Source organism: Rhineura floridana, chromosome 16, assembly GCF_030035675.1.
Source record: "Rhineura floridana isolate rRhiFlo1 chromosome 16, rRhiFlo1.hap2, whole genome shotgun sequence".
Classification (NCBI taxonomy): Eukaryota; Metazoa; Chordata; class Lepidosauria; order Squamata; family Rhineuridae; genus Rhineura; species Rhineura floridana.
Genome location: NC_084495.1, coordinates 21,102,381 through 21,390,738, shown reverse-complemented (window position 1 = coordinate 21,390,738; position 288,358 = coordinate 21,102,381). Strand labels below are relative to the sequence as shown.

Sequence of the window (288,358 nt, the reverse complement as noted above, 5' to 3'; positions counted from 1 at the left end):
CATAGCCCAGAAGAGGAGGAAGGCACCTGTGCATGTGGAAGAAACTACAATTTTGATGGAGACAGAAGCCCTGTCCCCAATGTCCCCTTTGACTGCAACCTCAGACCTTCAGGCATTGCCATTCCTGCTTGCCATCATTACAAGACTAACTATTTAATTTCAAGAATTGATGCCTGAGCTTGTTTTTTCCCTCTTCCCTCTCCATCCCTTTTTCCTTTTGTGCATATGTTTTAGAATGTCAGCCTATAAACAGGGACCGTCTTGTTTTAATTGATTGTATGTAAGCCACTGTGGGAGCCTTTTCAGGTGAGGAGAAGGATGTAAGTACTCTAAATATAATAAATAAATGATGATAAATAAGAAATCTTTGCATGTTCAGCTGAACACAACAAGAATCCTCCACACAATCTGAAATCCATTGCAACTGGGATTCCTGGTTGCATGATGGAACATTCTTAGCACATTCAGCTGAACGCGTGAAGTCTCCCCCTTCAGACTTAATTCACAAATTAAAGTGAATTTGAAAGTGAAAGTGGAGCCAGCAGGGTTGAGGAAATTCGGAGCGGGGCTATAGTGTATGTGGCCCCATTTCTCCCTCCTGAGCAGGGCTAGAAGTGGCTAAAGGCTGAAAGCATCTTGGGGTGATGGCTGTCACTTCCGACCACAATTCAGAGCATTGGCACTTGACAAGCAAAGACTTTTATAGCATGGAACAGGATACCCAAAATTATGGGCACTGAAATCTTCACCAGAGGCTTTCCTCCATCTCCAGGTGCCAGCACCTTCTAAAGTTAGGCAAGTGGTGAAAAGGCTTGTTCAGCTACGGTCTCCATGCCTGGAATGGTTTCCCTTCAGAGGTTTGCCTGGAGCTTACTCTTATGTCCTTTCAGAGCCAGACCTCTTGCTTTAAAAAGAAAGGGAACACTAATGCTGCAATTTTAAGAGGCGGGAACAGCCGAGAGACCCAAGGTGCTTCTTCCACATCATCCAATGACCTGCTTGGGCTTTCCCCAGCAGGACAGAAGGGAGGATGGAGAAGCACTTTTACATGCCTCTGTCCTTTCCTAGATATTATTTTTAAAAGAGAGAGAGAGAGAAATGATTTCCTTCCCATCGTTCCCAATGGAAGTAAAAGAAACTGGATAGAAACATAGGAAGGTGCCTTATACTGAGTCAGGCCACTGGTCGATCGAGCTCAGCATTATCTACACTGACTAGCAGTGGCTCTCCAGAGTTTCAGGCAGGAGTCTTTTCCAGCCCTACCTACGGATGCCAGGGATTGCATTTTGAACCTTCTGCAAGCAAAGCAGATGCTCTGTCACTGAGCTACAGCCCTTCCCCTGAGCTGGATAGAGAACTTAGAAGGGGGTTGATCCTTCGGCTTGATGCTTTCAACTGGTCCGCCCCTGCCCTTTGTTGGTCGGACAAGGGCCTCAGATGTTTCCATGGTGGTAGGGAGGGAGAAATCAGACAATGGATCCCCCTCTCCAAGGTCGGAAGACTGCAGGGTTAGTTTAGGAACACAGAAAGCACTTCATACAGAGTCAAGCCATCAGTCCATCCACCTCACTCTTGTCGACACGGAGGGCTCCTCCAGATGACCAGTTTATTCAGCATTCATCCTGATCTGCTTGCACAATGCTGTGTACATACCAGACCTTTAAAGCACATTCAGAGTACATTCCCTGACACACACACCCCAAGAATCCTGGGAACTGTAGTTTGTTAAGGATGCTAGGAATTGTTGGTCTGTGAGGCATCAACTACAATTCCCAGAATTTTTTGGGGGGGTGCTTTGAATGGTGTGTATGTAGCCCTACTCTGGTCTTTATTCAACATTCATTCCATTTTACATATGGAGCAGTTATGTGGCAACCAGCATTCATCCCAATTTGCTTGCAAGGTGTTGACACGTCTTCCCGTTAATCACTGGTTCATCCCCACACTTTGCAATGCATTTGCCTGTCGCTTTCCAAGCCGCAAAAAGTCAATTGTTTGCTTTTTAAATGGATTGGTTACACTAGGGCAGCACAGTGCTTTCATTCACTTTCAGTGCCCTCAAACCTAAAGTTCTGGTATGCACTTGGATCCCTCCTATAACAGGCTGGAGGCACCCTGGCTACTAGGAGTGCTTCTCCAGGGCTTGAAATGGGGAATCTTTCCTAGCCCTTCCTGGAGATGCCAGGGATTGAACCTGGGACCTTCTGCTCAAGGCAGATGATCTGGCAGTGAGCTAAGTCCCTTCCCCAACCATTGCTTCATCCAGCTTAGTACTGTCCAAACTGATTGTCAGTGGCTCTCCAGGGTTTCATGCAGGGAGTCTTTCTCAGCTCTACCTGGAGACACTGGGGATTGAACTCAGGACCTTATCTATACAAAGCAGATCCTCTCCTCTCATTGAGCTCCATTCCTTCCCCATTTCAGCCTCTTCCTCTCATGCTCATCTATGCTTGATTTTCTCTGCGGGTTGAATCTTATTGTTCCAGTATCAGTTCTTTTATTGCTGTAAGCTACCCTATGAATACATATTTTTACTGAAAGATACTGAAGACGGGATGAAGAACATAAGCCTGCCTGCCATATAGAGGGCAACATTAATAGGTTCTGTTGCAGTAAGGGATGAGGGAGAAATTTTACTCAGTTTGCGTTTCAAGCCAAATTTGTCCAATTGGCACTTTCCGAAACAATATGAGAACTGAAACACAGCCATCCCTCGAAATTCACACTTATCCAAATTTTGCAACCAAACAACAATGCATATATTAGGGGAAGCGTACATACTAATGAATATTTTCACTAAAATACATATTCACATACAAAAATGCATTATAATAGGAAAAACTGCTTGAAGAAATGTGCACATTAGTCCAAACTGCATAAAATGTGTTTATTAGGAGAAATTTGCACAAAAATGCTGAAGAATTTTCATCTACGTCACCATCAAGCAGTTTGGTAGCAACAGGAGAAGCAATCTCTCTGACAGTGTGAAAGGACAGTCAAACCGTAATAGAGAGAAGAAAGCAGTATTAAATCCTGGCCAGATTGTTCTATAATCTTAAAAAGGATGCATAATTTTAGAAGGGGGCCTGGCTGTCACTATCATGAAGGGACCCTTCACTTCTGAATTTGCCACTACACTGCTGCAGTTCAGCTTGTATGTTCAGTTATAGCTAGAAGCAAGGGTGTAGTTGTCTGAGGTCTCAGGGGGTCTTAGACTCTTTACTTTTTTGGGAGCAGGGTCCTAACAGAGTTCCTATGTCTCCAGCATCCTATGAGCCAATCAGCATGAAAGGGGAGTGTGTTGACCATGAAGAAAAGTCTTCTAACATGCTTCCTTGTCCTTTCCTATTGATTGGGGCCAATCAGAGTGAAAGGAGGTGAGTCAGGCACTGAGAAGACTCTTCTGAGTAGCTAACACATTGCCCTTTCATGCTGATTAACTCCCAGGGATGTCTGTTGTTGTGGGAGAAAGCATTAACCCGGATCTCATTCTCAACCCAGCAGGGGGGAAAAAGGATGGGAGGGAACGTGGCTGTGACTGTCAAGAAAGGACCCTGCATTTCTGAATTTGCCACTACACTACTGACTGGAAGGCTTTAACACTTAGCAAATGGCTTTAAGAACCAGAGTATCCATGATGATGTATGCAAGATAGGCCAAGTTGCCCTACCCCAGGTCCCTTCAGATCAGAACAATTCTGCCAAGCCTCACTAAGTGGAAACGAGTGGAGAAGCCCGAGGAAAACACTGGCTGGCTGATAGCCAGGATGTAGCTCAATGTGCAGGAACTAGAGACAGAGGGTCAAAGGCTCTGCAGAGTTTCACAGCCTCCTGCCAAAAAGCCCAAGTGGAACCATCTGCCAAATTAATATTCCTAGCTATTTATTTCAAAAAGAATTGGAGATATGGGGGGGGGAAGCTGGCAAGGGGAGATGAATGGGAAGGCCTGCAGTTTTCAAAGTCATAGAATCATAGAATAGTAGAGTTGGAAGGGGCCTATAAGGCCATCAGGTCCAACCCCCTGCTCAATGCAGGAATCCAAATCAAAGCATTCCCTACAGATGGCTGTCCTTTCAAAAGCTTTATTAGCTTGTTCTTTATTTCAGATTTGTGATCAACAGGGATGGGGGGGAATTTGATTTAGTTTGCCTTTCAAAGACAAACCTACCCAAGTTTGCACTATCAGAAACAATGTGTGAACCAAAGCATAGCTCTCCCTTGAAATGCACCCTTCTCCAAATTTTGCAATGCAGTTCTCCAGCCAATAAATGTATACATATACTAGGGTATAGTGTGTATATAAATCCATACATATCCTAGAGTGAAGTGTGTCTATAATCCGTATACTATTGAAAATAACACCCAAAATAAATGATGTTAGGAGAAATTGCTTTGCAAAAATGCATCATGTTGGGCAAAATTGCACACAAAACGTGTATCTTAGGAGAAAGTCACACGAAAATGCTGATACGTTTTCATGAGAACTTTTTTTAAAAAAAAATGCAAACTAATGTTGGGAACTGAAGATTGGAAAAAGATTGGAGAAACTGAGCGAAAGCTAATTTGACATATTTGCCCATCCCTAGTGATCAGTTCCTGATACACACACACCTGTCGTATCCACACCATACATTTAAAGCATTCTTATACCACTTTAACAGTCATGGGAGATGTAATTTGTTAAATTTGCTAGAAACGGTAGGTCTGTGAGGTCTGCACCTTTATCAAACTAAAGTTCCCAGGATTCTTTGAGAGAAGCCATGACTGCTAAAGTGGCATAAGAGTACTTTAAATGTATGGTGTGGATGTGACTCCAGTCCATTAGGCTAAGAACAGGGCGGAGAACACCACTGAGACTAGTGCAGTGTCATGCACCTATGATTTTGCATAACGAATCCGAAGATTTTGTGAATATACTCTTGTCATATTACTACTTTGAATTAATGGAAGGATGAATGAGCATTTGAAATGAAAAGTGACTGTGGCAGGGAATATTACCATTGCTGATGGCTAGAGATGGAGGGCTCTGCCAATTTTGGTTCTCTCCGCTGAGTATTTTTCCAGTCTTAAATTCAGTTCTCCACATTTCTGAAGCAATTTGCAATTTGTAAAAAAACCTAATGAACATTCCTCAGCATTTTAGGGCAAATTTCTCCTATGAAACACATTTTTGTCAGCAGTTTTGACTAATGTGCACAGTTTTGCAAGCAATTTCTTGTCACATAATGCACTTTTGCATGCTATTTTCACTCATATATTCATTTTTATGCACACTTCCCTTAACATATGCACTTTTGTAAACATTGGTTGGAGAGCCACATCTCAAAATCTGGATATACAGGAATTTCAGTTATATTATTTTGGAAAGTGCAAATTTGATAGAGTTGCCTTTAAATATGAACTGAATTGAATTTCTCCCCCATCCCTTCTAAACAGGACTTTAAATATCAGAGTAGGGAAAACAACATTCCATGGATGGAATTTTGGCCTAGAGGCCCCCTGATGAAGCTGAAGATGATGGCAGGCAGTGCAATCCAGAGAATGTATGTGACAGACGCATCAAGTTTACTTGCCCCATAGTCCTTACAGTCCAAAAGGAAGATCTGCAATCTATACATCAGTCTAAAAGACCAAGCAAAGAGTATGAGAACTTTAGACTCACAGACATTTCAGGGGGCAAAGATCTCTGCAACACCCCAAGGAGCAGTCTGAAGCTTCACCATCACCCCTGCTCCATCACTCTGTGCTTCTAGACTGGCCGCTGGTTACAGCACCTATCTCCCTGCAGAGCATGTATGAACACGTTGCCCAATTGAGAGCTCTTGAACAGGTGAAGTTAATTATTTTTGAATGCTTCATAAGAAACTTCAAAAGCTTATTAAGAAACTAGGTTTAGAGACATAGAGAACAAAAGGTTGAAATTGACTGGACCACTTAGCAACAAGGAGCTGGTTTAGACTGGGGGGTGGCAGCGACAACAGCAAAAATAGAAGGGGCATTCCCCTCCAACACTTTACAATGAATGACTGGCATTCACTCCCCTGGTGAAAAGTAGAGAAGAGCATCAATTTCAAAGGGTCTACTCTGAGAAGAACTTAATTGGGTACAACCCATAGTGGCTAATTATAAATTAAGCGCCCCTTGTAAAAAAAAATTAATGAAGCACACTCTAGTATAGCCTTCCTCAACCTGGTGGAGAGCCAGTGTGGCATAGTGGTTAAGGTGTTGGACTATGACCTGAGAGACCAGGGTTCGAATCCCCACACAGCCATGAAGCTCACTGGGTGACCTTGGGCCAGTCACTGCCTCTCAGCCTCAGAGGGAGGCAATGGTAAATCTCCTCTGAATACCACTTACTATGAAAACCCTATTCATAGGGTCACCATAAGTCAAAATTGACTTGAAGGCAGTCCATTCATTCATTCCTCAACTTGGTGCCCTCCAGATGTTTTCAGTTATGACTTCCATCATCCCTGACCATTGCTAGCTGGGGCTGATGGGAGTTGTAGTCCAAAAAATTTGGAGGGCACCAGGTTGAGGAAGGCTGCTCATACAAAACCTAAACTTCATCGAATCATAACACAAATGAACTTCAGACACATCCAGCATGCTTGTTTTGCATTACAGAGCTAAACATTTTCATTACAAAATCACCAGTGTTATAATTATAACTCCCTTCATGCACACAAGTCCCTAAAAGAAATTAGAATTGATAACAAATATAATCTATTGACCCCCGTGGCATAGGAAAAAAAGAGACAGAATTAAAAACATGAAAGAATTAAAAATTGCTTTACTCGTCTAATGCACATAAAACAACAACTCATTGGAAGACTTAAAAAAAAGTCCACTATACTTTCCAGGAATGCAGTTCATCTACTAAAGCAACATCCCTCAAGGACAGGGATGGAGGAGAAAATTGATTTACTTTGCATTTAAAGGTAAACCTTCCTAATTCACACTTCGTGATAGAATACGCAAACCAAAACACAGTCATCCTTCAAAATTCACACTTCTCTGAATTTTGTAATGCAGTTCTCCGGCCTAGAAATGTGTACAAAAATGCATATACTAAGGTAAAGTATGCATATAATCAGAACTTGGAAAAGTTACTTTTTTGAACTACAACTCCCATCAGCCCAATCCAGTGGCCATGCTCTGCATATATTCATGAAAAAAACATACAAAAATGCATTTTCTCAGGGAAATTTGCTTTTGAAAAAATGTATGTACAGGGAAAATTTGCACTAAAATGCTGGTGAATTTTCATGAGGACGTTTTTTAAAAAAAATGCGGACTGCAGCAGAAATGTGAAGACTGGAAAAGTGAGTAGCTGAGAGCAACCAAAACTGATGTATCCATCCTTCCTTACTCAAGAATAGCTGTTCACAGCCAAGGATTCATATCACAGGTAGCCAATGTGGTGCTCAGAGAGTTCCCACCCTCCACTGAAATTAGCCTTGAAAGAAGCATTCCAATGGAGCAAATAGAAAAGGCTGTAGTGTGTGCTTGCTTGTGGGGAATGTGTGTAAAAAAAAAAAGGTGCCAGAACTCCGTACCAACGAGTATTGCTACAAAATCCTGTGTGTGCGCAAGCATATGTGTTTTTTGTTGTTGTTGTGTGCCTTCAAGTCAATTATGAGTTATGGCGACCGTATGAATCAGCAATCTCCAATAGCATCTGTTTATAAACCATCCTGTTCAGGTCTGTAGCTTCCTTTATGGAATCAATCCATCTCTTGTTTGGCCTTCCTCTTTTCCTACTCTCTTCTGTTCTTCCCAGCATTATTGTCTTTTCTAGTGAATCATGCCTTCTCATTATGTGTCCAAAGTATGATAGCCTCAGTTTCATCATTTTAGCTTCTAATGATAGTTCTGGTTTAATTTGTTCTAACGCCCAGTTATTTGTCCTTTTCATGGCCCATGGTATCCACAAAGCTCTCCTCCAACACCACATTTCAAATGAGTTGATTTTTCCCTTATCCGCTTTTTTCACTGTCCAACTTTCATATCCATACATAGAGATCAAGAATACCATGGTCTGAATGATCCTGACTTTAGTGTTCAGTGATACATCTTTGCATTTGAGGACCTTTTCTAGTTCACTCATAGCTGTCCTCCCCAGTTCTAGCCTTCTTCTAATTTATTGTCCCCATTTTGGTTAATAACTGTGCCAAGGTATTGATAATCCTTGACTAGTTCAATGTCCTCATTGTCAACTTTAAAGTTACATAAATCTTCTGTTGTCATTACTTTAGTCTTCTTGATGTTCAGCTGTAGTCCTGCTTTTGTGCTTTCCTCTTTAACTTTCAACAGCATTCATTTCAAATCATTACTGGTTTCTGCTAGTAGTGTGGTATTGTTTGCATATCTTAAATTATTGATATTTCTTCCTCCAATTTTCACACCTCCTTCATCTTGGTCCAATCCTGCTTTCCGTATATGTTCTGCATATAGATTAAACATGCAGAACTTATACACCCCTCTCTATCCTCCACCCAGGCAAGCGAGAGGCACAATCTGCATTCAAGGCTAAAACACTCAAGGAGGGTGTGAAGAAGGGCCCATGAATGGCCTGGGGAAGGGAGGCTTGGAGGGCTACATTTGGCCCCTGGGCCTGAGGTTGCTCACCTACACTCTACAGCACTGTTCTCCAGCCAGCTTAGCCAATGATCAAGGATAATGGGAGTTGTAGTCCCACAACATCTGGGGACCCAAGGTTGAGGAACAGTGCTGTACAGTCTCCACTTACTGGCAGCATGATGTCTCTGGGGTTTCAGACAGGAGTATTTCCATCCCGACTTGGAGACTCCAGGGATTCAACCTGCAACCTTCTGCATGCAAAGCATGTGTGCGACCACTAAGCTAGTGTCCTTCCCCTTTCCTCAAAGTTCTGCCAGAACAAAACATCTCAGGCCTGCTCTCTACAGCTGCAGCAGAATGAAGTGGTAGAATAGAGGACACAACTTCAACATGATTAATGTCAGGGATAATGGGAGTCATAGTCCAGCAACATCTGGAAGGCACCACATTGGCTACTTCTGTTCTAAGTCCAGTGGACTACAGCTCCCATCAGCCTCAGCCAGGGATGGTGGGGGTTGTAGCTGGCTATTCCTGCTCTAAGCCCAGTGGATGCTGTGGCTCCCATCAGCCCCAGTCAGAGGGCCAATGGTTAGGAAGCTATAGTTCATAACACCTGGAGAGCACCATGTTGGCTACACTTGCTTTATCCCCAGTGGCTCCTCACAGTCAGCAACTCAGAACGAATGATGTCTATTGATCAAATTCCCACAATATCATTTCACTGGTATTAGTATGGAAACTGTACCACAAAGTGACTGATTCTGCAAAGGAGACACAGGATACAAATTGCAAGTTCTGTCCTGTTCCTGAAGCACTTCCTTGCTGAAAGTTGCATTAATGCAAGGCAGAGTCCTTTTTTTGGTTGGCTGATCCCTGGCTCAGCTCCCTCCAGGGGGCAGTTTGTCACCTCCGCCACTCTCTTACAGTCACATATTCGACCCCGGAAGGGAAATAAATTTGCTTTCCTTCACCATGCTTCACAGCAAAAGGCCCAACATCATGACAGCCAACAACATATCAAGGGAGAGCCACCTGAGAGGCTTTCAAACAAGCTGAATTAGAGCCGATCCAAGCAAGCACCAGCCCATCTCTGTGAATTGTGACATGGAAGCCTCAATGTCCGAACAGTCAGAGCAGGCTAAAGACATTTTGGTGCCTGTAATGAAAAATCTGAAATGGTGCTCATTCCCTACAGGAAGCATCTCCATCCATGCAATACATTAAATGTATTCCTGTTGCACCCATAATGTATAGTATCAGCCATCATATTGCTTAGAAAAAGAGGAAGGCCAAACAAGAGATGGGTTGATTCCATAAAGGAAGCCACAGACCTGAACTTACAAGATCTGAACAGGGTGGTTCATGACAGATGCTCTTGGAGGTCACTGATTCATAGGGTCGCCATAAGCCGTAGTCGACTTGGAGGCACATAACAACAACAATTGCTTTTGGACACTCAGCATGGTGAATTCATGTGCCAGCATGCACACTTATGGGGAAACAATCAAACTTATGGGAAACATGGGAGTTTTCATCCCCGGAGTCAAAATGATGCGAGAGGCAATGCTACAGATCTACGTCATACATATAAAGCACATCCAACACACCTTTAAATCACATGACCGGGGTGTAGTCATCCAGGGTCTCAGGGGTTTTTAGATCCCTTACTTTTTTTGGGGAGCCAGGTCCCAGCAGGGTCACTATGTCACTAGCATCCTGTGAGCCAATCAGCATGAAAGGGGAGTATGTTAGCCACTGAGAAGAGTCTTCTAACTTGCTTCCTTGTTGTTTCCTGCTGGTTGGAGCCATTTAGAGTGAAAGGAGTTCCTATTAGTTCCTACTTCAAATAGCCAAGTTGTGGAGAGTAAGAAGTCTCTAACTGCAGAAGAAGAGGCAGTGAAGCATGATTATAGCATCCCATCTCCACCATCAAGTAGTTTGGTAGCAGCAGGAGATAAACATGTAAATACTGAACTCAATAATTCAAGCAATGTCTCTGACAGTGAGAAACGACATACAAATGGTAACAGTGATACAGAAAGCAGTATTCCAACCTCGCCAGATTATTCTCTAATCTTAGAAGGGTGTGTGTGGTTGTGACTATTATGAAGGGACCCTGCACTTCTGAATTTGCCACTACACTACTGCACATGATTTCCCCCAAAGAATCTTGGGAACTGTGGTTTCCCCTTTACAGAGCTATAGATTCCTAGAAACCTTAACAGACCACAGTTCCCACTATTCTTTGGCAGAAGCCATGTGATTTAAAGGTGTGTTGGATATGCTTTAAATGTATTGTGTGCCCAGCTATTTCCAGACTTTCTAACCCACAGTTAGACTAGCTTGTGCTAGTCGGGCAAAATAAAAGTTTAATAAATAATAAATAATAATAAATAACCTCTGAGCCAAGAACCCAATTATGCCCACCAGGCCTCCCCATCTGGTCCATGAGGCCATTTAGACAAGACAAGCTCACCTGCCCTATGCATATATCAGGTGTGGGGCAGGTCAAGATGCAGCTAGGCTTATAGTGGATTTACAGTCAATCAGTTGATTGGTGGCACCTATAAAGCCTTGTGCACCAGCATCAATGACCAGCTGATTGCTGGTGCCTGCAAGCCCCTGCACTTTGATTTCAAACCATGCAGGCAAAAACAGATCACTGGACATCATTATGAAATCAGGTGATTGACTGGCAGATTGATTGGCAAAAGGTCATAGCTTAGTGGTAGAGCAGCTGCTTTGCATGCAGAGGCTTCCTGGTTCAATCTGCCGGATCTCCAGGTAGGGCTGGGAGCATACCCTGCCTGAAACTCTGGAAAGCCAGTGCCAGGCACTGTAGACATTACTGAGCTTGATGGACCAACAGTCGGATTTGGTATAAGGCAGCTTCCTGTGTTCCTGCCTGTCAAATTTGGATAACAGAGGGTAGGGCAGATAAGGATGTGGCCCTCTGGCCAGATCCAATTCCCCTCCCACACATCAATTACATATAGTTTCAAACACATGGAGGGGTGGAGGAATTGTGCAGCTGGAAAGCTTGTACGATGCAGCTTTCCCAATCATCCAGAGCAAGTCTATATAAGTGTAAAACTTGCACATGCACACTGTAGGCGCTCACTGAAAAAAAGCCTCACACCTCATTTCAAAAAGGATGCTGTAGAGTTGGAAAAGGTTCAGAAAAGGGCAACCAAGATGATCAAGGTGGTGAGCAACTCCCCTATGGGGAAAGATTGCAACATTTGGGGCTTTTGAGTTTAGAGACAAGGCAAGTAAGGGTATAAAAAGGAGGCAAGGCAGGGAGGATGTGGAAAGAGAAAAGGTTTTCTTTCTCTCCCATAACACTAGAACTCGTGGACATCAAATGAAGCTAAATGTGGGAAGATTCAGAACAGACAAAAGGAAGTACTTCTTCATGCTGTGTATACGTGAACTATGGTATTTACCCCCACAGGAGGCAGTGATGGCCATTAACTTGGATGGATTTAAAAGAGGATTAGACAAATTCATAGAGGATAAGGCTATTAATGGCTACTAGCCATGATGGTTATGCTCTGCCTCCACAGTCGGAGGCAATATGCTTCTGAATACCACTTGCTGGGAACCACAGTGGGGAAGAGTACTTTTACACTCAGGTCCTTCTTCCAGGCTTCCCATAGGCATCTGGTTGGCCACTGTGAAAAGAGGATGCTGGACTAGGCATCCCATTTGCCTGATCCAGCAAGCTCTTCTCTTTTTTTATTATTGCATTTATACTTCACCTTTCCTCCAAGGAGCTCCAGGTATTGTACACACATGGTTTTCCTTCCCAATTTTATCCTCACAACAACTCTGTGAGGTAGGTTAGGCTAATAGACAGTGACTGGCCCAAGGTCACTCAGTGAACTTCGTGGCCGAGCGGGAATTTGAACCCTAGTCTCCCAGTTCCCAGTCAAGCACTCTAACCTCTACACCACACTGGCTCTCCAGTGTTCATATGTTCTCTCCTCTGACCTTAGGATCAACAGGTAGGGTTGGATCCAGACTAATAGCACCTATCCAAACCATGTCTGTTCACAAGTAAGTCCTACTGAATTCAGTGGGACTTACTCCCTAGGTCAGTGGTGTTAGGATTACAAGCCAAGGCTGTGTCTACACCATATCATTTAAAGCACATTATTTTTCACAAGCAATCCTGGAAATTGTTGTTTACTACTCAAAAAGCTACAATTCCCAGAAATCTTTGCTGAAGAGTTTTCATGAGTATGTAAAGAACTGAATTTCAGATTGAAAAATGAGAGACAGAGAGAACTACAACTGACAGAACTTTCCATTCCTAGTTGTAAGGGTCCTCTCATGTGGCATCTTGACTAAACCCACAAACGTACAATAATAAATACATTGTATTTTACACTGTTCTGCTCTTTGCCTTGTTATTCTGGAAAGCTGCAACATTTCCATTTCCTAAACTACGCCTTAATCCCCATGATATGCCATACTGTCTGCTTCCAGTGCCAAAACAGAAGGCTTCATAAACCACAGCATCATCATAACATGACAGTTCCTGTTCAGGCTAAGTGAGATACAGATGAAACACAAGGAGGATTCTTTTTTGGGAAGACGTCACGTGGAGGGTGGGGTAGTGTCAGGAAAGGTTGCAAGAAGCATTTCCCTTTAAGCCATTTCACACTCATAGATAAATAGGACACAGAACATGCAGAGCCCCTGAGTGATAAGATCAACCAATGAGAAAATTTCCCTGCTTTATGTAGGATTCCTCAAATAATGTCCAGAGCCACACTCTATTTTAATTAGGGTTTGCAAATATCTGGTGGCAGGCCTGAAAACCACAGCATGCAAGAGAGTAGTCAGAGGCACATGTTACCAAATTCTTCCAAGCTACACGGGTAGTGAATTGTACTGTGAAAGACCAACATTTTACAAATGTGCAGGACAGTACAATATCTCAGAGAGGAGGTCAGATCTCCCACTCCCCTGGTGCATTCACTATAGCTGCCCAATTTCCCTGCTTTTTAAAAATCTGATAGAAATATATGTTGGCTATAGATATGTTCTTAAACCGCAGGTTTTTTGCCTATTAGTGAATTAATCTTTTTCCCACACACACCCTGACACACCCATACTAACACAAAAATTCTAATAAAAACCATGTGACATTACACAGTTAGGATAGAGGGTTTCTGGGATGAAGGTATCCAGCTTCTTAGAATCATAAGAAGAAATACTGAAAGCTGCCTTATACTGAGTCAGACCATCAGTCCATCTAGCTCTGTATTGTCTACAATGACTGACAGCAGCTCTCTAAGATTTCAGGCAGCAGTCTCTCTCAGCCCTACCTGGAGATGCTCAATATTGAACCTGGGATTTTCTGCATGCATGGCAGATGTCCTACCACTGAGCTACATCACTTCACCATAGAATTTTGGAGTTCAAGGGTATCTTGAAGGTCATCTAGTACAATCTCCTGCTCTACACAAGAATCATGCCTCTTTTGCCTTCACTCCTACAATTTCCCATCCATCTTTAGTCACATTAGCCAAGGCCAGCTCCAGATCTGCAGGGGCCCTTGGCAATGTAATTCAAAAAAGTGTTTTTAAAAAAGGTTGAATGAGGAGGTAGGGTGTTTGCTCTACAGATACAATAAAAGGCTTCCAGTTGGTTTCAAAAATATCTTGCTGCTGCCTTTCTCTCCTGTCCTTATAAAATGTCCATTTTTGCCATTAAAGCAAACGCCCAACATTTATCAATCTATTCATTTGTTGTTGATGCTGTTTATAATTTCCACTCACTTGCATATAGTAACCTTGATGCTGTCAATATATATGAAAAGAGTTCCTAAGTTCACTCTTTACTGAAACATCTTCAAACAACAACAATATTCTGGATCTATTACAATCTTGTGTTCTATTATTCTTGATGTTAAAGTTCTTTTCCATTTTATTGTTTGATTGATTGCAATTTGGCATTCACACCACCTATGACAATAATTCCCATTCTTTCTTTTTGGCATTTCCAATAATTACTTTAATAATCCTTATTTATTCTGTTTATTGTTGTTGATATTATATACCAGAAGGTCATTATTTTATAACAGTGCTCTGTCATGTTCATACTTAGAGAAAACTTACACGCACATAGGGATGGTGAAAAATTCAATTCAGTTCGCATTTCAAGCCATATCTATCAAATTTGCACTTTCCGAAACAATATGAGGACCAAAACACAGGCATCCTTTCAAATTCACACAAATTTTGCAATGCAGTTCACCAACCCAACAATGTTTACAAAATGCTTACGTTAGGGGAAAGTGTGCATGAAAATGAATATATGAGCAAAAATAACATACAAAAATACATTATATGACAAGAAATTGCTTGCAAAAATGTGTACATCAGTCAAATCTGCCTATAAAAATGGGTTTATTAAGAGAAATTCACACTAAAATGCTGGAGAATTTTCATGAGGATTTTTATTTATTTATTTATTCTATTTCTATGCCGCCTTTTGGCCAAAGGCCCTCAAGGCGGCTCACAAAAAAATAAAATAAACACAATACAAAATACACATCAGAAAAGAATACAGTGCACAAAAATTCAAACAAGAACATATTAACATTGTTTTTAAAAAAACAAGGTTCTTTACAGGCCTGGAAATAATCTGTCCTTAAAATGTAGCACTGCCACTCCAAGAATTTTAGTCCTCAAACATTGAGCAGCTGTTGTAAAGGATTTGCTCACCAACACCATCGGATTCTTGCCTGAAATCATCGTCCATAGACTTGAAGTAGAACTTGTAGGATTTTTTTAAAAAAAAATAATCACAAACTGCTGCAGAAATGAATTTATGATTGGGAAAATGAGAAACTGAGAGGACCAAAACTGACAGATCTTTCTATCTCTAACACGTGTTATATTGATCAGGATGACACCGAGGATGGAATAGCGCTTCTTTATTTAATAATTATTGAACAGTAAAACATCTGAGCTTGTTCTGTGCTAGGCTTCACCCAGCACACACAACCTAACTAACCTCAGTAATTAGATCAATCTAGCTCCCCCTAGAGTGTATAAAATTCACTAATTTATTTATTTATTATTTGGTTTATATCCCGCCCTTCCTCCCAGCAGGCAAAAAACCTTGCGGTTTAATAACGTACCTATAGACAACAGATATTTCTATCAAACTTTAAAAAGCAGGGAAATTGGGCAGCTATAGAGAATGCACCAGGGGAGCAGGAGACCTGACCTCCTCTCTGAGATATTGTACTGCCCTACAAATTTGTCAAAATGCAAACACAATTTTGGTTGGTCTTTCACAATCCAATCCACTTCCTGTGTAGCTTGGAAGAATTTGGTAACATGTGCCTCTGAGCATATGGTGAGTGGTGGCAACACCTGCCATCTCCAAAAAATGGAGAATTATATTTTTGTATGTTTGTTGATGTTCTTCTTTGCTTCTTTCCTGTGTTACTAATGTTTCTACAGAGAATCTAATCTAGAAAATTTTATTTCCCTCATTATTCATCCTAAAAATCTGTGTCAAATTTATTTTTATTCATTTCAAACCTTTTTATTGGTCAATGTCATATGATGGTGAAGACAGCCTTTTGTGTTACAAACTGGAGGTTATGTTCTATTTCTATTTTGGGTGTATTAACAGTTGAATCTGAAACTGCAGTTTGATGTAAAATCAGACTGATCACAATATGTTGCTACTTCAGCAATGACTCTAGCTGTTGGAAAAAAGAGGATGCATGTTTTCAGCCTGCTATGTTTCAACCACTTCATTTAAGGCAAGGTGGGCATAGTCAATTAAAAACAGAGCACAGCTAGAATTTTGCTAGAATACCGTATATTCCGGCGTATAAGACGACTGGGCGTATAAGACGACCCCCAACTTTTGAGAAGATTTTCCTGGGTTAAAAAGTCGTCTTATATGCCGGAATATACGGTACGTGCCTGGCAGGTGCCTGTATAGGGAGACAATGGATTGAATGTTCCTTCGTTCTAGGAAGAGGAGTGAAATGAGTAAAATAATGCCCTTTATTTGCAATCCATTGAGATGCCAGTTTGCATTTTAGTGAATGCATTTTAAATTGCATTTTGAAGACTGGGGTGGCTCAACACTAAAAACACACACACACCAAAGAAACCCACACTTTTTTGAAGACAGCCACTGCTCTATTTCTTTTTAAATAAAATAAAAAGAGAAAAAACTCAACAATGAATTTGCCTGGTTGGGAGAACAGCATTTGTTAAAAGCGTGTGCCTGTGTTATAAAAAGAGCAACTAACAGTACCACCCTAACCATATTTACTCAGAAGCAAGCCCTGTTGAATTGGGCTTACTCTCAGGTAAGGAGTTAGAATCCCAGTTTAAAAATAGCCAGAGAATAGAGAATGGTCATTCAGATGGCTGCCTAAGGTGATAAAACAATGGACGACCAAGTTGTGAGAAGAGAGTTGTGAGGAAAGAACAGCTCAGTGGGCCAGAGACAAAGTACGGGAGGTACTCAGAGGCAGAGAACCAGGAATTGATGAAAGTGGAATTCAAGCTGGAGGATTCAGCCAAGTCAAAATGAGTCCCAGCCGCTATAGGAGGTAACGGGGGATATAGATAGGAGGCAGCTCCGAGTGTCTAAGAAGTGATAAATTGTGGGGTGTAGGCATACAGTTGGCTGTAAGAGTGACATAGCAGAATTTAGTGGAATTAAAGAGTAGCGATTTATTGGTCGGCGAGATGAATTGACCACTAACGTGACATCTGTGAGGCGAAAGTTGATGCAGGCAGCTCTCAAAAGGGGAGGGTGAAGGCAGCGTGCAGGGGCTCGGAGTGGGGAGGGGAAGACAGAAGAACTAGGCATGTAGAAAGGAGGCGGCCCTGAAGGACTGAAGGAGAACTTCCTAAAGAGTCACCAAGGCGCGGTGGATGCGCCTTGGGCTGGTCGTCTTGAAGAGAGACAACTTTAGAATCTTTTGGGAAACCACGGCAGGTGCACGGCGCGGGAGGCAATGAGCGCATGACAGGAGTTGGGGGAGGGGAGAAACGTCACTGGACGCAGAGACTCACCTCTATCTTCCAGCTCTTCACTGAACTGCACCTCCTCCCCCAAGCGCAATGGCTCCCCTTGCTGAGGGCCCCGGGAAGGGTAGGCTGGCGGAGGAGAAGTGGACCCGGAAGGCTGCACGATGGTAGGTTCGGGGGTGCTGCTCAGCTCATCTCCGGACGTCTCCATAGTTCAGCAAGGTGGCAGAAAGCGAAGCAGCAAAGGGGGAGGAGGAGGACGAGACAGCAACAGAGAACGCTGTATATTCCGGCGTATAAGATGACTGGGCGTATAAGACGACCCCCAACTTTTGAGAAGATTTTCCTGGGTTAAAAAGTCATCTTATACGCCAGAATATATGGTATATTTCACCTCCCACTGTTTTATCTTGTGCAAACTGAGACACTCCTGATGTCCACTGGAGACTATGCTGCAGAATAGTCAGTGCCATTATTCCACAATTATTTCTGGAGGTTTTTTTAGTGTAAAATGGATTGATCACTTGCATGCTTATTGAGTTCAGTGGGATTTACCCCCCGGCAATCATGCTTAGGATAGGTGAAACTGACCACAGGGGATGGGGAAGGGAGGAGGAGGAGGACAGGAACGGCAGAGGGGAAGAGGGGGATGGGACCAGGCAGGAGTGGGAGGGGAGGAGAAGGGCAGGTTCAATCATTTGCATGTTTATTGAGTTCAGTGAGATTTACTCCCGTGCAATCATGCTTAGGATAGGTAAAACTGACCAGGGAAGGGAGGGAGGGCTAGAGTGGGAAGGGGAGGAGGAAGAAGGAAGAGAGGAAGGAAAGGAGGCGAAAGGCAGATCTGTTCATTTGCATGCTTATTGAGTTCAATGGGATTTATTTCTATCCAATCATGCTTGAAAATGGAAATGGACTGTCTTCAAATCAATCCCAAGTTATGGCAACCCTATGAATAGGGTTTTCATGGTAAACGGTATTCAGAGGTGGTTTTACCATTGCCTTCCTCTGAGGCTGAGAGGCAGTGACTGGCCTAAAGTGACCCAGTGAGCTTCATGGCTGTGTGGGGATTCAAATTCCGATCTCCCAGATCGTAGTCCAACACTGACCCGGGAGAGGGGCAGGGAGGGTAGGAGGAGAGAAAGGGGATGAGATGGGGGGCACTGGGCAGAGGGGAAGTCCCTTTCCTTTCCAAAAGGAAAACATTGTGAACAGTATCATTGCTTTTCAGTGTTTCCCCCACCTTTTTATTCTACAGCAGGCACATGTAGCCACCCACGCAAATTTAAACCAAAGCTGTCCCTGGCCACATCCACACCAGGCCTTTATTTCACTATGGACAGTCATGGCTTCTCCCAAAGAATCCTGGGAAGTGTAGTCAGTGAAGGGTGCTGAGTTGCTAGGATACGCCCTGTTCCTCTCACAGACCTTCAATCAGATTGGCTGACAAACCAGTCTGGCCATTGGAGCTCTGTCAGGGGAATAGGAGTCTCCTCTCATCACCCTTCACAAACTACACTTCCCAGGATTCTTTGGGGGAAGCCATGACTGTCTCAAGTGAAATAAAGGTCTGGTGTGGGTGTGGCCCCCTGATTAGCCAAGCCAAGCAGCTGTGAGTCTGGCTTTTAGAACACTGACAGTTGGTTCTCACTGAGCATGCCCAACACTATCATTCAGGTCAATGCAAAATTTCTTAAATTAATTAAAAATCAGCCAGACATTTTTCTTAACTTTTAAACTGCAGAAGATGAAGGTCAGAGTATGGGGCAAGGTCAGTAATAGGATTACAGGTACTCTGTGAACATGGCTCATTTTTAATTAATTTCAACAGATTATGAGAACTCTGACAGAAAAAAGTCCAAAAGGGCTTTGGGGTTTTTTTCTCTGTTTTTAGACTTTGAACTCTCTGTTCTCTCTGATTGTTTTGTGTATCACCATGAAAATTTAGAGGATTGTTAAGCCAGCATTTCTGGGTTCAAGACTATACATTTTGTAAGGTTTTGTTTTGAAATGCGCTTATGGGAAGCATCAGAATGGCATGGGGGGTATTTTCAATTTAACATTGTGGAATGTGAAAAATCTCCTGGCTGTATAATACCCTCTAGAGAAAGTTAACTCTTTCTTTGCTGTGCATCTAACTTAAAGACACATTTCACTACAACACGCACAGACAGAAACACTTTCTACAGATTCTCCCACACCACCATGGATGACCCTGTATCAAATTTCAAATTGCAACTTGATGTTACTCTCTCAGAGACAGAGAACTTGCATCCTGCCAGATGTTCCTGGACACCACTCCCCACCATCCCTGACCCAGAGCTTGGAAAAGTAACTTTTTTGAACTACAACTCCCATCAGCCCCAGCCAGCATGGCCACTGGATTGGGCTGATGGGAGTTGTAGATCAAAAAAGTTACTTTTCCAAGCTCTGCCCTGACCACTGGCCCATGCTATCTGGGGCTGATGGGATTTGGAGTCCAACAACATCTGGAAGGCCACAGGTTCCCCATCCCTTCTCTAAAGCACCATGTACATTGATGGTGCTATATCAGTAATAAGTGTTTTTTAAAAAACAATGGTGCTCTTTTGTCTTAAACAGCTGAGTAACAGTCAGAAGTTCAACAGCTGAAGCCTTTTCCATCACTGAATGTTCTAGCTGGTAAAAGCTGCACTCGTTAAATATCTGGACACAAAGAAGCCATTAAAAGCAGAGTTGCCCAGACAAAAGATGCCCTCCCGAATCCAGAGTTCTGAGCTGCCCTATCACACTGTCACTGAGGAAATGAAAGGGGATGCATTTAATCCAGCTGGAGATTCAGAAAGAAATGACAGTGGGCATCCCTTTCAGCCTTCAAGCAATACACTGAAGATAGAAAGCAAAGAAAGGATTCTGTCTCGCACGTTTCCAAGCTGCCAGAAATCCAAAAGCTTGCACAGAAATATCCAAGAGAGAAAAGATATATGTTTGCAAGAACTCATGACTTGCTCCTCCCTTAAGCTGTCTTTGATTACTAAGGACATGTGCCTGAATGGTGTGCAACTCTCCCCTCCCTCCTTACACAGTGACCTTTAAAACTACCGGCTAAGCTATTTGCACTGCTTAGCCTAGATGCTTCACAAGGCGGCAGAGAAAGATGGAGCATTAAAGTTAATGGCTAAATCACCGCATGTCACTCTGGAGAGCAACCCACACACACACACAGACCTCCTCCCCAGTCACAGATGGAAAGCAGCAGTAGCCACACACACAAAAATCCCAGCAAAAGCTTACATCTGAGACAGGATTCAACACCGAAAACCCAGTTTTCTCTGCCATTTCTGGAACACTAGCAGGAATAAGAAAAAAGTGATTGCTTAAGCATGTACAAAGAATAAACACCTTTTTCTAACAAGGCTTCTGTGCCTATTATCATCATGATATTTACAATTTTATTTACTAATTTTAAGTTCTTTCCTTCCGTCATCACTTCTTTAATTATTTGTTATTTTTATCAGTCACCCTATGATGAGCCTTGGGATCTACTGGTAGATTTCTGGGTGATTTGCAGTAGATCTGCAAGGATTTCTGACTGCCAATTGTTTAACCACAGCAGCAAAGTTAGAAAACTAACCAGGACCAGCAATAGGGGAGAAATCAGTTCATGTTTAAAGTCAAACTTACTTAATTCGCACCTTCCAGAACAAAATGAGAACTGAAACACAGCCATCCTAGGAGGAAGGATTGATTGTTAACCCATTATGAGAAATGCAGCTCTTTGAGGGGAATTGGGGTCTCCTAACAAGGCTCAGACCCTCCATGGCGCAGAGTGTAAGCGGCGGTAACGCAGCCAAAGCTCTGCTCACGGCCGGAGTTCGATTCCAACGTAAGGAGGAAGTCGAATCTCTGGTAAAAGGGGTCGAGGTCCACTCAGCCTTCCTTCCATCAGTAGTCGGTAAAATGAGTACCCGGCATATACTGGGGGGTAAAGAAAGGCTGGTGAAGGAACTGGCAAACCCACCCCATATATACGGTCTGCCTAGCAAACGCCGCGAGACGTCACCCTAAGAGTTGGAAACGACTCGCACTATAAGTGCGGCGACACCTTTACCTTTTTAACAAGGCTCAGCGCTCTTAGCAAGCTACAATTCCCAGGATTCTTTGGGGGAAGCCATGTCTGAGTGTTAATGTGGTATCATAGTGCTTTAAATATAAGGTACAGTTGTGGCCAAGGAGCTCATTTAGACAGGGTGGGGAAATAGCAGCAGAAGTTGACTGGACCATTCCACCCAACATTTCAAAATGAATAGCTGGCATTCACTCCCATGGGGAAAAATAGAACTGAACATATATTGTAAAGTTGTCTTATGCGAAATCAATGACCTAACTAGCCCAGGGTTGCCAGAGACAACGGGGAGAAAATGCAAACACAGGAACCGCCCCCCCCAAAAAAAGGGCAAAGAGGGGGCAGAGATGAAATGATAAGATGCCCAACACAATTTGGTGAAGAACTTCTTCAGGGGCACCAAGAGAACAATCACCCTATAAGTAAACCTTAATACAGGTTCTATATCATAAGCACAGTCACTGATTATTAGTTAAGCAACCCATGTTAAAAAAATACTCATGGAACATAGCCAAGTATAGCCTTCCCCAACCTGGTGCCCTCCAGATGTTTTCAACCACAGCTTCCATCATCCCTGATTATTGGCTAGGCTGATTGGGGCTGATGGGAGTTGTAGTCCAACAACATTTAGAGTGCACCATGTTGGGTACCGTGCTCTACATTGTAATTGGCTCCTCTATTCTCCAGTTTGCTTCAGAACATGCAATCCAAAGAGGTGAAGCAATGGCCTACCGCCAAGAGTATGTTCTGAGCCTCCTCAAAAGCCTTATTCCAATCCAAAGTTTCAGTCCTACAGTATCTGCCCTTCCTTTTACTTTTCAGATTTATTTTTTTATTTTAGAAAAGGCTCCCCTCACACACAGTTTCTTCACTGCAGAAATCACTGCAGCCTCCAACTATCTATTATTCATGTCAGCAAACAAATTCTCTTCCCTCCCAGATCTTCAAATAACAAGACTCAGCCTCCATTGTGCAGCTTAAGATAAATGGAGAACTTCTTCACTCACCCCTAATAAGACTCTAATAAAACAGCTCTATAAAAAAAGGGCACACATTTTAGTATCTCCAGAGAATGACCCTTATTCCGGGCATCAGCAATAATTCTCCCACAACCTGAAACATCAGCGGCCTCCTTATAGAAAGCTGTGAACTGAAAGAGAGATGCATCCTGAGGTAATTTGCTGGACCTCTCTGGCCTACAGTTGAAGTGCATGGGGCATCCCCCCCCAAAAAAAAAATCAAAAGAGGGATAAGGGAATATAGGCAAAGGAGACATGAGCAGGTGGGATTATTTTTCCTCATTTCTACAGAATGTTCTGGCATTTTTACAATTCTCTTTGAGGCCAGACAAAATGACAGACAGCAGTTTGCCTGAGGCCGCTGAGCAGCACCTCAGCCTTCGACAAATGACTTTCTCATTAGTTCCTGTAGCTATTTATTTATTTAAAATATTTTTGCCATGCCTTTCAACCCACGGGGAACTTACAACTCATCGTTTAAAAGAACAAGCCATATTGTACAACCACCAGAAACTATTCACTACAAAAGAGGGGGAGGCAAAAAACAGGCTATGCACATGCCATACATTTACCACACATTTAAAGAACATTTCTTCTCCCAAAGTATCCTGGAAACTGTAGTCTCTTAAAGGTGCTGGGAATTGTACCTCTGTGAGGGGTAAACTATAGTTTCCACGGTTCTTTGTGTTTTATGTATGTGGTGTGTACACAGCCACAACTCAGGCAAAATCTCTTTTTTAAAAAATAGTAATAGGGGGATTATTAGCAAAGTCACTTAACACAAATGGAGAGAAAAGTGCTTATAACACTTTACTGAACAAAAACAGAGTATAGTTTGAGAGGGGAAAGCAGAGTTTTAAGGTAGTATTTAATGCAAGTCCTACTCAGAGTAGACCCACTGAAGTTAATAGACATGGCTAACTTAGGTTCATTAATTTCAATAGGCCTACCCTGAATAGGAGTCAGGTGAATACAATGCTTTGTCTTTTAGTTTAGTTTTAGTTCTTGTACATAACAGGAAGACATACAACCAAACATACAGAGGAAAAGCTCCCTCAGAACTACACGACCAATCAGAGCTTGTGCTACCTCAGTGAAGATCATTCCCCTCTGCCTGGTCGCTAAGCAACACCTCCACCCATTGTGCTCTTGGTTAGTTGACTTTAACACTAACAGAATTAACCCTTAAGTTACAAACTGAATGATCTTGCCATTGCACTTCCAACGCCCCTTCTCAATGGCAGGTGGATCATTCTGTGAGGTTCATTCCCTTCAGCAGGTTGCAATGGTGATTCCTGGGCAGCACTTCCATCAACCATTTCCTTCAATTGGTAGTACAGGAGCTCTATAACCCCTTGCTCCAGTAAATCCCTTATAAGGTGGTACTTTACATGTTTTTACTGCACAGGATTGCCCTATGAGGTAGTATGCCCTTTGTTCTGCTTACCCTTCTGAGCTCCGGTTATGGTTCCTGAGCAGACTCAGCAGACTCACTTGTGTCAGGTGCGATCATTGAGATTTCTGTTTTTGCCTTGGTTGGTTGGCATGGATCCTTGTCTTGGTTCACGTCTGCAGATAGATCTTCTTTGACATTTGCTGGTTCCATGTTGCTTGGTCTCAAGCTCTCATCAAAGTAAATACTGTGACTTTCTAGCACCTTGCACGTCTTGGGCTGGAAGACTCTGTACCCTTTGCAGTTCTTGCTGCACCCCGCCATTATGCCTTCCATCACTCAGTCTCCCAGTTTTGAGTACTTTTCACTTCAGACATACACATAGGATCTACATCCAAAGACTTTGATGTCTCTTATGCTTGGTTTTGCCCCATGCCACATTTCATGTAAGATCATCTCAATTTCTTTCAACTGCAGTAGGTTGATAAATGGCCATCAGGTTGCTTCTCCCCAAAATTTGTAGGGAAGGTTGGTGTCTAGCATCATGCTTCTTGTCATCTTTTTTTCTTTCTTTCAGATGACCCTACATGTGTTCAGTAATAAATAAGGCTAGACCGCCCTCCTCACCAATCTGTGCAATGGCCACATCACCATCATCCACATGTCTGCTCAGCATATGAATACAAATACAATGCACAAATGTTAGAGATCGAGGAGAAACTTGATTCATTTCTCATTTAAAGCTGAATTCATCCAAGTTGCACTTTCCTAAACAATATGGGAATCAAAATGCAGCCATCCTTCAAAATTTTCACTGATCCAAATTTTGCAATGCGGTTCTCCAACCAAGCAGTGTTTACAAAAAATGCATGTGTTAGGGGAAAGTGTGCACAAAACAAATATATTAGTGAAAATAACATACAAAAATGCATTATATGCTTGCAAAAATGTGTACATTAGTCAAAGCTGCATAAAAACTGTATTTATTAGGGAAACTCCATGCGAAAATGCTGAAGAAGTTCCATGAGGACTTTTTTTAAAAAGAAAATCACAGATTGCTGCAGCAATGTGGAGAACTGAATTTAAGATTAAAAAATTAGAAACTGAGAGAACCAAAATGACAGATAATGCCATCCCTAATTCAGGTGATCTCAGTATGCATGTAAACCACCTTCCCATGCGAGCCAAACACTCTGACAGGCAAGAACATGCAAGGAGGGTGCAAAGCCAGCCAGTGAAGGATGTAGCCTGGGGAGAGGGGAGTTGCTGGAGAGAGTCCTGAGGGCCAGATCGAGAGGCCTGGAGGGCCACATTTGGTTCCTAGGCCCTGAGAGTCCCTGTCCCTGTGTCAATATAATCACACACACACACACAAATACAGGAAGGAATTACTGTTTTTTAATGCCTTCCCACAGTAACTGTTATGAGCCCATGGAGATTTCTTGGCAGGACTGGTCTGAGAAGGAGGAGGTGGTTTGGAATCCAGGGGAGTGGCCCAGTGGTCTGGAAGCTGTGGATGTGGATGTCAGGGAGAGGCTCTGTGATATGCCCTCTGAGAGCCCCTCCCCCAAGATGTCAGCTGACATGGATGCGGGGGTTGAGCCATCGGTCCCTCCAATTGCACCACCTTCAGTGGCCAATTTGCCACCAAGTCAGTTTCCCCCGGCTGGTCCACCCTCAGCCCAGGAAGGGCTGTTGGAGGCAGGGCTGGGGAAGGACCTGGCAGAGTCATTCCTACCTCCTTTGCCATGAACATGCTATCAGCTGCACAGTGCAAACTAACTGAGCCCATCAAGCAGCCTCCACATAAGGGTGCCAGCTTGCTGGCCCAGTCCCGAGCTGAGAGAAAAATCCTGCACAAGAAGTTGTGCCCACCCTGTACTTTATTAAAGGGATTCAGGAGACATTTGTGCTGCGACAATGTTGTGCTTTGCCGAGTTATGCCTTGTATTGATCTTAACACTGTGTGATCTGTAACATGATCTATCTCCAAATTCTGTGCTAACCTGTGGGTTAAAGCCATTGGCAATAACTGAGTAAGAGGGTCCTGAGTCTGAATTTGTCAATAATAATAATAATAAACTTTAATTTATAGGCCGCCTATCTAGCCAATGGCCACTCTAGGCGGCTTACAATAAAACATAATAAAATACAATAAACAATATAGCCAGTACAGTATAATACAAAAATTACAGTATTTAGTAGATTGTTTTTACAGTTCTAGGACTAGTTCACCTTGGAAGTCTCAAAGGTCATAAAGGCCTGATGGAAAAGCCAAGTTTTCAGGCCCCGGCGAAATATATCTAGGGAAGGGGCATGTCGAAGATCCATTGGGAGGGAGTTCCAAAGCGTGGGGGCTGCCACAGAAAAAGCCCTCTCTCGAGTCCTCACCAACCTAGCCACTTTAGTCGGCGGAACAAACAGAAGGCCCTGAGTGGCAGATCTTGTAGGGCGGCACACTTTATGACGGTGGAGGCGCTCCTTCAGGTATACTGGGCCGAAACCGTATAGGGATTTAAAGGTTAATACCAACACCTTGAATTGAGCCTGGAAAATAACTGGAAGCCAGTGGAGATTGTATAACACTGGGGTAATATAATCATAACGGCGGCTATTCGTAAGTAAACGAGCCGCCGTGTTTTGTACCAGTTGTAATTTCTGGACTGTTTTCAAGGGTAACCCCACGTAGAGCGCATTGCAGTAGTCTAAACGAGAGGTGACCAGAGCATGTACTACGAGTGGGAGCTGGTGGACAGGAAGATAGGGTTGCAGCCTTCGGATGAGACGCAATTGACCCCAAGCTGCCCGGCACACCGATGAAACCTGGGCCTCCATGGACAGCCCGGAATCAAGGATCACCCCGAAGCTGCGGACCTGGTCCTTCAGGGGCAGTTTTACCCCATTAAACACCAGGTCATTATTTCCCAACCCTCCTTTGTCTCCCACGAGCACTACTTCCGTTTTATCAGGATTCAGCTTTAGCCTGTTTCTTCCCATCCATCCACTCACAGATTCCAGGCACTTGGACATGGTCTCCACAGCCAACTCTGGTGAGGACTTGAATGAGAGGTAGAGCTGAGTGTCATCCGCATATTGGTGGCACTGCAGCCCAAACCTCCTGATGATAGCTCCCAGCGGTTTTACATAAAAGTTAAATAGCATGGGAGAGAGGATAGAGCCCTGTGGCACACCACATTTGAGGGGCCAAGGGTCTGAAACCTCATCTCCCAATGCCACCTGCTGGTGTCTATCGGAGAGAAAGGAACGGAACCAGTTTAATACTGTACCTCCTATTCCCAATCCCTCCAGACGATCCAGCAAGATACCGTGGTTGACGGTATCAAAAGCCGCTGAGAAATCAAGGAGGACCAGAAAGGTGAATTCTCCCCTATCTAGTGCCCTCCTCATATCATCCACCAGAGCGACCAAGGCTGTTTTAGTTCCATGTCCAGTCCTGAAACCCGATTGGTATGGATGTAAATAATCCGTTTCATCCAAGAGGGCTGACAGCTGATTGGCCAAGGATTGGTCAAGGGGAGCCAGGACAGTAACCTACTTTATTTCAGGCATAAACAGTGACTGCTAAAGTTAAGCTGAAAGGTCAGCTTTGGTCTGTACCAATTTTGACTCATGTTCTTTGTTTTTGCCAATGTTTAGTCTAATTTATGTGTCCTGCTAGTAGAATTGGAATCTTCTCCATTCTGGCAGGAAAGGATATTATACCTTTTTTTTAGATCCAAATGTGCCTCTAAAACATCTCTCTCTCTCTCTCTCTCTCCCCCTCTCTCCCTCTCTCTCCCCCCATCTCTCTTCTCTGTTGGGTTTCCATGTTCTGATCACAAGTAATAAGCCCTCAAAGGTTGTCTAGGACTGGGGGATGCTCACCTGCTGCCTTCAGAGAGGCCAAACATGTGTTCTCTGTCTGTAACACACTTGAGGGAAAGAGAAGCACTGTTTGCAAAATAAGACATGGACCTCAATTTAGTGCAAAAAGAATTAGATGCAGAATCAGGGGAACAGAAGGAGAACAAAGTACTGCCAGCACATGATACAGAAAAGGAGAAAGATTACCTGCCTCTAGCAGGTTGTCAAAGGTGTATCATTTTAAGGGGATATTTCCAATGCTTGCCTAATGGTGGACGGACTGTGGCTCAGGGATAGAACACATACTTTGCATGCAGAAGGTTCCAGGTTCAGTCCCTGGCATCTCCAAGTAGGGTTGGGAATGTCCCCAGCCTGGAGAGCCACTGGCAGTCAGTGTAGACAATACTGAACTAGATAGACCAGTGATCTGAGTCTGTATAAAGCAGCTGTCTGTGTTTGTGTGTTCCTGTTCCTCACACTGGCTCAGAGGACATTTTCTGAGGAGGCATCTTAAGGACACTGGAGCCTCTGAGATAAAGATCTGGTTCACACATGGACCTGCGTGTAACATCTCATGGGCATACGAAGGACATCTTGGGAATAGGGGTGTGTCGAGAATTTGAAGAAGGGGTGGTCGACAAAGTGAGCATCCCTGCTCAGATTCTTCCAAGTGGAATCAAAGCAAGTGCAGTACAATGGTGGCTGGTGCCCACTGGGACTGCTGGAGCAGAAGGCAGAGTGGTCAAACAATAGGTGGAGCCAGAGCCAATGACAAGCAGAGCTAACATGTTCTAGTTTTGTCCCCAGCTTCCTCCCTGCAGTGTTCTACGGGGCAACAATTAGACAGTTACGGGTGCTGAGAATTGTAGCTCTGCGATGGGTAAACTACAGCAACCCGCGATTCTTTGGGGAAAGCCATTTGCTTTACAATGTACATTGTGGATGTCCTGATACTAACCAGTATGTTTGCCAGGTCTCTGGATTTGAACTGACATTTCAAGGCCCCAGGGTCTCTGGGGAAGGAGTAAAATCTCAAGATAAGTGGCCAGAATCTGCTCGGCTAGAGAGGTTTTGCCATTTGCTCTTCTCTCTCATGTCCATCATCAGGCTATATCCCAAGGCTCCAGCCACAGCCATGTTTTCATCCTGACTGGCCCAAAGCCACGCTCATGGATGTGTATTAAAGGACTGATGTACATGTGTGTGTGATGACCACCAGCCTTGGATGGTTTTAAGAGATTAGACAAATTCATGGAGGATTGACTATCAGTGACTATCAGCCATATTAGCTATGCTTCTGGATTCCAGTTGCTGGTCACAGGCTTCCCACTGGCACTTTTTTGGCAATTGTGGGTTGAATGGCCCTTTGGCCTGATCTAACAGGGCTCTTCCTACATATGTGTATGTGAGAGAGAGCAAGAGTGTGTCTGTGAGTGAGAGACAGAGAGAGAATTATGGCTCTAGCCCCACTCACTCCACCCACTTCTGGAATGTGGCCCTCAACAGATTACTCCTGAGGGAATGTGGCCCTTTCAAAGAGAAGGATCGCCACTCCAGCCTAATTCCCCACTAATGTACTAGACTCCATCCCATCACTCCCCAGTGCCTGATCTGCCAGACTTCACTCTTAATATCCGTGGGTCTGCCCCAACATCAATCTTCTTCAGAATGGGAAGGGGGTGGGTGCCTCAAACCAGCACACTAGCAAAACTACTGGCTGACCAAAGTTCTGTTCTCACCATAGCAACTTTGTTTATTCATTTGCTAAAATGTTGCTGGGTCCCAAGACCACTGAAGCTACAATGTAATTTTGCAAAAGTTTTCAAATTTGGGTTTTTTTCAGGTTGATCTCAAAGTTCAGCAGCCTAATTTCAGAATCAGAATTATGTTTTGGAATTCTCCTCTTTGGATCGACTAATGGAGATAGTATAAAATTTATTCAATTCTGCTGCAAGTTGGCTGTCAGATTCTGATTGCTGACTCATGTCTGCTGCCAGATACTGTCCAATATTGATTGCTTCTGGTCTGAAACTGCCAAATATTGACTGCTGCTGTCAAATGTCAACTTTTCACCGCTACGTGTCAGAGACTCTCAAATACCGACTGGTACTTCATGTCAGTTACCAAATATTGTGAAATGCTGATAACTACCTCACACCAGCTGCCAGAGACGTTCTCCAGCTGCTGACTCTTATGGCAAAAATGGTGGATGTCAAATAGGGATGCAAAAAGGCAACATTTTCCATTCAGCCCTGTCTTCGTTGCATGCAGCACTGTTTCCATTCCACTGCAGACTATCTTCCCCCAAAAACTTTATTTTGTCTCACTGTCTGTTGAGGCAAAATTATGTAACTTATGAAATGTACATTGTCATTACATTATTCTACCCCATTCAATGCAAAGTAAATACAATTCAAATAGGATGGGGGGAATGTAACCAGTTACATATCGGTTGTAAAATGAAAGCAAAATAGCAGGGAAAACCAATTGTATTCATTGGGTTCATTTCCATTCCGGAAACATACAAGCAAATATTGGGACAACAAGCAAATATTGGCAATTTCCACTCCTGTGTCCATTTTTCTCAGAAGTCTCCCAGCATCCCTTATGCCAAATGTCATTGCTGAAAAGAAATACTCAAATATGTGTCAGTATTAGGGATGGGATTCTTTGGCCAGTGCCAGTTCAGAAGCATTCCATCAACCTAACAGGCCAGTATCAATCTGAGTTCGTTCTTTGCCCGCTAGTCGCTGCTTTTACCAATCCATTTTTCCCCTCACAAAATAACTGAAAGGAAATACCTACAAAATTATAGTTCTTAATATCAATATTTTAGAGGTGGATATTTTTTCAAAAAAATCCATTTTCAGAAATAACTGTGGAAAATCACTGCAAAAAAATCTGATCCATAACAATAGAAAATTAATAGAAAATTTGGCACCAAATCCGAATTAGGCAAAATTCTAGCACATCCCTAGTTAGTATTTATAAATTCAACAACTATCTGCCACCAACAAAATTCACAAGAGGAAATTTGGGGCTGGTGCCATTGATTCAGCTCTAGATGTGTCCAGAGGAGGAAGACAAATAAATTAATGGATTTGGAGGCCAAGTTCTCTGAAGAACAGTTGAAAAAGCTAGGCAAGTTTAGCCTGATGAAGAGAAGATTAAGAGAACACAAGAAGGAGCCCTGCTGCATCAAGCCAATAGCCTATCTAGGCCAGCATCCTGTTCTCAAAGTGGCCAGCCAGATGCATATGGGAAGCCTCCAAGCAGGACCTAACCACAAGAGCACTCCACTCCTGCAGTTTCCAGCAACTGGTATTCAGAACCATAATGCCTCTGACTGTGGAGGTAGAGCTAGGATAAATCTCTGAGCCCTACTTTTTAAAAACATAAGAAGAGCCTTCTGGATTAGGCCAATGACCCATCTAGTCCAGCATCCTGTTCTTGCAGTGGCCAACCAGATGCCCATTATGGGAAGCTCACAAGCAAGACCTAAGCACAAGACCACTCTTCCCTCCTGCATTTTCCCTGTTGGACTCCCATCGACAGCCTTTTTTTCCATGTGGTGGTTTGATGACTGCTATGCTCAAATATTTGGCTGTCACATAGGGTAAGGGATCTTTTTCAGCCTGAGGGCCATATTTCTTCATGGTTTACCTTCAAGGGAATGCAAGCTAGTGGTGGATAGGGCCAACGACAAGAGTGGTTTGAGCAATTGATGCAGTTCTCACATTTGCACAGCGAGATACATCCCAGCATGCAAGGGTCAGAGGCTCCTACACACACACACACATCTTTATCCATCCAAGCAAGCCAAAGAGATTTTCACTTTTTAAGGGCTCTTCCAGCAAGACAAAAGCACTCAAGGAGGGCCTGGAGCAGGACTGGGAAGGGGAGGGATCTGGGAAGAAGGGGCATGACTTGGGGAGGAGTGATAGCTTTGGAGACAGTCCCAAGGGCCAGATAGAGAAACCTGGAGAGACACATTTGGCCCCTGGGCCTGAGTTTCCCCACCCCCTGGCATAGATGATAGAGTGACTTTGTTCTCTGTCACTCCACAGGGCAGGGTTAGGGTTAAATGATGAGAAAAGGGATTTTGACAAAACGTTAGGAAGGATTTCCTGATGGTACAGGCTATTCAACAGGGAAACAAACTGCTATGGAAGGTGGTGGGCTGCCCATTTCAATAGAGGTTGGATGGCCACCTATCAGGGATACTGCACCAATGGATTGTCAGCATCAGCAGAGGGTTAGACTAGATGACTTTTGAGGTCACTTCCAACTCTATGTGTCTCTGGTTCTAGGTTGCACAGTGTTCCCCAAGCAGGTTTTTTAAAGGCACAGCTGTTTGTTGTTGCCATTTCCTTAAAAATGTGACAGGCTCGACTTTTCCCATTTTTATAATCTTTTCCTTGATGCAAAGCATCGTCTGAGCAAGTTCACCATCAAGGGGATGCACTTCTGTCTGGAGAGGAATACAAATGGGCCTTATTTTCCCAGAGTCAGAGTCAAAGAATGCTAAGGCAGGCAGCATTATTAATAAGAAGAAATGCAATAGAAATCTCTCTCATCATCCCAAACCTCCTAATGTGCTCTTTTTGTCCTACTCAATAAATCCTTGCAGTGTTTACTTGCCGGGTGGGTCAAGATCATTTTCCTATCTGCGCAGTCAGGGAGAAGACTGGACACTGGAGACCAGTTTCTATTGTATATTGGCAGTCCAACTACATTAATCTCATATTGACAGATGAGTCTAAGGGGACCGTTCTCTACCTTGCCCCCCACACACACACACATACATATATATAGTTTAAATGCAGGTCCCTCCAGCTCCAGATCCACTCTCTGCAGCAATGTCCTCAGTCATAATTTACATCATATCCCACTCCTAAATCCCATTCCAGATTTTGTGTGTGTGTGTGTGTGTGTATCCTTGTAAGAGAGACTTATGTGGAAAGGAAAATGCAAGTTTCTCCTCATCTTCAAAGCCAGAGGTCAACTTGGTTGGAAATTCAGAATGCCAAGTTAGTACCTTGCTCAGAGCCTCAAGGCTGCCCTGCATTTGCATCTAAAGTTACATACATTTTTAATCCAAAACTCTCCCATCCGCTGGCGTGATGCCTTCCTTAATAAATAGAAGCTACTCATTTGAATTTGCTAAATATGCATATATATACACACACACTGAAGTTTATCGGGCCTGCCCCGGTCAGGCAATTACTGACAACAGGTGGCCGGCGGCTGCCTTTTATTTCTCTGGGGGGACAGCCTGGCCCCCTCTGTTGAATAAAGCACATTAAAATTGAGAAGCCTGGAGGATTCCATGGGGAAAAAACAGTTTGCCAAAGGCAAACCATGCAGGCACTCTTGCTCAAGGCAGCATGGGCAAAAAGAAAGGAAGGAAAGGACCATTTTGCAGCTTCGCTCTATCTCTTGAAATCCATTAGGACCTTTTAACTAACAGCAATTACTTTAATGAGATGAAAACAACGGAAGCAGGAGAAAAACACAGAATCAACTGCATGGGATCCAGATAGCAGGCAGACTGGCTGCCTGGGTAGTGATGACCACTCCATTCCCAGACTTTGTCTCCAGGCTTAATGCACGGTGGAAAACCCTTTGACATTTGGCATGTTATTGGGGTTGGGCATTTTTAAAAACAGAATCCAAGGCAGGAAATTATCCCCAAAGGGCTTCTAATCCAACCCTAAGGAATCACCATTTAAAGTCATGTAGTGGTAAATTCTGAAGTTTAGGGGGTCATCATAACAGCCCCCATGCCCACAAATGCCCCAAAGAGAGTCCAAAAATGCATGCAGATGGGTTGATCCATGATAGACAGACAGACCAAAGAGCAGCAGCAATACTCCTTCTGCATGACACTATTGGCAAATGGAGGTATAGTAGTTAGTGTGTCAGGCTTGGAGGGACCCTGGTTTCACAATGCTGATCATCCATGAAGTTCACTGAGTGACCTGGGACCAATCACTGTCTAAATCAGGTATGGGAAACCTCAGGCCCAGAAGCCAAATGCAGCCCTCCAACTCTCTCTACTTGGACTGTGGGACTCTCCCCAGCCCACACCCCCTCCCCAGCCATACCTCCTCTCCCCAGATCATACCAGTGGTGGTTGGGCACCTAAATATGAGGTGGAACCAATGGTACACAGAGCAAGCTAATTCTAGTTTTGTCCCCATCTGCCTCCCTGCTGACTTCTACAAGCGGAACAATAAGCCTAAGGAAGAGGAATCTGATAAGCAGTGTTGCAACCAGTAGGTGGGGGATCAAGGAAGAAGGCAGAAGGGGTGTAATCATCCAGGGTCTCAGGGGGTCTTAAACCCCTTACTTTTTTGGGAGCAGGGTCCCAGTAGGGTCCCTATGTCTTCAGTATTCTTTCCTGCTAATTGGAGCCAATCAGACTGAAAGGACTCTTCTCAGTAGTTAACACACTCCCCTTTAGTCTTAGTGTGGCAACCAAAAAGGGAAACTCAGCAAAGGAAGTTCCTCACCTTATAGCATCTTGCTACATTTGCCCACGTACGTGCACAGAAGATAGTAGATCTAGCTGAAAGGCAGCACATGGAGATCTGCATTGATAGTTGCAATGCATCCCTAAGGGAAAATTCTCTAAACAAAGTAAAAGACTGAAAGTTCATTTTATTGTATACTCTTAGAAGACGGAGTGGCTGTGAGGGTACGTGGTGTGGCATCATGAAGTGACCCTGCACTTCTGAATTTGCCACTACACTACTGAAAGGCAGGCAAGCAAGAGATGACCAATGACAGACTGAGGTTCGTTGTCCAATGGACCAGCCTCCGCTGAGTTATGCCCTTCACTGGTCCTGCTTGTTGACCTCAAGTGGGGTTTTTTTCCTGGCTGGAATGTGTCTTTGAACTCAGATATTACTTGCATGGATGGTGGATAGAGAGGTGGTGTGTAGACACTAGCTGGCTGTACAAAGATAAAATCCACATTTGTTGCTCTGCTTCCACAACGTTGCCCAGAAGGAAATGCAGCTGTTGGCCTGAAAAAGCTTCCCTCAGTCCCTGATCTAAAGCCTCGCCTACCTAAAAAAATAAAATCATGTACCAAACCAGATCTGTCTTCCAGTCCCCCAGGCTTGCTGCTGTGGAAGAAAAAAAAAGTGCTCTGCTCTCCCACATTCTCCCTCTGTTACACCCATCGACCATTTTCACATCAGCCCACACAGTTTGAAACACACCATGCATCAACTCACACAATCCCCGCGCTTCTACACAGGTCTCGGTATCTGTTGTGAAAGTGCCTTTGGCCTGAATCTTCAACACAGAACCAGAAGCATCTACAGCCTTGTCCGTGTCATAGCGCTGGAGGATTCTTTTTAAGAGGTGACGTATAGCTTCATCTTTTCCTTTTGCAGAAAGTGGATGGGTTGCAAGCTGGGATAAGCTTTTGCAAGCAGGATTTTCCTGTGTAGCACAAGAGTGTCTGATAATGGGATTCAGTGCCGTTAGACAGCTCTCATGCTCTAAAGGTAATGATTCTTGGGGACTCCTGCACAGGTGCTAGAGAAATTCTGTTCTCTAATGTTCTGGGAAAATTCACAATTTTTTTTCTGTGTCAGAAGCTGTAACTGAAGGCCGCATTAAGTGGACAGAGAAATTATTGCCATTCTAATGTAGTCTTGAGATGCTGTTCATCAGTCCTGGATGCTTGGCTGGAAATTTTTTTAAGAAAAGAAATCTTAAGCCAAAACTAAGGCATGATATAACAGGCAAGTGGGAAAGGAGAGAGAGAACAAAATATTATCCCCGTGCCCCACACCATTGCTGATATTGCTTGTGCTCTTGTACAGAAGTGAAATTAATCCTGTGAATGTGATTCCTGCAAGAGTAACTGCCAAGCTGGTTCTTATCCCACCTTATGTCTAATCCTTTATGGGATCTTGCTAAGCCATTTGCTTCAATAATATCTTGTGGCAGCAGGTTCCACAGCTTAATTACAGGGTGCAAAGGAACACTTTGCCCCCCCTTTCGGGTTAAAAATAATACTTGATCTCTCATTCCAGGGATAGCGGGGAGAGGGGGAGTCGCAGACAGGCAAGCATCAAGTTACCTACCTCTGTCATTTTACTTTCCGAACTGGTGCAAGTACATAGACAATGATATGAGTATGGGGTTGGAATGGATGCTCCATGTGAGTCCCCTTCCAGCCTCTGATTTGGAATCCTGTGCCTTGGGGCTGGCTCTGCTGGCTAGATGAGTTTCTTTTGTTAAGCTAATAGAGTGGCCAGGGTGCTAATGGATCTTTCGGGTGCCCAGCAACTGGTGAATGAGCCAGGAAGATTCTTTTGTCATTTAAACTCTGCAGGAGAGCCTCCCAGCAGAGGTTTGTGCTTTGTTTTTAGGGTGATCTGAGGATGCCTGGGAACTGAAGGCAGGCAGAGAGGCTGGCTCTCTGCATCATCATGGCTATAGGATGCCTCCTGTAACACTGATGGGAAAACTGGATAATGGACTGCTGATGCCTTGAACCCCTCCATCCTAAGCTCAGGTTGGAATGTGTGTAAATAAATAAACCATATTTCATAAAGACACCGCAGTCTCCGCTGGCCTTCTTCCCAAAGGAAACCAAACCCTGGATGAGCACAGGGACCACTGAAATCTCACCGCTCGGAGATTGGGGAGGCACACAACACAGGGTGCAGGAGACCAGAATTCTAATCATAGGATTGGAAGATATCTTGGAGGTCAGGTGGTCCGACCCCCTTCTCAGTGCTGGTTCTGCAATGTAGGATGCAACTATAGCATCTCTCTGAGATGGCCATCCATCTTCAGCTTAAACACCTCCAGCAAATACTTCCATGAGGCTGGGGACTCCCCATCATTGCCCTCTGCAGCATTTCTGTTTTTGCTGCGGCTAGTCTCCTCTAGAGGAGAGGCAAGGGAGTCAGCTGTAAATCATCTAGCATAGTGAGAAGACCTCTTCCCTTCTGAACTGTATTTAAGCAGAGGCTCCTTGGAGTAAAATAAGACCTGCACCAGCAACTGAAATTTTATTGGCTGTTCACATGCTTTGGGGCTTTGTACTTACATATTTAAGCCTATGTTATTTCTTTGGTAATACTGATTTTATTCTATGTTTGCTAAATTGTTGATTTTTGTCTTCTTTGACTTTATCGATATGTTTCGTAAACTGCTTTCTCCACTCAGCCTCCACCCCACCCCCCAGTGGTTTACATTTGATAATTAGTGGGTGTTTGTTGTAAGATGCCTTGGGCACAGTTCACCATGGAAAGGCAGCATGTAAATAAACTAAACCAATCAAAGCAGAGGCAACAATCTCCTTCCCAGGTTTAGTGGAAACCTGCTTCCCTCCAATTTATACCCATCAATTGTAGACCTGGAGTGATGGAGAACACATCTGCACCATCTCCATGCTGGATCTTAGATTTCTTCTATTGTGAAAGATACACAGTATGCACCATCATACAGCCTTTCCTAACCGTTGTTTTTTCCAGATGTTGCTGGACTACAACTCCCATAATTCCTAAACATTGGCCATGCTGGCTGGGGCTGGTGGGAGTTGAAGTCCAACAACCCAAAGGTTGGGAAAGGCTGCCATAGTACAATACATACTTTGCATACATCAGGTTCTAGTACAGGATCTCAAGTATCAGGTGGGGAAAAGGCCTCTGCTTGAGACCTTCTGTGATCTTTAACTACAAGGATCTCAAGTGTAGATCTGAGAAAGCTTGAGGCATTAGGGAGCTGGTGGCAGTTAAAGTACGGGGTCTAGATGAAATAATAGCCTGGCTAGCTCCTTATTCTGTTACTCTTCTCCTTTGGTTATAAGTCTAGGACAGCCTTTCCCAACTAGTGGGCCACCAGATGTTGTTGGACCACAGTTCCCATCTTTCCTGACCATTGGCAATGCTGGCTGAGGCTGATGGGAGTTGTGGTCCAACAACTTCTGGTGGCCCACTAGTTGGGAAAGGCTGGTCTGGGAAAACATTGCAGTGATACAGCAGGTGGCAACACTAGGAACATGGAATTGGTGACCATGTCAAACTGCCTTAGATTAGGTCAGATCATTTGTCCATCTCACCCAGTATTTTCTACCCAGACTGGTGGCAGCTCTCAGGTAGATGTGTTTCTCACCTGCAACCTGATCTTTTAAACTAGAAATATCAAGGGAATGGATCACCTCTTCTATGAAGGAAACATATATGAACATTTGGGGCTTTTCACTTTAGAAAAAAGGTGAGTAAGAGGTGGCATAGTGGAAGTGAATCAAAGTATACATGGTATGGAGAAAGTGGGTGGTGATACCATGCCCCAGGAGGGACTTAATACTGGGAACGATCTATCGTCCCCCTGATCAAAATGCTCAGGGAGACCTTGAGATGAGATATGAAATTGAGGAAGCATCCAAACTAGGAAATGTGGTAGTAATGGGTGACTTCAACTACCCGGACATAGACTGGCCGCATATGTGTTCCAGTCATGACAAAGAAGCAAAGTTTCTAGATATTCTAAATGACTATTCCCTAGACCAGTTGGTCATGGAACCGACCAGAGGGACGGCAACCCTGGACTTAATCCTCAGTGGGGACCGGGACCTGGTGCGAGATGTAAGTGTTGTTGAACCGATTGGGAGCAGTGACCACAGTGCTATTAAATTAAACATACATGTAAATGGCCAATTGCCAAGAAAATCCAACACGGTCACATTTGACTTCAAAAGAGGAAACTTCACAAAAATGAGGGGATTGGTAAAAAGAAAGCTGAAAAACAAAGTCCAGAGGGTCACATCACTCGAAAATGCTTGGAAGTTGTTTAAAAACACTATATTAGAAGCTCAACTGGAGTGCATACCGCAGATCAGAAAAGGTACCGCCAGGGCCAAGAAGATGCCAGCATGGTTAACGAGCAAAGTCAAGGAAGCTCTTAGAGGCAAAAAGTCTTCCTTCAAAAAATGGAAGTCTTGTCCAAATGAAGAAAATAAGAAAGAACACAAACTCTGGCAAAAGAAATGCAAGAAGACAATAAGGGATGCTAAAAAAGAATTTGAGGAGCACATTGCTAAGAACATAAAAACCAACAACAAAAAATTCTATAAATACATTCAAAGCAGGAGACCATCTAGGGAGACAATTGGACCCTTGGATGATAAGGGAGTCAAAGGTGTACTAAAGAACGATAAGGAGATTGCAGAGAAGCTAAATGAATTCTTTGCATCTGTCTTCACAGTGGAAGATATAGGGCAGATCCCTGAACCTGAACTAACATTTGCAGGAAGGGATTCTGAGGAACTGAGACAAATAGTGGTAACGAGAGAGGAAGTTCTAAGCTTAATGGACAATATAAAAACTGACAAATCACTGGGCCCGGATGGCATCCACCCTAGAGTTCTCAAAGAACTCAAAGGTGAAATTGCTGATCTGCTAACTAAAATATGTAACTTGTCCCTTGGGTCCTTCTCCGTGCCTGAGGACTGGAAAGTGGCAAATGTAACGCCAATCTTCAAAAAGGGATCCAGAGGGGATCCCGGAAATTACAGGCCAGTTAGCTTAACTTCTGTCCCTGGAAAACTGGTAGAAAGTATTATTAAAGCTAGATTAACTAAGCACATAGAAGAACAAGCCTTGCTGAAGCAGAGCCACCATGGCTTCTGCAAGGGAAAGTCCTGTCTCAGTAACCTATTAGAATTCTTTGAGAGTGTCAACAAGCATATAGATAGAGGTGATCCAGTGGACATAGTGTACTTAGACTTTCAAAAAGCGTTTGACAAGGTACCTCACCAAAGGCTTCTGAGGAAGCTTAGCAGTCATGGAATAAGAGGAGAGGTCCTCTTGTGGATAAGAAATTGGTTAAGAAGCAGAAAGCAGAGAGTAGGAATAAACGGACAGTTCTCCCAATGGAGGGCTGTAGAAAGTGGAGTCCCTCAAGGATCGGTATTGGGACCTGTACTTTTCAACTTGTTCATTAATGACCTAGAATTAGGAGTGAGCAGTGAAGTGGCCAAGTTTGCTGATGACACTAAATTGTTCAGGGTTGTTAAAACAAAAAGGGATTGCGAAGAGCTCCAAAAAGACCTCTCCAAACTGAGTAAATGGGCAGAAAAATGGCAAATGCAATTCAATATAAACAAGTGTAAAATTATGCATATTGGAGCAAAAAATCTTAATTTCACATATACGCTCATGGGGTCTGAACTGGCGGTGACCGACCAGGAGAGAGACCTCAGGGTTGTAGTGGACAGCACGATGAAAATGTTGACCCAGTGTGCGGCAGCTGTGAAAAAGGCAAATTCCATGCTAGCGATAATTAGGAAAGGTATTGAAAATAAAACAGCCGATATCATAATGCCGTTGTATAAATCTATGGTGCGGCCGCATTTGGAATACTGTGTACAGTTCTGGTCACCTCATCTCAAAAAGGATATTATCGAGTTGGAAAAGGTTCAGAAGAGGGCAACCAGAATGATCAAGGGGATGGAGCGACTCCCTTACGAGGAAAGGTTGCAGCATTTGGGGCTTTTTAGTTTAGAGAAAAGGCGGGTCAGAGGAGACATGATAGAAGTGTATAAAATTATGCATGGCCTTGAGAAAGTGGATAGAGAAAAGTTCTTCTCCCTCTCTCATAATACTAGAACTCGTGGACATTCAAAGAAGCTGAATGTTGGAAGATTCAGGACAGACAAAAGGAAGTACTTCTTTACTCAGCGCATAGTTAAACTATGGAATTTGCTCCCACAAGATGCAGTAATGGCCACCAGCTTGGACGGCTTTAAAAGAAGATTAGACAAATTCATGGAGGACAGGGCTATCAATGGCTACTAGCCATGATGGCTGTGCTCTGCCACCCTAGTCAGAGGCAGCATGCTTCTGAAAACCAGTTGCCGGAAGCCTCAGGAGGGGAGAGTGTTCTTGCACTCGGGTCCTGCTTGCGGGCTTCCCCCAGGCACCTGGTTGGCCACTGTGAGAACAGGATGCTGGACTAGACGGGCCACTGGCCTGATCCAGCAGGCTCTTCTTATGTTCTTATTAACATAGGTTTTCTCCCTTTCTCATAACATTGGAATTTGGGGACATCTGATGAAGCTGAATGTTGGGAGATTCAGGACAGCCAAAAGAAAGTATGCCTTCACACAGCGCACAGTGAAACTGTGGAATTCACTCCCACAAAAAGGCAGTGATGGCCACCAACGTGGGTGGCTTTAAAAGAGGGTTCTTCATCAGATGTCAACCCAGAGGGGCCCCCAATGGAATTCATGGATCTCTACTTGCTCCTCAAGGTCCTTGACCTGTGGGGTGCCTGGTTCATCCTCCAATGACTCCATGTCTGGTACCAGGTCAGAACTATGCAGGACAGTAGGGTGGCCAGACAAGGACAGGGCTCTGGCACCTTATAGTGGCTGTGTTGGAGAGGAAATTTCATCAGGTGTGACTTGTTATGCAAGCTGTGCCCGCTGAAATTCCCTCTTCTGCACAATCAGCTGCAAGACTCCTGTCCTCTTATGACTCTGGTTACCCTAGTTGAAGGAATGCTTGGCACCTTTGGCTCAAAAAACAGGTTGAAGAAAATCATGTCGGCCAGATTTCAAGAGAGTCTACAGGAATGACTAAGTTGACAACAACTTGACTTGAATGTGGGCCTTGACAAACAGCTTTTGTGAACTTTACAGCCGAGAAAATATATGCCTTCATAAAAAGCCCTAACAGCAGGTAGGCGCAAGGCCATGGGAAACAGTCAGACCAGTAATGGTCTTTTGAAAGCATTTCCTTTCAAGCATAAAACCAAGTTTTGATGAAGATGGTAAGGCCTGCAACAGAGCAGCCTGGTAGGATATTAACATAAACACTTAACATAGCAGTGGCAGCTTTTGAAACCAGCATGCATTTGGGCAATTAACAGCCCAGACAGTGGTCAGGATGGCTGCCATGCAAAGTGCTGGTCACATAAGGAAGGGTGGTGGTTGCTTTTAATAAATATCAAATTAATTTTGGTGCCACTGGAAGCCAAGAGCAGCTCCATGTGCAGAAGCAAAAGGTACTGACAAAGCACCTTAACATTTCAACTCCCAGGGAGACAGATGAACTTGACAGTACTAGAAGGAAACCCCAAGGCTACCCTCAAACACATCAGAACACCATCTCCTTTAGTTAAAAAATGGAAATGCTTTTTTTTCTTTGCCAGTTATAAATGCATTGTAAGCTTCCAGGCTAGGGCAATTCTTCAGGATCTGATTTGGTTTGTTTTGGAAGTACCACAGCAGGGATCATTCAGTTAGTAACCTAAGGGTTAATTCAGTTTACAGTTAGTCAGCCAATCAAGGAGGAAGGGGGTGAAGGTATTGCCTAGCAAGGCATGATCCTTGTTGAGAAAACTCGTGCTCTGATCAGCTGTGCAGTTCTGAGGAAGTTTTCATTTGTATGTTAGTTGAATGTCTTCCCATTATGGACTAGGCCTGACCTAAGAAAGACAAACCCTCTCTGTTCCTTTGTCCTCATGTTAGACACTGTTTTTGTTCAGTTTCCCTCAATAAAGTTTTATCAGGATTTCTTTTCTCTGTAGACTCCATCTGCTTTATTCAAGTCACTCTGCTAGTTTGAATCAACTAGCTTCTTGAATGACAAATATGAATATAAAATGGTTACCATTCACAAGAACACCTGGCTGCTGACCGTCTATAACAGCCATGGTCTGCAGGGCTAATTAGGCCTGCCAGATCTCCAGCAAGGCCCACAATTTGGCCCGCAACTTGGCCTGCAAGATCATTTTGGCCAAGCCATGCCCATCTGCCCTACACCTCATACTATGTCTGGTTCGTCAGCTATGGCCATTCCTGGACAGGGATAACCTGACTGCTATAGAGAATGCATTGAGAACCAAGGCTAGATAACTGTAATGCACTCTATGTGGGGCTCCCCTTAGGCCTGTTTCAGAAGCTCCAGCTAGTGCAGAACATGACAGCCGGACTGCTGCCAACATGTGACACCATTGTTAAAACATCTGCACTGGCTGCCCATCTACTACTGAGCTAAATTCAAGGCCCTTATATTAATTTACAAAGCCCTGAACAACTTAGGCCCAGGGTACCTTAGGGGCTGCCTGAACCCTTATATCCCAGCTCGATCACTGAGATCATCTGCTGGAGCATCGTTGGCCATCCCCTGAGTTGAAGAGGCTCATTTGACAGCAACAAGAAATCAAACCTTTAGTGTCATCAGCCCAGTTCTGTGGAATGTTCTGCCAATGGAGACTCAGCAGGTACCTTCTATTCTGACTTTCAAATGTCTGCTGAAAACTTTTCTATGTCACCGGGCTGATGCAGGCTATTAAGAAGATGTCTTTCTGCAGTATTTAGTTAATGATTTCTGATTTTAAAATTTTATATGGTTTTGTCGTGTGTTAATCTATATTGTACACCTTTTTTTAAAAAAATATGAATAGCTGTATAGAAATATTTTTATAAATAATAAAATAAATGAATACCAGGTGTGGGGTAGGTAAAGATGCAGCTAGGCCACAAGGGGGGTTGCAGGCAATGCCAATCAGCTGTGCCGTACACAGCCCTGTGCAAGCTCCGACAATCAGCTGCAGTTCCTCACCCCAATCTGTAAACATCAGTATTAGACCATAAGGCCTCTCAAAAATTCTTCTGGATGAGTCCCTCTAAAAGGGACACAGACATGGTAGTCGAGAGCCAATGAGGTCAATTTTTTTAGTGTTGGACTAGGACTGCAGAGACCTGGGCTCAGATCTCTGCTCAGCCATGAAACTCATTGGGTGATCTTGGGGTTATGCGTATGTCTCACCCTCATCTCTCATCCCATAGGATTATTGTGAAGACAAAATGGGGGAGCCATGTATACTGCCCTGAGATCCTGGAGGAAGGGTAGGATATAAATGCAATCAATAATAATTATATATACTTGGACATCTCTGATTCATTACTATGAGATGTGCCCAGGAAAACCTCCCAACAGATTATGCCCCATGTTTATTAATTGGAAATGAGGCTTTCAAGGTGTCAATGGGCTTGGAAACAAATCAGGGAGTCAATGCTGTTCAAATAATACTGGAGAGATATTCAGTTCTGGAGAAGCAAAGCCCATAGGAGGGTCAAGAAGGCAGGTTAAGTCACTGGTCTGGGACAGAGAAACAGGGCCAGCAGGAAACATACAGCAGGATTGCCAAAAACTGCAGGCAACTGAAGGCAGGTCTTTCAGGACACTGGACAGAGACAAGGAACTATGCAGGTGCCTTGTTCAAGCAGAGGTTCTTTCTTAACTGATTGCAATGCGCTTTACTTGGGGCTGCCTTTGAAAACAGTTCAGAAGCTTTAATTAGAGCAGAATGCAACTGCCCAATTGCTGACAGGTTTAAGGCGAACAGAGCATATAAAACATATCCTGTTCCAATTGCACTGGCTGTCTGTAAGCTTCCAACCCCAATTCAAAGTGCTGGTTTTGACCTATAAAGCTCTTTATAGCTCAGGACCCCAATATCTTTCGGAACACCTCTCCCAATATGAATCTACCAGGACCTTTAGATCTTCCTCTGAAGCTCTTCTCCAGGTCCCCCCTCTGATGGAGGCTTGGAGGGTGGTGACAAGGGAGAGGACCTTTTCATTGTGGCTCCCATCTGTGGAATATGCTCCCCAGTGAGGTCCGCCTGGCGCCGTCATTGACATCTTTTTGGCATTAGGTAAAGCTATACATTTTCTCCCAGGCATTTGATAGATTCAGATGATGTTTTGTTTAATATGCTGCCAAATCTTCCTGTGGCTATGTGGGAATGTTATTGCTATTATTTTGATGTTGTTTATTGTTATGTTTTTATAGTGTGTTTGTTTTTGTTTTAACATTATATAAGTCATTTGAGGACCTTCGGGTATCAAGTGACTAATAAATCTAATACATAAATAAATTGTTATTGTTATTTTATATCCCTGTGTTGACTGCCCTTGAGTGCAGAGTCTCAAAGGGGCATTCTTTCAGTACTTCGTTGTCTCTCCATGATTTTTCACCAGGTTCACTGCCTGCAATGGTGAGTCAGTTCAGTGGCTTACTTGGGGGAGAAGATGCTGCCCCTTCTACAGCTTGAGCTGCTATCTCTGGGAGGTCCAGAGTTGGGGATTTCAGGCCCTGATTGTTGGGCTTGGGGGCTCAAGCCCAGCACCCCCTCAATCTGCACCACCTTGTCTCCTGTGTCCATGTAACTGCTGGGTATCTAAATAACATGCCCCAGTCAACACCTGGGCGGCAGCAATCTGCAGTAGTGGAACACTCTTCAAAGGCAGCCCTATGTAGAGTACATTGTAGTAGTCTAACCTGGATGCAACTGGTGAAGGGCCATAGCTCAGTGGCAGAGGATCTGCTTTGCATGCAGAAGGTCCTAGGTTCAATCCCTGGCATCTCCTGGTAGGACTAGGAGAGTTACCTGAGTGAAACCCTGGAGAGCTGTTATCAGTCAGTGCAGAAAATACTGAGCTAGATGGATCAATGGTCTGATTCGGTATAAGGTAGCTTTCTATGTTACTATATTCGAACTAAAGCATGCATGAAGTATTATCAACCTATTGTAAACAGTGCTGAGATAGAAATGGTGGCTTACTTAAAGACACCTGGTAAGTTCATGGCAGATGAAAGGGCTGCTTTTGGGGGGTCAGGGGTGGTTGTTCTGACTTCTAGTTTAGCCATGACACTATAGTAGCACCAAAATGTATGGGAGCAGCCCAGACAAGGCTGATGCACTTTTCATTTTCAATTTATGGCAGCCCAAAGCATACTCACACTTCTTCATATCTGTTCTTAATTGGTCCTCTCTCCTTCAACAAAATGCTGAAGAAATTCTTACTCCCTTGTCCACAGCCCAGATACACAATCCCCAGGGAAGCATTTACTGTATTGTTAACATACATAGTGATACTTTTCTTGTCCCCAAAAGCTGACATCATCATGAGTTGGCATAGGAATGCAAGAAGACATGTGCTCATACAAATGGCTCACGAGTGCAACAATCTCCCAGCAACACACCCAGTGTGGGAAGGCTCTTTGTGAGGGGGAAAAAACAGCATTAATGGGGCCATTAGTTAGAAATATCAGCTTATGACAGATGAATGTGTAAAAATTTAAATGCCCTCCTGGAAAACTAATATTCCAGTTCACTGCCATCCCCAACTAAGAAGATGCTATTTGCTTGCACATGGTCTATTATGCTCCGCTATGTGAAAGGTCAGGTTTAAAAGTGATTTTTTTAAAAACAACAACTTTTTTTTAGTTTAAAAGTCACCTGTATGAATGACGTACTGTAAGGCTGAGTAGTACTTGTTTAAAAGAAGCCAAGATTACCCACAAAGCATTTTCTTGTTGTTTTGTGAAGGGGTAGTACAAAACAAATGTTAGGCTCCGGCATTTGACTTTTGCATAAGGCTACCTGTATGTTAAAAGTTTTTTTTGAGGGTGTTGTTATTTTCACCATTATATTTTACTCGCTTTTAACATAGCAAGTACAACAAAAAAGTATAACAACCAGAGCATAACTCTGGTCCTTAAAAGTTTCCATATGCCTATATGTTATCGGGCCAGGTTCAAGGTCCTTGTATTAATTTATAAGGCCCTTAACAACATGGGTCCAGGATATCTTAAGGACTGTCTGATCCTTTATATCCCAGCCCTATCAGTGAGACCTTTGGGGGAGTCTCTGTTGGTGGCCTCCCATGGCTCAGACGCATAGCACGTAAAACCTAGAAGCCGTGCATTTCAGTGCCGTGGGCCCAATCCCATGGCGCTCCCTCTCGACTAGGGAGAGATTAGGCAGGCACCCTCCTTGTTGAACTTCATGCTCATGACTGAGACTTTCTTGTTCCAGCAGGCGTTTAAGGCAGTGTTTGGTTTTATGATAGTTTTATTGTTTCATTTCATGTATCAATTGTTTTTATGTACACTGCTCAGAAATGTGAATGATGAATTGGTATATAAATGTCTTAATTCATTAAATAAGTCACATAAGTAACCCCCCCCTTTCCCCTGGAAACAGGTATCAAAGGCATATATGGAAATATACAGGTAAATGTCATTCAGGAAGAAAAGAAGACATTTATCCCTATACTTTTCCCTGTGACAGGAAGGCACCTGTCATGCCCACACTTTGTCTGCATGCACCATGATATATTCCATGTATAGGTTCCAATCCATGTACATCCATTGGTTTCATTTTGCCTTTGGCTAACTTTATGTTTAACACTGATTTCTCTGCTACAGCTAGGCTCCACAACATGTGGAGCCATGATCTGAATGATAACTTATCCATCAATTTCTAGCTTTTTGTTATTTCCATGGCTAGTACCATGAAAGATATCAACATATTCATTTCTCCCCTCCCAAATATTGAGAAGTGCCAGTTGTGGGGTGAGCACAACAGCTTGGTGACATGATTCAGTTGGTGTAGTGGTTAAGGTGTTGGACTATGACCTGGGAGAGCAGGGTTCAAATCTCCACATAGCCATGAAGCTCACTGGGTGACCTTGGGCCAGTCACTGCCTCTCAGCCTCATGAAAACCCTATTCATAGGGTCACATTAAGTCGGAATCGACTTGAAGGCAGTACATCTCTGAAAACCACAGATCAAAAGGAGACAATCCTGGGACAGTTCCAGCACATGTTTTACTGTCATTGCTACTGCCACCCACCCACCCAGAGAGCCTTGGGCAGTGCTGAGCAGTGGGCGAGCCTTAGCCTACCTCACAAAACTATAGCTCTCTAGGGAAAGAAAACCAACTTAAATAAATATTTATATGCTCCCTTTTTTGCCACACAACTATCCCGTTTGAGACAGAGTCTGCAGGGGCACTGGAGAAAGTGAGACAAATGTTCAGGCAAAGTGACAAGACCACGGACAGCTCCCCGTGGCAATGGAACAGGCTCAACCTGGATGGTGGCACAGAAGAGCAGCAGGTTATGCTGGGCAAACAAAACTCTGGAGTAAAGTAAGGACTTAAATTAGGGATGCAAGGAGGGAATGATTTCCATCCCATGCTGTGCTTGTCACAATTAGCGCTGTTTCCATGCTGCTACAGTTTGACGTCTGCTAAAACTCACATTATTGGTCTCGCTAGCCACTATGGCCAAAGCTTAACATAATTAATTGCATAATTAATTTCAACGGAGAGCAAACATCAAAAACAATGTGGAAAATAACGTGATTATTTCTATAACATCTGCCAACTAAGCAAACAGTGATAGCGAATATTGCTTGCACTCACTGGCGTGATTTCCATTCCTGACCTCGGATGAACATGCATACTGTAGCAACTTCTGCTCCCATTTCTGGTTTTGGTGGGATTTTCCAGCCTTCCTAGTTTAAATAGTCTGTAGGCAAGTCAGGATATCTGGCTCCCCCCTCCAAAAAAAACCAAACACCTTTCTGGCTTAAGAGGGCCATGCTTGATTCTTCAGTCATTGGCTTTAGTGGACCTGCCTGGAGTCAGGGGTGGATCTGCTCAACTCAGAAGCAGAGTCTTAAGAGTCAAAGCCAAAGCAACCATTTCAGACCATGGAAGTGGCAGCAGCACCTGATGGATCAGAGCAAAGGCCCATCTAGTCCAGCATCCTGTTCTCAGTGGCCAACCACATGCCTCTTATAGGAAGCCCACAAGCAGGCCCTAAGAGCAACAGCACTCTTCCCACTTGTGATTCCCAGTAACTGGCATTCAGAGGCATACTACCTGATACCGGAGATAAAACATAACCATCTATTGATAGTCTTGTCCTCCATAAATTTGTCTAATCCTCTTTTAAAGCCATCCAAGTTGGTGGCCATCACTGCCTCTGGGGAAGAGCCGTATTTCAGTGGTACAGCATCTGCTTTGCACGCAGAAGGTCCCAGGTTTAATCTCTGGCATCTCCAGCTAGGACTGTTGGAGACTCCTGCCTGAGCCCTTGGAGAGCCTCTGACATTCAGTGTAGACAGTACTGAGCTAGATGGACCAATGGTTTGATTCAGAATAAGGCAGCTTCCTATGTTCCTTTCTTGTGGGAGCAGATTCCATAGTTTAACTATGTGCTGTGTAAAGAAGCACCTCCTTTTGTTTATCCTGAATCTCATGATTCCTGGTCTTATGGAAGTGTCTGGTGACAGGTGCCTTCCAGGATTCATTCTTGGTGATGTCTGCACTCAGTCTTCCCCTTGTCCTACTTCTGGGTCAGACCACCGGGACATTAAAACAACAGGTGAAGGGGGGACCACAGTAAGCATAAGATTTTCTAGAGGCAGTGGTGACAGATGAAGACACTGATGCAAAAACATTGTCATCCCAGTCCTTCAATATAACTGCTATATGATGCAACTGCATTGCTTCTCGGCCTTTGGGCTAAGATCAAAGTATATGATGCAACTGCTGCTCCTTAAGAGTTCTGCAGTGGTCATAGGAAAACACCCCCCTCCCCGAGGGATGAGAAGCACACGGGTGGGAAAAGAGATTTTATGTTGTGCAACTGCAGTTTCTTCCTCTGCAAGAAGTCCAAAGCAGAGGAGAAAATGTCTCAGCAGAGAGGTAGCCTTGCACTTCTTGCAAATCATCAAAAAGGTGTCCATGCATTTTGCAACTGCAAGCATGCCATTTGGGGGGGATGCAATTGCATTTTGAAGTCTGAGGCTTTGAATAGGCATAAGGTAAGGCCTGCAGTTCAGCTGCACATTTACTTTGTCTGCTTTCTTATGTTGAGATCACACAGTTCTTTTTGCCTCTTGCACAGTCTGAAAAGATAAACATTGTTGGAGAAGGTAAGTATTATTTTCTTTCTTTACAAAATTTGTAGCAAAAAAAAGTCTATGAGGAAAATGAAGGTGAACCTTAAGTGAGGTTACTAAGAATTAAATATATGCCTCTTTTTCCATGGGAAATAGCTGTCTCTGTCTGTCTGAGACCATAGTCTTCCTGCTTTGAGCTTCACAGAAACATCTAGTTGTTCACTGATGGAAGCAAGACACTAGACTAGTTGGCCTAATCCAATAGTGCTCTTCTTATGTTCTTAATATATCCTATTATAAATATAATGAGCAATTAAAAAGAAAAATCAGTATTTATAAGCACACTCTGCATAGAAATAACATAGCTGTGGAATACATTTCCTTTTAAAAACATAGAGGGTATTTTTTTAAAAAAAAAATCAACCTACCATTGACTTTTTACCCTCAGGGTACATACATTATAGATGGATAAATCTTGACCTGAATAAATCTGAACAGCACTTTAAAAACACCAGTCGGGTTAGAATCTATTACGCAAGCCTTCCGACAGTAAGACACAATGCATAGTTAATGTATGGAATTCACTGCCACCAGATGCGATGAAGAACACTTGCTTAGATGGCTTCTAAAAGGGGATAGACAAATTCACAGTGGATAGGTCTGTTGCCAGCAGGTATCTAACTCTGATAGTTTAGCAAAACTTCTATATTCAGAGGCAGTATACCTCAGAGTGCAGGATGTTCAGGGCATACAACAGGGAGGGCTTTTTCTGCCCTGCTTTTAGGCTTCTCAGAAACTAGTTCTGATGGCTATATGCAACCCACAGGTTCAGAAACAGTGTCTCTGAGTAACAGTTGCTGGGATTAAACAATGGCAGAGAGCTATGCTCTTCCTGCCCTGCTTGGGGGCTTCCTGGAAGCATCTGGCTGGCCACTGTGGGAAACAGGGAGCTAAACCAGATAGATCTTTGACCTGATCCAGCAAGGTTCTTTTTACGTTCTTATGAAAGTGGTGAGACCAAGACATCTTTGCCCTTGACAGGCATGCACATTTCTTTAACCAGAGACTGCAAAGAGGCAAAACAGGCATTGTAGGTTTTCCAAAGACTACAGAGACCTCAAAACAATGTTTATCTAAGGCAGTAGTGGGATGAGTGTACACACCAAGGACAATGATACCTTCTATGCCATATTTAAAACTTGTAGTCAGGAGGAAGGGACCTACCATTTCCCCCCCCCCCCCAGCTAGGGAATCGCCATTATTCCATGCAAACAAAAATCATACAACCTTAAGAGGAGGGCAATAGCATACCACAAAATAAAGGCATACTTTTTTCATAGCTTCAGAACTACTGCTCCATTTTTATTTTTTTAAAGCACAGACATTTAAACAATGAGCAAGGCTAAAGGGTTAAAGAGCCTCATTCATCTTCCCTTTTACAACTCTGCTGACTCAGAACCTCGTCAAACCAGTTTAATTCTTCTTTCTTTTGCAAGAACAAAAAAACCCCACACACATATAGAATGGAAAGAAGCTGATCTGAATGGCGGGGGGGGGAGAGAGAGCACATCTATGTATAGCAACCTAAAAAGGCAATTATATAAATTGTCCTTCCCATATAGTGCTAATTTCTGAATTAACAGCATTGCCACATGAACTGCACATGCATGCACAGAGAGAGAGAGAGAGAGAATGAGGCTGTGTACACACCATACCATTCAAAGCACACACACCCAAAGAATCCTGGGAAGTGTAGTTTATCCCTCACAGAGATACAATTCATAGCACCCTTAACACACTACAGCTCCCAGGATTCTTTTTGGAGCAATGTGCTTTGAATGTGCCTTCAAGAATACGAGAAAAGCCTGCTGGATCAGGCTCATGGCTGATCTAGTCGAGCATCCTGCTCTCACAGCAGCCAACCAGATGGCAGAAGAGCATGCTCCCCTCCTGAAGTTTCCAGGAAGTGGTATTCAGAAGCATACTGCCTCCAACGATGGAGGAGGAGCATAGCCATCATAGCTGGTAGCCATTGATAGCTTTATCCTCTATGAATTTGTCTAATCCTCTTTTAAAGACATCCATGATGTGATGTATGCACACAGCCAGAGAGAGAGAGAGAGAAAGAGTGCTTTTGGCAGTCACCATGCTGTTCCTGCTGCAATTGCCAGTTCATCTTCCTATCCTGGCGTTGACTTGTCCTTTGGCAAAATATTATCAGGCAAGTTGCACATAGAGGCATCAGGACTCTAGCATCCCAAAGCCCCAAGACCCATGGGACAGAGTAAACAATGGCTGTGTACACACCATACATTGAAAGTGCATGTAAAGCACATGACTTCCCCCAAAGAATCCTGGGCACTGTAGTTTGCTAAGGATGCTGGGAACTGTTGGGCTATGAGGAGTAAAGTACAGTTCCTATGATTCTTTGGAGCAAGCCATGTGCTTTAAATTTATTTATTATTTATTTATTATTTCAATTTATATACCGCCCTTAGCAAAATAGCTCTCAGGGCGGTGAACAAACAAGATAAAATACAATATATCATAGTAAAAATACAAAAACATATACAAACAAACAACAAAAAGCACAGCAAAAACAAAATAAATACTACAAAAATTAAAAATACAGATTAAAAGATTAAAAAGATTAAGAAGATTAAAATGCCTGGGAGCATAAAAAGGTCTTTACCTGGCGCCGAAAAGATGGAAGTGTAGGCGCCAGGTGTACCTCTTCAGGGAGGCTGTTCCACAACTCAGGGGCCACCACAGAAAAGGCCCTTGATCTCGTAACCACCCTCCGGGCTTCCCGATGGGTTGGTACCTGGAGGAGGGCCTTAGATTCTGAACGAAGTGAGCGGGTAGGTTCATAGCGAGAGAGGCGTTCCACAAGGTATTGAGGTCCCACACTGTGTAAGGCTTTATAGGTCAAAACCAGCACCTTGAATCTCGCCTGGAAGCAAATAGGAAGCCAGTGCAGACGCGCCAGGACATATGCGAAGACCGACTGGTCCTCGTCAATAATCTGGCAGCTGCGTTCTGCACCAGCTGAAGCTTCCGAACTGTCTTCAAGGGCAGCCCTACGTAGAGCGCATTACAGTAATCCAATCTTGAAGTTAGCAGAGCGTGGACAACGGAGGCGAGGTCGTCCCTGTCCAGATAGGGGCATAGTTGGGCTACCAGACGAAGATGGTAAAACGCATTCCGTGCCACCGAGGCCACTTGGGCCTCGAGAGACAAGGAAGAGTCAAGAAGAACCCCCAAACTACATACCTGTTCTTTCAGGGGGAGTGTAACCCCATCCAGAACAGGGTAAGCATCCACCATCTGAGCAGGGAAGGCGTTCACCAACAATGTCTCGGTCTTGTCTGGATTGAGTCTCAGTTTATTAGCTCTCATCCAGTCCATTATCGCGGTCAGGCAACGGTTCAGCACATCAACAGACTCACCTGAGGAAGATGAAAAGGAGAAATAGAGCTGCGTGTCATCAGCGTACTGATGGCAACGCACTCCAAAACTCCTGATGACCACACCCAGCGGCTGCATGTAGATGTTGAAAAGCATGGGGGACAAGACCGATCCCTGGGGGACTCCACAATGGAGAGTCCATGGTGTCGAGTGATGTTCCCCAAGCACTACCTTCTGGTGATGATCCGCGAAGTAGGAGCGGAACCACTGCCAAGCAGTGCCCCCAACACCCAACTCCGTGAGTCTCCCCAGGAGGATACCATGGTCGATGGTATCAAACGCCGCTGAGAGATCAAGGAGAATCAACAGAGTCACATTCCTCCTGTCCCTCTCCCGACAAAGGTCATCATACAGGGCGACCAAGGCTGTTTCGGTGCCAAAACCGGGCCTGAAACCGGATTGAAACGGATCTAGATAATCGGTTTCATCCAAGAGCGCCTGGAGTTGGCTGGCAACCACCCGCTCCAAAACCTTGCCCAAAAAAGGGACATTCGCCACCGGTCTATAGTTATTCAAATTATCTGGGTCCAAGGAGGGTTTCTTTAAAAGAGGTCTCACTACTGCCTCCTTGAGGCTACCAGGGACTACTCCCTCCCTCAAGGAGGCGTTAACCACTTCCTTGGCCCAACCGGTGGGCCCAGCCCTGCTAGCTTTCATTAGCCAAGATGGGCAAGGATCCAGAACAGACGTGGTTGCCCGAACCATTCCAAGCACCTTGTCCACTTCCTCGAGCTGCACCAACTGAAACTCATCCAATAAAGAAGGACAAGGCCGTGCTCCGGACACTTCAATGGATTCATCTGTCACAACATCAGAGTCAAGGTCCCTGCGGATACATGCGATCTTATCTTGAAAGTGTCCAGCAATTTCGTTGCAGCGGGTCTCAGATGTTTCCATAGTATCGTGGGGGCCAGAGTGTAAGAGCCCTCGCACGACTTTAAAAAGCTCCGCTGGGCGGCATAATGATGATCTAATAGAGGCAGCAAAATAGAGCTTCTTTGCTGTCCTTACCGCTTTTGTATACAACTTATTGGTGGCACTTACCAAAGCATAGTTGTATCCGCTGGGAGTTTTCCTCCATCTGCACTCCAGCCTCCTCCTCTTTTGTTTCATCGCTCTTAGCTCCGGAGTATACCACGGAGCTGTATGAGCTCTACACCGGAGGGGGCGCGCGGGAGCGATCGTGTCAATAGCCCGGGTCAGTTCCGTATTCCACAGTGCGACCAAGGCCTTAACAGGAGCACCAGTCCTATCTGCCGGAAAATCTCCCAGAGCCCTCTGAAAACCTACGGGATCCATCCGGCTCCGGGAGCGGATCAACTTAATAGATCCTCCACCTTTGCAGAGGGAAAGAGCCGCTGTGAGTCTAAATCTCAACAAGCGGTGATCTGTCCATGACAATGGGGTAGATGAAAAACACCCCACCACCAGATCACCATCTCCATGTCCAGTGGCGAAGATCAGATCAAGAGTATGTCCCGACACATGCGTTGGGCCAGTAGAAAATTGAGACAGCCCCATTGTTGTCATGGAGGCAATGAAGTCCTGAGCTGCGCCAGATAAGACAGCCTCGACATGGACGTTGAAATCCCCCAGTACCAAAAGTCTAGGGGATCTCAAGAGCACCTCCGAGACTATCTCTGTCAGCTCAGCTAAGGAAGCTGTTGGGCAGCAAGGTGGACGGTACACCAACAGTATTCCTAGTCTGTCTCCCTGGCCCAATACAAGGTGGAGACATTCCAGACCAGTCGCCGTCTGTACAGGGTGCTTGGTATGTATGTGTGCACACAGCCAGGGTCATGGGATGGGGCTACAGATGCTTGAGGCATATGAACTGACCTGATCCCCATCTCCCAGACTAAATGTGCAGATTGGAATGCAGTTATCTATCAGATTTTGCACTTCTTCAAAAATTGCACCATGAGATTCTCGGCTCAAATGCGCCGACACAGGTATAACAACATGCATTTTAGGATAAAACCCATTTAGAAAGTTATGCTTTAAGAAATGAATATTCTGCAACAAAAATAACATTTAAATAAGAATGTTCGTGCAGATTTTTAAAAAATACAGATTGATGTAGAAATAAGAGAGAACTGTTATGTGAAATTAACACAGACTGGAAATAGATGACATGACATGATGTCATGGACTGGGGCTGTGTGATGTCATGGCATTGCCAACATTTAAAAGACAAAAACTTAGCTAGAGTCCAGGGATGAAGCTATGTGATAAGATGGGGAAACTAGAACAGTGAAAGCACAATAGAATTGTACTATTCAAGAGGGGAACACATATTTTTTTCTACAACGGGGAGCAGAAGTCTCCAAGATTTAAGGGTCTTCTCTATGGTGACCCCACATTTATGGAATTTCGTTTCCTAGGAGGTCGGCTAAGCTCCATCCCTTAATATCATCAAATAGTCCCTGAAGACCCACCTCTGTTCTGGAATTTTTAGAGGATGATGTAAACTGGGCTGCTGAAATGGTGTTTATGGTGTGGCTAGTTTATGGTTTATCCTGGAGTTTGTTGTTCTTGTGCTTTCTTTTAAAAGAGTATTATGGACTGTGGGTGCTTTATATGTTTCTAAATCCTATTTTGTACTATTTTGTTGGTGGGTTTGCTCATTGGTATCTATCTGCCGCTTTGTGAATTTTTTTTTTTTACAAATCAGGTTATACAGTTACTTACGCATGCATTTAGGCATTTAATTAATTCAGTTTAAATGTGATGCCCTGAGAATGGATCTCCTGGAGTGGGAAGGGCGGGGAAAATCTCTAAATGAGGTCCAAAAATTCATCACCTGCAAATGTGGTAGTGAATTTGGAGTGGGCATGGGCCATTATTCCCTATAAACTGGAGAAACGAATACTGATTACCTATCTTGCAAGTGACAGCCAGTGTGGTATAGTGGTTAGAGTGTTGGACTATGACCTGGGAGACCAGGGTTCGAATCCCCACACAGCCATGAAACTCACTGGGTGATCTTGAGCCAGTCACTGCCTCTCAGCCTCAGAGGAAGGAAATGGTAAACCCCCTCTGAATACCGCTTACCATGAAAACCCTATTCATAGGGTCGCCATAAGTTGGGATCGACTTGAAGGCAGTCCATTTCCATTTGATCTTACAAGTATTATTGCCAAATGGCCTATGCCGCTCCTATGCCTTTTGCAGTGGTTTCAAATGAAGAAATCAATTGATGAAGCTTTTTTTATGGAATGGATACATTGTTGACTACCCTACAAAAATTGAGGGGGGGAATGACTTAGGAACATAGGAAACTGCCTTATACCAAGTCAGGCCATTGGCCCATCTAGTTCAGTATCATCTACCCCAGCCTTTCCCAACCAGTGTGCCTCCAGATGTTGTTGGACCACAACTCCCATCTTCCTGACCATTGGCAATGCTGGCTGAGGCTGATGGGAGTTGTGGTCCAACAACATCTGGAGGCACACTGGTTGCGAAAGGCTGATCTACCCTAACTGGCAGTGGCTCTTCAGGGTTTCTTATAGAGATGCTGCGGACTGAGCCTGGGACCTTCTGAATGCAAATACTCTACCATTGGACTATTTTAGGCTATTTTAGAGTAATCCTATCAAATCCAGCAGGGCTTTCTTCTGAGTAGACTTGTACAGGAGTCAGAATTCTGTTCTGAAATAGCTATGGTAAAAAATGAAGAAGAATCTTTATTCCAGTTTAGTTAATCCAGACCACTTTTGTCAGTGACCCTGCTCTCTGACCACCACTGGCAAGCAACCTCTGAGATAATAAGGCCCATAAGAGGAAAAAAAGGATACCTAAATCTGTGTTAAAGGGACAGCTCTACCAAGAACCAGTGATGATACTGGCAACCCTAGCTACTTGTAGGGATGTAAGAAAGCATCCAGTTCTGTATTCGCCGCATTGTTTCTGTTCCACTGCAGCTTGCCTTCTGCCAAAAACTATGTTATTAGTCTCACTGTTCTCTGTGACAAAATGACATGCTTTACATAAGTTACATTGTCATGACATTGTTGGAATTGCTTTTTAATATGTTTTTAAAGCTTTTTTTAAAAGTTTTTAAAGCTTTTTTTAAAAAAAGATGTTTTTAAAGATGTTTTGTTTTAATATATTTTTAAGGATGTTTTGTTGTAATATATTTTAAAGTCTGTTTTTATGATGTGTTAGAGTGTTTTTAGTGCTTTTATTTGCCACCCTGGGCTCCTACTGGGAGGAAGGGAGGGATATAAATCGAATAAATAAATAAATAAATAAATACATTATTCCTCTCTAATTAATTTCAGTGTAAAGGAAATGCAAATGGAGGGGAAACCTAATCAATTGTATATCATTTGCAGACTGAAAGCAACAACAGCAAATATTGATCATATTCACTGGGTTGATTTCCATTCCAGACATGGGATGAATCAGCAGACATTGGCAATTTCTGTTCCCATATCTGTTTTCAGCTAGATTCTCCAATGCCCCTGCCTAAAAGGTTGTTGTAAGTCTGGGGTGGGGAGCCTGCAGTCCTCAGCCTAATTCCATGTGGCTCTAATTCTGTGCAGCCTCCAGAGATGGGATGACACAAAGAGCGTGCGCGAGAGAGAGATCTATACATTCATACTTGGCTCCAGCTCCATCCCACCATCAACTGCAACCCCAAGTGACCTTTCCAGTGGGTCTATGGCCATTCATAGGAAAAAGGTTTACCCCTCCCTTTTGTAAGCCCAAGCCCATTTATATATGAAGGACTTTGAGAGCTCAGAAACATGCTGCATATGTACCAAGTATTACTGCAGTTCCTTCCACCTCTGGTTTTAAAAAGCACAGACAAAAAATCATAGGGAAGCCCTCAAATCATTCAGCTGAAGGTTTTACAGCTGTGCGGAACAGCACCTTTTGCCTCTCCATCCTGCAGAAGATCAATGAACATGCATGACTGTAACCTTCTAATCTGCTAACAGGCCTATTAGCCAGCAAAAAAGTCCTTTAAGGGAAAGATGTTGAAGCTTCATCAGTCACTGTGAAGATACCAAAAGCAAAAAATAATAAATCCTGCACTGTATGAAATAATCCCCCACACTGGCAGGCAGATGAGCAAATAGTCCTTTTTCCACCTCTAATTTCGCCAATCCTCAGTAATGCCGAGATGGATATGTCCTGATTTATTAGACTGTAGCTAGCAATTATTTCCAGAATCCCTTCATCTCGGTTGTAAAAATTCACTCCGGGCTGATAATTAAAGAGCAATTCCTTCACCTTGGCATCAGTTTTATAAAAGAAGAAGAAGCCATTCTCCCACTATTGAACTACACAAATATGAAATGAGAGTTTGATTCTCTAAGTGAAGATAATTATTCAGATCTAGATTTAAAAAAAAAAAAACCTGCAGTACAAATTTCCACCATAACTTTCTGAACCGAAATAGAAACAAAGATATCTGACACTGTTTTGGCCACATGCATCCACCTCGCTGAAGATAACTGTTTATTCAGTTTTCATCTAGATGTCCAAATATCTATGCTATTGTTGCTAACTCCATGATGTGCTATTGTTCAGTAATGGATTAGATTCACACCTGAAATCCATAAATGGCCACAAAAACATGTTGTTGCTCTGGAAACAGTTATCAAAACAGATCCTAGCAACTTGGGTGCTGAAATGAATTTAACATTCAGAAAGCAGATTCCAAAACTGGATAGCAGGACAGCAAACTCAAAGATCGGCGATCTGAGCCCTATTTGGACATGCAGTTAACATAACATAAGCCAGGAAGGCGAGGCTGAGCTTGCTTGCTTGACCCCTGTTCTCGTGTCCTGTCTCTGCTGCTCTCCAACACTACTCAACACAAGGATTCAGGACCAACAAAAGAAAGTGCTTCTTCACACAGCGCAAACTATGGAATTTGCTCCCACTAGAGGCAGTGACAGCCACCAACACACGGAGGAAAAGGCGATCAATGGCTACTAGCCATGATGGCTAGGCTCTCCCACCATAGTCAGAGGCAGTGTGCTTCTGAATAACAGTTGCTAGTAACCACCGGAGGGGAGAGTGCCCTTGCGCTCAGGTCCTGCTTGAGGGCTTCCTATGGACATGTAGTTGGCCACTGTGTGAACAAGATGCTGGCCTGATCAAGCAGGCTCTTCTTATGTTCTTATGTACCCATGCATTTTGGAAGGATTTCTGCTGCTGAGCAATATTATTAGCAGTAGGGATGGGGTTCGCAGCATAGTGCCGATGCGCATGCATTTCAGTAGTCCGTTGTTTCTTTACTGGTCTGTTCTTCTTTTGTTTCTGCTTTCTCTGGTGCTTGCCGATTCGATCTGCTGCGTACATTTTGGGGTGATTCGATCCGCAGGTGGGTTTTTTTTCTGAGTTGCAAAAATTACGTCATTGTTTTCGTAGATACTTATGTAAATGACAGCATTCCGCGTAGTTTTTTAGCGGCGGAGAAAAATATTGTGACACAGGCAGGCAGATGGTGGTGGCACCCCACTGCACTGCATAGACACTGTCTGTCACTGTCAGTCACACAGTGACACATACACATTTAGCACAGAGAGAGAGAGCAAGAAAGAGAAAGCCCTTGGTTAGCTCAGGACAGCAGCAATGAAAGAGGGCAGGGGTGAGGCGAGGCAGGTAGTGTGGGTCAGTTCCATCATCGTAATTTTTCCCACACAAGAGATTCAGAATGCTCTGAGATATCTTGTTTGAAACACATAACATTGCAGGATGATTTAACAATTAACATTGAAGACACATATAGCCTTTTTTGTTGTTGCATTATATTGCGATAATAATCAACTTTTTTTCAAAATATATAATGGACAAATGGAAATCCTGTGGTTGATACAACATCTTAATTATGAAAAAATGTGTAAAACAGGGGGAGGATTTTAAAAAAAATCTTGCCTATTGCAATCGCGGCCGCAAAATCCATGCCGATTACAGCCGCGGCCCGCTGCAAGAGATCAGTGCCACTCCGAAGGGATAGTGAACTAGCGAATTCAGTTGGGATCCAGCACCAGGTTTGATTTTGTCAGATATCCTCCCCATCCCAAATTAGCAGTAATATCAGTATTAGAGAGCCATTGGGGTGTAGTGGTTAGAATGTTAGACTAGGACCTGGGAGACATGGATTCAGATCCCCACTCAGCCATGAAGCTCACTGGGTGTCCTTGAGCCAGTCACTTTCTCTCAACCTAGCCTACCTCACAGGGTTGCTGTGGGGATAAACTGGGGTGCAGGAGAACCATGTACACCACCTGAGTTTCTTGGAGGAAAGGTGGGATATGAATGAAATAAATAGATAATATCATAATGATCATTTATGAATTGCTTCCCATAAGGCATCCTGAAGCGATTTATAATGTTCTGGCACATATAAAAGCAGTTTAAACAACTGCATATATAAAAACAATTATAAACATAAAAACAGTTTAAAACAGCAACAGCACATGCATAAAATCGGTTCAAATCCAGGACAGATGCCAAAAGGGATAAAGTTTTTAGAAGGTATGTTGAGAGAGGAAGATCTTTAGCAGACGCCCACAAGCCAGTAGAGAGAAGGTGCCTGTCCGATATGCATTGGGAGGGCATTCCAAAGGGTTGGATTCTGACACTGTGTGGAACAGACCTCTGATAGGATGGTATCTGCAGGATTCCCTCTCCTATAGAATGGAGTGACAGTTGGTATGTAGGGAAAGAGACAATATTTTTGGTATCTTAGTCCCAAGCTGCATAGGGCTTTGTACACCAACACCTTGAACCTAACCTGGTAGCTAATTGGCAGCCAATGCAATTCTTTCAGCAGTGGCATAACATATTCTGCCCCAGTGAGCAGTCAAGCCACTACATTTTGCACTAGCTGCAGCTTCCGGGTCAGCCTCAAAGGCAGCCCCGGAAAGTGTTGAGGAGAGCATGGTATGGCATGCATAGGCAGGCACAGTGCAAATGTGTGTGATCCCCCTCTCCCTAGGCCACATCCCTCACTGGTCCTGCTTTGTACCCTCCTTGAGTGTTTTTGCCTGGCTAGAATCATAGAATAGTAGAGTTGGAAGGGGGCTATAAGGGCATCAAGTCCAACCCCCTGCTCAATGCAGAAATCCAAATCAAAGCATTCCTGACAGATGGCTGTCCAGCTGCCTCTTGAATGCCTCCAGTGTCGGACAGCCCACTACCTCTCTCGGGAATTGGTTCCATTGTTGTACGGCTCTAACAGGTAGGAAGTTTTCCTGATGTTCAGTCAAAATCTGGCTTCCTGCAACTTGAGCCGATTATTCCATGTCCTGCACTCTGGGACGAATGAGAAGAGATCTCGACCCTCCTCTGTGTGAACATGTCCTTGAATGCTGATCATGCTTCTTAATTGTCTGGATGGAGAAGGGTGTGTGGATGTATGTAAAATCTAGCCTACTGTACAAAACTAAAATTCACATTTGTTGCTTAGCCCACTTTTGCCTCTGGCTACACCCACCACTGACATGTGACCCTTGGAAGGTTGCCGAGAAGGCAGTGTGGCCCTTGACCTAAAATAGGTGCCCTCCGGTGTTAATGTATGAATGAGGTATTCATGTATGAACTGGCCCTTATTCTCAAATCCCTGATGAATCCTCTTTTCCATAAGTCAATACGAATGGGTACATCTTGTCATTAAATAACATCCATTTATAAAGCATCCAATTACCAGTGCATCATTTACAAAATTATTTTGCATATACATCTTTGTAACTATGATGTGCTGCTCCAATTCATGCAGTCGGGACAATGAAGTGTGGCGTTCCAACCAAGAGGTTTTGATGGATTTTATCAGCACAGGGTGTATCCATGATAAACTGACACTCCCTGTGCTCAGCAGGAGCATTCCAGGAAATGGACAAGGAGTTGACAGTGGAAAATACCTACAGATGGCTATTGGAAAATTACAGATAAGAGAAAACCCCAGGAATATCCCAGGCGCAGATGCCTATATATGTTTGAAAATCCAAAGAAGAAAGGCAGATAGTTTGATCCCAAGGACTTCAATACTGCTTACTTCCAGCTACCATATGCTTAAGACTGCAGCATTAAGATTGCTGGTTTAGCATAGTGGCTCAGAGACGGCAGTGAATCAGACAGGCCCCAATTCAAATCTTCTCTCTGCCATGAACTCACTAGGTCATCAGTTCCCAAACTCCTCCCTCCCCAAGTGGACCACTTGAAAATCACTGTGGGTCTTACTGGACCATTATTTTTCATCCTGTTAAGAACATAAGAAGAGCCTGCTGGATCAGGCCAGTGGCCCATTTAGTCCAGCATCCTGTTCTCACAGTGGCCAACCAGATGCCTGGGGGAAGCCCACAAGCAGGACCCGAGTGCAAGAACACTCTCCCCTCCTGAGGCTTCCGGCAACTGGTTTTCAGAAGCATGCTGCCTCCGACTAGGGTGGCAGAGCACAGCCATCATGGCTAGTAGCCATTGATGGCCCTGTCCTCCATGAATTTGTCTAATCTTCTTTTAAACCCATCCAAGCTGGTGGCCATTACTGCGTCTTGTGGGAGCAAATTCCATAGTTTAACTATGCACTGAGTAAAGAAGTACTTCCTTTTGTCTGTCCTGAATCTTCCAACATTCAGCTTTGTTGTAGCAATTGCAATACACTGGACTAGATGCTGTATGATCTTTAATTGCATTTTTACAGTCATGCCACAGACCACCTGAATGACGCTCATGGACCACTGGTAGTCCACAGACCACAGTTTGGGCACCCTTGCACTAGGTGGTCTTAGGCAAGCCACTCTCACTCTGCCTCAGTCTCCCCATCTCCAACATGGGAAATTATAATACTGACTTAATTTACAGGTTTGTTGTAGGGATTACAACTAGATCATGCGCCCTGCATGCTTGAAAGTACTATACAAGTTATCATTAAGATTGAGATTGATTCAGCACAACCTGATGATTCAGGTGTGCTGGACTTCACAACATCTCTATAAGAAGGCATTATCTAATTCAGATAGATGCTGGAGGTATAATACTGGCAGTACTGTAGTGGCAAATTTAGACATGCATGGTCCCTTCATGAGTCACCAGGATTGGCCTCACAGGCCAAACTTGATGGATGGTACCACCCACCTTTTAATCACAAGACATGATAGTGGTGTCAAATGATTGATAGGTGGGCTCACCAACCCACCTATCAAAACCCCTTGCAGAGGGTCCCCAAGCCACAACAGCCTACTGGCAATCAGGTGCCTGTGAACCGCTACATGTGGGGCTTTTCTAGTCCTGTCCTTCGGACTTCCAAAGCACCAAGCATGGTGCTAAAGCATAGGGCTATGCACCAAGCATAGGGCCCTAAGGGGGTAGTGTGATGTTCCTGCTTATAGCGTAAATATGGTAAGTGCTGTTTATATAGAAGACATATGGTAAGTGGAGTGAAAGAGGACGGGGGAGTACATGAGCAGTAGAATGCTGGATGATTGGCTGAGCGTTTGAATGGCTGGGAGTATAAATGGAAGAATGACAGGTGAATCTGGGTGGATGTTGGGAGTGTGGAGAAAGAGGTGTTTGAGGGTGGATGTTGGGAGTGTGGAGAAAGAGGTGTTTGAGGGTGGAGGTCAGGAGTGTGGAGAAAGAGGGAGTTGGAGTTCTGATTAATAATAAGTCAAGTACAAAACAGGAATAGATGAAACCATACGCTTGTGAAACATTCTAAAACTAATCTTGTTATTTCTGATATTTAATAAATACTTATTTGGTTTACCAAAGGCCTGATCCTTGGCTGGGGGATATACATACCAGAAGGGAGGGCAAGGTAATTACCAAGGCTGAACAGAAACAGTATCTAATGGTGGCAGCGGTGAAGGGAGGAATAATAACAATTCAAGTATCCAGAGCAACCCAGAGTTGTATGCGTTATCTATAAAGATACAAGGGGGTTGGGAACAGCATAAGCACGCAGTCACAAAAGTAACCAGCTAGAGAGAGACTCAGGCAAAGTCTCTGGGAGTATTGGTTATAGGACGTGACTGGTGGTGCTGCCTAGCAGGGGGATCTAGTGAGATCTGTGCTAGAGCGGAGTGAGAAACCATATAAAGGACAGTCCGGACTGGTGGTATGCCTGGTGGTGCCTAGTGAAAGGCAGTAGCCACAAGCAGGTGGGAACCTGACAGGGAGAACCAGGGAAGGAGGTCACAGGTAGGGACAAAGAAACTGGTATTTTACAGGTATTGCTGCACACAAGAGAGATCCCTCTCCCAGCTGATTTGCAAAAAGTCAGGTTCTTCCCTCTGCCTTTTGCGTATCAGCTGACAGAAGGATTCCTTTCTTGCACACGATGTCTGCAAAATACAAGGGGCATTGCTCGACAAGCAGTTCTTTCTCCTTGCACAGACTCACTGCAGCCATCACAGAGGGTGCATGGGGAGAGAGGGAAAGAGAAAAGTGCTAAGAAGAGTGAGTGGAAAGTGAGGTGAGGTGGCATTTCCTCACAAAGAAGGGGGCAAACGAGGGAAACCTGAAGAAAGGAAGAAGGAAGGCTGCCAGGGAATTGATTGTAAAGCAGTTCTTTTCCCCTCAATTGTACTTTTTACAGTTTGTCTGTGAGAAACGGGGGGGGGAGCCTCACAGGCGGTGAGGGAAGACAGAAAGAGCAAAGGGTGAAGTGGGCAAAGAGCAAGGCTGCTTGTATTTTACAAGGGGAAGAAAACTGCTTTTGGTAGATCAGCTGTGAGGAGTTTCTCATGTGCAGTGATTTCTGTAAAATACCCCCACTATTCTTAGCCCTTTGCCTCCCTCCCATCCACTTTCTCACAGACAATCTGCAAAAGGCACCACTGAGAGAGAGAGAAAATGTTTTACAAGCAACACGCCATGTATTTTACCAGCAGCCTTCCTTCTTTCAGCTTGGCTTCCTTTGTGCCCCTACTCTGAGAGAAAACACTGCTTTGCCTGACTGTTAGCCCAATGCTCCCTTCACCCACTCTCCACATTGGCTGCTGTCAGTCTGCGTTGGACTGTTTGAAAGCCCTTCATTTTAGTAAGATTCCGAGGCAAACCCCCTCTCAGATTGGGCTTGGCTGTCCCTCCTCTTCTCTCTCTTAACTCCTGTTGACTCTTCTCGTGTTTCTCTCCTCCCCACAACAAGGAGATTCATACTGACTGCTAATTGACTGTAGCGACTGCTAACCTTGCTGGATTCTCCTTGTCTCTCCTAAGGCAAGAGGAAAGGGCATAGCTTTTAAAAGCAAGCACACGGCAGCTTGGTTGGCTGTGGAGACAGACAGAGAGATGCCTGGAGGGGGCCAGAAGGGGGCCGCCTGCAAAAAAATGTAATGGATCTTCATCCCAGAGCATCCCCCCTCCAATACACACCTGAATACTGGAAATGCCTCATTGAGGAATATAATGTGGGCGTGTCCAATGATATTTTCTTTTTGGTCTGAAGTTGTGGTCTGTATTAACTTTGTACTGGCAAAATACTTGGTATTTGCTGACATTCATGTATTTTTAAATTATATTCCCCTGGTGTGGGGATTAACAGCAGGACAATAAAAATGGACAAGCCCTTATGGTCACTAAGAGACATTCTATGAGCCAGGGAGGATAGATACCCACTGTCTATTACACAATGGTCCAAAGTCCTTAATGTCCTTGCTACATCCGAATGTACTTTTTATGAACTCCAATTTCACTTGGATACCTCTTTGGACATTTTGATGACATATATCAGTCTGTATGTGTAAATTAAGATGGATGTATTGATGTTTATTGTGTTGTTAACATGCTCACGGTTGTTGCTGCTTTTTCTTGTGTTGTTTATTTTCCTCCCTTTCCCCCCTTTTTTCCCCTCAATAAACTTGCATTTTTTTTTAGAAAAAAGCAGTAGGAGTATTGCTGAGCCCCACCCTCTGATCTTAAAATGGCCAGCTCTGTGTCTCAAGTGTCTCACCCCTAATGAAAATGAAAATAAGAAAACTTGGGGAGTTATTTAATATTTGTAGTCATTCCAGTGACATTCCCAAGTGTGCTACAAGTGAAGCCAGTGGGGGAATGAGGGTCAGACCATGTGTGTTGCAGCAGATCTGTCTGCTGCCAGTCAGCATAGATCAAGGATAAGGACCCCAAGCCCAGGGGCCACATATGGCCCTCCACATCTCTCTATCTGACCCTTGAGACTCCCCTAGGCCACCGCCCTCACAGGCCCTACTTCATACACTCCTCAAATGTTTTTGCCTGGCTGCAATGTCTCCTTGAACTCTGATGATGCCTGTCGCTTGGCAGGTGAAGAGGCAGAAGTATAGAAACCTCCGACTTTGCCTGGAATGTAGCCTGTCATGTAAAGTTAGGAGCTGCATCCATTGCTCCACCTACTTTTGTTTCTGATCCCACCCACTATCGGCATGCGGCCCCTGCAAAGTTACCCAGGAGGGAGTGTGGCCCTTGGGCAGAAGACAAGGTTCCCCATCCTTGTAGCCAACCATGCTGGAGTCTAGATTGTGACCAAATGGTCTGACCTGGTATAAGCCGTCTCCCTATGACTGCTTTTAAGTTTTAAAAAGAATGGAAGATCCAATCACAGAATTGCCACATCCCATGTAATTTTGTCATACGCTGCTCCAGTGACAGCCCAGCTATCAGGCGGAACAACAGTGAAGTGTGATGGTTCCATGGTATGTGGCAAGTACTTCTCGTGTGCTTCCTGCTTGCCTTGCAGCAAATGAGCTAATTGAGAGCCAAAGTCTCTTTAACAGAAGACTTGGGGCACAGGCACAGGACACAAATTTGCATAAAATATATGTGTGCTAATTTATACATATAGATGCCTCTGAGCAAATCAAGTGGGGGCGGAGCCTTCAGTGCACCTAGCAAACCTTTAAGCAAAATTAAGTTTTAAAACAGGAGGCAAAGGGAGCAGGAGATTTGGGGACCAGAACAAAAGGTCCCTTCCCCAGGCAACCCACACACACACAGCACCCGAGCCGGAGATGCCAGTGAGTTGAAATCTAAAACACTGCAAATTTGTGAGCTGCTCTGATTTGGGGGCCCTCCAAGCTGGTGCTTTTTTTTTTGCAGGTACAATCTGCAACATGTCATTGATGCAATAAAAGTGCATTAGTGATAGATTTATACTGGATTGTCCATAAATCATTTTGCTTTATTAGTAGTTTGGCAATGCTTCCAATGTTATTATTGCATTATTGCCGTCTGGAGGGAAACTGTTGGACTACAGCACAACAAAGGCCACATCTGCACTATACATTTAAAGCAGTATCATACCACTTTAAACAGTCATGACTTCCCCAACGAAGCCTGAGAGCTGTAGTTTGTGAAGAGTGCTAAGAGTTGTTGGGAGACCCCAATTCCCCCCAGAGGGCTACAAATCCCAGAGTTCCCTGGGAACAGCAATTGATTGTTAAACCACATGGGGAATTGCAGTTCTCTGAAGGAAAGAGGGTTCTCCTAACAACACTCAGCACCCTTCACACGCTACAGGTCTCAGGATTCTTTGTGGGGAAGCCATGACTATCGCAGTGCTTTAAATGTATGGTGTGGATGTAACCAAAAGCAGGACAAAAAATAATTCAGAACATCTATGGTTTGAGAAGTGACAGGATTTCCAGAGGAAGTGATAGGACATGCATGGATTGGAAGGGAAGCAAATATGTCCATCCCAAAACTTTTGCAAGCACAAACAATTTTGAAAGCTCCTGCTGGGAGGAAGGGCGGGATATAAATCAAATAATAAATAAATAAAATAAAGCAAGATCACATGTAACTGCCCCGATACCATAATCAGCAGTGTAGTGGCAAATTCAAAAGTATAGGATCTCTTCATGATAGTCACAACCACACCCCTCCCATCCCATTGTTTTGTTTTGCTGCTGGGTTGAGAATGAAATCCTCGTTAATGCTTTCTTCCACAACAACAGACATCCCTAGGAGCCAATCACCATGAAATAAGAGAGTGTTAGCTACTGAGAAGAGTCTTCTAGTGGCTGACTCACCTCCTTTCACTCTGATCGGTTCCAATCAGCAGGAAAGGACAAGGAAGCATGTTAGAAGAGTCTTCTCAGTGGCTAATGCTGATTAGCCTGTAGGATCCTGGAGACATAGGGACCCTGCTGGGACTCTGGTCCCAAAAAAGCAAGGGGTCTAAAACCTCCCCCCAAGTCCCTGGACAACTACACCACTGACCATAATGAGAACAAACCATCATGGATGCACAATAAAACGGATATCTAGAGGGGCCCTTAATAAAGTTAGTGAAATGAAGATGAACATGATCTGAACAACAGCAGGAGAATTGGGCTGGGTGGGCATTCCCCCTCTCTGACCCCACCTGAGAGCAAAGCTATTGATTAGGAAACCACAGCAAAGGTAAAAATGCCAAAGGGCCACAGGAGCCAGAGCCAGGCAGCTGCCATTGGACGCAGAAGGGAGGGCAAGATTATCCTGACAAATCAGGCACCTCCTGCCGGAAAAAAAAAAGAGTTGGCCAAAGGTTTCCAGGGTATGAATGACAAAGCTGGCCACTGTGGAGGCCAGTGGACAAGGCCTCATAAATAGACAAGCTATAGACAAGCCCACGAGGCCCCACATCCACCGTTCCAATAGAAAATAGGATTGTAAAAGCTGTGCCGGCAGCTGGGAAAATCCGAGATCAGCTAAAGCACCAGGTCCCTGGAGAATATGCTACTTTAAGCCATGAGGAAGTAGCTATCATCCTATCATCTCCCGTGGGCTTGGGTGTTAAAGGAAAGGACTAAGTGTATAATTTTCTGCCGCATTTTTTGGTGGGTGTGGATCTACTTTGGTTTGTACAAAGGACTGGATTTCCTCCCCTGCCCTCTAAACACACACACGCATAGATAGTTTCCCCTTGTAGAGGTGAATTACAAGGCAACCTTTCTGCACAGTCTAATGCTTTCCACTGATTACCCTTGCTTCAACAGCGACAGTGAGCAGCTCTGCACTAGATCCAAACACAATGCAAATTCAGGTTCCAGGATGGGGTGGTGGAATTAGGAGCAAGCTATCCCAATCAGAGAAACTACTTAAGGCACCTGCCTGCTATTCTGAAAACATTTGTTTTGGACTTGTCTCAATGTATCTGCATGTACCCTGTGTCTGGGAAATCACTTGGGTTTTGAACCAGAAAAAAAAAAAAGCTTTTGAAGGATAGATATTCTGATAATCAAGGATACAGTAGCAAAAGTAGATGTGAAGAGGGGAGGGGGCACCAAGAAAGCCTTTTGATGTCTCATTTCAAAGAACAAAGAAGCAGGAAGAGGAATTTTTGCAAGATGAATTCTTTGGAGGAAAGTATCTTACTACTCACACTCAGAAATTATTGCTCAGCCATTTGAGAAAGAAAGAGAGACTTCCACCAACGAATTACTATTACTATTACTATTTATTACCCACCCTTCACCCAGAGGTCCCAGGGCAGGTTACAACAATTTTAAAACAACCTAAATAACTTCACAGAAAATAGGGTGGGTCCTAAAAATATATCATTTTGGGGAAACAACAATACCTAGAGCAAAAAGCTACATGAGAAGCAACATGTGTGAGCCAGCAGAACCTCAAGCACTACATGGAGAGAGAGAGAATGTCATAGAATTGTGAGATCATCTAGATCAACCCATTGCTGGTGCAGGAAATTGACTGCTACAGCATCACTCAAAAGATAAAAAGGTTACCTGCTGTGAAAGTAATAGGTCTTTCCTGTTGTCTGTCTTCAGTATATGCTACTCCAAGTTATATGGCTTCTGTACGTGGAAGATCCATTTTTATTATCAGTTAATAGCTGTCAATATATTTTTCCTGTATGACTGTTTCTCTGTGAACTTCTATGCATGTTACTTCTTAACAAATAGGTGTGCAGGAGAGGACCAGCTGTCAGGTTAGATTTGGAACCTGGACCACCAATTTGGCCATGAGTACAAGAAAATAATCCAGGTCACAAAAACCCTTATCACACGTCCAGGGAATGTACAGAAATTAGGATTTCTGTCTTGACCTCGACATGTTTGGCTGAAGTTATGAATAGACCCTATGTGCGTCGAAGTATGGAGGCTGTATTTGTACAATTGGGAGACCTGCAAAAGGCTCCATTCCGACATACAGAGTCGGGCTCCATTCATACCTTTGGCTGAGGAAACAGAGGTCAAGACAAGGAGACCAGGCACAAGCCTACCTCTTGCTCCCGCATATCCAGTGTACAGTAGGGCCCCGCTTTACAGCGCTTTGCTTTACAGCATTCCGCTAATACAGCGGCTGTGAATTGTAGAAAGGCCCCGCTTTACAGCGCTTGTTCCGCTTTTACGGTGGTTTTTTGCCGCCAGGCACCATTTTGGTCAATGTAAGTCAATGGGATCCGCTTTACAGCAGGAGTCCACAACGTAACCCGCTGTATGAGCGGGGCCCTACTGTAAACATCAATGTCATGCAGGAAACGTTCTTTTAGTTGCTAGCCACATGCAAAGCTCGGGGTGGAGCCAACATTCAGTAGTAGAACACTTGCTTTCCTGCAGAAAGTTCAGTCCCCGCCATCTCCAAGAAGGACTGGGAAAGATCCCTGCTGCCAATCGGTGTAGGAAAAAAACTAAGCCAGGTGGGCCAACGGTCTGACTTGGTGTAAGGCAGCTTCCAGTGTTTAATGGGAAAGCCATAGCTCAGTGCTACAGCTAGGGCTGGGGGAGCAACTCCATGTAAAGTTTACCTTTAAAGACAAGCTTACCTAATTTGCACTTTCCAAAACTCTATGTGAACCAAAACACAGCCATCCTTTGACATTCGCTCTTCTCTGAATCATGCAATGCAGTTCTCCAGCCAAGTAATGCTTACAAAAACACATAGACTAGGTGAAACTGTCCGTTTAAATGCATCTATCAGTGAAAAGAACATATACAAATGCTTTACATTAGGGGAAATTGCTTTGCAGAAATGTGTGTATTAGTAAAAACTGCATACTAACCTGTGTATATTAGAAGAAATTCACGCAAAAATGCTGATGATTGTTCATAAGAACATTTTTTTTTTAAAAAATGCAAAGTGATGTGGAAATGTGGAGAACGGAACTTAGTTTTGGAAATATGAGAAACCAACATTGGCAAATTCACCCATCCTTAGGTACAACTAGAGGTGCGAAGGACCGGGGGGGCAGAAAAAAATTGGGGAAATTGTTTTTTCATTGTTTTCCAACTTATTCCAGGTGTGTGTTTTTTCTGAAAAAAATGGGGGAAAGACAGGGGAAAAGAGGTTTTTTCCCCTGAATTTTTCAGGGCCTTCACATCTCTAGATACAACACATGCTTGTCATGCAGGAGGTCCCAGGTGCAGTCTCTGGCATTTCAAGGTTGGACTGTGAAATATTCCCTGTCTCAAGACATGGAGAGTCAATTAGACAATACTGAGCTAGATGAACCAATGTTCTGATTTGGTATAAGGCGGCTTCTTTTTTAGGTTACGTACTTCTCCCCGATCAGATGCTGAAAACCAGGGACCTGGATATGAGCGCACGGCTGGTGATGCTGATATGTACTGTAATCTTTGCTACACAGTCACTTGGGCTTCAGAAAGCCCTGCAGCATACGAGGGAAAAGTAATGCAGTTGTCATAGAGCTAGAAGCAGCAGGAAGGTGGTGAGACAGCATGTCTTTTTGTCAAGGCTCAGAGCAAAATTTGTAGCCACTGTGAGTGACAAAGTGCAGCTACAGAAGTCTCTGACCTAGATTCCATGGGGTTTCTTGTTCAAGATTACTTGGTTAGCGATGACCATGTCTCCAGTTGTCCATTGCTTGCTTTGCATGGAGTCCCTCCTATATTGTCCTGTAAATGCTGGGCTGTGAGTGCATGGCACAATTCCATGGGAGGACAGGAAAAAAAATATCCTAAGGATGTGGCTAATGGAAAGCAAAATTCCATCTCCTGAAAATCCTAGCTGTTAGGAGACTCCTATTCCTCCAGCAGAATTCCAGTCCTGGTTTTGTCGTTATATATTGTATTTAAATACAATGGGGCCCGCTTTTGAGCGGCCCACTTTTCAGCGTTCCGCTAATATGGCGGCTTTCAATTAGAGTAAGGCCCCACTCATACGGCGCTTGTTCCACTTTTATGGCATTTTTCAGGCATCGGGCGCCATTCTATTGAATGAGCTCCTCTTTTCAGCGGGTTTCGCTTTTAGGTGGGGGTCTGGAACGTAACCCACTGTATGAGTGGGGCCCTACTGTAAATGGTTGAAAATTGAACAAAATTCCTTTCACATAGAAAACTAGCTGTTGGGAAGAAGAAATCTAGCCTAGCCTTCTCCTATGCACAAGGATACTTATTTACTGCATGGAAAAGCATTCTGTGCCATCACGTGAGAAATGACTCTGAAATGGCATAGTCCAGCTGTTGGATCAACGTGACCCAGGCCTATACCACACCTAAGCCAAATGTGGTATAGTGGACTAGCACCTGGGAGACCAGGGTTCAAATCCCCACTTAGCCATGAAACTTGCTAGGTGACCTAAGGACAGTCACTGACTCTCAGCCGGATCAACCACACAGGGTTGTTGTGAGGAAAAAATAGAGAGGGAGAAGAACCATGCATGTCACCTTGAGCTCCTTGGATGAAATAAATGGGATATAAACATAAAAATAAATAATTTGGTGCCTCCGTTGCTCTGTTGTTTTTTACCCTTTCTAGAAGGAACATGTGATAAAACAAGAGCAAAACAGCTGGATTTCTGGTTTCATAAAATATATTGCAAAGATCCACTTTCTGTTTCCTAGGGGGGCCGCTTTGGAGGTCTATGGATCCAAGCCAAAATTAGACAATGAGCACTGGGTGCCAATGGAAATGTAGCAGAGTCCAACAGATATGTTCTGGCAGGGCCGGTGCCAGGCATGACTGGGCCCTTGGGCACCAGCCTGCCCCAGGTCTGCAGCACCATAGCTCAACACCTCCCCATACAGGCAGCTCAGGGCTAATAAGCCCGCCCATGCACCCCACCTACCTCTTGTGTTGTGTGAATCACTTGCGTGCATGCCTGCCCTAAACCAAGATGGCAGCAGGGCATCAGCCCCTTAGGGAAGCCTCTGCCATCATCTTGGGTGATGGCAGGCATGTGCACACAGAGCACACAACATTCACACTGATGGGAGAGTTAGGTGGGGTGTGCAGGCAGGCTTATTGAAGCCCACGCTGTCTGTATTGGGGGGGTTCCTGGGAGCGCCTTCTCTGCGATCTACAGCAAGGACGGGTGGAAGGACCTGACACTGCTGCAGATCACAGTATGCACCCTAATGTGGAACCCTTCAGCGGCCCCCAGCCACGACCCAACCTGGCCACCCTCTGGTGCCAGCCCTGTGTTCTAGGCCGGTCACCACAGTATGAACCATCTGTCATCACCATAAAATAATCACAGCATCTAAGAAGACCCCAAGAGATTTTGACAGAAAACTCCCCCCCACCGCCAAACAACTGCACAAAAGAGCTAAGCAACAGCAGCAGCGAGAATCTGCTTTCAAAGGAGAGGGTGTGAATCTTCCAAAGTAGTTAAGGCACGTAGAGAGCAGAGCAAAATTGGAGATCACCGACGTGAAGCCAGGGGCTTTTTCAGTCCAGTGAGTTGGAACATAGTAAGCATGAATATATTTTTTAAAAACCAGGATTGCATGAAAGCAATCTTCATTTGCTACTAGGACTCTAATTGCAATCAATTCAGAAACCATTTGCGCCATGGAACGTAGGTGAAAAAAAGGACCCAGACATGCTGCATCAAGGCTTCCGAGGACAAGGAGCAGGAGCAGACAGCATGGTGGGTGGTGCAGCTCACCTGGACTCAGTAGGTTTTATGGCTGCTGCTTACTAGGAGGTAGAGGGGGAGAGGCGAGGTGGCCATGAGGTCAGAGTAGTGCAAAAGGGACACAATCAGTAGTGTAGTGGCAATTTCAGAAGTGCAGGGTCCCTTTCCTGATCATCACAGCCCCTTACCCCCTTTTTTTGCTACTGGGTTGAGAATGAAATCCTTGTCAATGCCTTCTCTCATGACATCAGGTATCTCTAGGAGCCAATAAGGGGGAGAGTGTTAGATGCTGAAGAGAGTCTTCTCAGTGGATGGCTCGCCTCCTTTCACTCTGATTGGCTCCAATCAGTAAATAAGGACAAGGAAGCAAGTTAGAAAACTCTTCTCAGTGGCAAACATGCTCTCCTTCCATGCTGATTATCTCGCAGGTCACTGGAGACACAGGGACGCTGCAGGGACCCTGCTTCCAATAACGTAAGGGGCCTGAGACCCCAGAGACCCTGGATGATTACATCATCTGGGCACAGTAAGAGGTAGGGACACTACTGACCAGAGATCAGGTGAGCTGTGCTGGCCCACCACGCCATCCGCTACTGCACATATGCTTTTTTTAAAAAAGACATTTTCCCATGAGGTCCAGCCTCAGAGAACTATGGTGTGTTTAAACTCTGGTTAGGAGGAGAGAGAACAAGACAGGGTCAACCCATGGTTACATTCCTAACTTGCTCTGAAACTAGGAGTTAAAACAAAGCAGATTTTACCCTAGTTATCCAGATTTATCTCAAATTTGTTTTATCTCAAAATTCAGTAACACCAAAACACCTCTGAGAACATATGCTAATTTTATCTACATATGCAGCACAACAGGGTAGAAAAGGGGTTGGTGCTATTTCTGAAAACTCCATCAAGTAAAAACTCTTTGCAAGGTTTTTTAAAAAAAAGCACGTAAGAGAAACAGCTGGAATTTCCCTTCCTGATGTGCTAGATTTCTACTTACATATGGTCTCTTATGTGATTGAAGCATCCCAACATGTGATTCCTCCCGTTGTCAAAAATACTGCTGTCCATTTTACCACCCCGTCCCACCTAATTCTGTTGCATTTGTTGCATTTGTTGCATAGGCCTCTTTGTTCAGCCCTTTGGACTTCCCCTTGGCCATACCCAGGGCTGGCACCAGGCATTACTGCACCCTTGGGCACCAGCTCCTGCCTGTTTACCTACCTCTCTCCAGTCTCCTACTACTGTGGAAGCTGCATGCGCAGGGCTGCCATCAACCAAGATGGTGGCAGAGACTTCTCTAAGCGACTAACGGCCCTGCCACCATCTTGGTTGATGGCACGCAAGTGCAGTACGCACAGGCCTGCCATCAACCAAGATGGCAGTAGGGGCATTAGCCCCTTAAAGAAGCCTTCAACGCCATCCTGATTGATGGCAGCCCTGCACGCACAGCGCATGCAGCAGCAGAAGACAGGAGAGCGAGGTAGGTGGAGCAAGCGAATGTGTGGATAGCCAGAAGCTCCCTCCCTGCGAGCCGTGGCAGGGGAGTGCTTCTCTCCCATCCGTATGAGGGGCCCTTCAGGGACCCCTCTGGGCCACAAGGGCCCTTGGCCAGGGCCTGACCTAGCCACCCTTTGGCACCGGCCCTGGCCACATCCCTTCCCCAGACCACACCCCTCACTGGCTCTGTTCAGTATCCTCCTTGAGTGTCTTTGCCTTGACATGACAGGGATGCATGAGATTACGCACAGGGTGCAGAAAGCAGTCAGAGAACCATTCTCTCCCTCTCTGATAATACTAGAAATCAGGAACATCCAACAAAGCTTGAAGGGTGGAAGATTCAAGACAAAAGGCAGCACTTCTGCACACAGTGCATAGATAAATGATGGAATTTGCTCCCACAAACAGTAATGATGGCCACCAACTTGGACAGCTTTAAAAGAGGATTATTTTATTTATTTATTTTATTTTATTCAATTTTTATACCGCCCATAGCAAAGCTCTCAGGGCGGTGTACAACAAATTAGACAAATTCCTAGAGGATAAGGCTATTGATAGATACTAGCCAAGCTGCTATGCTCTGCCTCCACAATCAGAGGCAATTTGCCTCTTAATGCCAGTTGCTAGGAAGTGCAGGCGAGGAGATTGCTCTTGCACTCAGGTTGTGCTTGCCGGCTTCCCATGGGCATCTGGCTGGCCACTCTGAGGAGAGGGTGCTGGAGTCCAGAGCTTGGAAAAGTTACTTTTTTGAACTACAACTCCCATCAGCCCAATCCAGTGGCCATGCTGGCTGGGGCTGATGGGAGTTGTAGTTTCAAAAAGTAACTTTCCCAAGCTCTGCCTGGACTAGATAAGTCTTTGGGATGATCCAGCAGGGCCCTCCTTATGTTCTTGAGCGGTGACAATGCCTTTTGCGTGCTGGGATGGATTTGACAATCTTGAGCAAACTCTTACCTGAAGCGACCTCACAGGATTGTTGTGATTTTTTAAAAAGGGGGGACACCCTATGTATGCTCCCCTGAGTTCCTTAGAGAAAGGGTGGGATACAAGTGTGTGTGTGTTTATTATTGTTTTTAAATCCTTCAGGCCCTTCACATTTCCTCCCTTCTGGATAGTACCTTCATGCTTAACTACTTCAGCCCCATCCTGCCTGAGAGAGCCACTGTGCGCCAAACAAATGTTAAGCCCTGCAATTTTAATCCATTCTTGCTGAGGCGTCAGATCAATGCTCCATGAATGCTGCAGAGCACAGAAGCCGGAGGCAGGGAGGAGGAGGTCAAGGAGAACATGTGAACCTTCAGCCCACAATGCGGGAACCACTAAATCAAAGACTAATATTCCTGAGTGATAGAGAAGTGAGGAATTTGTTCCACAAGATCCATTCACTATTCATTGCTGACAGGTGTAAGGACCAAAATGTACAGCAGAAAAATGACGCCTGCAATGACCCAGAATATTTTGCTAGCAGTCTTGACTCTTTCAGAATTGCCTTGCTCCCCTGCATTCTTACCTAACTGCCTAGAGCACTGAGGTATAGGGCCCATCCATACCTAATCATAAAATCTGCGTTTTCCATATTCGGTTGATGTAAAATACATGTGTTTGTGGTCAGATTATTGTGAAAACCCGATTATCAAGCATCCATACGTGTGGGCTTTTTTTTTTTTTGGTCTAAATTGCTTTAGCATTGGCCACTCCCTTCTTTTCAGTGATTGGTCCATAACAGTTGTTTGTTTGTTGCATGCTTTTTCAGAAAAACACAGAAACATATATACTTTTTTAAAATCCCCATGCATGCGCTGGTTTGTGGGTGTGCTATTGGGCGGAAAGGAGCCGAGGGGCTTGGCATACGACAGAGGAATGCTCATGGACCACCTGTTGCAGGAAAGTCTGCAGCATTGCATCCGAGCACACAGACGTTAATGCAATTGATTATCGGTTTAGGAAAGCATATTGGTTTTTTTGGTGGTATTTCTAATGCAGATTTGTGAACACGAAAATCCGTAGTAGCTTGCAATGGCGTACGGACGACGGTGAATTAATGAAGACACAAAACGATAACACTGCAGATTATACAGTCGTATGGACAGGCCCATAAACTGAAGATTGACTGAGTGCCTTCAGAGCAAGGCTTTGGGGCAGACTTTCAGGGGCCCACTGAGCAGGAGGGTTGCCCAGTGCAGCAAAACTGGCTAACCACATTTACACATTGCTATTTAATGCAGCGGGCAGATTGGTAACAGGGACCAGACGGTTCGAACACATAAAACCGATTCTGGCCCGCTTGCATTGGCTGCCTGTATGTTTCCGAGCTCGATTCAAGGTGCTGGTTTTAACCTATAAAGCCTTACACAGCTTAGGACCACAATACCTGATGGACCGCCTTTCCCGACATGAACCCACCTGTACACTACGCTCAACATCTAAGGCCCTCCTCCAGGTGCCTACTCCGAGGGAAGCTGGGAGGATGGCAACAAGGGAGAGGGCTTTCTCAGTGGTGGCCCCCAAATTATGGAATGATCCCCCTGACAAGGTGTGCCTGGCACCAACACTGTTATCTTTTCAGTGCCTGGTCAACTCTTGCCTCTTCTCCCAGCCATTTTAGCATGTGTTTTTAAATTGTTTTTAATTTTTTAAAAACATTATGTTTTTAAATTGTTTTTGTGTTTTAAAATTTGTATATTCGTTTTTATTGCTTTTAATTGCTGTAAATGGCCTAGAGAGCTTCGGCTATGGGCGGTATATAAAAGAAAGAAAGAAAGAAAGAAAGAAAGAAAGAAAGAAAGAAAGAAAGAAAGAAAGAAAGAAAGAAAGAAAGAAAGAAAGAAAGAAAGAAAGAAAGAAAGAAAGAAAGAAAGAAAGAAAGAAAGAAAGGGGCTGGGGAGTCATGTAAGACCTTAAGTAATCCACATTACCATCTAAAGATGGCAGGGCCATTGAGTCCAGAGACTTGTGGGGAAGGACCTTAAGAAACTACCTTAAACTGAGTCAGGCAGTTGGTCTAGTAACCCAATATTGTCCACACTCATTGTCAGTGGCCCTCCAGGGTTTCAGGCAGGGAGTCCTTCCCAGCTCTACCCAGAGATTCTGGGGATTGAACCTGGGACCTTCTGCATGCAAAGCAGGCTCTCCACCACTGTGCTATGGCCCTTCCCGAGCCCCAACAGCGGCTGAGGGCAACAGACTAGCTTAGGGTAACACATGGCACACACTGCTCTGTCCTCCAACAGAGGAAAACGCTGCTCCTCTGCATTTGCCACTAAGGATGGAGCAGAAATTTGAATCAGTTGACATTTAAAGGCAAACCTGCTTAATTTTATTTTATTTATTTATTTATTTATTAGATTTATTAGTCGCCCATCTGGACACTGGACACGAACTGAAACACAGCCACCTCTGAAAATTTGCACTTCTCCAAATTTTGCAATGCAGTTCTCCAGCCAAGTAATGGGCTCCAAAAAAAATGCATATACTAGGGTAAAATATGCATATACATGTGCACATTAATGAACAAATATGCTTTGTAGAAATGTGAGCATTAGGCAAAACTGCTTTGCAAATGTGTGTACGTTAGGAGAAACCTGCACTAAAACGCTGATGAATTTTCATGAGGACTTTTAAAAAATCACAAGCTGCTATGGAAGTGTAGAGAACTGAATTTAAGATTAGAAAAATAAGAAACTGAAATAAACAGATTTGGTCACTCTACCTAATGACAGGGCCAGAGCTAATAAGGTATATGCACATCACTTTTTTGGCTATTTAAAGGGACAGAATCTATCTCCCATGCCTTCCATGGCACCCTACTGGAAACAGTTGACCAGAAAAAGACACCTATCATTTGCAAATTAATCACTGTTGCCCTTGGGTAAGGAACACACGCAACTACAGCATGGTGCTGGCAACTGGCTGGATCACCTGTAAAATACATTTCAAAGTTATTCAACAAGCCTAACATCAAAGTCATCAAACAGAAAGCCCCTCTCTTTCTCTGACTATTATCTGCCCATGCCACACAGAAAGGTTCAGAGATGGCAAAGAAAACAAATTGTTCTCCCTGAACGTGTTCAATTTTCAAAGGGGAAAAAAGAAGAACCCCAATATTGTTGCTGTTGTTGTCTCCCCAGAAAGTTCACCTCCTGTTTGGACAATAACAGCATCCTCCAACAAGAAACGGAGAGACTGGGAAACCAGATGGGATATCCCCGTGTTCTATTTACAAGCCTCAGCAACACCAACAACAAAAAGACTCAAAGGGAGAGATCAAAATTGAGCATTTGCTTTTGATCTCTCTCCCTGTCCCTCCATCCCCTGTCTACTCTCTCAAATTAATTTAATGTGTTAATTAATAAAGTTCCTTTGCACTTCTGAAGTGCCTTTAATCCAAACGTCTCAAGGCACTCCTGAAAATGTTTTCTTCTCATACCACACACACACACACACAGAGAGAGAGAGAGAGAGAGAGAGAAAGCCAGGCTAGGTTTTTCAGAACTGCTCCCAAAATGTGTCAAGTGAGGCTGCAAAGAGGCTGCCATCAACAATATCTAGGATGCTACCCGTGACCACAAAAGGAGCAAAGGTGCGGCAAAGTGGGTCCCTACCCAAAGGGCTACCAGGAGATGGCTCCTCCACCCTTCCCTCCCAAGAATAAAGCCAAGGCAAGAATAATGATCATAAATAATAACAAATTTAATTTTTGTGTCGCCTATCTGGCCGAAACCACTCTAGGCGACGTACAACATTAAAATTCAACAATACAATATAGATACATAATAAAATACAGCGCAGTCAACAATAACCATTTTAAAAAGCGGCAGTACAGGGCCATCAATAGACAATTTTAAAACAATATAAAGAAATTAGCCCACCCCGGGGACCCCAAAGGCCTGTCCAAAGAGCCATGTTTTTAAGGCTCGGCGGAATACATTCAGGGAAGGGGCATGGCGAAGATCATACGGGAGGGAGTTCCAGAGAGTGGGGGCCGCCACTGAGAAGGCCCTCTCTCTAGTCCCCACCAACCTAGTTGTTTTCGTTGGTGGGACGGAGAGAAGGCCCTGTGTGGCTTAGTTGGTGGTACTGGAGGTGCTCCTTCAGGTAAACTGGGCCGAGACCGTATAGGGATTTAAAGGTTAAGACCAACACCTTGAATTGGGCCCGGAAAACAGCTGGAAGCCAATGTAGATGAAATAACACCGGCGTGATGTGATCACGGCGGCGGCTGTTTGTAAGCAGGCGTGCCACCGCATTCTGCACCAGTTGTCGTTTCCGGACCGTTTTCAAGGGTAACCCCATGTAGAGCGCATTGCAGTAGTCTAATCGAGAGGTGACCAGGGCATGTACCACCTGTGGGAGCTGATTAATAGGAAGGGAGGGTTGCAACCTCCGTATGAGGTGTAATTGATACCAAGCTGCCCGGCTCACTGCCGAAATCTGAGCCTCCATGGACAGCTTGGAATCAAGAACAACCCCGAGGCTGCGGACCTGATCCTTCAGGGGTAATTTTACCCCATTAAGATTCAGGTCAGCAACACCCAACCTTCCCCTGTCACCCACAAGTAGCACCTCGGTCTTATCAGGATTGAGCTTCAGCCTGTTTCTTCCCATCCACCCACTCACGGATTCCAGGCACTTGGACAAGGTCTCTACAGCCAACTCCGGTGAAGATTTAAAGGAGAGATAGAGCTGCGTGTCATCAGCATATTGGTGACACCGCAGCCCAAAACCCCTGATGATAGCTCCCAGCGGTTTTACATAGATGTTAAATAGCATGGGAGAGAGGATAGAACCCTGTGGTACTCCACAAGTGAGGGGCCAAGGGTCTGAAACCTCATCTCCCAATGCTACCTGTTGATGCCTGTCAGAGAGAAAGGAACGGAACCACTGTAAAACAGTGCCTCCTATTCCTAATCCCTCCAGGCGATCTAACAGGATACCGTGGTCGACGGTATCAAAAGCCGCTGAGAGATCCAGGAGGACAAGAAAGGTGAATTCTCCCCTGTCTAGTGCCCTCCTCATATCATCTACCAGAGCGATCAAGGCTGTTTCAGTACCATGTCCAGTCCTGAAACCCGATTGGTATGGATCTAAATAATCCGTTTCATCCAAGTGTGCTGACAACTGGTTAGCCACCACTCGCTCAATGATCTTGCCCAAAAATGGCAAATTCGAAATGGGGCGAAAGTTGTTCAAAACTTGGGGATCCAAGGAGGACTTTTTTAGAATGGGTTTTATAATTGCCTCCTTGAGGGCCGGTGGCATTACACCCTCCTTCAAGGATGCATTTACCACCACCCTGATCCCTTCGCCCAATTTCTCCTTGCAGTTCATAAGAAACCATGATGGGCAAGGATCAATCAGACAGGTGGTAGGCTTCACCGTTGAAAGTACCTTGTCCACATCCTCAGAAGGAAGAGGCCGGAACTGATCCCACTGAACCGGATTGCAACTGGTCAACTCTGGATCCTCTACTGCATCCACAGCGTACGGAATTGAGTTCTTCAGGTGTTCGACTTTATCGGCAAAGTGCCTTGCCAATTTGTCACAGGAAGCCTTTGAATGCTCCAAGGGTTCCTGAGCGACTGGACCGACCAGGCTTCGGACCACTTGGAACAGCTTCCTGGGACAGCACTCTGCGGATGCAATAGAGGCAGCAAAGAAATCTTTCTTTGTTCCCTTTATTGCCACCTGGTAGGCAGCTATTGCTGCTCTAACCTGTGTGTCAGCTCTACACTGCATCAGCAGTGTCAGGGGGGGCTGGAAATTCCTGGGTCTTTGGCAGGGAAGGAAAGTCCTTAGCCAGCAGTCGGGTTGTAAATCTGCCAGGCCTATCCGAAGTGTACTTGCCGAGTCAGAAGTCCAGAAGCGAGGTCAGTGGAGGTCCGGGATCAATTGCCAAGGAGGTCAGTCAAAGAGATGCTGCAGGGAAACTAGGTCTACACAAAGCCACGCCTGACGTTGCAGTCAGCAACAAGCTGCAGCCAAGGTGTGCCTTATAAAGAGCAGGATGGACAGCAGGTGTGAGCCCTCAGCGTTTGGGCCTTAAGGAGACAGGCCTGCCTCTCTTCTGCCTGACCTTCTGCTGTCTACGTTCTGCAGGTGAGGGGGAGTATTCTGTTCACTGTCTGTGTCTGGCTGCAGGGCCTCTGCTGTCCCTGGGGTGCTCTGCAGCTGAGGGGCAGAAGGAGCTGGATTCTCAGGAGGCTCCTCCGTGTCTCCTGCTGCTCCTGGGTCTGCTGCTGTTACTCCCGAGTCGTCCTCATCTGAGGAGTCCTCTGACGGGGCCATGACACTGTGTTCAAGCATCTTCAGAGCAGGATTTCCGCCACCGGCGTTCTAGTCGTCTCACCTCCTGTCTCAGACTTCGCAACCGAGGTGTATACCATGGTGCTGTCTGAGTTCTGTTCAGGGGGAGAGGACGTTTCGGAGCCACCCGGTCTAATGCCCTGGTGATTCCCTCGTTCCACTCCGTCACCAGGGTTTCGACCGGACGACCTTCAGCAGGTTCCAAATCCCCCAGCGCAGTCAGGAATCCATCCGGATCCATCAGGCGCCTGGGGCGGACCATTCTAATAGGTCCTTTACCCCTGCGGAGGGTGTGTGGCATTGAGAAGTCAAAATTCACCAGATAGTGATCTGACCATGACACGGGGGTAAAAGAAATGGCCCCCAACTTCAGAACACTCCCCACCACTCCCAGGACAAATACAAGGTCGAGAGCATGACCGGCTACATGGGTGGGCTCAGTGTTACTAAGGTGCAGTTCCCAGGAAGCCATGGTTTCCAGGAAATCCTGAGGGGCTCCAATGAGAGTCGTCTCAGCGTGTACGTTAAAATCCCCCAGTACTAACAGTTCTGGGGTCAACGTTCACACATCCAAGACCACCTCCAGCACCTTGGTCAGGGAGTCTGTCGTGCAGCGGGGCGGGCAGTACACAAGCAGGATCCCCAGACTGCCCTTCGGGCCCAACCTCCAGTACATGCAATCAACAAACTTGGTCCTTGGGAGCGGAGGCCTGGTGAACATCAAGGACTCCCGATAGATGACTGCCACTCCCTCTCCCAGGCCTTCCCACCCTCGGTTACTGCGCATAGCGGAAACCTGGCGGACACATGGCCTCAAGAGTGGGAGCTGAGGCCTCGTCCAGCCAGGTCTCCGTAATACATACCAGGTCTGCGCACTCATCCACTCATGGATGACAGATTTTTTTTTGTCACAGACCTGGCATTACAAGAAGGAGGCCAGGCCAGCTCCAGCTACCGAGCAGAGAAACTACCTAAAACTGCCTAACTGTATCACCAGCGGTGTAGCATGCCACTGAATTCCTGATGCTGGTATTCATGGAGGATAAGGCTATCAGTGACTAATAGAACAGGACCACGTTCACACCGTGCATTTATCCCACTATGATTCCACTTCAAATGTCATGGCTTCCCCCCCCCCGAATATCGGGAAGTGTAGTTTGTGAAGAGTGCTGAGAGTTCTTAGGAGACCCCTCTTCCCCTCAAAGAGTTGCAATTTCAAGAGTTGTCTGGGAAGAGGAACTGACTGTTAACCCATTCTGGGAATTGTAGCTCCAGTATTGTAGTGGCAATTTCAGAAGGGCAAGGGCCCTTCATGATAGTCACAGCCATGCCCCTCCCCCCTTTTGAGGCAACTTCTCAATGGCTCCAATCAGCAAGAAAGGATAAGGAAGCATGTTAGAAGACTCTTCTCAGTGGCTAAAATGCTCCCCTTTCATACTGATTGAATCATAGAATGCTGGAGACATAGGGACCCTGCTCCCAAAAAAGGAAAGGGTCTAAGAACACACATCCCTGAGACCCCAGATGACTACACCCCTGTGAAGCTCCATAAGTGGAATAAGAGTCTACTGACAACTCTCAGTACCCTTCACAAATTACCCTTGCCAAGATTCTTTGGGGGAAGCCATGACTATTTAAAGTGGAACAATACTGGAATAAATGTATGGTGCGAATGTGGCCTAAGTTGTATCTAATGTAGCACTAAGTAAAAGTCACTTAGTGTCATACTTGTCCCACTGGCAAAATGTTTTTTTGCCAGTGGACTGTTGTTGTACAAAGAAATTAAGAATGCATAAGCAGTTTGCCAGTAGCTTTGTTGCACAATGGATTGCATAATCCGTTGGTAAATGAGTTTCCACTAGTGCAACTGTTGCATTGGATTCCGTGGTTGTGCAACACTAAAACTCACCCATCCTCTAGTGTAAGAGCTCTTGCACTAGCTGACAAAGAAATTGGATACAGCCCAATGATTTTAGGTTGTGATCATCTGTTGTAGCACTAAAACACCTCAGAAGAGCTAAATGCATACATCAGTGCCATGTAATTCTAGAAAAGTTAAGATCATCCTCCTTTGTACAAAATCGAGAGGTATTGTGGTTTTAAACTGGCATGCATTCTCAGGATGAACAGGGCAAACAAAAGCCAAAGCACAGATATGTCACATCCACCAAGGCATCCCCAAAAGCTCTGCCAACATTGACGGTTTTCTATTTAACATGTTCACATGTTAAAGGACATTTTGCAATTGCAAGGATCTTCATTTACAAAGGATTTTGTGTCTCACGCTCTGTCGAGATGGAAAGTGTAACAAAGCTTGAGACAAGCTTCTGGACTCTAATGCAATGTGATGAGTTTTATGCTTTGGAAGAAAGTCTCTTTCTTCCACCCTGAACATCTGCTGTAAGCAAGGAACGGAGGAAGTTGACAAAGGCTGCTAGCAGGCGGAAGAAAGCAAGTGGCTTTTTTTACCCCAGAACACCTAGAAACTAAAGCATCACTCCAAAGCCTACAAACGCTCCACTGTCCATGGAACATCCCAAAATGTAGCTCACACCACATGGAGCAGTGGCACATAGATCTGTGGGTTCCAGCCCAACACGGTTTTAAACCAGCCTTCAGGGCTCAGGATTAAGTCTGGAAAGAGTGGAGGAATTAAATTCATTTTTTTAAAAAACATATTGACTTGGTTCCTAATATAAATAAACATCAGCTGTAATTCTACACGTGCTACGTGGGAGTAAGCCACACTAAAACAAATGGTACTTACTCGTAGGGATGGAAAAACCTGTCTATTTGGGTTCTCTCACTTTCTCATTTTTCCAATCTGAAATTCAGCGTCTCACATTTCTGCAGCAAGTTGCAATTTAAAAAAACTTATGAAAACTCTCCAGCATTTTAGTGCAAATTTCTCATTTTTGTAGGCAGTTTTGACTGATCTACACATTTTTGCAAGCCATTTCTCATCATATGAGTTATTTACACTCATATATTCAATTTTATGCACACTTTCACCTAATATATGCATTTTTGTAAACACTGGTTGGCGAACTGCATCGCAAAATTTGAATATGGGCTAATTTTGAAGGATGGTTGTGTTTTGGTCCTCACATTGTTTCAGAAAGTGCAAAAATGATAGATTTGGCTTGAAATGTGAACTGAATCAAAATTCTTGCCCATCCTTACTTCTGAGAATTCACAGATAGGCTTGTACTAGTACAGAAGGTCATGGATAGAAAATTCCTGGTCTCCTCTTCCCCCTGAAGCCACTTCTACCCTCCAAAAAGTGTCTCTGATGACTGATGGTCCTCCTGAGCAATGTGTGGTGTGGTGTCTGCAGGAGGGGAAGAGAAGTCGAGAACCGTTCCTTAAACATCCATGCTCAATTTTGGATGATTTTTCCTTCCCCCGGCATACCCCTGCACTCTATCCCACATTGTTCAGGGAGGCCACTAACATTTTCAGAGATGCTTTTCCAGGTGCAGAAGGAAGATACAGGAACTTTTCCTTCTTTGAACTTCCTTAACAAGTTGTGTCTCTTAATACTTGAACTCTGGGTTTAAATAGACGGGATTGAAGCAGATTCAGGAAATAGAGCATAAGTAGACCCTTGTCAGATCAGGCCAGAGGCCTATCTAATCCAGTATCCTGATTCTCCAGCATCCCTGACCATCGGCCATGCTGACTGGGTTTGATGAGAGTTGGAGTCGAGCAGCAGCTGGAGGTGCCAAAGGTTCCCTCATCCCTGGTCTAAAGTGAAGGTCTGTATAGTTCAGCATCCTGTTTCCCACAGAGGCCTCCCAGAAGCCCACAAATAGGACATGAGGGCAGTGGTTGTCTCCAGTGTTGTTCCCCAAGCAGTTGGTCTTCAGTGGCATATTGTCCCTGATATGAGAGGTCATATTTGGCCGCAACAACTAGCAGCCTTCAATGACCTTCTCCTTCCTGAAAAGGCCTCATCTCCTTTTAAAGCCCTATGAGTTGGTGGTTATCGCCACATTTTGGGATTCTGAATCCCATAGTTTAACTATGTGTCATGCATGTATGGACCTCACTGCTAAAAGATGTGGAGATAGCCACTGGCTTAGATGGTTTTAAAGGGGGATTGGACAAATTTGTGGAAAGAAGGCTCCATCTATATCAGGGACGGAGAAAGAGGCCTTTCAAGTGAGGCCCTCCAAGCCTCTTTATCTGGCCTTCAGGGCTCTTCCCATCCACACTTCTTCTTCACAGGCCATGCCCCTCACCGCCCCTCCTTTGAGTGTTCTGGCCTGGCTGGAATACACCCTTGACCTCCAATCATGCTTCTTGTTTGCCTGGATGGAGAATATAGAGGGATGCGTGAATAAATTAACGTTATTTACTCCACCCGCTTTTGCTTCTGGCCCCAACTACCACTGGCATATGGCTCCTGGAAGGTTGTCTAGAAGGGAATGCAGCCCTCAAGCTGAACAATTGTGGAAGGAATCTCCAGTCAATTGTTTGTGCTCCAAAGGACAGCGTTTATTAGAAATACAAAGACCAATGATCATTGGGAAAGGGCCCATCAAGACCTTCTCTGCTCAAAATATGCCAAGCAGAGCTTTATAAATGGGTTACACGTCATGCATTTGTCATAGTCAAAAAGCATACCTTATAACCATGCATAGCAATATCTTACACATTCTGGGTGGTCACTTTTACACGTTTTTGCCCTGCCCATCCATGTGCCAGAAAGGAAAGCACCGGTCTCAAAGCTGCTGTCCACGGATGGGTATTGTACTTGTTTACTTAAACTGACTTTCCTGATGTGAAATCTTTCTGTAACCACAACTTCCCTAACCTGCTTCTTAGAGCGTTTCCAGATTACTTTCGCTTTTTGGCAGTGCTAAGCTGCATCTTAATATTTCAGGCTTCCGATTTCTAGTAGAGGCCTTCCTGGTTTGATGAGTTTATAAGTCATTTCTCACAAGTCTTCCCACCCCAGATCTATATCAATGGTTGCTGGCTGATCACTAAATGGAACCTCCAGGTTCGGAAGCAGTATGCTTCTGAATACTTGTTGCTGGGGGCTGAGGCAAGGATGGGGAAGGTTGTTGCCTTCATGCCCTGCTTGCGGGCCTCCTGAACATCTGTGGTTGGCCAGTATGAGAAACAAGATGCTTGACTATACCGGCTTTGGCTGCTATTCAACTAAATTTCACTCATTGAAATTGACAGACCTAACTTTGTCATCTTCTTCGTAGCATTTATTGCCTGCCCATCACCCAGAGGTCCCAGTTACAGGTTGCAGCAGCATCAAAATACAGTGTTAAAAACAATTAAGAACAACCAAAATCACAGTGAGTCCCTAAAAGATATGCCTTGGGTGTCAAAGGCCAGGGTAATGTTCATTAATTGATAGGTTTGCACTATTGCATTGGTAATCTTGATTCATTTCAATGGGTCTGCTCTGAGTAAAACTTAGTTGCCTACCGCCCTTTCATTCTAGACCAGGGATGGAGGAACCTGTGGCTCTCCAGATGTTGTTAGACTCCAATTCCCATCAGCCCCAGCCAGCATGGCCAATGGTCAGGGATGATGAGCATTATAGTCTGAAGGGCCAAAGGTTCCCCCTCCCTAGTTTAGACTGCACAGAGTTGGTTCTCATCTTCCTTCTAATCCTGTTCTTATTTGTGATGTATTTACCTTATCTGCTGCTTACAAAGGACCAGTAGTGGCTAGCAAGGCTGAGTGGGATGGGGTGACATTGCTCACAGGGGGAGAGGTGGCAGGGAGGTCAGCATAATGTGGATGCAACAGCAGGCACATCAGAGCACACAGTGCCAACCTCCCTGCCACCTCACTCCAGCCCCTCAGTTACCAGCAGTGACCTCCAGGTTGGGAAGCCAGTGAGCACCACCACCCATAAAACACAGAACCATAAGATCAAAGAATCATAGAGTTGGAAGGGGCCCATAAGGCCATGGAGTCTAACCCCCTGCTCATTGCAGGAATCCAACTTAAAGCATCCCCGACAGGTGGCTGTCCAGCTGCCTCTTGAAGGCCTCCAGTTCTGGAGACCCCATCACCTCCCTAGATGCTCCATTGTCGTACCACTCTAACAGTGAGGAAGTTTTTCCTGATGTTCAGCCAAAATTTGGCTTCCTGTAACCTGAGCCCATGATTTTGTGTCCTGCACTCTGGGACGATGAAGAAGAGATGCTGGCCCTCCTCTGTGTGACAATCTTTCAAGTACTTAAGGAGTGCTGTCATATCTCCCCTCGGTCTTCTCTTCCCGAGGCTAAACATGCTTAGTTCTTTCAGTCTCTTCTCATAGCTCTGGGTATGCTTAACCTTGAGATGAGAAGACTGAGAGAAAATAAGACAGCACTAAAAACAATTGCACCACTTGACAACCAATGTGTAAACAAGAGAAGATGCTAAGAAATGGCACCAAGTTAGGAATGGAAAGTTCTCAGTTTTGGTTCTCTCTTTTTCTCATTTTTTCCATCTTAAATTCAGTTCTCCAAATTTCTGCAGCAATTTGCCCATTTAAAACAAATCCTCATAAAAATTCTCCAGCATTTTAGAGCTAATTCCTCCTAATAAACACATTTTTGTTGGCAGTTTTTGACTAATGTACGCATTTTTGCAAGCCATTCCTCAGCATATAATCATATGTTATTTTCACTCATATATTCATTTGTATGTCCACTTTCCCCTAATGTATGCATTTTTGCAAACATTGTTTAGTTGGCAAACCACATCACAAATTTTGAATATGTGCAAACTTTGAAGGACAGCTGTGTTTCAGCTCTCATATTGTTTCAGAAAGTGTGAATTTGATGGATTCACCTTTAAATGCAAACAATCTAATTTCTCCCCACCACCACCACCACCATCCCTACATGAATTTATGCATGCACCATGTGTTTTCAAAGGAAGAGTGCAGGACAAAAGCAGACTCTTGTAAAACGAGATGCACAAACAAACGGGAGTCACATCATCTGGAATATTTAAAAGTGGACCAGAGAAAAAAGGACTGAAAAATCATGCAATCTTAGATAACAGGACTTAGGCGATTTCTCCCCCTCTGCCTTTTTATAAGTTCATGAATAAAGTTACCAGAAGGACTTCGTCTCTGCCCTGTTGAAAATGAAAAGAAATGCCTGTGCCTTCTCTCACCAAATGCTATTATCCTTTGGATTGCTGTATGCTGCTTTTTATGAATAATAAAAGCCTTCCTGAGCTAAATTGTTACCTCTAAAAAAAGAAAGAAAAGGGAGAGATCTAAAAGTCTAATCTCATTCTCCTCTGACATGGAGGTGCTGGTACAGAAGGAGGATTCTGTTAGTGATATGTGGTTGCATTGTATTACCTTTGTACTTTAAGGAGAGAGGCTGCTTCTGAGTTATATGGGGATTCTTCCAAATGAGCTCTGTATGTGGATTTCTAGCGGTGGAGTAGCCCATTATGGTAGGAAACATCTTTGTACAAATCTGAATGCATTGAAATGGTAGGCCTTGGAATTGACAAGCATCTGGAATGTTATTCAGGTTCTGGGGGAGGGTGAAATTGGCTCTGCTCACTTTGATCCTGGTGCTTTAGAGTCACAGAAACAATGCCAAGAGTCATCTAGTCTAGCTGCTGCCCTAGGGAGAAAATCCTATGACTACAAACCACAGCTGGAATTAGAAAGAGCCCCTAATCTAGAGTAGGAATGGGCAAATCTATTTATTTATTTATTATTTATTTATTTATTTATTTCTGGTAACCTTCCCACATTTTTACAATAATTCATTTTTTTCATTAATCTGCATTTTTTTTTAAAAATGCTCCAAATACATATTTAAATTGCATTTATGCATTTTTTTTAAAAAAATCTTTATTATTGTGTATAAATACCATAAAATGTCTTCCTAGAAATCCAAAAAAGTTAGATACAACCACAAATACAAAAAGCTACATTTAAATATTCTTCTAAATGCTATATAGAAATATATCAATCAATAGTCACCTAATCAAAAAAAACCCACCATTTCCTACTCTTATTTAATATAGGAATATATAGGAATTCCACTGAGGAATTTTAATATGAATTTAAAAATGCTTTTTAATGCATATTGAAATGTGTGTTTCGACACATTTAAATACATGTGAAATCCAATGGATATCTAAGTTCTGATTCAGACATTAGTCTGAATTCAAATTAGGTCATTTAGGATATGAATCTGCAATGATTGCGTCCTTCAAGCATCCTAAATGCGAAGATGTTGCATATGACTAATTACACATAGGTCATCACTGCATGCAGTAATGGAAGATAATGCAAGGCTGGGAAGGTAAATTCTTTTCTACACAGTGCAGTGACAATAGAGGTGTGAGTGCATCAGATTCACTTGTTTCTGCAGCCTGCAGAATCTAGAGCAAAGGTAAGGAATCTTTCTCAGCCCGAGAGCCGTATTCCCTCCTGGAGAACCTTTGCGGGGCCACATGCTAGTAGTGGACAGGGCCAGAGGCAAGAGTGAGTGGGACGTTGGAGGCTACCTTTGTATGGTAGGCTTACATTCCAGCTACACAAAAATAGGGATGGTGTAGAATATTTGCAAAATTGGATTTGGTATCAAATTCTGGGATAATATGCAAGTTTATCTCATCATCGAACAGGCTCCCACTCTTTGTGTGCATTCGCGGCTGTTAGCGACACCGTAATTTTTTTGAAAAATCCACCACGAGAATTATGTAATTATTTGCATAATTATTTTTGTCATGTGCTGCTGCTGAATACATTATATAAATATACAGCAGCATAAGGAATAATGGAGAAAATTACATACTTTTTGGAAAAAGTAACGGGGGAGAAAGGGAGAACTGGGAATCGCAACAGCTAGTGGAACACAATTTATAATGAATAGGAACTGGCAGCCCATTTGATGAATTGAAAAATGGAATGGAATTGATAGTGAACCCCATCCCTACACAAAAGTCAGATATTTCTACACCCAGCTCACATCTCTCCCCTCAAACAAGCAAGAGGCATTATCCCCGTTCATAAGGACACATTTTAGCCAGGCAAAAACTCTTGAGGAGGGCGCAGAACAGGGCTTGTGAAGGATGAGGCCTGCGAAGAGATGATGTAGCCTAGTGAGTGGACACAAGGCCAGATACAGAGGTCTGGAGGGACACATTCAGTTCCTGGGCTTAAAGTTCATCACTCTGATCTAGGGCAACCAATGGACCAAGGACATCGAGCTAAACTAGATGTGACTTTAATTACATGGTTAGAAATGTAAATGTACTGCCTTCAAGTCGATTCCAACTTATGGTGACCCTACGAATAGGGTTTTCATGAGGCTGAGAGGCAGTGACTGGCCCAAGGTCACCCAGTGAGCTTCATGGCTATGCGGGGATTCAAACCCTGGTCTCCCAGGTCATAGTCCAACACCTTAACCACTACACCACACTGGATTAGAGAAAGGATTAATACTAAAGTGTGAGAGATTTTTATTGGGGCTGTAGTATACAGGTGGAGGTTGTTAATTTTTTTCCCTTGCCTTCCACGATCCTGGCAAAAATGCCCCCCCCCCAAGCAGCCATTAGCATTAGGGGAGAAAAAACCTATTGGAACCAACAGCAGCATTTTTTTTCTAATGTTAGTTCAAGGTGGAGGAAGGCAACTTTCATCAGCATTGGCAGAGGGGAGGAAAAAGTGAAACCTTCCCTCTCCGTATGCTGCACTCCTGATGGAAATCAACCCCCATTAGTATTATTGTTGTAGTTAAAAAAAACAAGTATGGTTGCCAACCAGACACTTAAAGTAATGTCTAGTTTGGCCCATAACAGTACCTTTTATCTCTATCTACTAGTGCTGAAGCCATCAAGATGCAAGCTATGGAGTTATACAAAACTCTTCATCATCCTGGATTTGGTTTTGGGGAGGCTGGGAGGAGGAAATCCACACCTGACATGGAGCCTTCATTCAGATCTAAATTTTGCATTCTGATATAACACTTCCCATAGATCTTTATCAACTAGAACCTCTACTTAGGTCAGAACCGGCTCTTACTTTTTGTATGAACCTTCATGCCAGGAATGGCATCACCAGTTGAATGTTTGCCTAACACATACCTAATAAACCCTGCCAGGGGTGAAAGAGGAGGTAAGTCTGGGTCTTTACACCAGTTGTCACATGAAATTCTTCAACATGACATTAGATACAGAAATTCAGTTGGAGGCTACTATGTAGCCCTTCAGAACTGTTCAAAGCACTTTGCAAATATCATCTTCTCACAATCCTTGTAGCAACCCCATAAGGTAGACCAGTATTAACATTATTATCCCACACACACAGACACGCACACCCATATTGCAGCTGAGGCTGACTGTAGCTGGTCTAAGCCCATTTGCAGCAAACTAAATGTAATGTGGGTAACCCATAATTAGAACCTCTGGCAGGTTTTCAAAGTGCTGATAATAGACCCAAGAGTGAAGTAGATATGGGTCAGAAGTACAGCACTGGGAGAGAGATTTTTTTAAACCCTTTGGACTAGGGACCAGGTGGGCAGAAGACAGAGATCTACCAGGAAATCCCAGACTAAGGGATTTGAAGTAGATCATCAAGGATTTCTGACTCACACTTTTAAAAAATTCAGTGACTCCCTAATGACCCATATTCAGCCTGAGGGCCGCATTCTCTTCTGGACAACCTTCCGAGGGCCACATGCCAGTGGTAGGCAGGGCCAGAGGCAAAAGCGAACAGAGCAATGGATGCAAATTTGACCTTTGTACAGCAGGCTGCTTTCTACACAGACTCCTGTCTATCCTCCAGCCAGACAAGCAAAAGACATCAGAGAGCAAGGACACGTTCCACCCAGGCAAGGACACTCCAGGTGCGAAGGTGAGCTAATGTGGGATGGGAAGAGCAGGTATAGCATTCTTAGAGCCAGACAGGGAGCCCTGGATGCTATGTTAGACCCTCAGGCCTGAGATTCCCCACCCTGACCTAAACTACACTTCTGAAATGGGCAGCAGGGAACTCAGGAGTGGGTTTTTCTACAGAAGGATTGTGAGTTCTGTTTGGTTCTGGTACTCAGAATAAATTCCTCAGTTCGGAATTCTTTCTGTCTAACTGTGTGTCTTTTGCACCAGGCTCTGGTTAGTGGATCTCAAAGTTGCAATTTAAAAAAAAGACAAAAAAGAACCCACCTGTTTTGACTCATGCTGCTTTCCAAAGTAAAATCCTCCTCCCCAGGAGATGCTTTGTGCCCCACAAAGCAAGTGGGTACCTCTATGATTGACGCAGGGAACATTTGGCCCTCCAGATGTTGCTGGACTACAACTCCCATCAGCCCTAGCCAGCACGGTCAATAGCCAGGGATGATGGGAGTTGTAGGTCATCAACATCTGGAGGGCCAAAGGTTCCCCACACCAAAACAGGATTTGAACCAGGCACTTATCACCACTCAGCTGCTTCACTCCTATACTCTACCAGCGGTTCTGCCATACTAGCCTATAAAAAAAAAAATCACCATATGGTAAAGATTTTCTTCACTTCCCGCTGGTCAAAACACTGACACTTTAGGTGTGAAAAGCAATATGTAGCTCTCTTGGAAGTTTCTGCTAAAATTAAATGAAAGAGGTAATAACAAGCCTGTTTTTTCCATAGTTGGCCTAATGGTAACAAATATGGAGGCATGTTAAAGCCAGCCTGAATTGCACCTCTCTGAGACACAATAAATTTTGCAATAAAATCTGCTTAGAGGGCTTTGACGAAATCAACGCTCAAGGTGCGCTCAGAAGAACCTGGCTCAGGCAGGGGGGGAGCTGTGAGGAGAAGCAAAAAGCAGCATTTAAAAAACACTATCCAACCTGTCAAGTGTTTTCCTTTCAGATGCAGTACCTCAAGGATATAAAACAGTCTTTACCAAAGCACAAAATCACTTGTTCAGATCACAAGCATGAAAGAAAGGTAGCCGGGAGTAACGTGGCTATTCAGGTGTCAGGGTCTGAACTTCCCATCCAAAGAGATTCTAATTCGCATGCGCACAGCCCTTTAATAGCCTTAAAAATGAAGGACAATCTTATTTACTTGCTAAACTTCAGCATCAGATTTTTCTCAGTACTAGGGTGACCACTTATGCATCACCAAAAACCACATACACACACACACACACACACACACGAGGCCAATGGAAGACACTGATCTGCATACATTTGCATGTGCAAATGCATAGATGCAAGTGTAGAAAATATTATTTTGCATTTATTTGTCCCTTTATACAAAAAGATGTCTCAAAGCAACTTACAACATAAAATACAAAAACAGCTTTAAAAATCAGATAAGAAGAAACCAAAGTACATCAAACAAAATTTGCTGAAGTGCCCATCCGACAATTCTATAAAAAGGACAAATCCTATCCTACCCCATGTAAGATGAGCTCCACAACAGAGATCAAAAGTTAACAAACAGAAACTGGGCAAACCTGACAGGAAAGCTGCTTGCAAAGCAACACCACACAGGATTAGTGCCTCCGTTCAACAGTTGTTGAACGGAGGCATCAGTCCTGCAGGGTGATAGTTTGGAAGCAGCTTTCCTGCCAGAAAGCCCCTTGTGAAACAGCACCCTGCAGAATTGAGCCCTCCCCTTGGTCAGGATGGGGAGGAGGAGATGCAGTGGCTCCATCGCCCTCCTGACTCCTGGTCATATGTTTAATTACTTTTTTTTACTCTCATTAAACATTAGCTCTGCCCCCAAACTTATTCAGGATTTACTATGAGGTGGGGCAGGTGGCCCCTGGGTTCACCAAGGGTGGGTTGGCCTAATGCCACTCCCCCAGATTGGAGCCATGGGGCAGATTGGGGGCTGTGCACTGTCATTGTTAGGGGGCATCAGCCGACTCTGTGTGGCCTATTGGTGTTAAGATGCTTCCTTACTGATTTGGCTTGCTCAGTGGTCTCTTTAGCTTGTTTCTTCTCCTAGGATGCCTCCAGACTGTCACGATTTTGCCAGAGGGATTCAGGCACATACTGGAACTTTAGATTTGTGCAATTATAGTGGATTAAAGCACATTGTCTCCCTATAAACCCACTTTAAAAAAAAGAAAGGGACTTCTTGCAGTTTGGAAAACGACAGAGAAATGCATGGAAAAGTGTGGGCTGAATGCATGATTAACAGGAAGACGTATGCATACTGCAAGCAAAACAGAATGAATGCTCATTGTCATAACTGTTCTGCTCAGTCACATCCATACTACACCTTTAAAGCACTTGGTTTCCCTCAAATAATCCTGGGTACTATACTTTACCCCTCACAGAGCTACAATTTCCAACACCCTTAACAAACTACAGTTCTCAGGATTCTTTGGGGGAAGCCACATGCATTAAATGTGCTTTAGTGTATGGTGTGGATGTGACACAAATCAGAATGAATGCTCAATAAAGACCAGGCATAGTCTGACCAAAATGGGAGCTTTGTGCAAGCAAAGCAGGATGAATGCTTAATGAGCAGGTCATTTGCAAGAGTCCCTAGTTTCTGTAGCTAGGTGGTGATGCATGATAGTACTTATTCCTAAATTTGCATCTATGCGTGCAAATTAGCATGAGCAAATTTTATGCAAATGCGTGCCCTCTTTGTTGGTGATGCATTTCTTCTTCATCATCTTCTTAATACGGTATAAGTGGCCAGCCTAACGTCTCCATCTCTTTTATTATCACCATTGGAATTCGGACTCCCGCTTCGCCATAATTTGTTTTACACCATTTTTAATATTGTATTTTAAAATTGCTGTGACCCATTCTGGGGGCAGCTAATAAATCAAAATGATCATCATCATCATCGGGCAGGATACAGCAATGTAAAAATACAATAAATTGTAGCAAGGTTTACTCAGAGTACACCCATTGAAATTAATGGACCCAAGTTAGTCATATTCATTAACTTCGATGGGTCTACAAGTAGGACTAAGCATTGGCTACAAACCAATATTAAAAATCAATTAGAAGCATTTCTAGTGGCCCAGTTGTAGATGTTTAGGAATTTAAGATAAACAAGAGTGACACCCCTTTCTAAAGAAAAAAAAGCACAACAGCTGACGGACTGAGAAACAGAGAGTATAATTGCTTTGCAACATGCCAATCAAGGCTGTGCCATCATTACCATTCCCTTTGGGGCTCTTTTTCTACCCTGTGGAGGGTTTCAGATTGCAGAGAAGGGATAGAAGGCCTTGCTCTGTGGTCCCACGCTGCCTAGGCATGGCATCCTATGAAGCAGATTTTTTTGTCATCTGTTTTAATAAGCATCCAGTATTCTTTCTGAACTGGATGCACGACACGTCTTGATTATAAAACCTCAATCCATTGCTTTCATTGAGTCGCTTAGCGGGATGCCCATTATATTTTAACAGAGGGGGGAGGTAGTGCTGACTTTGTGAAAAAACTCATAAATGTAGATGGGCCCAGAATCTTTAAATAATGCCTTTGGTGGCTTCTGCTGTCAGGTTGATCTATGGTTCAAAGGCTGCTCTGCAAACAGCATGATGGCTTCATCCCTGAAAACAGCTCTAGTTCCTGCTCCCCGCCCATATTACAAAGGCAGAGCAACACACACTGGAATAGGGCTTAAAAATAAACAGTGTGCAGCCGAAACTCAACAACCAACAACTCCTCATAACTATCTCCAACTGCGAAGTTGGCATTGCCATCCCCACAGTCTTGGGATGCAAGTTTCCCTCTATAACAGATATAAGATTTATGCCTTTGCTTCTCAGTACAAGATTCCATCCTGTGGTTAATTGCGAGCTAACAGCAGTCACAATGACTTATTTAAGAGGAGATCAAAGTATACTTCAGTGCTTTTTATTTTTGAGATTTCAAAAGAGGGATAAGTTATCTAAGCACCCTTCAATGATGCTACAGTTTGAGATGCACTACTCCCTCCGTGGCGCAGAGTGGTAAGCAGCGGTAACGTATCTGAAGCTCTGCTCATGGCCGGAGTTCAATTCCAATGGAAGGAGGAAGTCCAATCTCTGGTAAAAGGGGTCGAGGTCCACTCAGCCTTCCATCCATCCGTGGTCGGTAAAATGAGTACCTGGCATATGCTGGGGGGTAAAGAAAGGCCAGGGAAGAAACTGGCAATCCCACTCCATATATACGGTCTGCCTAGCAAACATCGCAAGACGTCACCCTAAGAGTTGAAAACAACTTGCACTACAAGTGCAGGGACACCTTTACTTTACTCCCTCCAAACAGCTCAGTCCCCAAAACCCGCCAGTGCTTTCCAGGGATAGGATTTCTTGATTTTCATGGGCTAATACAGATGTGGGAAATCTTTGGCCCTCCATATGTTGCTGAAACACAACTCCCATTATCCTTGGCCATTCTCTGGGCTTGCTGGAGCTAATGGAAGCTGTAGCTCAGAAACATCCTGAGAGTCAAAGGTTCCCCACACCTGGGCTATTACATCTTCCATCCCTTTATGGGAAGTCAATTCTCTAGATGCTTTGCAGTTAAGGGCTCTTCACAGATTTGGGGCAAAAACAGGTTCTTGCATTTCCGGGGCATGTCAAGCCTGTCCTTTCTGCAAGATTTTATGTTATTTGCTTTTTCACATATATACCCTGTCTATCTTCCAACATGGAAGCCAAAGTGGCACATATGTGGTTCCCAGGTAGGGATGGATGATCTGTCAGTTTTGGATCTCTCAATTTCTCATTCTTCCAATCTTAAATTCAGTTCTCCACATTTCTGCAGCAATTTTGCAATTATGAACTGCATCACAAAATGCAAAGAAGTGTGAATTTCGAAAGATTCCTGTGTCATGGTTCCTGTAATTTTTTTCAAGTGCTCGTATAGCACGGTGGGGAGGAGAGCCTGGCTGGGAATCCACTGTCTGCGAGTTCAAATCCCTGCTTGTGTCTCCTGGGTGTCAAGGACCAGCTAAAGATCACCCCCACAGTGAGTGGCTCAGGGGTTACATGCCCTGCCACCTGCGCAGCCATGGGCAAGCTGCATAGCCCAAGGAGCCCAGTTGCCCCCCAGCTGGCAGTTTCAGACAAGGAAGGGGTTGGCTTGTGCAGCTGTGGCAAGCTGAGCAGGCCCTAGCCAGCTGGGGAGGACTAGCCTCAGAGGGAGGCAATGGGAAACCCCCTCTGAATACCACTTACCATGAACACCCTATTCATAGGGTCGCCATAAGTCGGGATCGACTTGAAGGCAGTCCATTTCCATTTTTTCCCCAAAAAATGCACGTTTAATAGATTTGGCTTTAAATGCAAACTGAACTGAATTTCTCCCTCTTCCTTGTTCCCAGGCAGTCCCCCATCGAGGCACTAACCAGACACAGGCCTGCATCAGAAAGGTAGTGGCCCAATATGCCGTCAGGCCTTACAGTTGTGTCTGATCAGTCACAAGGAGACACCAGTTCTGGTTCACAAACAATTCAGTCCAATCAAATAGTTCACTATCGCCAACCTCCTCTGTAGGGCAGGAATGGGTAACCTGACACCCTCCAGATCTTGTTGGATTCCAGATCCCATCAGCCCCAGACAGCCTGGCCAGTCTTCAGGGACCATGGTAATTGTAATCATGCAACATATGGATGGCCACACATCCCCAATCCTGCTGTAAGGGGTTGTGGCACCAGCGCCATAGCTACAGATGAGCTGTGGTGGCCTGATTCCCTTTTGGCTATTCCAGCCCCCTCCCTGAACATTCAGCTTTCACATCAAAGAGGGGTGGAGAGCTATAGATGTTGGTGGATTCTAACTTCCACCATCGTGACCATTGACCATTCTGGCTGGAGAATGATGGGAGTTGAAGTCTAACAACATCTGGGGATGGCCACAGTTGCCTCACCCCAATTTCAACCTTTTACTTTTAACATTTATGACAACACATGCAAGTGGCATGGAGCCCAGTTGCTCACTAATAATGCAATGAAATACAGGACAGAATATAAAATTATTTATGTTCTTGACGCTCTGCTATTATTATTATTATATTTATATCCCATCCTTCCTCCCAGCAATGATTCCCTGCCCCTTTAAACTCCCTCCCCAAAAATATTCTGGCTTACAGGCCTGAGCAACCATAGCAATACAAGTCAGTCCTTGACCTAGGAAAGCAGGCAAGACCTTCATTTGGGTCTACCAACCATGACAGTAAGCGACAACGGTCTCACAGCTAAAATTCTCAGAGTTCCCTGGGAAGAGAGGTTGTTGGTTAAATCACTCTGGGGATTGTAGCTCTGTGAGGGGAAGAGGGGTCTCCTGAGCTCTCAGCACCCTTCATAAACTACATTTCCCAGGACTCTTTGGGGCAGCTATGACAGTTTAAAGTGGCATAATATTGCTTTAAATATCTACTGCAGGTGAGGCCACAGTCTCATTCCACTGTGGGACTAGATGCAAGTGATCCACGTCAGCAGGCAAAAAAAATCCAAACAAATTAAATATTGACATATGGCATCGTTTCAAAAACAGGTATAACACCGGATAACTATGAAGTGCACAGCAGTGTGGAACGGCTAAGTCTGCATGTGCTGAGGATGGTGGCTAGTCCTGCAGAAGTACATTAAAGAGTTAGCACTGGGATGCGACAGTGCACTCAGTCATTTGAAAATTGCATTTTCATTGCACCATCACAGAAAGCCCCACTTCCAGTGCATTCTATTAATACGGATTTTTTTTAAAAAAGAGACACATGCCAAACAATATTAACCCCATCACCAATCAAGCTTAAAAGCTTCTCCTTGAAAAAAAACATTAGGAGATTGCTGTTAAATAATGGCCGCGCGGCTCAGAGCTCCGGAGGGCAACAGCAAGATTGCTTCGGCAACAGCAAAAGGCCAGCTGCCAAAAGGGAGGGGAGGAAAGGAAAAGAAAAGGCTTGGCTCCCACATTCTGCTCAGTACCTGGTGCTACCTATAAAACCTTCCCCCGATCTCTAGAGGAGAACAGAGCCATATGGCAGAGGAAGGTCAAAGCTATGTGCTCTACCTACTCCTTGCAAGGCCTTACAAGTCAATAGAATAATTTTCAACATGGTGCCTAGCATTTTATGGGAAATCTGAGCCACCCCTGAAAAGGAGACAAGCCTGATTTTAAATGAAAGGAACAAAAACAGCAGCTCTAACACGGCTTATTGCCGTGGCCAAAGGCACAGGACTAGTTTCTGAGGCTCCAAATTTATTTTTAAAGAGTTGTGATCATGAAATCCTGAATGAGGCTGCAGGGTTTCCAATTTTTGGAAAAAAATTAATCTCATTCGATCTCCTACCCTCTGGGGCAACAGAGAACTAGTATTTGCCTTCTTTTGTATGACAACCCTTTTAGATATTTGAAGAACACTATCAAGTTGAAGTCCTTGCTTGCTATATTGCTTGTTACCTCTGTTTGTTGGGCCAGTCTACAAGTCAATCTTTTTTCCATGGCAACTCTTGACTCTCTCTCCTAACAACTCTGGCCTTCCAGCTTGCATAAGGTCTTGGCTTTGCATCTTCACCATCAAAAGCTCTGCAGATCTTCTGTCTACTCACCTTGATGAGATTACCTGCATGTGCTTGTTCTGTTTAATGTGCAGGTTAGGTGGCCTCCTCCTCTTGAAACAGGGCCTAGCATAGAGTTAGCAGGTCTCTGGTTTTTGCCCAGAAATTCTGGATGTTTGGGGTCCTCTCTGGGTACCTGGGTGAGTCCCCTCAATCTCTGGACTCTCAGTTTTCATATATAAAAAAAAAGCTTCTGGGTGGTCTGGTTCACAAGATATATACCAAAAAGTCAGCCTCTCCCTCAACTTCTGTTAAATGAGCTCCTAGCCAGCTGTTCTAACCCTGCCCTTTCAGCTTTGTAGCCAGTAAGTGAAGTCAGGGTTGTGATTGACAAGGCAGTAGCTAGACCCCATCACAAGGTCAGAAAACTGTTTTTTCTTCCTGCTTCTCTGAAAATCTCATAAATTGAGTAAGTATATAGCTTTCAGTCTTTTACTGTCTTGTGTAGAGCAGTCAAACAAGTTTAAATTTTCCTGGGCTGTTGAAGAGGGCAGTGTTTTGAAAACCTTCCCAATATGCAGCTTTAATCCTATACTTGCTTTTCTGAGAGTAAAGCTTCAGGACTGGTTCAATGCAATAGGCAGCACAGCCCTTTCTCTGGGGAAATAAAATTCTTAAGGCATCTGGCTGATTGGGAACTCCTGCAAGAATAATGTTCATCTTACCAGATCAGCACACGCAGGAGCAGGAGATACAAGAGCCTGAGCGTTCAATGCAAAACTGCAGCTTCAGTCTCTCCAGCCTTTATAAATGATCCCTAAAGTCCCCAAGGCCCATTTAGCAAGAGTCTCTTCAACAACATCCTGAAGTTTTCCCACCCCCTGTGTGGCCACATCTTCTCAACCCACTTTATGAGAAGCTGTGATGCACATTGTTTGTATACTTTGAGGAAGGGTGTGCGCTCCTTTGCAGTTGAGATGCAGCCACCTTCTCACTTGCAATGTATTAGTGTGTACAGACCCAGCTTCCCTGGGAAGCCCTTGGAAAAAAAGAATCCTTTTCCTAATGTCCTACTATAACTCAGCCTCTGTATGTGAAATGATTGTTGCGATCCTCCCTGGGACCTCATGGCCATTAATAGATAATTAATTAATTAATTAATACTGGCAATTAATTAATTACTTAATTAATACGGGCAAAGGCTTTCTCTGCTGTCTCTGGCAAGGCTCCATGAACAATACTTGAGGCTGAACTGGCAATGATCACTGCCTCATAGCGACAGGAGAAGCTTGGCCTGCTGGGAACGTCTGAGAATTTTGTGACTGATACACTCAGGGCCGCTGAGAGGCACATCTCATTGCCCTGGAATGCATGGCCCTCTGCCTCTCAGTGTCACAAGGTTGCCATTGCTTCAGCATTTTATCCTAAAATGCCCCTGACTTAGGGGGCTGTATAAATATGCGCAAGCAGAGGCATCCACCCAATCTCCTTTGGACTGAAACCTGGCCATTATCCCAAACTTTCCACTTTGGAGAGGGCAGGCACATCTCTTCCACAGCTTAGCTTATTTTCCAGTAAAGCCCCATGACCCTTTCCCCTCCTCAGGCTCCAGCCCGATTGCTGGGGAATGTGGGGTGTCAGAGCAGGTTGTCACTGGGCCCCACAGGCCACTGGCTGAGTGGAATCTGATTATAACGAGTCGTTTGCCCTCTGCACCGTAAGCCTCACCTGGAAAAGAAGAAAGGGGAGAGGGAATAAATAAAGGCCGTTTGGGTCCAGAGCATTTTGCTGATACTTTCGGTTTGCTAGACAGAGGGAAAGCAAGCAGGCAGGCAAACGCACTCGCTCTCATTGTGCAAGGTGTCAAGAGTTTTTCAAACTCATGATTGGTAACTCATCATAGGGATGCTGTGCATTTAAATGAATCCAGTGTGTGTAAGCACATTTGCAATCCCCCGTGATCATCAGACACTTTGTGTGTGTGTGCTGCCTTGGAGAAGGGTTTAGATTTACAAACAAGCACAAACTTTCTCCAGGTGTTTGCGGCTGAACAATACTTTTCCTACACGCAGGTTTTCCATAGATCCTGCCATTCTAAAAATGAAGCATGGAACATCACGAACACCTGAAAAAGACTATGGGGCCAACCATCATAGGCTTTTCCAGATGTACACAGCTAAAGTATAGAGACAAAATCCAACAGTTTCATCTTAGAACATAAGAGCCCTTCTGGATCGGACCAAAAGCCTGTCTAGTCCAGCATCCTGTTCTCACATTGGCCAACCAAGTGCCCATGGGAAGCCTGCAAGCAGGACCTGAGCATAAGAGCACTCTCCTCTCCTGCAGGTTCCAGCAACTGGAATTCAAAAGCATACTGCCTCTGACCATGGAGGTAGAGCATAGCCATCATGGCTAGTAGCCACTGATAGCCTTCTCCTCTATGGGTTTCATAGAATAGTAGAGTTGGAAGAGGCCTATAAGGCAATTGAGTCCAACCCCCTGCTCAATGCAGGAATCTAACTTAAAGTATACCTGACAGGTGGCTGTCCAGCTGCCTCTTGAATGCCTCCAGTGTTGGAGAGCCCACCATCTCCCTAGGTCATTGATTCCATTATCATACTGCTCTAACAGTTAGGAAGTTTTTGCTTCCTGTAACATGAGCCCATTATTCTCTTTTTAAAGCCATCCAAGTTATCATTACTAAATCGGGTGGTAGTGAATTCCATAATTTAACTATGCACTGTGAGAAGAAGTACTCATTTTGTCCTGAATCTTCCAACATTCAGATTCATTGCTGGGTTCTAGTATTATAAGAGAGGGAGAAAATCTTCTATCCACTTTCTCCACAACGTGTATGATTTTATAATCTTCTGTCACATCCCACCTTACGTGCCTTTTTTTCTAAATGAAAAAGTCCCAGATGTGATCGTCATTCTTCATAGCAAAGCGGCTCTACTTTCTCGATTGTTTTGGTTGCCTTTTCCTGAAACATTTCCAGCTCTACCAGATCATTTTTGAGTTGTGGTGGCCAGAACTGTACATAGTATGCCAAGTGTGGTTACACCATAGGTTTATTATAAAATCATTGTGATACTGGAAGTTTTATTAAATAAATAGCAGGCTTTTGGGGTGAGTTAGGTTTTATTATTGTTGTTGAGATTTTTAATGTATTTGTATGTTTTTATTTTGTACGTCGCCCAGAGTGGCTGGACAGCCAGCCAGATGGGCGACTAATAAATTTAATAAATAAATAAATAAATAAAATTATTTTCAGTTTATTTCCTAACGATCCCTAACATAGAATTCACCTTATTCACAGCTGACACACACTGGGTTGACATTTTCATTGAGATTTCCAACATGACCCAAAGATCTCTCTTCTGGTCAGTCACAACCAGTTCAGACCCCATAAGTATATATGTGAAGTTAGGATTTATTGCCCCAAAGTGCATCATTTTATGCTTAATTAGATTGAAATGCATTTGCCATTTAATGCCCATTCACTCAATTTGGAGAGATCTTGTTGGGGCTCCCCACAGCTCCTTTCTGTTCTTACCATCGTGAACAATTTGGTGTCATTAGCAGACTTGGCCACCTCTCTGCTCACCCCTAATTCAAGGTCATTTATGAACAAGTTGAAAAGCACATTAGGATGGATCGGTAACTGGTTTTATAGATCATTAACTGGTTAAAGAACAGGAAGTGGAGAGTAAGAATATATAGACAGTTCTCACAATGGAAGGATGTACAAAGCCCTCTATTTTAAGACCTGTCTATTTATTCCTATTCGTTTCGTAACCTTTAACCAGTTACTGATCCATAACACCAGTTACTAATCCATCCTGATCCTCTTATCCCATGACTGCTATGCTTACTCAGGGTGAGGGACTTTACTGAAAGCTTTTTCAAAGTCTAAGTACATAAGATCTACAGGATCACCCCATCTCTATACTTATTGACACTCCCAAAGAACTCTAAAATAATAGACAGAACTTACTCTTAAGGAAACAGCACTGGTTCTTCTTCTGCAGCCTTATTCTTCTGTATGCTAGGAAACTGTATGCTTGGTAATTTTATATTTAATAATGCTTTCCACCAATTTTCCCAGAACAGATATTAAGCCAGATCTTCCTTAGGTCCTTTTTTTTTTTAAATGATGTTACATTGACCATTTTCCAGGCTTCAAGTGTAGAGACTGAACTTAGGAACAAATCATACATATTTTGTTGAAAGATCAGCAATTTTGCATCATTTAAGAATTCGGAGGGGAGGGTGCAATCTGGACCAACTGATTTGTTTGTTCTTAATTTGTCAGTAAAGGCTGCAAATCCGTCGCCCATCATCACTATTTGCCTCGGTTCCTCAAGCTCCCTTCCTAAGAAAGTTAGTTCAGGTACAGAGATCTGATGCACATTGTCCTCATCGTCCTTGTTTTTAGCAATGTGCTCTTTATTTTATATTTTTAATTCCTTATTGTCTACTTGCATTTCTTTTGTCAAAGTTAGTGGTCCTTTTTGATCTCATTTGGACAAAACTTCCATTTTCTGAATGAAGCCTTCTTGCCTCTAGTGGGTTCCTTGACTCTGCTAGTTAACCAGGCTGGCCTTGGCGATACCTTCCCTGATCTGCGGCATACATTTGCACTCAGTTTCTATTTTTGTGGTTTCGAATAACCCTCAAGCATTCTGAAAAGATATGACCCTCTTGACATTCCCTTTCAACTTTCTTTTTACCAGTCCCCTTGCTTCTGAGAAGTTTCCTCTTTTGAAGTCAATTGTGACCAGGTTGGATTTGTCAGTAATTGTCCACTTAGATATATATTGAATGTAATAGTACTGTGGTCACTGTTTCTAACCAGTTCGGCAAACATCTCACACCAGATTGTGGATGCCACTCAAGATTAAGTCCAGGGTCCCTTCTCCTCTGGTCAGTTCCATGACAAACTGTACTAGGGCAAAACCATTTAGGGTAACTAGAAAACTTACCTCTTTGCTGTGACTGCAGCCTGCATTTATTCAGTCTGCGTAAGAGCAACTCATGTTACTACATTTCCTCGTTTGGGCGCGTCTTTGATTTCATTCTCCATCTCAAGATCACCCTGGACATTTTGGGCAGAAAGGCAATAGTATGTCCCCAGAACTAAATTACCCTTGGGGGCAGGTATTGCCACCCACAGTAATTCTGTGCAGGAATATACCCTTTTGGGAGATTTCTTACTTGTTAGACTCGGTCTCTTCGGGCATACAGAATGATACCACCTCTAGTACAGCCTTCCCTCTCCTTCCTATTTAATTTGTATCCAGGGAAAACTGCCTCTCACTGGTTTTCTCTATTCCACCTCCATTGCTGTCTATTGCTCCTTTAAAACCAAGTAGTCCAGGTCACCCATCTTGGCTCGGAGGTTCTAGTATCCACATGTAAACACCTGCACAGTGGTCATATGCACACCATACACGTAAAACATATTATTTCCCCCAAAGAATCACAGTTCCCAGCACCCTTTACAAACTACAGTTCCCAGGATTCTTTTGTGAAAGTCATGTGCTATACATGTGCTTTAAATGTATGGTTTGTACATAGCCAGTGTCTCCCTCCAGGTGTCCCTGGCATGTGCCTTTGATACTTCAGCATTTTGGCCTCTGAATTGTTGTCATTTCCCCCTACAGTTTCTTCGCCTAATTCTGACCCATTTGGACAATCAGAAATATTTCTACCCTCATCCCCTGTCCGTATTTTGCAGGACAGATTCAAGCACATAGGGGATGGGCCATAGCGCAGTGGTAGAGCATCGGTTTCACATGTAGAAGGTCCAAGGTTCAATCCCCAACATCCCCAGGTAGGGCTGAGAGAGACCCCTGTCTGAAACCATGGGGAGCTGCCAGTCAGTGCAGACAATACTGAGCTAGATGGATCATTGGTCCAACTCCGTGTAAGACAGCTTTCTACATTCCTATGGCCTCCCCTCCCCCATATCATAACTCTAGGTTTGTGCATTAATTGGAGATTAAAGCACCCTGTCACCCTCAACGGTCTTGAATCCTTCATGCAAAATAGTGGCAAGCATGAGGCACCCTGTGTCTCTGCAGCTTCCTTGCTCTCTGTCACAAATTGCAATCTATTATTCTTTTTGCACACAGCCCCTTCCTCTGACTAAGGGGGAGATCCAGGTGTGTTCTTTCTTCTGACCATCACCTAGCCTTCTTAGCTCCCAGAGAGACATATTCCTGGAACATCATGAGCTATCAAACACTCCTTGGCCAAGTCCAGGCGTTACCCGAGGGCAACCTGCACTGATAGCTCTACTCACAGAAATCTGCTGGGAATCCCATAACATTAATCTGTTGCTCATTGCTTTGGTAGCATTTGCCCCCCGCATCACAATCACAAGTATACACATAAGATCATTGCAATCCGGGAGGCAATTTCAGACATAGCATTTAAATGCCTGCACATATACAGCCGTGGACTCCCATCATTATGGAAATGGACTGCTTCAAAAAAGGACTGGACAAATTCATGGAGGGTCTGGCTATCAAAGGCTAGCCACAATGATTATCTTCTACCTCCACTGTCAGAAGCAGTATGCCTCTGAATGCCAGTTGTTGGGAATCACAAGGGCATCTGGTTGGCCACTGAGAATGGGATGATGGATAAAGATGGGCCATTGACCTGATCCAGCAGGCTTTTCTTGGCTTGCCTGGTGCCTCCATTTTGATGCTTATGGCACTAGGTGAAGACCTTTGTTATTCTCTCAGGCAGCTTAGATTTGGGCCCTTGAGACAGATGATTTCTGCTAGGTTTTAAACCCTTTGCTGCTCTTGCTGTTTTTGTTAGGCAGGACACTGAGTTGATTATTTTGTGCAAACCATTTTGTGCTGGCCCACATGGACTTTTATCTAGGTATGAGTACCGGCACCTAATTTTTTCTACCAAGGAAAGCACCATGTAGGATAGTCTTGTTCCCAAGAACAAACTGCACACTCACTGCTGCAGATGTGCAGGACTGCATTGTGTGTGTGTCCCTTTAAAATAGATGTGACGGGAAGGAGGCTGCTCCCTGATTGCTACTCATATGCAGGAGGGAACCACGAGGACAAAATCAACAGCAGCCCTTCAGGACAGTGGTACCTCCTTTTAAAAAATCACCCCTAGAATGCAAAAGTGAAAAATGGCATTCATGGCAGCGCACTCTCCACCTTTACATATGCTCTGGCACCTTGTAGAACCTTGATGGATCTGAGGATGTAATTGAAAATATGAAATCTAAAGATTTTCCAGTAAACATCGACTGTGTTTCTATGCACTAGTGAGCTGTGGATGTGCTTTGTACACAAGATATAGATCATGAGCCCATTAGAAGCCATGGTTACAATCCTCACCTGGCACAAATTGGCATGATGCTCTAGCTTGTAATGGAATCGAGCTGCCTTAACTCCGGCATCAGGATCACGCCCTCGTTGTTTATGTGCCCGCCGTCCTTGAAAGGAATAACATTTAGCACATTACTTCTAGCCAGAGCGTGACTCTGGGATTCTTTTGTTTGTGGGGGTTTATAAATCACCCGCCTCACCTAAGTCGTATCCCACAGGCCTGTTATTTATGCAAACTTCAATACCGATATGATTATCATCTAATCACACTGAGGTTTTAAGACACTGTGAGCTCCCAACATGCGCCGGAAGAGGCAGAGGCTGTTAACAGCTGGCTAGAAGCCGGGAGGGGGAAAGATATCATAGTGCTGACATTTCAGACAGCTCTGCCCTAACAACAAGCAGAGGCTTCATAGGATGCAGAATGTAACGATTCTGGGCTAACAAGCATTTGAAGATTGCCAGCCTGATCCATCTTAGCTGCATCTCTCCCTTCAATACCAATGATATACCGAGGAAACTGGATGCTATGTTTTGCTTTGTTTTTTTCCCCTGGCTTTTTTCAAACCATTCCACAATCCGCCATTGGGCCACACCTTGATTAGGACCAACCAACCTGTTGCAAAAAAATGGGCAAGCGTTTGAGTTCTCCAGAACTCTTCATTAGGCAAGATGTTACACAAAGCAGGAGGCAAGAGGATGAAGGCAAGTTTAAAAAGTAGGCAGATTTGGCTGGATGGCGAAGTCATAAGGCCTGCTTTTTGGCCCCATCTGCACTATACATTTCAAGCAGTATCATAGCACTTGAAACTGTCATGGCTTTCCCTCAAAGCATCCTGGGAACTGTAGTTTGTTAACAGTGCTGAGTGTTGTTAGAAGATCCCTATGCCCTTCATGTTTGCATGCATGTGTGTTGATTCATCCTCATAGGGTGGGCTTTTGAATACTGGCATTAATTCTCTTTTCTTCATGCACCATGAAAGTTCTGAGAGTAAGCAATAGAAAATGTGCATCAAAGAAAAGGCAGGTTGTGGATCAAAGAAAAGACAGGTTGACAGAGCAATCCTTATGTATCAGAAGTAAGGCCCCATCTGCATTATGCATTTAAAGCAGCATCAGAGTAGTTTAACAAGCTCCTTGGTATACTCCAGAGCTAAGAGCGATGAAGTAAGATAGGAGATGGCTTGAGCGAAGTTGGAGACGAACTCCCGACGAATGCAATTATGCGCTGGTTTGTGCTTCTACCAAGCGGTATGTAGGTGCGGTGAGGGCGGCGAAGAAACAACATTTCGCCGCCACTATTAAGTCATCTCTCTCCCGCCCAGCGGAGCTTTTTAGAGTTGTCCGAGGGCTACTCCACCCTGGCCCACAGGACATGGTACATACATCGGTAGCCTGCTGTAATGAGTTTGCTAAGCACTTCCAGCATAAGATCTTATGCATTCGTCGGGACCTAGATTCCCATTTTATGACAGTTAGTCCTAATGAGGTGTCTGGAACACAGTCTAGTCATGTTTTGTTGGATGAGTTTCAGTCGGTTCAGTTCGATGACGTGGACAAGGTGCTTGGACAGGTACGTGCAACCACTTCGGTACTTGATCCTTGCCCCTCTTGGCTTATAAAAACTAGCAAGGATGGAACAGCTGGCTGGGCCAAGGAAGTGATAAATGCCTCTTTACGAGAGGGTGTGGTCCCTGGCTGTCTGAAAGAAGCGGCGGTGAGACCACTCCTGAAAAAACCTTCCTTGGACCCAGAGGACTTTAACAACTATAGACCAGTGGCAAATGTTCCATTCTTGGGCAAGGTCTTGGAACGAGTGGTTGCTGACCAGCTCCAGGCGCTATTGGATGAAACCGATTATCTAGATCCATTTCAGTCGGGTTTCAGACCTGGTTTTGGCACTGAGACGGCCTTGGTCGCCCTGTGTGATGACCTATATCGGGAGAGAGACAGAGGGAGTGTAACTCTGTTGATTCTCCTTGATCTCTCAGCGGCTTTTGATACCATCGACCATGGTATCCTTCTGGAGAGACTTGCGGAGTTGGGTGTTGGAGGCACTGCTTGGCAGTGGTTCCGCTCCTACTTGGCGGGCCGTCTCCAGAAGATAATACTTGGGGAACATTGCTCGACCCCGTGGGTTCTCCAATATGGGGTCCCGCAGGGTTCGGTCTTGTCTCCCATGCTTTTTAATATCTATATGAAGCCGTTGGGTGCAGTCATCCGGAGTTTTGGAGTGCATTGTCATCAGTACGCTGATGACACGCAGCTCTACTTCTCCTTTTCATCTTCTTCAGGTGAGGCGGTCGATGTGCTGAACTGTTGTCTGGACGCGACAATGGACTGGATGAGAACTAACAAACTGAGACTCAATCCTGATAAGACTGAGATGCTGCTGGTGGATAGTTTCTCTGGTCAGATGGTGGATACATACCCTGTCCTGGACGGGGTTACACTCCCCCTAAAGGATCAGGTTCGTAGTTTGGGAGTCGTTTTAGACTCTTCCCTATCACTCGAGACCCATGTAGCCTCGGTGGCACAGAATGCGTTCTACCAACTTCGGTTGGTAGCCCAACTACATCCCTATTTGAGTAAGGAGGACCTCACATCAGTGGTACATGCTCTGGTAACCTCGCGTTTGGACTACTGCAACGCGCTCTACGTAGGGCTACCTCTGAAGATGGTTCGGAAGCTACAGCTAGTGCAAAATACGGCGGCCAGACTGCTAACAAGAACTAAGCGGTCTGAGCATATAACACCTGTTCTGGCTCGCCTGCACTGGCTTCCAATATGCTACCGGGCCAGATTCAAAGTGTTGGTATTAACCTATAAAGCCTTATACGGCGCGGGACCACGATACCTGCAGGAACGCCTCTCCCGTTATGAACCGGCTCGTACACTACGGTCTACTACGAAGGCCCTCCTCCGGGTCCCGACCCATAGGGAGGCCCGGAGGGTAGTAACAAGATCTAGGGCCTTCTCAGTGGTGGCCCCCGAATTGTGGAATAGTCTCCCCGAGGAGGTACGCCTGGCGCCGACACTATTATCTTTTTGGTGCCAGGTTAAAACCTTTCTCTTCTCTGAGGCATTTTAATCTAAGTTATTTATGTAAATGTTGTAATTGGTATTTTAGATGATGTACTTTTATATTTGTTATATTGATCTTGTAATTTTATTATTGTATATGTTTCTATGTTTGCCGCCCAGAGAGCTGTTTGCTAGTCGGGCGGGATATAAGCTGAATAAAATAAATAAATAAATAAATAAACAATCTGTCAGTGGCGGCTGGTGGCTCCGTGTCAGTTTTAGTCCATACCTTCAAGGAGCTGTCCAAGGTGCTGAAATGTATCCCCAAACTAGGTTCAGCACCTTGGACAACTCCTTGGTAGTTCACATTAAAGCCTGGTGTCATGAGCCCCGAAGCAAGCCCTTAGCAAGTTGCTTCTGACCAGGTGGAGGAATAGGATCTAGAGGACAGACCCAGGGATCAGCAAGAGGGGGCTGTGAGGCTAGATGGGGATAGCCATGAGTTGTCAGATGACGGTGTGAGTTCAAAGCAGCAGACTTCTGAAGAAAGGGTTAATCAGACAAGCTGTTGTCCCTCGTCCCCATTCCTGTCAAGTCAGCCATTGCCCCCTGCTCTCTCCAAAGGAGAAGTGAGCCAGCTGCAGCCAGAATGCTTGGAGGGGGAGCTCTCCCTTTCCCTATTGGGCCAGCCACCAGCCACTCCTCCTTCCAAAGGAGATGAGAGCCATCTGCAGCCAGAGTGCTAAGCTGTGCAGGTGTGAATGATGGAACCCCCCATTCAGCCCCCCCGGGAGAACTGCCAAATTGTTTGCTAAGTCCCGACTTGAAAGACAGTTCCCACACAAGTAGGATGACCGGTCTGATCCTATCTAAGAGGATTTTGGAGGCATGACTAACTGTTGCAACAACGTCTGATTTTGTGTAATAACGCTTGCTGAGGTCCTTGCGAGCCACAGCAATCTGTATAACCTGTAGTTTGTCCTATGTCTCAAAGTCCTTTTAAGGGGTGCAATAAACCTTTAAACAAAAAGACTTCCAGAGCCTCCAAATCTGAATCTGAGAGTGACAGGCAGGACACCCAGAACAGATTCCACTCCCCCACTGACATGGAGCCACCAGCCATCTCTGGAATCAATCCATCTTCCCAAGGAACTCTATGACTTGTAGTCCTGTGAGAGGGATGGTTGTCTCCTAAGAACTCTCAGCATTCTTCACAAACTACACTTCCCAGGATTCTTTGTGGGAACCCATGAAGTTCAGAAGACATGCTAAGTCAAACCTTGGTTTAGCTGCTGTCCCATGCTGACCTAAAAGGCCCAGGGAGAAGCAAAGAAGCTGCAAGCTCCTGGCCAGGTATTAACATATTTGTTCAGTCATGGTAAACCATAGTCTGTTTTACCATGATGTGAAAACTAGGCCAATGGCAGCAGCAGCAGAAAAAAAAAAGTAACTCCATATTGAGTCCCTGTGATATGACTAGAGATGGAGGAGGCATTTGATTCAGTTCACATTTAAAAGCAAACCTAATTTGCACTTTCTAAAACAATACATGAACCAAAATGCAGCAACTTTTCAAAAAGTGCACTTCTAATTTTGCAATGCAGTAATGAGTAAAAAAAAAGCATATATAGCAGGGTCAAGTCTGCAAAAAATGGGAATGCTACTGGAAATAACATGCAAAAATGCATTATAGTAAGGAAACTTGCTTTGCAAAAATGCTTATAATAGGCAAAATGGTATAAAAATGATATTAGGACAAAGTTGCACTAAAATGCTGATGAATTTTTATGAGCTTTGTTTTTTAAAAAATTGCAAATGGATGTGTAAATGTAGAGAACTGAACTTAAGATTGGGAAAATGAGAAACTGAGGGTGCTTCTAGACAGCCGTTTATTCCATCTTTCTTATTTTTTTCTCCCTTTTTTCCCCAGAGCTTTCAGACAACGTAACATCCAGTCCCAGAATTTTAGTGCAAGTTTAGCAACCAATTGCATGTTTTCTGATTCCAGGAAAAAATCACATTTCAGTCACAAGAAGCACAACTTTCTGATGTAAATTGCCCGAGGTTTCAAATTTCATGCCCCTGCACCACCCACCTAACATGTCGCATCTGCAGTGGGTGTGATTTTTCAGCATATTGCACCTCTACTCCACTCACTGCCTTGATCTGCTTAGGCATATTGCAAGTACAGATGGAAGAATCTGTCAATTTCAGTTCTCTCACTTCCTCATCTTCCCAATTTTAAATTCAGTCTTCCACATGTCTACAGCGATTCGCGAAGATAATCCTCATGAAAATTCTTCAACATTTTAGTGCTAATTTCTCCTAATAAACACAGTTTTATATGCAGTTTTGACAACTGAACACATTTTTGCAAGCCGTTTCTTCTAATATGAGGCATTTTTATATGTATTTTCATGAACATACTCATTTTTAAGCACTTTCCTCTAATGTATGCTTTTCTTTCCTTTCTTATTTTTTTTGGTAAGCGTTTGTTGATTGGAGAACTGCATCACAAAATTCAGATAAGTGCAAATTTCTAAAGATTGCTGTGTTTTGGTTCTCACACCGTTTCAGAAAGTGCAGCTTTGATAGATTCGGCTATGGACTGAATGGAATTTCTGCCCCATCCCTAGTTATGGGTGATGTTACCTTGGAGACTGGGGAGCCGTTGTTGCAAAAGGAGAAGGAAGGGGTGGAAGAAAAAGTCATCCCAAAGTGGGAAGGAGGTGCCAAGAAAGAGAACTCAGGATGCCCCCTCTCCCCCCTTTTATAAAAACATGAGCTTTGTTGCGTACGTAAGTGGGTGCAGAAAAGAGGAAGGGGATGGGAAAGGCTACAGCCCAAGTCCTGTACATGCTCTGCCATGTGTCTTCCACTGAAAATGAAATGGACTGCCTTCATGTCGATCCCGACTTATGGTGACCCTATGAATAGGGTTTTCATGGTAAGCGATATTGGTTTACCATTGCCTTCCTCTGAGGCTGAGAGGCAGTGACTGGCCCAAGGTCACCCAGTGAGCTTCATCGCTATGTGGGGATTCGAATCCTGGTCTTCCAGGTCATAGTCCAACACCTTAACCACTACACCACACTGGCTCTTGTCCATACTTACAATAATCTTTTAATGCTACTGAGATACGTGTTTAAATATTTAGCCATTTTCTGAACCACATGAAATTTCTAAGCTACGTTCAAATGCAGCCCCGCTCAGGGTTACTGTAGCATGGGGCCAGCCTATCTGGTAAGGAATGACTACTTGCTATGCACCAGCCTAAGCAAAGGAAAAGGTGCTTTGAGTTACAGCCAAACTTGAGCATCCATACTTACATCTGGGTCCAGCATACTAGTTACTGGGAACAATACAAATCAGTAACATCTATATGAAAATGGAAATGGACTGCCTTCAAGTCGATGCCGACTTATGGGTGATCCTATGAACTGGGTTTTCATGGTAAGCGGTATTCAGAGATGGTTTTACCATTGCCTTCCTCTGAGGCTGAGAGGCAGTGACTGGTCCAAGGTCACCCAGTGAGCTTCACGGCTGTGTGGGGATTTGAACCCTGGTCTCCCAGGTCGTGGTCCAACACTCTCACCATTATGCCACTACTTTGAACCAAAAAGAGCAGAAAGATGTGCAATCTCATAGGAACGTAGGAAGTTGCCTTATACTGAGTCAGGCCATTGGCCTATCTAGCTCAGCATTGTCTACATTGACTAGCAGCAGCTCTCCAGCATTTGAGGTGGGAGTCTCTCCCAGCCATATCTGGAGATGCTGGGGATTGAACTTGGGATCTTCGGCATGCCAGGCAGATGCTCTGCCACTGAGTCACGACGGCCTTTCCCCTAAATATCAGGATTGTTAAAGCTAGATAGCAAGAAAACCAGCAAAAGTTGTCCACTAAGAAGAACCCCGAGAGAATCCAAAATTGACAGATTCATCCATCCCTAGATATGACAAGGTAATCATAAGAAACCTCCCGGTGTATAGAGGAGTCCATCCCAGGCTGGCTTATGCCTTGCCAGTGCAGACCCTTGAAAAGCTATATTTGTCCTGCTGAAAGCTGGCCCAGGCTCGTACTTGAGTGCACCAGCATGATTCAGCTGGAACAGCTAAAATGGGCCACTGTTACCTGTGGCTGCCAGGGATGATTGTGTGAAGATGCCTTTATTGATTAATTTCCCCCTTACAGCCTTAAGTCCCCCTTTCTCTATCACTTTGGATAGCAGTTACTGTCTGGATGTGTGAATATTCAGCACTGCACTATTTTTCATTCAGCGTTTTGACATCCAAAGATTTTGTGCTGCAGCAAGTCAATGTTTGACAGTACCTGTCACCCGGCATTTTACTAAATTCTATTGCAAGTCGTCTATCAGATACTGTCAAATGCTGGCTGCATCATTTGACAGCATATGATAAATGACTTGCAATAGAATTTAGCAAATGGGAAGGTGATTCCACCACAAGCAACAAATTTCTAATCTTTATGGCAAGTTTTAGTTTTGGCATTTGAGGTCCTGTACTGAATTTTCCAACATTTGCAGAATTTTCAAATTCTTACAGAATCTTGCTTCAGCCCCACGTGTGCTTCATCCAAGCCTTTTGTGACTCAGCTGAGCATCGTCACACCATCCACCAAACCACCCTCTCTAGCCCAACCACTTTTTGTTACCTTTGGCTTCTCTTCCGTGTACCGTCCTTTCTTGCCCTAATGCTGGTGTGGGGAATCAGGTGGGCCAGATTTTTGTCTCCCCACCCCCACTCCAAGGGTCACCTTTGACAGGTGGGTGGGGCCATCCACCTGTCAAAGTTGACCCACGGGGGTAGAGGGAGGGGTCTGCTTTGTCAGCGTGTTCCTCACAGTGAATGTGCTAATGAAGCAGCAACAAGCATGGCTGACCCCTCCGCTCACTAGCTGATGAGAGGAGAGTGCAATCCTGTTGGCTGCAGGAGTCTGCTGCACCACTGTGCTCCCTGCAGGGCTCCACACAATATATGAGATTGGGGGACCACAGAGCGATACACTAATATGCCCATACAAAGGAAGGGAGAAGAACATGCAATGATAGTGGCGCTCCTTCTTTGAGCACTCCTTGCACATTTCAAAACACTGAACTGATTAAAAAAAAGCCTACAGACACAAATCTACTTCAGCTGATAAGCAAACCCACACAGGCAGATTTAACCAAACACTTATTTTCCATTTTTATTCAATAATTGCCTTTAATACTAAAATGCATTAAATTCTTGAAGCAGAGAAATAAAAATCACATCAAAGTGGGGAAAACAAAGTTTGCATCAGTTTTTTTTAAAGGGGAAAAAACATGGCAGGTACACCATTCCTTTGAAACAGAGTTGTAATAATTTAATAAAGCTGCTTTATCATCTTCATAAAATAGACAGCATGGTGATTCTTCCCCCCCCCATTTTCCCGTTTACAATGATTCAATCACTGTGAAAATGTACATAACATACATATCAGCATATACAACATTTTGTTCTTCATATTATCAGCAGCAGAGACACTGTGAGGAAGCAAGAGAGAACTCAAGTCCCGCTGAAATCTTTCCACTGTTAAGCGGGCAACACAGCGTTGATGGCAACAAGGCGCGTCTCTTTTTCTCCTTTGCTGCTGCTGTAGACTTCCAACATTTCCGCAACTTTAGACCTTGGCATTTGATTAGCGCCAGGTGGCATCCATTGCTGAAAACACACACTTGTGCCAGGTTAGCTCTTTGTCATAAAGATTACAAGATCCCAGCTTGAATCAGCTGAACGTCAGCTGATGCCAGTAACAAATCCATTTTCACCAATGCGCGGTGAACATTTGGCCAGGTTCCTTTGCTAAAGTGAACGCAACTTCTACGTTGGGTCAATGATTATCTAAAGCTGCAAAGGCAGCCGTACCAATGTGATAATCAATTTTCCCCATTGATCAACAAATGAAGTTTCCATTTGTGATTAGTTTCTTCTCTCTCTTTCTCTCTCTCTCTCACTCTCCTCTCTCCAAGAGAACTTTCAACATATTAATTGGGTAACATGTTCTTTACAACTTGTTTCCTATTTGGAAAAAAAAAGAGCAAAACAATATCCACTTTTGCACAATGTGTGTGATCCACAGGCCATCTCCAGCTTCACAGTATAGCAGGGGAAATGGCCACAGCCTCATCTTGACAATATAGTTCAATGTTCGTGTTCATTCCAGCCATGAATTGTGTTTTACTGACTCTTCCCACACTCCTGCTTTTGCTAAATTTCATTCAAACAACAAAAATGGATGCTCCTGAGAGGAAAAAAGTATAATTTGACTCAAGAGAGGAACTGCCTGAAGGCTAGTCTAGCAAATAGAGGCATAGGGTGTCCCCCCGCCTGAAAGCAAGCAACCCATAAATTCACTCATGTTATGGTATCTTTGGAGCCAGATATTCTGAGAATAAGCATTGATTAAATTACATCTGTGAATAAAAAGGCATTGCTGGAAATCACCATCTGTATTAAACCTGACAGAAAAATACTAAGCTGATTCAAGAGGGAAGCAAAGCAACTTTGACAGCGGGAAACTTTTTGCAGAGTGGAGGAGGAGGAAGACGCAGAATGTTAATATGACTTTCCTGAATGGGAATTATGGCAAAATGGTGGCAGTGAAAAATATTTATAATCCTATCTTTGATGCGATGGCTCAAGTGCAACAGCGATCCCACAAGCTGGAGCTTTGCATACTCTACAACGAGCATGGGCAGCCCTTGCATCTGCATATTGGCCCATTCATTTCAAAGGAATGGAAATGGAAATGGACTGCCTTCAAGTCGATCCCGACTTATGGCGACCCTATGAATAGGGTTTTCATGGTAAGCGGTATTCAGAGGGGGTTTACCATTGCCATCCTCTGAGGCTGAGAGGCAGTGACTGGCCCAAGGTCACCCAGTGAGCTTCAGGGCTGTGTGGGGATTCAAACCCTGGTCTCCCAGGTCGTAGTCCAGCACCTTAACCATTATACCACACTGGCTCTCACCATTTCAAAGGAATTAGCCCACTAATCTGAACCCTTCATTGAAATGAATGAAGCTTTCATGGAAAGAGCTGTAGCTCACTGCTAGAGTGCACGCTTTACATGCAAACGGTCCCTGGTTCGATCCTAGACATCTCAGGGCTGGGAAATACTCCTGTACAAAACCCTAGAAAGCTACTACCAGTCACAAGAATGTAAGAAAGAGCCTTGCTGGATCAGACCAATCACCCATCTAGTCCAGCATCCTGTTCCCACAGTAGCCAACCAGGTGCCTGTGGGAAGTCTGCAAACAGGACCTGAGCACAAGAGCACTCTTCCCTTCTGCATTTTCCAGTAACTGATACTCACAAGCATACTGCCTCTGTCCTTGGAAGCAGAGTACAGCCATCATGGCTAGAAACCATTAATAGCCTTATCCTCCATGTATTTGTGTCATCCTCTTTTAAAGCCAACCAAGTTGGTGGCCATCATGGTGTATATCAGTTTCCTATGAGTTCACATAGCAATACAAACGCACCCGCTAATCCACTTGCGTCTGGATGTGCTGACACATGCATGCTGCAGAATCATCTTCAAGAACCACCAATGGACAGAAGCCAATGATTTCTAGATGTGTCCTTTCTCCCCACACAGAGGAGCTGCTCCACGTGTACAAGGTTTCAATGCGGGTGAAGCATGAAAGAGGCCAGTATTAGGCTGCATACATACCATACATTTAAAGCACCTTTCAACCACATGGCTTCCCCCAAATAATCCTGGGAACTGTAGCTTGTTTTGAGTCCTGGGACCTACAGCTCTGTGAGCCGTAAACTACAGTTCCCAGGATTTCTTGGGGAAAGTTATGTGCTTTAGATGCGCTATATATGTATGGTGTGTACGCAGCCTAAGGGCAATCAAGTGCAATGTTTTTGCCAACAAAAGTACAAAGTTCCAACTGCTATGAATCTCAAACCAGGACTTCTATGAAATCATCGCTGGTTGGAGGTAGAAAGCACAGTAAGTTCAAGCTGGGATATTAACTCTACAGATCAGAACCATGGGAAGTCCGTGATCCAGGAAAGCCAATCTCTTACCACTGGTGGCATTATAGCTCAAAAGACTTCTGCACTCCCCTAGTCTTGACCATTTGTGAAAGTGAGGCACTGAGCTATCCCTTCTATTCTTCCCAGGTGCTGGCTGGAATCTTGTCCCTGCTATTCTAGATACATACTGCAGTGGCAGCTGGTGACCACTGCAACTACTGGAGCGGAAGGAAAAGAGCCCGACAGTAGGTGGATCCAGGGCCAATGAGAGGCGGAGCCAGCTAATTCTAGTTTTGTCTCTATCCTCCTCCCTGCTGAGTTCTACAAGAGCTACCCAAGAATGAGAAGGAGGGAGAAGGTGACAGGCAAGGCCACCCCTTGGACTAGTTGTAAGAAAGAAGGTTGGCAGGTGGGGGCTAGCTGAGGGCAGACTGAAGTTGATGGGGCAACGTGCCATTTGCCCTTATAGACCAGCCACCCCTGACCTACAGCATGCAGGCTTGAACTTGCCAGCACTCGGATCTGGGTGCCTGTCACAAATGTGGAGGGGTCTTTTTACTCTGGCAGCGTCTATGGATCAGGCCTGTCAAGGGGTCATGTTTCCAAGAGCGAGCAATAAGCTAACAGCAATTAAAGCAGGTGTGATTTCATTACAAATTCCTTCTTTAAAATAAAAAAGGGTTTCAAATTACTGGGCAAACAAAACACTGCAGCAGTCTATAAATTAGAGAACTGCATAAAAAAAAAAGCAGAATGCCAAGCCCTATCCATTTTCTCCACCTTTTTCTAAAGAAAAGAAATTACTCCAGCTTATTTGATTTCCAGGGCGATAAAGATTGGAGGCTGTTTTCCTGTAGCCATTTTTTAATTTAAATAAATCAAAAGTGACTACGTTTTTGTTTTGTTTTTTATCAAGATAGGTTAGAGCCGGGAAGATTGTTTCTCTAGAAACCATTATTTTCTGTTGATTGGCAGAGTAAGTGTTGAAACAGCAATATATTTCCTTCCCTTTGATCTCTAGGCTCTGAGGAGCATGTTGTAGGGCAGAAAATTCTATCAAATGTAGGGTTCATAACAAGAACAACAGCCCATACCAACCACCCAATAGGGAACAAAATAAGATTCAGTTCAATGACATTTGCCCCTCCCTTTGTACAAAAAGTTTCTTAACGGAGATGGAGAGGGTATCACCTTATCTTTGTGGTAGGACAAACTCGCCATTTCACATGTTCAAATTTTGTTGCCACACAAAATAAGTAAATAGTTTGCAGGGGGAAGGGAAATCGTTATTCACTGATGTTCTTGCTTCCAATGAAAAGCACATTCCTAATGATCCGCACTATTCTTTCATTTTGGCTGCAATCCTAAAACACACTTACTAACCGAATACAATGGGACTTAGGCCCCATCTGTGTTATGCACTTAAAGCAGTATAATAGCACTTGAGTAGAAACACTCATGGCTTCCTCCAAAGAATCCTGGGAACTATAGTTTGTTAAGGGGGCTGAGCATTGTTAGGAGACCGCTATTCCTCTCAAGGGCTACAAGTCTCAGATCTCCCTGGGAACAAGGATTGACTGTTAAACCACTGTGCGAATTATAGCTCTATGAGGAGAACATGGGTCTCCTAACAACTCTCAGTATTCTTAACAAACTACAGATATCAGGATTCTTTTGGGGAAGCTATGACTATTTAAAAGAGCATAACGCTGCTTTAAATGTATAGTGCAGATGGGGCTTACTTCTGATGCGTAAGGAGTGCTCTGCCAACCTATCTTTTCTTTGATGTACATTTTCTATTGCTTACTCTCACTATTTTCATGGTGCATGAAGAAAAGAGAATTAATGCTGGTATTCAAAAGCCCATCCCATGAGGATGAATAAACACATGCATGCAACCACACAGATGGACTAGCATTTTTGCGCTCACTTTGATTGATTAATTCACACAAATGCTCTGCTTCTGGGTGGTTGCTTCCTACCTCCCCCACGCCACCTCCTCCCCCCCCCAATGCCCTTGGCCTGACTCACAATAAATGGGCTATCTGAAAAGTTTAGAAAATCCAAGACGGTGTGCTGAACACACTGTGATGTGCCATGACAGTACCCATCCAGACATGGAGGAGGCTCCTCTGCTGTGTCTCTGCATGCTGTACTGAACGAACTTCCTCCAATATCCTTCTAACCAGTTTCTCCTGGGGACAGATAATTGTGCCATGCCTTTGCCACAGGCATGATTAGATCAATCAGTCACTGCCAATACAGGCAGAAAACACAATCCTGTTCCTTCCTAGAAGGTTCACCGTTGAGTCTCTGGGGGACTCTCTCCCCCGTGCTTCCTTGCTTCCAATCAGGAGGCACTTCTAGAGGAGGGATTCTTACTAATGCTAATTAAAATGGGTGACATCCTGTTTTCTTCCTTTTACACACACTAAAAGTAAACCTTTGGGGCCCTAAACAAAAAAATGTAAGTCCAATTTAATGCCCAGGGAGGAGGGTAGGGAGGAAGAGTACTTCATATATCAAAATTTTAGAAAAAATTGTAGTTGTCATGAATGAGCAAGGGCCACAATTTCTGGAGCTATCGCAAACTTCCTACATGCAGTTATAGTTTATGCTTGCAATAAAACAATTCAGACCTCATCCACCTGAAGTATAGACCATCCCAGGAAAGTGAATGGTCAGCTGAGCCATGCCCATGTGATTAGGATTAGAAAAAAGCTGGTTTAGGAACAACAGATTTATGCAAAATGGTAACTTAAAGAGATATATAAACAGGGCCTCAGCACAGTAAACCTCAAGGCAGTTACCCATGTAAGCACGACATGTTGTCACATTTAATTGGACATACCACATTCACTGGCCTGTTCCCACGCAATGTTAAGATGCCAGCAATATAACTGCCTAGGCCACTGATGGCTGTCATGCCAACTCTGCAGCAGATGGGATGATGCATGTGCTAAGTGCATTTAAACATTATGGAAATATGAACTGAATGCTCACATGGGTAATGATTTAACCTGCGGCCCATCACACACATAAAATAGGCTTCAAAGTCATTCAATTGATAAATAAAAAAAAATAAGGAAGACTCATAGCTGGAAACCAACAACCAAGTTTTGGAGAAATAATGTCACATTGTTCCTTGAGACTGCAAGAAAAGGGTGAAGGGAAAGAAATTGATCTCATAAAAATTTCAAGACAGTGCATCTAACAATTGCAAATGAGATGCTAGAAATAACCCTTAAAAGACCTGGGGAAGAAACGTCACACGCTGGTGGAGAAAGAATGTAGGAGAATCATCTGGCAAAATGACGAGGAGTGTGACAAGACTGGCTCTAAATTTTGCAGTTTCCCCGAGTCTTAGATTGTTTGTTTGTTTGTTTGTAGAAAAGAAAACGAAAACAGTAAACTTGAAAGTCTTTTCCATCACTAGACATACAGGAATTTGCAATATCAAATACAAGAATAGTACAGAGAAGCATGTGGCAGCTAAAGGTTTCCAAAGGCAGGGGTGTTCACAGCAAAAGAGCAACATCTCAAAAGTACAAACTGGGCTCTGCGTGCAGGATGAGTCAGAAAACACACTGGCTGCAGCTCATAGCTCCATAGGGCTCAGATGTACAACTGGAGATAATGAACCCAGAGCTTCCTCCAGCACTGAGCACACTAGAGTGGCCCCATCTTACGCATCAGAGCTTCCACAAGTGCACCAAAACTGCCAAATCAGGGCAACCATATCCCCAGTATGCTCTCGCACCATGAGAAATAAGCACCCCATTGCCTAAGTCAGACATGACAAGGAGAGTATTAGAGATTATCCCAAATGGAGGTGTGGGGTGGGGTTTTTTTTTTTTCATTTTTGTTTTTTTTAGATTTCATTCTTCATTTAGAGTTCTTGAGCTACAAAAATATATCATTTCAAAATACTTCATAGATAATACTTCCATTGACCGAAATGCCAGTATGCCACCACCTCTGCTGTTTGAGGAGGGGGGACTGAAGAATGGTACTACTTTTGTTTAGACAAACACCCCTGCTGCCTGTTGAACCAAGTGGGATTGTCACATTAACAATAGCTTCATTTTTATATATATAAACAATACATTTAGGGAAAGCTTTTAAATACAGCGAATTTGTGAACCGTCAGCAAGCCATTAAAAAGAATACACACGTTCCATTCCGTACTGTCATTCTCCTTCCTTTACAGCACCGCTTAGAGTACTATGTCTTTTAGCCTCTTCATGCCAGGTGAGTCCTCTCTACATTCTTGCAGAAGAGGGTTAATCTCATGCATGATATTTGCACTGTCTGCACCCCTCGGCTCTGCCTCCGTGGGCCGAGAAGGGCCATTGTTTACAAATGGCTCCAGGTCACGACTTCCTGGGCAGTGCATTATGTTGTAGGACACTGACGGTTTGCTAGACAAGGGGCTCTTCAAGTGGATGGGCGACGTGATGGGGCTGATGGCTTCACAACCATTCCCCGCCTCCCGGACTGCACCATTTACCTTTGGGCTACAGACAGGCGGATCTACTGTTCTTTTACCTTTCGGGTTGACTGGGCCCCGCTCCTCAGAGACAGGCTCACTCCCATCTTTGCCAAATGTCGCAAAAGTTCTTTTTGCGCTACAGTCTTCGTAAAGCTCTGTATCCACAGTGGTAGCTTCTATAGAGAGAGACATGACATTCCTTCCATGCTCGGGAGATTTTGCTCGGCTAGGGACAGGGTTCCGGGGCATCCAGCATCGGTCAGAATGGCCAAGGATACGACACTCTTCCTGACAATGAAATCCTTCACTCTGATCTGTCGAGAGAAGACAAAAAGGGCTGGTGATATATCATGAGATGTTGCACCCAATCCAAAAGGTTCACTTGACGAGGCTCAGCTCTGAGACCTATTGACAAATGAAACCACAAGAAATAATGCAAACAAGAGAAACTTGTTCTCAAAAGTGCCAGCTAGTCAGAAATTTGATTCAGTTCACATTTAAACCTGCATCTATCCAATTCACATTTTCCAAAGTAATATGAGAACTGAAACACAGCCATCCTTTCAAACATTCACACTTATCTGAATTTCGAGGGACAGTTCTCCAACTAAGCAATGTTTACAAAGATGTATGTATTGGGGAAGTGTGCATAAAAAATAATATATTGTTGAAAATAACATACAAAAATGTATTATATCAGAAGAAATCACTTGCAAAAATGTGTACATTAGTCAGAACTACATACAAAAATGCATGTGTTAGGAGAAACTCGCACTAAAGGGGTCAAGAAATTTATTTATTTACTTATTTATTACATTTATATACCGCCCCATAAAACAAATATACAAATTTTAAAACACAAAAAGCAATTTAAAAACACAATTTTTTAAAAAAATTTAAAATTTAAAAACACATGCTAAAATGCCTGGGTTTTTTTAAAAAAGAGGTTTTTTTTTTTTTTTTTTAAGCAAAATGCTGCAGAAATGTGGAGAACTGAATTTAAGACTGGAAAAAATGAGAAACTAAGAGAACTGAAATGGACAGATCCTTCCATCCCTAATTTTAATGGGTCTACTTTAAGTAGGACCAGCATGGACTGCAACACACAGCCTCTCACTTGCCTGGATGAAGGATGCAGGAGTATGTGTGCGTATAGAAATACCTGTCTTTTGCATGGCTGGAATGCAGTCTACGTACTGTACAAAGGGAAGAGTGACATCTACTGCCAGCATGTGACCCCCTAGAAAGAAGGTTGCTCTTGAAGCAATGTGGTCCTGGAACTGAAAACGGCTCCCCTAACCCTGCTCTAAGGGATGGGATACACAACTCAAAAAGAAAAAAGAAAGAATTATCGGCATTATCAAGCTACCGTACAAATCCCAGGACACGTGGGAAGGGGATCCTTACCAGTTACATTGGCATAGATTTGCAGCATAGATTCCCAGGAGAACTGAGGTCCTGCCTGTTTTTATCCCCCTATAAACCCCACTCGTTCCTATAACAAGTAGTAGGTATTTGCAAAGTGACATGTTAAAGGGCTGTGTTTATCACAGTGGGTTTCTCTCTCCCGCCCCCACTTTCATTATTATTTTAACAGGTTGAAGTTCAATGTCAGACAGGCTAGGTGTCGTTTAGAATTGCTGCTGCTGCTGCTGCCAGAACAAAAAGCTGAAGGGAAACAAGTTACGATGGGAAATAAATGAAACCACGTTCCGCCTGTGTGCCTGGCTGCGTGGGAGTCAGCGTTTTCCTCTTCCTATTGCCAGTGCTAAAAGGCACAGTGCTTTGAACCTTGCTCGACAAGAGACAGCCAAGTACAAACTCCACATTAGGCGATGAATTGGGATGGCTTCTCTTTTTATATTTTAGTTGGCTTCCTACAGAACTGCAGACGTGTTTGCAGATGCTGAGCTGCCAGTGAGGGGCTATCAACAAGTATTCTGTTCATATTTAGAATGTGGCCAGATATTTACTCATGACAGCTAGAGATGGAGGAGAATCAATTCAGTTCTCACTGAAAGCTGAATCTGTCAAATTCACACTTTCTAAAGCAACATGAGAACCAAAACACAGCCATCCTTTGAAATTTGCGCTTATCCAAATTTTGCAGTGCAGTTCTCCAACCAGCCAAGGTTTACAAAAATGTATGTATTAGGGGAAAGTATGCATAAAAAATAATGTATTGGTGAAAATAACATACAAATGTGCATTATATTAGTGAAAATTGCTTGCACAAATGTGTACGTTCATCAAAGCTGCATTGAAAATGTGTTTTATCAGAAATGAAAACTAAAATGCTGAAGATTTTTCATGAGGACTTTTTTCAAAAATCCGCAAATTGTTGCAGAAATTTGGAGAACTTAATTTAAGATGGGAAAAATGAGTAATGGAGAGAAACAAACTTGACAGATCCTTCCATCCCCAATGACAATTGATGTAGCACAGCAAGTTGGGGCAATGGGATGATATTTGTTTTATTACCTGACCATCTAACTGCAGATGCTGGCGATTGAACCTGGGCTCCTGCATCAGGGACAGGGAACCTGTGGCCCTCCAAAGATTGTTGGACTATTATTCCCATCATCCCTGATTATTGGCCACGCTGACTGTATCGTGAGTAATAGAATTAAGTAGACAGACTCAGGAAACAGAAAGTGCTGGGACAGGAATTTAGGTAGAGGGCCCCACCCATGCTCTCTCTGCAGCTAGCAGCAGTTCTGACTAGGGTTGTCAGGTCAGAATCACCCAAAACCCTGAGATTTTGGGGGCAGGCCCTAGTGATGTCATGGGTGGGCCCTAGTGATGTCAGTAAGCATAATACGTTAAGCATCAACTACAGTTGCCTGGTGCATACAATTCAAACAAAAACATTTTTCTGATTGGAAATTAAGATAGAAATCTTAGTTAAAAGATGGAGCATGGGTAGGGAACATTTAATCTAACTAACTTGCTTCTGGTAAAAAGGGTTTCAGTGCCTTCTGGCCAGGCCAGTCGCCAGAAGGCCATTATAGGAAGAAAGGAGCTTAGTGTTGTGGAACTGGTAGATGGGAGCACTCAGGAGTAAAGATGGATGCCCCCAAAGGGCTGCAATTCTAAACACACTTACTAAGGGACTAAGCCCCATAGAACTCAATACGACTTACTTCTCAGTAGATATGGTTTGGATTATGTTGTTGGTCAAGCTTGACTAGGGATCCTCTGCAAAGATATCCATATCCAAGTAGGGTTGGCAACCCCCTGCCTGGAATGCCCTGCCCCTACCTTTTAACATGGCTGCTCCAAATTTCTTTACAGATTTGACCCTTCACTTTAGAAAGAGGTCTGAAAAATGAGTAAGAGTAAGAAGATTCTCTACTCTTTTCTGTCTCCCCTGTGGGCTGCTATAAACTCACTTTGACAGCCAATCCAATTCCAGTGAATAATAATTGACAGAGAGAAAACACACATGGTTTGGTCTACCTTCATAGGCAAGAAGCCGGGGAACAACATCAATTGCAGCCACGCTGCCCAGTATATGAATTCTCTTTTACCACTACTGGGCAAGAAACAAATAAGGTGCATCAACAGTGGGTTTAAGGGGGTTGAGCGGAGCGCATGGATCCACTGTTGTTGATTCTATGGATGAAAGGGAGTGAGGATAAAGGTAAATGAAATGCAAATAGAAAAAGAAAAGACGAGTGATTTCCAAAATGCAATGCCATACCAACAAGAAGATTCCTATGAGTAAGGCGGAAAACTCTGCATCCCACAACCAGTCAGGATTCCTAAACAAAACCCAAAACTAAAAAAAAATTCTGTCCGCCAGTTACCCAAGGTCACAGAGATCCCCATGCAGCACAACCTGACCCAGGGGCTGCAGTTAGTGCAGAATGCTATGGCACGATTGCTGATATGAGTGAGACCCTATCAGCACATAATACCTCTGCTCTGAAATCTGTACTGGTTGCTGATTTACTACCAGGCCAAGTTCAAGGTGTGCTTTCCATGTTACAGGTGCTACATAGTACTTGTTCTGTTCTTGTAAGAAATCAGTCCTTTAGTGTGGCACCACATACGCTTTGGAACTCCCTGCCTACTGTCATTAGCAAGTGCCTTCATTGAAGTCTTTTCGGCACCTGCCAAAAACATTTTTGTTTAGCCTACCCAGGCATGTAGAAACTATTAAGTTTTTTATCTGTTTTTAACTCATTGTTGATTTTATTATTTTAAATGTTTTTAAATACTACCTGTCTTTACCAATAATTTTATTGTTTTAATTTTTCTGTAAACTGCTTTCAGATTTTTTACAATGAAGTGGTATATAAATGTTGTAAATAAAATACACAAATACATTTTAGAGTCACTGTGGCCATTCGGTCTCTTTTCATTTTTTAAGAACAAAGGAATCTGCCATCTAGCGGAGTACTGATGACATGGACTAGCATTGGCTCTCCAGGATTTTTGGCAATAGTCTTTTCCAGAAATTGAATTTTGGACCTTTGCATGCAAAGAATATGCCCTACCAATGAGCTATAACCCTTACCCTGCTTAAAAAAGTATCTTTTAAAATTGTTCTTTTTAATTCACTAATGAATGCACAGCATACGTAGGGCAGATCCACACCATTCATTTAAAGCACATTCAACACACATTTGAAGCACATGAATCACACCACAGAATCATGGGAACTGCGGTTTGTTAAGGGTGGTGGGAACTATAACTGTGAGGGGGAAACTACACTTCCCAGGATTCTTTAGGGAAAGTCATGTGCTTTAAAAGCAAGTTGGATGTGCTTTAAATGTATTGTGTGGATCAACTTCATAAACTTTGCCTGCACGTAAATTGTTTTAATTAATTTTTAAAAACAGAAATCAGCTATAAAGTTTACTGGTGACCATGGGCTACTCACCATCTCTAAGCCTAATCTGCCCCTCAGGATGAAAGCAACAGAGGGGAACCATGAACACCCCAAGGAAGAAGGGCACACTGAAAATGTAGAGGAAATAATACTGTACAACCGTAGTGTGAAAACAGATATTTATCGGGACATAGTATGAAGAAATATTTATATAAGCATGACTATCAAATATGTTTATTATTTACACAACCTGTAAAGATATTTATAGTTCAATCCCATGTTTGTTTACTCAGAAGCAAGTCCCAATGTATTCAGTGGGGCTTATTCAAACAGGGAAGCGTGCACAGAACTGCAGCCTCAAGTGATCAGGAGCTTTATTCACCCAATCCAAAATTCAGAATCATGCCACTAAGCTGTTTTGCAGCTGTTTGTACTTGTTTATGTGGTTATTTGATTTTAAAGGGATTTATTTCTTATTGTGAGCTGCCTTGGTTTCCTGTCTACAACCCTACCTCACAGGGATGTTGGAAAGACTCCATATACACATAGATACTGGAGATGTAAAAATACATACACCCCATATAATAGTTTATTGTCAAAACCAGTTGGTCATTGTAGAACATTAAAAAAAAAATCAGTATTCGTTTCCTGTAAAATAATAGCAAACTATCCAGAGGCCTTCAAGAGCTGGACAGCCACCTGTCAAGTATGCTTTAATATAGATTCCTGCGTTGAGCAGGGGCTTGGACTTGATGGTCTTATAGGCCCCTTCCAACTCTACAATTCAATAAATAAATAAATTCAGTAGCCTCTTTTAGTAAAAGCTCTCACCTCTACATAGCCACTTTCTAGCTCCATCTGGGCAGATCCACACCATACATTTAAAGCACACCCAACACACATTTCAATCACATGACTTCTCCCAAAGAATCCTGGGGTTTCCCTCTCACAGAGCTACAAATTCCCAGCAACCTTAACAAACCATAATTCCCATGATTATTTGGGGGAAGTCATGTGATTGAAATGTGTGTTTGATGTGCTTTAAATGTACAGTGTGGATTCCCCCGTTAATCCTTCTTTTCACAAGCAAGACAAAGCAGGCCCAAACGCTAACCAAACAACAATGGAATCACACCTTCAGGGTTTGAATGTGATGAATCCTACACACACACAACACACACACACACACACACACACACAACACACACACACACACACACACACACAACACACAACACACACACACACACACACAACACACACACACACACACAACACACACACACACACACAACACACACACACACAACACACACACACACACAACACACACACACACACACAACACACACACACACACACACAACACACACACACACACACAACACACACACACACAACACACACACAACACACACACACACACAACACACACACACACAACACACACACACACACAACACACACACACACACACAACACACACACACACACACACACACACACACCCCTTAGTGCCGACTCAGCCAAGGTTTTGCATCCTGACACTGAGGATTGTTCATGTGGATGCTTTGTTCATCTGTGTATATAACCTCTGCTTTTCAGCTCCATTTGTATTTCTACCACATTGTAGCACAAAAAGGGGGGCTGATAAAAATTCTCAGCACATAACACAATGCAGCAAAAAAAGAAAAAAAAAAGAACAGCTTTAGCACTTACAGGGAATCGGCTCATAAAGAAGCAAGCCTTAAAGAAACCAAGTAGCTGGCATCCTGCATCTTTAACGTTCCTCTCTCCATCACAGCAGCCACCCCATAGTGCAAATGGCAATAGCAAGTGCCGGTGCCAGAGGCCTGGGTGCTGCTGACCCTGCTCATTCTCCGCACATGGAGCTCGAAGACACATATACACATACCCCAGCCTGTGCTGGGAGGTGTTTAAACACTGGTGCCCATTAACATTTTGGCTTTGCTCCTTTCAGCTCTTTGAGTGAAAATATTAAGTCTTCCTGTTCATCCCCAACTAAAAACCTGAGGTCAAGACCGTGTGTATTCTAGCATTTTGCACAAGTTTAGGACTTGGCATTGTATGCAGAAATCAGCATCTTAATAGTAATTAATTTAATGAACACACCTAGTCCTTATGACTCTGAACACCTGTGTGTATTCTAGCATTTTGCATAAGTATGACACTGCATGCAGAAATCAGCATCTTGATAATATTTATATCTATCTGTCCATATAATGCACACACCTAGTCCTTATAATTGTGGAGACCTGTGTGTACGCTAGCATTTCACATAAGCATGAAACTTGGCATTGCATGCAGAAATCAGCATCTTGATCATCTTATTTATAAAGAAAGCTCCTAGTCCTTATGACTACAAAGAGAGGCTTAAAAATGGGCAAATCTACAAAGCTAAGGGCAAAGCCGTTCCCAACAGTTAGGAGGTTGTTGTGCAGTGCTCTGCACTGCCCTTCCCCATAACTAGTAGAAGCCGAGAAAATTATGCAAAATGCTGATTAATGCTCCACTCATACTTATTTGCATAATCTATGCAAGTTGCAGAAATCCACTTGTTTTCTGCTACATAATTTGAGCTACCTCCGTGCAGCACATTCAGGTTTTTAGGGCAACACGCATAGCCCAGATCGAAGACTGCTAGCAACATCCAGTTGTACCGAACAGGAGACCAAAGGCTTGGGGCACAAGGACAGAATACTACAGCATGAGCTTCTACTGGGAGGAAGGATGGGATACAAATCTAATTAATAAATAAAGTAAATACAACATGCCTGTGCTTTCAATCACACAAGGAAGAGTGACTAAAAACTCTACTCATATTGCCTAGCCATTACTAGGACTCTTTCAACCACTTTCTGTTGCCAACCCATATCGGGAATTATCTCCAAGTGACAGATCCTAGGCTTAAAGTACACATGAAAGCAGCTGGTTAAAGCTCACCGCTCGGTTAAAGGGAGGGCAGAAGGTTGATCACTGCCTACTGGTTGGCCACTTATTGGTTTTCTGCTGGGATTCCTGGGGGTGGAAATGGACTAGGTGAACCCTGATCTAATCCTGCAAAGCTCAGAACACACCCCTGCAACCGCACTGCATGATGCCTTAGTGGGGGTGCCAGGTCCATGGCCTGATCCTGATCCTGTATCTTTAGGAGAAGAGAAAGTCAGCCAAGTGCAGGTGTTCTTGCAATGCTGTAATGGGAAAAACCACAAGGTGGAATTTCCCTTCCACTGCACAACTTTCAAAGATACAGAAGGCCTCTTGGAGGCTGGACCTGGCAACCAAGAGGTCTTTTGTATCTTTAAAAGTTGTGCAGGGGGAAGGGAGAATTCTACCTTGTGGTTTTTCCCATTACACTGTTGCCAGAACGCTTGCACTTGGCTGACTTTCTCTTCTCCTAAAGATACAGGATCAGAATCAGGCCCTGAACCTGGCAACCCTATGCCTTAGTGCTCATGCATCAATGAATATTCATGCATATCAGAGACAAACTACATCCACTCCCCACTCCAAGGTCCAGAGACCCTGGGGAAGGAGCTGAACCCTGAAGAATGGCGGTGTTAGCAACTCGCACTGACAAGGTTTTAACAAGACAGCCCCCAAAGGCAAACCTCCCCCCCAAAAAAAACAGAGACAGCAAATTACCAGGGACAGGGATTAGGAAATACGGATTGTTCTTGGGAAGCAGGGGCAAGTTGGAGCATCTGTAACGGTACTCCTAAGCTTTCTGCGAAATCAGCATGCCAATACATACCACAATAGCGAGAAGCAGCTTGATTTCTGCTTGTCTAACAGGTGTACCGCTGCTGAATACAACCCTAGAAGCACGCTCTCCTAGCAACTGCGAGGCAGTCAATCTCTCCCTACCCTCCAGTCAGACATATGCAAGCTCTGGTACTCATCCTCTTTCCCCATGACAGCTCACCCAGAGCCCTCACAGCATTTATTCCGGTTTGCTTGCTCTCAGCCTACTGCAGCACGATGGCTGTTAGCTATCAGAAACGGCAATGATGAGAGAAAATTCCTAGCTCCACCAAAGGGATCCTTTGCCGCCATCATCCTGTTCAGGGCTGGCTCTGGATGGCCGCTGTCATAGGGAAGGCGAGGATCCTATTTGTTGCAGGATGAGCACAGAGCCTGAATGGTCAAACTCTCAACGCAATACTATGGACGATCACAATGGCCGCTCAAATGCACAATAAAGCCTGAAGGCCTGCAGTAATCAGTACTGTAGTAATGCAGTAATCAAAGTAGCCAAAAGGATTCTGTTCCCTCTCTTCCACCCCCCACATCCCGTGGATTCCGGGCCACATTCCTCAATGTACAGCTTCCATTAAAAAAAATAATGGGGGGGTGTCATCAAAGTAAGCATTCTTCATGCATTGTCGGAGCATGGAGATTTCAGAAGTGCTGTTTTTGTATTTTTGTTTTTGCACAGTTGATGGCGGATAATAAAGAAAGACTTTGACTTTCATTTCCAGTGGTCTGGTCAGTTAGCACAAAGGCATAACTGATAAGCACTTGATACTTACTTAAAATGTATAAAACTTAAGTTGTACATTGTTTTTATTTAAGTTCCTTTCAAAGTAGGGCTGCTGCAAAATGCCATACACACACACACACACACACAACTCCATTTGCAGGCTGCAAAAGTGACAGGGGGCATTTCAGAGGGCAAATTGGGGGGAGCAAGACTCCTACCCTCCCCTTTCGCTGCGAACAACTATTATTTCTCTCCCAGAAAAACGCTACATATGTAGCATTGTTCTGGGGCATTCTCGGAAATTAAAAATGGTGGCTGGCAGGACCATAGATTTGCATTGCTCCTGTAACCCCAAAATTCCCCAACACCATTCAAAAGGTGAATGGGAGGAGACAGGTCCACTCTCTCTTTTATTCAACCCACCCAGCCCCCCCCAAAAAAAAATCATGCCAAACCTTCAACATGTCAGATATTCAGTCCAGCACTGCTTGAAGCATATTTGAAACAGATCTGGAGAAGTGCAAATTTTGAAAGATGTCTGTGTTTCGGTTAATATATTGTTTCAGAAAAATTAAGTAGGTCTGCCGTTAAGTACAAACTGAGTTTAATTTGTCCCCCATCACTTAGAGAGAGACACAGCCCACAATCACACTATACCTTCATTCCATTATTATTCCACTTGAAACAGTCATAGCTTTCCCCAAAGAATCCTGGGAAGGGTAGTATATTAAGGGCACTGAGAGTTGTCAGGAGACCCCTACTCCCCTCTCAGAGCTGCAATTCCCAGAGTTCTCTGGGAGTGACCGTTAAACCACTCTGAGAATTGCAGCTCTGTGAGAGGAACAGGGGTCTCCTGATGACTCTCAGCACCCTTCACAAACTACCCTTCCCAGGATTCTTTGGGGGAAGCCATGACTGTTGGAAGTGGAGCAATGGTGGAATAAACGTATGATGTGAATGTGGCCATCATCAAAGCTGAAAACAATCCCCAGCCTGTATGAAAACACCTCTGTTCAGCTATATCTGGCATAAATAGCCTTCTCGTGGAGAAGGAGAACCAACAGCCCCAAGGGAGCGCTGGTTTTTCAAACCCCATCAGTTCCAACCTCCAGGGACTGTCAGCAAAGCTGCTGATAATGATCTCCGACCACAGACACGTGTCTGCATTGATTCAAAAAGGTCTGAGCCGTGAAGCTTTCAGACAGGTGGGCTGGCTGTAGAGCCGCCAAATTGCTTCAAAAAAGTCTGAGGTAAAAAGGACGAACGAGAAATCCTGGTGCTTTCTCGCCAGCCTAAGAACAGAACGGTGCCCAGGTCGTTGAAAGAAAGGAGGCGAGAGGAGAAGGCAGGCATGGGGAGAGAGCAGCTTAGAGAAGCCCGGAGATGGAATTGTGGTGATTTGCTGGGAAGAGGCTGGTGCAGCAAAGAGAGGAAGCAGCAAGCAAACGGTCCCTGGCAGGAGCAAAAGAAAATCACGACGGAACTGCCCACGGTTAGGCCCACAGCGTGCGCTGAGCTCGGCTGCCTGACGACTGTGGCTCTCCTTGGTTTCCCTGCGTTTGCAGAAGGCTATTACAGAAACACATTACTAACTTCCTGGGTAAGCAGTGAAAGCCTCCTTTGCCAACCAAACACTGCACCTGCCTGAGCTTTAGCTGTTGCTTTTTTAAAGCCTCTAATTCACCCAGGCAGAGATGGATTTCAACAGGAGCCAGGACTGGTTTCAGGACAAGGCCATGTGTTTCCTGGAGCATGTTAGCAGAGAGATACTACATATTTATTCCACTATTATTCCACTTTAAACAGTCATGGCTTCCCCCAAAGAATCCTGGGAAGTGCAGTTTGTGAAGGATGTTGAGACCTGTTAGAAGATTCCTATTCTCCTCACAGAATTACAATTCTCAGTGTGGTTTAACAGTCATTTCCTCATCCCAGAGGACTCTGGGAATTGTAGCTCTGTGAGGGGAATAGGGATCTCCTAACAATTCTCAGCGCTCTTCACAAACTACACTTCCCAGGATTCTTGGGGGAAAACCATGTCTGTTTAAAGTGGAATAATAGTGGAATAAATGTGTGGTGTGAATGTGGCCTTGGGGTGGGTCAGCTGGAGAGGAGAATAACCCTGTGTGTGTAGGGTGCTCTTTTGTCGGTTGCATTACTATCGCTGAAGATAACTGGGGAGGCCCGTAGCTTAGTGGCAGAGCAACTGCTTTGTATGCAGAAGGTCCCAGGCTCAATGCCCAGCACCTCCAAGTAGGGGTGCCTGAAACCTGGAATGCTGCTGCCAATCAGTGTAGATGACACTGAACCAGATTGATCAACAGTCTTAGTATAAGACACATTCTTATGATCTGAAGGAGCATGCGTCCTGATCCTATGTGCATTTGGTTAACCCGAGTTTAATGGGCCTGAAGCTGCATACATACTATGCATTTAAAGAATCTTCTCTCCCCTCTGAGAATCCTGGAAACTGCAGTTCACCCCTCACAGAGATAAAATTTCCAGCCCCCTTAACAAACTACAGTTCCCAGGATCAGGGGGGGTGCTGTAAATATATGGTTTGTACTAGGGTTGTGCTAGAATTCAGGTTTGGTACCAATTTTTCCATTAATTTGCTTATTCTCAATTGCAAAGGATCAGATTTTAATGTAGCGAATTTCCATGGCTATTTTTGAAAATGGACTTTAAAAAAAATCTGCCTCTAAAACATCAGTTGTAAGAATGAGAATTTATCAATATTTCCTTTAAAATATCAATATTAATATCAATATTTTTTCCGAGAGAAAAAAAACACACAGATCAGTAAAAACAGTGGCTAGCAGATACAGAACGAACTCAAATAAATGCCAGCCTGTTAGGTCGACAGAATGCTTTCACACCAGCACAAGCCAACAGATCCCATCCCTAGTTTGTACACAGCCTTACTCCCAAGTAAATGTGTACAGGATTGCTGCCTTAGGGTGGCATAAATGGTTGTCCCTCGCCTTTCATCCTCCCAGCAAACTCATGAGGTAGGCTACTACTGAGTAAGTGCAGATAGTTTGAACATATTTGGAAAACATGACAGAGCTTCTAAGATCTAGGAGAGTTTTGCTTCCAGAGTGCTCAAAGGGAGCTGCTTAAAAATAGGTCTCAGAGATCACCTTGAAAGTAAGAGAAATGAACATGAAACATTACGGGAGGGTCAGGGTCTCCTCGGCACTGCAGCTGGTATCTGGTAAGTTGGGATGGGAAACAGAAGAGCAGTGGAGAGGGAGGGATAAGGATATCAGTGGCTACTTGGCCCAATGGCTAAGTTCTCCCTCCCCCATCAGAGGCAGTTGTGTTTCTGGATACCAGTTGCTGGGAATCAAGTGAGGAGAGTGTTCTTACGCTCAGGTCCTTCTGATGCCCTTCCCATTGGGGCATCTGGTTGGCCACTGTGAGAACAGGGTGCTGGACTAGATGGGCCTTTGGCCTGACCCAGCAGGACTCTGCTTCTGATTTTTCAGCTGTGGCTCTCCACTCGTGGAATGCTCTCCCCAGTGCTCTGGCACCATCATTAACATCTCTTCCACACCTGGTAAAACTTATCTTTTCTCCCAAGTATTTGACAGATTATGTTATTTGTTCTGATGCTTACTGATGAAATTATATTACGCAGCTGAAGATTTCTGCTGTTGCTGGGTCTTTTTTTATGGATTGCATCCTAAGGCCACAGTCCTGACTCACTTCCCTAGAAGAAAGCCCCAGTGAATCCAATAGGACTTACTTTTGAACAGAGATGGTTAGGATTGTGCTATAGCAAGTTAAATAAATAAGTAAATACGTCTTGCCATACAGAAGGCTGGAGGAATCGCTACCTGAGGCTCCCTCTGCAACTTGAAGGACACGTCACTGTGAATTCTCATTTCATCTTACATCTGACTTTGCCCTGAAATTGAAAGGGAGAGGCAAGTGCACAGGTGCATGCATGTAAAATATGCATCAGCTGGCATTTGGGTGCCATATGACCATATATTTCCCATTCAAATTCACAAATACACTGTAGCCCGGCACAATAAGAAAACAGATTGAAACGGACTGACCCATTCAGCTCGCCGAGCAATTGAATGATCAGCGATGGAATCTCTGGTGCCAGCCACAGAGGAAAAGTTGAAACGTACAGAAGTACAAGTGCTTAGGGATTTAATATCTCTGATAAATGCTCTGACGACACATATGGTTATGCCGCCTGGGCAACCACAATAGACCCCAGAGCTTCTATTTTTCTGACAGAGCACAATTCATTCCAATCCATGTCAAAGGGGTTTTTGAGAGGCATGTAAGTGGAAGCCATTTGGGCTATTACATAGGGAGAGGTTACTGAAGCAGCTGGGTCTCTTCAAAATGAAAAAGAGAAATGTCTACCTGATTCTGAGCATCGCTGGAGAAAAGCAACACAGACAAAATTGTTTCTTACTAAAATTAAGAAAAGTAAGAGTTGCCTAAGAAGAGGGATTGATTGTTAAACCACTCTGGGAACTGTAGCTCTGTGAGGGGGGTAGGGCTCTCCTAATAACTCCCAGCACCCTTAACAAACTACAGTTCCTATGATTCTTTGGGGGAAGACTCGACTGTTTAAAGTGGCATGATGCTGCTTTAAATGTATAGTGCAGAGGGGGGCGGATGGTTTGCCACTCTGGCTGGGGCTGATTCAAGTTAATTTGCAGGTTCCTATCCCTGCCAACAGGAGATTTATGTACTTTAAAGTTGACAACGAGGACACTGACCTTGTCAAGGATTATCAATACCTTGGCACAGTCATTGACCAAAATGGAGACAATAGTCAAGAAATCAAAAGAAGGCTAGGACTGAGGAAGGCATCTATGAGAGGACTGGAAAAGGCCCTCAAATGCAAAGATGTATTACTGAACACTAAAGTCAGGATCATTCAGACCATGGTATTCCTGATCTCTATGTATGGATGTGAAAGTTGGACAGTGAAGAAAGTGGATAAGAGAAAAATCAACTCATTTGAAATGTGGTATTGGAGGAGAACTTTGAGGATACCATGGACTGCGAAAAAGACAAATAACTGGCTGTTAGAACAAATTAAACCAGAACTATCACCAGAAGCTAAAATGATGAAACTGCGGTTATCATACTTTGGACACATAATGAGAAGACCCGATTCACTAGAAAAGACAATAATTATGGGGAAAACAGAAGGGAGTGAGAGGAAGGCCAAACAAGAGATGGATTGATTCCATAAAGGAAGCCACAGACCTGAACTTACAAGATCTGAACAGGGTAGTTCATGACAGATGCTCTTGGAGGTCGCTGATTCATAGGGTCGCCGTAAGTCGTAATTGACTTGAAGGCACATAACAACAATCCCTGCCTTAATATGAATTATTAATGGATGGTTTCACCTTAAGAATATATTTAGTAATGTAAAGGATTTGTTCAGGCTATTAATATTTGCATAACTATTTAAATGTGTTGAAGTTTTGTAATTGTTAGTGAACTGTCTTGAAACATTGCTCCATTTTGATATGTGCATTTTTCTGCTTTTGTGATCCACATTAGGCATGGTTTTCCATGGGGAAGCAGCATACAAATAGACAGATGATGACAATGAAGACCAGAAAATGGCTACCTAGGTTTTACCACCCCTGATTAGAATGCCTTCCTAAAGAGCACAATGCCACACTGAAAATTTGGTGCATATTTGGCCAACCCCATGGGGCTTCTGCAAACAGTACGGCGCCATGCCTGGGTATGAGGAAACAGCACAACTGCTAAAAAATTCATTTCAAAATCTTCCTAGAAGCTAATAAATTTTACAGCAGTTTCAATCCTTTCTCACTGCAACAAAGGAAAGCTTAGTTCCAGACAAATTAAAAGTAAATTGATTGCCTTAGGGGAATGTATTCAAATATCACTTTTCCATGTTAGAAATCTCTTTCGCTAAAACACCGAGGAAGGGAAAGAGAGATAACGAACCATAGCAATGGTTTGGAAACAGCAAATCATTAAATCCCTGTTTGCAAAACTGGATAGCAATCAGGGGGGAGGGGGATATCAAACTTAAAATAAAATGCAAATATGTCACTGGGGTGCAGGCCTAACATTTGTGTCTGAATTTATGAATAATAAATATGAATAAATAGTAAACATGAAGGGATCAAAACACTGCATTCAGTGTTCACCCACGTTTATCCATCTATTCCAGAGAGCATCTGGACAGCAACCTTATGTTTTGTGAGGGAGGGGGCATTGAGGATGGGAGGGCAAAGAGCCCACTGTACATCTCTTTGTTGAAAAACTTAAGAGGCTGTTCACACCATGTCATTTTTGTTTTGTTTCGTTTTGTTACTAAGAAGTCTCTCCCCGCCATCACCCCTGGTTTGCACTCATGCTGATAAAATATAACGTGTGATCTAAAAGATCATGGAAACAGAGCCCTGTTCAGAAAAAAAAGCTACTTTTCCAACCCAGCTGATTGTTACAAGAGAACTGTAATAATTGATGCCTGAATGTGCTTTCCCCCCATCCTTCCTCCCCGTGTCTTTTTCTTACGTGTCATTTTTTGTAGATTATAAGCTTGAGGCGGGGCTGACTTGCTTCTAATTTTTGTAAGCTGCTCTGAATCATATGATAAAGTAAAGCAGGTAAACAATGACAAAAGAAAAGAGAGAGATACATACATCAGCCTTGATCGATAAGCAATGTTCATCATTCACCGTCTGTAGCTCTGTTCACATCGCTGCACTCGTGTGACAATTTGGTCTACTCTAACAAATCATCCCAAATTCGAACTATATTTTGTAAAAAGAAAAGTGTAGCTTGCTTTTAATTGTTTTGAGAAGTTCCAGGTCCTAGAATATCATAAATCAATGCCTGGAGCTTCTAGTTGAAGCCAGTGCTTGACAACCAATAGCTCAGCAGATTCTAGGATGCTTGGCAAAATTGATCTTCATGAATTCCAATACAAAATGACTCAATCCACATCTCTCAGACTAAATATGGGCTCCTTCTGTGAGGAAGGGCGGGAGATAGTTAATAAATAAATAAGTAAATAAAATATGTGGATCAAAACTTAGTTATCTATCAGCTTTTGCACTTCTGAATGTTCTGACACAGCTCTTGGCTCAAAGAGGTATCAATATGTGTTTCAAAAATACACATTTTTAAGAGAGAAACCCCATTTAGAAATCAGAATATTGCAAAGAGTACATATTAAAATTAGACATCTTTGTTGTGTTATTTTTGGCACCTCCCTGTTAAAAAAAATTGTTCAGGAAAAACAAACCCAGACATGTAATTTTATTCTGTATTTAAAACTTCTTATTTGTATTTTGATAACCTTTATGTCTATTTGCTTTTAAGAATTCTGATTGGTATTTTCTTACACGTATCTTCTTTTGTTTTATGTAAACCACTTAAAGAGAAAATACATATTTATATGCAAAATTTCTCCCTTTTTTTAAAAAAAAAAAAAGACTTGATTATTGCAATGTGCCGAATGTGGGGCTATGCTTGTGCCTGGTCTGGAAGCTCCAGCTGGTGTAAAATGCTGAGGCTAGACTGGTGATGGGGACAGACTGCCACCAGCACATAACTCTGGTGCTGAAAAGCTTGCACTGCCTGCCCATACATTACCAGCCCAGTTTCAAGGTTCTTGTACTAATATAAAAGCCGTTAACAACTTGGAGCCAGGATATCTTAAGTACCACCTGCTCCATACATCCCAGTCCGGTCACTGAGATCTTTGGGGGAGTCTCTGCTGGTGATCCCCCATGGCTCAGAGGCCACATCTCATAATGCATTCAGTGTTGTGGGCAATGCCTATGAAATGCCCTCCCAACTGAGAGGCACTCTCCTTGCTGAACTTCAGGTGCATGACTGAGACTTTCTTGTTCCAGCAGGCACTTTAAGGTATGTTTGGTTTTATGATAAAATTTTATGTTTTCACTGCTTCCTTTTTTGTTGTTTTTGTACACAGCTTAGAAACATGAATAACGAAGTGGTATACAAATGTCTTTAAAAAGGTAAAGGTGTCCCCGCACTTATAGTGCGAGTTGTTTCCGACTCTTAGGGTGACATCTTGCGACGTTTACTAGGCAGACCTTATATATGGGGTGGGATTGCCAGTTCCTTCCCCGGCCTTTCTTTACCCCCCAGCATATGCCGGGTACTCATTTTACCGACCACAGATGGATGGAAGGCTGAGTGGACCTCGACCCCTTTTACCGGAGATTCGACTTCCTCCTTCCGTTGGAAACGAACTCCGGCTGTGAGCAGAGCTTCGGCTGCGTTACCGCCGCTTACCACTCTGCGCCACGGAGGGTCTTCTCTGCGCCACGGAGGGTTTTACAAATGTCTTAAATAAATATTTTTTAAAAAAAATGCAGATTAAAGTGGAAGCAGAACAGACTTATGAGTAAAACACACATAACATGGACCAGGAATAAAATGATTCTTCCATCCCTAGCTTATTCTAATCAACAGAACACTACCTATATCAATTGAGAGAAATAGATTTGAGACAGCGATGCATTTGCAATGCACATGAGCATTCTGGCCCATCTACATTTTACATCTGCATAACAAATCGCGGGAAGCAAGAGCGTCTTTAAGCCTCAGAAGTGAACACACCCTAGGGGTTTGGTTTGGTTTTTCTTTTGCTGGAAAGTTTTACTTATTTTTATTTATCACAAGACGGAATGAAGTCAGCGTACTTGGTTAGCGAACAACCCAGTGCCTAGCCACCCATAGTGAAATGCGAGTCATCCTCTGTGGATGGATCATTGCTCACTCATAAATTAAGAGATTGCCTCTCTTTCTTATCTCCTCACACGGTTGGATGTCAGGAGACAAGATGGGAAGGAATTACAGCATAATATTTCTCACCCTCTCACCCTTCTCCATTTGCTAATAAGGGAACCTCACCCTGCGGACGAAAAGAATCCAGCTATGACTTCCCCTTGAAACATGCTTAGAGGAACACAGGAAGCTGCCTTATACTCAGTCAGACCAGTGGTCTATCTAGCTCAGTATTGCCTACACTGACTGGCAGTGGCTCTCCAGGGTTTCAGGCAGGGGTGTCTCTCAGCCCTCGCTGGAGATGAGGTTCCCACCTGGAACCTTCTGCATGCAAACCAGATGCTCTATCACTGGTCTACATCCCTATCAGAGGATGTAAATAGCTGGGTACAGTGACAATACTGTTCACAGCCAAGTGGGAACTTTTTATTTTCCTTTTGATCAGACAATCTGAGCTGTTTCAGCCCCCAAAATTATCTTCCCCTTTACTTGGAAATGGACAGAGCTTGGGCAAAACAAGCAGGAGTTCACAAGGGATTCTTTTAATGAGGAATGGGGCAAGGGGAGAGAAGAGAATTTGAATTACACTAACTTATTAAACAACCATCAAACAGGCCCACGGTTTGCAAATGCAGCTTGGCAAAAAAGATTTCCCTGCTGTATTCATCCAGCTAAACATAAACAGGCTGGATCCGCAGCTTGCGGAAATCAGTGTAAGCCCATCATAAAGCGATGGAGCTGTGCCCATTTAGACCAGGTATGGCGCAATCTCATTGGCCTTTTTCTCCTCGCCTGTATAGCCATTAATAATTTCATTCCTTCTCGGTTACTGTACTCCTGTAATGTATGAAAACTGACACCTATGGTTACTTACATCCAAGATAACTTGGCCAGATAAATAGGAAACAAAGGGAAAGAGCAGCTCCTCCAGCTGTAAAAATAATAAGAAAAATAGTCTGTTTCAGCAGGCAGGATGCTAAGCCTGGACCTGGGTTCAAGTCCCCCATCGTCAGCTATGGACTTCAGCAATTCATTGGGCGACTTCCAATAAGTCACTCTGGTTTAGCCTCAGTTGCCTATTAGTAAAATGTAAATGACAACTCAATGAGTAGACAGAATCTGATATTGTAAGGCAGTAGTTCCCAAACTTTTTTTTCCCCATGGACCGCATGAAAATTGCTGAGGGTCTTGGCGGACTACTTAATCATTTTTCTGCCTGTTGTAGGAATTACAGGTTCCATAGAATTCAAACTGCAATAGAATATAAGAAATCAAACAAGAAATAAACAATTAAAATCAATATGAATAGTCAGCACGATAGGCATGCCATCTCTCATCTTCAACCACAAATCCACAGATACGCCATGAACCATTTGAATGAAGCTCATGGACCACAGTTTTAGGGACCCCTGTTGTAATGGATTTGCTGGTGGTGATGCCTCCAGCAGCCATTGGCTGTGCTGCTCTGAGGTCAGAGATATGAGTTGGCACCTCTGCTTGACACTGCCAGCAACACAGGGACCTGGAGAGAAACGTGGTTTGCATGCAAAATTGTCCTAGATACAATTCATGGCATCTCCAGTTTAAAAATGACTGAGAAGCAGATGACTGGAAGGAAAGACCTTTGGCAGGGATTCCAGAGAGCTTCTGCTAGGTTGGTGATAACAGATTGGATGGAGAAACAGTATGACCAAGTATGATGCAGCTTCCTATGGTCCTGCTATTAGAAAAGTCACTTAAATAACACAGATAGTGTCCCAAAAGATAAATCCTGATAACACTTGACACAGCAAACAGAATAAAACTGTATAATTTGAGGAAAAAGGAAAAGAGGTTTTGTATTTCTTAGGACAAGCCTTGTACATAGCAGGGAGACATACAACCAAAAATATAGATTAAAAACTCCCTCAGAACTACACAGCCAATCAGAGCACATGCTACCTCAGCAAAGAGCATGCCACTCTGCCTGGTTGCTAAGGAACATTTCCATCCATCTCCCTATTCACTAGTTGACTTCAACATTAACAGAATTAACCCTTAAGTTATAAACTGAATGATCCTTGCTGTTGCACTTCCAACACCTGCAACATAGCAGATCGACATAGCAGATCGACACAGTAAGGAAAAAGAAGGACCAGGTGGGAAATGAGAGAGGAGAGAGGTGGTGGCAGTAGGAAAGCAACAGCTATCTAAAGCAAGGAAGGGGACTTTGTGGCCCTTCAGTTGTTGTTGGACTCCAACTCTCATCAGCCCATCACCACGTTCAACAATTGGGGATGATGGAAGTTATAGTCCAACAACATATGGGTTCTCCATGCCCGATCTAAAGCAGTCTTGCAAGCTTCCACCCATCTGGAAGTGCCATGATCATACCTGTCCATCTTCATACAATTGGAAAGAAAAATATTTAGCCCTGATATTCTGAAAGAATGGAAGGGGGAGGGCTGTAGCTCAGCTGCAATGTGTGTGCTCTGCATGCAGAAGGCTCCCAGATTCAGTCCCTGCATCTCTGGGAAGGGCTGTGAAAGACCTCTGTCTGAAATCCTGGAGAGCACAGACAATGCCTAACTAGATGTACCAACTGCATAAGCTTCTTATGTTCCCCTAAGACTACCCTGGATTGGGTTCCTTCAGAGTACAGGTTGGAATCACATGACTGAAGGCTCCCTCATATTTACAGTGAAAAGAAAAACTCAGTTCATATAAAGAATACTAAATGCCCAGCAGAAAGATTCGAGGCTAGCTTTCTTCCTGATATACTTTTTATGTATAAATGTTTTCTCTCCTTGGAGAAACATTTATTCATCCAAGGTATACACGCACCCACACCCACAGAAAGAGAGAGAGAGAGGGTCTGGAGACACATTCAGAAACAGTTCACCATGTTTGTCTAAGCAAGGTCTTAGACACATCATTGAGGTGGTGGCTGCGGGTTGAAGAAACTGTTATTCCCAACTGTACTAGTGTGAGCCAAAAACACAGGTAGTGCCAGTACCCTGTTTTCAAGGTCCCTGGGCAAGATGCCCTCAGTGGGCACCCCTTCCTCCCTGAGCAGGCCCATATCCTCCTTGCGTTGTCACCATTGTCCATTTGCTTGCCCTTTTCCCGTGACCAACGTAAGAGGGTGAGGCAAACAAAGGCTGCTTCTCCTTCACATCCCTGTCACTGCTTGCACACTCAAGTGGTCCCTCCAGATGTCCTTTTAATTACGCATTCATAATGATATGTGCTCATGGTGCTATCCGGGCGGTCACATGCAACCCCGCTTTCAAATCTGTTCATGCTTGCCAAAGATTGGGGGTGCTCACCTTGCTTGTTTCCAGTCATCCCATAACTTCCTGCTGAACTCCCATAACTTCCCGCTGAACTCCTGTAACTTTTTAAACCACAAACATTCCGGTTTATTTTTGTCCCGCTTTTGTGGCACTAGAGCTCCTCCAGACAGCAATCAGGTGGTAGCCTTGGGAAAGCATCGCAGAACACATTAAAGCAGAATAAATCCACCACTGGAAATGGAAATGGACTGCCTTCGATCCCGACTTATGGCGACTCTATGAATAGGGTTTTCATGGTAAGCGGTATTCAGAGGGGGTTTACCATTGCCTCCCTCTGAGGCTAATCCTCCCCAGCTGGCTACGGCCTGCTCAGCTTGCCACAGCTGCACAAGCCAGCCCCTGCCTTGCCCGCAACTGCCAGCTGGGGGGCAACTGGGCTCCTTAGGACTCTGCAGCTTGCCCACGGCTGCACAGGTGGCAGGGCGTGTAACCCCCGAGACACTCTCTGTGGGAGTGATCTTTAGCTGGCCCTTGACGCCCAGGAGACACGAGCGGGGATTTGAACTCACAGACTCTGGACTCCCAGCCAGGCTCTCCTCCCCACTAATGCTCTATTATTGTGCCAAGAATATGATGCAGAATACACTTGCAATAAAACACTGGTCTGGAGGGGCCAGAAGAGGACAGATGAAGAGGCAGTGACAGGGAGGAGGAGAAACAACAACACAAGGGAGCTCCAGAGGTTGACAGCAGTAAGGTAACGGGTACCCACCAATGCTGACTCCAGATGTCAACACTGATCCTGATCACAGCTCTCACACTCCTTAGCTCAGACCCAACATCAGCTGGCTCTTCTTCATTGCGTCTTACCCTCAGCGAGACAGCTAAACCATTTACGTACCTAATAGGATATTCAGTACCAAACCCATTGTCACCAAGTCCGCTTGCATTAAGAAGGTGAGCTTTAAGAAGGGGGATGAACTCAATAATCTGATAGGGCTTTTTCATCTCTATCCATTATGATTCTATAGTTTGCATACCCAATTCCCATTAATGCTAATAGGAGTTACTCTATTGCACACCATAAGAGAAGAATACAGGCCTTTTGACTTCATTACAGAAAGTTAAAATTCATTACCACGGGATACTGAGGGATTGCCCTAAATACTCTCTCTTTGTTACATATTTCCTAGTTAATGCGACCATCTGAGTGTACTGTACCCTGCTGAGTAGGAAACATTTTTGAGGCTGTTTAAAACACATTCTCCACAACTGGAAGCAACTCTTTTGTCTCCATTTATGCCTTTGACACCTGCTGCCTTCCGCTTAATGGGACCAGAGCAGATAAAAGCAAATTAATCCAAACGGTGACTTTTTCTATCCTATTGTTAAATCTCACAGAGACAAATTCAAGTATTCCTCGTCTCCCTGCGATTCAATGCAAGCCATGCATTCAAATCTGGAGCTGCAACAATGAATCCAATTATTAGAACATCCTATTCAAAATTATGCGTCGATCAGAAAATGGCTGCTTGAGTATTCTCATAAAAAAATAGCAAAACACAGACATTACCAATGTGTGTGTGGTGATGGTGGTGAGGAATGAGAGGAGAGATTCCAAGGCATATCTGTGCAGCAGCGGGACATAGTTTGCACTGGAATGAACTGGAATCAACTTCAGTAGTGCAGTGGTAAATTCAGAAGTGCAGGGTCCCTTCATGACAGTTACAGCCAAGCCCCTCCACCGTTTTTTGCTGCTAGGTTGATAATGAGATCCTTGCTAATGCCATCTCCCACAACAGCCATCCCTAGGAGCCAATAAGCATGAAAATGAAGAGTGTTAGCTACTGAAAAGAGTCTTCTCAGTGTCTGACTCACTCTGATTGGCTTCAATCACCAGAAAAGGAAAAGGAGGCATGTTAAAAGACTCTTTTCAGTGGCCAGCACACTCCCTTTCATGCTGACTGGCTGGTAGGATGCTGGAGACAGAGCTCTTGCTGGCACCTTGCTCCCAAAAAAGTGGTATCTAAGACACACACCCCCAAGACCCTGGACAATTATATGCCTGTGTGCAGAAAATCTTGTTCAGAAGACTTTCTCTCCAAACACCTTCATGCTCTCCAACTGGAAGCTGGCACTTCAATAGCTTTTTTATCAACTATAAGGCAGTGTAAAAAAATCTGTCCAAAAGCTGGTGGAGTAAACAAGAGCAGAGATGTAGTAGTGACTAGGAGCTATACTTAGCTAGAATGACAAACGGCTTCAAATCCCTGCTCAGCCATGAGTAGGATGAGCAAGAATTTTGATTCGGTTCACATTTCAAGCTGAAGTAATCAAATTTGCATTTTCCAGAACAAGATGAGGACTGAAACGATGCCATCCTTTTGAAGTTTGCACTTATTCAAATTTTGCAGTGCAGTTCGCCAACCAAACAGAGTTTATAAAAATGCATGTTAGGGGAAAGTGTGTGTAAAAACGAATACATGAGCGAAAATAACATGCAAAAATGTATTTCATGATGAGAAATGGCTTGCAAAAATGTGTACATTAGTCTACACTGCCTATAAAACTGTGTTTATTAGGATAAATTCACAGTATAATGCTGGGGAATTTTCATGAGGATCTTTTAAAAAACAAAATCACAAATTTCTGCAAAAATGTGGACAACTGAATTTAAGAATGGAAAAATGAGAAACTGAGAGACCCAAAACTGACAGATCTTTCCATCCCTAACTATAAAGCTCACTGAGTGGTCTTGGGTCAGTCAGTCATTCTCTCATCCCAACCTACGATGGCTGTGTCCTACTTAACAGAGGACAGTCCTCCATCAGAAGAGCTATCTGGTCAAAGCCCCGTTTGAAGACGGCAGCAGGGCTCAAGTTGCCAACCAGCAGGTAGCACCTGGGCAGGAGACTGAACAGCAGGTGTAGGGAAACTTTGGCCCTCCAGATATTGCTGAACTACAACGCCTGTCATCCCTGGCTATTGGCTATGCTTGCTAGAACTGATGGGAGTTGTAGTTCAGCTACATCTGGAGAACCAAAGGTTCCCCATTCCTGCTGAACAAGGGACACTGGTTACCAGGTCATAGTCTTTCCCCCCGTGTGAGGAGCTGCACAGTGCCTCTGCCCGTGCCCCCATTTAAACTCTTTGTACGTCCAGGCGAGTTCTAGAACACAGCTATAGTTACAAAGTGATAACTCAACTAAAAGCATGAATATTTGTTCCTGTCTTTTTACATATTTATTTTTATTTATTTCACAAGATTAATATACCATTTAATTTTTTTTAAAAAAACCCTCAGTTTACATAAAACAAGCTAAATTATTTATGTACCAGTAAAATCACACTTAAAACAAGTTGACATAATAAAATGTATCAAAATATAGATAAAATCAACAGTTTGAATAACAAATATATGGAATGAAATTGCATGTCTGGGTGACATTCCCTAAACAAAAATGTTTTTAGCAGGCATCAAAAACAGTATAACACCCACCTAGTATCAGTGGGCAGGGAGTTCCAAGGTGTAGGTGCCGCCACACTAAAGGACTGCTTCCTCGCATGTGCAGTATGAACATGATCTAGCACTTGTACATAGTGGTCAAGTGGGCATATATCCTTAAAGCAAACTGGTCCCAAGCTGTTGAGAGCTTTATATACTAATACTAACACCTTGGATTTGGTCTGGTAACAATCAGCAACCAGTGCAGATCTCTGAGCAAGGGTGCAGCATTCTGTTCTAATGAGGGATGTAAGAAGGCAGCAGATTCCATCCCATCCTGTGTTTGTGGAAATCAGCACTTTTTCCATTACACCACAGTTCAGCTTCCGTTAAAATCGAGTTGTTTGTCTCTCTATCCATGATGGCTGAAATGAAGGTACTTAATTATACAGCCACAAGAGTGGCTGTATACTATAGCCAGCATGGATTTTTCGCATTCAGCAAAGTTAAATTAAAAATACACCCATGCCATTTTGCTGCTTCCCATAAGCACATTTCAAAACAAAACCTTTCGAAACTTATAGTCCTGAACTCAGAAATGCTTGCTTAACAACTCTCTCAATTTGGCAAGCTACACAGCAAATGGATTGGACTGCGAAAGACCAACCCAAATTGTGTTTGTATTTTGACAAATTTGTAGAGCAGTACAATATCTCAGAGAGGAGGTCAGGTCTCCTGCTCCCCTGGTGCATTCACTATAGCTGCCAAGTTCCCTGCTTTTTAAAGGTTGATAGAAATAACTGTTGGCTATAGGTACGTTATTAAACCGCAAGGGTGTGTGTTTTTTTGCCTATTAATGAATTAAATAATTAAGTTCAATAGATTTCAATGGAAGGGAAACATAAAAAACAATGGAGAAAATAATATAATTATTTACACAATGCTTGTGGACTAAAAAAAAAAAGTGAATACCGCTCATATTTGCATGCATAATTTAGGTTCCTGACCTCAGATGAATATGAGAACTGTAGCAATTTCCACTCTAATTTCCATTTCTGATGGAATTCTCTGACATCCCTAGTTCTAGGTGCAGTTTCTGAATCAAGTGGAAAGGAATCCCTCCTTGAAGTGACTAATGCAAGTGTGGGGAACCTTTAGCCCGCCAGACATTTCTGATCTCCAATTCCCATCATCCCTGGCCATGCTTTCTGGAGCACTGTAGTTCAGCAACATCTGGAGGGCCAGAAGTTCCTTACTCCTGAACTAATATCTGAACTACTGTGGTCAAGCTGTCCCAGTCCAGGAATGGCCGCACCTGCCATACCAACCAAAGCTGATAAAAGGAGCTCCTGGCCACTGAGACCACCGAGTGTGAATTCCTGACTGTGACAAGATTCGGACCAGGGACTTACTCAATATTCCTCCTCTTACACACATAGAAAGCTGCCTTATACCAGGTCAAGCTAATTGGCCGCTTTGTCCAATACTGTATACTTGACTGGGAATGGTTCTCCATCATAGGTCTTTCTCATCACAAGGGCCTGAACCTAAGAACATAAGGCAAGGCTGCCAGATCAGGCCATTGGCCCATCTAGTCCATCATCCTGTTCTCACAATGGCCAACCAGATGACTATGGGAAGTTCGCAAGCAGGACCTGAATGCAAGAGCACTCTCCCTTCCTGCAGTTTCCAGGAATTCATAAGCATACTGCTCTGACAATAGAGGTAGAACATCGCCTGGGACCTTCGGTATAAAAAACATGTGCTCTCCCACTGACCTACGGCTGTCACTCCCCAACTCTTCGTAAAGACACTCCACCAGCCCTGTATTTGCTCACCCGGCCCAGTAGTCAATAAAGGCGACATTTCATGCTCGGAATGAAGGCTACCATTTCCCACGTCTCCCAAAGGCGAGAGCATCAACTTCATAATGGACCAAACAGTCAAAAGTGTATTCATGGCACCGTTCAATGGCCCTGCCTATTGGGACCTGGCAGCCTCCACCTAACACTGGCCCTCTGTTGTCCTTCATGTAAATATTGTTGGGATGACAGCCAAGGCAGGGGAGGGAGTGCCTCTCCAAGCAAGATGGGAACCTCTGGTGTCAGAATCAGTCAGCCTGACTAATGAGACCTCCTGCTTGCCAAATCCTACAGTCTTGCTCTGTCTATTCCGGCCATTGAATATGCTCAGAAGCTCCATGGCTCCAGGCCAACAGTCTACAGATCCCAATCAAGAATCAATAGCTTAAGTGTAAGTGATGGCATAGGGGAAAAGAGCACCAAGTGTTCCTTTCCTTTTACTTTCAGCAGCTTCGGTTGCCGTTATGGCACTAGTGGGAACACAAGCAAGGACTTAATTAATCCTAACACAGAATGTACCAACCACAGGGCAAAAAAACAACAACCAAAAAACCCCAAAAGGAGCTATTCTGGAGTCATTAGAAAGTGCTGGGTGAGAGAACTGGCAAGGTTTTCAGCTGCGTGAAGGTAGCTCCCATTTATGAAGGGAAGTCAGGGGTCTTCTTTCAGGCAATGTGCATGAGAAAGGAGGTGAACGCTGTTAGCTACTTCTGAATTATCACACTTCATTTAGGGTAGTGGCCATAGCTCAGCATAGTGCAAGTGTGAAGGACCTCTGGGTGGTATTCCATGCTAGTCCTACTCAGAACAAGAAGGCAGAGCAAGTTGCCCACTCGGAGGTGTCCGTAGTCTAGCAACCTTCAACCAGGCTCACTGCTTTCTTCACGGGTCCCAGACACTGGACCAGAACACGACATTCCTATGTATTTGGGTATGTAGGGCAGGGCAGCTAGAGTTAACCTCTCTGTGCATGCCTTTTCCATCCCACAAAATGCAACATTTGGCATCACACTTCAAGATGCATGAGCAGGTGCTAGATGATTTGGGACAGCTTTGGACAGCTCAACATGTAACATGCTGCGTAAGAAGAGAGCCAATGAGGTGGTTCTGATGACTGCCTTCCTTCTGCAAAGAAGCTAAGTAGAACGGCAGATTTCTGCCACCTCCGATGGGCCACACCTGTTGATTACTAGATCTCATTACATAATTGGTATTCTTTTTGTATTTTTCAAGCTATTTTGGAAATATGGTTGTGACTGATCTATTGTATGCATTGGTTTTCTATTGTATAGTTCTTATGCAATATGTTCTTTTGAAATACGTTTTACAATATGCTGTTTACCACTTTGGGAGGCCTTTGGGCCAAAAAGTGGTATGTAAATAAACTATACCATACCACTGAATTTAATAGACATGACCAACTAAGGTTCATTAATTTCAGTGGGCCTACTCTAAGTAGGACTTAAGCCAAATACAATGTTTTGGCCCTCCAGATGTTGTTGAACTACAACTCCCATCAGCCCCAGCAAGCATGGCAAATGGCGAGGGATGATAGGAGTTGCAGTTCAGCAACATTTGGAGGGCTCAAAGGGTCCCTAGACCTGGTGCAGAGCACAGAAGGTTTCAGTTTTATCCTCTCCCCCATGCTATTTAACATCTATGTGAAGCCGCTGGGAGCCATCATCAGGAGTTTTGGGCTGCAGTGTCACCAATATGCAGATGACACTCAGCTCTATCTCTCATTTAAGTCCTCACCAGAGGTGGCTGTGGTGTCCAAGTGCCTGGAGTCTGTTAGTGGATGGATGTGTGAGAACAGGCTGAAGCTAAATCCGGATAAGACCGAGGTGTTACTCGTGGGTGATAAGAGAAGGTTGGGAGACATCGACTTGGTGTTTAACAGGGTAAGATTGCCCCTGAAGGATCAGGTCTGCAGCCTCAGGGTCATTCTTGACTCCCAGCTGTCCATGGAAGCTCAAGTTTCAGCAGTGAGCAGGGCAGCTTGGTATCAATTACATCTGATACAGAGGCTGCGACCCTACCTTCCTGTACAGCTTCTCCCGTGAGTGATACATGCCCTGGTCTCCTATCGCTTAGACTATTGTAATGCGCTCTACGTGGGGTTACCCTTGAAGACGGTCCGGAAACTCCAGCTGGTGCAGAATGCGGCGGCACGCTTGATTACGCATAGCCGTCGCCGGGAACACATCACTCCGGTGTTGATAGATCTTCACTGGCTACCAGTGGTTTACCGGGCCCAATTCAAGGTGTTGGTATTGACCTTTAAAACCCTATACGGTTTCGGCCCGGTTTATCTAAAGGACCGCCTCCAGTATCACCAAGGGAGCCTCCTTACAAGATCAGCCACGCAGGATCTCCTCTCGCTCCCACCGGCCAAAACAGCTCGGCTGGTGCGGACCAGAGAGAGGGCGTTCTCAGTAGTGGCTCCCACCCTCTGGAATTCCCTCCCCTACGATCTTCGACATGCTTCCTCCCTGATGAGTTTTCGACGAGCGTTAAAGACCTGGCTCTTCAGGCAGGCCTACAGGAACTATGAGCTAGATTAGTTTGTAATGTTTTAACTGATGTTTTGATGTTAGTTTTAATTGATGAATATGGTTGCATTTATTGTATTGTACATTGTACTTGTTGCTGCTGTAAGTCGCCTAGAGTGTCCAAAAATTGGACAGATAGGCGACTAACAAATTAAAGTTTATTATTATTATTAGTTTTAGTCCTCAGCATCTTCAGTTAAAAAGCATCTTAAGGCACAGGCAGTGGTTGCTACATGTTAGTGGGGCAGTGAAATCTGCTCTGGGTTTTAATCAAACTTTTAAGGAGCTGCCCAAAGTGCTGAAACCTATTCCCAAAGGAGGTCCAGCACCTTGGACAGCTCTGAAAGTTTGGACTAAAACCCAGATTGGATTCTATTTATTTATTTATTTTATTAAATTTCTATACCGCCCCATAGCCGAAGCTCTCTGGGCGGTTCACAACAATAAAACATCAATATACAATATACAATAAGCCACAAAGAAAACAATTTAAACATACCAAACTACAAAAACACTAGCATACTAAAATACTGAAGTGTGAAAATATTAAAATGTTAAAAAGTTAAAGTATTAGCTGTTAAAATGTTAAAATGCCTGGGAGAAGAGGAAGGTTTTAACCTGGCGCCGAAAGGATACTAATGTTGGCGCCAGGCGTACCTCGACAGGGAGATCGTTCCACAGTTCGGGGGCCACCACTGAGAAGGCCCTTTTTCTTGTTGCCATCCTCCGAGCTTCCCTCTGAGTAGGCACCCGGAGGAGGGCCTTCATGTTGAACGAAGTGTACGGGTAGGTTCATATCGGGAGAGGCATTCCATCAGGTATTGTGGTCCCAAGCCGTGTAAGGCTTTATAGGTTAAAACCAGCACCTTGAATCAAGCCGGAAACATATAGGCAGCCAGTGCAAGCGGGCCAGAATCGGTGTTATATGTTCGAACCGCCTGGTCCCTGTTAACAATCTGGCCGCTGCATTTTGCACGAGCTGCAGTTTCCAAACCGTCTTCAAAGGCAGCCCCACATAGAGCGCATTACAGTAATCTAATTTAGAGGTTACCAGAGCACGAACAACTGAAGCGAGGTTGTCTCTGTCCAGATAGGGGCGTAGCTGGGCCACCAACCGAAGCTGGTAGAAAGCGTTCCGTGCCACCGAGGCTACCTGAGCCTCAAGTGGATTCTACTGCCCCACTGACATGGAGCCGCCAGCCACCACTGGCTGCAGGGCAAGAAAAGCCCTCTGTCTGAGACCTTAGAAATCTGCTGCTACTTGGAGTAGGGCAACACCTGTCTAGACGGACTGATTGTCTGACCCAGTGTAAGAAAGCTTCGTGCACTCATACACAGTGGCGCCATCAGGACAGGACTTTGGGGCAGGAATCTAGGGCCCAATTGAGCAGAATGAGCTGGAGGGGCTCCCAAACAGAGCGAGACCGGCTTACCGCATTTTGAAGGAAGTGTAGTGACTGTTAAATAAGGCCATAAGACCATTAAATGCAGCGTCTAAAATTAGCTACCTGTACTGTGCTCACAGGCCCATACTACATCCAGAATATATAGACAGCAAAATTCTGATAGGGCTCTAAAAACCAGGCACTTAGATGTAAGGGGTAAAATAGCACATAGAATCCCAGGAGGTTGTCATATACCAGCTCAGATCCATCTAGCCTGGGATAATCTACTCGGACTGGCAGTGGGTCTTGCAAGATTTACCCTGGAGAGAAGATGATTAAGAAGTGATCTGATGACAGCCATCTTCAAATATTCAAAGGCCAATCCACAGATGGAGCATATTTGTATTTTATTGACCCAGAGTGTGTGTGTGTGTGGGGGGACCTACAGCCTATAGCCAAATCTCAAAGGCCTCTGCAAACAATCCGTTCAAACTGCTGGCAAGACTAATCTGTCTCTCCTGTAACTGCTTGCAGGGCAGGAAGAGGGGAGAAAGAAAAGAAAGAGGAAAGAGGGTGTGGTAGCCCTGGCCAAATTGGCTTTGGTTCCACCCACGGTTGGCTTGGGCCTTGCCCATCACTGGCATGTGGTATTGCCAAGGGACTCAGTTCATCTGGCACTCTGCACATGCCCCAGACCTTTTCCTTCAGCTTTGTCCAACTGGTGAATATGCAGTGAGTGCATACCCATTCCAAGTGCAGAGAAGAAGTAACCCTTTGCATGGCCCTCACTGAAAAGAGGTTACTTGCACTCACAGGACTGAGAGGTGCAAAAACTCTGAATGTTTTGATATTGCCAAATAACGTACCTGGTCATTTGTCAACTTCCAGCACGTGCACAAGTCTCAATTTGGTCCTCATTAGCCCTGCTGAGAACAAAAGCCTCTTTCTAACTAGTGCTGCCACATCTGTAACTTAATTAGTGGTCATTTGCATTTCCTATGAATAGGCCCTAGTTCTCACATGGGGTATTTCTCTCTCTGAAGTCCAAATACGGTATGGACTTGGGACACTAGCCCCAATTCTCTCTTGCACCCTAATAATAATAATGTACTGCCTTCAAGTCAATTCTGACTTATGGCGACCCTATGAATAGGGTTCTCATGGTAAGTGGTATTCAGAGGGGGTTTACTATTACCTTCCTCTGAGGATGAGAGGCAGTGACTGGCCCAGGGTCACCCAGTGAGCTTCAGGGCTGTGTGGGGATTCGAACCCTGGTCTCCCAGGTCGTAGTCCAACAGCTTAACCACTACGCCACACTGGCTCTCCTCTTGTCCCCTAGGATCCATAGCAAAAAGAAGTGCATTATTGTATTTACAGTGGCTCAGCCAATTTACCCATGGTTTCAAAGCATTTTCTTCTGCCTCCACCGGGCTGACTGTAGCCAACTACAGTATTTGTCTTACTTACAGTATCCCCTCCCCTCAGGAAGCTGTATCTTTTCTGCTATCCCTACCCACAAACCACTGTTTTCAATCTGTCCAGTTCTCCCACCCTATAATGTGCCACAGCTGAAGTCCACATGATCTCATGGTATCTCCACAAGAATGAACTATTCCAGCCCCAGCTAGATCCCTTCCTTGACTCTTCAGTCCCATTCTCTTGCCTCTTTCTATGTATTTTTCTAAAGTTAGTTAAGGACCACATGTTAAGCTCATCTATTCTTAAGCCGTATTGGAAGTGTTCTGAAAACCCAAGCTGTTATTAGAAATATAATTCTACAGCAAAAGGTGTTTGTTGAATTGGTGAAGTCTAGAATGAAGCACAACAGCTAATCACAGTCTGCAGGCGCTGAGAGGCAAGCTGTGGAATATGTCCACAAGACTTGTGCTTAAAGTGAGCTCCTGATTGTTCCCTTGCATGTGGAGCTCACTGACAGCGCCAATCAACATATTGGTGCTGACAGCAAGCCCCACTGGGATCAGCTGCACTAAGGAGTCTCCCACTGGGAACTCCCTAGTGCAATTTGCTGTCAGTGCCAATCAACCTACTTTGTCTGTTTGCAGGCCTGGTTTGGATTCAAGCCACGCCTGCAAATCAACTTCAAAGGGGCTCACTGTAACCGCCTGATCAGCTCCAGCCACCAATCAGTTGGCTAGTGGAACAGACTGCCTCAGAAGGAATGATGCAACACCAAATTTCCTGTGTTGACGGGTTGGACTAGATGACCTTGAAAATCCTTCCAAGTCTATGACTCTAAAGTATAATAGTGATGATCCCTTCGCTACGCTCACTGTTCCAGGGGGAGCCATTGTAAGGAAGGGTCATAGCTCAGTGATAGAGCATCTGCTTTGCAATCAGAAGTTCCCAGGTTCAATCAACAGCATCTCTAGATAGGGATGGGAGAGACTGAACCCCTGGAGAGTGCTGCCAGTCAGTGTAGAATATACTGCTGCCAGTAGAATATACCCCTGCTGCCAGTCAGTGTAGAATATACTGAGCTAGATGGACCAAAGGGTCTCATTTAGTACAAGGCAGTTTCTTGTGTTCCTAGATGCTGCAACTAGCAAGGCTTTTTCCAGCTTAACTCAGGCCAAGTCATAACAGCATAATGCTGGATCATACCAAAAAACACCTATTCCAACATTCTGTTATCAGCATTGGTCAGCCTGGATGCTCCTGGGTGCTCACCAGCAGGAAGTGAAAGTAACATTGGTGTTAGTCCTTAACACTGTGTATTGATTGTGCAAGGACTGCAACACAAACAATAAATCTTTGGTGGGGTACATTTTACCTGCCAGACTAGGGTGACCATGTGTCCTACATTACAATGGTCAGTCCTCCACTTGAACGGCTGTCAGAGAACAATCCTCTACTCAAAGGTGTCCTCCATTTGAAGGGCTGTGCAGTCCAAGTCCAGATTAAAATAAAGAACCCTAAGAAAGGCAAGGGGGGCTTGAAAGTTGCCCATCAATAGTTAGCATCTGGATGTATAGGAACATATACACAGGTTATACACAGGTCACCTGGTCTTCCCCACTGGAGATGTATTGCATTTTTGTTTAAAATATAGCCATTATTTCTAAATTTGCACATAAATCAGCACATGCAGGTTGTGGTCAAATCAGTGTCCTCATCTGACTTTTTTGGCAACACCTTTCCTCTTTTTTGGCAATGCACCAATGGCCACCCTACGCCAGACAAATGTTGCCGCAGCTATGGAATATTACTTCTACCGAGTGGGAGAGACCTGAACTGCTGTTGTACAAGGGAAAGCCTGCAAAGAGCTTGCCGTAGGGTCCTTGGAGTTGGAGGCAATTCAGAGTTGAAAGCTCTTTGTTGCCTGAAGGAGGCACAGTAAGGAGCAAGGTGCTGATCAGGCAGGAAAACCTGATGTGATTGGTCTCCCTCACATGGTCAGAAGAATATTAAAATGCAACCAGTGGCTTAGGGGCATGTTATGGAGATGCAGCTCCCATCATTGGGAGGCCAAGTATAAAGGTTGGGGACATTAGAACCAGAAGGAGGACCTGTACTGTTGAATGCAGTTTTAATGATTGAACTCTTACAGGCCATTGGTACTGGCAATGGAGATGTCCGGGCGCCCAGCAGTAGGTGGAGACACAGCCAATGACAGGCAGAGTCAACTAACTGAACCTGAATCTAGTGAAGTTTTAACTTGCCTAATATTTTGATACATCTTATGATTTGTTGTACTGACTTGCATTCTGGTATTTCGTGCTTATTGAGTTGCTGTTTTCTCTTTTGCTGTTAGCTGCTTTGTGCTTCCCTCTGGCAGGAAACACTGGACAGAATCAAGAAATGGAGGGAATGGAATTCAAGAGGTATGCTGCCTCTGTCTATGGAAGTTCCATTCAGCTAGCATGATCCAGCTTTTTCTCGGTGCAAAGTCTGATTTTGATTGTTTTAAAACAGAATGACTTAGTAGAGAGCACGCACACAGTTCTGATTAAAGGTCTGTAACTTGTCCTTCTTGTATGATCTTGAGTGCACATCTGAACGTGCTCAAGCCACTCAGCTTAGCCTCAATCTGGAGTCTAGAAAAGAAGGCTGCCATATAAGAAATAAAATTCAAAAAGCCACTGGAGAGATCAAACCTGAACCTGGGAAACTCATGAACGCACTTGTTTAAATGGAAAGCTGGGCGTGGGGGTTGCTCTGTCTGAGCTCACCACAGGCCTTCTCCCTGATCTACCCACTTAAGGAATCAACAGGAATTTTAATACTGGGGAGAGATGACACCATCACATTCTGGGAACAGCAGGAGTTAAAATATACTCTCAGAAAGGATCCTAGCTGGAGATGGTGAATATTTTAAGCTTGCATTTAGTTCTTCTGTATGCAACACCAGCCAGATTCTCCATTTGAACTCAGAGGTAAAGTTTCCTCTTCTGAATGGGCAAATGAGGCCCCGTAGAAATTCTGCGGGAGCATCTCCATGGGTAGTCTTCCCGACGCCTCCTCCCTGTCTGGCGCACACAGATGCAACGCCTGCCTCTTGTCACTATGCAGTCTAGTCATTTAGAAAACACTTAGCCATGCAGCAGGCAATGGAATTTAAAAAAACATTAAACTTCAGAAGGGGACTGGGGGGGCATTCGAACTTTGACAAGCTGCGTCAGATGCTAAGTATAATTAATTAAATTGGATGAGGCACAAGGGGGACAAGACAGGGGAGGATGGCAAGCTGGAATCAGGATGGTAATGCATTAATGTCGTGTGTGTCATTTAGCAAAGGAAATAAGTACAGTTGTTGTAGCAGTGCAAGAGACAAAGTTAGGGGAAATGTAGATTTCAGAGGGATGCCTGACAGGAAAAAGAAGCCAGTTGGACACTGAAAAGAGAAGGAAATAAGAAAAATAAAAAGAGGAATAATAATTAAAAAAAAACAAGTAATGAAGCATATTATAAAAAGCCTGCAATGAGGCTACAGGGGCAAATAGCTCAGTGGTAGAACAAATGCTTTGAATGCAGAAGGTCTCAGGTTCAATCCCCAGCATCTCCAGATAGAGCTGGGAATAGCCTCTGCCTGAAACCCTGGAGAGCTGCTGCCAGTCAGTGTAGACAGTACTTAGCAAGATGGACCAATGGTCTGACTCTGTATAAGGCAGCTTCCTATGTTCCTATGAATAAAATAAGAGGGCCCATATCTCGCAGCTGCAAAGTCTGGAAATGCAGATGTGCCCGCAAAAGGAAGCACCACTAAGCCACACCATACATTCAATGCATTATTATACCACTTTCACAGTCATGGAGAATCCTGGGAACTGTAGTTGGCTAAGGGTGCTGGGAATTGTTGCTCTGTGAGGTCAGCACCCGTAACAAACTACAGTTTCCAGGATTCTCCGTGGCTGTTAAAGTGGTATAATCGTCTCCCATTCTCACCAGGCTCCCTAAGGAGGCAAGAGACTCCCTAGGAGAAACACAAGTGAGGGCAGCACAAGGGTAGTATCCAGGGTCAGTCCTAAGTCAGAGTCCAGAGCAGTGATTCTCAAACGGTGCGCCCAGCCACACTGGTGCGCCCTAAGAGGTGGCTAGGTGTGCCTCAAATATTATGAAAGTATATTTTTAAAATGAGAAGAAACCCATTTGTATAGGGTAAGTAATATTTTTCTATAGTTTGTTATTTTTATTCATAGTTTAAAAGATATTATTTTTTTAACTTTGTACACAAAGTGCACCAGAAAAAAAATATATGTTTTACAGTGTGCCGCGAACCAAAAAAGTTTCAGAACCACTGGTCCAGAGTCTACCTCAAAACCAAGGGGTTAGGGTTAGGATTAGGGTCAGTGTAAGGCAAGAATCAGGGTCAGAGCAGTCTAGGGTCCTCTTCTCTCAGGCATTTTAGCATTTTTTTTAATTGCTTTTTAAAAATGTGTTTTTAAATTTGTATATTTGTTTTTAATGTTTTTAATTGTTGTAAATAAATAAATAAATAATAGGGTCAGAAGCCAAAAAGTTTGTAAGCAACACAGGTAACAGGCAAAGAAACGCCCCAAGAAAATGGTAGTGGAACTTTTAGCTGACAAATATTTATATATCACATATTCGGTAGCCCAGTTTGCATTGGCAGCTAAGAAGCTGAGAGCTTCCATATTAAGAATTATGCAGTATTATAAAATTTTATCTTTAAGGCCCAAATGTTTAGCCTTTTAACGGACGTTTTATTCTAATAAGAGCTTTGAGTAAGACGTGTCTTTTAAGCAATATTTTGTATACATTGTTAAGGCCTTTGATTATATACAATAAAGTTTTGATTGATGGTAACAGGCAAAGCAAGAGATAGGTCGAGGGTCCACAGGCAATCTTTAGCCAGGTCAGGTACAGAGCTGGAGTATAGACATTGTCCCAGCAGTCCTTCCAGCCTAGCAGTGGCGTTTCTATGCCGAACCATACCCCAAACCTCAGCTGACTCCCATGGATCACTTGCAGTCAGACTTTCAGTCCAGAGGAGTCTGGGCCTGTAGTCGGGCACTCCTCCGGATGGGCCAGGTCTCCATGTGGGATCTGAGGCGGCACTTCTCCTTGGGCTCGGGAGCTGTTCAGTGTCAATGTCAGAGGCCAAACTTGCTCCGGGTGCAGACAGTCTGTCCTGGGTCTCGTCACAGGATCCTGGCCCCTCACCCTCAGATGGTGCCTGAGCCAGGGTAGGGTCTAAGACCGGAGCCTCCCGGTCTTCCTCCGATGAGGACTCCTCTGAGGAGAACTCCCCTAGCTGGGACCTGACAGATCATGTTTTAAATGTATGGTTTGAACGTGACTGAGCTACGCACCACATTCTCATCCTTGCTGCAGCAGCAATTAAAGTGCACCCGTTTCACAGAGCCAACGCTCTGTGTCCCCCCAGCATTCCAAGGGGCAAAGCTTTAACAAGCTTCATGACATTATCGGCACAGACAATTAAGCAATCAGAACAGTTAGAAGTTGACAAAGCACTGTGCCCAGCTGAATTATGCCTGTCTCGTCCGGTGGAAAAGGCTTTTGGCAATGGGTCTCCTGACTGCTTGCCGAGGGCAGTGGGAAGCCACAAGGCAAGCAAGAAGTGCTGCTTTCCATGCTGCCATTAGAGGAAGGGCAACAGGGAAGGGCTGGAAAAATGAGAAAGGCCGGCCGTTTCATTTTATGTGATGTTTACAAGCCCTCATCCATTGCAAAGGGATGATGCAGGAAAAAGCTAATTCCCGGTGAAATTACTAAATGCTTTTGGAATGTGTGGTTTACTAAGAGCCTTCCTTTATGAGCGGAGAGAGGCAAAACACATTTGAGTCACAGGGTTTAATTTGGGAGTATTTGTGGATGATTTCAGGCAGGGATACTTGGAACACGCAGACAATCCCAGCACACATTACTCACTGAGAAACACAGTTCCACATCCAAGCATATCAGTGCTGTGCAATAGCCTTAATGTTCGTCATCTCAGAAGACTCACACATGCATTCATGGCTTATTCCCAGGGCCAAGGACTTATGCATCCATTTCCATTTGCCTGAACTTCATACTGTGGAACTCCTGCATGAGAGGACTGCCACACTGACTTCAATGGAGAGGGAAAGCCCTTGCCCAATAATTTCATTTCCTTTTCCCTGAAAAGGAGAGGACACAGGGAGAAGGTGAATGGCAGGGGCAACATTCCTCCCAGATTCCCAGGAAAGGACTAAGCATGGCTTTGGGCTGCAACAGGGAAAGCTGATGAGGCCCCGTGGTGTGCCAACAGAGAACAGCTATTGACACTGGCGAAACAATTCCCAGGCAACAAAGAAACACAGGGATCTCGTGAAGAACAATCCAGAGCTTTTATCTTAAGCACAGGGAGGGGAACCAACAAAGCAGCAGAAAGGTCGGCTCCAGGATTGCTTTACTTTCCCCTGCACATAAAATGACTTTGATGTGAGCTCTATTTCCAACATGCAGACACATGCTAATGGAAAGAATAGAAGGGCAGCGAGACTGCCAAGCACAGCAAACAAATTCCATTTGACCTGAGCCATGGGAGCTTCTGGGTTAAACATGTGATTGGGTGCGAGTTTGGAAGAGAGAAGAGAAGGGGGGCTCAGTTCCAAAGGAAAGCAGCTGTGAATGGATGAGCTAGTGGCCCTAGAAATAAGCAGAGAAAGTGGTTCTGGGGATCATAAGATGCTTATGGAACTTCTTTCCCAAGAAGGATTTGCCTAGCAGCCACTTTGTTATCTTTTTACCAACAGGCAAACATGGAGCACATCTGGAGATGGATATTGTACAGTATCCCTACGGTATCTTCCCTGGACCACTGCATCATGATGCCAGTTTGTGATTCTTCAAGGTCACATGAAAAGCATCAGTACTTGCATCAGTCATTACCAGGAAGGCCATCAAAAGCTAGCTTCACGTTGGGAGTATCTAGAAAACTCCAAGTGTATCCAGCCCCTTTCCAGGCACCAATGAGGCCTTTGTCTCACAAAGGGGGGAAATGGCATGCACACACAAATACACTTGCCATAGCAAAAGTGTTGGACAATTAACCGAGCCAATGAATCAAGCAAATAATAGCTGCTACCAAGATATTTGCCTACCCTCTGCTGGCAAAGAAGAAGAGGCTGAAAAAATAAATAAGCTCAAAGACACATGGAATGTTGGAAAAGTGATAGCTGGGTACAAGATGCACAAACTCAAGGGAAGATGCCAGAAACTTTTCTAGATGCCAGTCCTATACCTGCAATCTAGTCCTTCAAACACCCCAAAAGATGCCAGAAAACAGCAAAAGTTCCATTGGTTCACTCCCCACATTTAAAAATGATGAGTACATAGGAAGCTGCCTTATACTGAATCAGGCCATTGGTCTATCTAGCTCAGTATTATCTGCACTGACTGGCAGCAGCTCTGCAGGGTTTCAGGCAGGAAATCTTTCCAAGCCCTGCCTGGAGATGCTGGAGATAGAACCTGGGACTTTCTGCATGCAAGGCAGATGCTCTGCCGATGAGCGACGGCCCTTGCCCACTAATGTTTGGCACAGAAATGTCATACTGAATTGGATCTGAGACAAAGACTAAGGCACCTTATATTGAGTCCAGCAAGTTGCCTAAAAAATCAGGGAAAGAGGTAAGACAACAAGGCCCCCTCTGTCAGCCCGGCTATTTCACATGAACTCCTCTGATGGAGATGCAAGAAAGCAAGGCCTCTTCCACTGGCCTGGCTGGGATCAACTGCTCTTTGCTTCCTCTCTTGCCCTTCTGAAATGGTCTCTTGCAGTTGTCATGATTACTAAATTTCACTTATTTCCTCTTCCCTCACTGTCCATTTCTCTCTTCTGCATCATGTATATTAGATTGCAAACTATTATTTTAAACTGTGAACCACCTAGAACGCATTGGCAGAACATAGGTATATAAATGTAATGGGTTGTATTCAACTAAGGCCTACTCAGAGTAGACCCATTGAAATTAATGAACCTAAGCTGATCCTGTCCTTACCTTAAGTGGGTCTACTCTGCAGCAGCACAAAACAGTAGCTAAAAAGCCAATCACGTTCACCTTTCCCTTCTTCAACAACCAAAATGTCCACAGCATAAGATGAGTCTGGCATTTTTAAAAAAAAATTGTAAAAAGCTAAAAAAAGATGGCTTTAAAGGGGAGGATTAAACACATTATGGCAAGTAGGTATATTAATGGCTATTAGCCATCACCTGTAGGGCCTGCAATAAGATGTTGCAGTGCATGTTCCTTCCTAAGAGAAGTGTTCCTCTTCAGGATTTCAGCCAGCAAATTCCTTTAAGCAGGGCATCCAATTCTCTTTCCTCCCTCCTTCCCTCCCTATGCTCCTGGCTTTCGTTTTCTGAATGACACACACTCAGCTTTCCATATATGCATATACTTGGCTAAATTGTGCACACAGATACATACATTAGTGAAAATAGCTTACAAATATGTATTATACTAGGGGAAATTGCTTTGCAAAAATGTGTACATTAAGAGAAATCCAAACTAAAATGCTGATTAATTTTTAATGACTTTTTTTAAAAAAAAAATTGCAAACTGATAATGGAAATGTGAAGAACTGCACTTAAGACTGAAAAAATGAGGATCTGAGAGATGCAGAAATTGACAGATTTGCCCCCTCGTTAACCAGGATCCAATGTGGTAAAAGAATGGATGGTATTCAACATGAGTCCCACTCAAAGTAGACCCCCTGATGTTAATGAACATGACAAACTTAGATGCAGTGATTTCAGTGGGTCTACTCTGAGTTGGGATTAGTTGAATATAACCCACCGGGTAACCCAGAACTCCACAAAATCTTATGTAGAATCTCATTACACTATGCAGAGACAGAAGAACCCCCACCCGAACTGTTTTCAAAATTATTTTAAGCAACTCCAGCCCTCTTTGATAGTATCAACATTCTGGTCCTCTCTCTCTCTCCCTCTCTGCCTCTACCCAGTTGCAGATAAATCTGAAGACAGTAAAGTGTTTATGACTATTTCTTTAATAACAGTGGCCTGGATTTCAGAGAAGCAGCAAGATTGATGCAGGTTGCTATGGCAAATACACATTTTCCTATTTAGCAACATAATCAGTCTCGTACAATTCACTGATTTCAGATTCTCATCATAGGTGTAAACTTAGGGGGGTTGCAGGGCTCAAGCCCCCTCTTCTGGATTCCCCCAGGGGGGCTCACACACACACCCCAACAGCCAGCACCAGGCAGTATTGACAGGCTTATACGATATACCCAAGTTACAACAGGAGCTGCAGCAAAAGGCTGCCCAGTCGCTCTGTTGTGTCATACTACAATTTCCATGGTTCTTTCGGGGTGTTTTCCTGTTTGCCAGGGTTTGTTGAGTGTTTATTTAGAATGTATACCCTGCCTTAAACAGTCTATGGCTCTCATAAGGTGGCTCAGGCTGCAATCCAATACATGTCTGCACAGAAGGAAGCTCCACTGAGTTCAATGGGACTTATTCCCAGGTAAATGTGTATTGGATTGCAGCCTTAGTCCTAAACCCGGTCTCCAGCCACTTTCTTCGGAGCAACAGACTGCAAGGCCTCAGTTGGGCCCAACAGACTGCAAAGCTATAAAGAAGGCTGAACTAGGTAAGTCAAGAGTCTCCATAATATTAAATATAAATAAGATCTTCAACTATTCAAAATATTTTACAGGGACAATAGCCATTTTGTCACAGTTGGAGGGGGGTATCTTTCAGTCACCGTGAAAAACAGCAACAAATAGTCTGTGGGATTGTAATGACTGTTTTTATTGGCATAAGCATTTGTAGGCCAGAGCCTAGATACATTATTTTTATTGATTTTTAAATAATAACAACAGATTTTACAGTAAACAAAGAAACAAGCAATCGTAAACAATCTTTTTTTGTTATTCTTTTTACTCTAAGTGGAATCATCTTGAGATTGCTTTGAGATTAAGCTCTTGTGTTCCTGAGCTTAATTACCTTGTTACCCCATGGCCAGGAAGTTGACTACTGTTATAGGATTGCAGGGCTGGTCTGGATTATGTCTTTAGGTCCCCTTTCCAGACTCTGGTTTTGAATCTGTATAGATAGAGTTAGCAGAGAAGCCTGCTGAACTAGTCAAACCAGGTCCTTTCATGAGCTAATGGGGCCAGCCAGGTGCTTTGTTAACATGTGTAAGAAAAGAAATGTAGCTATAGGAACGAGGATAGCCCACACACACACACACACCTGGTTGGGGCAAGAAGTGGTCTCATTTGGAGCTGGAAGCTAGAAAGACAGAGAGAGGCTTGCTCTCTGTGCTGAATCCCCAGCTATGGCTTTCTGCATTCCCCTAGAAACCAAACCCTGGACAGGAACTCCTGGAAGTCTCTCACCACTGGGAGATTGGGGTGTGCACAGCACTATATATCCACCCTGCCTGATTCTTCACTCATGCACCTGAGGAAGCAGGAGCTGACCTAAGAAAGCTTATGCCTTTTTTTTCAATAAATACAGTGAGTCTTTAAAATCTCACAGACTCTTTGTTGTTGTTTTCTGATACTACAGACTAATATGGCTACCCTTCTCCTATTTTTCATGTGTAATTTAGACCAAAAAAACCCCGTGTCAAACTGTTTAAAGAGTAGGTATGAGAGAGGTTTTTTGTCAGCTGACTGTGAGCTTGTTCAGCTGGCCAGCCTGAGCCAACATGAGACAGCCTTCACCCTTAAATGGGTAGGTTTTATAATCAGTCAATACACTGGGGTCTAGAGTGGTTGTAAGAGTGGTTCTCCTCCTGCAGAATCCTGATATTTTCCTGGGAATTGTGTTCACCATTCTCACCAGTTCCGCCATGGATAGATTTGTTGTTAGAAAGCAGAAAGCCTATTCTGACATTGATGCTTCCACTGGTGAATGCACACCTACAGCATCCTGCAGCGGAGACCTGAATACAGGGCCAGGATGAATGTCCACCACTGCTTCCTCAGCAAGAAACTTAACTGAGTAGGGACAGAGAGTCTTCAAAGATGAGCACTCCCAATGTGAAGGGAAAGCCAGGACGACAGTACCAAGATACTTGGAAACGAACATGTGAGTGGCTCTCATATGATCTGGTAACAGACATCTGTGACATCTGTTGCTCAGCAGCAAATGACATGTTAAAGCCAAATGTGTTTTACAAGTTGAACCTATACTGAGTTTGATGCTTACTCGCAGGTAACTATGCACAGGATTGCAGTCATGCCCCATAAACCTAATGATGAGATTTTATCAGTAGTTTGTTTGTTCTGAATGTCTGTGTTTTAAAGATGAAGTTTTTAAGCAATGTGTTAGAAAAGCAAGAGATATAAAATCCCGGTGGCATGACTCTGGATTTTCCTTGGGTGCACGGCTATAGGGGTGGTCATGATGCACTTCACAGTTGTTAGGAACTGCCCCAAAGTGTGCTTGCACTTACTTACAGGATACTTGGTTAAGAGTCTGAAGTGAAAGGAAGCTTGTCAGTGCTTTGAACTCTGTACATTGCTCAAAAGCTGAGTTAGTGCAGAGCAACTATTTTGCACTCCACACAGACTAGCAGACTACAACTATGCCTTTACCAAATAAAGGCACCCATGATGCTATAATTTAATCAATTTCATATTGTTATGTCACCCTTCTGAATGGAGAAACAAGATGCCTGTATCTGAATGGCCAGGAAGTTTTAAATGTTCCCCTACAGGCTTCTTAATGTCAAATGTGTGCCCATTTAGTGTCTTGCGTAGAGACTGTCCAGTTTGTCCTATATACATGCATGCACATTTGCATATCTTGAAGTGACCATCCTAAAAATGAATTTCAAAGACAGGATATAGTGGGAGACCACTGAGATACCACTATAATCACTGGTCCACACCCACCTTTTCCTAGGTTTGGCCCAGCCCCCCGTCAACACTGTAAAGTCTACACCCCGATTCTCATCCCAACATGTGCAGCTCGGGTTATCCAAGTTGCCCTGTTATTATGTTTTTCACACCATTTTAATTGGAACTATTTCATTTCATTTCTAACAGCTCTGCAAACCCAACACTTTAAGCCACATTCTATGCCTCTCCCAAAAGCAGAAATGCCAATAAATTATACTCAGATTAGGTATCTTTTTCTGCCATTTTAAGCACAGGTCCATTGCACTATTAATCATCTGTGCCTCCATGGAAGAACAATACAGACATCCAAGATCACAATTAAAAAACAAATGTCCCATGCCAAGGTAGTCTAAGGCGATCCATATATATATTATTTTATTTTATTAAAAATGGTAATTTCAGCTCAGAGATCCATAGTTTGCAATTTTATTTTGGCTCTAATTAGTGTCACAAAGGAAACACTAAAAGGTTAACAAGAGACTGTTAGTTTGTAACACGCGCTTCCTAGTGCCAACTCTGACGGTTCAGTCTGTTTTCAGACTCATTAGCTATGTAGACTGATTACAGTTTCAGATGAGGAACTGCTTGCTTGCTGTGTTAGCAGAAGGTTCCTTTTTATTCATACACCTACCCTACTGCTAAATATGAAACCAGTGGCTTTAACTATTGGCAGGACCTAAAACTGCAGAAGAAACAGGGAGAGTAGTTAAGATCCTCCTCAAGAAGCAATAGTTAACTGGGCTTACTCCTGCTTGCAAGAATCAATCCAACATGGTTGGTGCTGTTACATAATTTTTGACTCTGGACTTAATGGGGGGGGGGACTTCTGCTTTAGCTAGCCCTGTTGTGTTTGCTCTCCTCACCTCATTCTGCTGGATGGGACCCTGGATTTCTGCCCCAAAGTCCTGCCCTGATAAAGCACCATTGCCCCACCTAATTGTTGGAGGGAGGTGCCCAGAATGACAAAAAAGCTTGAGTAAAAAGTCACAGTTTTATTCCATTTATGTAAATTAAAATTGTATAAAAAAAAGCCCAAAGCATTTCGGCTAATCTTATATGCTGCTGATAATCAACAATGTTTTGAATAAAAACTGAATCAGCCACTCAGGGCCTTATCTCAGTCCCACCAACTAAAACAGCTAGGTTGGTGGGGACAAGAGAGAGGGCATTTTCAGTGGCGGCCCCCACTCTCTGGAACTCCCTCCCGTATGACCTTCAACATGCCCCTTCCCTGAATGTATTCCGCCAAGCTTTGAAGACCTGGCTCTTCAGACAGGCCTTTGGGACTTCCGGGGAGGGTTAATTTTTTAGGACTAATCGCCTATTCTCTGAACTGTTATTGTTCTTTATTCATTGTTTTATTGTTATATGTATTTTATGTGTATTTTATTATGATGCATTTATTGCAACTAAATTGTACGTCGCCTAGAGTGGCCATCGGCCAGATAGGCGGCATATAAATTAAATTATTATTATTATTATTAATCATATTACTTTGAATGAAGAATTTAAAATAAGCATCCCCTGATGAAGGCTATATAAGATTAGCCGAAACACGTTGGGCTTTTTTTATACAATTTTAATTTACATAAATGGAATACAACTGTGACTTTTTACTCAAGCTTTTTCGTCATTCTGGGCACCTCCCTCCATTCAACTGTTTCATTGAATGACATCCACTCTCTACCTACCTCTCCCACCTAATTGTACCCAGATTTCTTAAGACTTAGATCAGGGATGGGGAACCTTTGACCCTCCAGATGTTGGTGAACTACAACTCCCATCAGCCCCAGCAAGCATGGCCAATGGCCAAAGATTATGGAAGTTGACATTCACCAACATCTGGAGGGCCAAAGCAAGCATGGTCAATGGCCAAGCATAATGGAAGTTGTTGTTCACTAAAATCAAGAGGGCTAAAGGTTCCCCACACTTGCATTAAATGTACCAAGACATCTTTCATTTGGGTGACAGAGTGCAGTCACATAATCCAGATGTGGGGAAGCTTTGGCCCTCTAGATGTTGCTGAACTACAACTCCCATCAGTCCCAGCAAGCATGGCCAATGGCCAAGGGTGATGGGAGCTGTAGTTCACTCACATCCAGAGGGCCAGAGCAAGCATGCCCAATGGTCAAGGATGGTGGGAGATGAAGTTCAGCAACATCTACAGAGCCAAAGGCACACTACACCTGACATAGTTTCATAGCATCTCGTCTTTCAGTGTGACAGCCAGCGATGGCACTTCAAGACGACAGGATGAGTTGTTCTTGCTAACAAAGTTCAGGAAATTCAAAACAGAGTATAGATACAGTGCTGTCTCAGTTTCTGCAAAGGTGAAGCCGGTAGGGGACTTTTAGCAGTGAAACTGATGGAGGGTTTCTGCAAAATTGCCTAAGGATTTCTTGTCAGTTTCACCTTGCACTGGTGTTCTATAAAGTAGACCTTAATTAATCATAACACAATTTTTTCAAACAGAATGAAACACTAATGACCCTTCTGATTCCTTTAGAAAATTGAAAAACTTTCTTAAAAAACCCTAGCCTTCAATCTCTTACCCATTTACTTAAATGTTGAAAATTCTGAGTAGTTGAGCCTCATCTAAAAATGGAAAATGCTGCCTGTGTGGTAGGAAACGACATATTTTGAGGATTACACATTTTTTTGGCAGAGAATCTCACCAAACTCCAAGGAATCAGCTTAATCATTTGGCTTTTCCCATACTATGAAGTGAATCTCTTTCCCCGCTAAATAAAAGCCAGTCATTCCATGCAATTGTTCTCCCACCCCAATCAATTCTACGTATGAGATACAAGCTGAACCTACAGAACCTGGAGACACATGGTGGCAAAGCATGTATATAGTGGAGTGTTTTTTTTTTAAAAAGAAAAAGAAAAACATTAATGGAAAGCTTCAGTTTTGAGGGGAGAGGATGCTTAGCCCCTTCTGCATCTGCTTTGTTTTCCCCAGCCCAGCCCAAAATCACACAAGGGGTTCCAGCTGTTTTGTTTATCTCCATTTTAAAAAAAGGACAGAGCTTTGATATACAAATCTCTGCGAAATGTGTGGTTTCCCCCTCTGATAATGTTTGGATGATGGAGGTACTATGTAGGTGTTAACAAAAACAAGAGCTCAAAGAAAAAGTAAGGTTTTCACCCAAAACCACTTTTGTCTTTCAGTTAATTAGCTGCTTTTCACTCAATACCTGCACTTTGAAAAACCAATTCATTTTCCGAGTTGCCCAGAGAACTAGCAGGAAAGCTCACAGGGTGGGCATTGCGACTTTTTTTTTCTCTTCATTTTAAGAAACACAAGCAGAAAAACATATATCAAAACTGAAAACACCTTCCAGGTCTCAGCAGAAAGGCCACACACACTCGACTTTCATTTTCCTTTCCTGGTGGCCTTTAAGCAGAGGGGAAAACATCAGTGGCCTCCCATCTGGGATACTATTTCCTGCCGTTACCGGCACAGAGACGCAATTATAGCTGCAATCTCTATCTAACTCCTGTGACCTTGCATTCATTAACTCCAATGAGAGACACATTCCAACATTATATTATTTCATGTAAAGGGGTGGGGGGTGGGGGGAAGGAAGCAAATTAGAGAACATGTTCCAAACGTCTGTGATATTTAATAAGCCTCTGTGTGCAAACAAAGGAGATTATGGACCTGTTTATTGGTGTGCCCTTAAATCCAATTGGTTACAATTTGTTTCTACAGGCATGATTTTAATCTCTCTCTCTATCCCCCCCTCACCCCCCTCCACTGACAACGGTGGCTTTTTTATTTTTTTTAAAAAGCAGGATTTCCTCAGTGACATCAGAATGACAACTTGCTATTTTTTTACAAAAACAAGAGATATGATGATGATGAATTACCCGCCCTTCACCCTGAGGTCTCAAGAGGACTTACAGCAATTTAAAATACATCATTAAAATAATTTAAAAAGAACTTAAAATCACAAAAGATAAGGTAGGTCCTTCAAAATATACATCTAAAGTGCTAAAGGGTAAAGAGGTGCGTCTTCAGCATTTGCCAAAAACTGTACAGTGAAGCTGCCCAATGCACCTCTGTGGGAAGGGAGTTCCACAACTTAGAGGCAGCGACAGAAAAATAGTTTCAATCCAGAGTCCCGTGGGTACTGTGAGATGCATGTCTAGAGCTCATTGTGTGGAGCTCTTTCCCTATTCAGACCAAGGGAGTTGACATCTCCAGTTGCACCCCTGCACCATACAGCTGGGCTTTGCCTAAGTACAGATTTTTGTTTTGTAAAAGTTGGCAGCCTCATGGCTTTACAAGTCCCCGCCCCATGAGCGTCAGGCTTAGGATGCCATGAGAGCTGGCAACCTTACCAACTCCTAGGAGGAGAATTGAAGCACAGCCAAACATTTAGCAAGCTGACTTATTTATATAGACATCAAAACAAGCATTTTCCAACAAACTTGACTTTCTGGGCTCCAAGGCACAATACGAAAAAGGCTATTGATGAAATAAAATATTCCTTCTTCCTCGCTGCCTCTCTGCACTGGGCTACAACAAAGTAGCTAAACTTTGGGAACAGACAGGTTTGCAAGAGGGCAAATGCATGTGTTGTCTCCTGTCTATTTTTTTAAAAGCACTCAGTGTGAGCAAAACCAAAGGAGAAATAACTCCATGAATTGCAAAAGAGGGTATCCAGCCTCGAAGATGCTAATTTGGGCCCTGAGGGATCTAATCAACCTCTTTGTTGAAGTAAAGATAAAACTTTCTGACAGCAAATGCTATTCTGATAAAATGGAATTTTCCATTATGCTATGAGCATCTGGTCCGTGCCATCGTTCACGGAGCAAGGCGCCGCACAGCTTTGCAATGTCAGAAGCTATACTACACAGACAGTTTCCCCCACTACTGAGAGGGCTGGGAAGGAGACCTATACTGACTGGGGTGGGGGGGGTAGCACGAAGTAAAGTTTCCTTTGGAGTAAGCACCCAGAGGAGGGCCTTTAATGGTGAGCATAGTGTAAGGGTGGGCTCGTGTCGGGAGAGGCGTTCCATCAGGTATTGTGGTCCCAAGCCATGTAAGGCTTTATAGGTTAAACCAGCACCTTGAATCAAGCTCGGAAGCATACAGGCAGCCAATGCAAGCGGGCCAGAACCTATGAGGAGCACTCACATGCGCACGCATTTCCCTTCTGTGGCACCTTCCTCGTGCAAGTAGAAAGCCCGCCTGAAGCTACTGAAGGGTTGTAAGGGGATGTGTCTAACTGCTGCAATAGCGTCTTAGCTTTGTGTAGTCGTGTCTAGTTATGCTGTGTAGAAATTGAGAATTTTGTGTAAACTGATTGATAAAGCACTCTAAACTGAAGTTTGTCATTAAACATACTGGAGAAAAATACACCAGCGAGTCTGAGACTGATTCCAACAGGTCTGGCCAGGACAGCTGGTAACACTGGAAGGAGCCTTATGCCAACCCAGACCAATGGTCCATCTAGCTCAGTATTGTCTATTCTGACTGGCAGCAGCTCTCTAAGATTTCAGACAGGAGTCATTCCCAATCCCTACCTTACCTGGAAATGCCTGGAACCTTCTGCATGCCAAGCTGGTACTTTGTCACTAAGCTATAGCCCTTTCCCCCCTGTGGCTTTCCTTCACACAGAATCTATGTAACCTTAGCATTAAAATGTGGGTGGTTTGCTTTTTTTTTATAAAAGCACAGTGTGTGCATGGCTCGAAAGAGCTATAAATCCTACATTACACATTTTAAAGAGCAAACTCCTAGCAGAATGTTGGTTTTTCGGAAGGCATTGGGTTCCTCTGAAGCTTTGTTTTCCCCCAAACAAACCAGCTACGTGAAAGTTCAGCTGATGAAAGAGCCAGTAAATAAATATGTTGAGTGCATTCGAAGTGATAGCTCTGCACCTTCCGAAATAAACAGATTATTAACTTGCAGGCAGGTACTCTTCTGCCTGTACACCAAAGGAATAGAGCATTAGCGTGGGTTCCGTTGGGTTCCATTTGGTATCAATTAGCAGGGGAAGGAAAACAATTCAGTGCGGTAATGAACTCCAAATTGGGTGCATATTAGAGCAATTAAAAGCAATCTTTCCAACTGATGAAATTATTCTAATCAATCATTAAGACCATCAAAAAGTTAAGAAGGACTGGGCACAATTCCGACTGCTAAAATAAGATGAGCCACAGAAGTCAAGAGGATGCTTCTGAGCTGCCCCTCCCCACTCCAACTTCCCCCTCCATTGTAATGCCACACAGACTCTGCTTCGGAAGAGACTCCACCGAGGAGGGGGAGTCTCAATAATTCAATAGGAGAAAAGGGAAGAGCCATAGACTTCCTGTAAAGATAGACGCAAGTGCTTGGGGTCAGGGCTGAGAGTCGCTCCATTAAGGAACAGACAGTGGCACGTTGATTCCAGTCACAAAATTTACCGCAATGGGAAAATGTTTGACTGGAGCTGTCATTCTGAGTGGGATACTCTAAATTGGGAGGAGGGCGATTTTGTTGGTTAATCCTAAATAAGGATGCTGCCAATTAAGCTGTCGAAGAGTACAGCTGAAACATCAGCCGTGTGAAGAGAGACTCCCTGCAGACTGTGATCATAATGTACATTGATATCATGTCTAAAACAGGGAGCTGCCAAATTCCCAAGAGGAATGCCTCTTCAGAATCCATTCTTTTCCAAGGTACGGCATGGGATTACCTCCAAACAAACAAGCAACACCTGAATGACGGCTCAGATTTCGAACTGCCCCCTTTGGCATTTAGACTTCCTATATGTAGAGTATCAAAAACATCAAATGTGTTGGTGCTATTATTGCCTTCAGGTTCAACTCCTCGTCTCTGGGGGAAGAGGCCATGGATTCAGACGAGAAATTGGAGAGAATTGCTCTCAGAACCAGTCAGGTACGTCACCAATGACTCAGAAGTATCTGCTCAAGAGGATCCCATTTGCCAGCACCTCTCCAGCCTGAGGAGGTTGCGTTGGTGGCTTTGGACTCCAGCCTAGGAACCGCAATAGTAACGGGTTTTCCCACACACTGAAAGTTAGGACAGCAAGGTTCCTTTCAATGAAGAGGCTGGCACCCAGGTGGAACTGCATAGGAACACAGTAAGGTGCCTCATACTGCCTCAGATCAATGGTCCTTCTAATATTGTCAACTGACAGGCAGCGGCTCTCCAGGGTTTCGGGCAGGGTACATTTCCAGCTGTACCAGAAGATGCTGGGCATTGAACCTGGTAGATGCTTTACCACTGAGCTACCACCCTTCCCCCTTGGACCTCAGCGTATGCTTCCCTATTGATTAAGCAACATCATTTGAGCCTGCTTATATGACTCTGCAATCTGAGTTTCACATGGTGCTTTCCAGGGTGCTGGCTGCTTCGCCTGGACTTTGCCTCATCAAATGTGAACTCTGCTTGCCTTATTGGTCAGCTTGACTTTCTTTCTCAGAATCAGAACTTTACCTGGCTTGACATTGCCTTACTGGAGCTTAATTTTGGATTTGCTTGATTCTCTTGCTACATCCCAAACTCATGCATAATATCATTCTCCGCTTGGGCTAGAATCCAGTTAGCTGAGGCCACTGCCTTCAATAGACCATGTGCATGACTATTCTTTCTTTCTTTCTTTCTTTCTTTCTTTCTTTCTTTCTTTCTTTCTTTCTTTCTTTCTATCTTTCTTTCTTTCTTCTGGGCATGATTACTTTCAGTCACACTGCATCATGGATACTGAAGTCTTAAGTTTCTGTGTATGACTCCTAAGACTACCTACTCTAAATGCAGTAAAACCATAAGCAAAATGTGCATGTGTAAAAATATTGTTAGCAGTCTGAAAACTGCATCAGAGTATAATCTTGTGGGACATTGATTTTTCAGACAGTGGTACAGGAGCTTCAAGTGATCAACTCCATAATAAAATTGGCACCATTTAATAGTAAGGACTTAACCTTTATAGAGCATGTGCACTCAGGCATATAATTGTATTGCATCCAAATACATACATTAATTATATTACATAGAAAACTCACATGAGAGCTCTAGCATTAAAGGGCTGGAATCTCTCTCTCTCTCTCTCATTCTCTTACAGTCTGAAATTGTTTAATACAACAATAAAGAGTCAGATAACTTTGTTCAGAAGGTACCCCTGGACTGGGATGTATGTTGCTATTTCCCTACCACTAGAGTGTGAAAGAGAAGCACCAGATACCAATCTAATTTCTTTTTAACATTCAGAGGAACTTGGATTTCACCCAGAACGGGCCTGTTTGCATCTTTTCAGTGGGCTTTTGAACAGGTCAACTAAATTCACCTGAAGGCACCAAGACTTTATAGCATCTCTAATGTCCTACAGTGGCCAATCAAGCACCATGCTGCAGGCTCTTTACAATCCAACCGGGGCCCTTATGGGAAAGGGGAGGTACAAAGAGAATCAAGTCAATAAATATGTTTGTATAAGTACTGAGCTGCAGATTGACCAAGAGATGAAGCGAATCCTCATCCAGTAACTACAGCTGTTAGGAGGCAATGGTGGAGGCAAAGGGTGCCTCAGTCAGCACCATCCAAGCACATGGCTGCTGATTGGCTTGTCTCTGTGGGCATCACCAGGGACTACTAGACGGTCAGTAGCCATACAGATTCAAGTTGCTGACTGTAGCATCCTTCCAATTGCCTGTCCTTGACTGGCTGCAGCACCAGCCAGTGCGTTAATCAAGGGCAAATCTACCCATTACATTGTGTGTGTGTGTGTGTGTTTTAAAAAAGCACACTTAGATTGGCCGCTTATTTTGAAGAAAAGGCAACCATGGAGCCCCAGTCCAGATGGTTTATTGCCAATGGCATCTTTGAGGACAAATATCACCTAGGAGAGCAATATTCAGCTAGAAGCTGGTGCAGATCCAGATCAGGAGCGCGTTCCATATTGGGACCCCACAGCTACTTTTTCTTCAAATGAAAGCTGCTAGTTTGAGCACACTTCGGGGTGTAGCTAGTAACTAGAGGTCAAAGCTAAGGGGAAAGCTGCACAATGCATCAGTCTTGCTGGAGCCGAGTAGGCCTGGGTTCAGCCAGTGCCTGGATGGTAGCCACCTGGGAACCCCTACAGGAACCTAGTAAGCTGCCTTGTATGGAGTTGGATGGTTTGTGCATCTAGCTCACTATTGTCTACACCAGGTGTGGAGAACCTTCTCGCTCTCCCAGTGTTGCTGAACTACAACTCCCATCAGCAACTACATTTTCCAGCAAAGATGGTCAATGGCCGGGGATGATGGAAGTTGTACTTCGGCAAAATCTGGAGGGCCAAATCACGGACTAGCAGTTTGGCTCTCTAGGGAATCTGGGAACCTTATTCACACAAAGTATGTGCTCTACCAGTGAACTACAGCCCTTCCCCTTCTGTTCTTTGTGAATGCCAAACCTAAACCTCTCTCTTTCTAGTTGTTTGAATCTGGGCAGGTATGACTACGGCACTTCCAGATAGGTGACAGCTTCTTCAAATGCATGCAGATCAGGCATGAAGTCTTTCCCAGCCCTACCTGGAGATGCCAAAGACTGAACCTAGGAACCTTTTTCCTGAAAGACGGATGCTCTGCTACTAAGTGATGGCCTCCCCTCACCTTGAGCACTATCGAAGAAAGGGAAGAAATAAATGAATAAAAAGCTTTACCAGATGCCACTGCCAATGTTCTTCCACTGCACAAAAGAATACACCCTCAAATCCATGCAGTGCTAAGGCAAGCACCCACCTTCATGTTTTAATGCCAACACACTCTCTTCATCCCTAAGATTAACAATGTCCCAGCTCCAAACATTCAAGGAGCAGCATGCCACCCCCACCCACCCACCCACCCACCCACCCACACACACACACACACACACACACACACACACACACACACACACACACTGAATCTATTGTGAACACACCTGTGCATGGTAATATTTATGCAAATCTGCTAGATTTGCAGTCACGAGAGTAGAAGTTGACTGTCAGATGGCCAGGGCAGCAGGGATCACCACCTGGATTCCCCTCGGAAAGCTGGTGGGTCCTGCAGACCTGCAGCAGATTTTCATTTCTTTTTCACACCTAAATATAATTTACATAATATTTGCATGGAATACATTAAAGCATTTTGCACCTTCTGTGTGCAATATTAGGTGAGAGACTGCAGAGGCAACAGTTCTTATTAGAAAGCTTTTTGAGATCCATCAGCAGCCTCAGTTTACAGGTGCTTCCACTCCACGATGAAATGCTTGCTCACACATAAAACTGGCATGGGGAATTCATTCTGGAAGCCATTCATGGCATACTGGAAACATGAAAAGAACCTTCCCTCTCATCAGCCAAGTCTCCTTGTACTGCAGCCTCTGAATGGTCAGAAATCATGCCATTGTTCTGTTTTAACTATTAGACATAATAAAACATCTTAATAGAACTACCAGTAAAAAGAGAGAGAGAAATTACATCTTAGAATAACAGAGTTGGAAATGACCTCAGAGGTCATCTGTCCAACCTCCTGCTGCTGCATCCCCATTTGAATAGGTATTTTTAGTCTATGGCTTTCTGGCATTCTGAGCTTCTGAAGCACCAACTGTTTAAATTTGAAAATATGTTTCATTGCATTTATATCTCATCTTTCCTCCAAGAAGCTCAAGACAGCCTAAATGGTTCTTACCTGACCTCCCCGTTTTACCCTCACAACAAACCTGTGAGGTAGATTATAGGCTGAGAGATGGTAACTGGACCAAAGTCCCTCAGTGGGCTTTATGGCCAAGTAGAGATTTGAACCTGACTCTCTCCAGCCCTGGTCTAACACTTTAATGATTGCACCATATTGGCTTTCTGTATAATGGGTCTGTATAAATGTAAATGTACTGCCTTCAAGTCGATTCCGACTTATGGCGACCCTATGAATAGGGTTTTCATGAGGCTGAGAGGCAGTGACTGGCCCAAGGTCACCCAGTGAGCTTCATGGCTATGTGGGGATTCGAACCCTGGTCTCCCAGGTCATAGTCCAACACCTTAACCACTACACGTATACTGACTCACAAAAGAATGTAGCTCAGCTGCCAGAAGAACAAGATACCTGAAACTGAGAATGGAGCATCTCAGAAGTTTCCCCAAAGCATGCAGGGTTTCACAGAATAACCTCAACTGGGATCCAAAACACTAATTGAGGCTAGAGATGGACAGATAAGTCTATTTCCAATCCATGTCAATTTCATGTGTTCATTCATGTCAGTTCCATTCTGTTTCCACATTGATCACTGACATTGATCACTGACTGCCCCACCAACTGTAATTTGCCCCCAGCTGCCTGACTTCCTTGTTTACTTCCAGGGGGTGCAACTGGCTGTGAGCCGTCTCCTCCTTAGTTTCAGTGTTGCCATTACAGAACTCAGTATGGAGGAGGATGGGGACAAAACTAGCAATAGTTGGCTCTGCCTGTCATTGGCTCTGCCTCCATCTATTGTTGGCCTCTCTGCCTCCTGCCCTACTATTTTTCAACATGCACTAGTGTCCGCTGGGTGTGACATAGGTCAATTTGCTTAAAAATACAAACCAAATAAGATTTGCCTCCATTCCTACTTGTGGCCAAACCAAAGGCTTGAGTATGCCCAGGGAGGTTTTTTTGGGGGTGGGGGTCCCCTTCCCCTTTGAACTGAAGACCACACACAGATACCCTAAGCCACATTGTAATTGGCTTTTGAAAATCCTACTTGGCTATTTGCCATACAACACTGGGAGGAATGGCTCTTCGAGAAAGTCCAAAGTCCTTCTGGGCTGGTGGAATTAATCTGCATGGTTCTTTGGGTTTTGGCCCTCCAAAGTTCAAGACGGTCATGCAACATACCAGCCTTCCCCAACCTGGTACCCTCTATATGTTGTTACTCTCATCAGCCCCAAGCAGCATGGGCAATAGTCAAGGATGATGGGAGTTGTAGTCCAAAACATCTGAAGGGCAACAAATTGGGAATGACTGGCATAAATTATGCTTTCATTGACATAAATGCATTGCATTTCCATTATTCAGCTGTGAATACTCAGGGAGGTATCAACAGACTTGGGGAACTGAAAGGCTTACAGAAATATAAAATACAGCCAGCTCACAGTCAGGATATCTGGGTCAGTAGGATGCAGTCTGCAGTCAGTCAGATCTGTGGCCCTTTTTGGAAACTCATCCCGGGATCCCACCAAAATCCTTCCTTTTTTAACTTTGAATTTCTGCATCACCTTACTACAAACTCCCTAGGCAGTTTACAAAACCCAAAGATAATACCAGAAGCACTCATCAACAGAACACTAAAAGTCATTAAAGCACCCAATCAACCCCATAATCTGAAGAAGGGCCAGCACCGGAGGTTGGCAACATTGGGCCCCTGCTAAGGCTCACGCCTCCAGAAGCCAACCCCTGAAACTGCTGTTCTTCCTCCTTGCTGTTGCTACCCATTTATCTGCCCTCTTTGAGTCAGCAACAAGTAATAAAAGCAAGGAGCTCCCCTCGGGGTGGGGTAGGAAATGTTGTGCAAATTAAACCGGGAGGAAAAGCCCAAGAGGCTACAGTGACAGTGGCAAGAAGGGGACCCCACTCAGGGAAAGGACTCCACTCTGAGCACCTCGTGCCCAAAATCGTGCACCAGCATGGACCTCAAGGTATGATGACACAGACACTATCTTCCACACTCTTCGTTCCCAACTTTTCTTTTTCAATGTCTGTTTCTTCCTTTCTTATAGGAGAATAATAAATGCTAAGCTCTTTCAGAAACAGTCTAGGTCTGAAAAGAATTTAAACTCTATAAATGTTTAATTTTTTCATCTCTGCCCATAAGAAGGTCATCCAGAAAATACATTATTGCAGGAGATCTCGCCGCTCACCCATTAAGCATGGCTAGTGGTGGGAAATTGGACAGTGACCGCCACGGACTCCCATTTAGAAAGTTTTACAGGGTTAACTGAAGTCACTTCAACAAATATGCAAAGAACTGAGACTTCAGGCATCTTTCTTCCCACTGTTCGAGTGGAGAATATTTTGCAATTTGGATGGTGGGAAAAAGAAGCCTTTTGTTCCTTCCTTGCTAGGCGGAGCTCCCCTATTTCTCAGATGGGGGCTCAAAGAAATTAACAGAAAAGCTGAGATTTCTTCATCACAAACAGAAACTTAACAACCTACGAACAGCCTTGCTGGATCTGACCTAAAGCCTAGTCCAGCATCCTCTTCTCATGGTGCTTTATGATGATGATGATGATGATGATTTTGTACGTCGCCCAGAGTGGCTGGATAGCCAGCCAGATGGGCGACTAAGAAATTCAATAAATACATAAATAAATAAATAAATTATTATTATTATTATTATTATTGATTAATCCACCTCCTTCCACACATGTCTCAAAGTGATGTACAAAACACAATAAAAACAACTTTTTAAAAACAGTTAAAAACAACACAGAAAACAACAGCAGATGAATTTCAACGCAATATGAAGTAGATCTGCATGGCAGAGACCTATTTAAGAATCTGGGAAAGCTTATCAGAACAAAAATGTCTTCAGTTGTTTCTAGAAAGTGCACATTGAAGGCACCTATTGTATCTCAACAAGAATGAACAGGGGCAGCCACTCTAAAAGCCCTGCTCCGAGTTACTGTGGAGTAGGCTTTGCTATCCTTGGAACCTGAAGCAGAAGCTCTCCCGTGGACCTCAGTGACCTACTGGATATCTCAGAGCTTGGGAAAGTTACTTTTTTGGACTATGACTCCCATCAGCCGACTCCAGTAGCCATGCTGGCTGGGGCTGATGGGAGTTGTAGTTTTAAAAAGTAACTTTTCCAAGCTCTGGGATATCTATCGTATAGCAGTGGAGACTGGTCGATTAGGGCAAAGGAGGCACTGCCCCACCTGGCCCTCAGCCAGCCCTCACCTGTCTGTTTTCTTACTTACAACAAGTCTAAGGAGGAGTACCGCCTGTCAGTTTCCTCTTCCTTAGTCTCAGTGTTGCCTTTGTAAAACTCAGCTGAGTGGAGGATGGAGACAAAGCTAGAATGAGTTGGCTCTGCCTGTCATTGGCTCTGGCTCCCCTACTGATAGTCTCTCTGCCTTCTGCCCTACCGGTCCCAATGGGCAGCGGCCACCACTGAAATAGACGTGCCTTGCATTGCACTGAATGGAAGGGGCGAGGTCCTGGGGATGCCAAAGTTTGGCTTGCCTCTTCCCCAAGCCACTCGTTGCCCTGGTACTTCCTTCCCCCAACATCTCCATGCTTCACAATGAAGAGTATATTCCGCAACAGTGCACACAACTCCAGTTATCATGAGGTGTAAAAAAACAACTACAACACACACTCTTAAAATGGACCACTGCTTTTGCCATTTAATCTTGAATCAATCAAAGAGTAGGTCTTTGAGCCTTGTGGTTAATCTTTTAACAACAACGCCCTCCTGAGAAATTCAAAATGGTTCTCCTATGCGATGGAGATTATTCTTGTGGTTTGAAAGCTCTTCATGACAGTTTTATGTAAAGGCAGGAGAACAAAAAGAAGTGCTATGCACACAGGCAGCAAAGGCAAACTCACTGGGAGTGTTACTAAATGCTAGCTCTACTCAGAGTAGACTCATTGAAGTTAATGGATATGACTTTTTAATATACATGTTTGTTAAATTCACATCCCACCTTTCCTCCAAGAAGCTCAAGGTGGCACACAAGATTCTCCTCCCTCTCCATTTTAGGTTCATTAATTTCAATGGATATACTCTGAGTAGGACTAGTGTTGAATACAACCCATGGTTAATACGTACCTTTTAAAAATATTTCTTGAAGTAAGTTAAGAGGAATCAGGTGCTAATCTAAGGTATAACTTTCTTTTTCATACCCACAGTGACACCCTTGTTTCCCTTCTTCTGACATAATGGGTTTTCTTCACATTTAAAATTTTCCAAAATAAAATGAGAGACCTCCATATTGTGGGGGCAAACCCATCTTTTTGCTGATTCCTATTCTGTGCTGTTGAACAGTTTCTAATGAAATGATGCAAATCTAAAACAATCATTGTTTTGGAAAAATAGGATTTTCCTCCCATTTCCCATTTGTTCAATTTGTTAACTCTGTGGAGTTAAGAAAAAAAGTGAAGGACGTTAAGTGGTCTGAAATGAAAGGAGATGGAATCCCCCACCTCACCCTCGCTCTCAAAAAGCATGTGCTCTACCCACAACAGTTCTGTGGGGATGGAGGTTTGAATGAGTAGGTGTAGCTGTCGTATATATCATGGTGTTTGGGTTACAGATTGACTGTGGATCAAAATTGTTAACGTATGCCCAGAACAGATGAAAAGCAGGAGGTTGCTATGCACACAATCCAAGTCACACAAGTTACTAGACAAAACTGAAAACAGTATTTTTGCACTTCTCATTCAATGTGAATTCTATTTCATAACTGGCATCTGCAACAAAATGCTCCTGATTCAGTGTTCCAGTCAGCCAACCACACCTTCTATTCCACTCCCATTCTATCTCTCCCTAGTTTTCTGTCCCCCCTGACACTCAGCATTCTGTGGTCACTGCGCATGCTCACTCCTCATTAGAGTGTTTTTGTGGGGCGCCCCCTTAGATTTCTTTTCTTTATTTTTTTTTGTACTTCTGCAAACCTTCAAGCATGCTAATACTTCCCTTTTGTTTCTCGCTAACCTGGTTACATAGCCATCATAATTTAGCCGCTGCACTTGTGATTAGTATATGTTGAGATGGGAAATTCTGACCCAGGAGCCAAAAGCGGCTCTCCAGGATGCTCCATGCAGCCCTTGGGACCCTCCTAGGCCACACTCCTTCCTAAGCCACACCCCCTCTCCACAGGCTACACCCCTCACTGGTCCTGACTGAAACCAAAGTGCTTTTGCCCGTCTGAAATGTACCCTTGAACTGTGTTAATGTCTCATGCTTGTCTGAACAGAGGATGAAGCGGGGGAGTGTGTGTGTGTACGCACACGTGAGCTAGGGATGGGATCCGTTGGCCACTGCTGGTTTGAAAGCATTCCATCGACCTAACAGGATGGTATCGATTCGAGTTTGGTTTTTGTCCCCAAGCTGCTGCTTTTACTGACCAGTTCCTCCCTTTAGAAAAAAAACACTGATATTAATATCAATGTGTTGAAAGGAAATATTGATATTTTAATGAAATATTTATATTTTTAAAGGAAATGTCAATAAATTAACAGAAATATCAATAAAAAATCAATATGCGTAAAAATATTTTAGATGCAGATTGTTTTTTTTAAAATCACTTTCCGAAAAGAGGTGCAGAAAATCACTACGGTATATAAAAATCTGATCTGCAGCGATAGCGAATAAGCAAATTAATGGAAAATTTGGTACAAAATCCGAATTAGGTGGAATTCTAGCACATCCCTAGTGTGTGTGTGTGCATGCATGCGCATATGCACAAAACACAATACAATTTGCATACTTTCCTAAAACACATATTTACAAACCACTTCCTCATCCAGCAACATCTAAAGTTGCAACAGCCAAGGGAGGAAACCAGATTCAGAAAAGGTCCTCAGCTGAGTTGTACAACGCCTCTGCAGCAGCCAAAATTGATCACTGGGGACTTTCCGTTTCAAAAAGAACATTTTGCAACAGGTCAAACCAACACCATGTATCAAGCCAGCATGAAAAAGAGTTTCAAAACATCATTTCAGGATGAGAAACAGATGCTTCACACTTCTAAAGCATCTCGTTTTATGAATGAATGTGAATTTCCAGTCTGTGACTGTCTCTTGCTCATACAGAAACGGTCCATAAGAACTTCCTGGCCATCAGTTGCCTGAGGCTCACCAAGGGAAAGGATGGAGATGCCCCAAAGGGCAAATAAAATGCAGGCAAGCAGAGACTCATGCCAGAAAAAGGCTTCAGTACCAGCAATCACCCCTGGGATATATAATGTAAAAAATAAAGAGGGGAGTGCCTCTGAGCATGTGCTGAGTGCAGCTCACTCACTCCTTGGATGAGATGGTAAGGCCTCCAGAGCAAACAGGACCCTCTTTTTTTTAGAAATGAAGGACTCCTGGCAGCGAGGGTGGCCACGTGTTCTAGTCTGTAGAGCACAGTCCTCTATTTGACAGGTTATCCAGTTAAAAAATAAGGGACAGCAGAAAGGGGGCTTGAAGTTGCCCATCAATAATCAGGACCTAGACTGCAGATTGAGTAGGAGCACAAGTCCCCGTGGCAATGTAGAGCTGCAAATCAGCATATGCAAATTTCATGCAATTCTTTTGCCCCCTCCCTTTTTCCAATTTTTTGACAGTCAGGAAGATCTGCATCTCCCACCCTGACCTCATATGGATGTCACCATTGTCATATATATTAAAAGGCAAGGAGCTTTTTAAAAGACATCACTCACTTTGCCCATAAATGTTTGTAAGTAAGCACAAATGTTTCCTGGAACAATTCCAGATTTCCTGGAACAGCAAGTTCATAAGCCATAGATGATTGCCCAACAATTTTACTGCACAACATTTTTCTTAAGCGACAGGGTCCAAGCACCAGGGCAGAATTTGCAGGCAAATATTGGATTGGTTAGCTCAAAGAATTATTGTAATATTCAGCAGTCATCTTTTTCCACATCCCTTTCTCCTCTTGGTCTTGGCTTACTCATTGTCTTGGCTTCTTCTAGGACAGCTTTCAAATCTCCTAGGCTGTCACCCTATTCCCCCAGGCATTCTTGCCAATAGCCCTTCCTGTCTATAAGGCTTGGCACAAGCCTTTTCCACAGACCTTTCACTTCCTTCACAAGTATGGCACTGGTTTTGTCAACATTCACTGGCAGACACCTTCTTCTATAGCAGTCAGAATGTTCCCAAACATTCCATAACAGCACTGTCAACGGACTCAGGGCAAAGGAAAGACATAAGAGGCCGCACGTGACAGTTTGTAATTTGTTTTGAGTCAGTGCGCACTACAAAAATAACCACAAGCAGCATTTGGAGAATTGACACAACTTACCTTGTTCGGGCACCTGAGACCCCATGGAGGTGACGCTGGTATTCAAAATGTCATTAACAGCAGTGTCACAGTACAGGCCACGTTGGACATCATGCTCGCTGTCTGTCTGGTCACTCTCTTCGTGCCCGCTGTCCTTCAGGCTGTTCCCCTCCAAATCTTTGAATGTTGAACTGCTGGATGGAAGAAAGAAGGTGATTTACTCTGCAGAGCCACATCTGAGAAGACCAAGTCCTTCCATGGCCCGGAGGGTGTCATAAGCCTCAGGCAGAATCTGCAATGTTCCCACTGTCCCACAGGGAGAAAGGAAAGCTACTAGAGGCTGTCACAAGGGGCTATTTCCAGTACAAGAGAGCAGCCACTCCACCCCATTGATCTTGGCACTCAGCATTCAGCAAGGAAGGCAGAACTGGAGGCAGCCCCAAGGTGCGCAGAAAATTAGAGGAGATTCTTGCTCACAGCCTCCTGCAAGCATAAGCAGCATTATTGCTTTGGGAACAGAGCGAGGACAAGAAGAGAGCTTGAGCCAAAGCTACACCAGGGACAACACTTGTAGCGGGAAGGAAAGGCACAGAAGCATCTTCTCTGCGAGAGGAGAGTAATCTGAAGAGACAAGGTACAACAGCAATCCAGCTTATTCAGCTCGGTGCAAGACGTACCACTCTGTACTCCTGCAATGGCACAGAAATAGAGGTCTCCTGTGACTGCGGGCAATGTGCAGCTGACCATTACTAGGTTTGCTTAAGGAGAATTCCCGGGCTAGATTACTAAATGTACAAGGAAACACCTAACAGGACAAGGCAGCTGAGAGAGAGGAACCCACAGAACGGATGCAATATTTAAGTACACACATCCTCATAAGGCTATCTTCCGCGACAGGCAACTTGCAGGGAACATGGCATTACAGGAGCCTGCCGTGGGCTTTGCACCAGCAGCCTGAGAAATGCCACACAAGAATTCTGCCTGAGCACTGAGAAAGGAGCCAGTCAGGCAGTAAACACATCTGGGTCAGGCTTGTAAGACAGCTGCTATGCGATTACTGGTTTCAGATCAGTTTTGCCTTGTACCCCCCCAACCCCCATCTTTTCTTTGCCCTAACCTCAACTGCAGGGGAGCCCATGTTTGACACCATATGAGGCCCAGTCAAGCAATCTGCGGAGACTTGCCTGCTCTTCCCTCTCTCTCCCATCACCATTGCATCCAGCACTAGTCTCTGTTATTAATGGTGGCTGTCAGGTCTCCAGTCCCTGCTGCTATAAGAATACAAGAACAGCCACAGCTCAGTGGCAGAGCACATGCTTTGCATGCAGAAGGTCCCAAGTTCAATTCCCAGCATCTCCCAAGCAGGGCTGAGAAAGACCCGTTTGAAACTCCTTGCATTCCCTCTTCCAGTCAATGCAAACGATACTGAGCTAGATGGACCAATGGTTTGACTTGGTATAAGGCAGCTTCATATGTCCACATAAGAACAGCCCTGCTGGTTCAGACCAAAGGCATATCCAGTCCAGCATTCTATGCGCACAATAGCCAACCAGATGCTTATGGGAAGCCCAGAAGCAGGACCCGAGTCCTGCAACAGCCCACTCCCGCTCATGTTTTCCAGCAACTGGTATTCAAAGCCATTCACTACCTGGTGAGGATGGACCTTTCACTGCCGCAAACCCTCTGCGGGGTTGAAGGGCCCATTAAGATGGTCCGCCCCAGGCGCCTGATGGAGCCAGATGGATTCTTGAATGCGCTTGGGGATACTCTTGTTGGGTTGTGTGCGTTGTTGTGTGAAACAGCATACATTACGTTGGAGTTAAGTTGAGCAAGAAAACTTCTTCAGAGCATGTTAAGAGTCTTTATTGCAAGACATTACGGCCAGAGGCTTAAGAGTAAATACATGTAGAGATTCTTCTCACCCCCCTTCTGGTACATCTCTCTCCATAGATAAAACACAAAAGCACAGCCTCTCAGCTCAGAGGCATAATTCAGAAGAGCAACAACTCACACAGACTCTGTTACAACTTTCCCAGCTGTTATCAGATGGCTACCATAGCAACGGCCCTGGCCGACCGTTCCCAGATAGGACATAGACATAACTCCCCCTTAACCACAGTTACGTCTTCACACTTGCAGGCTTCATGGAAAACTACTAGAGACAGTAATGCCTACTGGTCACCGGCCCAACAACTCTGGAGCAAGCAAACAGCCACTTGGCTGAGGCCTTGGTGGAGGGCTTCCTCTATTGCATCTGCAGAGTGCTGTCCCAGGAGACTGTTCCAAGTGGTCCAGAGCCTGGTCGGTCCAGTTGCTCCGGTACTGCAGGAACATGATAAGGTCTCCTGTGACGAGTTTGCTAAACACTTTGCAGATAAAATTGATTGTATTAAAAGCGATATTCCGTACACTGTGGACACAGGGAGTGAGCCAGAGGTGATCAGTGTTGCTTCGATAGCGTGGGATCGGTTTCAGCCTCTTCCTTCTGAGGAAGTGGACAAGGTGCTTTCAACATTAAAGCCGACCACCTGCCTACTTGATCCTTGCCCTTCGTGGCTCATTATGAGCTGCAAAGATAGACTGGGAGAAAGAATCAAGCTGATGGTAAATGCATCGCTTGAAGAGAGAGTAATGCCATCAGTGCTCAAGGAGGCGATAATAAAACCAATCTTAAAAAAGCCCTCCTTGAACCCCCAAGATCTGAACAACTTTCGCCCAGTCTCAAATGTGCCATTCTTAAGCAAGGCAGTTGAGCGGGTGGTGGCTAAACAGCTGCAAGCACACTTGGAAGAAACGGATTATCTAGATCCATTTCAATTGGGCTTCAGACCGGGACATGGGACAGAAACAGCCTTGGTCGCCTTGGTAGATGATATGAGAAGGGCGTGGGATAGAGGCGAATGCACCTTCCTTGTCCTTCTCGATCTCTCAACAGCTTTCGATACCATTGACCATGGTATCCTCTTGGACCGCCTGCAGAGGTTAGGTATTGGGGGCACTGTATTGCAGTGGTTCAATTCCTTCCTCTCCGGAAGGTACCAAAGAGTAGCACTGGAGGAGGAGGTTTCAGATCCCTGGCCCCTCACTTGTGGGGTACCACAGGGATCTATCCTTTCTCCAATGCTTTTTAACATCTATATAAAGCCGCTGGGAGCAATCATCAGGAAATTTGGGCTGCAGTGTCATCAGTATGCGGATGACATGCAGCTCTATCTCTCATTTAAATCTTCACCAAGGTTGGCTGTGGAAACCCTGTCCAAATGTCTGGAGTCGGTGAGTGGCTGGATGGGAAGGAATAGGCTGAAGCTGAACCCTAACAAAACCGAGGTGCTGTTTGTGGGAGACAATGGAAGGCTGGGAGATATAGACCTGGTGCCTAACGGGGTACGACTGCCCCTGAAAGACCAGGTTCGTAGCCTGGGGGTCGTTCTTGACTCCCAGCTGTCCATGGAGGCTCAAGTTTCGGCTGTGAGCCGGGCAGCTCTGTATCAACTCCATCTGATACGGAGGCTACGCCCCTACCTTCCCAATCATCTGCTCCCACCGGTGGTACATGCCCTGATCACCACTCGCTTAGACTACTGTAATGCGCTCTACGTGGGGTTACCCTTGAAAACGGTTCGGAAGTTACAGCTGGTACAAAATGCAGCGGCATGTCTGATTACAGGCAGCCGCCGTAGAGATCACATCACTCCTGTGTTGAAGGAGTTGCATTGGTTACCGGTTGTGTACCGAGCCCAATTCAAGGTGTTGGTCTTAACCTTTAAAACCCTATACGGTTGTGGCCCAGCTTATCTGAAGGAGCACCTCCAGCATCGACAGGGATGCCGCTCAACAAGATCAGCCTCAGAAGACCTTCTCTGGATCCCACCAGTCAAAACAGCTAGACTGGTGAGGACTCGAGAGAGGGCCTTCTCAATTGTGGCCCCCACCCTATGGAATTCTCTCCCAAATGATCTACGCCATGCCCCGTCTATAATGAGCTTCCGCCGGACCCTGAAGACTTGGTTTTTTAAGCAGGCTTTTGGAATGGGCTAGTTTTACTGTGTTCTTAAACTTTTAACTGTTTTATATACTGTTTTAACGTGTACGTCGCCCAGAGTGGCTGGCCAACCAGCCAGATGGGCGACTAACAAATCTCATAATAAATAAAATAAATAAAATGCTGCCTCTGATACTGGATGTCTCACTGTGATGTTGAGCATGCACACATGCACACCAATGCACAGTGCCATTATGAAATATGGCAGCCATTGTGGATGCTCTAGAAGCCATCACAAGCAGCTCTGTAGGTATGTAGGGTGATAGCTCCATAGGTAGCAAGCTGGTGGGGGGAGGCATGGCCCATCTGACAATTTATTGAGGAATGAGGGGGACCTGAAACAAAATGTTGCAGCGTGTAGTGTTCCTGTTCAACATCCCAGCCAGCCAGCCCCTTCGCCACTGAGAATTACAGTCCTCTGTGGGCTATTCAGAGCTTGGAAAAGTTACTTTTTTTGAACTACAACTCCCATCAGCCCAATCCAGTGGCCATGCTGGCTGGGGCTGATGGGAGTTCTAGTTTTAAAAAAGTAACATTTCCAAGCTCTGGGGCTATTTGGGTTTCTTTCTCACACTTAGGGGACAACTTTTTTTACTTTTTCAAACTTTGGAGTTCCCTCAGGAGTGCTGACATCTCCCTCTTAGGCATGGGTGGTGCTGATTTTGCCACATCAGGACTGGCACGCAAAGAACGGGTTCACTATTGGTATACTGTAAATAGCAGCTATGATCACTGTGGTTCCCTGCTGATGTTTTGCACTACAGCTTCCATCATCCCTACCCATTGCCCTTGCTGGCTGTGGCTGTAGTCCAAAATACTGTATCTGGAGGGCGCCAGGTTGGAGAAGGCCTGTCGATAGGATACTGCTTCAATGGCAGCATTTCCTTATTAAATCTACTCGTATTAAAAGGCTGGAAAGGGCCAGTAAGTTAATCCAATCGAATACATTGCTCTGACGCTGGATCTTCTCATAAATCATACCTTCCCCCAAACCCACAGATTAACCCTCACAATCCAGACAGTGCAGCACACAGAGGACAAGGAACATTATCACTCCAAGGTGCTACACAGCTCCCAGTGACTCAGGCTTGGCAAAAGCCCAAGGTCTCTTGCTGATCAACCAACGCAGAGAGGAAATTGCTTCCTAACCACAAATACAGCAGACAGGGCCCATCTAGGCAGTTCCAATAAGACAGGATATGCTCTTCTAGCACTTCCAAGCCCTGCAGCACGAGTCTCGTAGGATGCTTCAGTCTGTGCTAGTTTCTTAAAGGCAGGGATGAGGAATCTGCCGCCCTCGGGGTGTTGTTGGACTCTGATTCCCATCCTCCCTAGCCACCACAGTCAAGGGTCAGGGCTCATAGGAACTGCAGCCCAGCACCACCTGCACAGCCACAAGTTCCCCAGCACTGCCTTAAGGATAAATGCACGGTCTGTTGCACAGTCAAACAGAAAGCTGCCAAATGCACATGAGTCGGAGGGGGGCTAACATATGCACCCCACTGCTTGCATTAAGCACCTCACTCAATCGAGGTCAAGAAAATGGAAGGTTTTCGCTATCAGTTTAGATCACAGAATCATGGAGTTGGAAGGGACCTCAAAGGTCATCTAGCCCAACCCCCTGCTGATGCAGGAAATCCCAGATAGGCAGCCATACAGCCTTTAGCTTAAAAGACTGTAAAAAAAAGGAGAATTTGCCACCTTCTGAGGCAGCCCTTTCCACTGTTGAACACATCAGATTGTCGAGGTTCTCCTTCATGTTCAGCAGTAATCCCCTTTCTCTGCTTTGAACGAGAAAACCACCTGAGAATGACTTCGATATTCATTTTCTTCCAGCCAACATCCAACTAAAACTCTAGAACTTTGCCTAAGTCCTAACACAGACAGAGGAAAGCTGTCGGGCCCTCCAGATTGTTGTTGGCCTCCAACACCCATCAGCCTCAACCAACATGGCTAACGGTCAGGGATGATGGGAGCTGCAGTTCAACAAGCATCTGGACAGCCACAAGCTCCCCAACCTTGCTCCAACATTGAAGGCCTTTTGGAATGGCATCACCTTCCAGTGCTGCAAATCACCAAGATACTTTAATGCTTCCTGGAGGTCTGATCATCAGCCATGAAAGCGGCAGCAATCGTTATGCTGAAACCAGCTGTGTACACGTCTGGATGCCTCACCTCAAAAAGGATATTGTAGAGTCGGAAAAGGTTCAGAAAAAGCCCACCAGGATGGTCAAGGGGATGGAGCGACTCCCCTATGAAGAAATGTTGCAGCATTTGGAGCTTTTCAGTTTAGAGGAGAGTCAGAGGCAACATGACAGAAGTGTGTAACATTATGCATGGCATGGAGAAAGTGGTTGGAGAAAAGCGTTTCTCCCTCTCTAATAACACTAGAACTCATGGACATCCAACGAAGCTGAAAGTTGGAAGATTCAGGACAGACAAAAAAAAACTACTTCTTTTTGTGCAGAGTGAAATTATGGAATTTGCTCCCACAAGAGACAGGGATGGCCAGTAACTTGAATGGCTTTAAAAGAGGATAAGACACATTCATGGAGGACAAGGCTATCAATGGCTGCTAGCCATGATGGCCGTGCTCTGCCTCCATAGTCAGATGAGGCATGCTTCTGAAATCCAGCAGCCGGTAGCTGCAGGAGGGGAGAGTGTTCTTGCACTCAGGTCCTGCATGTGGGCTCCCCATGGGCACCTGGCTGGCCACTGTGAGAATAGGGATGCTGGACTAGATGGGCCATTGGCCTGATCCAGCAGGCTCTTCTTACATCTTATGTTCAGCTAAGCAGCAGCAGCCTGTAAACAACTAGCCCTTTTCTGCAAGGTGATTGAGGGAGAAGGAGAATTTCCAGCCTTGCTAGAAAGAGATAGCAAGGGGTAGTAAATGCAGTGGTTGCCTCAGCCCACCAATCATGCAAGTCCATGGTTGCTGACTAGCTAGCTGATTGCTAATTGACTCCTTATGGGGCCAGCGAACCAGTCAGCAATCATGCGCTTGCATGATCACAGTGCAGAAGCTGCTAGCAATGCTTCATGACAAAATGTTCTTTGCTGCCCACCACAACTGGGCCATGGAAATGTACAGAGCTTTGGGGAGTGTAAACTGGCTGCAAAAAAGGCAAATGCTATATTAAGCTGCATTAACAGAAGTATAGTTTCCAAATCACATGAAGGACTAGTTCCCCCCTATTTGGCACTGGTTAGGCCTCATCTTGAGTACTGCGTCCAGTTCTGGACACCACACTTTAAGAAGAATGCAGATGAACTGGAACAAGGTCAGAGGAGGGCAACAAGGATGATCAGGGGACTGGAAACAAAGCCCAATGTGGAGAGACTGAAAGAACTGGGTGTGTTCAGCCTGGAGAAGAGAAGACTGAGCGGAGATATGATAGCACTCTTCAAGTACTTAAAAGGTTGCCACACAGAGGACGGCCAGGATCTCTTCTCAGTCATCCCAAAGTGCAGGACACGGAATAACGGGCTCAAGTTATAGGAAGCCAGATTTTTGAATAAATAAATACTAATAATCAGGAATAATAAATAATCAGGGGAAAATTCCAAACTGTTAGAGCAGTACAACAATGGAAGCAATGAGCTAGGGAGGTGGTGGGCTCTCCAACACTGGAGGCATTCAAGAGGCGGCTGGACAGCGACCTCTCGGGGAGGTTTTACGCTGGATTCCTGCACTGAGCAGGGGGTTGGACTCAGTGGCCTTATAGCCCCCTCCCAACTCTACTGTTCTATGATTCTATGAATGATGCATGTGCGTCTGTTCGCAAAGCCCTTTTCTGGTCTCCATGGAAACCAAGTGGACCAACGGCCATGGGATGTCCTGCTGAACCAAACACAGCATGCAGGGAAAGGAGGGAGAAAAGCCCAGGCAGACATGCAAAAACTGGAACACCTTCAAACGTGGCCTTTTAAAATAAAGGCATTCCTTTAAATCTAGGATTTAGCCAGCATGCACAGATGGCAGAAGGCTAGGCAGAAATCAATTCGGAAAGACCAAGCAGATTAATTAAAAAGTAAGGATTTTGAGTTTCGCACCTCAAAGTTAAGGCAGCAATCGCCCTTCTCCAAACAGCGACGTTTTGTGGGATTAAAAACACACTGGAGGATTAATCGTTGACATTTCAGTTCCCTGATGAATACATCATGTTCGTGACATTCATTAGGGCAAATCAGCAGCAATGCCCCTCAGATGCAAGGTTTTTTTTCATTTCTCTTTACCTGGGTTTTTATCCCTCAACATCCAGAGAATGCTCTTTGCACATTAAATACATTGAACTGTCTTTTATTTCTTTATGATTGCATTTATGTCCCACTTTTCCTCCCAAGATCTCAAGGTGGCCTATGCGGCTCTCCCCCTTTCCATTTTATCCTCACAACAACCCTGTGAGGTAGGTTAGGTCAAGAGGTGGTGACTGGCCCAAGGCCACCTAGTGAACTTCATGGCTGAGTGGGGATTTGAACCCTGGTCTCCCAAGTCATAGTCCAACACTCTAACACCACACCATACCAGGTCCCTTATACCGAATCAGACCATTGGACCATCCAGCCGAAAGCTCATTCCTCTGACTGGCAATGGCTCTCCAGAGGCAGAAGTCGTCCCCATCTCTGCTATCCACTGTCTTCATAATTGGAGGCACTGGGGATTGAACCCGGCATCTGCATGCAGAACACGTGAAGCCATCTTACTCTGAGCAGGACCATCACGGGATCACATAGCCCAGTACTATGATTAGCTGCAGCTCTCCAAGGTTTCAGGTTGAATTCTCTTTCCCAATCCAGCTATCTGCTTCTGACTAGAGCTGTCCAGAATTAAACCTAAGAAATGATGTGTGCAAATCATGTACTCTACCACAAAGTGATGAATCCTCTGCATAGCTGCCTTGCTATTCTTCATCAGGGGCTTGTTTTAATGCTAGATCTTCTGCCCTGCCTTTTATCTGTCCTTTCCAACCAACCACTCCACATGAACATGGCTGCTGATGGTGGGTAAACAAAGAGAGCTGTGAGAATGTGGACAAACTGAGCCCGAGACCCGGACAGGGACATGGGAAACCCCTCTTTGGAAAAAGGGGAAACCACCTGAGGATCACAACAACTTCAGCCTTAGCATCATTCCAGGTAGAGAAGATTCTGGAGAAGAATGACACCCCACAGCTTCTACCATATCCATCACTAACCCACCAGAACAGTCTTATTTCTGGCATCCCCAGATGCCAGTGACTTCATCAGAAATCCCTATGGCTTCTGCTGTTCGGCCTTCTGCAGTGCCATACTGAATGACGGCAACACGCACCTGCCAAGACTCTTTTACCAGCATGGCCAGAGTATGCAGTCCAAGGCCGTAACGCTTGAACAGTTCCCAGGGAGCCAATGAACTACTTATCCAGTCAAGCAAATATATCATGACAGGGTGGAGAAACATTTTTCCCTGGTGGGCCAGATCTCTATCCAACCTACTCCTTGCCCGGCCGCCCAACGTAAATCACCTGAGGTTACAATGACATCAGGTGATGAGTCTTTCTTAAGGTGCATTCCTGGTGTGTCTTCAAAGAGGCTCGTTCCAGGACCAGGCAGCAGTTTGCATTGAAACCGCTGCTAAAACAGAGGGGTGGGGTTCCCTTCCATTTTAGCAGTGGTTTCAATCCTAACTGCTTTCTGCTCCTGGAGCAAGCCACACTCCCACTGCCCATCAAGCTGATGGGTGGGATGGGAGCATGCCTTGCTCCTGCAAGGGAACAACTGGGGGTTCACTTTAAGGTCCTGATTGTTCCCTTAAAGCCACATCGATACCTGCCCCCCACACACACGTCATGTATGATATCAAGTGTGGGGCAGGTGTGCATGGTTTGTCAGGGACAGCCTGGTGGGACAAACTGGAACCCCTGGCAGGCCAAATGTGTCCCACAGCAGAGATTCCCCTCCCCTTTATCAGAGCTCCACCCAAGGATCCCAGATTCCTGTTGTTAGCCCCACATTGAGAGCCTCTGTGTATTCTGTCCATGGTCCTGATGCCTTTCTTACAATTCTGAATTTCTGGCTCTTGAACTCTCTGCTCAGTCTTACTTCCAGGGAATGGCATAGCAGGGAAAAAGAGAGAGAGTTCCATACACCAAATTCCATATATCAAACATCCAGGGACTCTGCATCTTGTATACATTTGCCTTTCTAGTGATCAAGGGCCCATAATCCAAGAGGCCAGCCTACAACACGGGACTCTCTCCTGAGTCACTTTCCCAAAATGTGGAGAGATTTCTCTATAGTTGAAGGTTTCCTCACCAATCCAGCATCTACTATCACGGAACTCTCAGTTTAGCTTCATGGCAGGTGAAGAACACGAGACATGAATAGATGTCTTCTTTGGGGAAGGACAACCTCCCTATTGGATTTCAGAGAACAATATGATACAGGCTGCAATTTTCTCTACCAGCAATTACATGATTGTGGTTAAATCTCATGAACGATGCAGACAAACATCTCCACTTCCATCTCTGAATGGAAGCTGTCCACATGACATGCTCCTAATTACCATACTCCTTATATCTTTTTTCTATATAAAAATGCAAATGAAAGGGAGTTTTTAGGCAAGGGGATAATCAGTTCTTCTGAAAGGCCGGAACAGGCCCCATTACACAGTTTGTTATGTCCTCCCGGGTGTACCGATTCAAGCAAGTTGACAGAATCACAGAGTTGGGAAAGGGACTGAAGAGTTGCTGAGCAGGTTTCCCCTCAACAGTCCAATGCGTGAAACAGCAGTTGTAATTAAGGCTGCAGCGTTTAACCAATTGATCAAGTCAATCAATCAATGTAAAAACATTTTGATAGACTAAAGAGCTACCTCCAGTTAACCAGACAGCAGATTTTTATTTACTTTGTTGTTATTTTTAATGCAAGCTTTTATTAAAAAAAAAAACAGGACTGGCGTCAACACCTGACACCCTCAGGCAGCTGTCAAGGCCCCATCACCACAGCACTGTCCACCACTGATGCCTGCCCTGGGTTCCCTTTTAAAAGATAAAAATGCTCAGGCCAGCTTTCTGAGCAGTGCCAGGCAGCTGGATTTAGCCATCCTTTTAATTGCTCATGGAATAAACCCACCAGGTCTTTTGGGTAAGGACTGAAGCTCAGTGGCAGAGCATCTGCCTTGCACATAGAAGGTCCCAGGTTCAATCCCCAGCATCTCAAGGTAGGGCTGGGAGAAGCTCCAGTCTGAAATCCTGCCGAACTGCTGCTAGTTAGTATAGGACTGGATAGATTGTGACCTGATTCAATCTAAGGCAGCCTCCTACGTTCCAGTGTTCCAGAGAACACTTTGCTCAGGTCATGCTCACGCCTGGAGGGGGCCCTGATGGAAAGAGCAGGTGGAAAGCACCATTTTGAAAAAGAGGCATTCCTTTCTGCATAAGAAATGACAAGGAATGCCTCTTCTAAGATTATGCTTTCTTCAACACATGCATGCACCCTCAAGCAACAAAGAAAGCAATAGTGCTTGTGACTTTTTTAGAACTGTCTGTTTCTTTTCCTTAAATGTTTGCAGATTCCACAAAGTAATAAATGGATTAATCTACTAAAATTAATATGGCTAATCAACAACAATTTCTTTAAATGGGCAATATTCCTTACTGCAATCTAGATTAGGCACTATGAATATGAGAGGTTGGTAGGGAGGCGAGATTAGTAAGCAAAGAATATAGAAGCTGAACACTTGTGCACCAGATCAAACCAAGCCTGAACCCAAACCTCAATCCATCCTTTGTTCATTTTCTCAGCAGGGATAGAACCTGAACCGTAATGTGAAAGTCTGTGTTGCATTGAACAGGATTGTAAACACAGAATCATAACAGATTACAAACTTAGAATAAAGGGTCACTTTTTAAAAAAAAAAAAATGATGCAGTGAGACGAGTCCTGGCTGGCCCAAACCAAAAATAATCAACAGCTGCTGCTTTTAAGTTTAAGGATGTAGTACAGCAGCCTTCGCCAACATGGTGCCCTCCAGATGGTTTGGACCGCAGTCCCCAACATCCATGGCCATTGGCCCTGAAGGCTGGAGTTGATGAAAGTAGGTGGTCAGACAGGGCCGCAGGTTCCCCTTCCTTATGATAATGTCAGCCAAAGCAATAGCAGGAATGGCTGGATGTGAATGACCCCAAAGCACAGGATTATAATTACAAGGTAAAAATGAATTTAATCGAAGGAAATTAGAGCTTATATGGCATTACAAGCAAAGAAGGGGGGAAACCTTTGAAAACATTGTTACCTTTCTATACCAACTTGATGTTACCTGATCACATGGGTTATTAACACTCCTTTGACCACAGCTGTAAGGAGGAGATTGGAAAATTTCCCTTCTGATTTCAATTAACCACAGTTTAGCATGTCATCCGAATCCTAAACTGGGATTAATACTAACTATGGTTTGTTTAAACAACCACAGTCCATGGTATGAGGTTGGCTTGATTGCTGTAACCACAGTTTATCTATCTGGTACTCTCCAGATGTTGCTGGACAACTCCCATCTGCCCTGACCGTTGGCCATGCTGGTTAGCTGGGCCTGATGGGAACTGGAGTCCAACAATATCTGGAGGGTGACCCATTGGCTACCCCTAGTTTAGATTAACCATAATTTAGGGTTCAGATAACACTGTAGGCATGCTGTAGTGAATCTCAACTGCAAGCAAAAGCCTTTAAACTTCTTTTGCCTGCACTGGAGAAGGACTGGGGAACCCTCAACGCACAGGCTTGCCTCAGCTTGTTCTCATCCCACTAAGCAATTGTTTAGCAAAATGTCCCCAACCGGACAAATTAGTTCCTATTGGCTAGAAACCAAATCAGGACCAAACTCAAATATGTATCAGTTTGATTCCCTTCTCTAGTGCCTATGACATATGTCACAGGGGTTGCAGCGAGGATAAAAGTAGTAAAAATTCAAATGCATTTTTGTCTGCTGTGAAACACTTCTGAAATGTTAGTAATTATTGTCAACGCATTCTCTGGGGGCTAAATTCATTCCTGAGCTTATGCTTGGATGAAGCCAGGCCACAGACAGATTTATTTTAATAAAGAGGGCATGGAAGGAGAGTATGGTGGCCGGGAACAAACTGCAATACAAATGTTATTTCCCCTTGCTTTTCAAACTTCGAGAGGGGGGGAATGAAAGGAGAAAGGATCCCAAGTCCAATTACCTACCCCCATGCAAGCTCCTTTTCTCTCCTTCGATGGCAGAGAGCTCTCTCTCCATCCAAATCTATCATTTTATTCTTGTGCATTGAAATAGAATAAACTCTATGAATTTTTAAGTTGTCAGGGTAACAGAGTTCTGTCTAACTCTATGCTCACTTTCCTGTATGAATGAGGCACAGCTCACAGGGGGAAGGGGTTTAAAAACCAACAACTAAAAGCCCAAAGCAATGGCATTTTGATACGATGCAAATACTTGTGAGTATGTGTGTGTTTCCAAATCAAATGAACAGACTTTGTATACAGTAACTAAGCAGAAAATAGGGGGGGAGTTAAACAATATGAATTTGGTTAAAATGGAACATTCCTCCCCCATCCATAAAAAAAACACCCTACATACCTTTTTATTAAATGAGCTCTGCTGTTCACATAGTTGGAATCAAATGAGTAGTTTTCAGTCTGAAAGGAGAGGGAGGGGGAAATAGAGATGGTTACATGCATGATTCATCAGCATTTTGAAACAGCCAGGCAACCTGGGACAAAGACCACTAGTTAGAGGAAGGGACGGATGAATCTGTCCATTTCAATTCTCTTATTTTTCTTATTTCTTATTTCTTATTTTTCCCATCTAAAATCCAGTTCTCCACATTTCTGCAGCAGTTTGGGGGGGGAGAGGATTCTCTTACACGTTTCAGTGTTTTAGTGCAAATTTCTCCAAATTTCTCCTAATAAACACATTTTTGTATGCAGTTTTGACAAACGTACATTAATGCATTTTCACTAATGTATACATTTATATGCACACTTTACCCTAATATATGCATTTTTCTCTTCATTACAAGGCTGGAGAACTACACTGCAAAATTCAAAGACGTGCAAATTTTGAAGGAGGAAAGGTTTGCATATTGTTTGAGAAAGTGCAAAGCAGGTGAATTTGCTTTTAAATGTGAACTGAATCGAATTGACCCTCCCACCCCTAAACCCAGGTTAGAGGTGAGCCACATAAGCGTCACCAGTATGCATGCACGCCAGCACCATGGCACACACAGAACACCGCACGTAACAGCCCTACTTGGAGAGGCATGCAAAAAAGCCAACCTGCACAGCATTTTTGTAGAACTGAATGCGATGTATTTCATTACAGCATATAATGTAAACCTCTGCCACACGATGGGATGCTGGCCACAAGCTTGGAATGTTTAGCCTGGAGAAGAGATTACTGAAAAGCACTAAGATAGCTATCCTCAAATATTTGAAGGGCTGTCACATGAGTGACAGCCCAAATTTATTTTTCTGTTGCTCCAGAGCAGTGGTCACCAAGTTTTGTGTTGTTGGGGTTTTTGGGGGGGGGGGTTGAGGGCACATTTAGAATTTTGAGAGAGTGCCTTGAGCACCGCTCCTCTGGTTGCTTCTTTTCCCGCCCCCCAGATAGACAGAAAAAGACAAAGTGTATGTGCATGCATGAACACACACACAGTTGTCCGCACACATACACACACAAATACACTTTGCTTTCCCAGGGGGTCTGGGTAGAAGTCAGATCCAGGAAAATCAAAACGGATCTTTTTGAATTTGCATGATTTTACACAAGGACTCACCATCAAATTAATGATTACGGCAGTAGACTACACAGCAAAAATCACAGATCCAGTGCCTGCCAGCATCCCAGAAACATTGGTTTGTACCCAACTAAGTCATCTTCAAGAGTCGAGCCACTGAAAAGGGGTCATAAGAGCTAGAACCTTGTTTTCCTTTTAATTGAATGTAGAGATTCTCGGGATGTTGATACCAAAGTGTGCAGAGTACACACAAACCTGCCTATTGATGCCACAGAGAGACATCAAGATGCTATTAGACTGGTACCAGGTGCTGCAGAGCTTGAATTATAGGGAAGGGCAGCCCCTTTACCTTTTTATGACAGCCTCCTTAGCTGCTATTTCTAGAAGCCTACTAGAGACATGATTTGGCCAAAATTGTGGGGAGTCGGGGGCTGAGTTTTTCAAGGACCCCCTTCTAATTCCCCCATAATTTGAGCACTGAGGAACTGACAAATCCAGCATCACACACAAAATAGTGCATGCAAATACTATACATTTGAATTTACATCTCACCCCTCTGCCATGGAGCTCTGGGTAATGTACTTTGCTCTAATCTCCCAATTTTGTTCTTGCACAACAGCCCTGTGAGGTATACCAGGCTGAGAGATAATAGCTGCTTCAATCTCACTCAATGAGCTTCATTACCAAGGCTGCATACAGACATAGGGCTTCCTGTGTTAGTTTTACAGATTATAATGATAGCATTTCTGTCCCAATTTCTAACATTCCTTTCACACTGCAGTGCTAGGAATTGCGGCTTGTTGCCTGATATACTGCCATGTCGTGCTAAATATCTTTCACACTGCAACTTTACTGCATCAAATCACAACTTGTTTCCATTACTCACTCATTATACACATATGTACTGTAGTTCCCCCATAATTCATGGTGCATCTTGTCATGTCGCCATATGACCCCTCTTCCTTTTGATTCTGACATTTCTGTGAGGTGGAGGGGGGGGACTGTAACCCACACCTGTGGTGGAATATGCTGGAATACAGACACAATTTCACGTGGTAAAAACAAAAGGGCGGGAACAAATTGCATGCTGGGATACCCCAGCTGGTTATGTCAGCGGCGGTAGCATGATCGTGGTAAAATGACACCACAAAACTCCTGCAATTTACCAGATTTTGTGGCGTGCCAACGGAATATTTCTGGAGTCATTTATCACAGAAACCAAGAGCTAAACTTCCACTGTTTTCTGCTTCTACATCATGTGGGGGGGAAAGTAAAAACTATGAGGCAAAGAACTGTCAGAGAAATGGATTAAACTGTTGTCTGAAAGCACCCTAGATGAAGATTTGAAGCTCAGTTTTCCCAGCCCTAGTCAAGACAGTCTATCCCAACCTCCCTCAACCTGTTGTTTTTGAGACTACAACTCCCATCAATCCTGACCATAGGAAACTGCCTTATACTGAGTCAGATCACTGGTCCATCTAGTTCAATACTGACTACACTGACTGGAAGCGGCCCACCTGGTTGCAGGCAGGAGTCTCTCCCAGCCCTACTGGAGATACCGGGGACTGAACCTGGGACCTTCTGCATGCGAGGCAGATGCTCTACCACTGAGCTACAGCCCTTCCCCAAGCTTGCTGGAGCTGATGAGAGTTGGAGTCCAAAAACATCTGGAAGGCATTAGATTGAGGAAGATGACTCTAACCACTACCCTATACTGGCTATCAGCTTCAGATTACGATGTCCCCCACTAGCATACCAATATGAAGCTTGACTGGCAGCCCCCTGGACCTCTCCTGCAGAGATCCTTTTGCTGATAGCTTTTTCTAAAAGACGCCAGCAGCTAGACCCTTGTTTAACCTGAGAAGCAATGGCTTTATCACTGACCTACAGCTCATCCTTTGGAAGAAAGGGTGCTTTACCCAAATTCTGCCCTGACTGTTTGTGTATGTGCGTGTGTGGTTTTCAAGGCATTTGAAATCTCCAGGCCCTGCTGATCATTCCATAAACATTTAGCAGAAAATGGCTGGCTGGCGACCACAGATCCATTTGCGCCAAAGAAACAATGTGACCACACTCTGTTTCAAAAACTAAACGCTTTTTAATTCCCTGACGGACCTGGTTTGTGCATTGCCAATTTGACTGAAAGTTCAAAAGGTGTTTTCTTATTAGTGCATCATTAGTGTGCTAAAATATTTACCACACAGATATGTAAATAGCAAGCAAGGTAAATCCCAAGCTGGAATGGGGATTTTTTTAAAAAAAAAAACCTGGAGCTTGGCAATGCCATTTAATAAATAAATAAATAAACAAACAAACAAACTGTTTATTAAATGCTGGTGCACCCAGAGATAGCTAGGGCTTTCTCATCAACAAAAAAGCAAACAAGAAAAATCCTGCATAAACCTTGAAGACCACAGGATGGGTGGAAAAGGGCAAATCAGCTGCATTCGAGGCATGGAGCATTTCAAATTGGGCTGCCAACTTTCTTTCTGCTTTAATCGGCAGGGCTGTGTGCTTTTAGCTGCTTCGAAAGAGGAAGGAAGCAAAGAGCGTCTTTTCTGTTCCTGGTACTGGGATGGTGGAAAGCTGACTCTCAGTGGTACAACACATGAATTAGGCTTGGAAGTAAATACACAGTTGTTCAAGGATTGGTGTAACATGAGCCCTCCCAGCCAGTGATGGCTGGTGCCCATTGGGAGTGGTAGGGCAGAAGGCAGGGAGGTCAACAGTAGGTGGAGCCAGAGCCAACGACAATAAAAGGCAGGAAGGTGAGGATTGGCTGACAGCAGGCTGAGCTTGGTGGAGCAGCGCCCTATTTGCCGCAATGAACCAGCCACCACAGCTCCTGGCAATAGCAGTCTAAACTCAGTCAGTTGTGAATGGTCTTCAAGGGCAGCCCCACATATAGAATGCATTGCAATCATTCTTTATTTATAGATAGTATTCAGATACCACCCTCCCCCAAAGCATCAAGGCAGTGTACAGCAACATTTTAAAAATGTTGAAAATAATACAGAACAATTAAATTAAAATTAAAATGACTGGCTACCCAAGGAAATTTTAGATGACTGTGTAGACCTTTCAGCATTAAAAAGGGTCTTCTAGAGACACCTAAAAGTTAATGGTGAGGAAGCCTGTAGTATGGGAACGGAAACACTAAATGCCCGACTTCTGGTTGAGGCCAATTAGGCCTCTGTAACATGGAGGACAACCAGCAGCACTCCTCTGGATGACCTTAGTGATAAGGGCTGGAATGTAAGGGCTCAGGCAGTCCTTAGTCCAAACAGAAAGTTACCAGGAAATGAGCCACTGTGGCCAGACCATCCCATTGCAGGAATGATAGGAGTTGACGGGTTATCAATTTTATGAATACATAAAGATAATATTGAGGAGGGAGAGAACTATGTATGCCACCTTGAGCTCCTCCGGAGGAAAGGCGGGACATAAATGTTATAATAAATGCAAAATAATAATGATAATTACATTTCTATTATCTCACACACACCCCTTCTCTCTCTCCCGACCAAAAGTACTCAAAGTGGCCAATGCAACAAATATGAAGTACAAATCATTTTTATAAATACATGGACCAAAATAAGCCAATCGAAGGGCCCTTGCTGACTTTCCCTCCCTTGTTGCTAAGCCACAGAATGGCTAGCGGTGACGAAACCTGAAGACTAAACCAGACAGGACACACAGACACATATCTATGCCCATATCTATGTCTATACTTTGGAAACTTGTTTGTTCGATATGTGTTTGGACACCTCTTACGAGATCAAAACCAAATTTTGTGTGATAGCTCCTGAAATCAAGGAGCAGACTTTCATCTATGTTTCCATACAACAGGACACCATTTTGAATCAAGATGGCGGAATTAACCTTTCAAAACAGCACTGATTTCAATCAAATTCTGCATGATATTTCCCGAGATCAAGGGGCAGTTTTCTGTCTATGTTTAGATACAACCGGACACCATTCTGAATCAAGATGGCAGACTGAATCTTTCAAAACTGTGCTGAGTTGAACTACTAATTTCAAAATGGCATTGATTTTTTGGTTTCTTAGAAGGCCATGTATGAAGCTGCTAGTATACATATAAGCTTTCTCTCTGCATTTTTTTTTTAAACTGACCATCACGAAAGGAGGATTCAAGTTTAGGAGCAGGAATAGTGGTGGTCCCTTCTGGCTGATTTCCCACTCAGAAAACTCCCCCTCCAATTTACAGCTCCCAGGGAAAAGGTATTGCAGGACAGTGGGATGCTACTCAAAATGGGAAAAAAGCCAGGAGGGGAAAACAGGCCACCCCCTCCCACTCTTCCTCCCTCCCACTTCCAGCCAGCATTTCACCAGAGTGGAGAAGAACTGTGAGCAGGTGACTTTTCTGCCTGCTCAGTCTTCTGCCCAGGTGCTAACTGTTGATGGGCAACTCCAAGGCTCCTCCTGCTCTCCTCGCTTAGAGTTCCTTACCTTTAAACCAGCACTGGACTGCACAGCCCTTCACATCGAGGACACCTCCAAATAGAAGTCCATCACCTGGAAAATAGGGCACACTGCCATCCTGCCCCTGAAGCTCTAGCTTGGGGATGTCGGAAGCCTGGCAAATTCATGTCATAATAAGATAGAAAGCTGCCTGATACTGAGCCAGACCATTGGTCCATCTAGCTCACTGCTGTCTACACTGACTGGCAGCAGCTCTCCAGGATTTCTGACAGGGAGACTCTCCCGGCTCTACCTGGAGATGCCGGGGACTGAACCTGAGACCTTCTGTATGCAAAGATGCTCTAACCACTGAGCCACAGCACTTCCCCTAAGAAGTAAGACTCCATCCCTTGTTAACATGCCCTCTGCTAGAGCCCAAATAGAATCTCCCTCCCCCCAACATGGGAAGGAAGCTGATCTCACTTCCACTCTTCCAAAGCATTATTTGATATTATTTACTTATCGCATTTCTTAGTCGCCTTCTGACAAAAAAAAAAGGCTCAAAGCAACTTGACAACAAAATAAAATACAGGCCGATAAAAAGAAACTGAAATCCATAAAAAAAAAAAAATGACGTACAATATAAAATGTTCATCCGGCAATACAATATGGACAGGTCCTGCTCCACCCCACTAAAAGATGAGCATCTCATGAGAGGCTAATGTCACCACCAGCAGCCTGAGTAAATGCAAACGGATTCGCCTGGAGCCCAAAAACATGCAATGATGGCATCAGGCCTGCTTCCCTGGGGATAGCATTCCACAGACGGGGAGGGGGGCACCACTGAAACTAAGGATGCAAGTGTTCCACACAAAGGTCTGTACATGTGACTGTTCCGTTCACACTATCATCGTTTAATGTTCTCTTTTTTCTCCGCCCCATTTCAAAATCCCATTGTTTCTGCTTCGCACAGAACAGGTATGAAAAGCAGAACAAAAAGAAAAGGGAACAGCTTGAGTGTTGCAGTCTGTCAGGTAATGGAAATTGTTCCCAAGGGAGAGCAACAAGCATTCAGCATCGCCTGGCAAAAGAGAGCTGGACAAAGCGTTAAGGACTATCCAGCAAGGAACGTGTGTTGGCTAAGGAGATTTGACAGCTGTTCTGATTCACGATCGGTAGTTCTATTAGTAATAAGACCTCTTTCAATGATACATTCCTGCCACCATATCTCACCGCTCGGTACAAAAGAGCCAGATCTGTTCATCTTACATGGCTGCAGCCTAACAATTGGCTGCTATGATGCCGTGGAACGTTCACAAACATTTAAACTTCTCAGGGTGAAAATATCAGTTACAGAACATTGATACACAGGTCTCCTTATAGAAAGGAGAGGGGGGGGAAACTACAAAAGGGCCCAGAGATGGTGGGGGCAGAGAAACAGCAGGGGTCTGAGAGAGACAGAGGGCAAGGTAGGGAGAGAGGAGAAGGAAAGGATCTGAAGAAAAAAATCTAGAGACAGGAATGGCTGTGTGCCCCAGACAGAAAGAAAATAAGAAAGAGCTTAGAAGGTGAGTCAGGAAGCAGACTTAAGAGCTGAGGTTAGACAGAGAGGACTGTTTAGTCATGGCGAGGGAGGGAAGCTATGCGTAGTACTGAAGCCCCAATCCCTGAGCATTGGTCATACTGCTCAGATTCTACTACCAGCTCCAAACACTCATGTACTTACTGATTTCCTGAGATTTTTCCCAGGAATTGCCCACAAACTTCCATACCTATCTTTGCAACATTGACAACTAAAAAACTTGGTTTTTATAAAAGGAAGGAAGGAAGGAAGGAAGAAAGCACTCAATCATGACTCTTATACGAATGTCCTTGCTACATCTTATCAGGCCAAGCCAGGAGAGAATCCTCATTTGAGGCCGGATTCCTTTAACACATCCCTGGTGTATTACAACATTGGCCTTCTCAGAAGTCAGCCCAGCCATCAGCCACCCCTTATACCAGGGGTGGGGAATCTCCAGCCCACGGACCTAATTAGGCCTGCGAGACTATTTTCCCCAGGCCATGTCTATCTGCCCAACACCTTATGTCATATGTGACATCAGATGTGGGGTAGGTAAAGATGTAGCTGTGACTAGCTGCACTCAAGAAGTCTCTAATGCATTCATCGGGGCTGCTTTCAGCACCGATCAGCTGATAGGCATTGAGGGAAGACCTTCAAAGGAGATCCCTCTCAGCACCATTCTGCTGATGGGCACTGAGAGGGAACCCACCTGCCTGCAAATGGGCGTCAAAGGGGTTCCCTCTCAGCACAACATACCAGTCATCATAATGCCCAAGTTAGCCTGCAGGGGTTGGGGGAGGTAAAGATCCATCCCGCTGGCTGGATCCAGATCCCCACTCCCCTGCTTTACATCCTCAGATGCTCCCCTTTCTACAAGAGCTACTTTCCAATCCTTCTCTATGGCACTGATAAAAAAAGACAGAGAGAGACAGAGAGATAAACATATGCAACTTTAATGGTGCAATAAATAAGGGAAGAGAGCTACATCCCCTGCTAGCACAATCACAGTGGCGGGACGTGCAAGATTGGAACTGCGGAGGGTGTGCCGGCAGCAGCTACGCTTCAGTTCCAAGATAATAAAGCTTAAAGCCGTGCTGGCTAACTGTGACCTTTTTCAAAAATACAAACACAATATCTAATTTAAGAAAAAACAGGACCCTCCCAGGGAGAAACGCGTTATCTGGAGAAAGCTAAGGGGGAGCCGGCGTTACAGACGGCGCGGCTCAGTCATTGTGTTCGCTTTGTAATTACTGCTGTACAGTCAAGCTGGAGATTTAGTGCACAAAACACTCGGTCCCTGAGTTTCCATCCTCCTCTGCAAAGATGACTTTGAATATCAAAGCGCCTGGGGTCTCAGCAGGAAAACACATGCATGCATTTTTGTAAAATTACACGGCCTCCCATTTCTGACACGGGGTTGTCGGGAGCGTAGCCAAGCCTGCCAGGACGATGCTTTCGCTGTGGCTATGCTGATATGAGGAAGAGAGTGCAAAATGGCATGCTTGGCAGAAAGCACAGGATTCCAGACCCTGAGTCCGCTGCCAATGTGAAAAGCAGCAGGGAGGAGGGGAATGATTTTCAGGGGAAAGCAGCAAGTGGGAGGAGGTGCTTAACCCTGCTCCCACCTGCTGCTTTTTCCTTTGCAACGCCGCCTCCTCAGCTGTTTCCCCCAGGCAGGGAGGAAACATTTTTGCCTGTCATGCGGAGAAAAAGAGAACCGGAGATATGTTGCAGAGGAAAAGGAGGACAGGAAAGGGTTAACACATAATTAAATACACGGAACTCACTGCCACAGGATTAGAGATGTCAGAAAATTCCAACAAAAACAGATACGGAAGTGGAAATTTCTGTAGTTCTCTTATTTGTCTCATGTCTGGAATGGAAATCAATCCAGTGAATACATTCAGTAATCACTGTTGGTACAGCAGCTTTAAAGCTGCCATTGATACATAACTGATTATGTTCCCCTCCTTATTTGCATGGTGTTTCCTTTGCACTGAAATGAATGGGGTGGCATAACGTAATGACAATGTAACTTACATCATATACCTAAGTTGTGTAATTAATGATGCAAGTGACATAATTTTGCCACTGCAGATAGTAAGATCAATAAAGCGGGTTTTGGCGGAAGAAGAACTGCAGCAGAATGGAAACAGTGCTGCACATGACAAATACAGAATGGAAAAGAAAACAAGGCCTTCTTCCATGCCTACACAAGATATAGCGATGGCAGAGCCAGTCCTACCATTAGGTAGAGTGAGGTGGCCGTCTTAGGTGGCAAATGCTGGGGGAGGGATGGAAAGTAGCAGAAAGACATGACCTGACCTAAGCCAAACTTACTGTCCTTATGGGCAGTGGAAGACACAGAGCGACACAGGAAGCTCCCTTATATTGAATCAGACCATTGGTCCATCTAGCTCAGTATTGTCTACACTAACTGGCAGCAGCTCTTTGGGGTTTCAGGCAAGGAACTCTCCCAGCCCTACCTGGAGATGCAGGGATTGAACCTGGGACCTTCTGCAAGCAAAGCAGATGCTCTGCCACTAAACTATAGCCCTTCCCCAAACACCATCCTATTAGCAGTGTAAAATAGAATTGCCAGTGTGGGCAGCTTTTCTACATGGAATGGGAAGGGGCACCTTTGCCTCAGGCAGCAAAATGTCTAGAGTTACAGCCACCCACAGAAGGGTGCATTAAGAGAGGAATGGAGCAGTCAGCAATTATGCCCACCCTTAACACTGACACACACAGAGGCCTCACATTCCACATTTGGCATGTCTGAGAAGGGCTACTGTCACAGTTCTGCGCAGACCTAGAACCTAAGCTTTCCTCAGATGAGGAGCAAGGAGAGCAGGAACCTCCATGAGATCTCCACACCATCAATGATCCTGGGGAGCCATTGGATCTAGACATCCCTGCTCCAGGATTAGAGGTCCCCACACAATCTGCCTGGATTCCTGGATGGCTCTCGGATTCACCACCCCCATGTCACCCAAGACCACAGGAGCAGAAGAGATGCCGAGCCATGCAAGAACTTCAGAGCCACCAAAGTGCCTGGCTAGCTGCCTGGGAGGCTTCTCAGGAGGTGTCATGAGCCCCATGGAGAACTCTTGGCAGGACTGGCCAAAGAAAGTGGAGGTCTGGGCTCCAGGGGAGAGGCACAGTGGTCTGGGAGTAATGGATGAAGATTCCAAGAAGGGGCCAAGTGGTCTGCCCATCAACAGTCCTTCACACGAGGTGTTGGCCAACATGGACAAAGGGGTAGATCTGCTAATCTGTCCCCTTACCCTGCTCCCAGAAGTCATTCCACCTCTGGGCCAGTTTACTGTTGCTGACCCTCCTCCAGCATAGGAGAGGATGCCGGAGGTGGAGCCGGAGGATGACCTCACAGTCATCGCTGCCTCCATCACCAAGGATTGCATCAGAGGCTGCGCAACAGACTGAGCCCATGAACCAGCCTACTTGTTGGAGTGCCCATCTGCTTACCCAGTCCCAAACCAAGAGAACAAAACCAAAACCACCAAAACCCTAAACCTGGCATTCTCTCCGTTTTTTGTAAGGCTGTGTCGCTATCCATGCAGCCATTACGAAGCCATGAGATGAGGGCCACATGAGGCCTGAAGAGGAAGCAATGGCCACCAACTTGGATCACTTTAAAAGAGGATTCCCCAGATTCATGATAAGGCTATCGGATAAAGCCTTATCGGCTTATTTGGATAAGGCTAGCCATGGCTGCTAGTCACGATGGCTATGCTCTGCCTCCACAGATGGAGATTATATGCTTTTGAATACTAGTTGCTGGAACCCACAGGAGAGGAGAGTGCTCTTTGTGCTCAGGTCCTGCTTGTGGGCTTCCCCGAGGCATCCGTCTGGTCACTGTTAGAAGAGGATGCTGAACTAGATGGGCCACTGGCCTGACCCATCAGGCTCTTCTGATGTTCTTATAAAACATGATGGCTCGGTAGTGGTACAATAAAGCAGCCCAAGGAAGCAGAGTGCGATCCTGATGTGCTTCCGTATCCATGGTATGCTCTCAATCCACATATCGCCACCTCAGAATAGTGATGCGCGACCAAGTCATGCAACACTAGACACTGGGTGTGGGGAGTTGTTGTTTACCCAAAACAAACAAACATGAAAAACAAACAAAGCCAGCTAAAACACCGGTCTTCTTCACCAGCTCTTTGGAAATTTTCTTCACCAGCCACACCTTCGCCTGCTTTTGGGGGCTTCGTTCTCGCTGAGGGTGATAAAGCAATGTGTGGGCTGGACCAGGCAGGACATAATTGAGCTCCTCCATTAAAAAAAAAAAATGCACACAGAAATCTAGCATGTCAGAATGAGCCTTCTCCCTGACACGCTTTTGACTACGTGCAGGGATTTTTTTTTCTGTAAAGAAAGCAATCAATCGTTTGGAAGCAACCTGGGATCAAAAGAAGGGGGAGAGCTGCATGGTCCAAACTCGCTGTGAACTGACCCCCAGGGCCGGCCTTACCATTAGGAAAAGTGGAGCAGCTGCCCCAGGCGGCAGATGCTGCTTGGCAGGGAGAAGCAGTAGGTATTGGATGAGGTAGCTGTGAGTGCAATGTAGCCCACCCTGTGACCACTCTTCCCCTCAGCTAGCTGCCTGTCCTAGGATTTATGATCCAACTGTCAGTCCAGTCACCTTCTGGACATAGAATGGAAGGGTGCCATCTTGTCCTTCACCTCAGGCAGCAAAAAGGTCTTGGGCCAGCCTTGAGGGACCCCAGTTGGGCCCTGTGTGTTTCCGCATGGACACTGATGAACATGGATGGGAGGCAGCGTTTCTGGTTAAGCTCCCTGCAGCTTGTCCCGCCAAACCGGCTGACTCACCATCCATCCTCAGGACACCAATTCTGAAGAATGTTCTGGGGTGTTTCCATCCACAAACTAGCTCTGTAAATAGGGTTCTTGAAAAGCAGATGGCTTTAAAAAACAAAAATTAGAGAGAGTGAGAGTGAGAGTGAGTGAGTGAGTGAGTGAGTGAGTGAGTGAGAGAGAGAGAGAGAGAGAGAGAGAGAGAGAGAGAGAGAGAGAGAGAGAGAGAGAGAGAGAGAGAGAGAGAGAGAGAGAGAGAGCAGGCACAGTCCATAAACAAGCTGTGAAAGAGGAGATGAGCCATGCAGGCGAGGAAGAATCACAACAAGGGCTTTCTCGCTTCTCTTATGGGAGTCTACTGAATGATCTCGCGCTGTCAGATGCGAGAGCTGGCTCCAGGGGGAAAAGTGCCCGCGTCCCCACCTCCCCATGCCAGCTGCTGATGCCCAAACCATTCTGCTCCCACCTGCGCAAAATTGTTTTGAGTGCCGGCTCTGCACACATGTGTTGTGCATGATTGCCTCTATCTATCCCATGGGGTGGGGTGCGCGGAAGGTACAGGGAAGAAGTCCAGAGCCGCGCTCTCTCGCTCTCACTCTCTCTGTGCCTGGAGTTAAAGAATGAGTAAATGGGAATCCCTTTCTGCTAGACAGAAGAAATGGTGACATGCCCAGCCAGGGCTATCAATAAGGGCCACCTCTTGGGAGGAAGGGAGAGAGGGCGACACCAAAAAGAACCATATAAAAAGCAACAATCACATCATCAAAGGCAAATGTGTGCTTTCTAAGGTCCTTGTTTGTTTGTAATGTCCTTCTTTTTGTTTTTAGTTGTTTTTATATATGCAATTATTATTATTATTATCATCATCATCATCATCCTTCTACAATTGTCTCTATGCACAATAAAAACAGGGGGAAATGGTTAAAAGCACAAAAGGTAGAAAATCCATTTTAAACAAAACAAAATTGACACCCATGGCCTGTTCACCCAGCTGGAAAAACCGGTTGGAACAAAAACATCTTCAGTTGTTTCCAGAAAGTGCGGATAATGGGCACTTGTTGTATCTCGACAAGAATGCTGTTCCACAGAACAGGGGCAGCCACACAAAGCCCTGCTCCACGTTACAGTGGAGCAAGCATCTGAGATCTTTGGAACTTGCAGGAGAAACTCTCCCACAGAGCGCAGTGACCTACTTGATATATAGGGGATTAGTCAGTGGTCTCTGAAGCAACCTGGTCATGAGCTGTAAAGACTTTTACGTGTTTTTATTTATGCAATTATTTTATATATGTTTGTATTATATCGTGCAATCACTTTGAGATGCTTTATAGGAAGCAATTCATAAAAGAAATAAATGATGGCGATGGTAATGGTGATGTACTTCAGAAGGAACTAACTGGGAGGAGAGACTTATGTCTGCACTAATCAGGCCCTCTATGAAAAAAAGTTTTAAAATTGTAGTTTTTTTTTTCCAAATAATCACAAAATTGGAAGACCGCCAACCAAACCCAGTTTACAGAAATGTGCAGTTATATCCACACAAAGGGGAAAAAAGACTAATCCTTCCACCATCACTCCTACAGACATATAATTATTACCTATCAAGTCTGCACATTCTTATCAAAAAGCATCCAAAATCTAATATTAGTATGCATGCAATCTTTTATAAATGTGCAGCATTATATGTAATGGTTGTGCAGATCCCACTTATTTAATAAAAGGCCATCATTCTTCAAGAAAATGGCTCTTTTATTTCCTACCTACTGTATTTAACCCAGACCCGTTGATATGAGTTTATCCCATCATTATAAAGTCTCCTATAGTGTTTGGATCCAATCATCACAGTACGCTGCTTAGGCATAGGGCTCTTATCCACCATTTCTTTCCCACAAGAGAAGACTGTGTTAAATGAAGACTCAGGAGAATATCAGTTCTGCTTCTCTCCAAGATAAGAGATCATATAAATAGCGATGTTTTTATCGCTGATATGCGGAGGAAGTGCCACTCACTACAGAGCAGCAGTATTCAACCTATTCTGATCCACCTCCCCACCACACATACATATTTAATTTCAATCTGCAACACTAGACCCAGCTTTAATTTTGTTAAGGTGCGTGTCCCTCTCTCTTCCTTCTTCTAGACCTTTTCTCCATCAACATGGGGAGGGGAGTGGCTTGGCAGCTGGTAAGAGCATAAGACGAGTCCAGCTGGAACAGGCCAAAGGCCAATCTAGTTCAGCATCCTGTTCTCAAGAGTGGCCAAGCAGATGCCCATTTTGGGAAGCCCACAAGCAGGACCTGAGCTCTAGAGCACCTCTCTCCACTTGTGATTCCCAGCAACTGGCTTTCAGAGGCATCCTGCCTCCGACAGTGGAGGCAGAAGATTGCCATTGTGGCCAGCAGCTGTTGATAGCCTTATCCTCCATGTAGTTGTATTTTAATCCATCCAAGTTGGCGGCCATCCTTGCTGAAGCAACAGCTCTCCCCAAAGCCCCAGTCTCCAGCCCTTCTGGCCTGGGGGAATGGCCAGGTGGACGGATACAAACATACATGTGTACAGTTCTCTTTCAAGCTGGTGCCCATCGCTGCGTTTTGCAGTGACCTTGCGCCTGGCACATGGCTCCCAGTCCTGGTTCTCCACCGCCGCACGGTGGAGACTGGTGGCTCTGATGCCACTGGCGGCAGTGAATCTGCTCCTGGTTTTGGTCAGAACGTTCAAGGAGCTGTCCAAGGTGCTGATCCCACACATTGGGTTGAATGTAAGAATGGGCTACCCACGCATACAGCTGTGTGCGTAGTGTGGTTGGACTCACAAGAGGGGGCATGGTTGATGGTGCACTACACACAATGCTGGCCAGGTGTCAACATCCAGCAGAGTGGCATGTTTGCTACGGCCCACGCACCCTTGCAAGGCCACCAGGGTTAATGCCCTGCCTGACACACTCCAGTGCCCGCCACCACTTGGCCTCCCTGGTGGCAGCCACCACACTCCACCTTCCCAGGAGGCTTGCTCACTTGCAAGCTTCTCCAGTGGTAGCAGCATTGTAACGGCCAAGAGATAAGGACTGCACAGTGCTGCCGCTTCTGCCCTGCAAGCCTGCAAGCGGGTGTGAGGTGGAGGCTGGTGGCTGCCCCCCTTTATAAGTAAGAGGGAGGGTGACAATGGAGGAGCACAGCTGCTGAGGGTCTCAAGCGGCAACAGGCACAGGGGGCACCTCCAAGGGCAAATTGCCCACCCCAGATCTGATCTTGGGCCTGACCAAGCGTGGAGATTTGGAGGTAACAGACACATGGCAGTTGGGTCAAGGCAATTCAGTGCAACCCTCCTCACCTGTACCCATTGACTGAATGTGTGAGAAAGGATCATGAGAAGAGAGCTCTACACACACACACACACACAGAGGGGTGGGTTACATGCTATTAACCCAATGACTATTGCAGTGTGACCCTCACTACTCTAAAATTGTTACCAGTGCCACTGGCTGGTTGTAAACAAGCGTAAAAATTACTCCAGAAAGGAGGGAGGGGGAAATAAGAGTGATATTTTGAATGCCCCTCTCTGTTAAAAAATAAAATGAAATTCAAAAAGTACATTCTTTGTGCAATTTCTGGCATTCCCTTGCAAGCACTCACACACATCATTCACACTCTGAGGGAGGGGGGGAGAGAGAGAAACTTTGGGATTTGATTTCTACAAACAGGCATTTTAACAGCAGTTCCATCAACGAAAAAAGCCTCAAGCCCCCATGCAGCTTACTAATATATAATTTCTCGAAGTGCTCTTAGCTGTTGTCTTAGCAACACAAAACACAAATATATCAACAGAAACCCTCTGAAACAGGCATCCAGCAGGGACGTTTTAGACATATTAATCTCTTTTGTTTATTTATTTTTAACCCATTACTACTTTGTGGAGAGAACAATGGTTCATTAGGAACAAAAGCCTCATTAGCTCTCCACGAAAGGCGCTTCTGGAGTCAGACGCTGTAGCTAGATGGCCTCTCGATAACCAAGTGACCCAAGAACTAGAAAATGCGTACAGTTCTTCTTTCATGCTGCGGGGTAGGGGGGGGAGCTACAACAACATAAGGAGGGAAATCTGTATTAATAAAATCAAGTGATGTCAAAAGGGCTAAGCCGGCTGTGAATATTTTTGATCCCCATACAGTGAATTCTATTATTCCACACCAGGAGCATTGTTAAGGGGGAGCCAAACAGACAACAAGCCCAAACTCTTTGGGGCTAGGACTCAGATCTCCTGTCCCCTCCTCCCTTTTCAAAAAAATAAATTAAAAAAAACTCTGCTTACAGCATGGATGGGGAACCTTTTTGAGCTCGAGGGCCACATTCCCTTCTGGACGACATTCTGGGGGCCAAATGCCAATGGTGGGTGAGGGCAGAGGAAAAGTATGTGGAGCAAGGAATACAAAATTTTACCTATGGACAATAGGATAGTTTCTATGTGCTCTCACACACACCCCTCTCTACCCTCCACCCAGGAAAGCAAGAAGCATTATCTGAGTTCAAGGGCATGTTCCAGCCAAGTGAAAAAACTCAAGAGGGGTGCAAAGCTGGGCCAGCGAGGGTTGTGACTGGGGAGGGAGTGTGACTTGGAGAAAGCAGCTGAGGGCCAGGTACAGAGACTTGGAGGGCCATATTTGTCACACACACCCAAGCCTGAGGTTTCCCACCCCTAGTTTACAGGGTTGCTAGGCAAGCTGCACAATGCCATGCCAGTGAGACCCCTGCCACTAGCCATCTTCCTAACTTGCTCAGAGATCTAAGTCTGCATCTATACATCCCAATTAGCATATGCAAATTTGTGTCATGGACTTGAGCGCTTTTATATCATTAGCTATGTCCCTAATTCTACACCAGGGCAAAACAGCAACACCAAGAAGTGGTACTGGGCACCATCAGGATCTGGCTCCAGTTTCAAGGGAGCCCTCAGCAAACACTCCACAAAAAACCTCTTGCGTTGGTGTCCCACCAGCTGTTTGTTTGTACCCTTCCACCCAAAAGAGCCCAGGGCAGAAAGCACACAAGCAATAAAACCATTAAAACACCTTAAAAACAGTTCCAATACAGATGCAGCCTGGGAAAGATCTCTGCTTAAAAGGCTTGTTGAAAATGGAAGGTCTTCAGGAGGTGCCAAAAAGACAACAGAGAGGGCACTACCTAGTGGCAGTAGATATGTGCCACCATCTGAAAGTTCCCACAATGCCCCAGAGTGCCTGATGTAGTGTTGCTCCAGAGCACTGTGGGAAATTTAACATGGTAGGTTGTTGCTGCCTGGCACAGATGGTGCAGAGGAGGCTTCAGTTCTGCCGGGTCAACAGAACCCCAATAGGTGCCAAAATAGTGCCAGATGCTGACTCTGAGGCTGGGCATAATGGGAACTGGCCTTGATGAACACCCTTCAGTAAACTTGTCCACATTTCACTGGATGCCAGGATTGGACACACACACCCTGTTCCATTCTAAACAGAGGGGAGGCAAAGGCAGCAGTGGTGGATGTAGGTGTCTTTTTTCCATTTGGGATGGGGGGAACTGCACAATTTTGTGGCACTGTCTCCTTTTCTTCCCTTTTTAAATGTGGCAGCCATTTTGTGTTCAGCCACACACCCCTCAGCAGCCATTTTGCAACTGGCACCCACAACACTCTCAAAATTCCCAATGCACTCACTGGCCCAAAAAGGTTGGCAATCCCTGCTCTGGGACATTGCAGGATATTTTACATGGCAGCTTACAGCCATGTGATTGGGAAGGGCCACTACAGGCCAAGCAGCTGGCTGAAGATGTCCAGTGCTGCTGCTGGCTCTCTATATTTCCCAATATTGCAGGTTTGTGGCAGGAAACACCAGTGTATACGCAGCAATCATGTTTGCCATGTAACACATGGAGTTGGCCTCCCATATATAATTGGGGGGGGGGACAGACCGCCTAAAAACCACCTATCTTGCATTACCTTCCCTCCCTGCAACCTTTTGTCTGCACGCTTGACAAATAAAGCTTGCATGTCGCTCTTTATTAGCAAACAAACAACCAAAACCTTTACCCGGCGCCAAATCCCAAATTTATCTTGCACGTATTACTGCAAATCCTCCAGAAAACTAAGCAACAGGCCCCTGTTTTCATCTTGGTATTCTCTATATCAAGATGCATGTATTCATCATGAGAACAGGTGTTCTGAGCTTACGTCAGGCCTGCAGACGTACACGGAGACTGGGGGGGGGGGGGGAAATGTCAAATCGTTCAGCAAAAGCACACACAGCCTTCCAAGTGGGGAAAAGCCAAGCTTGTAATATCGCTTCAATCCTCTCTCTTTCCTTAGTTCAACCGCCTGGTTCTCTAAGGGGCAATCAATCACAAAACTGCAAAGCCTCGCACACATTTATTCCAAACTATTGGGATAATCATCCCAACCCTTAATTGCTATGATTACATGTAATGTGGAGTACATGCGTTAAATCAAAACAGCTGGCCTTATTTGGAAAACACAGTAATTTCTCAATGCAATGCAGGCCAGCTGTGGTCCCTGACCATCAACGGGGTTCACGTAAGCTAGAACTGGCAAGTGGACCTGCCATTGGAAGACAGGGCTACAAGTTGAGCTTCCAACACTGTCTTCAAAGTCTGGCTCGCAAACATAAGAAAAGGCCTGCTAGATTAGGTCCAACACCCTGTCTCCACCAGTGGCCAGGCAGATGTTTTTAGGAAGCCCTCCCTTGCTGTCTCACACACACACCAGTAACTAGCAGGCGAGCCAGTGTCATGCCGTGCTTAGTCTGTTAGAATGTGGTGTAGGAATGTCAGAGAAGTCTGATGAAAACAGAAACAGGAACGGAAATTGCCAGTGTTCATTTGTTTGTCCCATGTCTAGAACAGAAATCAATCCAGCAAATACAATCGGTATTCGCTGCTGTTGTCGCTTTCGGGCCACGAGCGATACATAATTTGATTACTTTTCCCCCCATTTGCACTGCATTTCTTTTGAAATGAATGGGGTGGAATAATGTAGTGATAACATAATTTTCAACGTAATTACGTAACTGATGAAGAAAATTGCACAGTGAGATGAATAATGGAGCTTTGGGAGGAAGATGAACTGCAATGGAACAGAAACAGTGTTGCATGTAATACATACAGGGTGGAATGGAAGTAACGCAGGGTTGTTGTGAGGATAGAAGGGGGAGGAGCTCTTTGGAGGGAGGGTGGCAGGAACCTTACCCTCGCCTGCTCAACAGCTTTTCTCCCCCACCTCTCAACTTGCACACAACCTTCTTCTCTCCTAAGCAGGGCCTCCATATCCATGCTTCCATCAGAAGCATGGGTCTGTAACTCAGCCATGTTACTAGGGGGGGGATTAGAGAGACCCAGCTTGAGAGGAAAACTGGCTTCAGCTAGAGATCAGGCATTTAGTGTCGCCAGCCCCATGCTGTGGAATATTCTTCCAGCAGATACAGGAACGTAGGAAGCTGCCTTATACTGAGTCCATCAATTGGTCCATCTAGCTCAGTATTGTCTACACTGACCGACAGCAGCTCTCCAGGGTTTCAGACAGCAGCCTCTCCCAGCCTTACCTGGAGAAGCCAAGGATTGAACCTGGGACCTTCTGCGTGCAAGGCAGATGCTCAACTAGTGAGCTACAGCCCTTCCCTGCCAAGATTCAGCAGGCATCCTCGCTGATAACTTTCAGACATCTCTTGTGCCTTCAGATGTGTGTGTGTGTGTGTTTCTCCCTTGAACAGAACACCCTATCCATTTGGGAACTGTTTTTTCTCTAGTACAAGAAGATAAGTAGCTAAAACTAGTTTCATCAAAACGCAGGAAAGGAACAGGACGCAAAAAGGCCAGCCTCTTAGGAGACAGAGAGATGGAGGGGTTTGAGAGAAGTCGAATTGGTGTCAGTCTTTCATTTTACATCACTAGAGAGACAAGGCCATTTCATTTTTTTCAGCTCTTGAAGGATCAAAAGGGACCCAAGCGCACACGCACACACACACCCCTATTCATCACTTCCCCAGCTGCACTCTATTATCTCCAAGGATGTTTATGGAATTAAGACTCATGAGAAGTCTGCATCTTAGGGCACGTCCCAAAGAAGCGTTTCAACTCGGAAGCTTCATTTTGTTTGGGGAAAAGCTGAGCATTAGGAAAGTGTCCTGCTAGGTCCTGATTGATCTGGATGAGTTAACGACGCAGATCTGTACGAGGATGAACATCACACACCGTTCCTGCCAAATCTACCCAGTGGTTTTGGAAATATTGAATCTTCACAACCAGACACAAAGTCTTAGGCAGCCCAAAGGAAGCAGCACAAAAAGCAAGACTGTGCACAGAAGCTGGCATGAATTCATCGATTGGAGGCGTTCCTTGCTTAAATCCTTGGGAGAAAAAGAAGCCCTGAACTGTGAATTCTTACTCACAAGGCACACCCACTGGTTCATGCTCTCCAGCATGAGTAATCATTTACCAATGTGAACAGAAAGTTCAGAAATTGGACATTGCACACAAGGGAAAGACATTTTAATGGGAAAATAGATGTATTTCTTCCATTATCTGTGCCATTTTTATCTAACTCTTTCTCCAAGGAGCAGCGCGAGGTAAGGTAGGCTGAGCCACTGACTTGCCTCAAGACTACCTGGGGAGCTTGGAAACCAAATGGGGATTTGAAGCTAGGCTTCCTGCATCCAAAACCAACTCCATCTTACCTTTCTACTACACTTGATCTCACCCTCCTCAAGTCACCTGACAGAGGAAACTGTTCAGCAGCCATGATTTACATCTTCAGAAAGAATCCGCACTAGAGACTATGTCAAATTTTGGTGGTCTTTGATTTTCACAGTGAAAGTAAGTTTTCAGGGAGTGCGGCTCTCCCCCCCCCCCTTCCACCCATCCCTGCAAAGTACCAAAAGCAAGGGAGGGATCCCACTCGACTCTACACCACAGATCTTCTCCCATAAAGGATTGCCGTGGCCACTTCAAAGGAGGTAATCCACAACACAGTCTGATCCTCACTTGCTCACTTGCAAAGACAGCATAGGAGGTGTTGGCTGGGCACTTCTTTCAGAGTAGCAGCAGTTGCCACTTTTAAAGGAGATGAACATGCTTATCCCACGTTCAAGCACTTTGAAAGAACACCTAAACGAGAGAAGCTCCACCATTTCAACTCGCCCTCTGCTTTATTGTATCTGTAAGTTCCACTGCAGAGGTTGCCAACTAGAGTTCCCCGGATTCTTTGGGGGACGCCATGACTTGCATGGGTAGTGCACATGGGGCCAGTGCGTCCATTCGTGTGTGCACACATGTGTGTGAATGTGTGTGTGAGAGAGAGGGGGGATGAGGGAGCACTAGGCAAATTCCTTTCTCTCCTCATGGGCCAAATCAACTCTCTCTTTTTGGGGGAGGGTTGAAGACTTATTCTACCCCAGTAATTGTGGCAGAGTCGAGCCTCTCTAAAATGAGCTATTTCAGTCACTGTGTTATATCAAACTCCCTCAGATTCCCTTCCTGTATATTTTCCATGCCAGGTTGTCAGTACTGAACAAAGAGAGGTCTCTAATTATCTCCAGAGTAGGCAGAAATGCTGCAAGCACTCCCAACAAACCCGAACCTTGACCAGAGTGATAGTGTGGATATTCTACCTGCCGTGACCATTTTGGACCCTGGGCCTCTCTGTCGAGACTGCTGACAAGGGAGCCAGTTAGTGCCAGTCACGGCTGCAACTCACCATCACCAGGAATTCCCTGGGGACCTCTACCCTCTACTTCATTATGCAATGGAGGCCGTGACAACAGTACCAGCAAATGACTTTCCACAAGCATCAAAGGCAGTGAAATCCACAAGCCTGTGATGTTATCACACAATCTTCCTGCACAGATTTTCAAAATCTAAATAGGTAAAAATGTGCTCCAGCCTCACCTGCACAGGCATAGCTGAGGGTTTGGTTGCCCTGGCCTCACAGACACCAACATCCCAGAATCTGCCTGGTTGTTACCTGGAGTGACTAGGGGAGGATCCACATTACCCAAATCTTCAAATCCTTGCACTGGCTGACTCTGAATGTCTGGGCCGGGTTCAAGGTACTGGTATTAATTTATAATGTTCTAAACAACTAGGGAGCCACAAACCTGAGAAACTGTCTCCTCCAGGACTGCCCTAATTGAATATTAAGAGCTCTCAGGGATGCCCTGCTTGTTATCCCAGATTTAGCATCTGCTGAGCTGGTGGTGATGCGTGACAGGACATTCTTGATGGTGGCCTCCAAATCCGGAACTCCCTTTCAAATTACATTTGGCTGTCCCCCAGCTGTCAGTTGCTGCTGACAGGCTAGATCCAGTGGAACAGCGATAGACAGCTCAGTGGCAGAGCGTCTGCTTTATTATTTTGTTTATTTATTTGTTTTTTAAATTTATATCCTGCCCTTCCTCCCAGTAGGAGCCCAGGGCAGCAAACAAAAGCACTCTAAAACTTCATAAAAGCAGGTATGATTTGCATGTAGAAGGTCCCAGCTTCCACTCCCAGCAACTCCAGTTTAATGATCAGGTAGCAAGCAGTCTTGAAAGGCCTCTGCAGGAGACTCTGGGGTGCAGTTACTCATCAGAGCGTACAACATTGGGCTAGCCAAGCCAAGCTTACTCAATGTAAGGCTGCTTCATATGTCCAAGTGCAGCCTCAGAAGCCAGCAAGCATAACTTTGAGACTTGAGGGGCGGGGGCACAGGAGAGAATGTCAAGAGGCTCATCACTTACAGATCTGTAACTGGCTCCAAACAAAGACATTCAAAGGTGATGTTGGTGGCACAGAAGGGATTCAGGGAATAGGTTTCAAGCATGCCCGCCTATGGCATTTAAGCTATTGTGGGGGTTAAGTAAGGACCCTCGCTCAGTGCTAATGCACCTGCTTTGCACGTGGAAAGTCCCAAGTACAACCCTCGGCATCCTCAAGCAGGGCTGGGAAAGACCTGCGTGAAACCCTGGAGAGTTGCTGCAGGTCAGTGTAGACCACTGCAAAGTGGTCCCCATCCAGAGGCTGTTGCATTGCCATTGGCCATGCTGTCTGGGTTTGACGGGAGTCGGTAGCCCCACAACCTCTGGAGGGCACCACATTGGCTACCCCTGGTGTAGCCAACACTGAGCTAGAAGTACCAATGGTCTGACTCTGTATTCAGCATCTTCCATGTTCCTGAGACCCCCCTTTTCTTTTCTTTTAAGCAGAGATGCCGCAGAGTGGACCTGGGACCTTCTGCATGCAAAGCATGTGTCTTGCCCAACCCTTGCCTGATTTTTGTGCCCATTCCTGCTTGGTTGTCTCCTATCTGGATCCAACCTCATGCTATCTCTGCCCTAGATTAAATCCTATTTTGCCTCCTGCTTAGACATAACCACACTTTATATCTCATCCAATCAAGCTTCTGCAACAGAAGCACCAATATGACATCACCCACACTCTGAATCGTCTCACGTGGAACACAACTGAGGACCCAGTCTTTTCCAACCCATCTTTCATAGGCATCGTCGCGTATTTACATCAGCTCAATGTCCCAAAATGAGATAACAAGGCAGACTGGAGGCGGGTCATGCGACAATCTATTATTAAATAGCATTTAAGTGCCAGTCACCCGAACAGGTTCAATAATGGTTAAAAGGGTTCTGATCCTTCCCATCTCCCTTGGAAACCATTTTCCTACCTCCCTGTTTATTGCTGTCCCCAATAATGTCCAAGACTGCAAACCAAACAGTAGTAATCAAAAGTCTCTCGCTCGCTCCCTCGCTCTCTGAAACAGTAAGTGCATTCAGCATTCTGATATCGATGTTATATAATTACAGGGAATACAGGAGATCATCTCTCTGCCTTTGATCAATGCAATGGTACCCATTTTTTGTTTTCAGCAGACATTGCAATGTCGCTGCTCAACTGAAGCGGAGCGGTGCTTCCAAGAGAGGCAGAGGGGCGTGGAAAACATGGTGTCCATTTAGCTTTACTGTCCAGAAATATAAACAGAATACTTATCCCTGACCTTTCAAGTCCTAATTCCAAATTTAATGAGCCACAATGAATGTTTCTCAGAGTCAGCCCCCGTGCCTGCTTAACTCCCGCAACCCTGTAATTATTGCTACAGCTTACATAAAGGGCAGCAGATTCTGATGGAAATTATTAAAGAGAGTGAGAGAACTCAAGTTGAGCTTCCATTTCCATCCAATAAAATAAAAAGCGTTGCAGAAAGAGAGGAGAGGGAGATGCACTACCTGAGGCAAAGGAGAGCTGATCCCTCCACATCACTCAGTGTACCATAATGAGAAAAAGTATCACAACAGATTATATATTACAATACAAGCATGATTGCTAATCCATTCTGAATTCCCGTCCCCTTCCCAAACAAATACTGAGTTTGGTGGTGGATGGGTTAGTGTGTGTTTTTTTATACATCTTTGCTCTTTTTCTATCATCTGCAAGTGGACAGGAAAAGCCGAGGGAAAGTGCAGCTGTGACCGGATTTTTAAAAAGGAGCTTGAATTGGAAACCTAGATTCTCAGAGCTACCACTCACAATGAAGACGTAATTATGCTACCCAAAAGTGGCTAATAATATCAGCTATTTGTCAGGCTGGCATCAGAAATCTGTAATAGCATTAGGGAGAGTACAAGAGTAGTCATAAGCAGAGCCCTACACTGGGGTTCCAGCGGGAGAATTGTGTTCATGCCAGCTGGCCTCACTCACTCCACACACCCAACATCCAGATGTTGTACATCACATCTGCATAGGGACCAATGCACATAGCCTCCAACTGTATGATCTGCATGCTACAAAAGCCAGCAAGCAATGGCGGTTAGAATTGGGCTGAGGAACTTGCAGCCCTCCAGATGTTGCCAGACCACAACCCCTCACCATCCCTGACCTTTCTCATGCTGGCTGGGAGCCTATGGGGACTGGGGTCCAGCAACATCCAGAGGACCACAGGTTAGCCACCCTTGGGTGTTTAGACTGAGACGAGAGAAATCCCAGATTCAAGTTTCCACTTGGACACAAAGTTTACTGGGTGAACTGGGATGCCCAACTTAACCTACCTTCATAGAGTTGCTATGAAAATGTGGGGCGGGGAACAATGACCATGCACACACCCCAGTGTCCTCGGAGGAAGGGTAGGATAAAAATGTAACTGATAATTAAAAACTGCAGCACAGAGATCATGCTGTTCCACCCTACATGCATTAGGTTCTATGTAGGCACTTATGCAGACATCACATCCCAGGTGTGGGGACCCTGCCAGTGGATATTGCTGAATGGCCACTCCCATCATCCCTGACCATTGGGCATGCTTGCTAGGGCTGATGGTAGTTGTCATTCAACAACATCTGGAGGCCAAAGACTACCTACTCCTTTTACATCCAAAGCACGAACGTTGGGAAGGGAGTCCACCTAGGACCATCATGCTCTCCCCACCCCAAACATGCAGAAGAATGCTGGCTGGCATCTGGTTCTGTCAGCATCAAAAATCCTAAGACTTCTTTCTTGGCTTATGCCCCCTCGATATACACAAGTCATGTCATCAGGCCAGCACTGGGGGTGCAGGTGGGGTCAAAGAGGGGCCCAGAGAGATATTTTAGACCCTGTCCCTGAAATTTTCATATTTTAAACAAAAATTAACCACCTTACCCTTTGACTTAGAGATAGTCCTGTTTTTGCAGTGTCTGCATTCACACCTAAATGATATGCCAACATGGCTTCCGATTTACTTTGGTTGACTACGAACAAGCGGTAGGCCAGTGCATGCTTCCCGATCATTCCCTCTTTGCTCCTCGCCTGGTACAAATGGTGTTACATCATTCAGAAAGGAATTACATCCAAACCAGGGATCATGACTGATTTCTCCCTAATAACCCATGATCCATAAACAAACAAAGGTTGGCTAGGCAGTAAAGCAAAGACGAGGAAGCTGTGGCCCTCCAGATGTTGTTGGACTACAACTCCCGGAAAAAGAAGGAGGGGCCAAAGCCAAGATGCTGGAAAAATAGACATTTATTGTATTGTAAGCACAACGCATTTCAGCCTGTTAATTTTCAAGCCTTCATCAGGGGAATGCAGGCTAACAAGAAGTTTGAATGAGCAGACCGCTTACAACGGTATAAACGACTACAACTCCCATCAGCCCTAGCCAACATGACCAACAGTCAGGGAGATGGGAGTTGATGCCCAACAACATCTGGAGGGCCCCAGATCCTCCATCCCTGCAGTGAAGGGACCCCAGGAACTGGGATGACTCCACCCACCAAGCTGGTCATAGCTTCTCTTCAACAGAAAGCTTAAGAAAGGGGCTTCCTGTTCAGGCTGAGATGTTGTCTTGGCAATGATAAAACACAGGAACACAGGAAGCTGCTTTATATTGAGTCAGACCCATCAGTCCACCTAGCTCGGTATAATCTAGGCCACTGTTCTTCAACCTTGGGTTCCCAGATGTTGTTGGACTACAACTCCCATCATCCTTGACCACTGGCTAAGCTGGCTGGGGTTGATGGGAGTTGCAGTCTGAAAAACACCTGGGGACGCAAAGGTGAAGAACAGTGGTCTACGCTGACTGACAGAACAATCACTTTTACAGCACAGTCTTTTTCATCTTACTCACTTTCTTTTACAGAAGTATGGTGTGGCTGCTTCTACTTAATATTATTAAGCGCTAACAAATTTGCCTCAATGCCCATCACAGAGCCATTTTTCCCCAATATGATTTTCTCCGTTCCCCCTCCCCAGGGGATTTGGGTTTGGCCAGCACACCTTGAGCATATTGCATCACTTGTCAGCATTCAGCTCGCCAGGTTCTGGTCCAATCCACATTTTGAAAGCTTTCCAGAAAATGTTGAATTGCAGCCTTGTTGATGTGTGAAAAGAGGACTCACGCATACTCTACAGTGAAATCCCCTGGGGGGAAAAACCCTGGGGTGATGCTACCATGCCATACTTAGAGAAAGAGAGCTAATCCGGCACCAATCCAGCAGTCTTGCTCCTGTGCTTGCACCACACCGCCCTCCCTGCCACCTGGCCCTCCCCTTCCCAGTAAGCATCAGCATCTCAGCTGCCACACCACCAAGCCATCTGCTACTGATTGCTTAGGAGAAACCAAACTTAAAAACACAGGAAGATGCCATATACTGAGTCAGACCCTTGTTCCAGTATTGTCTACAATGACTGGCAGTAGCTCTCCAGGGTTTCAGACAGGAGAGTCTTCCAAGCCCTACCTGGAGATGAAGGGGATTGAACCTGGGACCTCCTGCATGCAAAGCAGATGCTCTACCACAGAGCTAAGGCCCTTCCAAGAAAGACTAGGAAGAGCTAGAAAGACTTGAGTCTTGGCTTCTTCTCTGGCCCAATCTCCCAACTCCTGTCGTGACCCCCTAGCCCCCTTGCTTGACTCCTGGATCCTGGATCCACTCAGCGGCTGCTCACAAGTCAGCTCTGTCAACAGCCTCCCTATGAACAGCAAGGCTGTTACTCCCCAGACAACCCAGATTCCAAATCAACAAGCTGAAGAGAGTAACGGGGATGACCTGAGGACCCTTTCAAACCCATCTCAGTTCATGGCTGTTCTTTCCCTGCCTCTTCATTTTCTGAATGAACGTGGAAAAAAAACCCCAAAAAGATCAGAGATTCACTGTTCTTTAAAGGTTCCTGTCTCCGGGGTTAAATAAACCTCATTGTCATCTGCTCTCCAGGCTGAGGGTCGGAAAGGATGCATTTGTTTCATGGGGCACACTGCACGTAGGGCAGATTCTGACATAACACAGAAATGCCTAGAATGATTATAACCGTGACACTTCAGCTTCACAACTAAGTGGTATTCAGCAGCAGGAGAGGCTAATCCAGTGCAGGGTCTAATTCCAATTTTCAACATAGAACACATGTTGCCATTTTTCTCACACACATTATAGATCCCATCACCACCATGACACCAAACAGACTAACTAGGACTTGCATAAGAAGAGCTACGCAGGAACACAACAAAGATCTGGGCTGCTACTGAGAGGAAGGGCAGGATATAAATCTAATAACTAAAATAAATAAAATCCCTCTAGTCTAGAGAACCTTTTTAGCCTGAGGGTCACGTGACAGTGATGGGTGGGGCCAAAGGCAAGCACAGGCAGAGCAACTAATGTGTTGTTTACCTTTGTAGAGTCAGCTAGTTTCTGCACACACTCTCACACACACGCCAGTGGCATCTGGTAACTCCATGTCAATGGGGCAGTGGAATCCACTCCGGGGTTTAGTTGGAACTTTCAAGGCGCTGTCCAAGGTGCTTCAGCTGTGGAATCCAGGTTTTAGTCCAAACTTTCAAGGAGCTCTCCACGGTGCTGAAGCCCTGCTGACATGGAGCCCTCAGACGCCACTGCATTCCCTTCTCTTTCCTCCATCCAGGGAAGCAAGAAACATTGTCAGGGTTCAAGGACACCTTCCAGCTAGGCAAAAACACTCAAGGAGGGTGCAGAGCAGGGCCAATAGGGGATGTGGCCAGGGAGGGGCTGAGTCCTGGGATGAGGCCTGAGGGCCAGATAGAGAGGCTTGGAGGGCCAAATTCGGCCCCCGCCTGAGGTTCCTCATTCCTGATCTAGTCCACCATACTGCTTCCCACACTGGCCTATCACCAGATGCTTCTGTGGTACACACAAGCAGGCTATGAGGGCAACAGTCTGCTCCTGATGTTGTATGGCAGCAATTGGTACTCAAAGGTATACTGTTTCTGTTCCTGGAGGCTGCCCATGGGAAGAGTCCTTAGTGTTCACGTGCCTGACATCTACCCTACATGCGCGCTGGGAGCACAATGCATTCATCCGGTTCCGCTCAAAGGGTTTTGATTTCTAGGGCCCCTGGGGAGAGTCCTGAAGAATGGCTTCAGCAGGGTCTTGCTACGTTCTTAGGGGATCAGGCTAATTTCGGAGGCACTGCTCTATGCCCCTAGCATCTGCCACCCGAGGTAGCTGCCTCCTTCTACCAAATGGTAGGGCCAGCCCTGGTGGGAAGGTCTCAAAGCAAGAGCAGAGGGGGCGGGAGGGGGAAGCAGGTTAGAGTCAATCATGTCCACCTGAAAAGAAATGGAACAAATATCCCACCCCACTTTGAGCATTGCCTATGACCCCGTGGTTACCTTGTTAATAAATTGCCACCCTAAGTCATGTTTTTCTACCTGCTGGAGCAAAAGGAAACAAGAGAACTCTTCAGGTCAGAATGAGCATGCTGATGTTTAAGACAGTGCCCCACTTGCCCTAATGGACCAGCCTCCAGAATGCATGCTTTGCATGAAGAACATCCCAAGGTTCAAGCCCCAGCATCTCCAGTTAGAAGGATCAGGGAGCAAGTGATGTGGAGGACCTCTGCCCGGAGAGGGAAGGGTCACAGCTCAGTGGCAGAGCACCTCCATCATCTCCAGATAGGCTTGGGAATGTCCCCTACCTGAAACCCCGGACAGCAGCTGCCAGTCAGTGTAAACACTACTGAGCTAGATATTCCCGTCTTTAAGCTCCTGGAGAGCTGCTGCCCACCAAAGTAGGCAATGCTTGGCTAGATAAACCAGTAATCTGACCTGGTGGTATAAGGCAGCCTCCTCTGTTCCTATGAATGTATTTTGTTCCCCAAAGGTGGAGAAAAGCAGTCCAGCAGAGTTTAGGGAAATGGGTTTCCAGATCTGACAAGCATAGCTTCCAGGATGAGTTACTGAAAATGAGCCAGCTGCGACCTAGAAGCACTGAGCATTGATATTTTTTCCCCCTTTGTTGTTGAACGGTGTTCAAATATATGCTCTTCGAACAATCTGAAAAACGTTACAGAGCCTTCAGCATTATCCTTTCACCCCAAAGAAAGACAGGAGCAGATGTCCATTGGAATCGGAAGCAGCACGAACAGTGAAGTAGCCATAAAGATCTGAAGGGATTGCAGAAGCCGGGTTGAGTGGGATTCTAAAAGCAAACATGATGGTTGTTTTTCATTAATTCCTGATTTGGGGCAGAGGGGTGACCTGTTTGCCCCTTTGGTGTCAGCATTTTTAATCAAACCCATTCTTCTGCTTAGACTCGTAGGGCTGGATCCAGACTAATTCACAGAGCATTCATTCACTAATTCACGTGTGCGTACTCAGAAGAAGAAAGACCTACTGAGTTCAACAGCACTTAATACCAGGACTGCAGCCTTAGTTGCACTTTGCTTCCATTGAAAGCAAAGTGACTAGCTAGTCAGGATTAAATTAAGTCCCATCATTTCCAATGGAACCATAGTACAACTCACTTAAACTGGAATCAACCCATAACCTACCCAGGCTGTTTTGAATTAAAAAAGGGGGAGAGGAATACATTAATAGATAAAGATCCTCTGTTATCCTTACTCCCTTCTTCTCTCAAGAACAAAAGAGGAACCCTGCTGGATCAGAGTAATAGTCCCTTGCCCAGCAACCAATCAGATGCCGGGCAGGAAGGCAACAGCCATCTACTATTGCTGCTCCTCAAAAGTTGGCACTCAGTTGCATTCTGTCTCTGACCTATCCTGCATGAATTTGTCTAATCCCCTTTTAAAGCCATTAAAGCTAGTGGCCACCAACAGTGAATTCCATAAATGAATTACTCATTGCATGAAGGAATTTTCCTTTTGTCTGTCCTGAATCTCCTCCACATCAGTTTCCACATCAATGCCAGTCCTACATGGAGGAGACCCATTAGACATGACTCATGTAGGTTCATTAAGTTGAATGAGTCTACTCTGCATAGGACTTTGTTGAATACAACTCTTATCGTAAGCACCTCAAGGCAGAGCCCTATCTTTTTGTTTATGACACTCTGTAAAGCAGGATAGGGAATCTCTTGCCCTCCAGATGTTGTTGAACTACAACTCCATTACCCTGACCATTGGACACGCTGGCTGGGGGTGATGGGAGTTGGACAACATCTGGGGGGACCCAGCTTACCCAGCCCATGTATAAGGGAAAAAAGTTATCTCTTGGCAGTACAGAAAACTGCATTTGACAGATCCAATTTTTCCCTCTTGATCACGCCCTGGCAATATCTTATTTTGTTTTTATTTTTTTAAAAAAACAATATGGGCAAAACAGAAGTTATTAATTACCCTTAATTAACCTGATTCACAAGATTCATTTATGCATCTGTCATGACAACTGCGTAGCCTAACCTGCCAAGAATAGCTTCACTGTCCATTCAAATCAATCCTTGATAATTACCAACCTAGTCTACGGGACGCATGTGATCATAATGAGTGCCACTGTAAAAAAGGTCAGTACTAAACAGTTTCTAAATTGCACGTTTTCATGTGGCCAGTGGACGAGTCGCAAAGAATGTGCCCAGCAGAGTTTTTGCACTTACAAAAAGTCACAGGGCCCATGTTTGGGGACCACCTCACTCTAAGATGCCTCTGTGATCTTCTGAATCTGAATGGCGGGGCCGGAGCAATGGAAAAAAATTATGTGTTAAACATTAGAGGGAAATCACAAGCCAATTAAAACTTGGGGGCACTGCTGTTGACCACTGTTCTCTGTGCCTACGCAATTACTGCACACAGCATCAAAGGGGTCCTTCCCCAGGTGAGCACAAAATGAACGAGAGAGAAAACTAAGTAGAAACATATGGAAGACTGGGGAGAAAGCAGCTGTTGGAAGAAGCTTTGATTAAATCCCAAGTATGCTTTTGCTTGTCAGTTGTATCCAGTAATGAAAGGAAGCAGGTATGGACTGAAGGCAACAAATCTTAGCTGGCCTTGAAAGCCAGCCAGAATGTGTTTTCTCCAGAGGGAGGAGACAGTTTTTTGACATTATGGTGAGCTCAAGACCCAGCCCAAGGGGGGGGGGGTTAGCCCCTGCTCTCCTCCACAGCTGAAGAAGATGAGAACTGATCGTCATTGGATTAAGCTTTGTTGGAAATGCAACAGCAGGGATCATTCAGTTTGCAGCTTAAAGGTTAATTCTGTTAGTGTTCAAGGCAACTAACCAAGAAGGGGATGGGGGGAGGTGTTGCTTAGCAACAAGGCAGAGTGCCATGATCTTCACTGAGGTAGCACATGCTCTGATTGGCTATGTAGTTCTGCATGAGTTTTTCCTCTGTATATTTAGTTGCATATCTACCTGCTATGTGCAAGGCATGAACTAAAAAAGATAAAACCTCTCAAATTATACTGTTTTTTGTTATATACTGCTTAGACGGCTGCTTTGTGCTCAGTAAAGTGTTAACAGAACTTGTCTCTCTGGCCTTCGTCTGCAGTTTTTTTTCCCAAACAAGCCTAACACATTCATAGCTTTCCAAGAGGCTCCAAGCCTCAGGGCAGTCTTCTTGGAGAGCCCCTACCATTTTGCCTGAGCTGCGGAAGTCAGCATGGCATCAGAGAAGGTGCTTCTCCAGACACAAAAAGGAGTTCTTCGTTCCATGGCTCTTGCCTTTGCAAAAACACAAAAACAAAATGTATTTGTCGGTGGTGCACTTGTGAGTGCATTTGTGGACCCTTGGGTACTACAGCCCAATATGGAATACCTGCATAAGATTTAGCACTGGCAAGGGAGCCCTATTAAGCCAACCTTGAATTTAAGCCCTATCTAGGTAGCCATAGGTGATAAAGAATTGCATGGAGGCAAGTGCCTGGAATTCCATGAAGGTGAGTGAATCGAATGTGGGAGCTCATTGCTCCTCCTCTGCTCCCAGCATGAGATGTAAGGCTGAGAATGCCCTCATTCTGAAACCCTGAGAGTTGCTGCCAGCCAGTGTAGACAATACTGAGTTAGATGGACCAATGATCTGACTCAGTATAAGGGAACTCCCTAGGTTCCTAAACTTCTCTGTCTGCTGTACACACATTTTGCTGTCCCAACCATCTCTTGATAATCTCATATCACTCCCCAACTATTCTCAAAGCGGAAATAATTATTTCCCCTGAATTTATTCTAAATCTGCCCTGGTCCTGTGACCTAAGCCTGTGGTTTATCCTATGCTTGGTGGGCATTAACAGTAATGTTATAAGGCTTCCCCCCCATAAAATCAAGAATCCTCACTTACACAACTAGACTAAGGCCCAAAAGAAATTTTAAAAATCCAGTTCAGATCCACAGGACCTGCTGCTTATACATTTCTGATGCCTTCCAAATAGGGGATAAGAAATTAAACTCTTTTGCCTAGCCTCTGAAATCATAGTACTGCATTTCTGCTAGACTGGGGAGGGGTCCTCATTTTTTCCCTACTAAATGTAAATGTACTGCCTTCAAGTCGATTCCAACTTATGGCCACCCTATGAATAGGGTTTTCATTAGGTTAAGAGGCAGTGACTGGCCCAAGGTCACCTATTGAGCTTCATGGCTATGTGGGGATTCGAACCCTGGTATCCCAGGTCATAGTCCAACACCTTAACCACTACACCACGCTGGCTCTCTACTAATCACTAAATAGCCATTTTAATTTGACTAGTGCTTTGCTAATATTGGTGAGCAAGCAGTGACGTCTATGGTGTGAGGAAATAATTCCCATCTTAAGAGTAAGAGGGATGCCCAAGGTTTCATGGTGAATCTGTGGCTAGGGAGGTACAGGACTGCAGGTCTTCAAGATCCAATGTCTAGTCTGTGTCCGCAGCAAAATCATCGCCCTTTTAACAGGCTTTCATTTTGTTGGACCAATCACTCAGCATCAGGATATATGTAGGCTCCATCTCTTCTGACTCCAGTGCTCTCAGCGCATCTTGCTCCACAGATAGCAGAAATATCAGAAATAACTTGCATACAAGCTCCAAATGGGAGTTGCTCACTCCTCAACATGACCATGGGAAGTTCCCCTGCTCCCCTGATACTAGAACCCAGGGCTATCCAATGAAACTGAATAGTGGGGAATGCAGGACAGACAAGAGCAAGCACTTCTTTGCATAGTTAAAGTATGAAATTTGCTTCCCCAAGATGTGGTGATGGGCACCAATGTGGATGGCTTTACAATGGCACTAGACAAATTCATGAAGGATAAGGCTATTAGTCATGATGGCTATGTACTACCTTCAGGATCAGACATAGTACACCTCTGAACACCAGTTTATTTTGGGGGGGGAACATGAGTGGAAGAGGGCTGTTGAGGTCTTGTCCTACTTGTGGGCTTCCCATAGTCATCTGGTTGGGCCTTTGGGCTGATTGAGCAGGGCTCCTCTTACATTCTTATCTCTCCGTGCTAATTGGCTGGTGCTGGTCTCTCATTAGTGGTCACGGGAGCAGAACTTCAGAGTTAATTGGCTGTTTCTCCACACCTCTTTCTGTGATGCTCCTGCCCCGATGAAGTGACATCCCCAGTTTCATAAAACACAGCTGTTCACCTGGATCGTGGCTGGCTCTAGGTTTGGCTCCCCGTGCAGGCTTACTCCCCATTCTTTGTGGACGGATAACAGGAGGTAGAGGTGGCAGAGACGACCACAGCACCTTTAGAAATGTGGTTTGCGAAAGGTGCTGACAGTTGTTAGGAGATCCCTATCTCCATCACAGAGGTATAATTGCCGGAGCTTCCCTGGGAAAAGGGATTGAATGTTCAACCACTCTGGGACCTGCAGCTCCATGAAAGGAACAGGGTCTCTGAACAACTCTCAGCACCCTTCACAAACTCCATTCCCCAGGATTTTTTTGTGTTAGAGGTTTCTTGGTAGAGAAATATTGTGGCAGAGTGCAAAAATAACTGGTCTGTTAAGACTGGTAGTTGAAAGAATAGAGAAGCTTAAGGTTTATTACTACAAAGAGGGAAATCATACATTCTGAAGCAGCCATGAGGCCTGCACTCAGGGAGCCATTACTAACAGAACAAAGACAGGAAGCAAAGGGGAGGAGCAAAGCCTGCACATACAATAAACACTTTAGAGGAGGAATCAGCAGAGAGAAGAATAGATCATCTGTCTGTCTATTGTCCCCCACAGGTTTAGATCACTTGTAGCATGCATTGGTGCTTTACTCTCAACACTTTGGGGGAAGCCATGATAGCTTAAAGTGGCACAATACTGCTCTAAATGTGAAGTGCAGATGGGGTCCAAGTCTCCAGATAGAAGAGGCATGAATGCCTACCTTTATATCAGCTTTGTCACAGTGGCACGGGACACTGCAGAGGTCAACTGTAACAGCAAAACAGCCTCAGAAATGTGGGTTAAGGATATAGCTTCATTTTCATGTGCCAGCAAATCCCCTTTCAGCATGGAATTAGATTAGGGTAGACCAGGAGGCACTATAGGCTACTGAAGCACAGTGTAACAGCGCTTATAGCTGGAGAATGGATGGAGGCTGCTGAGTGAATTTCACAAGTACCAGGCATGTCAATTACTTCCAATTCAGAGCAGTTTCAGCTCAAACTGTTTGGAATTTTTGAGAGCAGAGTCCTTTCACTTTAATAGTAATAAAGGGGGGATAAAAAAAATCAGATTTCCTTACTGATTCTTTAAAAAACACCAGCAACTCTTCCATTTTATGCTGCTTTAACAGCATAAAGAAACAACTATAATAGCAAAGTCATTTTCAAAAATATATCTCTTATGAAATGGCACTTTTGTGTCATTTTGAGGGAGGGGGGGTTACACTATTAAAAGGAAGAATTGGAACGTCAAATGGAAAGCAGATCCCATTAATGCCAAACTGACTCTATGCCTAGAAGGCTTAAACATGATTTGCCTCCTGGCCACAGGTAGAGCCAACCTGCAGCATGGGTACGGTGCATGCCATCATCAGAGGGCATCTGTCTGTGTCACCCCTGGACAGCAGCAGGGCAGCCCAAAGGTCTTACTTCAGCGCTGGCCTGGCCAGGCCTACATTCCTGCCTGCCTCTTTGCTACTGCCATCTTCCTTGCTCAATCAATTAAAATAATTACTGCAGCAAGGCAAAAGAAGGAGCTTGCACATACTGTAGCATCCACTGGCATAGGCATAGCTCAGGAAAGGCCGTAGCTCAGTGATTAAAGCATCTGCTTTGCATGCAGAAGGTCCCAGGTTCAATCCCCAGCATCTCCAGATAGGGCTGGGAGAGACTCCTGGCTGAAACCCTGGAGAGCTGCTGCCAGTCAGAGTGGGCGATATGGAGCTAGATGGACAAATGGTCTGACTCAATATAAGGCAGCTTCTGATGTGGCATCCTATCCTATCCTGCTTTTCAGTTGACTTATGTGCCACTCTGTCAAAAAAGATGGCCACTGCTAATCTAGGCAGGGCACAGAGCTGACAGGAGTGGGGAACCTGCAGCCTTCTAGCTGCTGCTGGACTCCAGATCTCATCATCCTTGGCCAACATCCGCGCCGGCTGGGGCTGATGGGATTGGAATCCAGAAACATCTGGAGGGACACAGGCTCCCAACCCATGACCCAAGGCCTACCCCTCTCAGTCTCATATATTCCCACTCACCCTTTTTGCCATGGGCAACCAGGCAGCCTCTTACACACAAAAAGAAGAAATGCATTGTCAAAAAAAGAAAGCACAAAAGAATGCACAGATTTGTTCCTGCTAATTGGTATGCACGGATGCAAGTTTAGAGACAATGACTACAATGTAACTAGAAATGCAATGCATCTCACCATAGGGGGAGGCTGTGACTAGGGGACCTATATGCCTCTTTCAGTCAGCTGTCCATGTGCTAACTGGGGAAGGGCCAAAGCTCAGTGGCACAGCATCTATCTGCCTTGCATGCAGAAGGTCCCAGGTGCATTCCCCGGCATCTCCAGGTAGGGCTGGGAATGTTCCCTGCCTGAAACCTTGGAGAGCGGCTGCCAGTCAGTGTTGACAATACTGGGCAAGATGGACCACTACTGTCACTCAGTATAAGGCAGGTTCCCATGTGATGGGCATCTTCAAGGCTCCTGCTCTTCCTTCTTAGGGTTCTTTATCCAAACATGAACCGGATACACCTTTAAACAGAGGGTGCCTTCAAATAGATGACTGTAAAGTAGGGTACACAGCCACCTAATGGGCGGCCTCTGTTTCTGTTCCCTATCCCTAGTAAGTTGTTCACCTTATTTCTTTTCCTTCCCCCACTGCCAAACCCCAGCTGCTGCCTATCCAAAGATAAAATGTTGCTGAGTGCCTTTTCAGTCGTAGCAGATATGCTACAATAGGCGCAAGCAGTTCAAAGAATGGGAGATCGCAACGCCTTCTTGAGCATTTTTTATTTTTTATGCTTTTTCTAAAAAGGGAAACTATCACAGTCCATTTTGTGACATGCCCGCTTCAGAAACCAGCACAGGACAAGGCTGCTTTGCAGAGAATCAATACGCCATCATGCAGAGAGGAGCCTACAGCAGAGGTGGGCAATCAGTGGTCCTCCAGACATAATAAATCAGGGATTGCAAAGGTGATACCGTCACATCCCCACCATACATTTAAAGCACATGGGTTTCCCCCAGAGAATCCTGGGAATTGTAGTTTGTTCAGGGTGTTTGGGAATTGTAGCTCTGTGAGGGGTAAACTATGGTTCCGAGGATTCTTTGAAGGAAGCCATGTGCTTTAAACATATGGTATGGATGTGGCCTACAGCTCCCACCATTCCTCATCCTTGGCCATGTTGACTGGGACTAGGGATGCGGGGGGGGATAAATTCGATTCAGGTCACAGTGTGAGGTGAATCTATCCAATTCACACTTTCTGATATAATATGAAAACAGAAACACAGTCATCCTCCAGAATTCACACTTATCTGAGATTTGCAGTGCAGTTCTCCAGTAAATGTTCACCACAATGCATATATTTTAATGCACACTTTCCCTTCATACATTAATAAAAATGCATGAATACACCATGCAGAAAGGAGCCTACAATATATTAAATGTGTTTTATTGGGAGAAATTGCTTGCAAAAATGTGTGTGTTAGTCACAATTGCATTCAAAAATCGGTTTATTAGAAGTTCTAAAATGCGGATTTCTTTTAAAAAATCACAAATTGCTGCAGAAATGTGGAGAACTGAACTTTTAGACTGAAAAAAATGAGAAACTGGGAGAACTGAAATGGACAGATCATTCCATCTCTACTAGGAACCCTGTGTTATTGGACTACAACTCCCATCATCCTTGATCCTTAGCCATATTGGCTGAGGCTGATGGGAGTTGTAGCTTAACAAATTCTGGAGGGCCACACATTACCCATCCCTGGCCCAGTTGATTCCTGTTGTGAGACTAGGGCTGCTGCAATCCTAACACTCTTACTAAGGAATAGAGTTCATTGAGCAAAGTTGGACTTAACTTCTGAGCAAACATGCATCGGCTTATGCTTTAAATTCCAGACCTGAGGATAGCATGTGGCCCTCGAGACCTCTCTATCTGGCCCTCAGAACCCTCCCCAGGCTACACCTCCTCCTCAGCCACACCCCTTACTTTGCACCCTCCTCAAGTGTCTCTGCCTGGCTAGAATGGGTCCTTGAATCAGATCGTGTGTCTTGGTTGCCTGGATGGAGGATAGAGAGAAGTATGCAAATATTTTTAAAGCTAGCCTACTTAACATTTACATCTGTTATTCCGCCCACTTTTACCTTTGGCTCCATCCGTCACTGATACGTGGCCTCCAGCAGGTTGCCAAGAAGGGAACGTGGCCCTCCCCTGGCATATACCATGACCACGATTTAAAGAGAATGGTTCTTTATTTGAAAGTGTCCTCTGCTGGAAGGGATATTCAGCCCAAATCTAGTTTAAAGGTAAAGAACTCTAAAGAGGAAGAATTGGATGGGCTCTTGTATCTGCCCATCAACTCAGCACCTGGACAGCATCTGAGCAGACTCACATGGTCACAGCCCTCTCGTTACCGTGAGATGTATGTATTTCTATTTAAAGTGCAGTACTTATTTCTATATTTGCATCTCTACATTTAAATTAGCACACCAAATTGCATGCAAACAGTGTCTTCTTTTGCCCTCTTTTCAGTGAAGCATCTTTTTAGCGATCTGCAAGCCACCACTTTATTCTCTGTGCCATCAGATCCTAAGCAACCTTCCTCTATTTTTTTCCTCATCTCGGCAGTCTTCTCTCACACTCACATAGAAAAGGTAAGATCAACTGGAAAGCTAAGGACTTTTTAAAAACATTGTAAATATTGACATCGCACTGATAGACCAAACACAAGATGCCCCTTACATTCATGGATGGCACAGTCAGCACTAGTGGCCGTCATAGTCAGGCATGTGCCAAGGCCCAGATGCTAGCAAGGCACCCACACAGCCCAAGGGCACGACGGTCTTCCCTCATGAGGGGGAGAGGGAGAGAAAGATCTTGAGAAGCTGGAGGCCGTGAAGTTTCCCTGGCACTGCTTCCAACTTTTTGGGGCATACAATACACCACGACATATTGCACTCCTCCAGAGTTTTCAAGGCTGTGCACCAGATCACACTACTCAAAATAGAAACTGCCCCTGAGAAATCAGAGCTGCTGAGATCTCATTTATAAATCAGGTAAACCATGCTTTTTTTTTTAACCAAGTAACCTGGTCACATCAATCCCTCGCTTTTAGAAAGCAAAGCAAAAACAGACACATTTCCAAAGTCGTCAAAAAGTGACTGCCTCTATAATTTAAATGCTGGTTTTTGTTGTACATGTGGTCATTTTTTCTTTCCAAAAATAATTTGTTAAAGGAAGAGTAGAAGAAGTCGCAGCAGCGATATGATTTAGCTATAAACTTTGTAAATAAGATCCCTGAATTTTTTTAAAAAAAAATAGTATTGCGTTCAGCCCAAGAACCATGTTAAGTGGCCAGTGGTAGGATTTATAATTTCCTTTATATTTTAATACTTTTGTAATTTGTTTTTGTGTTTGTGCATATAAATAAAACCTAATAGAAAGATTTTTTTTAAGGAAGCAATTTGGAAAAAAATCACATCCCCCACCCCTATAAATTCCCTTTGCCTCACCCCCTCCTAGGGTCAGTTGATCCTCTCAGTTTTGGTTTCTCTCAGGTTCTCATTCTTCCAATCTCAAGTTTCGTTTGCCACATTCCAACATCTGTTCGCAATGCTTTTTTAAAGTCCGCACAAAATGCAGCTGCAGCAGCAGCAGAGTGGGCATTGCTCCTGATCTAAACGTTTTTCACAAGCAATTTTCCTTAATATGATGTGAACCAAATTCCTTCCCTGTCCCTACCATCCCACCAATGATAGAGGGGCACAATTTGCCAGGAATGGTTAAGAAATCTTGCTGTTGATCTATTGCAGCAGTCCATGGTCCCATTCACACGATACAGTAGCACACCACTTTAAACAGGCATGGCTTCCCCCAAAGAATCCTGGGAAGTATAGTTTGTTAAATGTTCAGAAAGCTGTTATGAGGCCCTTATGCCCTTCAGAGAGCTACAGCTCCCAGAATCCCCTGGGAAAGAGGGATTGGCTGTTAAACCACGCTGGGAACTATAGCTCTGCAAGGGGGATAGGTAGGAGTCTTCTAGCAAGCTACTGGGAGGAAGGACAGGAGATTAGATTAGATTAGATTAGATTAGATAGAATGTGTGGAGGGGTGTAACCCCTGGAGTGTTAATACAATCCTACACATAGCTCTGAATTCTGCTAAGGATGCTTGGGGGTTTTGTGTGAGCCACATTTTTAAGTGCAACAATCTGAATTGCACCTGCTGGACTAATATGTAGATTGTAAACATATATATCATTATGTTGTAACATTTCTCTGATTTTTCCAACACATTTCGTGGCTCAAAATTGATACAAAAATATGCTTTTTTGGAGATAGATAGATAGATAGATAGATAGATAGATAGATAGATAGATAGATAGATAGATAGATAGATAGATAGATAGATAGATAGATAGATAGATAGATAGATAGATAGATAGATAGATAGATAGATAATCTCAGCACCCTTAAACTACAGTTCCCAGGATTCTTGGGGGGAAGCCATGACTGTTAAAGTGGTATGCCGCCTTAAATGTATGGTTCAGATGGGCCTATACTTCAACATGACTGCACCTGAAATGTTAATCATAGTCACATTAATGACTGCGGTGTTTTGACAACTGGAAGAAACCTGACACATCCCTTTCTATTCAATGAAAAGTCATCCCTTATCTCTGCAAACATGTCTGAAGCAAGAGCGCAGGCAGCTGCTGTCACTAGTAGCGTTGCATAGTGTTTGCGATGCTTCTGGGCTCCCTCTGCTGGATTTGCAGCAAGAGACACATCGTATCTTATGAGCTCCGTTCCAGAAAACGTCAAAACCTCAAAGAGACTCTTGCACAGCATGTCATCGAGGGGAGGGCACGACAGTCATTGCAACGCCTCCCCCTACTTTTGTTGACCCTGCTAGGATCATTAACTTCAGCAAAGTAAACATCTCAATGCAATGTTTCCAAAGGGAAACAAACTATGACATGCAGGGACCAACAGCAAAATACAGGCAGGCAGTTCGATCTGTGTACATAATTTAGCCCCACACCACCACCACTTGCTCTTTAATGCAAAACTCCCCAGTTTTCAAACTTCCCTTGCCTCTGTGAAACATCAGAGAGCCTCCCCCATCCAGATCCCTGAAAAGCTAAACTCCCATGGACAATGACTTTTTGATTTCTTCACCAAAAGCTTGTGTGTTTCTGAAGATTCAACTGCTGAAGTTATATTTGCCAACATTCCATGTCATCACAGCAGATCATTGATGGTTCAACCAATAGCCAAGAAGCGGGATGGTTGTCAGACTACTATATGGAAGATGTCCAAAGATTTCATGAGGATGTTGCACAGAAGAGAATGTCGTTACACCCAACTCATTATAATCTCAAGACAAAATATTCTGGCAGCCCAATCATAAACATGTTTATTCAAAAGGAAGTCCCACTGAGGGTTTTTTTCCATGGCATGGTAACTTTTACAGTTACCAGTAAAGGTCCCATGTGACAGCGCTTGTCAGGAGAGCTCCAGAGTCCATCACCACCACTCCAAGAGAATAGAAGTTTTTTCCACTTTGTTGAGAGCGTAAAGTCTAGAATGTCTAAATGCTACATCCTGTTACAGCAGGGATGGGGAACCTGTGACCCTGCAGATGTTGTTGGACTCCATCCCATCAGCCCCAATGCATAGCCAATTAGGCCAGTGATAATGGGTACTATAGTCCAACAGGACCTAGAGAGCAACAGGTTCCCAACGCCAGTCTTAGAGGCTTTCCCCCAAACTGTAGCGAAGAGGAAAAAGCACTCTGCATTTTCTCAGAGGCACTGCTGTTCTTTATTACTATTTCAGCCGTTCCAATGCTCAGCCCCAACACTGGAAAAACAGATGCTGAGGCTAACCCCAAATGAAGCCCTGCTCAGAACTGTCTGGTAACGCTAAGCACCTCTTTGAATGCTGCATTTGAACATCCATCACTGACTGTGTTTTCCTAATGGTTGGATCCCACAAGAAAAACAGTAAGTGACTCATTCATTAATTGTTAGCTCTGATTCAACACATGAGCATACACAGTTCCTTTGCAAACCAATAATCAATTAGGTAATCAATGGCAGAGAATTCAAGGTTTGTTGTTTTCCTCACTCATTCATTTGATACTGAATAGGAATCCAGATCCGAAGCACATTATTTATCAATTTAAAAAGATAAGCTGAAGCATTCAGTCTGCATATGTTATTTTCCAGTTTGCATATATTATTTATTTCCAGTCAAATAATCACTTCTAAAATTGTAAGCCACTTCAGTATTCTTAGGGGGCCGCCATATTCTCCATAGTAGTCTGAGGCTCAGAAATATATCATGCTGCACAAACTGACACAGGCACACACACACACACATACACACACACACACACACAAATGGGTCAGAGTCCATAATACCACTGCCACCATCTAGCAACCACAGCATCACCAGATCAAGCATGGCACTGTGGAGAAGGTGTGTACATTTACAGGCTGCATACAAAATCCAGCAGAGGTTTAACATTGATGCGTGGAATTGCTTTTTCTTATAACTCATATCCTACTGTAAACCAAAGTCTGTGCAACCAAAACGCATAGTCATCTCATTTCCTTGTTCTTCCTCTCCCTCTGCTAATGTCACTGTTCAGAACCTGGAACCCAAGTGCTTCTCTGAGATGCAGGGAGAGCAGGACACATGCACTCCAGCATATCTCCAGTGATCCTCAAGAGCCATTTGATCTGGATATTACTGCCCCAGGATTGGAGGTCAACACACCAACTTGCCAGGGTGCCTGGATGGCTTTCCCCAGGGCCACCAAAGCACAGCAGATGGCAAGTTACTCAAGAAGAGGAGAAAGCATATGGAAGCACCCACTCAGGTAAGGGTAAGGCTCTAGCTGAGAGCCAGGAAGGAGTGGGGCATCCAGTTCCTAGTCTGAGCTGCTGCTTTGCTAAAGCAACAACTCCAAATGCAGGCAGTTGCCATCTTGGCGTTGAATGTTTGATTATAAGCACTTTGAGGCAGGGATCTGTCTCCTGGAGTTTGGGGAAAGCACCACTGCACAGTGACAGCGCTATAAATCATAACCTGAATTTTTCTCCCCCCACCCAAACAAAACTGTAGGCAAATCCCTGCAATGAACCATGCTTGGGATTTATGAGGGGGTAAAGGGGGGGGTGTAAAGGGGAGGAGATGACCTGGAGGATGAAATGTTAAGGTAAGAGGGAGGGGGAGTTGGAGAGAACACGGAATGACAGTTCAGGTGGGGAATTTAGTTGAAAGGAGAGGGGTGGAGGATAAAGGAGTCGTCTGATCTGGCTATGGTGACACATGCCTTAGTTACATCCCGCTTAGACTACTGTAACGCACTCTACGTGGGGCTGCCCTTGAAGACTGTTCGGAAACTTCAGCTGGTGCAACGAGCTGCAGCCAGAATGTTAACTGGGGCTGGTTACAGGGACCATACAACTCCCCTGCTGCAACAGCTCCACTGGCTGCCAGTCTGTTTCCGGACACAATTCAAAGTGCTGGTTATGACCTATAAAGCCCTATACGGCTTAGGTCCAGGCTATCTGTCAGACCGTATCTCCCTATATGAACCTGCCCAGGCCCTGAGATCTTCAGGAGAGACCCTTCTCACAATCCCAACACCTTCACAAGTGCGACTGGTGGGGACACGAGATAGGGCCTTTTCGGTGGCTGCCCCTAGGCTCTGGAACTCCCTCCCTAGGGGGACAAGAATGGCCTCCTCTGTGCAGTCTTTCCGCCGACAGCTAAAGACTTTTTTCTTCCGGCAGGCCTTTGGAACTGAAGGTTTTAAGGGTAGTGACTGAAGAGGATGCTGTATGTTATTGTTTTGCCTGTATGCTCCTAAACTGGGTTGCAGTATTTTAAGAGTAATTGGTTTTAACACCTTAATAGTTTAATCCTGTTTTAATGCTGATTTTATATGTTTATATGTTTTATATTTTTATAGGTTCTTAATGATGTGTACTGGTTTTTATCTGGAAGCCGCCTTGAGTTCCAGTTTGGAAAAAGGGCGGGGTATAAATAATAATAATAATAATAATAATAATAAAAGGAGTTAGCTGAGTGGGAACTAGATTACTAGTTCTGATCACATTCGTCCCAGACTTCAGTTTACTGTGAGGTTGGTTTCATTGTTCCTCAAATAAACACTCTGACTGTTGTTAACCTTGGGTCAGTGAAATTAATGCTTAAAGGGTTTGAAAACCCACCCCAAGATCTGTGATTACACATGATGTTAGCACAAGAAAACTGACCTATGGAGGGCGGTGCATTGGGATTGCACCAAAAGCCCCCACTTCCAACCTCCACAAATTCATCTGATTGTAAAAAAAGTGTGTGTGTGTGTGTGTGTTTCCATGCACATATGTGTACACTGCATTTACACACAATTTATATGGACACCGGCACTGCTGTGGGTCTTCCAAAAAAACTTGAACTGGAAAATTAGTCCGATGGAAACCAAGGACATTTGCATCAGGAAAAAAAAATCCAGCTTGCAGTGGAAATTTTGCCGTTTGTATCAGAATATTTTCTGATCCCATAGAGCATGCTCTAGTTTAGCATGCTTATATTACTTATATTTGGCATGCAAAGCTAAAAACTTTGAAACTGCCAAGCTTGACTGACATTTGTTTGCAGTTGGCATCCATTTGTTGTTACTAACAAACTTGCAAAATAGAAAACTTTCTGCAGAAAAATAAAAGACTGGGAAACCTTCCACTCTGAGTCACTGCACATTGGCTCTATATAGACAATCAAATGAGTGGCTGCTACTCAGGAGCAGGTCCAGTGGGCTCAATCCTGATTCCTCCCCTACGCATATTCACTGAATGCCTGAGAAGGCCCAAAGTCAGGGAGGAGGAAACTGTGCCTCCCCCCCCATGCTGTTAGACTCCAACTCCCATCAGCCCCAGCCAGTATGGCCAGAGGTTAGGGATGATGGGAGTTGTAGTCTAGCTGCATCTGGAGGGCCACAGGTTCCCCATCCTTGGCTTATCATTTGGACACCGGGGGGGGGCAGATAAACTGCTCCAGGGGCTAGATGCACACCAGAAACTGCCATCTGCTCAATGACATAATAGATGGCAAGCAACTCAAAGCACTTTCTCCAAAACAGACTAAAGCAGAGGTTCCCAAACTGTGGTCTGTGGCACATCTGTGGATTCAGGTGGTCCACTGCATGTCCGCAGTAAACATTCATACTGGTTTTTAATTGTATTTTTATTGCTTCTTTTATTTCTTATATAGAATTTTTTGTATTACGGTCTGAATTCCAAAGAGTGCAAATTGCAATAAAAGAAATAAAAGACGCAATATAAATACGCAATTACAAATCATACAGCTTCTAGCACAGCATGTTACCATTGCTACAACAGGCAGAAAAACCATCATGTGGTCCACCAAGGCCATCAGCAATTTTCAAGTGGTCTGTGGGTACAAACATTGGGAAACACTGGACTAAAGGTAGCCCAATGTTTATATTGCCCTAACTCGCTCGTTTAGATTGGGCATGGAGAGAGCCGTTTCCCCAATAGCATTATGTATCCATAAAAAGACAGAGAATCATTCGATTTCTCTATCAAGCACTTATGGTTGCAAGCAATCTTTTTCTCCCCTCTTGACCTACACTGAAGCACCATTTGCAAAGCCTTTTGCAAAAAGAAAAAGAGAGAGACATGGAGATTGGGGGGGGGGGCGACTACCCTCGACACCAGAAAACTGCAGGTCTTCAGGCCAAGGCAAACATTATTATTTTTAAAAGCATCATTTCCCTAACAGACCCACCACCCTGTCTACAATTCTCTTAGCCTGCAGATTTTTTAGCCATGGGGCGGGGGGTGGGGGGGGGAAATGCCAGCGGGGCTCAGCTTAATGGAATTTCATATACCTGATTTGGGGTGGGTTAATGCAATCCGCCAACACAGGGATTCCAAAGCTTGCCCTGTGGCAGACACCTGTCACTACAAACGATGGCAAAATCCAACACATCCACAGTTCCCAGGAGAGTGATGAAGGATTCATGTGCAGATCTCCCGTGGCCTATAAGAGGCAGGCCGAGGTTGGCTTCCCTGGTGCGGTTGAAAAGCAATAATCGACTCCAATTTCCATTGAGTCTGTCTTTAATGAAGGTGCTCTCCTCCCACATCAGGTTTTTTACCTACAGCAGGCTGAACACCCTCCAATCCTGCCCACGTTACGCAGAGGAAAGTGGAGCCTGTTTCACTTTTAACCGCTGCCTCATTAACAATCATTGCCCTAAACACATTTGCTTTAGCAGAGACCGAAGAGTTCCATGTTAGACAGAGAATCACTTTCAGGCCAAGTAATAATCACTTGTCTGGCTGACATAAGCTATTAGTTCACTCCAAATCTTGGGCTGTTTAAAATGCTGCCAGGCCAATACTGCAGTCCTTTCCCAACCACCATCCTTTTATAAAAAGCAGCTTCCCCACGGACTTCATTGGTGACTTTGCCCAAGTACATGCAGACATTCCCTCCCTCTCCACTTGCAGGAGTAGAAGGTGTGGTAATGGAGTGATAACACAGTGCCGGCTGGTGGCTCCATGTCAGTGGGGCAGTGGAATCCGCCTCGGGTTTTAGTCTGAACTTTCAAGGAGCTTGGACAGCTTCTTGAAAGTGCGGACTAAAACCCAGGGTGGATTCCACTGCCCCACTGACATGGAGCCCCCAGCAGCCACTAGCTGGTAGAATGCTGAGGTGGTAAAATAGACTATATCCCTTTGGACAACAGCTGAGGGATGCCACTGTTAAATGTGCATGCCATGTTTAAAAACAACTCCCTGAAAGCAGAAAACTAGCAAGTCAGGGTGAAAGGTTTAAGCTTATGCGCTTGCCTGCTGTGCTAGTTTTCTATTAGCAAAGAGGACTTTTGTTTAATTCACAGGGTTTTTTTTAAAAAAAATTGAAATATAACAATATAACAAAATCCCTGTCTTCCAAAACATGCGGCTCAGAATAAATTCCATTCTTCGTTTTCTCAACCCATCCACCCCTCTCACCAAACTGCAGGCTCCCTTCAAATATCCTTGCACCCTCCCAGAGGCCCAACCTCAGGATGCCCAAATCACCCAAGACACACAAAACTAAATTAACAAATATGTCCCCCCAAAAAAGAGTGGAAAAGTAAAAAAAAAGGGGAAATCTCCCCACCTTTTCTTTTCATTTATTATTCTCTGACAGCTGCCCCAGGTAATCTTACTGAGTAGCCTTAGGACAATCAGAGCTCCAGAGTGGTTGTGGAAGGGATCTGGTTAAAAAAAAATAGGGGAGCATTAACACTGTGGTCCTTTCCCTTCCCCACCACCTACGCTCGGCACAGAAAGTGGAGAACTGCCCTCTAACAAGTCTAACCAGCAGCAAGCCTTCCTTCCACCTTCAAGCTGTAGAGGCAGGCAGATCCCCTCCCAGTAGCTGGGAACATAGGAAGCTGCCTTATATTGAGGTCAGACCATTTGGTCTACCCAGCTCAGTACTGCCTACACTAACTGGCAGTGGCTCTCTGGGGTTTCAGGCAGGAGACTCTCCCTGACCTACCTAGAGATGCTGGGGATTGAACCTGGGACCTTCTGCATGCAAGGCAGATGCTCTGCCATGGCGCTAGGGCCCTTCCCCAATTGCGCAGGGATCCTCACCCTCCTGGTTCCACAGTTGGGAGGGAGGTTGGGAGTTCTTTGGTGGCTGTGCCAAGGCATTTGGAGAGCCGTAGCCATGCAGGACCAAACTGGGAAAAGCTGTAGGTCAATGGCAGAGCTTTGCATGCAGAAGGCCCCGGGTTCAATCCACGGCATCTCCAGGCAGAGCTGGGGGAAACTCATGTCTGAAGACCCTGTTCTTGAGCCACAATTCCCATCAGCCCTAGCCAGCATGTCCAATGGTCAGGGATGATGGGAGCTGCAATTCAACACTATCCAGAGTACCCTGGGTCCTGCTGTTTTGTAAGCAACAGAAAGAAATGCAGATTCCAGAGTGGGGATGTTCAGAATTCTTTAATGAGGCGTGCCAGCCACAGGGCTGCACAGAAGCAGGTAGTGAAATAATAGTTCCTTACAGCCGACTAACAAGTGTATTTATTTTCTGCTGACATCCAGAGCGTGTGGGATAAAACCATCAGGAGCTGAAATCCTGAGAAGGGAGTATCTGCAGGGCAACAGGAGCGCAACTATCACAAGAAGAGGTAACAAGCCAAGGATAAATTGGGAATGTCAGCTGCTGTCCCAGAGTTTTGCCAAAATAACCAATTAGTGGTGTCAAGGACTGCATGGAGACAGGCATCAAGGACTATAGAGACCTCCAAAATTGAAGACAGACAATACAATAGGAAGCTCATTCTTTGTTTGTTTTAAAAGGACTTATGGATCTTGGCCTGTTAAGACACCTTGGCCTTTGTGCAGCAACTGTTTAGGGCAGCCTTCACCAACCTGGTGCCCTCCAGATGTTTTGGACTACAGCTCCCATCAGCCCCAGCCAGCACGGCCACTCTGGAATTGGCTTCTCTTTCTGTTGCTTCCAGGGCTGTGGAGTCGGAGTCGTGGAGTCAGAGTCAGAGTCAGAAGCAATTTTGGGTGGAGTCGGAGTCGGTAGAAATGTACCGACTCCGACTCTGGCTTCAAAATAAAAACTTTCATAGGAATTTAGGAAAGTTTTCTTGTTCAGAATTTTTAATCAAATAAATATATTTTATGTTCTATCAATCTAGCCTGATGATTCACGTGGTGGCGATGAAATGCCTTGTGCTACCATTTTACTACAGTAAATTTGTTATTACTAGTTAATATACATTTGCCATTTATGAAGGAGTTGGAGTCGGACAGTAGAAAAACAGAGGAGTCGGAGTCGAAGGTTTGGCGTACCGACTCCACAGCCCTGTTTGCTTCTAAGACAGAGAAACCTACGGTCCTCCAGATATTGTTGAATTACAGCTCTCATCATCTCTGCCAGTTGGCCATGGTAGCTGGGGCAGATGAGAGCTGCAGTCCAACAGAATCTGGACCACAGGAAGTTGATGGGAGATGTAGCGGAGGGCACCAGACTCGACAAAGGCTGGTGAAGGCCTTGCATCAAAGCTAGAAAATGAGGAGAAGCACACAACCATCAAGACACATCAGCACCATCTCCTGTTTCTTCTGTTACTGGGGAGAAATTAGGAAGGCCCTTCCAGTACCAGGTCATGTGTCAACCAGACAAGTAGAACCAGAGGTCCCAGAGTGCCTAAGCACAACAACTGTAACCAAGAATCCTTACCCTGCACCAAAGGTACTTAGGAACCTAGGACTCTACCTTATACTGAGTCAGGCCACTGGTCCACTGAGCTCAGTGTTCTCTACACTAGCAGTGGCCCTCCAGGGTTTCTGGCTGCAGTCTCCTCCAGCCCTACCTGGAGATGTCGGGGATTGAACCTGGGACCTGCTGCATGCAAAGCAGATGATCTGCCACTGAGCTACAGCCCTTCCCCGTATTTGAGGGTTTAGTTGTGGTTAGCTATGGAGAAGACACAAAATAGCTGCCTGTGAAACAAACTACCAAACAAGCGTGCAAGTGTTGTCTCCCTGAAGAAAGATATGGACATTGAGAAATTCAGCACGTGGAGAGTGATAACATTATTTATATTTATTATTTATTTATTTATTCCCTGCCTTTCTTCTCATGATAGAAACCCAAGGCGGCTTACATAGGCTTCCCAAGTGGTCTCCCATCCAGGCACTGACCAGGCCTGACCCTGCTGGCCTTATGTGCCTTCAGACCATAGCCTGGGAGTTCCCTGATTTGGTTAGGCTGACCTTAGAATGGAATCAACAAAAAATCCCAATTTCCATAACGCTGGCCTCCAACTCTTTAAAAAAAAAAAGTAAGATCAGAGTGTATCACAATGATGTAGAAAGCCAGTAGCAGACAACCAAAAAGCAGGAGAGGGGAGAGTATCATCAGCTTGCATTCACCTGGTGATTTACAGAGCTCTATTCACAGGAATGCAGGCAGCATAAACAGTGGCTATGTTCTACCTCCCCTGTAGGAGGCAATATGCCTCCAAATACCAGTTGCTAGGAATGGTAAGTGGGGAGAGCATTGTAGCACTCACTTCCGTCTTTCAGGCTTCCCATAGGCATCTGGCACGCTACTGGGAGAACCAGATGCTGCACTGGATGAGCCTTTGACCTGATCCTGCAGGACTCTTCTTGTGGTTTTATGACCGATTCTTGACAGGTGAGCTGGACCAGGAACAGAGAATCTGTCAATTTCAGTTTCTTGCAGTTTCTCGGTTTTCCAACCTTAATCTCAGTTCTCCACATTTCCATATCAGTGTGCAGGTTTTTTATTTTTATTTTATTTTATTTATTTATATATATTATATAGATAGAGAAGACAGTTTTGAAAGCAACAAACAGAACTTCACTCAAGCTTGCTCTGGATCCCTATAAGGATTCTGTTAATCACCTAAAATATATACATTTATTATATATATATATATATATATATGTACAGTGTGTGTGTGTGTATTTTATATATATATACATACACACACACACACACACTTTTGCAAAGCAATTTTTCCTGATAATCTTGCAGGTTATTTTCACTAACAGATGCATTTTATGCACTTTACTCTAATGCAGGGGTTCTCAAACTGTGGTCCATGGACCACCATGCTCTGCAAGCTTCATTCAGGTGGGCTGTGATGTGCCTGCATTAAATATTCATCTTGATTTTTAATTGCATTTCTATTGCTTCTTTTATTTTATTTATTTATTTATTTATTTATTATTTAATTTATATCCCGCCCTTCCTCCCAGCAGGACTTATTGGATTGTATACAATATAAGAAATACGATAAGCAATTAAAAATACAGTAACAACCATACAGCATCTGACTTTGCCATTGCTGCAACAGGCAAAAAGATCATTAAGTGGCCCACCAATTTTCAAAACTGAATGAAGGGGGGGGGGCTTCCAATTATAAATTGCCACTACCAATGAATAGTGCATGGGAAACCACACCTCAAAGGGTAAAGTCTGGAACCTATGCAGCCTGAGGCACTGGCAAATCAGTGGCCAGCAACGTACAACTTTCATGCGCATCAGTTCACAGAGACAAGCATTGCACATCCCCAGACTGCAAGCCTCAGCTCAAATCCCTGAGCCACAAAACTTACTGAGTAGCCTTAGGACAACCTCTCTGTCAGCCCAACCTACCTTGCAAGACTGCTGTGAGGATAAAATGGCAAAGAAAACCCATTTGCATGCATACCACTCTGATCTCCCTTGCAACCAACTGATAAGTGAGTTTTAAAAAAAAAAAAAAGACGCATCTGAAGAAGAGGCCAGCACAAAGTACAAGGCTGAACAACCCACTCCAGAACAACCTATACATTAGCCAGTTGTGGACACCATCTACACAATACATTTAAAGCACTCTTATGCCACTTTTCTGCAGAGGCCTATCTACAGATAGATAGATGCCACATCCATACCATACATTTATTCCACTATTATTCCACTTTAAACAGTCCTGGCTTCCCCCACAGAATCCTGGGAACTTCAGTTTGCAAAGGGTGCTGGGAGTTGTTAAGAAGACCCCTCTTCCCCTCACAGAGCTGCAATTCCCTGGGAAAAGGGATTGACTGTTCAAGTACTCTGAGAATTGTACCTCTGTGAGGGGAACAGGGGGTCTGCTAACACCTCTCAGAACCCTTAACAAAGTACAGTTCCCAGGATCCTTTGGGGGAAGCCTGGACTATGCGAAAGTGGTATGATACCATTATAAATGTATTGTGCAGATGAGGCTTCACACTGTGGTGTAGGAGAATGTGATATTATCCCAGCCAAGCAAATGCTTTTCTATCATTTAAGCATAAGGAGGAAGGAAGGAAAGTGGGGGGAGTGAAATCAAACACATCTCCCAGTTATTTTTAAAAACATCACTTGTCTTTTTGAGGCTTTCAAAAGTGTACACGCACACACACACGCCAGCATTTATGCACCACGCAGCCTCTCAGGCAGCCACTTGATGCAAACAAAGATGCGCTAATTAGAGAAGTGACCTATGGACGCAGGTCTTGCTCGCTGTAAATCTTGAGAAACAGTGATGAGATACAGTGACCTCCCAAGGAGAAAACAGGCTTTGGCAAGATTTTGTGCAAAATAAGCCTTCCAGCAAGCTCCACAGCGCTGCTTACAGTGATTTAATTACTAAATACCGAGAGCTAAAGCAAACCGGGAGCACAGTCAGCCCCTTGCCTCCAATGTCCGTCTCTGCCCACCCCAGGAGAAGGCAGGATCTAGAGGGGAAGGAAAGGCACATTCAGTGGAGTACTCATCAAAAGGGTAAGAATTCCCATTCTTTAGATCTCCTCCCAGGAAGAGTGAGCAAATGCTATTACTACTACTACTGCTACATTTAGATCCCACCTTTCTTCCAAGGAGTTCAAGGTGGTGTACATGGTTCTCTCCTCCCTCCCTCTGTTATCCTCACAACAACCCTGTGAGGTAGGCTGAGAGACGGTGATTAGCCCAAGGCCCCCCAGCAAGCTTCATGGCTGAGTGAGGATTCGAATCCTGGTCTCCCAGGTCCTAGTCCAACGCTCTAACTGCTACAGCATACTGCTCTCACCCACAAGCACCGGTAGGTCCTCCATCAACTTGCATCCCCAGCTGTGGACTTACCTGGTCGTGGCAGCTAGGAAGTCACCTGTCTTTTTGATTTCCCCACAATGCTCAGAGCAAACGCTTCTTTGAGCATTCTGGGGTATTGTGGGAAGTGTGACATCTAAACTGAGATAATGGCAAAAGGTCTCATATTCTGGCTTAGGGTCACAGAGCCCAGCAGGAACCAGGACACCGTTAAAGACTACACCATCATGGGCTAAGGAGCTGGACCTAGTTCTTAGTTCTGAGCCTGAAGCTGCCTTTATTAAGGGTCCACCAAACCAAAGGTTGACTGGTAAGAGTCCACTGAATCCAATCCCACAGCATTGGAATGGATCTAGGACCTTCACAGGCACCTTCCCCTAGGCCTGAGGAGCCAAATGTCTCCCACACTACATCACCAGTCCAATGTCGCTTGGAGCACACCAGATTGGAGGCCATGGACTACCGGAGAACTACCCATCTTCAGGCCAGGGGGTTGAAGAGACCCTAGTTCTCCAAAAAGGAAGCAGAGCACAGCAGAGGTGGACTGGAGGCCGAAGCTCAAAAGGCGTCCATTCCCTTTCAACCTCTATTGGAGCAACGTGCTCACTAGGAACTCTCCTTGGTGCTGAGAGAGCCAACCTGCTTCACTCCACAGGCTTCTCTGTGAGACCAGAACATCAGAATGGGCAAGGCTTTGAGAGCACAGCCAGGAAATTGTATCTAGAAGCCAAGCTTCTATCTAGAAGACTCCAAGGGAAGGGCCATAGTCCAGACATGGAGCATCTGCCTTGGATGCAGAAGGTCCCACAGTCAATCCCTGGCATATCCAGCCTGAAACTCAAGAGAGAACCTCTGCCAGCCAGTGTGGACAATGCTGAGCTAGATAGACCAATGACTCAGTATAAGGCAGCTTCCTACGTTGCTAAGCTAGAACACACATCTTTCATGAACTTCATCTGTGTAGTCTTTTAACTCCAGCTTGAATGATACATTCTTAAAATAAGATCCATTTTGATAGCAGAGTACACTGAAAAATGTCTGTTCAGAGGGGACCGGGTTGGAGAGGGTTCAACCCTATATAACAGTGTTACTCATCTTCAATCTCCTTCTAGTTATTTCTCATGATCATTGTCTGGCATTTGACACACTTATCTCCTCCTACGTTTTTACAAACGGCAGCATTTGTTGTTGCTTTTCAACATCCCCATGCCGGCCACAAGCTGATTTTCACAAACTGAGTTTATGAGAGGATGTGCACTCGCTTAAGCTGGAGTACACACACACAAAAATGTGATTACAGCAGACACTCCTGACCGTTGTTTTTTTTTTTAAGGCAGGCAAAGGACGAGCTACAACGGGAGAAGGAGGGCCTGACAAGCAAGGAAATGACAGAAAAACAAGCACACCAAGGCTAATCTCGCTTGCAACCACATAACATTTCTGTAGCTTGCAAAGAACTGTTAACTTGCGCCAACCCGGTGAGATAATCAGAGGAGGGAAAGTTGTGGAGAGTTACTTAAACAAATATGGCATCCATTTCGCTTATAACCGAGGGAGGGATTTTCAGCCCAAGGGCCACATACCCTTCTGAGCAACCCTCCAAGGGCCACATGATGGTGGCACACAGGGCCACAGGCAAAAGTGAACAGAGCAATGAATCTAAAATCAACCGTTGTCCAGTAGGCTAGTTTCTATACACCTACCTCTGTCCTCCATCCAGAGAAACAAGAGGCATTATCGGAGCTCAAGGACACATCCCAGTCTGGCAAAAACACTTGGGATGTGAAGCAGGGCCAGTGAGGGGGTGTGGCCTGGGGAGAATTCCAAGGGCCAGAAAGAGAGGTCTGGAGGGCCACATTTGGCCCTCAGGACGGAGGTTCCCCACCCCTGGTTTTGAAGGACAGGTGGAAATTTCCTCAGATACGAAAGCTCACCACCCATGAGGATCACCAAGTTCCCTGGGAAGAAGGACTGACTGTTAAACCACTCTGAGAATTGTAGCTCTGTGAGGGGAATGGGGTCTTCTCAGCATTTTAACAAACTACAGTTCCCAGGATTCTTTGGGGGAAGCCATGACTGTTTAAAGTGGTGTGATACTGCTGTAAGTGTATTATTGCAGATAGGGCTTTAGTCTCATCTATTAACTGCAATGGGTCTACTCTGAGTAGGACTAGCACTGAATACCACCCCATATGATAACTCAAATAAAATGGCTCTTAATGTGATTGCAGGCCTAAACTCTTGGTAGAGTACAGCTCTGCTTTTTTATTGTGTCAATGTATATTTTATATTGGTTTGAAGCGGCAAAGAAAAGGGAAGGTGGTGTCCCTCTGAATGCTTACTGGACTGTCTTTATTCCTGCAGGTAGAGTGACTGCTTCTGCACCGCCAAAAATGAGAAGAAAAAGTGGGACAGACAAATAAAAAGATCTCAGATTTCCACAATTGCATATACTAATGTACAAGCATACATGCAAATTTCAAAACAATTACTGTAATTTTAATAGAAATGCAAAAGGGGCTCACCATTGCAGGGAAGCCTGTGACCAGGTGGCCTGTGGGCCTGTTCTGACTGCTGTCCAGGAGCTAATGGTTGATGGGCAACCTCAAAACTCGTGCTCTTCCTTGGTTCTTTAACTTTCAACCAAACATAGTCAAGACAACCCTTCAAATAGAGCAGGGATTTCCAAACTGTGGTCCATGGACCACCATCTAAGTTCTCCATGGGATGTCTGTGGATTTGTGGCTGAAGATTCCCTTCTTAGGGAAGGTGATTGAGAGGGTTGTGGCGCAGCAATTGCAAGTACTCTTGGATGAAACAGATTATTCTGGCCCATTCCAGTCTGGGTTCAGGCCTGGTTATGGGACTGAATCGGCCTTGGTTGCCCTGATGGATGACCTTTATTGGGAGAAGGACAGGGGGAGTGCAATCCTGTTACTCTTACTTGATCTCTCAGTGGCTTTTGATACCATTGACCATGGTATCCTTCTGGGCCAACTTGGTGAGATGGGTATTGGAGGAACTGTTTTAGAGTGGTTCCGATCCTATCTCCAAGGTCATTTCAGAGAATAGCATTGGGTGATTGTCTTTTGGGCCCCTGACAGTTGTGCTGTGGGGTGCCACAGGGAACCATCTTGTCCCCTGTGCTGTTTAACATCGATATGAAGCCCTTGGGAGCGGTCATCGGGAGATTTGGGGTGAGGTGTCAGCAGTACACTGGCGATACCCACCTCTATTTCTCTATAACATCCGAATCGGGAGAGGCCATGCAAGCCCTAGACCACTGCCTGGACTCAGTGGTGGGCTGGATGAGGCTCAGTAAACTGAGTCCGAATCCTAGCAAGAAGGAGGCGCTGAGGGTTGGTGGTTCCCGAGTTCAGATAATTGGTCAGTTCCCTGCTTTGGATGGGGTCATACTTCCTCTGAAAGAGCAGGTCCGTAGTCTGGGGGTGCTCCTGGATCCATCTTTGTCGCTAGAGGCCCAGGTGACCTCAGTGGCTAGGAGTGCCTTTTACCAGCTTCAGCTGGTAAGACAGCTGCGGCTGTTTCTGGACCGAGATAGCCTGACCACTGTTGTCCACGAACTGGTAACCTCTAGGCTCGATTACTGTAATGCGCTCTATGGGGGGCTGCCCTTGACGTTGTTCTGGAAGCTGCAGCTGGTGCAAAATGCGGCGGCAAGACTGCTCACTGGGGCAGGGTATCAGCAACATGTCACTCCACTGCTGAAAGAATTGCACTGGCTGACCATTTGCTACCGGGCCAAGTTCAAGGTTCTAGTCTTGGTGTACAAAGCCCTATATAGCTTGGTACCAGGATACCTGAAAGACCGTCTTATCCCTTATATACCCAGTTGATCACTGCGCTGTGCAGATACCATCTTATCAGGATGTCCGTTCCGCACAACACAGGAAATGGACCTTTAGTGTGGCAGCACCTACCCTATGGGACTCCCTACCCTTAAATATTACAGGCGCCATCTCTGTTATCTTTTCGGCACCAATTGAAGACCTTCCTCTTTAAACAAGCCTTTTAAGTTGAGACCTTATCCCTCTGTGTTGGAAGTGCTTTTTAATATGTTTTTAAACCTTCTTCTAAAAAAGCAATGTTTTAAACCTTTTTTTTTAAGATGTCTTGAAAGCTTTCTAAAAATGTTTTTAATGATGTTTTGTTTTAATGGAATTTAAAAGTCTGTTTTTATGATGTTTTAAAGTGGGAGAAGGGCGGAATATAAATCAAATAATAAATAGATGAATAAATAAAGATGGCACATCCATTGCATTAAATATTCATATTAATCTTTTAATTGTATTTGTACTGCTTCTGGGATTTCTTGGATTTTATTTATGATATTAGTACAATTTGGATACAATAAAATGCAACTTATATGAAAGAAAAGATGCAATAAAAATATAACTGAAGACCATACAAGTGTCTAGTACCAGACATTACAATTGCTACAACAGGCAGAAAAATAACAGGGTCTGCCAAGACCCTCAGCAATTTTCAAGTGGTCCATTGGGGGGCGGAAGTTAGGGAACCAATGACATAGAGGGTTGCTTCATACAGAGGTTTGTCCTTTGATGGTTCTTCAAACAGAGGACCATCCTCTGTAAAATAGGACACAAGGCCACCCTATATGCAAGAGTTCTGGGGAGGTTAATATGGGACTGTAACATGGAAGGTAGTGTTTCAGAGAAAACCAAGGTCACATCCACGCCATACATTTAAAGCACATGGCTTCTCTCCAAAGAATCCTGGGAACTGTAGTTTCTTAAGGATGCTGGGAACTATAGCTCAGCAAAGGGTAAACTAGTTTCCAGAATTGTGGGGCGGGGAGAGACATGTGCTTTAAATGTATAATGTGGATGTGACCCCAGGTTGGCAAAGAGCTAAATACTCCCTTTTCTTCCCCTTCCTTTGCCTCAAAGCACAGATTGGGAGGGGTACTTTGAAGGGAGGGAGGCCATCAGGACTTAGTTCCACATAGGTACCTTCTGGGGTGAATAGCATCGGGGGGGGAATAGGGGTCATTGGAACTGGGAAATGGAAAGAAAAAACTCTCTCCTTGTGCGCCATGCCATGGCTCTGATCCTGATCACACACACCAGACACACGTGCACAACGCTGATGTTGAAAACACACACATGCCTTCTGTGCAGTCACACACATTGAACGTATGGCCTGGTTTGGCCTCTAGCAACCCACACCCGAGCGTTCTCTCCATGTTACATAAAAACACTGAAGACTTTATTTAGTCAGTTGAACGCTTTAATCAGCGGTCTGTGGAAAAACGAGAATTCATCTAAATTCCAATGTGAACAATGCAATGCCCTTTAATTGATTGTTCTTAATTATCACAATTCACCTTTAAATTTTAATTAAAGGTGTAATCCATTTTTGTTGATTCATTTTTATTAGCTTTTTACAATGATCGCTTTACAAACTGGATCAGCGCGGTGGAAAATAAAAGAAGGTTCCCCTGTTCAAAGGAACTTAATGAAATCTTCCTGGGAATTGAAATTTCAGGTTTTGCCAACCTAAAGACAGTCCCTTATTCCAATCAGTGCTACTAAGGACCTTGGTAGGTCCTTCTGTTTACGAACATAGGAAGTGCATCACACTCAGTGGAGGCTGGCCCATTTGGAGCGCTGCCCCACCAACCTTGATCTGTCGTCCGCCAGTTCCCACCTCTCTGCTGCCTTACTTACATCCAGTCCTGGGGGGTCACGGGCTATCAGCTTCCTCCTCCAAAGTCTCAGTGCTGCCATTAGCAGGAAGGGGGGCAAAACCAGAAATTAGTTAGCTCTGCCCGTCGCTGGCTCCGATTCCACCTACTGTCGGCCTCTGTGCCTTCCGCCTCACCAGTCCCAGCAGTCACCAGCCACCACCGCTTCTAAAAAGTCAGACTAACGGCCCACTGAGCTCAGTACAAGCCTTGCACCTTTTGCCAGAAATGCCTGCAATATTTTGGACAAAATCACCTTGAGGGCAGGAGACGGGGAAAATTGCAATACCTGATCCAGATGAAACAAAACCACTTCCTTCAACTGTTATCTATAGAGATTTTTTTTCACTACAACAGGCCATTTTCAATCGGCAGCCCAATCCTACGGTCCAGTCAAGATCTGCAGTTGCACCACGCTTTACGCTGGTGCCAATTAGCCTCAGCCACCCCGTCAGTCCTCCACAATAGAGCAGGAGTCTACACAGACCATCATAGTGGGCAAGCTTTTTTTCTGGCAAGGGCTGAATTCCCTTGGGGGCAATATGTGAGAGGCTGCATGTTGGCTGTGGGTTGGGCTTAAGCCAGTGGTGGGTGGAGACAGAACCAAAATTGGGGAGGGCTTCTCTCTCTCCCTCTCTCTCTCTTTCTTTTCCTCACAACCCAGCAAAATGGATAGATCACACTTGCCAGAGGTATGAATTGTTCACTTGCAGAGGACCACATAAAATCAGGCCAATAGCTGCAGGTTGCACCCCCTGACATACACAGTGGCCACAGTAACATTTGCTTTCACACCTATTTTGCAAGTATTTCAAAGGTCATGTTTTACCTCCCTTGGGATACAACTGCAAGGACAAAAAGTTACAATTTCAAGAATAACTACACATGAGGGAAAACCTATATTCAGGCTGTGTGTATGCCACAATTCCATGAAAGCACAGTATATGGCACTAGAGACAGCAATCTGCTTTCTTGGGCTTCTGACTCTCTTGTTTTGTTATGTTTTTTTTCAAAATCAAGTTTCTAGCCCTTAGGGATTGAGAAGGCAGATTCTTCAAAAGGAAGCCTCAATGTTCTGGATAGCTATTATTACTAGGGGAAACAGGACAAAAATATGCAGAATAAGCAAACAGAAATACAAATTTTCATAATTTATTCAGAATACAGAGATCCAATTTTTGTTCAGTGCAGAATTTGAGGCTACAATGGGGCAGAATTGAGGTAGTTTCCTGCAAGCACAAAGGACAGACCCCCCCATCTATCTTTGTACTGACATGCTTAGCATATGTAATTCTAGTCCAGCCAAAGAAACAAACAAACAAAAAGGGTTTGTTTTACAGAGCAAGAAGCGATCTTTATAAACATCTAATCTTCCGAGACTTTTTTATTTCAAGGTTCTTAACTCTTAAAATAAAAAAGAGCCTGAGATTTAAAAAGACCAGCCCAGGCTCAATCCAATCCCAAGCCTTTCTCCTGCTAAAAAGACAGATAGCTGTTGTGCTATTCTTTTTTCTTTCCTTACTTTTTTATAGACACCCACTCGCTGCTCAGACACAAAACATCTCACTCTAAGTGGCATATAAAGCTTACCATGTTTACCCTCGTATCGTATCTCGCATCCAACAATGTTTTGCTTTCACGTCATGGCAATAAGGGGAAAGTCACACATTCAACGGGAACGTTAGGAAAATCTTCCTGACACTCAAATCTATACGTCTGTTGTTCAACAGCCTCCCCAGGGAAGCGGCAAAGGCTCGGCTGCTACAGAGGTTTAAAACAAGAACAGACAGAGTCCTAGAAAAGACACCTTAGGGAGACTGACTGGATGAACCCAAACACCACCCCCTTTCCTTATCCTTAGCAGTTCTATTATCTGGATTCTGGCTGGGAAGGAGTAGCAATTACAAAAACCATTTCCACCTGGCAGGCCTTGTAATGATCTGCTTTGTAAACAGATAATTGCTAATGAACAATAATCGTTATTATTAATGGGATAAAGTGCTGGGATTCAGAGTGAATGGCAGCCCTCCGCTGTACCAGTTGCACAGGCGAGAAGAAGCAAGGTAAGGCTTTCGTTTGGAAACATCCGGGCCGCACACAGGTATCGGCTTGGCACTCCTGAGTCTCCAGAACTAGACCAGACCAGGAGTGGGGAACCTTTTTCAGCCCACTAGTGCTGTGGGGAAAACCTTCAGGGGTGGGGGCACATACCAGTGGTGGGCGGGACCAAGGGAAAAGTGGGCGGAGCAACCGGTGGGACTCTTACCTGGGTACAGTCAGCTATATTCTAGCCAAGCACAGGTCAGAAGTTTCTGCAAAGACACATACCTGCCTGTCCATCCAGACAAGGCATTAGCACAGTTCAAAGGTATAATCCAACCAGGAAAAAGCACTTGAAGAGGGCACAGAGACAAGCTGTGGTCTGGGGAGAGGGGAACTAGACCAAAAGAGACCAGGAGTATAGACTACAACAGGACTGGGGAATCTCCAGCCCATGGCCCAATTTTGACCCACCAGAGGGTCCAAGTTGGCCTACAAGGCCATTTCCCCCAAACCACACTAATCTGTCCATCTGCTGATGTCACTGTGTTGGCTGCACATGTCTGTTACCAGCAGGAAATGGGACACAGCCAAACTGAGTATGATTTCATGCAAACCCCTACAAAGGAAGGGGTTTGTACAGAAAACAGAGGGGAAAGCTTTCATTTTAGCAGGGGTTTAGCAGGGGCAAACCTGTTCCTGAATCAGGTTTTTTTTTTCCTGTTTGAGCAGGGAATTCCGATGCAAAATCCCTTCCTGATTCAGGAAGGTTTGCATGGAATTTCCTCCAAAAACCAAGTCCCCCCCCCCTCTGTTTTAGCAGGGCTATCGATGCAAGTGCCCTCAGGAAGGGATTTGTGTTCAAAGTCATGCTAAAACAAAGTAGAAAAAACTTCCTTTTAGCAGCACCTTGCAAGATACTTTGAAGTCCTGACTTTGGGACTTCAAAGCACCTTGCCCCACTCACCTGTCAAATTTAGCCACAAGGCAGATTCTGATAAGGATCTGGCCGGTGGGGCCAAAAAGGTTCCCCACCCCTTGACCCAGTCTCAGGGACTAGAAGTCAGGAGATACTGCCCAATATACCTTTGATAGCATTCACCACAAACAGATACTTCTGTAACATGCTTAAAATCCCAATATGAATGGCTGTTTTCCAGTGTTGTCAAATTGATTACAGATTTTGAATCAACTTGTGAATCCACTTCTGGTTTTTACACAATTTAGGCTGCAGCCCTACGCATGCTAAGCTATCTAAGAATGTGGAGAGCATGTGATTGATGCATGCAGCAAAATCGCACAATCCCACGCTACCTTGACTACGCCACAGCAAGCTGCAGGCATATAACGTCACATATCAGAACACTCTCCCATGGAAAAAAAGTTCCTTGCACCAATATAAAAGTTGCCTGTAAAAATGAAAGCTAGCCCAGAACTCTTCTCACACCATGATAACTTGCAAATGAGCAGGTAGCATTTTTCATAGAAACGCATTTCACTGTGAGATTCCACCCACATGCTGACTGCTGTGGTACAGTCCAAATAAAACTGCATCACATAGTCCTGCTGCACACACAGATCATCACCGAATCCTGTTAAAACTGAGGGAACACACTTCCAAGAAAATATAGTTGGATCGGATATTGAATCCCTTGGATTGACATGTTGCAAAATCTACTCAGTAGAGGTAGCGCCTTGAAGCTTCACAGTTTGAAAGCTTACTAGTTTGCAGCTCCCCCCTTGTATTTATACACAGTTCTGTTGTCCTTGCCTGAAGAAGAAGTCTGTGCAACTCAAAAACTTGCTGTGTTTCCCTCACAATACAGTTGTGAAGTATAACCTGGACCCAGGATCAACACAGCAACCAATCTGATAGAACCAAGTTATTATTCACAGGTCAATGCCATTCAGGTGTCGTTGAGAAATCTGATTATAGTTTTCATATCAATACCGACAGCAACATGGAGCTTTAATTCTCTGGAACAGTGCTATATTACATCCGCTGTACCCTCTTAATTGCATTTTAGCCTCTCCTTCACTCCCAGCAGCTACAGGCTGTTGCATTCACTATTGGCTCTGGGTGCTTGTGCAATGATGCAGAAGTTGCCTTGGCACCGACTTGGAGTCAGTAACCTTGAAAAGGCCAAGACTGTGCAAGTCTGGAGCTTGCTAGGATAGAACGTGGCGTAACATAATCCAAACAGAGAAAGCTATGGAAAACGTAGTCAGACCAGTGCAAGGACAAAACTCCAACTTGCATGAGCACAGCAGTGCTTCCTTTCCTTGGACTTATCCTTAGGGAAGGGGGAGAAATTTGATTCAGTTCACATTTAAAGCCAAATCTATCCAAATTTGCACTTTCCAATACAATATGAGAACCGAAAGACAGCCTTCCTTTAAAATTCACACTTATCCAAATTTTGCGATGCAGTTCTCCAAGCAGTGTTTACAAAAATGCATATATTAGAGGGAAATGTGTATAAACACAAATATATTGGTGAAAATAATATACAAAAAGTGTCATTATCAGGAGAAATTGCTTGCAAACAAATGTACGCTAGTCAAAACTGCATACACAGTAGGAGAAATTCACACTAAAAGGCTGAAGAATTTTGCTGAGGATTTTTTTAAAAAATCATAAATTGCTGTAGAAATGTGGAGACGTGAATTTAACATTGGAAAAATGAGAAACTGGGGAAAATGAAATTTACAGATCCTTTCATTCCCACCCCCCACGCACACACACTCTCTATTTTAAGAATTCAGAGCACTGCTAACATACATTATCTCAGCAATTCTTCTAACAGTGGAGAAGTGCTGTAACTCGGTGGCAGAGTGCATGCAGAAGGTCCCAAGTTCAGTCCCCAGCATCTCCAGGTAGGGCTGGGAGAGACTCCTGCCTGAAACCCTGGAGAGCCGCTGCCGGTCAGTGTACACAATATTGAACTATATGGGCCAATGATCTGACTCAGTATAAGGCAGCTTCCAATGTCTCTACAGCATGTCCCATAAAGGTGGGCCAGTAACATCACTCCGTGTTGCTGGGGGATGAGAAATCAGGGCCAGCTCCAAGTTAAAGGGGACTACCAGTGAAGTACCCTATGGGGGACCCACTCCTGTGTGCCATCCCACCTGCTCAGCCTTCCTATCATCCACTTCCCCTTACCATAGGCTTAAGCTGCCCATCCCTTTAAATATCCCAAATGCCCCAGAATGATCCTGTGTTGGATACTCTTTCCATGGTATCATGGAAAAAGAAGGAACACAAAGGGTTCCTATTACTGTGGCAGTAAGGATAGGAAAGTCATAGTGGTTAGGTTAAAAATAAAAATAAAACCTTGTTGATTTATCCTGGTGTTTATCTGGATGCTTTAATCTCCGTCTCAGATCCCTATTTAAACAAACCTGTGGTCACACACGGAACTGGTAAAATCACAAAAGCTCTGCAGGAGGGGAGGAACAGAAAATGTTGCACTGCATTCCTCTAAAGCTATCAGCACTGTTTCTTCTAAGCCTCCTAGGGAAGCCAAAACAGCAGCAGCGGGAGAGTGCCCATTGGGAGCCAGAGGGCAGAAGGCAGGGAGGCCAAGCCAACAGCAGGTGGCGCCAGAGTCAACAATAGGCGGAGCCAACTAATTCCAGTTCTGTCCCCATCTTTCTCCCTGCTGAATTTCACAATGGGGACCCTGAGACTAGGGGCCACCACCCTTTGGACTGGATGTAAATAAGAAGGCAGGAGGGGGTTGTGGGCAAACTGAGGTTGGCGGGCCCCATTCACCCTAACAGACCAGCCTCCACTGGAAAACAGTAAACTACTGTGGCTCTTCCTGAAGTAGATTTAACAACAAAGCACGGCTTGTAAAACACCAGTTTTGTACTGCAGTGGGGACAGAGGGCAAGATGTGTGTATCGTGTTGTAGTAGCGAAAATTATATTGGTGTCATATGCAAGACTGTCTCCCAGCCTGGTTCCAAATAATATGCAAACATGTCCCCAAATCCTGACAACAGAATAGTTCAGTGTGATCTCCTGGCCTTCCTCAAGACATGTCAGCACGGCAAATATGGTGTTATTCCCTCATGTCACCCTTACAAGAGGCTTGTTCGCACGTTACACTGAACACAGGTACAAGTTGTCATGTAAAGCGCTTGTGGGAAAGAGTGTACACTTGTCGATTCTGTACAGCTCAATCACTGTGTACGCGGACTGTACACTCATTGAATGAAAGGTGGGAACATCCCGAAGGCAACTTAAGAGCAAAAATTTAAGGGCAAACTTAACAGCTCAAGTTAACCCAAGTGAGGGTCACTTTGGCATCTGAACCCTGGTGGCCCCAGAACTAAGCCCATCACTGTAGCCACAGTACTGCATCAGTCCAGTTCAGACATTAATGACCCTGCCCTAATAAATCATGGTTTGTTGGACTAAGAACAAACTGAGTACCCACACATTCCCTCCTACTCTCCTCTCCCCTTCCATCCTTCCTCTCTCACACACATCTTAATTCAATACTTTCTGGTTTCTTAAACAAATTTCCTGTGACATCCAAATGAAAAATGGGTTTGAGTGATCACTATACATCAGTATAAAACCATGGTTCATTATCGTCATTTATGGGAATTGTTTGAACTACCATTTGGATGTTGTGGGTAATTGTGGTTTAAGAAACCAGAATGAGGCTCAGAGAGAGCTCAGGCCCATGGGTCACTCCCAGCCCAATAGTGCATAAGGTCGTATTCAGTCCCACTAAGTCTACTCTGAATAGGACTTAGATGAGTACAACCCTAGCAAATCTAGCAACGTTCAGCTTCTGGGAGAGGCTGGTTTTCTTTCTGCACAGAGACTGGCTGCCTCACACCTGTCTGACCTCAGCCTACACCTGTATGCAATCCATCTGCCCCTGATGTATCTGGTGTCCAGAGCCCAAGCAACTGGTCTGATGTATCTGGTGTCTAAAGCCTGAGCGACTTGAAAATTGTCATATGCAAATTAAGGTGATTTGCTTATCTAATTTGCATGGGGAAATTTTCTGATGCCTTAGAGAGTGATCTAATTGAGCATGTTTGCTTTACTTGTATTTAGTAAACAAAGCTAAAAACATTTTGAAGCTGCCAAGCTTGCCTAACAATCCCCCATCCCTGAATTAAAGGAATTATACCTACTTTCTCATGGGAAGGCCTTTGTGCTCTTCGCCACCTCCTCAACAACTACAGCACTGATTGGCAACTATTTTTGTTCTGAGCAAGGCCAACAGCAGGGGCAGTCAACATGCTGCCCTCCCGATGTTGTTAGACTACACCTCCCATCATCTCAGACCACTGGCCATTCTGGTTAGGATCCAGCAACATCGGGAGGGCACCACAGTGGCTGCCCCTAGCCAACAGCATTCACTCTGTCCTCTGACTCACCTCTACACAAGCTAAAACTCCTTAGCCTCTCCTATTCCAACATGGACAACAACAGAGGCCTTGGCAGAGACCTGTCCTTATGCTCCTGTGGACAGGTGAAAATGGTTGACGTGCATAAAAGGGAAGGACTCTGCCAGAGGCCTCTGCTTCTGTTCATGCCAGAGAGTGAAAGAACTCTTTGCTTTTACCTATGAATTATGCATGAATCAGAAGCACAACTCATGTCAACAAGGAGCCATGCCTTCAGTGTAGTGGGCCCAACTCTATGGAACTTCCTGCCACTAGAAATCAGACAGGCACTGTCCTTGCTAAGTCAAGACAGATGGTTAAAATGGTTTTATGTCATCATGCCTTTGCACCATGAATGGTGTTATTATTAGAATATAGGAAGTTGCCTTTTACTGAGTCAGGCCATTGGTCCATCTAGCTCAATACTGTCTACACTGATTGGCAGCAGCTCTCCCAGATTTAAGACTGGGGACATTTCCAGACATCCCTGGAGTGGCTAGAGATTGAAACTGGGACCTCCTGCATGCAATGCATAGGCTCTACCACTGAATTGTGGGCCTTCCCACATTTTACTTGCCAATGTTTTAACCGCTGATGTTCTAAATTCCGCACATTTTATGTTTTTATTTTTGGAAGCCGGAGATGAAAAGTGGAGTACACATTTTTTTTTTTTGTATATAAAATAAATGAAAAATGCATGCAGAAGTATCTAGGGTGCCAAGTAGAGCCAAGGTCCTTGAGCGGGGGCAGCTATAGTCTGGGCCAGTTGGGAAAAACAAAGGCAAGGATGGGGCACCTGTGACCCTTCAGATGTCAGAAGACCACACCTCCCATCATCTCTAACCATTGGCCATGCTGGCTGAGGCTGATGAGAGGTAGAGTCTAGAGGGCAACAGTTTCCCCATCCCTGCTGTAGAGTCTGGATTAAGTCACCAGGCCACCAGTTTCCTATCCCTGGACTGGGGCCATCACCCCCAAACAACTAAAGACACAATCAGTGCTCCTGTTTTCAAAGTAGTAAATCCAGAGTTGCTTGCATTTACCCAGGTACAAGAGAAAGAAAGCAGAGCATGAAGCAGGTCATAAATATTTCAATAGCTTCTCTGCTTGGTTATTCTGTTTAAAGCAGGAAACATGACAAAACCTTTGATGGTTTTACTTAATACCAAATCATAATACAAAGAGAAACAAACCAGTGTTCGTCAAGGATGCCCAACTGAGGGGTTGTGTGCACATATCCACAAACATTTTCCTCTCCTAGCAGCAAAGAAAATGGCTTATATCAGGATAAAAGCCTCACTATTTCACAGCGTGTGTTTTTTGCCTTTCCCCAAGAAGGCAGAGAGAGAGAGAGAGAAATAAGACATTTCATCGTTTAAATATAAAAGGAAGAATGCAGGGAAATCACCCTCGGGGAACTGGCTTCATTTCACTGAAATCTGCAGTGGCATTCAAACATTTCTTCCCCCATTAAGTGATAGGCTAGAAACACCTGATGTAATCATCATGATGGAACAGAGGGAGATGCCTTTCACCAAGTAGGACTGTTTGTCTGTCTAGCCCAGAGTAGTCTACTCTGACTGGCCACAACCATCCAGAGCTTCAGGTAAAGGAGCGTCTTTCCCATCCGCTCCTGTTTGATCCTTTTAATTGGAGGGACCAGAGATTGAACCTAGGGCCTTCTGCATGCAAAACCGTGTGGTTCCTCCATCCGAGCGCTGGTCCCTCCATCTGGAAGCAAGCCATTCTACTGCACAGGCCCCATCTGCACTGCGCATTTAAAGCTGGACTACAGCTCCCATCAGCCCTGACCATTGCTGTGGCTGATGGGAGCTGGTGTCCAACAACATCTGGAAGGCCACCGTTTCACCACCCCTGGCTGAATGGCTGGAACCAAGGTCAACAGCTCCATTTAGACAACAAGTCCTAAAGCAAGTTGTAAAGCAAGAGCGTAAGTGTAGGATAATAATGAATGTTATTTTCCTATGCGCAACCTCTAATCTCCCTGCACAGTTCCACCTACGTGACCTCATGCTTAGACAACTAACACTGCAATAAGGACTGCTTCCTGGATCAGATGGACCTTTCAAGTCTGTTTCCAACAGCAGCTAGCCAAGGTGCCCATGGAAAGCCCACAAGCATGGCATGGAGCCAATAGCACTCCCCTGTTATCTATCCCCAAGAGCTACTTCTCAAGTAACCTACAAGGACCATGAACGTCCTCCTATAGTGCCATCATGGCCATTAGTCAACACCAGACTTCCTCCTCCATAAATATGCCAAAACATTTCTTAAGGCCATCTTAAACCAGCAGCCATCAACACCGCGTTTCCATCTAAGCCAGCATTCAACTTCCAACCGAAGTCAAGGCATGATATTATTCTAGGCATTGACAAGCAGAACCACGAAGGCAGTGGCCTTCCTCTGAGGGAAAGCTCTTGAGTCCCCTTCCATGCTCACCTCTGGAAGCGGCATCCCGTTGATGATGAGATCTGGCTGCTGGGGACTCTGACCGGTGAAGGTGTGGTGGTAGATATGGTTAGACCCCGTGTTCCTGTTGTTTTGGTTCTCGACATTGAGGAAGGTGCTTTCAGATCGGCGGCAACCCAGAGGCAAGGTCTGCTGGTGATAGTCAAAGTAGTTCAGGGACGATGTGAGGGAAGAGCAACTCACAACGTTCATTTTATCGGTCTCCTCTACATCCCGCGGCACCAGGCGGATGTCATTCTTGCTGATTTTTTTCTTCTTGTTCGATTTCTTTTGGTGCCCATAGGAGTACTCTGCAATTCTGCAGGACACAAGAAAGCAAAGTGAGTATCTTACTTCATCCTCAAAAAAAAAAAAAACTGCACATTAGTCAACAAAGAATCCCAAAGGAACTGGTTTCCCATCCACCTGCAGGGTCATCAACTTGGCTCTTGCAATAACGAAGGGTCTTGGGTTTATTTTTCATTGCCATAAAAAGTTTGTTGGTCAGACACATAAAGGTAACAAGTGAGGAATAAGGACAGACACAAAAAAAGGTCCCTTGGTTTTGCCTCGTGCTTAGAATTGCCGGGATCTAGTTACCAGAGATATGGTTCAGCCTGCAGAAAAGGGAAAAATAATTTATGTAAAAATCCACGAAGTGAAAGGGGTACCTGAATGCATTTCCATTGGTAATAAGGATCTGAAGTTATCTTAATTGATTAATACAAAATGTGGAAAGCAGGGAGAGAAAAAATGAGCAGAGAGAAGGATGGTTCTACAAGCGGTTTCCCATAGCAGTAAACCAGATGCAAACTTTCTGTCCTACCAGCCTGCAGGCATGTTGTGAAACTATATAATCCAAGCTTGTGAACAGTTGTTTGTCTGGTCACCAGTGGTGAGTAGAACACTGGCCCTGAAGGGGAGGTGAACCTTTTTAAGTAGTTCAGTTTAGTGGGCCAGTAAAGGTTTCAGCAGGGAAGTCATCTTTGTGAACATACATATAAGCAACCAGATGCAACTTCGGTCTTACAAATGATACTGAGGAAAGGCCATAACTCAGTGGTTAGAGCATCTCCTTTGTATGCAGAAGGCCCCAGGTTCAACCCCTGGCATCTCCAGGTAGGTCTGGGAGAGACTCCTGCCTGGAATCCTAGTGAACCACTGCCAGTCAGTGTGGGCAATCCTGAGATAGGTGGACCATTGGTCAGACTCGGGGTAAGGCAGATTCCTATGTTCCCTATGACAGAGCATCCATAAACCACTGGTCCTTTTCAGTTTCATTCCTCCCTGTAACATCTGATCAGTCAAAACCTTTCTCCCAATGCCAGCTCCTTCCTGCTCCCTTTTAACTAACACTCTGTTGGCTACTCGTTTTGTTTTCTTTTGGCAGAAAACAGTGTTGGAAGGGAAAAATAACTTTTTGACCTTCAACTGATTTACAAAATGTAGGTCTGTTTTGTCTCTTGTACAGAAGGAAAGGAGGCAGAGCGGAGGAGAAATAGGAGGGACGTTATCAGTAAACAACGACCGGAAAATAATTAAAAACATGATCGCATTCGGCGTTATCTCGCAAACTCTAGATTGAAGTAACTGTGGCTTGGTATTACCGTTGGGGACTGTGTATCGTTATCAGTGCCACACAGATGTAGATATGCAGAGAAGATGCCAGGCACTGCCATCTTCCAAAAGAAAAAGAGTCAACTTTTCAGCAAGGCCTGAAAATTCTTATTTCCTAAAGTAGCGCTTCTTAACTATCAAAATCACCTGGCTTGAAAAATCCAGTAACTGCAATGATGGAACCAGAATATGAATAATCCAAGAGGAACTTCCCACCTTAAAGAAAAACATTGCTAATATTCTTGTGCAAAGCCAATTGATACTAGGGGAGCTTGCTGGAGGATGGGGCAACCACCAAGCGAGAAAAGTCTCTTTCTCTCTGCATCAAGGGGAAGAGCACTTTTAACAGAGCTTACCTGGCAGGTTAATGTTTATACAGCATCATTACACAGCACTTTAAAGAGCAACACAAATCCAGGAAGGAAAAGACAGTTGCCTGAAAGCTTCCAAAATTTTGCAGATTTGTCTGCAAGCTCCCAAGATATTGCAAACCAAATTTCAATAGTGGTGGAAAAGACACCAAAAGGAAAGGACATATAATTCTGCATATTGAGTCAGATCAACTAGATTAGAATTATCTACTCTGACATGGTCTCTTGAGATGTCAGGGAAAAAGAGGTCTTTGCCATCATCTACGACCTGAAACCGCTTGACAGGGGATGCCAAGAATTAAAACCAGAGACAGAGGCCTTTTGCATGCAAAGCTTGGACTCTACCACTGAAGAACCCTCCTAGAAAGGCAAGGTTAATGGATTGCTAGGAGAACGGTGGACTGGAAAAGGAAAGGGTAACAGGAGATGAATGTCAGATGATTCCAGCTTTTAAAAAAAAGTGGGAGAGATAGGAACCCAAATTGAACACGCTGGAGGTCTGAAAATCAGGCATGGCAGGCTGATGTGCAGCCATCAGGACTGAGCCAGAGGAACTAAAGAACATTGCCCACCTCCTGACACTTATCCCTCCCCCCCCCCCGTGGAAAATATACGCTGCACCAAGGATCCTTCTTTCTATCGACTTTCTAAGCTTTTCTGATGTGGCTATATATAGCACTGGTTTGCTTCTCGCTCTGATCAAGAAATGTTCCTCTTGGTGTGCATCTCTACACATTTTAGAAAATTCCAGGTGTGAGGGGGATGGTGATGTCGGAGGTGGGGAGAGAGAGAGAGATCTCAGTGCACTTAGTGCGGGCTCCTGACACGCAAAGATGCCTTAACTGCATTGTTTGTCTAAATGTTCCAAATTTTTAAAAACACCACAGAATCCCAAATGTTGCATTCAGGCATTCATCCTGCCTTCCTATTTGTGTTATGGGGAGGTTGTCCTATTGACCAATTATTTAATTAAAGTGCACTTCATTAATCCCTGAGCCATCACACTGAACCAACATGGTTACATACAAGTACAAATCTGTTAGTGGTGTTGACAGGACCAGAAATTCATTTTTCCTGCTAACGTTCAATCCCTATCCTTGCTTAATGGACCAAGCTGGAAAGAAATTCAGTATATCAGCTCTCATTTAAAAGCCAAGTCGCTCCCTAGAATAGTACATCCAATGGGTTTATTTGCAGATGGTTTTCTCTATATGCGTGTCCGCGCGCGCACACACACATCCCTAGAACCCAGCGGAGCTGTACATTGTAAAAATGAAGTGAAAAAGAAGACTCTTAACTATTAGTGTAAACAAAACTTTAAAGGCTGCTGTTTCTCCCAGACTCTCCAAATTGCCAAAGGCATTTGTACGTTTCAAAAAAGAAGGCAAAATTCATTTCCATCCCTTCCATCAGAAATGATTTAGGACTGAAGGAACGAAGAAGTCACGGCTATTTCGCTCATAACAGGATTAAACCATTTATGAGCCATCACAGCTGCTCCTTTATGGGGCCCAATTGATATTCATGTGCGGTTAGCGTTTGTCTACTAACTTGTGCGACACAGAGAATAGCAAGAGACAGACAATAATCGCCTGGCTGTTACATATTCAGGGGGCTTCAGTCCACGTCTTCAGCTTCCAGAAACAGGCAAAGGGGGGGGGGTTCATACACACAGCCCCACATCTCAGCCTTTAAAGATCAACAAACAAAAGTATAAGAAAAATAAGACGGCAGCATTTCAAATGTCCATGAAAAACAAGAAAGAGCTGCGGGCAGCTTTGAACTCTTTTAGTAACCATATCAAGTTGTTATTTTTCAAGGAGAGAGGGGCAGGGGGAGATGGCTTAGCTGTTATTTTTCTCCTTGCAAGACCTGGTGCAAAAGATCTGAGTGTAAGGAAACACTTGCCTGGTTTTTTTTTTTTCTTTCTCAAAAAAAAAAAACCCATCCTTTTTAAAAAGGCTTTCCCAGTACATTTCTAGCTGAACCCTGCTTTCTTTCATCTCCTGTTCTGCCAGCTCCCACGTTCTTTTTACAACCAACCCTCCCAGAGAAAACAAGCGCAGCTCTAAAAAGCACCCACAGTGACCTCATCTGGTGGGGACAGGATATTGACAGGATTGCAGAGGCCCTTAAGAAGCAAATATCCATCGGCAGCAATTGCCAGGAGTATGGGTTTATTCATCACTACAGCACCTACTCTCAAGCACTCCCATGGAAGGTTTTCTTCCCTGCCATTCTTAAAAAAAAGAAAACCACCAGCAATTCATCGCATCCAAGCCTCAGCAGAGCTGCATAGAAGCGTGTGTTCACACCTACATGCCAAAAGCCGGTTGCAACCGTCCTTCTCTTGCGTGAACATTTTTATGTACGTTTTTTGAATTATTATGGGACTTCACACAAACACACACACACTTTCCAAGGACAGGCAACAGCACAGATTTAAGACGGATCATAGCTGGCATGTTTTAGATTAAGGACAATTTGTATCAAACCATCATATTAAAATCACTTCACCCTAACTGCGGGGAAGGGTTAAATATGTTTAAAAGTAGGCCAAGAATTCACTGTTGACATTTTACATGGCAATTTCTTGGAACTATTTCATCCCTTTGCTTGGTTTGCAGTCATTCTACTTTATTTTTAAATGACATGCTATAAAAGGCCTGTAATTAAACATCTTATGTTTTGCTGGAACCAAGAAACAAGCAGACTTTACCTGCAATTGTATGTCCTGATTTCTTTGTTATCCCGTTTACACTTGACTGCCACAAAGATCATGGTGACAAACAGAATGGCAGCAATGGAACCCAGAGCAATAATAAAAATCAGGGACAAGTTAACAGATCCTATGGATTCCTGGGCATCCAGCGCTGGAGAAAGATATATCAAAATCAAGGCAGAAGCCGAAAGAGAGGTTTTCCCATGATCGTGGGCCACCACAATCAGCTCATAGGTAGTCTTTGAATTCTCCCCAAAGGCTCTGGTGGTCCTGATTTCACCATTGACCTGGTCTATCTCAAAAAATCCTCTGTCTCCTTCTGCCATCTCATAGGAAAGCCTCCCGTTCTCCCCTTCATCGTAGTCATCCGCCTTGACCACCGTCACCAAGTAGCCGACCCCAGCATTCCTGGGGATGTAAACTTCTGCGGTACCATTGACTAGAGGAGGGGCAGTGATCACAGGGGTGTTGTCATTGACATCCAAAACGATCACTCGGATGGTGGCGTTGCTTTGCAAGGAGGGGTTGCCTCCATCTTTGGCCAAGACCTTGAACTCAAAAGACTTGGTTTGCTCGTGATTGAAGGATCTCAAGGCATAGATGTCTCCCGAGTTGGGATTGATGGAGACGTAGGTGAAGACAGGCATGTCCCTTACTTGGGATGGCACAATCTGATATGAGACGCTGCCATTAAGGCCTAAATCAGGGTCCCTGGCAGAAACAGAAAGGAGGTAGGCCCCAGGAGTGTTGTTCTCCTGCACAATGACCTGGTAGTAAGGCTTGGAAAAATGAGGGTGGTTGTCGTTCTCGTCTGTGATCTTGACGGTGAAGGACTTGGTGGCCTGCAAAGCGGGGATCCCATTGTCCTTAGCCTGGATGGTGAGGTTGTACTGGTCCCTCTGCTCCCTGTCCAAACGTCCATCCACCAGGATGGTGGAGAAGCTCTCATACTCTTGCAGGCGGAAGGGCACGTTGCCCAACAGCTTGCACTGCACCCGGCCATTGGCACCGGAGTCGCGGTCGGATACTCTCACCAAGGCAATCACATAGCCTGGGGGCGCGTTCTCACTGACCTCCACCAGCTCGCTGTTGACAGAGAGCAAGTTAATGAGAGGGGGGTTGTCATTTGCATCCTGCACAGTGACAGTCACTTTGCAATGGGCAGGAATAGAATTGGGGCCAAGATCTTTGGCCTGCACATCCAGTTCATAGGAATGTCCTTCCTCATAGTCAATCGCACCGCTGACCGTGATCAGGCCTGTCTGAGGGTTGATTTGGAAGAGGTCCCTGGCCTTTTCAGATACAAAGCTGTGGATGGAATACAAGACTTGCCCATTGGTGCCCTCATCAGGGTCTGTGGCATTGAGGCGGATAACAGGTGTGCCAGGGGGAGCATTCTCTGGCACGCTAACTGTGTAGGCTGGCTCTTCAAAGAGAGGGTTGTTGTCATTGGAGTCAATGACCCTGATGTTCAACTCCACAGTGCCAAAATTGGGTGGGTCACCCCCATCCAAAGCTGTGATCATATAACTGTAATGAGACTGGGTCTCACGATCCAAGCTCTTCTCCACTACCAGCTCAGCAAAACGGGAGCCATCTCCACGCATCTTGGTCTCCAACCCAAAGAGATCATTGGGTGTGATCTCATAGCTCTGCACCCCAAAGCTGCCCGAGTCAGGATCATAGGCACTCTCCAGAGGTACCCTGGTCCCTGGGCTGGCTGTCTCAGAGATTTCCAGTGCAATTTGGTCCGTGGGGAAGCTGGGTGCGTTGTCATTGAGGTCTTTGATCTCCAGCTTAATAACACAGATCTCCATGGAGCTGGACATGACCTCCAATGAAATCACACACTTGGGACTTTGCCTGCAAAGGAGGTCCCGGTCAATCTTCTGCTTGGTCACCAGTAACCCTGACCCAGGGTTGATGTCCACCAGGTGTGGCGCAGAGTTAGAGACCACACGGAAAGCGGTGGGTTGTCGGGGATCCAGCACAAAGCCCGCATCTCTGGCATCTTTGGCTATGTTGGCAATGACGGTGCCGGCTCTCTGCTCCTCCTCCACCGAGTACTTCAGGTTGATCAGGGCGCCTGCCCTAGTCCACAAGAGAACGAGCAGAAACTGGAGCACGGGGCACAGAATATCCATAGCTCACGGCTTGGTGCACCCACAGCCTCCTCCTCCTCCTCCTCCTCCTCCCCTCCTCTCTGTTTGCCTGTTGATTTTGCCGCTGGAGGAGAGAGAAAAAGAGAAGGAGGGATCTGGGTTTACTAGTTTGGGGATGTTTCAGAGATGGATAGAAAGGAAGGGAGCAAATCAGGAGAGGCAGGGTGGGGGAAGGGAGGGGGTCTTTGGATGTGGCTACTTGAAGAGCTAATTGCTTCTTGCTTCCTCACCACACATCTCACATCCTCTGCCCTGGTACAAGCAACACCCCCAATCACCACCACCCCAGAAAAGGAGAAAAATCAAATGCGATCTTCCACTCAGCCAGGTCAAAGAGAGTTCTAAGTTACAGAAAAAGGAACCCTATTATCAATTTTTTTTAAAAATAAATAAATAAATAAATAAATCAGACACACACAGACCTGCGAGGTGCAGTCTGTATATTGAGGAGGGGCCTCGATTCACTTGCACCTGGCATGCGAAAATCTCTTTCTCTTCTCTTCCCCCCCCCTTTTCTTTCACTTCCACTCCCTTCCCCCGTCCCCCCCTCCTTCCAAATTGCACAGACCTTTATGCAGAAAGTGGACTCTCTGGGCAACCCTCCTCCACTCAGCCAAGGTGATCAAAGAGACAGCCGGGGGGGGGGGGAATCTGGATGAAAGCTGTGGGGGGGAAGTAAGGTTAAGGCATGTGGGGGGAGGCGGGGGGGCACCAATAGTTGGCGAGAGAGGAACGATCCTTGCCCGACCGTAAGTCACAGTGGCGAAGAGACCTGGCTGGGGAGGGCTGGGGAAAGGGGGGTCGCGGGGTAGGGAAGGAGAAAAGGAGCCAGGCCGGCAAAATCAGAAGGCAGAGCGGGCTTCTTCTTGGAGAGCAGCCCGCGGAGCACCTCCGAGCAGCGCTAGAGGAGGAAGCGGAGGCAATGTCGTCCCGAAATCGCAGGCTGAAGGGGGGGGGGAGAGGCACTGACAAAGCCGGATCGCGGCAGCAACACCACCGCTCCTCTCCCCGGTGCAAAGGACGAGTTGCTGGCGGCTGATATTCCTCGATGGGGGTGGGGGGGTGGGAGGGAGAGAACGAAGGACCCAGCGCGGAAGGCTCTTGGCAGAGCGGTCCGCGGGAAGCCGGCGGGGGGAAAGGAGGCAGAGCTGGTGGGGGAGGGAGAATCAAAGGCGCCGCCGTTGCAATCCTTCGCCCGGGAGCCTCGCCTTTCTCCTTTTCTCTCTCCCCATGATTATCTGGCGTTCAGCATCCTCCGAGCTGCCGGTCGCCGACGGAAACGCAGCAGAGGCGAGGAAAGTTTGCTTGCAAGCCTCATGGTCCTTTTGCAAAGTGTGGCCAACTCTGGGTCTCCGGTGGAGCAGCAGAGGGGGGGGAACTATTGAAAAAATAGCTTTCAAGAGAGCGGAATGGCTGGATGCTGTCGCTCGCTCGCTCGCTTTTAATGTGAAGTTCTCCGGAAGCCAATCCGCGGCTCCACCAGGCGGGCTGCGGGCGCCTTTGCAGAGGCCAGCCAGACCGCAGTGGCTCGCCTCGCTCTTCGGCGGGTCAACTCCTCGGCCGCTTCTTCCTTTCTTTTCTGATATTTTAAAAATTTTAATTTAATGCTCCCCCTCCCCTTCCCGGCTTTTGCAAGCGCCGGCTTTTTGCTTTGCTTTGCTTTGCTTTGCTTTTTTTCCAGCCAACGCGCGCTGCTGCTGCTGCTGCTATTATTGCTATTGCTGCTGCAAAGTGCTGGCCACACACGAGCTACAGACACAGCGGCTCCGGTCCCGAGCTACGGCAGGGCTTCAGCCAATCGGAGCCCGGGCAAGCGCGTTCCAAGCCGGAGGGCGGGGCCCGCGAGGGAAAGGGGCGGAGCCCGGCGGGTGAAAGGGACAAGAGTGGTACCCAAGGGAGAAAGAAGAGGACCCTTTTTGTGCATGTGGGCGCGCGCGCACGGCAAGGATGCAGGGGAGACAGGTGTCGCTTTTCGGGGCTCCCTTGGGAGGGGGAGGGACGTGCTTCTCTCCTCTTCACCCCCCCTTCCATTTTTTTATAAAATTGTATTGGGACCATTCTCAGATTTGGACTTATTTTTTAAAGAATCTGCAGGTTTGAATAATATTTGTGTGGGGGAGTGTTTGTGTTGTCTCTCTGGAGCTCTTTGTGTGTGTTTGTGTGTGTGTGTGTGTGTGAGAGAGAGAGAGAGAGAGAGAGAAATGCGCTTCTCTCTCTCTCTGTGTGTGTGTGTGTGTATGTGTGTGAAATGCGCTTGTTTCTGATCTCTGGAGACGGCTGGCAGTTTGTCCGGGGCAAAATCCTGCGGCGCTTTCCATTCCTCAGTCTAAAACTTGCAGGGGCGCACCACCACGGGTTGATGACGAGTCTGCTTTCCGGACCCAGCCTTCCTTTTCGCGCAGGGGGAATGTCAGGAGACGCAGACTCAGGGTTTCGCCAAAGCAAAACTACTTGTGCAGCCCAATAATCCCAGGCTTTTGTTTTTACTCAGAAATCAATGTCACAGTAAGGCTTACTCACACGCAGGTGTGCATATGGTTTGCAGCGGGGGTCAGGGTTACTCACGCAACAACCTTGTAAGGTAGACTACGCTGAGAACTGGTGAATTTCCTAACGCCAGGGAGCTTCATTGCTCAGCTGAGATTCGAACCTGTTTCCATACAAATACTTTAGCCTCCTCACCGTACTGCAATCTACCTGCAACCTGGTAGACAACCTGTAGCCATGAAGCTCACTGGGTGACTTTGGGCCAGTCACTGCCTCTCAGCCTCATGAAAACCCTATTCATAGGGTCGCCATAAGTCGGAATCGACTTGAAGGCAGTACATTTACATTTTACATTACATTTAAGGAGAAGACACAAAGGATCAGATTCCTGCCTGCAACAAGCAATGTCTGTTCTATTGCAGTCTATGAACCAGTGAGAACCACCCACTTCTGTCCAAGAGGAAATCTAATTAGCAGGCAAATCTTTTCTTTGTCTTGCAAAAAAAAGGCAAAGATCTAAACAGGATTCAGTGTAACTTAGAAGCTTGCATCATTAAAACTAATCATTGGTCCAGAAAGCTTGCCATCTCACTGATTCCAGCACCATCCTTGCCTTTACTGCAATTAGCATGATGCTAGTGGCTTTATTTTAAACTCAGATATTTCTGTTGCCCAAATCTGTCTTAATCCCAAACATCGGAATGTGCCTTGAATGAGGTCAGCTCTCCTTAATGAATTTAGCACTGTAAAAAGAAGAAGAGAGGACACCTCCTCCCCCCTCCTCCCCATTGTCTGTGCTTGTTAATTACGGTCACCAATGAATAGAAGCCAGGGCTGTAAGAGCTCTTCCATGACTTGCTTTCAAACAAGCTGAATCCTTAAATCAATGAAACCGAAAAGTATGCTTATAAATCAATCAGACTGCCTTGGGAATTGATTTCACCGAACAAGGGGCCTTGTCTAGGCTTCTTTCTGTTTGATTTTAGTTTAGTTAGGCTCAGTATATTGCTTTCTGTGGTTTGTATATTTCAGTTCTGCCCTTTCTTTCACAGAGAAAGAAAAAGTAGGCATTTAAAGGGAATAAGTGGGAGGGTTAATTACCAGCCATCTGCCCCACAGCGCAGGTATTTTTCCACACTAGATCAAACAATCCTCATTTAACACTCCTGTGGACTCTGATGGTTTCGGTCTGTCTTTATATCCTAGCTTATAGGATCAAGATTTTTCTCTGGCAAATAGCAAAGAGTGACTAGTCTACAATTTTTAAAAGTTTAAAAGGACCCCCAAGCCACATGCTTCTTTAATTGCAACACACTGAGACAATAATGATGGAGCCATTAGACGGACTGTACTGGCACCATGAGATTAGTGAAAAAATAAAATGGATTTATAACTGTTTATGTATATATAATCATCCAAACCACCTTCCACTTATATAAAGATGCATCAAAAGAGAATAAATATACCTCAAAGGAAACCAATTCACCAGACCTCCAGTGGGCTTCAGGGTATGTTTGTATATAGAGTGCAACCATAATATGAGAAGGAACAATCCTTCATCCTGCTTTCGTAGAACAAGCAGCAATAGGTTTAAAGGCAAAGACGGAACATTTGGGGGGTGGAGGACTCCTTCCCTCAGTGGTCACAATGCAACAGAAATTAAATGTGCATTGATTTTAGTGCACTTCACTATGCACAGATTTGCAGCCTATGGTTCTGTTAATTTTATGAACTGCCTTCCTAAGAACCTGTTATTCAAGGCATCTCACGGGAAGAGCATCAAGATGCCATGAACATGAACAGTAAAACCACAACATGTCATGAACATATCCTGGCTCATGGAAATATATATATAGTACAAAAGTGACAGCAATGGCATCCATGCCGCAAGTCGCTCCAGAGACACTCCAACAACGTGCTTAAAACATTTAGCATGTATATGGTGCTCTCAAGTGTTCAAATCATTTCACATCTTGTTAGAATGCTTAAGAAGCCTCGAAGGTAGGTAAACTGCATTACCGTTCCCATATTGAACCGACTGAGAGGGCACAGTTTGTCTAAGGTCATCTAAAGAAGTTCATGGAAGAAATGAGAATCAAACAACGGCTTTCCTGATTTGTAATTCAGGCTGCAACCCTATACACACTTTCCTGGGAGTACGTTCCATTGAATTTGATGAGGATTACTTCTGAGCAGATATGTATAGGTTAGCACTGCTCATCTCTTAGCTGCTACACTATGCCAGCTAACTTTGAACCGCTTGAATTGCCTTTTGGGGTCTCAGTTTATACAGTCTATCCTGATAACCGCAGTGAAAAATTAGATCCTACCTCTTTTGAGAGCAATGGCTTTCTTCGAGCATTTGTCCCAAATATTATTGGCGTGGCATACCTCCATGTAAAGGTTAGTGTAATTTAAAAAAAGGTGCAACTTAAAAAGGCTGGTCCTTTAGGATTAATGGGGCATTGTCCCACCAACCTTAGCCTGCCCTCGCCTGCTTGCCTTCTTGCTTACAACCAGTCCATGAAGTGGCTCTGTCTGTCTGCTTCCTCCTCCTTAGCCTCAGTGTTGCCCTTGTAAAACACAGTAGGAAGTAGGATGGGGCCAAAATGAGAATTAGTTGGCTCTGCCTCTCATTGGCTCTGGTTCCACCTACAGCTGGGCTCCCTGCCTTCCGCCCCTCCAGTCCCAATGGGCACCAGCCGCTGATGAAAAAGTCCTTGAAAGTGTTCCAATTCTACAAGGTATGCTTTCGGATCAGTAGTTGTGTCTTTACCTTGTGGGGTGCCTGTATTTCTTTCTTTCTTTCCTGTTTTTACACTTTACCTGTTTGGTTTTGAGTGTGGGTGTTCTGCGCTGAGGATAATTCAGCAGTTTGTGGTGTATGTATGTTGTAGCCCCATTGGCTGGATTCATTGTAAGAAGATTGCCCTAAATGACTTGCCAGCAAGTAAATGTGCTCATTTGGTGAAGCAGTTGCTCACAGCTGCAAGGGAAAAAAAGTTATATAGACAAACAGTTGCCTTATTGGTATGTGACTGGTACGCGAGAGAATGAAACACTGCCATTTTATCGAAATTAACATGACATGCTATAGGAGGCTGACTAATGAACATCAGACAAATAGGTTTATCAAAAGATGGATTTCATTTACAATACCTGTTGGAACGCCTCTCCCGATACGAACCGGCCCGTACACTACGCTCTACTACGAAGGCCCTCCTCCGGGTTCCGACTCATAGAGAAGCCCGGAGGGTGATGAGAAGATCTAGGGCCTTCTCAGTGGTGGCCCCTGAACTGTGGAACAGTCTCCCCGAGGAGGTGCGCTTGGCGCCGACGTTGCTTTCCTTTAGGCGCCAAGTTAAAACCTTCCTCTTTTCCGAGGCATTTTAATTTAAGTTGACTTAATTTTTAAATGTTGTTGTAATTGATTTCAGATTGTTCTTATTTTTATATGTTTTTGCTGTATTATATTGTGTGATTTTATTGTATCTTCTGTTCACCGCCCAGAGAGCTATAGCTAGTCGGGCGGTATAAAAGTCTAATAAATAATAATAATAATGTCTTGGAACAGCAAATACCAGAATAATAATCTTTCCCTCTGTGTTTCCTTTTATGAGCCAGCCGGCTTAGCTTTTATATGAATGCAGATGTTTATATGAGTATGTTTTTGTAGATGTCCTTTTTTGAATAATATATGAATGTATGATTGGATTTTATGTATAAGAATATTTTTTTGGAAAAAATACTGAAGGTAGTGGCGTAACCTAGAACTCGCGGTTATCAATATCAGACCTTGCCATATCAGCTTCTCTCACCAAAGAGGCAACTAAGAACATCAGAAGCTGCCTTATACGGAATCAGACTGGTCCATCTAGCTCAGTATTGGCGACACCAGGGGATCGGGAACCTGTGGGGCCCTCCAGATGTTGTTGAACTACAACTCCCATCAGCCCAAGCCAGCATGGCCAATGGTCAGGGATGATGGGAATTGTAGTCTGGCAACACCAGGAGAGCCACAGGTTCCTCATCCCTGGACTACACACTGTGTGGCAGCACCCTCTCTGAATGTTTGAACGCTGCTGGAAAAGGCATGTGGTTCAAATCTCATCTCAGCTGCAAACATGTAACCCCATGTGTGTTTACTCAGAAGTCAGTCCCATTGCATTCAACAGCTCCCAGACCAGTTGTATATGGGATTGGCAGCCTAAGGGGACTTAAACAAGCCACAGTACTTTGAAGCACCCCGTGTGGTTTAATGCAGGGTTGTTGCGTGAACGGCAACCAAGAGTGTGCAGCTGAGTGCTCTAAAGCAGGGGTAACCAATGTGGTGCCCTCCAGATGTTGCTGCACTACAACTCCACAATGGCTACTTTCTACCTCTATGGTGATAGAATGGGACTCGCAAGTGGGGAGAGTGCTGCTGTTATGCTCAGGTCTGCTTGCAGTCTTCCCATGGGCATGTGGCTGGCCACTGTGAGAACAGGGTGCTGGACTAGATCGGCCCTTGGTCGGATCCAGTAGGGCTTTTTCTATGTTCTTAACTTCCATCATCATTAGGCATGCTAACTGGGTTGGACAGAGCTGTAGTCTAACAACAGCCTGGGGGCACCATGTTGGTTATCCATGCTCTTAAAAAATAGAGTCTGGTCAACAGTTTCCTTTATTAGGCACATCACTAGTTAATCGCTCACTGATGGGAGCTAATCCATAGAAGAGAGCAGGGGATCTCCTTGTGTTTCAGTGAGATACCCAACAGAGTTTCGGGTAAGCAAGCCCCCCCCCGCCACACTTTAGCTGAAAGCTGGACATTTGGAAGAAACAATGACTGAGAGAGAGCACAAGAAGCAAGCAGGGGTGTAGTCATCCAGGGTCACAATGGGTCATAGGCCCCTACTATTTGGGGAGCAGGTCCCAGCCAGGTGTCTATGTATGAGCCAATCAGCATGAAAGTGGAGCATGTTAGCTACTGAGAAGAGTCCTTGTCCTTTTGTGCTGATTGGAGCCAATCAGAGTGACAGGAGGCAAGTCAGCTACTGCAAAGACTCTTTTCAGTAGCTAACACATAGCCTTCCCTTTCATGCCAGCTCCTCCTGTAGTGACTCTGAGTCAACATGGAGAGCAAGAGAGGCGAGGGAAAGTGGAAAAGGGGGCATGGCTGTGAGGGGGCATTGTGTGACTATCATTTAGGGACCCTGCACTTCTGAATTTGCCACTACACTACTGGAAGCAAGTTATCCGAAAGCACCTTGAGGGCACAAGATTTCGATCTCTCTCTGGGTATCTGATGCGGAGTACCAGTGTGCTGCCTTGGAGGAATCCTTGCTGATTGCCTCCACTTACTTCTCTGCTTGCCTATTTGTAAATAAAACAAATATTCCAAAGATGCAATAACTCTTCCCCGTGCAACCTCATCCAAAGGAAATAAACCCAGCCAGCATCGGTGCTGGGAGTTTAACTTCCTGGGGAAGCTGGGAGCACGTAACAATGTTTCATGTGTGTTAAAATAGAACACACACCCAAGATTCATAGTTCAGATTTTGCAGCATGACTAGCTAAGCAAAGCTGCAAAACATGCTATCCACGTTTACTTGGGAAGCAGGTCCCACTGTGTTCTATGGGGCTTCTTCCCTAATAAGCTGTGCTTTTAAGACTGCAGCCTCAGTAACTCAACATGCTATTCTGAAGTCCACAGAGGCCTTTCTTGAACAGGGCTTTAATGCTGTCAGAGACTCTCCTGTTCAGAAAGGGCCAGGGAGAGGGGAGAGCGTATGCTAGGGCTCATCAGAGGGGCAGCATTATTTTACAGTGCATGTTAAGTGATGCTTTTCAAACGCCTGCCTCAGGAATGCGGAGAGCATAGTTCCACACCTTCAAAACAGAGCCAAAACACCAGTCCTCTCTCCCTATTAGAACTTTCCTCAACTTATTTACCTTTGATTGGAGTGTGTGGCAATTAAGTGCATTTAGGTCTAATTAAAAAGGCCTTGGAAGGGCATTAAGAGAGATTTTATGACTGGAACACAGGCGGCTTGTTTTCTGAGCCTGGCAGTCATCTAAAATACTGCTTGGATTGCTTCAGCAGGACAATTAGCAACCCACTTCTGTGTTTGCAGAGACTCTGCTTGGAAGCTTTTAGAAGCAACGCTTAAAAAAAACTCTCTCTCCCTCTCACTTTAGGAGTATTTAAAAAAAAATACCAAGGAGATTATCTTGCTGCTGTGCTCTTGTGGCAAACCTTGTCAGGAACCCACTGATCAATAAAAGTAACCTGGCGCCTTCAAGATTTGATTGAGCTGGAGAAAGAGTCTGAACAGACCTTCTCAACCATTAGCAATCCCCCCAGGTTATGAGAAATGGAAGAACTGCACAGGTAAAAAAATATATATATTATTAATGATGTGGTGGCCTTTGCAAAGATGCACATGCCAAGATGAGCTCAGAAGCAGCTACCTTGATGCCCAGGAATCTTGAAGTCCTAGAAAACCAGACCTAGAAGAAGACTGGGCACCCTGTTACCTTTTTTAAAAAAATCATCCTGCTTACTTAAAAATTGTGACGCATCCCCCTGCCCTCTTATCAGCCTCAAAACGTTGATCCTGGCCCCTAAAACCTTAAGTCTTGTTTATTTCAACAATGTCTGGTGGCTTTGGGGTAGCCAATCGCAAAGGAGGGCAGAGTCCTTCTCGCTTTAATAGAGAATCTCAGCAAATTCAGCTTGTCTCACCCCCTGTGTGAAATGCTAGACCTGCTGAGATTCCCTTTTCTACTCAATTCTTAAAAGATACAGGAGTCTTTCTTTGCAACTGATCACCCTAGCTGCTTTTAAAAAAAACAGAATAAAGAAATATGATTGGTAGAGTTGCCAACTTTTTAAAATGGTCCTGCGCTTCTGACTTTAAACACTCTGGCAGACCAAAAAAAAAAAAATAGCAGAGGAAGAAGCACTGGCCTCACGTTCTCCTCTGTTACATTTCTGCACATTGGGCTGCTCTTTAAGATAGAGGAACAGAGTCAGGGAAAAAAAGTTGGCAAGCCAAGCAGTGGGAGCACAATCCCTACTTTTAAGCTGCAATCTGTGCTTCAGAGGCACCTTCAGCTTGGAGGCCTAGTTTAATCAGGAAAATATTGTTTACAACAACAAAGAAAGACATCCTCTTTAAAAAAAAAGAATCAGCCAGAATGTTCCATCTTTTGTCACTGGCTTTCCCAGTCCAGCAATATGCACAAAGAGCGCCACTGAATATGAAGTGGGTTAAAAGCCTACGAAAGCAGCTACTAACACAGAGTCACTATTATCACCCCACATGGAGCTGCAGAGGCTAAGGCAGATTCTCTCTTCGTTATCTCTTGGTAATTACAGTCCTACCCTGTCATCTGTTTATATTATAATCATCATTTTAATAATTATATCGACAAAACGGTCACTGAAAGCATATCCTTGGAGCTGGAATTTATTATGAGTGAATAAAACCTATTATGCATTTAAGGCGCTGGAACACAAATGAAGTCCTCTCGCTCTGGCGTCTCTTTCCCGAGAAGCGGGGGGGGGGGGGGAGGAACCTGCTGCTTCTTTAAAGACGCAAGAGGGACATCTAGCAGCAGCTGGTGGCATTGCTTGGATTTTCTGAAATTTGCCTCCAGCTTTGGTGAGAGAAGCAACCAGTGGCTTACGTAGCAGGACTTTGGGGCAAAGGTCGAGGGCTCCACTTAGCAGAATGAGCAGGAGGGCCCCCAAATGCAGGTGGGCTGGCTTACCAAACTGTAAAACAAGTGCAGCAATATCATCCTAAGAGGGGCATCCCACCAAGAGACCATTCAGTCCAGCATCTAATATTATCTAAGAAGGATGGGAAACCTGTGGCCCTCCAGATGTTGTTAAGCTCCAATCAATCCATAGCTTGAGCAATGGCCAAAGATGATGGGAGTTGTATTATTTATTATTCTTCATCCTGCACATACCATCTTATCAGGAGGTCTGTTACGCTCAACATAAGAAACAGGCCTTTAGTGTTGTGACACCTACCCTTTGAAATTCCCTGCTATTAAACGTTTGACAGGCGCCATCTCTGTTATCTTTTCGGCACCTACTGAAGACCTTCCTCTTCCACCAAGCCTTTTAAGTAGAGACCTTATCCCAGTCTGCATCCGTGTTGGAATGTACTTTTTAAGAGTTTTTAAAGCTGCTTTTAAAAAACTTTTTACAGATTTTTTAAAAAATGTGTTTTTAAAGATGTTTTGTTTCAATATGTTTTTAAAGATGTGTTGTTTTAATATGTTTATAGTGCTTTTAGTGTTTTTGTTTGCCACCCTGGGCTCCTTCTGGGAGGAAGGGCAGGATATAAATTTAACAAATAAATTGAATTTATATCCCACCCTTTCTCCCAAAGGAGCCCAGAGCAGCAAACATAAACAAAACAATTTATCAAGAAAAGGAAAAAAACATACTAAAAACAGTTAAAACATATCAAAACTTTTCAAAACACAATTACAATTAAAAGCAGTCTAAAAATATTGTAAAATGCGTTTAAAATATTCTAAAGCATAGCTTAAAAACATTATTTCATCAGAGATCTTCAGGTTGCCAGGAACAGTCCTCTTCAGCCATCAAATGCATGGATAAACAGATTCCTCCTTGAAAGTTGATAGTGATGGAGAGAGATGCACCTCATTGGAGAGGACATTTCACAAATGGTGAGCCAACACTGAAAAGTCCCTGTCATGGATTAGTGTGAACCAGGCAGTGCTGGAGGATTTTATTTTATTTATTATTTGATTTATATCGCGCCCTTCCTCCCAGCAGGAGCTCAAGGCAGCTGAGGACCTAAATGCACCATTGATAACGACTAGTATCCTTTGCGCTGTCTGGCTTCTTCGGCAATACCTACACTACAAGCCCATATCAGTTTTATATCAGTTTACTTGTCATAGCTTCCCCACAAAAGAATCTTTGAGACTGGTCAAGCTACTGAGATATCTGTCTTGCTGATCTTTTACTACAGTTCCCAGAGTTCCCTGAGGACAGAAAATTTAATATTCAACCAGTTTGTCTGTGGTGTAAGTGTGCCACTGCCACAATCAACATCCCATAGAATGTATATAGTGTCAGATCAGATCCTGCTCTTACCCTCAGATCAGTTTTTCCCAAACCTAGTGCTCTCCAGCTGTCTTAGATTCAAGCTCCCAACAGCCCCAGCCAGTATGGACAATGGTCAGGACTAATGGGAGTTGCCATCAAGGGTGGATGGTGCCCATTGGGACTCGTAGGGCAGAAGAGAGGGAGCCCGACAGTAGGCAGAGCCACAGCCAATGTCAGGCAGAGCCAACTAATTCTAGTTTTGCTCCATCTTCCTCCCTGCTGAGTTCTGCCAGGGCAACACTGAGACTATGGAGGAGGAAGCTGACAGCCAGGGCCATCACTTGGACTGGTTGTAAGAAGACAGACAGGTGGAGGCAAGCTGACGCTGGTGGAACAGTGCTTCACTTGTCCTAATGGACCAGCCTCCACAGGAGGGTGTCATCCTAGGGAAAGCTGCTCCCGATCATTTCCTGCCTGCATGGTGGGGAGAGAGAATGCAAGCCCATCCCACCTCCCAACACCAGCAGATAGCCACATGTGAGTGTAACATTCAAAAAGGTACAGTGCATAAAAGTCAAACTCAACTATATGGTCAGTTTTCTAGATTGCATCTGAGATAGCAACCGTATGTTCAAGGCTTATGCCCACTGAGTATTATGTACATGAGCATTGTCAGATATGATGCCCATATGTGGCTATCCAATGGTGGCACAGAAGTTCCAGTTACCTGGAGAGGTAATGTTCTTTCATCTCCATCTTGTGCAGGAGAGAAATTTGGTTGAGTATATCAGATACACATCAACTCTCCCTATTTGGTGTGATCAACATGAAAAAAGAGATTTCATGATATAAATTGCCAAGAGACCTCACAGTCATGTTATTCGGAAGACTGAAAGGGTGTGTCACTTGGTACAGGATTGGGTAACATGTGGTCCTCCCAGTGATGTTGGACTACAACTCCCATCATCCCTGACTATTTTTTATGCTGGCTGGGGCTGATGGAAGAAATTTGATTAGCTTCACATTTAAAAGCGAGCCTACCCAATTTGCCGTTTCCAAAAACAATATGCAAATGGAAACACAGCCATCCCTCCAAATTCACACTTCTATGAATTTTGCAGTGCAGTTCTCAAGCCAGGTAATTTATATAAAATGTATATATGGTAAAGTGTTTATAAAAATGCACATATTAGTGAAAATCACATACAAAAATGCAGTCTGTTAAGAAAACGGCTTTGCAAGAATCTGTATATTGGGGGGGATTGCATGGAAACATGTTTATATTAGGAGAAATTTGCACTAAAGTGCTGATGAATTTTCAGGAACGCTTAAAAAAATTAACTGATGTGGAAGTGGAGAGAACTGAACTTAAGATTGGGAAAATGAGAGAAACTGAAATTGTCAGATTTGTCCATCCACCTACATCCAAAGAACCATTAGGTTCTCCACCCTTGCCTTTGTAGGAAAAATATTAATTGCTGCACATATTGCAAAAAAAACCACAACCCAACAACAACCTGGAATAAACAATCTCCATCATTAGAGGTGTG

The 288,358-nt window shown here is 44.7% G+C and overlaps 1 protein-coding gene across 4 annotated transcripts; it reads right to left on the bottom strand.

Moving 5' to 3' along the window:
- Window positions 1–102,849: 102,849 nt before the first annotated feature.
- Window positions 102,850–276,960, bottom strand: PCDH19 (protocadherin 19). 4 transcript variants are annotated; one of them, XR_009759283.1, is made up of 8 exons: window positions 273,078–276,960; window positions 268,362–268,689; window positions 199,706–199,764; window positions 186,088–186,260; window positions 124,174–124,431; window positions 108,580–108,677; window positions 106,186–106,298; window positions 102,850–102,928 (listed from the first exon to the last, which is right to left on the bottom strand). XR_009759283.1 is itself a non-coding variant. In XM_061598467.1 (7 exons), the coding sequence occupies exons 1-7, from the start codon at window positions 275,222–275,224 to the stop codon at window positions 102,890–102,892; spliced, it is 3,102 nt and encodes a 1,033-aa protein (XP_061454451.1). In that variant the 5' UTR covers window positions 275,225–276,960; the 3' UTR covers window positions 102,858–102,889. The 4 variants fall into 4 exon arrangements, 3 of the variants coding, with proteins under 3 accessions (XP_061454451.1, XP_061454449.1, XP_061454450.1); XM_061598467.1 differs by lacking the exon at window positions 106,186–106,298 and having other exon boundaries at window positions 102,858–102,928; XM_061598465.1 differs by lacking the exons at window positions 102,850–102,928; window positions 106,186–106,298; window positions 108,580–108,677 and having other exon boundaries at window positions 121,638–124,431.
- Window positions 276,961–288,358: the final 11,398 nt, after the last annotated feature.

What these genes read in the sequence shown, in the direction of transcription:
- PCDH19 (XM_061598465.1), bottom strand. Translation starts at nt 275,224, where the DNA reads ATGGATATTCTGTGCCCCGTGCTCCAGTTTCTGCTCGTTCTCTTGTGG. An exon ending in ATCAGGACATACAATTGCAG is followed by an intron (nt 268,690 to 273,077) that starts GTAAAGTCTGCT and finishes TGTGTCCTGCAG; the next exon opens with AATTGCAGAGTACTCCTATG. An exon ending in ACGGGATGCCGCTTCCAGAG is followed by an intron (nt 199,765 to 268,361) that starts GTGAGCATGGAA and finishes CTCTCCTTTCAG; the next exon opens with ACTGAAAACTACTCATTTGA.